This window comes from Xenopus laevis, chromosome 4L (assembly GCF_017654675.1).
Source record: "Xenopus laevis strain J_2021 chromosome 4L, Xenopus_laevis_v10.1, whole genome shotgun sequence".
NCBI lineage: Eukaryota > Metazoa > Chordata > Amphibia > Anura > Pipidae > Xenopus > Xenopus laevis.
Window position 1 is genome coordinate 75,518,283 of NC_054377.1, and position 245,397 is coordinate 75,763,679.

Genomic DNA, 245,397 nt, shown 5'->3' on the forward strand with positions numbered 1-245,397 from the left:
TTGTACACAAAGGCCTAAATAATGAGAATAATATAATATTCATGGGGCTTTCAAATATGTACAGTAACAGATTAGGTTTTATCAAAGACAAATAGCTCTGAAATGATTGGAATGATTTACAGATGTTTATGATGAGTAATAATTAACTAAAAAGCTATGTAAACAACAATAAATTCAATTATTGGTAATGGTAATGTGTTATATGCTTTGCTCTATCTTTCTAATCCCCTTCAACTAATCTACGGAATTGAAAGGTAATGAGCAATATTTCTTTAAAATCCATTAAACAATACTGTCAAAATGCTAATTTATTCATTAAGTATAAATGACGGTGGTAAATATTCATGAAGCGTTGCTTGCAATGTATAATTAATCCCAGAGTCTGTGGGACCAAAATCATTTAGAATTTGGGAATACATTTTTAGTCTCATTTTCACCCCTGCTCTAATTAATCAGATTCAACCACAATTTCCACTCTCTCCCAAAACAAAATGTGCAAGTCAGCTTCACAAGCATTATAGTTCATTTGAATATAGTTTTAGGAATATGAAATCTATGGCAAATCCAAGCATATTCATGCTATAAAAAAATTAACACTGCTTAGTCCTAAATGCATTGCTTTAACGTAGCTGAAATTAGGTTTTTTTTGTATATGCATGTCCCAGTGTCACATAGCTTTAAATGCAACCTAGTAAAAAAAAATCTAAAAAAGCAGAGCATCTGACTGCAATATATATATATATATGTACACACACATATATATACATACAGGCAGAAAAGAAGGCTGGCCAGTCCTGCACTTTCATCTGATTCATTAAGAATTCTATTGCTTCATTATACATTGTACACATTGTTACCTGCAACTTACTTGCTGATTTCAAAGTAAAACTCCCAAACTTTGCTGCCCTTTTATTAGACACCAGTGGGATCACCTGACTATAGCTGGGAAGGGTGGGAGCTACAACATGGAGCTGGTCTCTGCTCCTGTATAAACTATGGTATAAACTAAAATTTGTAGCTTAAGGCACAAATGCGGGAATGTAATATGTTTAGCTAGCGCAAAAAAATCTTGCGAACGTTAGGGACCATGTTTGTGTTCTTTTGCCTGATTACAGATCTCAAAGACTTCATTGCAAAGTTTGTGACCAAATGGCTTTTGAGAACATTCAACAGTGTATGTAATAAAATTTTGCAAACAAAAAGTGTTTTTTGCAACAAAATTATTGAAAATCCAGATCAGGTGTTAACGATAAACCTTGGCTTAGCGATAATGCACAATGCAATATTTCCCAAATTTATATTGTATATAAATATTTGTATACATATTATATTGTGTATGTATATTTGCCAACAAATTTACATTGTGAGTAGTGCTAATCATTTGCAAAGCCACCATTTTAAATAATTCTTGCGACTTTTAACTACATTCCCCTAAAATGTCTCAATATCCTTAACATATTGATATTGGGTGAGTGCAGGGGCCCTTTTGTCTTTGTCTGCATGAATTTTGTAGTCACAGCCTCATTGCACCCCCACCTAATTGTTTAAAAATGAGTGTTGAGCACAGTGTTGATATATATATATATATATATCTATGTACCGAATAAAACACTTATTTTGATGAAAAACAGTGGTGTGCGGATCCTTACGAACAAATCTCTATATGAATTTTTGGACCCTGCACCCACAAAGCTCATACTAAGTCCGGTCTTCAGAGTGCGGTCGTTTGACACAGACTATATATATATATATATATATATATATATATATATATATATATATATATAGAATGCCTGCCAACTTTACTACAAAATCGTCAACATCATAATATCAGCTTCTTGCCTTCAGAGAAACCATCAGCAGTGCATATATCCCCTTTGATGTGTTCTTACTCCTTTGCTAAAAGCCTGTAAGTGGTCAATTTGCTGCAGTGAAGGGAAATTTAAACTAATCAGAGTTCCTAACACTGTTCTTTTATTACAAATACAGCCAGCTTTAGCTTAATACTAGCAGGACTGGACTGGGGTTCCAAATAGGCCTTGGCATTCCTAGTACACAGAGGCCCAAAAAGCCCCCACCAGCCCATTTAGTAGTCACTTTCTATGGCATCGTACCGCAGCCCCTCTGGCATTTGCCAGAACCCTCAGGTCTGAATACTAGTATAGATTTAAATTACTGTATAACACAGAGAAATTGATAAAACCATTCATGTCTCTTTAAATGCGTGTTCTTAATGTTTACATGGTATATAAAGGGAAATGTAATAAACGGTGCAAAGTTCACAACTGGCCTAATCACCTAAATCAAGCAATCAGCAGGAAGCATTTATTGATGTGATGGGTTACTGCACCTGGGCAAACTTAGCACTCAGCAGGTGTCACAATGCTACTGAATTCATTCTTTGAACAGCAATGATAAAACTATGCTGTGTCTATCAAAATTGTAAGTATATCGAATAATGGGCCAACATCTTTAATTGCAGAGAAAAGTGATATTTTAAACTAAAGAATACTTGCTAAATATCTTGATTATGTATTCATTCTCATGAATGTGTGCACATTTCAGTCTGTGCACTTACAAGCATAAATGAGTGTTTTAATTGTGGTTCTATGAGTCTCTCAGAAATAATTGAAACACACCAGCTACGTATAAGCAAAAGTTTTATTACATACATAGAATGAAAAAGATATATTTTACTGAATGAGTAAAAGAGCAAAGCACAATCAATCTGCAACCAAGGCTGGGAGATCCTGAACAGCCAGCAGATCAAGTCCCTCAAACGGTCCCAAAAAAGGTCCTGTGGCTGCACACGTTAACCCCACAAGTGAGATCTCAACTGACCAGTTGGAGACCCCCAGTTTATATAGGCTTAGCTCATATAATGATTTGGTTAATAACAGATCTCGCTTCCCATGCGCTAATCAGGATCTGGCCAGACTCCCAACAAGCACATCTAAAACGGACATATTATCTTAGCTAACTGGTAGCTGAATAGCATATTGTGCCCCTGGCTATAATAAAGAAGAGTCTGATAAGGGCTTCAGAAATCATACACATATTAGAGAATACATATGAGAATATCCAGAATAAGAATAAAGAAAAAGTATTAGGTCATCAAGTTGATTAGTCCACTTGCACAAAGTTTCATTATACAGGATTACAGATTATAAAGCCGTCTTGTATACTATGATACAAAGCTTTGTTATATACAATTATTCATTATAAAGCTGTCTTTATACACTTTATTATGCTTAACATATGACATTGGGCTCAACAATAGAACAGTTCTTTATGTTATATTTTTATGCAGTTCTTTATCAAAGTATTGCAATGAGCTATTGGGTTTAATCAGAGTATTACCATGAGTCATTATTGAAAAAACTCCTATTATTACAATGAGTTAGTTGCTTACCTATCGTTACTACATTCTGTCAAGTAGTTGCTAACATAGGAACTGAAACTATGGGACACTAGCAGGTCCAAACCAGCAATCTGAAAACTTTGGCAAATGACATTTGCCTGCTGTATGCTGCCAAACACTGGTGCTAATATTGTGTATTTCAAATGCCAGGGGCTAAACATTTAACATCATGCATAGATGGTTAGGTCCTCTAATCTTGCTTCACTATCAGCCCTTCTCCATTGTTATTGTCTGGACCATTGTAACTATATAAACAGGTCATTCTTTTTAAATGTGCAGTAGTGAGACAGGTTATTAGTTACTGAAAGTGTTTGCTGCATTAACCCTGCTGATTCGTTCATTTTAATCAAACTTTGCATTTTTTCCCACAGTGACCTGCAATCCTCTACTGAGATCTGTCATTCAGCTGAGTTTATCCTAGATATATTGCTTCCTGAATCCATTCCTGATGTGTCACTGTATGGAATAGGTAATCACAGACATGCATACTTTGTTGTAATGGAAATCAGTAAATGCGTCGGATGTTTGGCTGTAATGTAAGTTGTTTGCCCTTATTCAGTACTCTTGATTAACTTCTACAGGTTTGGTTCAATTGGTTTAGGAAACAACTGATTGATAACGTATCAAACGTTTACATCTTCTACAGGATAGCCTGCCAGGATTGGGTGCCTAGGCTCTGAATACTTTTCCACTGCAGCAGTCAATGTTCTAAAACTCAACAAATGTTCCTTTTACCTAAACACATTTCCTTATTAATTGTAACAATACTTTTCAGCAAGATTCCTGCTTACCAGCAAGTAAAAAACAACATGAATTGGGAACAGCATGCTGCGCAGACTTGTTATGAACTTAAGACAGGTAGTATAAAACAATATATGCAGTAATGTACCATGATACTAATAGTACTTTGTTACAGTGAAGCAAAAAGTGTTTGTTTGATGCTTGCATAGCTTACTCGTGAGCTGTAAAAGGGATTTATTTGTATCATTCATGTATCACAGTGCTAGCCGGTGGGTTTAATGGATCTAAGGCTTTACAGTGCCAAGGGCTGAATATATTTTTTCATTGCTGGAGGATAGACATAGACATATTTGCAGAATTTCAACCACAAAGCAAAAATCTAAGGCTAAACACGAGTTTATTTAATCTACAAATCACACAAAATACAATAGTTGGAGAAAGAAGCCCAAAATGAATTCATCAACAAATCACGGCACAGTAGCAGGGTGTTGTGCCATGTCAGCCATTGCTCAAAACAGGAAAATGTAGAGTAAGTGATACCTTTTATTTGGCTAACATGGGAGATTGTAAAATGTATTTTTCAGTTCCTGCTTCAGGCATGGTGTACGCCACTACAAACTAAATCTACAGTTAATAGCAATGTGACTGAGAAAAGTTACACTATAAAGAGGAGCAGATTAACCAGGTTGTGGGCGAGATAAATCAGGTTAAAGGAAAACTAAACCCTAAAAATTAATATGGCTAAAAATGCCATGTTTTATATATTTTATAAGTTCCTCTGACTTATGAATCTTGAATTATTTTTCTTATCTTAGGGGAAAGTCACATAGCCTGTGACATTTTTCTGTTTTGAGAAGGTGTAACGTAGAACCAGTTTGCTTTTACATGGCTGTTCTTGTTTGGATGTGTTGAACTATGTCTTGTATTTGTACCAGCTACAGAGCTGATACTGCAAGATACCGTTGCTGCAATATGGATAAAGAATTAATCAAGACACACAGGGGCAAAGGAATGTCAAAATTAAGTCTAGCTCATAATGCTCATAGTTATATTGAAGGTATACTGCATGCTAACAGGCTTTTACCAACAGTGTGATCAGTTTATATCACATAAATATATACCGTAAGTTCTGTGATAGCTAGCAGCTAACTTTGCAGTAACAGTGTGTAGCCCACAGTCTGGTGCACCGCTACCCTTGCATTGAGAAGACCGCAGTATAGTGACAGGAGTTCATATAATATATAAATAAATACCATCCATATGAAATGTACAAATATACCCTATGTGCATTCCTGGAATTTTTCGTTAATAAAATATGCATTCCAGTTATGCCCATGCTGGAAATCCAAATCACTGCTGTAGTTGACTTATTATAATATTCACACTACAGATTTGCCACTACGATTTGATTTACATGAACCAAGCCAGTAGGCCCAGGTATTTTTGGACAGATTAATCACACTATGGAGCCTCATCTGAACTGATTAAAATGTCGGAAGGTACAGCTGCACACTTCAACATGATTTCAATCAGACCATTAGGAGAGACAACTAATTCTTATGTATGTCAATGGTGTTACATGGAAGTTGGATATACACTTTACCTTTATGTGATTAGTAGGATATGATTTAGATTGACTCAATTTGTGTTCATTTATTATTTGCATAAGCAATTCATGCCTCAGATATCAAATGATGATGTACACTGGGATCTAGTCTTTGTTTTACTTTAAATATCTATCTATCTATGGGTATCTATCTATCAATCTATCTATCTATCGGTCTATCTATCTATCTATCTTCTATCTATCTATCTATCATCTATCTATCTATCTGTCTGTCTATCATCTATCTATCTATCTATCTGTCTGTCTATCTATCTATCTATCTATCTATCTATCTATCTATCTATCTATCATCTATCTATCTATCTATCTATCTATCTATTCTATCTATCTATCTATCTATCATCATCTATCTATCTATCTATTCTATCTATCTATCTATCTATCCATCCATCCATCCATCCATCCATCCATCCATCTATCCATCTATCTATCATCTATCTATCATCTAGCTATCTATCTGTCTGTCTGTCTGTCTGTCTGTTTATCTATCTATCTATCTATTATCTATCTATCTATCTATCTATCTATCTGTCTGTCTGTCTGTCTGTCTGTCTGTCTGTCTGTCTGTCTGTCTGTCTATCCATCCATCCATCCATCCATCCATCCATCTATCTATCTATCTATCTATCTATCTATCTATCTATCTATCTATCTATCTATCATCTATCCATCTGACTGTCTGTCTGTCTGTCTGTCTGTCTATCTATCTATCTATCTACCTACCTATCTATCTATCTATCATCTATCTAACTATCTATTATCTATCTATCTGTCTGTCTGTCTATCTATTATCTATCTATCTATCTATCTATCCATCCATCCATCCATCCATCCATCCATCCATCCATCCATCCATCCATCCATCCATCCATCTATCTATCTATCTATCTATCTATCTATCTATCTATCTATCTATCTATCTATTATCTATAATCACATCTGAGTAAAGCTGGCAATCTGGAATAGGTGACATTGGGGTACCAGCAATAGGATTGCTGAGATGTCATGTGGCTACATGGATATTTCGGCCAATTAAGCACAACTATTGACCTTTAAAAAGTCTGTTATCTTAGATTAGAGGCACATCCTTGCAGTACAACTAAGGGTCAACTACCACAATGTGAAGCTGGCCCACACTTCTAATTAGAACAGATCTAGATATACCTTACTTCATTCCATGTTTCTACGTTTGCTTTTCTTTTTGGAATAATGTATTTAGTGGAAAAAGAGAATCACAGAATGTAGAAACAGACAACATTTGGAAATGAAGCAACCCTATTATAGAGAAGATTTGATGCCAATTCATGAATGCAATTTGTTTAGTACAGTCTGTTATACAAATAACTACTGTTTGTGGGAAACACTAATTCATCAGCTATATACTTATGGCAAACAATCCGTGGAGCATCTGAACTGGCAGCATTACACAGTCTATCTTTTCTTAAGGATTAAATGGTATTGAGCAATTGCTTTGATAGATTTAAGGACAAATGGGCCCTGGGCTTCTTTTAACATCAAGCAGGCATGATACATAAATTCTATTGAATTGCTTTCATCAAATTTTGACAAGATGACAAATAATTAGAGAGGAACAGATTGCAGACTTTTTTTGTGCAAGATTTGAATAAAGCCATATTCTTAGCACTGGGCCAGGTTGATTTTCATGTAATCATGTGAGTGTGCAGTACTGGATAACTCAAAACAATACTGGTTTGCTCATTTAAAGGGGATCTCACCCCTAAAGTTTAACTGATGTCAATTTACTCTGGTTTTCTCTGAGCACTTTTGCAATTTAGATTCATATTCTATTTTTTTTTTTTTGGTTTCTGAGATATTAGCATTTTTAGACTGATAAAACCAGGCTTTTGCCTTAACTGAGAGTCAACAATACTAGGGTTAACTGAACCCAGGAAGTTTACAGGAAAATTATAGACATGGGTTTATTTATTCACCAGTGATGCTGCCCATAGCAATCAATCAGCAATTCATCAATTAGATTTGAACAGTCACCTACAAGTTGGAAAACAAATTCAAAGATCTGCTATGGGCAACATCATCTACTGCTACTAAATATGCCTCTTAGGGTCATTCACACTCTGGGCCTTCAAATGAGCTGTTGAGCCTATAATTAGCAGTATAAATTGTCTAAAACTGATAATATCTCAGAAATGATTAAACACACATGAGTGCGCACACACACATCTTGTCTTACAACTCACTACATTATACTCTACTTAAGAAGAACTGCCCGTTTAATCATAAGAATGCATTTTATATTTAAACCCTGAACATGGTGGTGATGCTCATGTACATGAACTTTAAATGAATGTTAATTTCTTTAAAAGTTAGTTGACGATAATTAGCATTATAATTAAGAATCACAAATAACTGGCTGTTTATTATATGCACATCTTACAGTACTATTGAAGGCAGAATGCTCCCTTATATTTCTATTATTTAGTGCTTTTATTAAACCAACTTAAGGTACAAAAACTTTTGTTTTTTTCCTGTGAAGACTATGAAGCTGTGGAATTGACTCCCAGAAGCAGATGTACTGGCAGATATAACACATAATTACAGACAAGGGACTGATGATGCCTTTTTAGAAAGTGAGAAAACAAAACGTTACTGGTATTTATCTGCAGAAAATTGGAAACCGCTTTTTGGATGAAATAAATAATTTGTACCTAGAGCCTGAGTAAAGTGTTAAACTTGATTTTAGTTTTAAACAAGTTGGTTCTCAGTTGTCAGTATAAAAACACTACTGGAGCACATTTTTAACCTTGACTTTTACTTCAAATGGCTCCCCCATAGTATATACAGTACCTGTCTTATCAAAGGGTAGAGATTACTAAGCAGTTTTACCTGTGTCGGATGGGTATATTAACTACTTTCCTTTCCACCCTTATTTTTAACACCTCCCCAACCTTTTAAAATTCAAATCGATTTTGGAGTATACCCTAGTCGAAGTACACAAAAAATAGCTCGAAATGTTTTGTTTTTTTTCATTCGAAAATTCACCTTGACCGTTGATAAATCTGCCGCTTTATGTAAACAGGACCTGTAATGTCAGGGACAACTAGCAAATAAAAGTTACTAAAAAAGAAAATAAAAATGTACTAAAAGAAAAAGCAAAAAGTGCAGCCCTTCTATCTTATTAGAAGTGTCTGTGGCATTTCACATAATCTGGTAAATTTAGTTTAGGATGAATTAAACATGTTGGCATTAGCTTTATATGCAGTCCATTTTCCCTTGCTGCACATTAATAAGTACATTCAGACGTAGATTTTATTTTAATTGAGACGCCAGATGTGAACTAAAGATGACCTTGTTACATGAGAATGAACATTTGTGACAAGAATTATGATTCCTCCACAGTGAGAAACAATCCGGAAATCTGAGTATCCCATGCTTTGTAAATTCACTTGCTACAATATCTCTCTCTACATATATCCAGTCTTTGAGAAAGGGGCCAAACATCCGTGTGGTTGTACATACACTGATTTCTTGGTGTTGCTGGTCTTCTTTCATCATATATATATATATATATATATATATATATATATATATATACACAGTATAGTCCCACGAAGTACAGCACTCAACTGTTTTTTTTTTGCAGATTTTTTTTTAATTCAATTTACAAAACCCACATTTCACAAGACCTGTTGAACCTGCACCTAGGTAGATGATATATTTTCCACTATATACACAATCTTCTATTTTCAAATGAATGTTTGGGCAATATTTCAGACACGTTGCCTGACAATTACTAGGGTGGAGACTTTGTTCAAGGTAAGAATTCCCACAAAATATCACTTGCATGACGAAAGAGAGAGTGAGGTTTTTCAACAGTATTAAACAATTCTGTTTTTTCCCATACAAATAGCTTACTTTAAAATTGTGGGGGTTGGGACCAGCATAAAGGCTATGGTCTGATTTTGCTTCTAATACTTGTGGCATGATCCCCTGAATCTCAGCACCTAAGATATTATAGTGCTAATAAATAATAGCACTGTATAACGGCAATTATGTTATCCACTGCTGGTAGTCTCTGAGCTAAAGGGGAATGATTGTTAAGTCTGCAAGCTTTCTTATATACATATCCGTGTATGTAAATCCAGATATCGGTATCAGTACATTAATTTACAATTCTTTAACAACTGCTGGTCTAAATACTGAACAGTTGTGATTATTTTTTTTCTTTTAGCTTTGGATGCCATCTTTCTTGTATTGTTCCAGACTGAGATATTATTATTATTTTAAATTGCAGACCAAAATAGTTAAAATATAGTACATTTGAATGAATATAAACAACCGCAAATTGCATATTTTGATGACAATGTCATGAATTTGATTTCATGTCCTGGCAATATCACATTAAGCTTTGTATGAAACATCTATTGCTAATATTTGTTTTGTCTGACTGTCCACATGTACTGAGAGCCATTAGATGACATCATTTTATTTGAGTGAGTCATTCAGTATAATGGAAGCAGCAATGTGTTGTTGTGCTTTGCTCTGGCTGTTTTAGCTACAGCAGATGCCATAAGAAGATCATAAATGTCAGTGCTTATCTTCCCTGTGTTTGGAAAAGAAACAACTCTATTTTATGTTCTGGATGTTCTCATTGGAATAATGACATTAGTTCTAAAGGAATCTTAGAAATGAACAAGCCATTAGGGATTAAACTTGAGTTGCTGGTATATAACATTACGAGATTTTGAAGAAAAAAAACAGGCAGGATTGTGTTCTAGACATGCATGAGAGTCAGCAATAACAGGCAGTTGCTGTCAGTAAGGCAGCATTTAATAGGTATGTAAATGGAAATATAAAGAAAAAAGTTTATACTGAAGACTAGTCAAGTTCACGAGTGGGAGTAGAACATGTTCTAGCAGGAAAGTTTAGTTGTACTCAGAGTTTGCCTAGAAGCATTGCTGTATTTTATGAAGCAATGTGTCACCCACTGTCACATCCTACACATTCATATACCCAATACATTAAATATTGTATCTTTACAAAGCATACAAGGTTCACTTAATTCATTTAAGAAAAACACAAACATTTTTATTTCAAGTAAACATAATTACAAAATCATGTCAAAGTCATACATAAAGATACAGATAGACGTCGGGTAAATATAGCCCTCCCTATACCGCCCCGGGAAATAATAGTGACATTTCTTCTTGATGTATGATAGTGTAAAACATCTAAGCTATATTTAAATGGGTTGTCATGAAAAGAAAAATGACAAATATGTTGCTAAATAATATTTATAGTACATACGTTCAATATGTTGGAGAATAGCTGGAGAGTATGATGTTCTCTGGGTCATCTTTCCTGTTATGTGACTGTAAAGGGCCTATTCATGAAGCCTCAGATTTTTCTGGTCACGTTTTTTCGGGGGAAAACTGGAATTTCTAGAGGTAAATTTTAATTTAAATTTTTTAGAGATTTCTTATACCCGATATATGCTAAAAATCCGAATCTGAAAAAAACTACAACTAAAACCTGTCAAGGTCAAGTTAAGTCAATGGCAGTTGTTCCAGAAGATGTTTATTGACATTGTGATCTGCACTGGATAATCAAAAAAAAGTCAGGGTTTTTGGGCGACAACTCAAAAAAAAAGTATTATTTGGGCGAAAGCCATACGATCTTAATTTTCATACAACTTTATCAAAACTTTTCCCGCACCGACTTTTTCGAGCTGATTATTTGATAAAAGAGTTAAATTCATGGATGGAAGTTAGACTTTGTTTTAATAAGAAAATTTGAGTTTTAGTAAGTACCCCCCTTATGTTTCCTTCTGACACAAACATACCATGTTTGACAGGGATTTTTAAAATGCATGATGAAGAACTAATGACAATATTTATAATCTTCTATATCTAAAATACAGCAGCCCTAATACTAGTGGATGCTTTAAAGCTGCTGATGCTGGGTAACTAGGTTTTACACTAGAGTCACTACGAGAACACTTGGCATGTCCACGCTGGAAGTTGTAGTACAACAACAAATGGGGAGAAACCTTTCCATTGACTAGGGGCAGTGTGCAGTGTAATGGTTTTGAAGGTATTTTAGGCTATGCAGTACAGTTTATTGGCAGTGTAAAGCTTTCTAAACTGTGGCCTGCCAGCAATTGCTGTTTTGCAAGTCCCAGGACAGACTGAAAGCTAAAGGATGAATTTAATGACTAAAGTTGGAGAACTTTCAAGGTATTGAATACGAGGGCACAGGTGATATTTGATTATTGTATTTCCCTCTACAGCATTCAGATGAAGACATACTGTGCAATAAGAATTGTGCCCCCTAATACTGCACTTCAACCGACAACATAGCAGAACCCTGGTAGCAGAACCCTACAAAGGAAACACTATCAAATTGTACCAAACATGCCTGTTTATGAGACTATGGGGTATATTTATCAAACAGTGAAGTTAGAGATCACCACAGCCAGCCCACCACAAATCCCGCCTCTCTCCATTAATTTCTATGGGTTTTAAAGGCGTATTTATCAAAAGGTGAAAGTGAAAGCTCACCTTTAATAAATATGCCTTTAAAAATCCCATAGAAATTAATGGAGAGTGGTGGTATTTCACTCTAGCGGACTGTGGTGATCTCTAACTTCACTTTTTGATAAATATACCCCTATGTTGTTAGGTTTAAAATCAAACAGTTTAGCTCTTTTAGCTATTAAAGTAGAACTAAACCCTAAAAAATTATATATTTAAAAATGCCATATTTTATATGCTGGACTTATTGCCACTTGTCACAGGGGGTCACCATCTTGGAAAGTGTCTGTGACACTCACATGTTCAGTGGGTTCTGAGCAGCTGTTGAGAAGCTAAGCTTAGGGGTTGTCACAGATTATCAAGCAGAAAATGAGGTTTGCCTGTAATATAAACTGATGCTACATTCTAATGCTACTTGCACTGGTTTCTTTGCTGTCATGTAGTATTTGGCTGTATTACTAATCAGGCTTTCAATGTGACATATATAGTCTGTGTGTACTGTATATATTGTGTCAGTCCCTGACCTCAGTAAGTGACAGCAGCACAGAGCATGTGCAGTGAATCAGCAGAAAAGAAGATGGGGAGCTACTGGGGCATCTTCAGAGACACAGATCTTTACTGCTAAAGGGCTGTGGTTGTCCAAAGTGGAAGTCCAAAACAAAATGTACAACATTTCCAGCCTGCTTCTTTAGTTAAGCTTTAGTTCTCCTTAGGCATGATGGGCATGACGTTTCCAGGAATTGCTTCATTCAAAAGTTTGAATTTTATTTAGAAATTGTAGGGGTTTAAATGCTGAAAAACTAAAGGAAAAATGTAGGGCCCATTTATGTAATGTCTGTGGATTTGTTGGTGTAAGCTACATAGAGAACAGAGTAAAGTAGGGTTGGTTGCAAGGAAGACTGGTACATAAGTCCTGCCGCAGGTATTTGGTAAGAACACGACTCCTCACCACCTTGTGGCTCCTAGTATTGGCTATACATTCTGAATAATGTGCAAGCTAGAGAGTGTTCCTAGGGGCATCCATGTGCCATCCCCACAACCAAGCCCTGAATGCTGAAGAATCCTTTAATTTCAGCCTCTTGGAATCATAAAAATACATTTACACTATCAAACACATGAAAAAATTTACATTTTAGGTGTGAAGAAGGGGGGCAAATCTACAGCATCGCACCCTATTGTACCATCACTAAATATATTTGTTAAATCCTACATAGCATACATACACAGGGAACGTGATTTCAGACTAACATTTCTAACAAATATTTTGGCATAAAATGTACAATATAAAGTACAGTACTGTAACAATGGTTTTCATATTTTAGACACATACATATATACCCACAACAGTACGTACTAACTAGAGAGGTATTCAGTATATGAAGTAGATATGTATAAAATGTTCATTGTAATAGCCACTGGCATAAAAATATATATAAATATAAAAATATTGTTTCGATTTTCCCATGCTTTATAAAAAAACAAAACAACATATAAATGTTCTTAGTCTGAAGCCTAGGCAGAAGGGAATCTATAGCTTTAAAGCATATTTTGTCAAGTATTCCTCCACTGCCCTCGGCTTAGCAGTGCTGACATTCAAGGCGTATTTCTCACAGTAATGAGTTACAGAGTTTTGTTCTTACAGTGCCGCAGTCTGGCATGAGCTTCACATTCAGGATAATATTATTGTGCATCTAATGAATTTATTGCACTCAGCAGACAGTATGAGGATCTGATTTATATGTAAAGTGGCCACAGGTTGGAAATCAGTTGTTGATCGGAGGAGCTTTATTACATAGCATTGCTTGTGGTTCAGTCTTTTTTAAAGCAAAAAAAAATGAATTTTATAGGAGAAGAAAGACACAAGAATATGAAATAAACTACTGGGGGATGTAATGAATGTCATAAACTGCTGAAAACTCCAAAAATCTAAAAGCAACATTCAGACAGTATTACATAGCAAATTACAATTGCATATAGCTCATTATTTGAAACTTGCTTAAATTATTAAAAACTTGCATTTTTTTTGATAATTACTTTTACAGACATCAATTTTATTTCGAAAAATGGGTGAAGAGTGCCATGTACAAAGTGCAAAGCCCAGCTACAAGCTGTCACTCTTTCCTGTCCTGTGTGCCTGTGGCAGCATGTTGGGGTGCCTTCACTTTCCAATTGTATATATGGGGGCAGGTTGGGAGAGGCATTTAGTCCCATACAACCCATCTCCTAACTTGCGTGTGATTCAGGTGTTAAGGACAGGGCTGCCTTGTGCTCACCAGCACTGCACTCTGCACCTCACTCCAGATTGTTTACAACTCAACATTTTATTCTATTTTTGTTCATGACTTTTATTACATTACTCAGTTAATGGCCTGCTTTTTGCTTGTTACTTGTTGGCTGACTCAAAGAGGACATATAGAGGCCAATTTACTAGTTTTCAAGGTCAAGAATAAAACCAAACACGGCAGAAAATACTTTGTGACTTTTTTTTCTCGAATGCTCGCTTATTTAAGAACAAAATATTCCTGGGTGCATTTATTCTCAGATACAAGTTGAACACCAGCGAGATCATATTGCTCCATTCAATTTCAACAAGGCTATAAAACATTGACTGTTTTACTGGGAAAATAAATATATAATTAAAGCTGTTAGAGACAATTCCCATTGACTTCTATTGAACCTCACCAGCTTTTACTTGGTGAATTTTCTCTGGCGACTTTTCAAAGGTTCATTCTTTAATAAATCCCGACAATTCAAAGTTTAGCATTTTTCCCTTGTGTTTTTTCTTGAATCGCTATAAAAACGAAAACTAGACTTCTGATAAATCGGCGCCATAGGGTAGATTATAACCTAATGTAAAACTGCTGGTAAACTGGTAATCTATATATCTAAATTGCAGGTACTAAAAATGGAGTAGCTTTCTCTCTTTGCCCTGTTTAGCTCAAGAACTGAAGTGTGTTCACCACAAGGCCAACTCATTGAACTCAGGTAAAACAAGGGGATATCAGCCATTTTAAGTTGTAATTAGGCTTGGGCGAATTTGACCCGTTTTGTTTTGCCATCCTTAGTTGTACTATCTCCTATAAGTCTTTAGGTCCTATATAATGCACATATTACTGCCAAACATTTGCAAAGTCTGGTAATAGACAATCGGATGCCTGATTTTAAACTGACACGTAAAGACTACTTGCTGATTGGCTGGTGTAGGTTATTAGACTTTGGGCAAACTTTCCACAAGTTATTACTTTGTGTAGTACAATCAATTTTGCTCAGTTATTACCAGGTATAAAGGAAATCAATATGGATGTGGATTATAAGGAACAGACTAATATAAATGTAACTAAAACAGCCACTGATCATATATCTTGTGTACTTTGTTCACTCATGTTTGTCTTTAAAATAATATGTTCTATAAAAAAATGAAGTGCAGCGTACAAACAGCATGTGGTCAGAAAGACTCTTCTTGAAATGTTATTTTGTTTTACAGTAGACTTGCTTTTCTTCCTGGGCTCCTTATGTTTAATTGCCTTTTCATTTCCTGACATGAAAGCACTGGTGCAAGCAAAATCAAGACAGAGACCAGTCGGGATGCGTGAAGGTTATATTGCGTTGCTTTGCCCACTTTGCAAATACTCGTTTTTCAGTGATAAACCTGTGACCTCCATATGGTGCATTCTCGTGCAGGAAATATTCATCACATTCGTACCTTCCTGGCTCATAATAATGGTAAGGGACTTTTCTAAAGCCATTGGTCCTAGAAAGAAAAATGCAAATATTTGTTGGGGTATTATCTACTAATTCCATACAGAATACACATTTCCAGACAACAAGTTAAAATACATTAAAGGCAATGGCAACATTTGTCGTAATAATATGAGGCTCATTTGCAATCACCAATGGCAGTTCCAAGTACAGTGTTAAATAGGCATACACAATTGCACTCATCTATAGTATATGAACACTGTGTGCCAATTTCAGTTCTTTGCCTACTTTGGTACATGTAAAGGGCGCCCTAAACCTAACACCTTTGTTTACTGGGTGATAAGTACAGGGAGTGTCGCCCCACGGGATCCTAGGATTCACGGTGCACACAAACTAACCAATCAAACCATACATGTTAGGTCACATGAGCCAATTAACAGACAGAGTTATGTCTTTTGCTTCCACACTTCTTCCTGTTATAGTTAGAGCTGCAGGATTTCTCGTCAGGTGATCTAAGAGGCAGCACAGAGATCATCCCTAAATTGTGGCTAAAAGTAAGAAATGTAAAAGAGCAATATTTACTTAAACATATATACCAGTTTGATACGATTCTTTAATATGCCAATTAATGTGATATAAACTATATGTTACTTAAGTGTTCATTTGGGGGGTATTGCTTTCCTTTAATAAGGGGAGCACCCCTAGACATGGTCTATAAGTGAGTGTCAGGCATCTCTCTCTTTTCCATGTGGTCTAGATGTAACCCAGAAAATGCCACGAGTTTTTTTAAACACGGCTACTATGGAGCTTTAAAACAGTACTGTTAAAACCAATTATTTGGATTAACCCCAGTAATCCAGTAAGGAAATTGTAAAATTCTGACAACACTCTTAGTTTTGTAGAGATCCTTTTCTGAAAACTTACTTGCAATAAGTGTCATTTATCATTCCATACACATGAATTCCATAGCAGGCATCCATTGCAAGAATTAGGGTGAACCAGCCAGTGCTGAGATAGGACCCAGATTGAACCCTGTAACATAAATAAGTTCTTGGTAAGAATACGGCATTGTATAAAATGTCTTCCACCACATCAGCATGTCAATTTTAGTACTAGCTTAAAAACTAATGATAGCAAGCCATTTTTTGGACATACTCATATAAAGCAAAAGAAATAAAATGTGATATTGATCGCTGTCATTTTTATCCAAACAGTCAGATTAGTTGGGTAAAGCAGTCATAAGAGCACACTGCTGCTATAATTGTGCGGGACATAAAACTTTGTTCTCAGATGGAACTGCCGTTTCTGGGCAGAGACAGACCATCATCATCATCATCATTCTTCCATGGAGTGTAATGAAAGCTGTTCGTTGAAGCTCGTGAATCATACATTTGACACCGTGCTCTGCTGAAAGCTTCTATTCTGCTCAGGAAGTGGTTTCCTTGGTTAGTGTCTCAAGTCTAGTGCTCTAAACAAGATGTAGCTGCTTTGTGAGGTCATGTAAATCATTTGCCCTGCTTTCATTATACAGCATAACTAAACTAACAAGAATTTAGCAGAACAGTCTATCCATCAAGAGGTAGGAACTTCTCTTCAATGAAGTTGGTCCTTAGAACATTGGCCAGAAAAAATATAAGATTTAGCCAGTTTTAAAGGGAATAAGGGTGTGTGAGAGAACTTTCTCATGCTGAAAGTTGAACTTTTGCAACATGACGAAGTGTGCTAACTGCTGCCCAATACTATAAAGAATGCAGTATTTGAAATTGTGCAGATACCCAAGCACAGCAGAATTTGCTAGAAAATATCAGCTAGAAGGTGTGAGTTGCACACAATTACCTATGGTTATTGTAAGGCTGTTGTGTTTATAAATTGTTGTCCTTGATCACCAGTGAGCATCTTGTACCTGTCTCAAAATGAATGCTTATTGCTTACTAATTATTTCAGAAGTAATCAGCTTGCTAATTAGTATCGATTATAAAAAGCAAAAATATATAAGCAATTAGCAAAAAGAAAACTGCTGTGAGTTGCCTTTGCCCGTTTATTAAAAGATTTTTTTATTCCATATTTAAAAACTGTTGTTTTATTCTACAAATTGACTGCAGATTGACAAACAGTCTAGCCTCAGGGCTATGTATCAGCAGGTAAATGCAGAGATTCCATTATTTTCTCGACCCAGGGTTTACAGCATTCATTTAAAATAAAATCAAAATTCTACACATGAATAGGTAGGCACAAATCTGTCCTCACACTGTCCTCTTGCAATATTACTTGATAGGATGAGGTATGAAACCACTTTCGGCTTGCCATGTGAGAAATCAGCGTTACATAAATAGGCATGTGGTGACTGCAAGTCATAAATTATTGCAGGGAATGGTGCTTTGTGGCTGTGATGTTAAAGAATAACATGGACGAGAGGTGGGAAGTCAGAAAAATCAATGTCTAGAAGCCTAAACCCACACAACTACCAGGGAAATGAGGCTTCAGGAGGTTAATGAGTTCCCAGAATACAAAAGGAGAAGGACAGAATAAACAAAAGGTGTTTTTAAAGGTAGAAGATCCTTGCGGCAACAAACACAGAGTTATACCGCTTATCTCCAGGAGTAAAACATACAAAAACAAAGGACTTAATGGCTGTATTCTTCTATGTCCTTGGAGGACTGTACTAAAAAGAAAATTTATAAAAAATATATTGCATAAAAAATTGTGTAATTTATGATGTTATTCATAGTTATGTTTAATATAAGGCATAATCACATTATTATTGAGGAACGATGAATCAGGAGAGAACAAAGAACTTTTTACTGGAGCAATAATATGTGCTTGATGGCACGGTTATTTTCACAGCACATAGAAAGGGTTGCTATCTGTCTTGACCCGCACAACCTCAAATTTTTCGTGGAAAAATACAAGCTCAAATTTTTGGAGATTTATCATACCCCAAAGTTGCTAGAAATCTGAATCCGAAAATAGGCCACCTCAAACCTGTCGAGGTCACGTAGAGTCAATGGCAGATGTCCCTGGAGTTGTTTCTTGACATTGTGATCTGCGCTGAATCATCTGAAATAGTCAGGGTTTTCACAGCAAAAATCTAATTTTCAGAGTGTCAATTGTACAATAAGAATTGAAACTCGATTTCGTTGCAACGTTTTGTCGTTCCAATTTTTTCGAAATTTTTTTTTGATAAATGAGTTCAGTTTGCGGAAGGGAGTTTGGACTTTTTTTGTTTTCATGAAAAACCGATATTAATTGAAGTTTTAGTAAATCAGCCCTCAAGATTATGAGCATTCGCAGTAGATACGATTTACAATAGGTACATGCACACAAACAGCGATTGGTCTACTGTGAGCAGTATTCTGGCATAGCAAGGGTCAGTGGGCAGAGAAATAATGACGCAAATTATTCCTCGCTAGCAGCGCCGGCCATTCAACGGAGGTAACCCTGAGGAAGTGTCGTTCACTAAGACACGAAACGCGTAGGTTTGATATAGCGCACCCACTGTGAATGCAACTCTGCACTGTGTGAAACAATAAAGCCGGATTGATATTAAACATCGGTGTTCCCTCCGTTGAATGGCCGGCGCTGCTAGCAAGGAATAATTTGCTTGAAGATTGGTGTACATGGGGCTAACACCCGAAGTCTCGCGATAGCTGCGACCAGGAAGGGATCGCTGAACGCCGCAGCGAGCTCCGCCATAACCGTTCTCCATTTGAATAATCACAGAGAAATAATGACGCATTCGCATTGCAGATGGCAGTCAGGACAGAGGGAAGGGAAGTAAAAGACAGATGGGGAATGTAATTTCCTTTCTCTAACGCAAAAATCGTTCGCAATTTATTCACAATGACAATAAATCATCACAAAGTGAAAGATTTTGCCTTTGTGAATACTTTGCAACTCATGTGACAGTTGGATAGAGATTGTGAATTTTATAGTTTGCAATATTGCGCAGTGTGTGTAATAAAATTTTGCAATTGCATACTGTTTTTTACAACAAAATATTTTTATGAAACTCCAGAGCAGGTGTTAAAGGTTTGCAATGTGCAATTAAGATTCGCAATGAAATAAAAGCCTAACGAAGAATATTAAATTTCGACATGCAACAGACGAGCAGTGACTGATATAAGCAGTATTTTAAAAAATGACCTACCAATTTAATTCAGAAAAGGGTACCATCTTATATACTGCAATTGTGAAATTAAGGGTTTCCTTGTCCTTTAAGTGCACTTTTTTCTAAACACCAAATCATTAGTGCAAAGGGGAGCAAGATTTACAACAGCTTGATGCTAGTCAGGTTAACAAGCAAGCCGACAGGATTGTAGTAATGCTGAACTCTGGTTGTAGACAACCTAGGAAATATTTTTTCTAATCTGCATTTGTAACCATATTTTGGGCTATTCAGACCAAACGGGGTAAATGTTGATCTAGTGATTAGAACATGGGTTACATTGGACTCTTCCAAACAAATAGGTGAGAGCGGACACACACCCACAACACCCTCCTGTAGAGTAGCCTGGTGCTTGGTAGTGGAAGTTTCGGCAGCTTCCTATTCAATGTACAAGAAGAAAGTTACCAGCACTCACGGTCTTAGTTTGCAGGAAAACCTTGCTTTATTTCAGTGCGGTGATGCAACGTTTCGGGGCCATGCTTGATAAAGGGGCGTGGCCCGAAGCGTTGCATCACCGCACTGAAATAAAGCAAGGTTTTCCTGCAAACTAAGACCGTGAGTACTGGTAACTTTCTTCTTACACTGGACTCTAACACTTAAGGAAGGGCCTTCACAAAGTGGAAGAAATGAAGGTGCTGTGAACTGCAACTACAACTCCCACAGGCTACTGTGCTTTAACCAATAAAGAAATGGGGTTCTTGCAGCCAAACAGAACAAATAGTTTATTTGTCACAAACAAATGATCCACTTACATCAGTAAAGAGGCATTTGCAGAATATATAGGCACACAGCTCAGAACGTATATCAGAGGTAGATGCAGGTGCATTCCCTGAGGATGTAGTCAAGACAGGTGCAGTACAACTTCCCTCTAGGCAGAAATACCTCACACATGGTCTGGAGGAGAGCCTAATGCCTGACACCCTATTCACTGTGGTCCCTTCACTGTTAGCAATCTTATAGCCTAGGGAAGCTACTCCCTGCTACACCTCCTTGATGGAGCACAAAGCTGCTCTTTCCATCTTCCCTCACTTCTATAACAATTATATTCCAACCACACACTAGCCTCATTCACGGGGTCCCTGCTCCTCGACTTACACACTAGCAGTTCCCAGGCTCCATCCAGCTGGATCAGCAACCAGAAGCCAAAGAGGAAGATCCATCCCTCCTCTCACTATACCAAAGTGGATGGGGTCACAACACCTCTTGGCCAATAACTGTGATATGTTAATTACAACTAGATACATGGGCATCTGTCCAGCAACTAGGGAGATCAGGAAGTGCAAGGATTTAAAGCCATAGGGGCACATTAACCCTATGAGTCCTTACATATTCTTTAATTGCATGATGTTATTTTATCCTTTATGTACCATTGCTTAGCTAAAATTCAGTTGCTGCATTATTATTAAATTATTATGCCACTTAAAGTATTCCTGGTACTTATTAATTCTCAGCTTTCATGTATTGAGTCTGAGTCCCAGGCATGGCCCATGGTGTTCCATTGCCTGACTTTTACTGTGATGTATAAAGTCATATACATAAGCCATTTTTTGCTGGAAAGGAAGACAAATAATTCTAAAACTGTACACAATAAAAAACCCAGACCAATTAAAAAGTTGTTTAGACTAGGACATTCTATCACATACTTTTATGTAAAAATGAAGTGAATAACAATGTACAGTATGTTGTTGTCAAGCACTAGAAGCCCTGTCCTTTAAACATCTATAGGAATGGACTTACAAAATAAATAATAGCTGAAATAACAACAGAATCAAAGGTGTATATATATATATATATATATATATATATATATATATATATATATATATATATATATATATATATATATCAGGATCATTTCCACAATTTGTTGTTTCAAAGTGCATAGCTATTCTTTGATTAACTTCTACTTTCTTCTAGCTCATAGCATTTAACTTTAAGGTATGTTATCATCTCGCAAGCCCCAGCCTGCTATTCCACATATAAGGTCTCACCTGCCACATAGAACAAAGAAAAGAGAAGGTGGTAGGGGAAAGCAACCATCCCCTCAATAGTCAAAAAGGAAAATAATGATTTAAAATGGCACATAGGGCAATAGGAAGGTCTGAGACGACTACATATTACTGCAAACCTGAAATTTAGAAAAATATTTTTAAACTGATTTCACACAACAGTGTTAGAGACAAGTTCACATCAACATTTATAGCTATTCTGTACTAAATGTTCCCATCCTGTGACATTCCTGACAGATGTCCACCTACCAGCTGTCTGAGCGCCACTCCTTCTATCACTGAATATTGTCATTCAAACTATAACATGATACCCGCTATTTATTACAGCATGGTCCCAAAGCACCAGAAACAGTTAACTAGGATGAACACATTACCTTTCCCTGGTTTGAAAAAAAAAAAAAACCACAGAGCACAATTCATATTTGCAGAAACACAAAAAAAAGCACACAGAACCAGATTGCATATAAGTGTACTGTACATATCGACATTTTACATTTTCTGATAATAAAAAAATGGCTCATCCAAAGCCAGATGTTGAATGTGGACATAAACACCACTGTCTCTAAAGAGGAAAGGTAAAAGAAGAATATCTGAAAGCTAAAGCGGTTTCTAAAATAACCATACTGTCAGTTTTATATGCTCATTGAGATGCGCTGCACAGGGGGGATATCTCATTTTGTTTCAAAGAATGGCATAATTTCTATGTTTAAATAGTAATCCTCTTCAAACAGGCCATTATTTGTAAGTTATGTGCTTCTCCGAGAGGATCATTACCATTATAGTGTCATTTTCAATTGTTAAAATCATTTTTATCATATTTGCTCTGACGACTATGTTGAAAGTGTAAGAGCTGGTCATCAGAAGCAAGTATAGTTCTCTAGTTCTCTTCAGGAACTGGTTCCATTATATTGCCAAAGAAACAGTCACATTTTTTAAGCTGACTACCCAACTACCATATAACTATTACCCTTTACACTGCCCCTGCACCCTACTATTTCAGTGTATCTACTGGCCATAGGAATACATTCCACAACAGCCAAGCAGTGACCTCTGTTTTTCACAACGTTCTATCCCATGACAAACGAGACAGGTATATTATTGTCTTTCTGCCACAGCTTATGTATACAACTGATCTAGTGCGGGACAAGCTCCTTAAAGGGGATGTATCATGAAAATGAAAAGTTAATGCAAACTTTATCTCATTGAAATAAGACACTTTTAAAATGTAATCAAATGAAAATTCTGTACCATTTAAGAAGTAATTCTTCATGATCTCTTCATGCTAAGGTCTAGGTCAGACTATATTTGACAGGTAGGTCTAATATGTTTTTAAAGGGGGCTCCATTTCTTAGCAGATATTTTTAGACCTAAATCAAATAACCAACTCCAGCACAAACAAAAGATAACAAAACAACAGATTCTGGCATACACCCTGATTTCCATCAGAGCTAGTTATTTTGAAAGAGTGAGCGCTTCTAGGCAATGCACCCCACCCCCAAAAAATGTATAAGACCTAATTCATACCTCCCAACTGTCCCCTTTTGTCGCGGAACAGTTCCAATTTTGCCAGATCCACCCACAGTCCCAGATTGTTACTGAAATGTCCCAACTTTCTCTTTGATCAGCCAGAAAAAGATACAAAGTTTATAAAACTTAATTGACTTTTGGCAGCCCTAAATACTTCGCAGGTGCATTTGTTACAAATTAAGATAAGCAGAGAAACAATTGTAACAAATTCAGATAAGCAGATCTCTTGGGGAAACTGTGACGTGCAGCTAAAAGGGAAATTCACATTCATTAGCAAAACTGTAATAACACACAGAATTGTCTTCAAACTTTCATAACTTGCCAAATTTACAGTGTAAAATTCGCACAAAAAATTGTAGAGAAGTATTTATGCTGTGAAACTGCATTTTGAAGAGTTGAATAAGCTTTCACCATCCATTAAATTTTCAAGACATAGTCACAACTTACATTCACAATGTGTGCTGAACATTTACAGTGAAAATATGCTCAATACAGGGAAAAGAATATTACTGCTCTTATTAACTGCGCAAGTGGATTTAATGCAATGCCTGTATCTAAAGTAAGTGTGATATTTATACTGTCAACATGGGAAGTGCTAATAGTTCGAACTCCATTGTATCATTGTATGTAGTAACAATTTGGAAGAACAATTTAGTTTCATTTATCTGGCTTGCTAAAAGAAAAAAAGCTCTATAGATAGGGACAGGGAGGAATGATAGAATGTCAGTTGATCAGAAGCTTTAGCAGTTCATGACAGCAGCTCCAGTAGCTCTAACTTCACCAAAACATCACATTTATCAACATAAAAAATAGAAAGAGGGGGTCTCTTTATATTTTTCATATTGATAAATTTGGTTGAGTCTGTTTTAGGGGATGGAGCAAAGCCCCTCAGATAGCTGTGTTAATTGACAAAGATTTTGCCAATTAGTGCAGCTCATAAATGATACATAGATTGTAAAGTGATTAGAAGTTATCCTGTACAGTATGAAGGCAGCAGTGCCAGAAATCCATGCTAATAATAAACAGGCATTAGACATCCAGGTTTAGTTTGTTATAGTTATTTAGGCACAACAGTTTTGTTGGGGTTGCTGGCACCCCAACAAATAATAAGTGATTATGAAATCTTGCACTACAATCATAAATGGACTGTCCTGCTAGTATGATACTGCCATCAGGGTCTTTCATGGGCCTCATGTGTCCCAACCTGATGGTGCCCAACAACATATCAGCAAGATACTCTATTTGCTTGATGCTACTCCGTTATTAGAGATACTGGTGCTGCCCAGCACCTTTACAGTTTCTGAATATTTCAGTTAATATCTAATGAAGAACTAGTAAATAATTCACATGAATCACTGGCAACTTAGCAGGGGCCTAGTTGAATATCAGGGTCCTATAACATACAAAAGTCTACCAGTGGAGTGATTAACAGATATGATGAAGCCAGTGTGGTATGGTTCCATGTTAAATTCCAAATTAAGCATGTTTTAATTAGTACAGAGCTGTGAATGACACCTAATAAGATTAATGTGAGCACCTAATGATCCAATACATATAAAAACATAAAAACTTGTGACGCCTATAGTATTGTGATCCAGTAATCTTTTAATGACACTGCAGCATTTTTAGAGATGTTATACGTCTGCTTGTAGTATTTTATTTATTACACAATGGTCTAGAAATGTCTTTAATGCCAAATATATATTGATAGCATCTACTTGGAACTAAAAGAAGACATCATCAATAAACCTCCTACCTCTGGCAATTATTCATTCATGTGTAATTAATCATGAAATGTGGATATGATTCAAACAGCATCTTTGTGCCAACTTCTCATCTGCAGACTCTTCATAAAGGCTTCAGCATCTGCTTGTTCTATGTTGATATTTGAATCTGAGCTGTTGTTTTTATATCACTGCACTTTGTTTTACTTAGAAAAGTAAAGTGCTACTTTTGCCTGTGTTTTCCATTGCATTCTACAAATTTTTAAAATGTTTTCCAATTCTGTCTTCTGGACGCCAGCTCCCACTCACCCAATGGCATTATACTGTATATCTGGATGCCACAGGGAGCAGATCTTTTCTTCCAGGTTCTAGGAACCTGAAAAGGAGCTGGGGGTTTGCAAGAACAATAATTCTTCTGCATGGGATTGCATAGGAAGAAGTAGCCCTCTTTTGCTCTTCTTGCCTAAATAAATCCCCCCTGGATACCAATTTTTTTAACACTAAAATATGTTTCTCAAGTACTTGTGGTATAGAAATGGGCTTGTTGGCTTTTATTAAGGAAATATCACATTACTGAATGGCCTTGAAAGTAGATACAAAAAAAAGTAATTGACACTTTTATGTAATATAAGAAAAACAATTCAAAAGAGAAAATAGTATAATGATAATGTATATTCACATCTTAATGATCCTTAAGGCCAAAAAAGGTCAAAAGATAGCTTGGTCCTTTAATACAACATTTGGCATAGAAAGAAACCCAAAATACATTTGTAAAAGTAACTTTTGCTTTATATTACATTCCCTTTACATAAGCTGATACAGTATTTTTGCTTTTTATTTTCTATATTGTAAATCTAGTTTCCATGCTCATTGATTGTCTGATACACGCTGTACAGAAGCAGCAAAATGAAGTAAAACCTGACCACATTTAAACCTATAATCTCCAAGCGACAGCACAGTAAACCATAAGACTTAAGCTGTCCCAGTCAGCTTATACTCATCATAAGATAAGAAATGTGACATACAATACCCACAGTTTAACCTCTGCACTGGAGACTGAGACTCAGACCCACAGATTGCTAACTGCGGCAACACTGCAGTTTATGTTTGTCTATTTACAGCTCAGAATCCGATCTTTACTCCAAACAGCCAAGTTATTAGGAATAAGATTCTCATGAATAATACATGTAGATATCCTCTGTCTCGAGGTCACAATAAATCAGCATGTACCGTAGGTAAAGGCAAACTATATTACCAGAAGCCTTTTTTCTACAATGTCACATGATTGCAGCATAAAATACTAACTGCCTGTGTTGAATTTATTTGAATACAAATAATGCTAAAAGTATGATACAGTATGCACCCATATTTGCATTTATATATCAAACTGAACAAATCTGTCAGCCCTAGTTATTACCACTTCAAGCAGAAAATCCTGACACCATCTGCAAACATATGGAATATTAGTATTTGTGATAGTTATTGGATGATGTTTGATAGTCTTTATACTAGCATCAGCTACAGTAGTAGCACAGATAGTTATGGTGCTATGAGGGTCCAAAACATTTGCACAATGTGAATCTTCTGACGTTGACAGGGTCAAGCTGGTAGAGAATGAAATGGTGAGGATGGAGATAAGACTTTTGAGTTCAGGAATCAACTTGCATTTACCCTGTAAGAGTTTGCATGTCATTAGCTAAAATTATATTGCAAGTGCAATGTGCAAAGTGACTTCTGCAATATGCTACGGAAAGTCTTAGAAGTAATTCATCCTTGAGGCAGGTGTTAAATCCAGGTCTTCTGTGCACTATGTACTTGCATGCAATTGCACTCACTTGACCAAAGCAGGCTGCAAATAATGAGGTGTGTGAATGGGAGCAAGAACTTTTGTTAACAGTGATTAACAAGATCGTGTATATATTTTTGTGCTTGCATTTGTAAATGAGCACTTGTGTGCACTTTTAATGAAGCACATCACAATTAAATTGTACCCAGAACCCAGATCAGTACCCAGAAAAAAAAAGTATTTTTGTTCATGTAAAAAGCTTCATTTAAGCCCAGTAATTTTTTTTCAAATCTGATCCCACTGGGTCATCCCATGCAAACATGTGATATGGATATGAGTTTAGATTGATACACAAAGGGCATGGATGTGTACAGATGCATGTAGCGTACAAGACACACGAACAAGTAATGTGAGAAGGAGTGCAAACATAGATATGTGGTTCATACACATAGAAAGTGAGTGCATGCACTGAATGAACTGTACCAATGGGTTGCAAAGCAATCTGCCATTGCTCACTATAAATATGCTACACAAACGGAGCTCAAGAAGATTAAAAGAAAAGTCAAGAGCATTAAACAGACATATCACTTTTTGAAAATAATGAGTAGTATGTATTATAACTGGAAAACATTTCTCTTTCATCAGAAAAAGGAAATTAAATGTAAAGCTATGGTGGACAACATAGATAGAGAAAGCCACAGCACTACTTAGTAATACGCAAAAATTGTGTGGAATATATGGTTATGTAGGCAGAGACCTATATAACAAATATGCTCAACTGCACTCAAAATCTCTCCACCTTCCCATTTCCCTAACCTCTCCCACCTCCCCCATTATTTGCTTGGCCAGTCAGGCAATATAGATAAAAAAATAAATCACAGCAAAATAAGTGAAACAACCTTTTGGGGGTACCAAAAGTTAGGCACCCCCAAGTGATTGCATTTACTTAAACCAGTAACTTTACCAGTAACATCAAAAAATTTTACAAAAAAAATCAATAGAATACAATGAAAAAAACCCACCAAGACAAATTAAAATTTAAAATAGCAAAGCCTTTATTGAGAAATAACTTAGCGAAACTCCGCTTCCCCCCTCTTCAGAAAAGGCGACAGGGCGACCATCCATCCTGCGGCGCTTGATTTCTCCTCCCTGGCTATTCACTGACAGCTTGTCCTCTGCCCCCATCTCCTTCTCCAGCTCTTCTTCATCCTCCTCCCAGGAGCAGCAGTTGGAAGGCGATGTCGGCTGGCCATGTGGCTGGAGGCGCATTATCAGGAGGTGGAGAAGCTGCGGGGGCAACCCCTAGGGCCTGCATTCCTGGAGGGGTGTGTACCATGGCTATGGGGCTGGGGTAAGGGTTGTAAAGGAGTGCGGAGGGGGCAGCCGGGTGTGGGTGCTGTTTGTGGCTCTCCAGTAGAAGCAGTAAGAACGTGCTGGTGCCCCCGGGACTGACCTGTTCTTAGTGGCGGCCGCTCTGTCCCTCTGCCGGCGTTTTTTGAACCAGGATGTCGGTCAGGAAGCTATGTAAAAAAATTAGCAGAGAGCCTAGACAAGCTAAGGTAAAACAAATGGAACAAGCTACTAAACATGGTATAAAGCCTGCAGTTCTCTGCTACACAAAAAATATCAGTTGACAAAGCAAATAGCCAGAGTTACCCTGGATTGTCTAAAAATGTAAAGCTTCTAGTGGCCCAATCTGATCCAATAAGCTCTTTTGTGATCTCCTTACATATTTACCCAGAAGGACTTTATCAAAGGCAATAACATTATCCATTAAGATTTCCAAATATTATATAATATGTTGTTTTGATTAAATTAAAATTGAGTATGCTTGCAAATAAGAGGGAATCATTGATATATAAAAGCTCTGAACATACATTCAGAATAAACAAAAATGGTTTGAGTTTGTACAAGCATCATATTTATGCACAGACAGTTATGTATTCTCCAAGCTAACTAAAAGACATGGAATACTGCAACTGCAACTATGCAAAATAATTTGGCTGGATATCGCCTATAAAATATTTACCATGTTTGAAATTACAGAAACATTTCCTTGGCATAATGTGGTATTTCCTCTGATTAAATTCACTGAAATATCTGCTTTATTACCATATAACATACATTACACATGGGGCTGCTATAATGATAGAGCAATCAACTAAATCCACAGTCATAACGTATAATTTAAAAAGCCCCTTGTATCTTTCTATGATTCCAGTAAAAAAAAAAATATATATATAAGGTATTATCTAGCAGGTTCAGATCTTTCCAGTCATCAATACAGCTTTACAAAGTCTATACAAAGTGTGTTCTTTATCTTGTTTTTTCTTTCTAATAAAAACATGAGCCACACTGGCCACACTGGGTGCCCTACTGGGCAGTAACAGTTTAATAATATCACAAAATAACTTCAGTTATAAACCACTGTACAGATATGGGATCCCTTATCCAGAAAGCTCTAAATTATGGGAAGACCGCCTGCCATATACTTGATGATATTGATGATTTCCTTTTTCTGTGAAATAATAAAGCAGTAGCTTGTATTTGATCTCAACTGTGATACAATCCATCCTTATCTGAGACAAAATAACCCTATTGGGTTTAGTTAATGTTAAAATGATTCTTTTGTAAATGATCCAAATTATGGAAACATCCCTTATCTGGAAAACCCCAGGTCCTGAGCATTTTGGTTAACAGGTCTCATACCTGTCCCCATATATTACTGTAGCAGTTCCATATATTATTATGTAAATTTGCACAGTTGGCCTACTGTGCCCCACCGCCATCCTAAATTTATTTTGAAAATATTTTATTAGATTTTCATGTTAAACAAGCATTCTAAATATTCTATTATGTGCCTTACTGTCAGTCCCTATTGGGAAAAAATATGTTTTAACACAATAATGAATATTTTATCTTGCTGCCTTTTTGTGTACCAGCTACAATAAGAATTTTATGTGCCTTTGCTTAAAACTCTTCATCTTCACATATGTATCTCTACATTGAATTCATAATATTTTCTGTCTCAATTTCAGCACTTTCTCCCTCCACCCCTCACCTTCCAGAAAATAGACATAGCAGTTTTGTACTGCTCTTATTCTCTACTTTTCATACCAGATCAAGAACACACAAAATAACTGCAACACCTTTTTGCCTATGATTAAAAGACTTGTAGAGTGGAAAATCCCATCTTTGCAGCAATACTAAATACTGTATAAATCACAAAATGAAAAGAATAACTGACTTCAAATACTCACAGCTCACAGCTTTTTCCTATAAATACCAAAAGAGGGTCTGTGAACATCATTTGGTAGTCAGTTGTCATTTGTAAGCACATTAGTAGGGAGTATGATAATCAATAAAACTGTCATGTTACCATAAAGAAATATGCAAGGTTTTATGGATGAAAAGTGCTGCTATGTAAACGCAATTATTTAGTTTGCCGTCATGAAATCTTTTTAATAAGTAACAGTACCTAAGCAATATAGAGCGGCCAAACTTTCTCACTAGCCTCCAGCACCCTTGGCACATTATCTGAAACCAGTTTTTGGATATTGATCCACAGATCTACATTTACCTAATCTCCTTGTGAGAATAAAATGCCATATACCTTTTCACCAGAAGCCAACATGTGAAAAAAGTTCATTAAATAGTAGATACTATGAAATTCTGAAGAAAAGTATACTTGTGTAGTATCTGCAGCAATACAAGTTTTCAGAAACCACTATACAGCTACCGTTAGCAGTATGGGAAGTCCTGTTACATGCAGGATGCATGTAACCGGAAATCTGTTAAACTTTCAGTGTTAAATATTGCAGCAGTCAAAGGCTCAAGTGGTGGTACAAGTACAAATACAATTGTTTTAAATAAAAAACATGTTGAGAAGAACTATATGAATTTTATAATTAAATATGTAGCAATCCCTTCAATGCAGTGTAAACAATAGCAGCTCTTTGCCTTTTGTTAGTTTTTTTAACTGGTATGTTGACTTTGCCTCCAATAGTATAGGGTAATGGACATTAGTTGGTGACAGTACCTGCACCATAGTGCAGGTGGTGATAGTATAGGCAGGGTCTTTTTCGTAGTCAACCACATGAAGGCCACAGGTTGCAGACACCTAAAATTACTTTCACAGAGCTGATGAATAGCATATCTAGAAAACCTGTTACCACCAACCTGCTAAAATAGCACAATCCACTGGAAAAACAATAAATGTAAGCCTAGCAAGCTCACAATTCTGTGCCTTTTTAGCCATTTCTAGCCCCATAAAATAGCTTCATCATGTTCCTTTAGTTTTGTTAAACAGTTCAGAAGCCTGTCTTCAGAATTGCCCTTTCTGAGAGAAGAAAGTCATTTTAAGCTTTGGGGTAACCCGCTTTCCCTCTACATTTCCTAACATATGGCACATAAACTATACACTGGGCTCATGTGTAGGGAAATATAATAACTCTATTTTATTAAGGTTTCCCAGGCTTGTGTAGTGTAATGTATTGGCTGCAACATATACGTCCATTGAACTTTTACTTCCCGCCTTATGCAAATTAGGCAACGCTAGCACAACTTCGCTTCACTTGCAGCAGTAACGCTAGCGATACTTTGCCAGCGTTTGTCGCCATGGACTCAACTTTGGATTTTAGTGAATTAGCGTTGTCCTGGCGAATCTACGTCTGACGAATTTTCGGAGGTTACTAAATTTGCCCCATAGAGAGAAGCCACAATTATTCCTGAAAAATAAAGACAGAATAAAACACATGCCACAACTTGAGGTCTATGATCCAGAATTAGTTTATAAAACCTTCAGCCTAATACCAGCGGAAAGGGCTTTTCCATTAATCCAACTGCAAAAGTAAAGAAGGGCTTCATACTATTTTCTTTTATTCTCCCATAATAAATGCAAAGAAAAATACACAACTCAACTTTGTAGCAAACCTGACTGTTGTTAAAGTTCTTCCAACTTAAAACCTGAGTACAGATTGGTTTAATAATTGTTTCTTCCATGCATCCAGTTTATGCATAACAAACCAAAAAGCAAATTTATGGTAAGAGTGATTACTGCTTTTCAGGTTTGTAAAGAAAATGTATCTGCATGAACATTAAACTGCAATAATCATTAAAGTACCTTAGTAAATTACATCAGTATGTGCTCCCCGTTTTTTTAGAGCATTTGCAGGTACTGTTGTAAATGCCCCTTATACTGTATATTATATATATAGAATATGAGTGTTAACATTCATTCTTATAGTAAGTTCAAGTGGAGACTACTTGAGACTCTATTCGGGGTTCTAACGTGAACCACAACAAGCTGACCTGCTCTCTAAAAATGATCATTTTGGCTACTTAAATTTCATCTCAACAAAATACATGAATGGGTCTTGTAACTAAACCATAAAGAACAAACACCTCCCTAAAAGTAAAATTAAATATGAGGAATATTCTTCTACCCAAATTGGTTATCAAGAAGGCTGAGTGTTCAATTCTTCAAATCACTACAAAAGTTTGTAGCAAAAAGGAAGATCATTTGCATTGGAGATCTGGTTTATATTTAATGATCAGTTGGACTCTCAGATAGTGTTCGTATAGAAAATAAAATGAAGCTGAGGCAGCCCTTGTAACTCTTTGTAAGGCTGGCGCTCAGAGCTTCAGACTTCATTGTGTTCATGCTAAAATTTTAATATAGAGGATTACATTTCTGTAAGGTATATGAACTGTACCCCATGAAATGGAATTACAAGACTTCATCTGCGCACACCCAACCATATTTAATGTTTCTCAAATCTCAGATAAAAAAACATCTGGTCCTTGAGCTGAATTGGATGGGGAAGCATATATGCTTTAGCTGGTACTTTGATGGAAGGCTAATCTTATTAAAAAACTAACCTGATTTTTGAGTGTAAATGTTCCTACAGTGGTTTGTGAACTGAGATTATGTCTGTGCCTTCTTGATTTTTTTATAAAACTTTTATATTCAATACAGTAAATGTATGTTATATGAGAGGAGGTTAATTTAAAATACCATGACAGAGCATAATATGTATAAGCAATAATCTCTGCGGCCAGACTTGCACAGAGGTGTTTGCGAGATTATGCCCGCACTAGGACTTCAGCACTGAGACTGGTGACAGTCCATAAGGTCAGCCCTTTACTAAGACTTCAAATAAATAGGCCCCCTGCTGTCACTCTGTTTGTTGATATGAGACATTTTCAGTTTGTCTATACTACAATGTGTGCACACATGGTATCTCTCTATAACCTAAATCTGTACAAATATTTTTGTTATGTTTATTAATAGCAAAGTGTCAACATGCATGAGAGAACTGAAAAGGTTTTGGGTAGTCTTTCATATGTAGTGTGTGGTAATTAAAATACTGAAGTATTTCAATAAATATTCCAAAAGCAGGTATTTCGAAACAAGACTATTGATATAAATCATGCAGTAAATTAATTCTCTCACCTTTATTCCACAGCATTTCCTTTATATTTTAATCATTTAAACACTACTGTTACCAAACCGGCAATATATTAAAGTGGACCTGTCACCCAGGCACAAAAATCTGTATAATAAAAGTCCTTTTCAAATTAAACATGAAATCCAATTTCTATTTTTTATTAAAGCATTCATAGTTGTTGTAAACTCATTTAAAAATCTCAGCTGTTAATCAAATATTGTCTGCCCCTCCTCTATGCCATGGGCATAGAGGCGGGGCAAACAATTACTTTCACTTTCATTCAGCACGTCCTAGATGTCACTGCTCTCCCCACATTCCCCCCGTTTTCTTTACCATTTTATTGTGTAGCCAGGGCATGGGGATGGACATCAGGTCCCCTATTCTGGTGCACAAACAAGATTCTGAGATGATACAAGCCTTGTCTTAATAACAGTGTCCACAAAATGGCTCCTGCCTGCTTGCTATCATTTTGAATTCCCAGACTGAAGGAAACAAGATTCAAATAATTTATACAGTGTAATTTAAGTTCATTTTGCTTGACTAATGTGATAAAATAGGATTTTTAATAATTTTTTTGGGTGACGGGTCCCCTTTAAAACATTTGATCTGCAGTGTAAAATAATCTGCATAAATTATACCACCGTTCTTTTATGAAACCACTATATGGAAAGCAAAAAAAGATAAATGCCACAAAGGATACAGTATCTACTTGATGATAACTCAGCAATATCCATATTGCAAGTAACATACATTAGTAAGTAAAGAAAAGTAAAAAGAGATCAAATAAGAACTGCATATTACATGGACATAGTTATATAGTTAAATTATGTTGGATCAGGAATGCATTTGATAGTTTTTGCTGAATATTTTCAGTTTGGAAATATACAATTTCTGTATGAATGTATTGGCTTATACCACTTTGTTACAGTAACATTTAAAACGATAAAATATGTTACAAATAAATGCATCTATTTCTTATACATTATGTTGTCACAATACTTATATTTGCAACTTTTCTACTGTATGGTTACCGGTTGTACGTTTTAACATATTCAGGTAGATTCTTTAATATATTGGCAACACAAATAAGATTTTAGTTTCTGTTCTGCTTAAATGATTGACTAACATTTGCATGTTGACAAAATATACAAGCTCTGAAGCCCATTTAAGTATTCGTGTTTTTAAATAAGTCACACACAGTGATCTCATTAATGTGGCTAGATGTTTTGTTTTCTCTGCTGCACAAATATCTGTTCTCTGGAAACCAGTAATGCAAAAAGCTCCAAAATGCACACTGCCATTTCCCTTTCAGTTCTATGTAAACAAGCAATTGTTAATTTTTTTATGAATTTACTTATTCTCTATAATAATTAGACAGTACTTGTACTTAATTACAACTAATTCCATTCTGATAGCAAATAATCCTGTTTTTAGTAATACTGAAATGTTTTTTAGTAGCATGACAGCACTGTGCTTCAAAGTACAGAAAAACCCTGTATCAAACAAAAATATGAAGACATGGCATGGCACCCAAGCTTAAATGAGAAGGAAAGCTACCAATATATTAGCCACAGCAGTGCAAGCTAGAATGCAATTTTTATTCTTTAGAATGCTTTTCCTTACCTGAGTAAACCGCTCTAGAAGCTCTCTGTTTGTTTAGGATAACAGCTACCATATTAGCTTGCTATGACATCACTTCCTGCCTGACTCTCTCCCTGCTCACTCATAACCCTGAGATCAGATTACAGCAGGGAGGGGGAGAGGAGCAAACTGAGCATGCTCAATCCCTAGCCCTGGAGAATTAAGATGAAAACAGGAAGTCTGATACAGAAGCCCAGTTAAACACAATAGAAGGAAAGAAATGTGGTGTTTCTTTTGACAGAGAACTCAGATCAGCATTACTTTGAGGGTTTACTAGTGTAATTATATAGACCTTCCTGATAAAGTTTACTTAGTTTTAACCTTTCCTTCTCCTTTAAGAGGGAAACGCTTACAAAACTAAAAGAAGATGGTGGCACAGCAATCAGCAAATATTACCCTGTGACAAGTGTCAGCCAATGGAAGCAAATAAGCAAATAGGTAGGTGCTCCCCAGTGATTTTACCTTCTCCTTCACATATGTCTTATTAAAGCAGATCTGTCAGTGAGTTACAAACAATAGTTTGATGACAAAAAGTGTTGCAATGTCACATTGGTTATTTTAGTGGGTGATCTAAATCACATCAACTACGGCACACTTGCACAACTGTCCATCCACTGGTAGCTATCCACAATTTTTAGACAGGTAATCCTTTAGTGATCACAGAACTCCATGATAAGTTGTAGTAGTAATAATAATAATAATATGGATAATGATTCTACCTCACAACCTCTAACTTGTCCATAAAGACACAAGCTGCAGAGCACAGTAAAAGCACAGGCACAAGTTCTTCTTAATTGAGCACTAAGGGGTGAAATGTTGCACCCCTTAAGCACTTGCATCCAAGATTATCATAAATGCTGTAAACTGCTCATATACTAACCAGAAAGGCAAAGGTAAACCCTTATATGACTGCAAAGGATCTGCAGTAAGGTTTGGCTGACACACGAGCAAAGTTTGGAAACAAGTTCTGTGGACTAATGAATTCGAAATTTAACTCTGTGGCCACAATCAACAGCATTTGATGAAAAAAAAAACATCTTGCCTACTGTTAAACGTTGTGGTGGATACATTATGTTTGGGGTTGTGTGGCAGCCAGTGGCAGAAAAATGTATTTGTAAAGGGAAGAATTGATTAAACACAGTTAGCCAAGCCAAACAGTCTGCCAAGAAGCTGAAAAATGGATGACTCCTACAAGAAGACAATGATCCTAAACAAAACTCAAAAGCTGCCTTGAGCTACTTGAAGAAAAGAAAGCTGAAGGTTCTGCTTGGGCCTCAAAATCATTGAAATGCCATTGAAATGATCTTCAAGGAACAAGAACTGGAAGACTATTAACTGGATACAACAAATATCACATATACATTGATTCCTCCAATATTTGTTCACTAGATTTCATTGTATATATATATATTTATATATCTATATCCATATATATATATATATATATATATATATATATATATATAAATATATATATATATATATATATATATATCAATGTCCAATATTTAAACCGTGTTCTTTTGGAAGCGATGACACCTCTAAGACATGGTTAATGCACTTGCATGATCATCCATAATATTTGCTCCAGACAATGGCCCTATGTTTGCATTGCTTATTAAACCTATGTTCTTCCTCTAAACAATACTTCAAAATGTGGTGGTGCACTAGACACAAAATAGATTCTACTTTGTTTGATGCCCCAACCTCCCTTGCATTCTCTCATTTGTCTGCTAAATTAACCATTAATCAAAACAATTACAATATGCAAATATTGCGTTTTTGTTTTCTAAAAAAACAGTTCTATGAAATATTTTCTTTCTCAGCTCTGCAGCAACAGGGATTGTTTTCTGGGCACATTTCCAGTGGTAGTATTCAGTACCTCAATGAGGAACAACTGCAGATCCCAGATGCATCTTCTATATTAAAAAAGTGTCAAAATATATAGCAACAAAATAGGCATTCCACCAGGACCGCATTTGTATCTATCCCAAGGGACAATATCTAAAAAGAATATAAAGGTAATTTACAGTCAAACCAGTCTCACTGTACTGACTCCTTACCTATTTTCAATGAATCTGTTGTTTCCTCTTTGTCAATTTTTGATTGATTTTAAAATTGCACTGTGGGTTATAAAAGTGGAGATTTTTTACACATTTTTACAAACCTTCCTTTAAAAATGTTTAATATTATACAGTATTTCATGATATGTTTAGCACTGTTGCCCCAAAGTTAATTTCCATCAAAAGTAAATTAATATATCATTATAATCTATAATCTCATTATAATATCTATATATGAAGGGGACTCATACGGCAGATATGCCACTGGACTTAAAGGGGTGGTTCACCTTTAAATTAAATTTTAGCATGTTATTCAATGGCTAATTGTAAGCAGCTTTTCAAACTTTTCAACTTTTCAAATGTCCTCAAATTTTTATTTTCACTTTTTTTAAGTTATTTGCCTTCTTCTTCTGACCATTTCCAGCTTTCAAATGTGGGTCACTGATCCCATTTGAAAAACAAATGCTTTGTAAGGCTACAAATATAATGTTATTTCTACTTTTTTTACTCATCTTTCTATTCAGACCCTTTCCTGGTCATATTCCAGTCTCTTACTCAAATCAATGTATAGTTGCTAGGGTAATTTGGAACATAGCAACTGGATTGCTAAATTGGCAAACTGGAGAGCAGCAAAAAAATAAAAAAATAAAACCAATTGTGAATTGTCTCAGAATATCACTCTAATGTTAAAAGGTGAACAAGCCCTTAAAAGAGACAGTGTACAAAAGAAATGTCTTTTTCATCATATAGAAAATTAAAGGAAAACTATACCCCCAAACAATGTAGGTCTCTATAAAAAGATATTGCATGAAACTTCTCATCTTTAAAACCCTGCTTCATGTTAATAAACCATTTTAATAATAATGTACTTTTTAGTAGTGTGTGCCAATGGGTAATCCTAAATAGAAAATTGCCATTTTAAAAAATTAGGGCCACCCCCCTGGGATTGTACGATTCACTGTGCACACAAACACACAAAATAAACCATACATGTTAGGTCACATGAGCCAATTAACAGAGTTTTGTCTTTTGCTTCTACACTTCTTCCTGTTACAGTTGTTGTTATAGAGTTGTAGTATTTCTGGTCAGGTGATCTCTGAGGCAGCACACAGACCATCACGAAATGGTGGCTCAAGGCAAGAGATGTAAAAGGGCAGTTTTTACTTAAATATATATTCCAGTTTGGTAAGATTCTTTTATATACCACTTAATTTGATATAATTTGATATAAACAATCTGTTGCTTAAGTATTTATTTTGGGGGTATCGTTTTCCTTTAAATAGAACCTGTGTTGAAAATGCATTCTGCCTATTCATTTAATTTACTTAAATTTTTACCATGATAAAGCACTAATTGGAAAAGTTTTTTTTCACTGAATATCTTCTCCCCCTGCCTCTCATTATAAACAGGGCAGAGCTCCTTCTCTAACTTTGAACAAACAAACTCTTCCCTTTCTTAAACTACAGCATTTGAGGAGCTCAATATCAAATGGATTTTCAGTGTACTGGTAATTCGTTTTATCAGCTACTCCTCAGATGGTCACAACCAGAAAGTGACAGGAAGTGCTAAAGTGAAACTGATTTCAATACTTATACCAGAGGCAGGCATTGTGACTGTTGGGTGGATCAAGAACCAGGCTAATAAGCAATTTTAATATACACCATAGAGTCCATTTTGAAGGGGTAGATCATATTTACATGAACTTTTAGCATGATGCAGACTGTGATATTCTGAGACAATTGCATATGGTGTTTTTTTTATTTCTGTTTTTTTAAAATTTAGCTTTTTGTTCAGCAGCTCTCCCCCCTTGAAATTTTAGCATCTGTGTAGATGCTATGGTCTAATCAACCCAGCAGAGGCTGGAATATAAGTAGTAGGGGGCCTGAATAAAAAAAATCAGTAATAGAAAGTAACACAAAAAGTATGATTGCAGTCTGAGAAGTAATTTTGGCTAACAAGTTAGTTGCCCGCTATTTAAAAGCTGGAAAGAGGTAGAAGAAGGCAAATATAATACACTTAAAAAAAAGACCAATTAAAATATGCTAGGAATTCTACAACATACTAAAGGTGAACTACCCCTTTAAGAAAGCAATGGATATTTTAAAATGATTTCCTTTTTCTCTATGATACACAGCACTTTGTACTTCTTTGATTTAGTACTTTTTAAAACTGTTAGCACAGTAATTATTCGATTCTAATGCATGTGCTATAACAAGACTCTTTTAGAAAGCAAAATATACCCTGTGATAATAATGTTAAGCTCAGTGATTAATTATAAATATACCCTGTGATAATAAGGGAGTGATAAGTGATGAATTATGGGATATTTGCAGTGTGTACATGTCCCAATGTACATTTATAAATCTGTGTCAAGCAAAGATTAATTCATGTTGTAGCGATGTTCCCTAGAAAAGGTAACACTATACTGCAGTCATTGATTTGTGGATAATAGTTAGATGTGACCTAGGGATGTGTGCTGGTGACCAGTACATGCTACCTACTGCTTATTTGCTATAGATAAATAGACAAATTTTTATACAGGTATAGGACTTGTTATCCAAAATGCTTGGGGTTTTCTGGATGAGGGATCTTTCTGTAATTTGGAACTCCATTCTTTCTTTCTACCAAAAAATTATTTAAACATTAAATAAACCCAATAGGGTGTTTTGCCTCCAATAAGGATTCATTTTATCTTCATTTGGTTCAAGTACAAGGTACTGTTTCATTCTTACAGAGAAAAAGAAAATGTGCTTTAAAAATTAGAATTATTAAATTAAAATGTAACCTATGTATTGTATAGGAAGTTTCTGGATAATGGGTTTACAGATAATGGATCCCATACTTGTACCTTATACTGTTCATTAACCCCAGGAGTCTTCTGAGCACTTTTGCAATATGTATTTTTCAAGATATTAGCCATTTTAAAATTGCAAATAAAATGAATTTGTATCAACATGGCTACCTGCTGGTCATTTTGGCCAATTATCTACAGTGTTGAACAAATATTAGGAGAAAACATGTTGTAATATTGCTCTACTTAGAGGATTAATTTGAGAAAGTCTTCTGCTGTTTCTCTGGTCATTTCTAAGCAATGCAATATCATAACACAATTATTTTCTCAGACTTTAGACTGTAGACAGACTAGCAGGTGGTGTGTTGTTACAATCCATGGTATTTGCATACCTTCCAACTGTCCTGTTTTCAGCGAGACAGTCCTGCTTTTGACAGCTCAACCAGCTGTCCCGCTATTGTACTTAAAAGTCCCTACTTTCTCAACAGCCACAAAAAAAAAAAATTTCTAACCACAGCATCATTGGGGGGCGGAACCTACAGAGTTGTGCTTCAGTGTCACCTGAGACTGAGAGGCGTGCCTGGACTCCGACCCCCCCCCCTTGCTGAAAGGAGTAAAGGAGCTGAAACATGGCACCATCTCACTTCTACGTAGGGATGTAGCGAACGGCGGAAAAAATGTTCGCGAACATATTCGCGAACTTGCGTCAAAAAATGCGAACGGTTCGCGAACGTCGCGAACCCCATAGACTTCAATGGGAAGGCGAATTTTAAAAGCTAGAAAATACATTTCTGGCCAGAAAAATGATTTTAAAGTTGTTTAAAGGGTGCAACGACCTGGACAGTGGCATGCCAGAGGGGGATCAAGGGCAAAAATGTATCTGAAAAATACATTGTTGACACAGCGCTGCGTTTTGTGCTGTAAAGGGCAGAAATCACACTACGTCACTCAGGTGATGTTTCTGGACACGGAATGTGAAAAAGCTCACACAGCTAGGTGGCACTTGGTTAAAGACTGGGCAAACAATGCCTGCAAGGGCAACATATACAGTAGTGGGTACGGAATATATTATTGCTGCTGTAAAAACATCACTCAGGTGATGTTTACGGACACGGAATTATTATTGTTATTTAGACAGAATGTGAAAAAGCTCACACAGCTAGGTGGCACTTGCATACCTCCCAACTGTCCCTCTTTTGACCACTCAACCCCCTGTCCCTCTTTTGTACTGGAAAGTCCCTCTTTTCTCTGCACTGAACAGCCAGAAAAAAAACAGTTTCTAACTTAATTAGCTTTTGGCAGAGAGCTCAGAACAGCTAACAGGTGCAAACAAGATACTTTGCAACAATTTTGACTCTGGTTGGTGCTGGTAGTGGTGAACTACTAGGAGGAGCAGCACACCAGTCCCTCTTTTCTCTGAACTGAACAGCCAGAAAAGAAAACAGTTTCTAACTTAATTAGCTTTTGGCAGAGAGCTCAGAACAGCTAACAGGTGCAAATAAGATACTTTGTAACAATTTTGACTCTGGTTGGTGCTGGTAGTGGTGAACTACTAGGAGGAGCAGCACACCAGTCCATCTCCCCAACACAGCTAGACTAATAGCACTGGGCTCTTATAGTAGCAAAGTAAAAAAACAAAAAAGAAAATAAAAGCAGTCCTTACAAGGACTATTGGGTTACAGGCAGCAGTCAGCAGATGAGAGATCAGAAGCAGTGCCCACAGCAGCTACATACAGAGCACTGCAGTAGAAGGTAGATTACTAGCCAGCAAAGCTACCTAACCTAAAATGTCCCTCAAATTCCTGCAGAGTTCTGTCCCTACAATACAGAGCAGTATCAAGTAGATTACTAGCCAGCAAAGTTACTATCAACTGTCCCTCAAATCACTCAACAGCTCTCTCCCTACACTAGCTCTTCCAAGCACACACAGGCAGAATGAAAAAACGCTGCAGGGCTTCAGTTTATATATGGAAGGGGAGTGGTCCAGGGGGTGTGGGGGTGGTCCAGGAGGGAGAGCTTCCTGATTGGCTGCCATGTATCTGCTGGTCTGGGGTGAGAGGTCAAAAATAAGCGCCAGCTAAGGCGAACCCAAATTGGCGAACGTCGCGCGACGTTCGCGAACATTCGGCAGACGCGAACAGTCGATGTTCGCGCGAATTAGTTCGCGGGCGAACAGTCCGCGACATCCCTACTTCTACGCTGCTGCCAACGGGTGGTGAGCTGGGTCCCAGTGCTGTTCATCATGGCGGTGGCCTGCTTGTTTGTGCTGGAACTCTGGAACTGTATGTTTCTGTGAGTAACTGGCTTACTGCTTGGGGGAGGGGTGGATTTAAGGAGGAGGATGTCGTGCAGCCGGGAAAGGGAGAGCCCTACTGTTTCTACCTGGCCGGTAAAAATAATGGTTGATCCCAATGTTATTAATAGGGAAAAATGATAAATATATAGGAAGGCCGATATTTTTTTCTGGAAAAGCTGGCAACCATAACTGTGTGTGTCAGTTACACTTACAGCGTGAGTTACTGTGTGTGTGTTGCTGTGTGTGTAACTGTGTGTAACTGTGTGTGTGTTAGTGTTTGGTACATTTGCTGTTGTGTGTGTGATGCCAGCTGTGCCCACACTCATGCCCCTTATCCCCACTCTATTCACACAGTGCCAGTGGCGTAACTACCGGGGGAGCAGGGGGTGCGATTGGGCCAGGGCCCGCACCCCCTCAGGGCCCCCCCGGCAGCTAATGCGCCGCGATTCCTGGCCGTTTCCGGGTGTACGGAGGGGGGCGGGGGGCCCGGCAGAGCGTCCCGTGCCAGGGCCCGCCCCCCTCTAGTTACGTCACTGCACAGTGCCCAGGCACTATGTCTGACATCAAAGTATCAGGCGCAGGTTCTTTCCCCTCCTCTCTCCCCACTAGCCCTGGGCCAAGGCTGTGAGTTGGGTGTTGGTGCTGTGAGTTGTAGTTCAATAATCTGTGGAGGGAATTTCTACATACCCTTAGTAGGGACTGCAATACAGCTCTCCCTGCCTATTAAAAGTGATACGGTAATCAGGGGGTGTGGCCACAAAAATGGGCGTGGGCAAAAAAAATTGCTGTGCTATGCGCGCCACATTTCTTTGTCCCTCTTTTTATTTCTAAAATGTTGGGACGTATGTATTTGCAGTTTAAAAACAGCTTATATCTTAAACATTTTTAGAAATATGTAAGAGAAGAAAGCTCTGAGGACTTTTAGATGAATTTGTTCTGAGTGTTTACATTTCCTTTAAGACTCGCTGGATTCAATATCTGTATACCTGATCCTAACTGCCCATTCACATCTAGTAATTGCTTGACTTAGTGGGGACCAGCATAACTACAGCTGTGCATGATGGGCGATATGTCGGCTGTACCACCTCTTATAGTTACTGTATGATATAATAAGATCACTGCAAAATACATGAAAGGTTTGGTATACTTTATTTAGTTGCTAGAAATTGAGCAAAACCATTTAAACAAATGTAAATTTTTAAAGCTCAAAAAAAATTGGCTAAAATGTGTTTTCTTCTTAGAGTAGTTTTGTGTTAGGCCATTTAAACTAAGTCTCTACCTTTTTAACTTTAAACAAAACTTACTCCAGAAAGTTCTAACCACACAAGTAATAGGGAAAGAAAGAGCCCCATAAAGCTGATTATACCCATTCAGGAAGGAAAAAAGAAGGCTGCAATTCCGCTGATGTCTAACAGTAGGTGGTGAGCTTCTATTGGAGAACATAAGATAAGATAGGTTGTGTATTAAATACTTATTCCACACAGAATCACCACTATAGAAAACAGAATGGAACACAAAGATCTGCACATTGTGGCCTCTTCCCCAGGTTACTGGCAATGTTAATCATTGTCTGGGGATTTAGTATACGGTATGTTTATCCCTCCCCGTCCAAAAAAGACCCTTTCTCATTATGGTTTCTAGCTATCTACATCTTGTTTGATCCACCACAAGATAGGAACTATAATTCAAGTTAAAACAATTCATTTTAACTATCTAACTATACTATTCTGGACATCATTGTTACTAATTAAATGTTAAAAAGTTAATGAAGTAGTGCCTGATAATGTCTTTATCTGACATACATAAACTTTCCTTAGGTTTACTCTGATTTTGAATGTTTCAAGAAGTTGAAAATATGTCTTGAATATACCAAATATCAGAAAGAGCAAAGAAAGGGGTTAAAGTATGCTTATGGCACACAAAAAATGGGTGTCCTGTTATGCAGATTAATTTCGTGTGAAAGCTGAGATATAATTAAATGGTACACCAGCAATGAAAGTTTTGAAGTGATGAAAAGCCAACACTAATTGTATTGATTTGTTTATCGCTTGTTTAGGAAGCTCATTAAATAAATGGAGTGAAACTATTTCCATATTCTTATCTGCTTTGCAAATGAGAAACCAAATAACACTTCCATATGTCTGTTCATTGGTGTTATACTAAAACTCAGTGGGTTAGGTGCTTGAGCACACAGATGCACCATTATGTATCCAGCATGATGTCGTCTTGCAGCAAACTAAAATTATCTTTATTGACATTACTACTTTCCTATATCATCCATATACTGCTTTGGAAATGTTATGTACATGCGCTGGCTGTAAAGGTAGAAATAGTAAAAGGAACGTTTACAACCCATAAGAATAAAATTACTTTACAAGAGGCATATTGTGTGAGTGAAATCTGAGCTGCTGCTAAATTACAGGTATTGGATTCCTTATCCATAAAGCTCAGAATTACAGGAAGGCCATCTCCCATAGAATCAATTTTCAGCAAATGATTTCCTTTTTCTCTGTAATAATAAAATAGTACATTGTACTTGATTCCAACTAAGCTGTATACATTTATATTGTTGGCAAATATCTCTATTGGGTTTGTTTAAATTATTTTTTATGGGTATGGCTAAATTACTGAAAGACCCCAAGTCCAAAGCATTTTGGATAACAGATCATGTAGCAGTATATGTAAATCCTGTGAGGGAGGCTGCTGGGTAATTATGTGATTACAGAATGGTACCAGCACAACAATAAGTACATGTATAGCAGACAAGAGGAAGTTATTCTGTTGAGCTGCAAAGGTGAAAGGAAACAATTAGTTACCACATTATTATTATTATGCTATATTATAGAGCATCAACACATTTATGCAGCACTTTACAGAGACTGATCATCATTTACGTCAGTTCTTACCCCAGTGAATCTAACACAGTCCCCTGTCACACTCGCGCAAGTAATAAAAAATAAAGAGACTAACATATAAAACGAACAAAAGATTATTCTTACAAGTTTTCAGAACGCTATAGTTCTTCTGGTGGATGGGTTGGCATGTAACATACATGTGGAGCATATGTAGAAGAGAGACAGGCATGGTATTAACATGAAAACCCTGTGACTACTAAACATATGTTCAAACCTAATTTTTCAATAACTGAATGTGGATATTCTTGAAAAGCAGCTGATACGATAAATTGGCATAGTATAAACTATATGGAAATATCAGTTAAAACACAGTCTGTGTTATTAGTCAACCTGGCAAATTGTTGACATACAAAATAACATAACTATGTTTTACTAACAAAAAAATGCAACGTGAACCTGAACTACACCCTTTAAAAAAGGTAGCATCCTATGAAAGTGATTTCATAGAGAATGGCCTTTGTGAAGAAACTGTTGTGCTTCTATAAAAATTCCTAGACCTAGACCTTTAAGCTCTACAGGGAATCCTAAAATTGAAGTGGAAAGTATAACTGCAGCTGTATCAAAATAAACATTTATCAGTGTCATCTCTTTGTCCTTCAGTAGATGAACTCTCTGTTTTTTTGCTTCACACATGAAGGGTGATAACAAATGAAACTCTCAAAATCACTTATATGTTATTGAGTAGGTCACTTCAAATTAAAAATGTTTTCTCTTCTGACATCCTGACCCTACAAGCATTGAGACAAAACCATCTCTAGAGGAGTTCTAGGAGGGCCTGCAATAAAGAAGAAAAACTTGCTGGGAATTCAATCATGGAGTAAGGCCATATTTATTCATAGGCAACTGAGGGACGGTGCCTAGGCTAGCAGCTTCAGGGGATAATGGATAACAATTTTTTCGAGGAAAAAAAGACTCACTAGCCGCCGGAGGCTTGTTGTGTAAATCCAACAGCAGAGCTGGGGGTTGAAGGGTACCTGGCCCGTAGATAGCATTGTAGGACATGATATCACTCACAGCCTGGATGTGACATCATGAGCTGAATGCAAGCGTGTGGGGGGGAGGGAGCTTTGGCCCGGTGCCCGGTCCAGTGCAGACCTAAATCTAGACTAGAGCAAGCAGTGCCTTTAAAGTGCAAAAGTATTTCTTTCTCTCATATATATTACTATTTGTGGTGTACAGTCTGTTGAAATACATTTTCATATACCATATATACTCGAGTATAAGCCGATCCCAGTATAAGCCGAGGTACCTAATTTTACCTACGAAAACTGGGAAAACTTATTGACTCGAGTATAAGCCTAGACACAACTACAGCCCTGTCTCCCAGCAGCGCACATTCCGCCAAAGAGACCCCCCCAGCGATCAACCGGACTTCTTTGCAAAGTTGATGGTGACAGAGAATTTCCAAACGGATTACTGTGTGCATTGTCCCACTGTCCCACTACCATGTGCAGAGGGCGCTGTGTGATATTGTCATCACTGCTAATCCTTCATACAACCAACAGAGGGCGCTGTGTGATATTGCCATCACTGTTAATCCTTCATACAACCAACAGAGGGCGCTGTGTGATATTGCCATCACTGTTAATCCTTCATACAACCAACAGAGGGCGCTGTGTGATATTGCAGTCACTGTTATTCTTTCATACAACCAACAGAGGGCGCTGTGTGATATTGCAGTCACTGTTATTCTTTCATATAACCAACAGAGGGCGCACTGTTATTCTTTCATATAACCAACAGAGGGCATTGTGGGATATTGCAGTCTCTCCCCAAGTGAACTGTTGGTATAGGAATGATTAAAAGTGACTGCAATCTCATCTACTGCCCGTTGACCCGAGTATAAGCCGAGGTAGACTTTTTCAGCACATTTTGGATGCTGAAAAACTCGGCTTATGCTCGAGTATATACGGTACTGTATCTGTTTTTTAAATGTATTGCTATTTGCCCAAAACACCAAAATATGAATCCATTTGGATATTAATGCAAGTAAATTGGAAATTGTAGACTTAATACAAGCATTTCATACTTTGGAAAGATACGTTTTTTGTAATATTACTGTATGAATATCGTTCCTGCTTTGATATATAAAATAAAATGTTAATGTCCATCTGTGTCTCCAAATCATTTCTCATGCTGACACTATGCTTTAGTCTGACACATCTACAGTGTGTTCAGATGTATAACGTACATATTGTCAGGATACTGATTTTGACAAGAGATAAAGTTTCAGTCTAGGAAGAAATCAGTCCTGCATAGTGATTATTGTAATGTAAATAGTGTGCCATCTAGAGTGCAGTGAATTGATTAAAAGTTTGGCAAATAAAATGGAGCCAAACTCAAAAACCAAATTGATGTATACTTTCTCTGAGCTTCTCTGAGCAATTTTGTAATTTATATGAGGCTTCTTTTTTAAGCGATTTATTTGATATTAACAGTTTTAGTGAGTATTTTTTTTGAGTCAAAAACTCCTTCTGTAACTGAGAGGGTTAACTGATTCTGCAGGAAATGCATTGATAGCTAAGGTTTCTGCCACACTTTAAAGAGATATGTTTAGCCAAAAGAAAATTAAATGAAATGAAAATGAATGAAAAATGCCAATGTGCATTTACCACTGTTGAGGTACTTATTCGTTTTTTGAGTTTATAGCCCCTTTAAGTCTTACTCTCCAACAATACAAATATCTTATTAAACTGACAAATAGACTATAAAAAAACATAACAGAATATAAAACTAATTGAACGCTGAACACAATCTTCCATGCCTGAATTCATATAGATCTCAGTTTTGCCAGTGCTCTCTACAACACATTTCTTGGAAAAATGCAACATTGTTGTTTAAATTATGGCATAGTTATGGCACAGTTAATATTAGGGTATCAACAGTTATGGCATATCATAGCATAGTTAGTATTAACGCATGCAAATATGAAAGTCTTCCTTATATATGGACAGAGAGAACTTTTTGTACACATTTATTTTCTATGTCCTTGGTACTAATGGGGATGCCGATTCACTGTGCAAAACAGCCAGCAAAATAGAGAAAGCCCAAACTTAACTTGGGTAAAGCTTGGTCAAATGCGCAGAGAGAGGAAGACCCAATGAAAAGCTTACATGAGCCCCATTCTGGCTGTGTATATAGTACCAAGCAAATTGCCCAGGTTCTTATTCCATGCTACCTCAGAATGCTAGAATACACTAAATATAATAGGAGAAATACACTTTTACGACCCTGTCTAATTTACGTATTCCTGGTTGGGCAATTTTAAGAGCAAACACACAAATTTAAGCAGTTCTGAATCTAGCACCACTTTCTACTGGGAACAAAGCTTTTGTTATAGGGCAAAACCCAAAGAACAGACATGCCTCTCTCATATAATATCCAGTTCAATTTATAAATAAAATTATACCTACATGCAATCAACATTTATAAATGACCTTAGCAAGTAACCAAGAAAATTGCATGGGTAATTGTCTCAGGAGCAATTCAAAGAAAGTGGAACAGAAGGCAGGATTCAAAGAGTAAAATAATGGCACACTGCACCGTCTTCCACTTGGTAAATGAGACCTTATGTCGAATACAGTTTGCTACATATAGGATTAGATATATGCAGTCACATACATGAACAGACCTTGACAATATAGTGCCCCCTAAAGATTTATAACAGTATTGCATAAGAATACAAAGGCAAATATCTTAAGCTAGCTGATCCTTTTAGCTGTAACTTTTGAGGTTTTTTTCATATAGCCAGCGCTGAAACAGGTTAACCTTCATCATAAGAATCACTTTGGGAAAAGGAAAATCAACGCTTGGAAAGTATCATATGCAGAATTCAAATGTTTCTCTCGGTGCTACTTGGTATAGGTGAAAATAGGATTACAAATATACTGTATTTGATAAAAAGAAGATTAATGTAAGCAATAGTTCTAGCTTTCAGACCAGAGACAAAGATTGCAGGGAATGAAAGAAGTCTCTTGGTTAATGCCAACAACCGTAAGATACTGTCTTTGAGCTTTGTAGAAGACATTGCAGAAATTGCAAGCATCTGAACTGAAAAGGCATGTCCATAGGAATTAGGGGTATCTGGATATGTCTTCTCCTATGGGACAGTCTGTCAAGATTGTTGAGTCAATAACATGAGGCTAGGATGTAATAGTGCTAGTAGTGCTATATAATAATATTTATACTAAGGCTTAGCATTTTTATTATTCTCTGCATACATGGTTGCCCACAATGTGTGCTGATTGGTCAGATACAGGGTCGGACTTGGGGCCCAGGGCCCACAGGGGCTTCCTGTCTCAGGGCCCCCCCCTCCAGCCCTGACCCTGCAGCAAATCCTGCTCTGGACCCTGGCCGCAGCCCCCTTCAGCATGCCCGCCTTCCCTGGAGCACACGTCATGCGCATACCTGTTTTTTAAGCGACCGGGCCCAGAGATGAGATTGGGGCAGCTAGGACAGGGAGCGGGTCTGGGCCGGCAGGGCCCACGAGAGCTGGGGCCCACCAGGTTTTTTCCCGGCGCCCCACTGGCCCAGTCCGACCCTGGTCAGATAGGAAAGCCTGTGACTTTGGGGTAAACTAATGGAGTACTGAAGCTCATCTCCTTTGAAATCATTTAGGTGCGTGTTTTTTGCCACTATGCCCTGCTGATATGTTCCCTTATACTCTTTTATGATGCAGTTGCATTCATTGCATTAGGCAGGGTTATTGCAGGCTGAAGGAGGTCATAATTTTGTTAAAAAAAAATGATCTTGACTTCCTCCCAGAGAAAGCATTACCTTTCTATGGGAATTTGGTCAAAGCCTATAGAATTCTAAAATGTGATTGGTAGATTGGTGGGACAAATGTTTTGCCAAAAAACTCAATTTGTTGATCCGCTAGATTACAGAATGGTCCCTGGAAAGTTTTGTTGCATTCCTTTTCCAAATGACATGTGGTTACATGAAATAACACTGCAGACTGGGACCTGAGCTACACATTGGAGCACATTTACTAAGCTCGAGTGAAGGAATAGAAGAAAAAATACTTCGAATTTCGAACGTTTTTTTGGGCTACTTTGACCATCGAATTGGATACTTCGGCCTTCAACTATGACTTCGAATCGAACGATTCGAACTAAAAATCGTTCGACTATTCAACCATTCGATAGTCGAAGTACTGTTTCTTTAAAAAAACTTCGATCCCCTACCTCGCCAAGTAAAACCTACTGAACCTCAATGTTAGCCTATGGGGAAGGTCCCCATAGGCTTTCTAAGCTTTTTTTGATCGAAGGAATTTCGTTCGATCGATGGATATGGATTAAAATCCTTCGAATCATTTGATTCAAAGGATTTAATTGTGTCTGAATGCATAAATACAAAGCTACAATAAATAACGGACAATGTTTTCTCCTAATATACCATGTAAGTTTACCAGTTTGTTGGTGTCTATCATATCACAGCACTGGGAGGTGATATGCAGGATTATAAAAATGACACATAACACTGTTTATCTACAGACATAATAGATTCTGCAAGCACAATTAGCAATAAAAAGCCCTGTACCGTCAATATAATTATACCTACTTCTCTTAATGTTTTCATTAGACAAATACCATGCATGAGGAAATAACTTAAAAATGATAAAAGTATCTTTAAAGGACGACAAGTATTCTGCAGTAATGGGCTGTGGCTTGTTTGGGAATACAAAGACAAACAAGAATGAAGTAAGGATTAAAAGCAAAATCTCCACAAAAGTACAAATCAGCTAAAGTAAAAATAACCATTTGGATTTTTTTGTTGAAAAGTCATTATCATCAGCTTGGCCAACTTAATAAAGAAAGCAAATTGTTATTGGGTCAATAATATCTAAATCAATAAGAGTGATTCCTTACCATAGTTTTACCACGAAACATTAGTTCATATCGATTAGCCTGTTTGATTAAAAGTGTTGCTTAAATTGATCCACTACTCTTAATGCATTGCTCTCTCGTTTGGAAATACAGTTTATATAAGTAAAAGCAAGGTACATTACGTGCTTCTTAGCACTGCATGGAAACCAAATAGATTAACACAGTATCATTTTAGATCTCTCAGTACCATGCTGATTTGACCAAAAGGCAAAGAATTTTTTTTTCTGCTCATATCATGGAGGATACATTGGGGAACTGCTCTGCTGGGAGAAGCCGTTTCAATAATATTTATTACTTCTTCAGGAACAGTACTGACTTCTCCAACATGGTACTCTTCTATACTAAGGGATGTTGTCATGTTTCTTTTTTGAGAGCCTTTTCTGCTGAATGTACTGTATGTCTTATTCCTACTGCGCACCATTGCTTGGTTCTTCAATGATCTGGATGTGGAGAGTGTAGATGTGGTGGGTGCAGAAAAAAGTATCAAAGCTTTATACCAGCTACTAAGGGCCATCATCACCTTTTTCAATGACAATCCGAATATATAAACAGTTAATAAATGTGTTATTATATTACAATTACAGTACATTCCTTTATTCATTTTACAGCCCAGTTTGAACCAGACAGCCCAGTTTTTCTTGGGTTGTCCAGTTCAAAATTACCTGTCTGGCTGTCAGAGTTCTGAAACCCAGGCAAAATGTAAGCTTATATCATCACCAGCCCTCTCACATAATTGCAGCTTTTCCTTTGATGTCACCATTTAGTGTTAGAAGCCAAGAAAGCTGGCAATCCTAACTGATAGATCCTGGTTTGTTTTTTTCCCCTAGATTTTAAATAATTGGAGTAGAAACCCGATTTTCCTTTTGCCCATGGAAATGAAGTCTTACAGGTTATCCATAAAAATTGGCTTATTTACTCTGCACATTGCACTTGCTTTGCAAACAAGCACTGAAGTGTACTTCTGCATGGAATATTTTTACAAAGAAGCCAAGCAAGTTCAGATTCACTTAAAAAAACAATAGGCCTGAATTATTTAGTTTGTTTGAAAAACATGCTGAACATAATATGTATCAACTATAGTAGAAAAAATAATGAAGTTCTCTGCAGTCAGTCTTGCTGAATTGTTCATAGTCTGAATCTAAACAAGAAACTGAAAGAGCTTTTCCTCATTAGGATATTGTCTCTCCAAAAGCTCTGCCAGTTTAGGTAGAGGGAATCGTGGTGGGGGACACTACTGCCTGTCATGCCATTATTAGCATATTAAAAGATTATATTTGGACCATCAATAACCCTTACCACTAGGGGTAGGTGAGAAGAATGTAAAAACTTATTTTAAAATATTATCCAGATAAAGCCTCAACTATATGTCTGTTTATTTAAACACACATATATTTATTATTTAATCTTGCAGTCAACATATGCATTAAATAAATAAGCATACATATTTATGGTGTGTATTACTGAGTATGCTTGCTAGCCAGCACTGTGTGTGTGTGTATCAGGCATCACAGTCAGATAGAAAATGATTCCTGGTTCAAAGTCTCCCACTAAGTTTTTGCTACTTGTTAACTTCTTGCTAACATTCAATAGCTATTTAGAAATATTTTAGATGTACATTGGCAAAGCTTGTTGCTACAACTTCTTTGAATTCTGAATGCGATCAGTGCATATTTAATTTTTCATATCAATGCCACGCAGCATCAAAATATCAAATATTCAAGCCTGGCAGCCACAACTGAATTCTGCAAATGTCAATGTGAAGGCATATTTAGATCCTTACAATCATAATCTGCCAGAATGTGCAAGGCATAAAATATTTTTTTTTCTGTATGGAAATTATAATTTACAAAAAAGTTTAATCTATGTATTTGGAGTAGTAACTTCAATGCCAGTTTAGTTCTATAGCTCTATAGTTTAGTACACCGAAGAATACTTTATATGCCTAAATAGGATACAGACAGAAATAAACAAATGATGCCCTCTGTAAAGGAAGAAATGTGTATTAAACCCTAAATAAGTGACCAACTGAGTTCTGCAGGCACAATAACACAAGATGCTGGAGCCAGAACAAAGTATGCAGGATGATCTATAGCTGTGCCTGAAATGATAAAACAGTTTCTTCCCTACCTAATATGCAGCACCATCTGGCACAAGCACACAGCAGTAAGAGATCATATGGAAATAAAGAACAAAGGCAATTCAACTGCTGGAAGACGTAGCCAAGGTATTAAAAAATCTGTCAGACTTGTTTGTGTCCATGACGAATTAATCATGGAAATATTTTTGCAGCATTCAAATTAAAACATGGGGTAGGTGTTTCTGATTACAAGTACTTTTATACATAGCCCACATTTTCTTAAAAAGAGCTTCCTTGAAGAAATAAAGCGATAATGCAGCAGACAGATGCCTCAATTAATACCGTTCAGTTAAGAATTCAGTTTAGGATTGTGCCATAGCAAATATAGGTTGATATCCTTTGTGGCAAATTAAGAACTCCAATATATGTATTTATATATAAGCTCACCCAATAGGCAGGTAATTATAGTCAATAGCCAAACCAATAGGAATGTAATTTTCCAGGTCCTCTTGCCAAGGAAATAGCATCTGGGTGATCATCTTAGGTATTGAATCATTTGTATAGTTCTTGTTTTTGATCCAAAAGTCAGTAACACCACGGGGGTGATTTTTCAAAATCTGATTTTGTCAGATTTTTTTAATAAAAAACTCAGTCCAAACTTGAATCCACGATGTGACCTTATTTATTAATAAAAAAGCATGATTTACTTGGATCGAGGACAAGCTTTATAAAATTAGGGATGCGCCGAATCCAGGATTCGCCAGGATTCGGCCTTTTTCAGCAGGATTCGGATTCAGCCTAATCCTTCTGCCCGGCCGAACCAAATCCTAATTTGCATATGCAAATTAGGGGCGGGGAAGGAAATTGCGTGACAAAAAAACAAGGAAGTAAAAAAAATGTTCTCCCTTCCCAGCCCTAATTTGCATATGCAAATTAGGATTCAGTTCTGTATTCGGCCGAATCTCTCACGAAGGATTCGGGGGTTCGGCCAAATCCAAAATAGTGCTGCATCCCTAGATAAAATCAAGCGGAAATCTGAATCATATGATTTTGTCCTTAATCGTACGATTTTTTTCGAGGCTTTTTCCCTAAAAGCCTGAATTTTTCATATTATTGCCCAAAAAGTCCGAAATAGTACGAAATAAAAGATTCTGGGTATTTCCATCCCCAGGGTATAATAAATCTAGAAAAAAATTTCCCACTAAAAATTTGGATTTTATAGTAAAAAATAAGTTTTTGGCATTAGGACTTTAATAAATAACCCCCTGTGAGTAGTAGGCATGCTATTTATTAATGTTTTAACTATATTTATGTGTGTGCTAATAAACTTTGCCAAGGCTGCTAGGCTTCTGTCCTGACAGACTATGAGTCTGCGGGATAACTAAACACTGTAGAACCAGCCCCAGAAGGAGCAATGGTCCAGCAATTACAGAAAACAGACAATGTAGTACTGTGTATATTGCTCATATGTCTGATGCAGAATGACTGTCCCTTAGTACTGACAGCATATTTAGAAAATAAACATTAACATTAAATGCTAAAATTATTGCAATTAATACCCAAAACTCATTTGATAATGGTTTTTGTGTTTTATATTGAAAAAGTCCTATCTTTGATATAACGTATACAGAACATACATTGTTTCTTCTCTGTATATAATCAAGCCTAGATTTGGAGCTGCCAAATTGCTTACATTTGCTCAGGTGTGTTCCATGACAAAGTAATCATACACTTTATTTAGGAACAACATTTTGTACCTGTACTTATATATTTGTAGAATGCCAAGAGAAATAAAGTCGAACTCAAACTCAAACATAAACCCCCAAATTTAATATTTGGCGTTATCGCAGCACGCATTCGCACTTTTGCGAGTATATTTGCGTTAGCGGAATGCAATATTTTTCGCACAGATATATTACATAAGCACAAAACGCAAAAATAAGATGAGTCGCAATGAAAGATGTTTTCATTGGAAAAAAACTAATAACCATATACCTTTACCACATATAAAAAAAAATGCTGACATATATCTTTGCCACATATAACTTGACCACATTTTTAAATTACATGAAGAATAGCGAAAAAACCTACGCAATGCGAACGGTGGAATTGCTCCACGAATATCTTTCTGCAAAAGTTGTACATACACCTTCTTCTCACAACACTGATAGCAAAGTCACGTGAACACAATTACATTGCGATTAGATTGCGAATAACATTTGCACTGAAAAGCGACTACAGATACGACTCGTTAAAAAACCAAGCGCAATATAAGCAATTTGCGATAAGAAGTTTTATTACATTCATAGTGCAACAGCGCAATAGAGCGCAATAGCAAAGGTTCGCAAAGTGGAGGGAAACGGCGGAAACAGTCGCAAATGTAGCAGAACAGTCGCAAAGCGAATTATTACATACCCACTCTCGCGAGCAAACTACTCGCATTTCGCTTTGCGAACAGTTTATGCGATTGCGCGTGATATTACATTCCCCCGAAAGAGAAGAAATACCCAGTACACAGAACAGCAAGTCATTTCATAGTATCATTTCTATTAAAGGGAAATATTTGTAGATGGAAAATATGTTATATTTATACATTAGGAATATTTCACTGTTTGAAAGCCTACAATACATTTGCTTACAAACTTTTATAAATGTATGAAATAGTTGTAACATGCGGATGAAAAGAAAGCCTGAACATTACATACACCAACAAATGCATAAAACACTTCTTTAAGATAGTTAAAACTTAAAATGTAATAACTTGTTTTTTTACACTATTTTGAATCTTTTCAACTGTCAAAAAAATATATAGAATAGATATATACAGAATGAACATGTCACGTACTTTTGGCCTTCAAGAGAAATCTATTGCTTTCAAAAGTACGCTTAATACTGTATCATCAAAACTGAATGAGATTATAGCTATAACAGGTAGGGGCACATTTACTTAGCTCGAGTGAAAAATACTATGAATTTCAAAGTTTTGACCATCGAATTGGCTACTTCGACCTTCCAATACGACTTTGAATCAAACGATTCGAACTAAAAATCATTCGACTATTTGACCATTCGATAGTCGAAGTACTGCCTCTTTAAAAAAAACTTTGACCGCCTACTTCGCCACCTAAAACCTACCGAGCACCAATGTTAGCCTATGGGGAAGGTCCCCATAGGCTTTCAAGGCAATTTCTGATCGAAGGAAAATCGTTCGATCGATGTATTAAAATCCTTCGAATGGAACGATTTTTCCTTCGATCTCTTGAATGAAGGAATTGCGGTAAATCCTTCGACTTTGATATTCAAATTCGAAGGATTTAACTTCGATGGTCGAATATCTAGGGTTAATTAACCCTCGATATTTGACCCTTAGTAAATGTGCCCCTAATACTTAGGGGCAGATGTATTAAGGGTCGAATATCGAGAGTTAATTAACCCTCGATATTCGACTAGGAACTAAAATCCTTCGACTTCGAATATCGAAGTCGAAGGATTTAGCGCAAATGCTGCGATCGAACGATCGAAGGATTATTCCTTCGATCGAACGATTAAATCCTTCGAATCGAACGATTCGAAGGATTTTAATACAACGATCGAAGGAATATCCTTCGATCAAAAAAACTTAGGCAAGCCTATGGGGACCTTCCCCATAGGCTAACATTGACTTCGGTAGCTTTTAGCTGCCGAAGTAGGGGGTCGAAGTTTTTTTTAAAGAGGCAGTACTTCGACTATCGAATGGTCGAATAGTCGAGCGATTTTTAGTTCGAATCCTTCGATTCGAAGTCGTAGTCGTAGTCGAAGGTCGAAGTAGCCCATTCGATGGTCGAAGTAGCCCAAAAAACACTTCGAAATTCGAAGTTTTTTTACTTCCAATCCTTCACTCGAGCTTCATGAATCGGCCCCTTAGTCTCCATGAAATGTAAAGAGAAACTGTCCTATTATTAACAAAATTACAGAATAAATAGTAATCCCCATCGGGGGAATGTAATAAAAATCGCTAACGGAAAAACTATGTGCAATGCGAAAAGTTATGCCTTTGCGCGAACAAATTTTGCTTTGTGCGAATTTAATATAGCTTTTGCGAGCCTGGAAACTGTTTAGCGACCACTTCCGACAGTGAAAAACCGTTTGCGAATTTTATCGTTTGCGCCAATGCGCAGTCAATGTAATAAAACTTATTACTGAAAAAGTCTTTATGTTTGCTCCAAAAGATTATGACACCTTTAAGCACTTCTTATGAGTGCGCAATTAAAATTCGCAATGCGCAATTAAAATTCGCAATGCAATAACAGTTTAAGGAACAATATTACATTGTGAGATGTTGGTTTTTAGTCTTATTGGTGCGAATTGTTTTGCTCTTTGCGACTTTTATTACATTCCCCTGCATGTGTTTTAATTAAATCCTTCAACAACCTCTTGGAATTTGCAACAGACCCTAAGGGGCTGATTCACTATGGGTCGAATATCGAGGGTTAATTCGATATTCGACTAGGAATTGAAATCCTTCGACTTCGAATATCGAAGTCGAAGGATTTAGCGCAAATTCTGCGATCGAAGGATTATTCCTTCGATCAAACGATTAAATCCTTCGAACCGAACGATTCGAAGGATTTAAATCCAAGGATCGAAGGAATATCCTTCGATCAAAAAAACTTAGGCAAGCCTATGTGGACCTTCCCCATAGGCTAACATTGACTTCGGTAGCTTTTATCTGCCGAACTAGGGGGTCGAAGTTTTTTTTAAAGAGACAGTACTTCGACTATCGAATGATCGAATAGTCGAACGATTTTTACTTCGAATCCTTCGATTCGAAGTCGTAGTCGAAGGTCGAAGTAGGCCATTCGATGGTCGAAGTAGCCCAAAAAATACTTCGAAATTCGAAGTTTTTTTTACTTCGAATCCTTCACTCGAATTTAGTGAATCGGCCCCTAAGACTCTGTTCCAAAAGCAGTGCCAAGGACTAGCAGGTAATGTCTTACATAGGATTACATGTGCAGGGCCGGATTTACATAGTGGGCGCCACTAGGCCCACTGCCATTAGTCGTCCCTGTCCCCTCCCCTTTCATCATCTGGACTCAATGGGGATTGGCGCACAGGAAATGTAAATTATTGAATCTCCAGCGCATGGATTATTATAATCCATCTCTTTTAGTGCTGGAGAACACGATTGTGCTCTGTAGACTAAAATATCCTGTCCCAGTCTGAGCACAGTACAGTTAAGTACTGGGGTAGCAGCATCGGGTCTGCACCCCTCCAGATACGCATTTTGTCTACTGCATTCGCTGTGGTGTGATCTCTAGGGGGAGCAGGCCTGGCCTGCAATCACACACTGCGCTCTAAACCGTAGTTACGCCACTGAAGCCGAAAGCTCCCTTAGGAAACAGTTGGAGTCAAGAACAGTGATAATGAAGGCAGTCAGAAAAGTGTCAGAAAATTAGTAACAAGGCCAATACTGCTGCAAAATCAGGCATTTTATTGCAGTTGGCTGCTCCAGGAGAAACTGAACATCTAATGGCTATTCTTATATGTACTCTGCAAAACTCAGCCAGATGGTTTCACAAGCTGACACTCTAAGAGGCAGATTTATCAAAATGTGAGTTTAGATCTTAGTAAATGAAAACACACCTACGTTCTAGTGATTCTTATAGGATTTTTAGAATTGTATTTATCAATGGGTGAAAGTTATAACTCATCATTTGATAAATACAATCCTAAAAATCCCATAGGAATGAATAGAACGTGGGCACGTTTTGATACATCTGCCCCCAATTTTCTTAAGATAATTCTTCATACTCTCTCTCCTCACTGGAAAATACTTCTTGTGACTTAGTATACACTTTTCACTCATTCTTATTATAAAGTGCCATCATATTCCCCAGCTCTGTACAGTAGAAGGGTGTATACAACAAACCTACAGATTACATATAAATACTAACCAATACAAGAAAAAAAGGGGGCCCTACTTATTACACACATGCACTGTCAGAACAATTATTAGCAATATAACAGTTGATTCAGCTTTTACATATTTTCCAAAGCTTTCTTATATCGTTCTCCCTATAGCATCAGCATCAGCATATATGTATAGATCCTGTTTTTAAAAGAGCAAATGCATTGGGCTAATAATATTAGGCTCCTACCCATTCAGAATGTCTCTTGACATCTTCTATAAAAAGATTGTCTGTCTTGGTGAGAGTCCCTCATAAGCTGCTAAAGAGTTTCCTCCCACACAGATTCATTGACAGATTTCAATAGTATCACACTGAACTGTCTGACAGTAATGCTGCTCCTACTGTGTGACTCTTTGGAATGAAGTCATTAGGGTGATTGAAAGAAATATGCAGCAAACACATTCGATAAAAATAAGTCAGACTACAACTATGACAATGTATTCACTCGGTAGCTTCTATTGTTTATACAGCATTTTCCTCTTACAGTTTTATTCTAAATATAAAGTTCCATGTGTTGTTAAACTACGCTTAACATTTTCATGTGCCAATTACCTCCTATGCAGTATTTTAGAAAAATCAAAGGCCACTGGATTTTTTTTTCATGTCCTCCAATGCAATGGGACTAATATCAGGCAGCACACAATGACACATATGTCTCTAACCTAATTCTATTGAGTCCTTCCTCTTTATGCAAAATTATTTTGTTTGCTGTCTTCTTGAGATGGGGCTAGTGTCAGATTATAGATGATATCCAACTGTGTGGTATGGTGGCAATCAATTGATAATAATTGGCTTGTCAAATGCCATGGATCATATATTCAGGGTCCATCTGTATTAGGAGCCCACAACAAAATAAACAGACTGGAACTGTAGACAACATGGTCCAGGAACATGCTTACTGGTTTAATTTACACCAGACATCGTTATTTCTCACATATCTGATGCTTTGGGAGCAATCACAAACTCACAATGGAAGGAAGTTAAAGGGGATGTTCACCTTCCAAATACTTTTTTCAGCTGAGTTGTTTTTCAGATTGTTCAATGTTCCTGTCTCTGCTGTCTTAGTCTGGCAGCTCAGTGATCCAGGAGCATCTGAACTGTTACAATTTCCTACATTTAAGGGCATATTTATCAAAGGTCGAGGTGAATTTTCAAATGAAAAACAAAATTTGAATTTCGAGGTTTTTTTTCTGTACTTCGACTAGGAAATAGTTCAAATTCGATTTGAATTTGAAAAATATTCAAAAATTCGAATATTGAAATTTTTCACGTACTGTCTCTTTAAAAATTCGACTTCAACCATTCGCCATCTAAAACCTGCCGAATTGCTGTTTTAGCCTATGGGGGACCTCCTAGAACCTACTTGGAGTCAATTGGTGGACTCTGAAAAATCAAAGTTTTTTTGGGGGGAAAACTTTGAATCGAATTCAATCGATTGCGCTATTCATTCAATTCATACGATTCTAATTCAGCCGAATACGGACCTATTCGATCGGAAACTGACCTATTCAACCAAAAGAACTTTGACTTAATTTCGGTTTGTCTTTTTGAATTCAAATTTCGAAGTTTTTTCAATTTGAAATTCGACCCTTGATAAATATGCCCCTTCGTTTATACAATTAGTAGATACATGTCTAAGCAGCGTCTGTGAGGGATATACAGTAGCAACTATTGTATCAATTCTAACAGCTGCCTTTAATGAAATTTAGAGATTCTGCTCAGCAGGGACAACGATAAGAAATGTATCAATTTAGAGTCGGTCAAAACCCCCTCTCCCAGAGCTGCTTTAGAAGGTGAAAAATGTAATTTAACACTTCAATAAACTGTCACAAATAGAAAATAGAAAGTAATTGGAAAAAGTCTTTATTTCTGGTGAACAATTGGAAACCAACTGAACTAAAAGAAGTGTTTAAAGGTGAACAAGCCCTTTCAGGAAGCACCTTTACATTCAACTATAAATACTGTATAATGCAACTAAATATTCTGCATAGAACACATCATATTCAGAGTATACTTAACACTTAAGAAAGTTTTTCTCCTTTGTGCCTCCGCTGTGAGGCTGAGGTTAGTGCAGTTCTGACCAATGCTTTTATAGGTCAACTATATTAAGCCATCAGCTAAAATAACAAAGGTGTCTCTGAGGCCAGACCCAGCTATGCGCCTCTTAAGTGAAAATCTGAAACATAACATACCTGACCTATTTAAAATGATAGTTGCTAAACCTCTATTCCAAGCCAGAAGGTTAATAACATTACACTGGAAAATTCCTCTCCCCCACTGTACAAAAATGGATTAAAATAGTGATTAAAATCATCAACCTAGAAAACTGATTCTCACAAAAAAGGCATATGCAATGCATTATGGGAGAGCCGCCAACCTTGGTCCGACCTGTTATCTGATTGATATGCATCAACCACTGCTTTATCTTTTGTGTTTCCTTTTGTGTGTCTGTCAATGAGTTCAAAATCCACTACCTGCTTGTTCATTAATTCAATAATCTGCATCTTGAGTGTCTGCTGTGTTGATATGACATGTATCTACTCTTTCCAGTTTGCCTCAATAGAAATCCTACCCAAATAAAAGAAATAAAAAATCACACTACACAAGTTTGATTGCAAAGCTTATGCACAGAACAAAGGCATTTCATAGATAATGTCATATTCTTCTGCCTTTTCTTTTAAAGGATTCCCTTTCATAACAAGTCTGCTAGTTCAAGCTTCCTTTTTTTGTGAGAAAAATGTAGTCGTGACAAGAGAGTATGAAGCTCAGTATGACTACTGATGAGTACCTGCAGCCTCTGTTTTAAACCCATTTAAAGGCACAAAGCTAATCAGCATTCTTCAGAGCTGCAAGTTTCAGGTGTCCTTGATAAACGAGTCACCTCGATTACTTTACACTGGGTAATTATGCCTTGGGTTATTATATCATACATTTTTATTAAATATATATACGTGTGTGTGTGTATGACACTCGGGAAATATAAGCCAAGTTACCGAACATTAACTTTGTTTTTGAGACACGACCTTGAATAACTTGGTGATCGAGGACTCTGCTTGCAGTTCTCAGTTCTCTGCAAGCAAACGGGATGCCACCTTTTGTACTGTTTGTTTATTCACATTCTTTAGCATGAAATAAGAGCCTTCAATTATCAAGTGAGAATAATTCTGTGAAATTAAATCGTAATTGAGAGAGGTCTGATTACCACCAGGCACAGAGTAGCAGACAAATAAGCTGAAAAACAACAACAAAAAAGTCTATGATCTCAATGCCTTGGGACTTTTATGGAAATAACTTCTGTTGAGAGAGCTTATTTTCTGCTCCCAATGGTGGTCGTGCAATTGTTAAGGGATAAAAAAAAGCATGAACGATTTTTAAGCCTGTGGCCATTAATCTATTGAATAGCATACAAAGGAAAAACTGCAGATACACATCCAAGACTCATAAATGCTAGTGCCGTGCAATTTCCTCCCTAAAGCTCCATTTTGTTGACAATAAAAATGATATACACATCTAATAACATTTAATACATTTCAGTACACAGTCTTAATTTGTATCCGAAATAAACAGGTTGTAGAAGAGACAGATTTGGGAGAATAGTTAGTTTGCCACGGTTTTTTTGAGGATGCTATAAATAATAAATAAGTGAAAATTCTTTGCGTATTGCATTCTCAGGATAAATGGGCATTTTATGCTTTATTAGAGCTTTTTTAAACTTATATAAAAACAGTAAATTATTAAGTTTTTTACTAGTCCTGTAAATTATTCAATTTAAATTTCTGTAAACTGAGAGTAGAATGTACAGTGTATAATGACATAGTGAAATAACCGATATGAAAACAGAATTTAGAGAATAAGTTACCGGGGTGAAATCTATGAAAGCCAAACTGTCTGAGAAACTGGGGTTTATTGTAACAAACTTGAACAGGAATCTACATTCTACATTCATCAATCTGCAATATAAGGACAAAAGCATCTCTCAGACTCTTGGTAAATATTCTTGATTTAGGGACATATTATTCAAAGGATGAATGGACAATCATAACATTTAACAAGAGAGCACTCTACAGTTCTACTGACTTGTCTGTGACATTGGAGTCCTGTTTTAGTGACTGTGTTGGAGAATTGTTTGTTCACTCTGATAAATTTGTTCCTTAATACATTTTTACTACCTCCATTGAGAAAACAAATGACACCCAAAGCTCTGAAACTCCACTGCAGGAAGCACATGGTCCATTCCAGCTACTCAATGGCTCAGCTTAAAGATAATAAAAGTCAAAATATAATGAATAGAAACATATATATAAACCAATATTACAGATTAGGAAACTAGGATGTTTTATCCAGTCACCCAATTATTCCCTAACATGCCAAGTTACATCTAGACATGCCTCTAATCTACCCGTTACACAGCCCACATTTGGGTAAGACCCAACCTAACAACTATAAACAGGTTTACTGCATTATATGATGCAATATCCACTTTCACAAATATTCTCTTGTGTAAGCAGTAATAGCACTCCATGCAGTTTGATCAACACAGTCTTCTCAGGAGAAACTATAGAAATCAAATGCTGGAACTAGTGGCGGATGTTTGTCATTTTATTGCATGCAAAAGGTGCTATGAATGGCACACAGGAGGGAGATATGTAAGAGAATGTACATTAGGCTTTATTCATATCTAGGTGCATTTACTTGGTACATCATTATTCACTTTAAAAAAACTGCAAAAATGGCATAGGGCAGCATAAAGAGTAAACACCTGGGCTGGATTAAACCACTTGTTTAATGTGTCTTGCCCAATGGACAATAGGAACATACTTGTGAGAGCTACAGTATTTCAATGCCTCGTCCTACCGTTCATCAAGAAGCAGCACTTATATTAAACATACACAGCAGAGTGCAAAATTCATCATGTCAGCAAAATACCATGTTGTGGTGTGCCATGAGCTTCAAAAAACATCTGGAACTTTGTGTTCTTATAACTAAAAAGCACAGGTGGACATTAAGGACACTGTGAATATACCCTATACAATTCAAAAAAAGCATTTAAGATGAGACTCCATAAAGTTTTGTACAAAGTGTGTTTTTAAAGCTCTGTTACAGGGCCGGAACTAGGGATAGGCAGAGTAGGCACGTGCCTAGAGCGCAAAGCTGAGGGGGCGCCAGGCACATACCTGCTCTGTCGCATACCCCATGTCCGGTCCTGTGTCTACGACTGCCGCTGGTAATTTCCGTTTAAATGCGATTGCGCGCATGCACGTAGTTTCACTCTGGCGCGTAGTTTCACGCATGCGCGATTGAGCACACACTAAGCCGGCGCCATGGCCGGCCAGGTTGCCTAGGGCGCCTGGCCGAGTTGGCACGGCTCTGCTCTGTTAGGAGTATATGTGAAAAGGTAAAGGGGTTCTTGAACTGTTGGGATATACTGCTTCTGCAAAGCAATAATTAACATATTTCTTGTTTCAAACCAGCAGGGCAGTAACTAAAACCTTCACTGCATCAATATAGTATCTAGTGATTTAACGGCATCTGGATAAAGAACTGCAGAACTGGCACTTGTTCATCTCTAGGAAAGAGACACAAAGGGGTTATTTATCAAAGGTCGAGTTGTTTATTCCGTGAAAAATTCCAGTTTCCGAGGGTATCTTTCAGTCAATACTAACATTTTTGGGTTAAAAATAAAAATTTTTGGGGGTTAAAAAAAAGAACTTGAATTTTTCGAGTTTTTGAAAAAAAAAAAAAAATCTAATTTTCCGAGATTTATTAAACCCTGGAGCTGGAAATAGCTCAAATCGGAAAATACTCCAGCTAAAACCTGTCAAGGTCAGGTAGAAGTCGATTGCAGAGGCCCTTTGAGCCATTCGAAGATGTTAATAGCCTTCATGAAGTTCCGAGTTTTTTCGGTGGGTTTCGCTGGAAAAAAACATTCCATTCGAGTGATTTGAGTTTTCCCGCGGAAAACTCGTACAATTTGAGTTTTTGGGTTGTTCAACTTAAATTCACTGATTTGAGTTTTTCCCATTCAAGGTTTTTCTTAAATCTGAAAAAAATTCAAGTTGTGAGTTCATTTGATATATAACAAACCTTTTGACTTTTATAAATAACCCCCAGTGTTGATGAAATCAATAGTTGCTATCCTATGGACTTCCATCACAATCATTACGACATTCACAGAAGAAACCCAGAGAAATGGTAGTGTTTATGTATCACTTTACTTCTAAAAGCCTGTTGAACAGTCTCTCATCACTCCACTTGAAAAAAAGTGAATTAAAAAAAATTATTCTTATAGATGTGGTTTTCCATTTAAGCAGTTCAGCGGTCAAGAACAACTTTATTTTTGTTGGATGCAAATACCATTACGACTGGACTCCACAAGCGTTTTTGGTCGGATTGACGCCCGCCGACAAAACAAAGCGGCAATTCGGATGGAGTCGCACGTGTGAAGATATAATTAGCTGAATAGTTAGAGGTAACGACTACATTACATCCGACGCAACATGACTGTCGGATGTGGACGCAGAAAGCAGTGTCTGCATCTGACAGTCGGACCATGTAGTTGTTAACACCTAATTTTTATTCAGTCCAATTATATCTTTACACATGCAACTCCATCTGACTTGTCGTGTGTTTTTTGTTGGTGGGCGACGATCCAACCAAAAGCGCTCTAGGAGCTCTACCCTAAATGACACCACACTCCATAAATCAAACAATCCCTTTTACTAAAATGGCCACTGCAACTTGAGTACAATTAGCCAAAAATTGCACCAGTATTATCCTGTGCTGCAAGTTGCAGCAGCCCCCAATTATTATAAGCTCTAATACCCATTAAAACCCCTTTAAAAAAAAGAGAAATGCCCACATTTCCTTTTGTGCAATTACTGAAAGAAGGATCATTGCACCAAGTTTGAACTGATTGAAGCAATTCATTTTACATTATATACATGCATACAGTCATATCTGAGCATCTGAGCAGGGCATATATAATCTGTACAGGCAGCAAAATCTGCCTGATGGGCTTCTTAGAGTGGGGAGTATTAAGGGGTCCACTGGATTTATGGTTGGGCAGCACTTACTTAAGCTTTAAGACCTCATCATGAAATTTTCTGTATGTGTTTATCCAACAGCAGGAATATCATTATTTTGGGCATAATTAAACTATTTATGACCCAAGATCTTTTATGAGTAAAAACAAAAGATTTTGAATTATACATATCTGATTTCAATAGATGGCTGAATTTTATGAGCAATTCTGTTATGTAGAGAACTCACTCTAATAATCCTATCAACTCATTTAAAAATGTGAACATTCTGTCCAAGTTTTACTCCTTGTTTTATAGTGCAAGATAACTTTAATAGCTTTCCAGAATTGTGCCCAAAGGCCTAACTACAAAATACACGTCAACACATACGAAAATAAATAATGCATACAGAGTTTCATAGAGGTTCCATGGGGGCTCATATATAATGAGAACAAACTACCAAAGATATTGTTGCTGGTTTAATTACTTTTAACCCCACAACCACAAAGGTTTTTTTTAAAGGCTTTCGGACCATGGTAGTTCCTCCTTATAATTAATAATCAAGGCACACTGCAAAAAACAAAAGCTCCACTGCTCTTCCCATTGTAAAGTTGCACTAGAGTATAAAATAAAATACTGAAAGCTTGGTTGCAATAATTAATTATTATAATCATTTATTTAAATACTTTTACTTAACATTTTCAACAGATTGTTTTTACTTTAGAAACATATACAGACCAGAGGAAAAAAACAGCATATGCAGTTTTCTATATCTTACTGTTCTCAAGATATGTAAGGCTTGACAACATACCATTCAACACATCAGTAGTATTTTTTATAGTTCAGTTAAAGTAGAAATAACTGTCTGCCTCATGTAAGCATCAAAAACATAGCTATCTGTACAAACAGTTGACAGATAATTGGTCAGTGTTGTGCAACGTTTTAATAAAATTCAAGAATTCAAACCCATCTGACTACATGTAAGGAAATGAATCACTTGGTTTTGTCCAACTTGCCTTGCCTTAATGGAAAATTAAACCCTAAAAATGAATATGGATAGAAATGCCTTATTTTATATACTAAACATATTGAGCCAGCATAAAGGGTCAGCATCTCAATAGCAGCAATGATCCAGAACTTTAAAGTTGTCACGGGAGTTTTCCATCTTGTTAGGACTTTCTGTGACACACACATGCTCATTGTGCTCTGAGCAGCTGTTGAGAAGCTAAGCTTAGGGTTGTCACAAGTTATCAAGCAGAAAACGAGGTTTGTCTGCCATATAAGCTGATGCTACTGGGATGTTTATTAAATTCTGTGCTGGTTACAGAACCCCAAAACATAATATACTTTCCTACTTTTTTAGTTAACCTTTAGTTCTCCTTTAACCTACTGTAAACTTAAGAGTGTCCTGAGAGCTGTTCATAAACACTATGTAATTGATTTGAAGTGATATGAAAGGCATGATCATTACATGCATACATGAACAGAAATATGAAACATCTGATCACAGAAGCCTCTGTGCCAAAATACAAACAAATGCCTAAAATTGAGAGTTTAATGCCTAAAATTAATAAAGTATTTGTAAAACAGAAAAAGGGGCAATGGCAAAACAGCAGAAGGGAAGAGCAGGGAAGGGAAGAAGCAGAGATGCAAGTGCAAGAATTTACCTGCACACGAATAAAAGAATAGGGTAGTAGGAACGATACAAAGGTGATGAAAACAGGATTCAATTAAAAGGGAAGATAACATACAGCATAATGCAATAGGCAGAAAATATAGGTGAAAAAAAAGATGAAAAAAGGCAAGAGGTGAAGTGAGTAAGAAAGGAGTAAGGAGAGGAGCATGACTATAATTCCTACAATAGTTAGTGAGTTTAAAGTTCCTTACCTATCTCTTCCAGTTTCTTCTTTAAAGATATGGTCACAATGTTTCATCCGTACCTCTGTTGTTATGTATATTTTTGCGCCACTATAACTTTCAGCAGTTCTCTTTAACATATTATAAATAATTCCTTTCCCATCATTCCGCATATTTCGGAAAGGACCCCATATAACATAGATGGTGTTGTTGGTCTCCTTGAAGAAATAATCTGGGTCCTTGAGCAGAAGAGGCACACTGGTGTGAGACACCACCCGAACTGTAGTACGCTTCCCCACATCTTCAGTATATCCTTTTGTGGGGGCATTGTTCATTCTCCAGATGCAAGAAGATTGATCAATTTCATCACCAACTCTCTGACCACTCATCTGTCCTGAATTTGAAATAACTGCACAAAGACCGCAGTCTAGTTGCAGAGGCTGGAAATTAAAACACATTTTTTTAAACATGAAACAGTTAAATATTAAACAGTCTCGCAAATTCTCACACTCTGTGGACTCTGCTATTCAAAAATAATTGTACCTTTTTCACACTGCAATAAAATACTATAAATTATAGACAACAGATGAAGAAAGTTGACAGGTTGCACTGCTTCGGTTGTAATGAGCAGAATTTATGTTTAATCTTGTCATAAAACTACAATAAAACAGTGGAGCATATTGCATGTCCTTTAAAAATACAGCAACATTTGCGGTCTGTGTTTCTTCCAGAGATTACAATTAGCTATAGGAATTGTCAGCTGGAATTTCAGCAAACCCCACCAGCCACCTCACATTTTCCTAGGATTCCTGTAATACACTTGGTTTTTATATTCACAATAAACATCATTTAGAACATAAGAAACAAAACATATAAATAAAGAATGTTACAATATTGCTTTGGCTATATTTTTATCAGAGCCATAAGTAATATAATTAAACATGTGTAAATCAGGACTCTAACTAGTGTAATAAATTTAAAGTTATTGCTTTAATTTCATTTGGTTAGCCACTGAAGAGCGATCACTACAGAGCACGCAAGTCAACATGGAATCTATGTATGAATGCTACAGAAGTTTATGCATACAGGGCTGTATGACCCTTTGCATTTGATCTGCATGTAATGTAGTGATGTGAAAACATTTCTTGCTGCTTGTAATATAAATTTTAGCTCTGACACCCATAAGAAAATAAATGAATTAAATTAAAACTAGTTCCCTTGTTAACATATGTAAAATCATGTCAGTATATCCCAAGTAAGCATTATCACTATGGGATATAGTATTTTTTTATACACATCTGTTTAGTTCAGAAACTATGGGGTTCTCCCAGGGGACCCAATTCAGTCACTGGCTAAAACACCAAACACTGAACCACAGAGGGAACGTCATACCAAAAGTGAAAAAACCCACACCAAATAAGAGGTAATGTCTGTCTATAACGACTGATCCATCCAGTTAATCAAATGCTGCTGCACACCCAAAATATTGAACCTTTTTTATTATTCTTGCCAAATGTATCATACAAAAAATAAAAATATTAAAAGGGATAGGGAATACACTTGGATCCTCTTACTCCTAAATGTTGGCAGAAGCAGCAGGAAATAGGATCTCAGGAGAAAGACTTTATTTGTACACTAGTTTTATGATATCATTTGGACAGTTGCCATGAAATGTAAAATCTAGAACAATAACAAAGTGCTAGCACAGAGTTACATGTTTATTTATGCACCATTTTGAAACTGTTTTCTGCACATAAAATTCATGTGCATCAATTCTAATCTGCCACCAAATTAGAACTAAAAGACCCAAATTTGGTCATCTTTATAGCATTTCTTTTTGGTTTAATCCACTCAATTGTTGCAAGACAATATATATATATTTTAATTTCAATATTTATATTTGCATTTTAAAGGTGCATAATGGCCTTCATCAGAAGGAGAATACAAATAGGCATAATATGTATGACATTGCAGCACAAATCAATTATACATGTACTTAGCTGTCTTTACATTCTTGTATACTTTCTGATGTATCTATATCAATTGTCAAAGTTATTTGTTAACGTTATGACAACCATCCATGTCTACTAAATACACGTTTAACAAACAATTCAAACAAGTTAAACAATAACATTATAGGACAGAACCTGTCTATAGTCCTTTCTGCTTTGGGAGCTATCTAGAGTAGTTACATTGCACCTTTAACACAAAGAAGAGCAATAGGGTTGTCAGTCCCATATCGATATATTAACCATGGCGTCCAGATTTTCAAAAATTTGTTATGCGTGTCCAACAAAATGCTAGACATTTTTTCCTGTGTCGTTATCCAGTCTACCATGTGTTTTGTGATGGCAAGACAATATTTTTATGCAATGAAAATTAATTTATAATAAGGAACTTGTTTAACTTGCAACAAAGAAGGAGAAAGTTTTAGAGAATTCTGAAGGGTCCACGAGTATGTCTGGCTTTTAACTATTATTATTGGGTCTACAAAAATGTCTAACATTGGTAAAGGAGTTAGACAGCACTGCTCTAGGGAGCTGACTAGTTTACTTACACTATCTATCACTCACAGCTACTTGGCATTCAGTAAAGGGCAGAATCCTGCGAGAGTGTGCTAAACACATCAGCTTTTCTATTTACTTGTAAGCCACAGCAAAACTCTCTGTAGTAACATCACAGTTGATGAATGGACAAGCCCAGGAATTTCACAAGCATAGCTGCTTATTAACAACCCAGGTGTTCCCACAAGATGCACATAGTACAGTATGTGTTAATTTCAAATTAATGCAAAGAACAGTATCACCTTAAACTGGTGAAGGAGATCAAACCTGTGACCTTTGCATTTTTTTTTTACTACAACCTTGCAGACAACAAAAAATATAATTGGGATTAATACTTAAAAAACAGCCTTCTTTCCTCACAAAAAAAGAGCTGAATATTAAAGGTCACTTGTCAATGAGTTCTAGTTATTAAATCTGTGCATTTATCGCTAAAGTCTTTCCACCGATCCAAAGGTCAAGCTATTAAATAATGAAATGACCAGATTTGAAAAATGTCAAAAAAGACCTGGTTACTGTCAAACCCAGCTAATTCCAGAGATTATTGGTGGCACCGGCACTGCTCAGTGACATTTGTAAGGAGAACTTTTTAGTTTACTCATTACTTTAGGGCTTCAGCTTGCTCTCCTATAAGCCATGCAGATCTTGCCTGATAGCATCTTTTAACAAGAAATTATTTCTACAGTAAATAAAATTTGCATTCACTCAATTTTATTGTTCTTTCTTGCAATATAAATGCTCTGGAGTACTTTAGTGTAAAGGACAAGGGCACTTAATAATTACTCCCTAAATCCAGTACTGTACAGTGTACCACTGGTACATTAAAACCAATATGTCTCTTACCCAAATGTAAGACTTATGGGGGAACGTAATAAAACTCGGTAATGGAAAAACTATTAGCAATGAGAAAATGTATGGATTTGCATGAACAGATTTTCTTTGGCACAAATTTAATACAGCTTTTGCAAACCCGGAAATTCTACAGCAACCACTTTTGATAGTGGAAGAAAGTTTGTGAATTCTACAGTTTGTGCCAATGAGCAGTGAATGTAATAAAACTTCTTACTGAAAAAGCTATGTTTGCTCCAAAAGATTACAACACCTTCAAGCACTTCTTAAAAGTGTGAATCATTTTTATTCTTATTGGTTCGAATAGTTTTTCTCTTTGCTACTTTTATTACATTCCCCCATTGGTGTTCTAAGCAGTGTAAGAGGGTGAAGGGGGTTTACAAGTTATGTTTGGGGTAATTACTACATTTGTCCACCAGATGGTAGTGAGTTAGTTATGTACAGTAGATGTTAGTTTTTATTATAGTGATAGAAAGGGGAAACCCTGAAAAACGTAAAGGGTACTAAAGGAGACTGAAACAAGGCCAAGTGTGCGTCATGGGACATCTACAGGAGAGCCACCTCTGAAGAAAAACTATACCCTGCACCAGAGTGAGTCAGCATAGAATATGTGTGGTACAGCAGACTTAAACCACACTAGTGAGTATGGGCAGCTAAACCCCACCAAGGAGTGAGTGGTAGCAACTTCTCAACGGGTACCAGACAAGTGCCTGGCAAAGCTGGTGTAGTGGGTCCAGCCCTGCAGTGGAAAATGTGTTGACAGGTTCCCTGGAATGACACTGGAGGCTGATGCCAAGGATGGGAGAACACTTTAAAAATGGTAGTGTAAACTGGGTGAAATTTTGTCAGGATTTAAAACTTGTCACCCTAAGAAATGATTCTCAATGCTTTCTATTTGTGTTTATCAAGCAAAATAAACATTATTTACAAAATATAAATTGTCTTAGTGACAGGTAGTGATGGACGAATTTATTCGCCAGGCATGGATTTGCGGTGAATTTCAGCATTTTGACGCCCGCGAATGTCAAAAAACAGCAATGAAAATTCGCGATGATAAAAATTGTCGAGTGTCAAAAACACCCATTGACTATAATGTATTTGTACAAAAGAGTCGCGCAGAAAAAAATTGTTGCTCGTGTCAAAATTCTCGAGCATCAAAATTAGTTTGACGCCCATTGACTTCAATGCGTTTCGCAAATTTTTCAGCGTTTTCAGCAAAACGGGACAGATTCACCCATCACTAGTGACAGGCCACCTTTAATGGTTGGTGCGTGTTTAAACTTTGCTCTCTGAAAGGAAGTTACCTTTATTTTACAGCTCCTGCCATCCTTGTGCTTTTAGTGTATGTAATAGTAATTAGAGGGAAGTACCCCCTACAAAAGGGCCAATTACAACTACACAATCTTTAACATATATATTCAGCAAGTCTAGGGCACACAAAGCTAGACTTACAAAGGAAAACCCTGCCACTCTAAAACATCATAAAATGTGTCATGCTGCCAAATTTCATAGGGACTTGCTAAAATGTAGCAGGAAACCTACAGCAGAAAATGAGTAAATTTAGTACAGTAATAGTAAATAGTAAAATAATATGCCTCTGTGAGGCCCTCTGCTATGAGGCCCAGCAACCTTGTTTTAAATCCAGAATTTCACAGAGAATTCTTGAGTGCCAAAATATATTTGAAAATATTGTGTGGATCCAGTAAACAATTTGCCTTTACAAAGTATACAGGTATTCCCACTAAATAATTATTAAACAACCCATTAACATTCCTATAACAGATGTTTCCAGATTAACTTTGTTTGTTTAGAAAGTGACTGCCCTATGTGCACACAGATATTCTAAGACATAAGTCTGCACATAAGTTGAATGGTTAGTTACCTGATGAGACCAAATACATCATATTGCCTTATAAAAAGCAAATGGAAGTTCTAGAAGCTCACATGAGCTCATTTCTGAGACAATAAATGAACCTTTTACAGGCATGAGATGATTAGAATTTACTCAGAGCAATTTAGTTAACTACCTTCATGTAAAATGAAATGAGATATACTCATGTAATTCTGTAATTTCTGCTATAGATTTCTTAGCTGTGCAAACTGTATTTTGCATTAACATGGCATCCATATTCAATATGAGTCATAAGGAAGAAAAACATCTGTCCCAAAAAAAGATGGGAAAAATGATGGATATGCATTTGGGAGTGCAGCATGGAAGCTACAGTGGGTAGCAATGCTGCCTTGCAGTGCTGGGGTCCTAAGTTTGATTCCAGACAGGGCCATAACTGCATGGAGTTTGTTCTCTCCGTAGGTTTCCTCCATATACTCCTGTTTCAACCCACACTCCCAAAATGTACAGGCAGATTGGCCCTACAGTGTGTGTCTGCCATAGGGACCTTAGATTGTTAGCTCCACTGAGGAATGGAATGACGTATAAGCTCTTTAAAGCAATACAGAAATGTGTGGGCACAATATAAATATCAGGAAATAAATAAATAAAATATACATGAAGTATGGGAGATACATGGGCTTCTACTACCCCAAGCTTGTTTGTCATTCAGATGTGAAAACTGGGAGTGCCAAAGCGTGCAGAGTGTTAGGGAGTTCTGAATATACCACATGCTTATGGCAGGTGTTAAGCACAGGGTTTATTTCATGTTTTACTTATCAATAATTTTGCCAAAGTTGTTTAAATAGTGGTGAAATAGAGATTTACTTCTATTTGCTATTCATAATTTATTTGATATCAGAGCTTTATAAATATGCATTTTCCATCAGCTATACTGCCATTGTAAACTAAAGGTGTAAGTCACAAAGGTATGAATTTGAATACCCTAATATTTTATCCAGCTGCAGGCAATAGCTTGTTAAAGTGCTATTTAAGCCTGCTTCCCAGTCTCCCCATTGCTGGATCATTGTCCATTCTGCCTTCTCCTAGTCCAATGATTTGTGACCCTGTTCCTGATCCTCTTCCTGATCATGTTCCTGCAACCTTGTTCTTGTTACCCTGCTCCTGTCTTGTAAGTCCTGCTCCTGTGCTTGTTCCCCATTATCTGATCTCCTGGTTTTGGCCACAGCGGCCTATTAACTTACTCTGCATGGTTTCTGCCTGTCCTGACCTTCGGCCTGTGTCCTGGTTTATGTTTGACTGACTGCTGCCCACCCTTGACCCTTGGCTTGCTTTAAGGACTTGTTTTTGTTTGCTGCATGGCCGGACCTTTGCAGCGGCGAGACTACTTATCCATCAGGTGACTAGACACAACATGGTTTAGCTAAGGAGCTCCAGGAGGATGCCTGTTTGTGTTTTTAAAGATGCTTGGAAATAAACATGTTTTTTTATCTTAATACTACCCGTGGTTGTCAGCTCCTGTCTATCTGCTATTGCTTTGGACGTTGTTAGTGTGCCTGGAGCGGACTCCAGCTGACAGAGGGCCACCACGAGGATAGACGCGGACCAGTCACATGTGAGTAATCTGTATGCGTATACTTATCCATCAACACCACAAATGCCACATAACACCAGTTCTACACACATTAAATGCAGAATTGTCTTCAAAATTGGCCACCTTGCCTTTAAATTTCAGGAATACTCAAGGTAGAAAGTAGCACTAAAATCCATTGGATCTCAAGCTTTCTGTCACACAGCACCCACAGTATAGAACTCTTTATCAATAATAGTCAGAGAGGCATCTTCTTTAAAAGCAAACTCAAGACATTTCTGTTCACTCGGGCTTTTTGATTACAATAGGAAACATCCCCTCAATATATATAATTATTATTGAGTGCCCACTCATGTGCATGTGTGTGCAGTAACCCTCTATGGAGGGTCTGAGCTGCCATTTATAAATCTTTAATCGAGCTGAAGTGTAAGCATGGGTGACATATTATTAAGGTGCTGAGCTGGTTGTAATTTCACCCATCACTAGAGGGATCTTCTATCCTTTATCACATCAAATTGTCCCTTTTGATCCAGTGTCTTATCCTGCAGCGTTTCTAAACCAGTCACTATACCCAGTAATACACAGAGAAAATCACAGTACAAAGTGGCTGCACTCAAAAATGTTGTGATCAATGTATTCATTCTGGTGTTGCCACAGAAGTGAAAGTTGTAACTATTCCTTTCCAGCCTCCCCCAAACTGGCAGATAATATATATTTTTTCATTGCAGATGCTTCTGATTATGGGCTGTGTAGAGTGTTTGGTGGCTGCAGCAGAATGTCAGCGAGGTTAAAGAGAACAGAAGTGGTTGCAATAAAAAGTTTTCTATTATCCATCAGTTAAGGGAGGCTTAAAGAGAATCATTACAGCTCTTGCTACTATGGCAATACCAAAATGAATAATCTGATCATACTCCACCAGCTCTGAAACATAGCATATACCATGGGTGCTACAGTGGAGAGAAAAGTAGACTGGCAGAAGGATTTGTGAAAAAGATTTTAAAAGGAGAGGCAGAGGGTAGATTATAAAAGATAAAATTGAAAGCAGAATAAAAAAGGGCATTAAGGAGAAAAGAGCAAAGAAGATATGAAAATGGGCAGAGGGAATGGGACATTTAGAAAGATGAGAACAAATAATGTAAATGCTGAAAAAGGAAGAATAAAGAACTTGTGGTGGAGAGAGAAAACAAAAACAGCAGCCAAGGAACAAAGGGGAAATTCATTATGGTGTTTATGAAGGATAAAACAAACCAAACCAGGAATTTGTTTAAACTGACATGTCCTCTGCTTTATAGACATATTCATGTCGTTGTTGATCCAGTAATCAAATTACAGTAGTGTCTCTGCACTTTCACCATATGTCTAGTTGAGTTCCTTCCTTGAGTACTGGAGGGGTTCTGAATAACTGGAAAGTGGCCTTGGATGCAAGAGGCATTTTTTTCATTGGGGCCCGTTTAAGTATTGGCAGGGTCCACCACCTAAAACGTTCAGGTAACCAGTGGGCTAATTAGTGGGACCTCTTTAGGGAAGGGGTATTGATAAATTAGTAGTATGTGGACTTGTGATTACTGATGGTAGCTCTGTCTATGCGGCACACCAAGGCAACATAGGTTCTGTGTTTTTTAACTGAAAATTGTGAAACGTGAATTGAGTGGCAGGACATGTGAGTTATTTAGAACCAAATGTTTGCATGAAAAGTGATCTATCTGTTGAACCACAGTTAGAATGTGGTTGAGTTGCTATGGATAGAATGTAATATTTACATCAGCAGCTATTATGTAATCAACTGCTAGCACCAATACTGTGAAGTATGAGCAAAGTCCTGTACACATGTTTCTGGATTTAGGACATGACAAACATAGCATTTCTTTCTTTTGTGGGGGAAACAATTCTTCTAAGCGGAATACTGCCAGCTGATGCAGGGCCAAAAATTCTGCATTTTGTTCGATCATTCACCAAACTGCACAGGCTGGGTTATGAAAAGATATAGCATATAGCATGATATAGCATGTTCTATTCACCTTTTGTGTTGTTCTATGGATTTCTAAAAGATAGTGTTCCTCTTGGAACTGGGTGGAGAAATCAACTTGTTCCCATAGACTCTTGCATTTCATGACTGATATTGTCTGAGCATACAGCAAATATCTACTACAACTGTTCCTAAACTGCTGACAAAGCAACACCAGACTCGTTTTTGTGTTGTACATGAAGATTCCAATGATTACATCTATATATATCTATATAAGCCCACAAGATGGTACTGTTATGTGTAAGTCTTTAGATAATACCTCTGTGGGGATAAGCAATAAAACAACTACAGTTCATAAATACAGCTATGCCATGATTGTAATGTGTTCACTATAATCATACCATAACTACAGTTTTATACTTTACTGTATATTTAAGTTAACTGATATCAAACTCTGCATATATACAGGACATAAATGGCAGCGACAGTGGCATTTCATGGATAAAATTTAAAGAGTTCAATATGGCATTTTGTATCCTTCTTCACACATTTTATGATGAAACATTTATCATTTGCACTTCATGTAGGCAAGGTAAAGGCTATATATTTCATTTTTATCTAGATAAGCAGACTGGAGACTCCAAAAAGAGTCTCTAGAGATCAAACAAATTCAGAATACTGAAAAGGGCATCATGACGACAGGGTTAGAGGCCTGTATTTTCTGGTTGAACTGATCATTCATCTTAATCTGTTTGTCTGAACCAATTATTCATCTTAATCTGCAACGCCATAAATGTTAATCTCAATTTGCATAATGTACTTGAAAAGTAATAAACTGAAACTTCTAGAGCAAGCTTCATTTTCCACTATGCTGTGGACATGAGCGTTTAAACTTTAAAATGTTTAATAGCTTTTCAGATTGATGTATTATCAATACATTGTCAAATATGAAGGAACACACAATCAATATTTCCTCTGGAGAATGCAGGTGCATTACAATGAAATAATGCCATATTGATTCCAATCTGAAGCAAGGGCTGACTATTCATGATAAACATAATTATACTGGCTATATCAATGGACAACAGTGTGTAATTTAGTATGGTATATTGTACCCTGACTGGACCTAAATAACATATTTGCTTCTATAAAACTTATGATAAAGTTCCAATTATAGTAAAATGGCGAGGCAAACACGCATCTACATATCTACACTAAATATATATATATATATATATATATATATGATTAGATAAGATTCTTTATTTGTCGCATGCATAGTTATACAGGTACAACATGCAGTGAAATGCATCCTGATCCACTTTTTTAGACTGTGCAAAATTAAACATACTAGTTAAATATATATATATATATATATATATATATATATATATATATATATCTATATTAAGGATGCACCAAATCCACTATTTTGGATTCGGCCGAACCCCTGAATACCTAAATCCTATTTTGCATATGCAAATTAGGGTGGGAAGCAGAAGCATTTTTTACTTCCTTGATTTGTGACAAAAAGTCACACGATTTCCCTCCCGCCCCTAATTTGCATATGCGAATTAGGATTCGGTTCAGCGTGGCAGAAGGATTAGAGTGAATCCGAATCCTAAATAAATAAAAAATTAAATAAAAAAAATATTTTTATTTATTTAATTTTTTATTTATTTAATTCTTTATTTTCCACACTTCAGTTGTCTTGTTTCATCACATCCTTTTCTTGTCAAACTTTCTTTCCGCCACACCATGTATTTATTCCGATGTTTGTAGATCCGGTTCACTTTGAAAAAGGCTGGTGTTCCAGCCTTCAATATAAAGTTTTTTCTTACACACCATAAGTTTATAGACAACTTTACATTTACAGTATATAATATAGATATACTGTAATCCCAAATCCTATTTTATGATGTTAGTCAAGCATCAAGCAAAATAAACTATAATCATGGAAAACAACAAAATAAACTTCAATCTTGGATTTCACAATCACGTCAAACAGACAGAAGCCATGTTTTGGACACTGTTATTAAGGCAAGCTTTATATCATGTCAAAATCTTGTTTATGCACCAGAATGGCGCACATAATGCCCATGCACTGGCTACACAGTTAGGTGGTGTGGAGGGAGGAGGAAAGTAAGGAGTGCAGTGAAATCTAGGAAGTGCTGAATGGAAAATGAAAGTAATTGTCTGCCCCACCTCTATGCCTAAAGCAGTGTGTCTTGAAGGAGGTCTGTCACATTACATGCACATTAACTTGTTAAACAAAGTTTCATTTTTCTCACTGGCGCTGCTAGACTAGAGGGAAAAGAGGCTGTGCAAAAAAGCAGAGCTGCTATTTGCATCAAAATGCTCTGCACTACAAATATGTATTTAAGGAAAATTAAAGCCAGATTTGTCTCTGATCAAAACGTGTAACTATTTCTGTGGAACGGTAGATATGTATATGAAAGGTTTGATAAATGGCAATGAGAGAATCCTTTCGTTTTCCCTTTGGTTCTAACCCCACAATTCAAAGCTGAGTTTGTCGCTCTGGGGAGAAAACCTCATAACATACTTTCTAATCAACAGGCTTATAAAATATGTATTTCTCCATTACTGAGAAAAATGCTCATGAAAAATAAATAGTCCAATGCAGAGAAGTAAAATATGCTGAAAATTTATTCTGGCACATGTTACAGACATTATCAGTCCTAATGAAACATCTTTAAAAAAAATGTGCTCTTTATAACCATCATGCTATTGCCAATATTTTTGGTATGTACATTTTTTTTCTTAAAATCTCCTAATTATTAATTATATATGTATCAACAAATTGCATGCTCTGCTATAAAAATCCATATATCTTATAGCAAGGGGTCTATTATTTCTAATACTATTAAATATGCGTAATTAAAAGGATTAATTAAATTAATCAGTGTTATTGAATGAATATTTTTTTCTGCTCTATTTTCATGCAATAACACACAAGACGTTTTAGCTACAGCAGGCAACAAAGTGTCCCTTGTCTTCTCCCCACAGAGTAACACAGATTAACATGCAAATCACAGATGGGGAAACATATGAGGTGCAAAGTTGCCCAAAGTTCTTGTGCAAGGCTGAAATGGCAGGTTACAGAGGGAAGTTTCAAGTGAAATACATGGAATGCTCAATTGGTATAGTTCCTGTGCTTAGTATCATATAGTTTATTGGCAACCATAGGTTGGAAGCTTCAAGAAAATGTATTTGTTTAATGTTTAATGTTGAAATTGCTGTACAAAAGAATACCAAAATACTCAAATAAAGACATTTCCCTTTTTTAAAAAAAAAACTACAGGTTCGCTCTCAAAGTTTTTTTGAATCTTAGCTTCAAATTAATATATTATACTGTATATTCTTTTTTATAAAGAACTCAAGTATACAAGGAATAAATTATGTCAGGTGTTGGCTTTTTGTATACAATTTATGTATTTTTTTTTTTTACATTGGTTTATAAAGCAGTGCACAATAAAATGCTTCAGTCCTGTCTTTAATTGTACAGTTGTTGTTTTTTTTTAATATAGTCCCCTCATTTTATCTTGGTTAGGGGTGACATCTGCATAGAATTTTACCGACCTGGCTGATAAAAATAAAACCTGATTTTTTTAAAGCCATGATTTCCCTGTACTGCTGTTGTCACCCCGCTTCATGTCTGGAGTCTAGTGGGGGAATGTAATAAAAGTCACAAAGAGAAAAACAATTTGAACCAATAAGAATACAAATGTGCATTTTACAATGTAATATTCTTCCTTAATCTGTTATTCACAGTGCCTCGTAAAGTAAAAACCACTGTTTATTATAACATCAAAAAACAGGTGGCTGCTGTGGAATGGACCCCTAACATATTTCGGGAACACCCCTTAATGATAGGCCTAATTAAGAATTACTTTACAAGGCAGCGTGCCCTCATTTTTTTCTTTTTTGTCTTGGATAGCCGCAGTTTAAGGAGCTCTGCATATATGTATGCAAAGCTTCAGGCAGCCAATAGATTAGCCACAATAGTGCAAGCTAGAATGCTATATTTATTCTATAGAATGCTTTACTATACCCAAGTAAACAGCTTTTAAAGCTCTCTGTGTGTTTAGTATAGCAGCTGCCATATTAGCTTGCTGAGTTTATCCCTGCTCGCTCATAGTGTAGCTCTGGGATCAGATTAAAGCAGGGAGGGGAGAAGGGAGGAGAGAGAATGGAGGGGAAGAGAGGAGCAAACTGAGTATGCTCAAGCCTGTGACCTAGAGGCTTAAGCTGAAGGAAAGACTGTATCTACCTTTCTGATAAAGTTTATTTTACTAGTTTTAACCTTTCCTTCTCTTTGAAGAAGGGGCATGGGTTGTTTACAAGTGGGAGCATGAATGAATGAATACAGTGTTAAATACCTTAAAGTGATACAGACACAAAAAAATTACTCTTTAAAATATTAATGTACATTAAAAGCTATCTATAGGTCATGTTAATAATTTTCACTAATAGGGCTGCTTTTGTTATTGTTACTATGGGGCCGATTCATCAAGCTCGAGTGAAGGATTCGAAGTAAAAAAACTTCAAATTTCGAAGTGTTTTTTGGGCTACTTCGACCATCGAATGGGCTACTTCGACCTTCGACTACGACTTCGAATCGAAGGATTCGAACTAAAAATCGTTCGACTATTCGACCATTCAATAGTCGAAGTACTGCCTCTTTAAAAAAAACTTCGACCCCCTACTTCGGCAGCTAAAAGCTACCGAAGTCAATGTTAGCCTATGGGGAAGGTCCCCATAGGCTTGCCTAAGTTTTTTTGATCGAAGGATATTCCTTCGATAGTTGGATTAAAATCCTTCGAATCGTTCGATTCGAAGGATTTAATCGTTCGATCGAAGGAATAATCCTTCGATCGTTCGATCGTAGGATTTGCGCTAAATCCTTCGACTTCGATATTCAAAGTCGAAGGATTTTAGTTCCTAGTCGAATATCGAGGGTTAATTAACCCTCGATATTCGACCCTTCATACATCTGCCCCTTAAAGTTCCTAAACCTGACTGTTTTGCCAATCTGACTGTCTCTTCTCAGCCTCAAACTCAGTTAGAGTTTCTGATTCTAAAAGAATATTGCTGCACAATATGGAAGCCTCCTCATAGAGGAACATGGGGATCAGATATTATAGGTAACGTAAAAGCATAGGACAAATACTTTTATGGCAAAATTCTAAATAGCATGCAAAAAAAGTTATGATAGATGTAAAAAAAAAAAAGTTTGATTTCTGGTGTCAGTATCTCTTTAACATGCTTCCCCTAGGGAATGTTTCCCTCATGCCAAGGTATCCAACTGTGGGTTTCACACATAACATAAGGTGTTACATTTAAAAAACAAAAACCCCAATTAACATGAACTCAAACGAAATAGACTATGAATATTTTCATCCATCCAGGTCATCTAATATGGTATATCAAAAAACCGTCTTCAATAATTACTCAGCAAGTCGAGTTGTTTTTTGAATTACTTATATCAAATGAAATAGATATATATTATAGTAATGAAACTTTTAATTAAGCTGACCTAGAGATTTTTAAAATAGCAATTACAATACTGTAGCCACAAAAATTAGTTTTTCCGAATTTAAGTTATCCGGATTCCAATTTAGAGATTCATCTATTGAAAAAATCTTGAAAATTCAAATGAAAAAAATTTGACAGCTAAAATCTAGTGAGCTTCTATAGAAGTCAGTAGGAGGTGTATTTTCACCATTCAAGCAAGTTTTTTTTCATTGTTTATATGATTCATAAAAATAAAAGAATACAATATTCATTGCAATTGAGATTTGCTACTTAAGATATTTTAAACACAGTTTCTCTAAAATGTTACAGAAACAGGCAGGGTAGCAGTTACAGTGTCCAGCCTCAGAATACCAGACCCTCACTATGCACTTGAATTCCTGCAAATGATAAGTGAGGCCTAGGATCTATTACTCTCAGCTAGGACAGAGGCAAGCCCTTGCAATTGCTAGTCCTCTTCTCCAATGAGTGGCTTTCAAAGCGACCTAACACAAGTATCAACTATCCTTTATATAAAAAAAGGGGCAAACATCTAACACCCACAGGGCATGTTGTGGAAAACTCCCACCCTTCAGACCCAGCCCAGAAGATACAGTACGGCTATACCTTTCCAAGAATGAGAGAAAGAATAACACCCTATTCCATTAAACTACAGAAAGTGATGATAGTTTAACTGGCAAGTAAAAAGAAAAAAGTCCTAAGATTATGTAATAAAAAAACATAGGTTCACAATATTAGTCAATCAAAATTGAACACAAAATTAAATTTTGGGCTTAAAATTTGCATGATTTCCTAAATATGTAATAATAACAAAATGAGGATGCACAGAACAAACGTACATATTGCATACACATACTGACCAATACATGAGGTAAAGAGGGCCCTGATTTTTAGTGCTTACAGTGTGAGCACTTTAGAATAGTGATGGCCCGTTTTGCTTCACCAAAAAACTCAGAAAAAACTCTTCAGTTGTTGAAAGTAACTGAAAAAACTTCCTTAATCAGTCACCTCAGTTGTTGTTTACAGACTGAAATGGAAGAGCTCCAAGTTGTGATTTTTCACCTTCTAAATCAGCTCTGGGAAGGGGGGTCGACGACCCTGTAAACGGTTCTAAATTGATACATTTAGTTGATACATTTCTTATCTTTGTCCATGTTGAGCAGAATCCCTGAGTATCATTACAGGCAGATGTTAGAATTGATACAATAGTTGCTAATACTCCAGAGATGCTGCTGAGAAATGTATCAACTAAATGTTGCAAAATTGTAACTGAATTACTGAGCTGCCAGACTCAAATACTAGAGACCGGGGCGTTAAACTTTAAACTTAGATTTTGGAAAAACAGTAAAAAAATAAATAATGGAAAGTAACTGAAAAAACTCTTTATTTCTGGGTAATAATCTGAAAAAAAAACTGAACTGAAAAAAGGGTTTGTTTTACATCTTTGGCATTAAAGGTGCAGTTCAACAACACCCTCATGTGGTTCAGCCAGAAAGAGGGTCCAATGTAGCCCATGCTCTACTCTACTAGTTGGCATTTGTCTTTTAAAGCCAAAACAGGGTTACACTCAGGTTTTATTATTATTCTAGATGGGTAACATTTAACAATCCTTAATAAAGTCACCTCAGTTTACAGACTGAAATGGAAGAGCTCCAAGTTGTGTTAAAACTACTTTTGATTAAATAATAAAAAAAAAAAAGTATTGCACTTACAAAGCATCCGTGCAAGTGTAGGCACTCATGTCACATAATACACTATTGTGGAAAAAAATATGTTTGCATCTAAAAAGTATGATACGACCTATGTGCTATGTTTGTAAATGTGTAATGTTTGTAAATGTTTGTTAATGTGATCAATGCTTGTCACTGCTGTTTTTAGCAAACTTTTTAGAAAACGTTTCTTCCTTAGTTCATAGTATCCATTGTAGCATTTCAGCGAGTCCTTGAAGAATAAAGGATATATGTACTCAGATTGCATTTCCTGTTTTTAAAGATGGCAAATTAATATGCAAATTAGAGTTTGGATTCATTTAGGTATTTTGGTCAAATCATTTGTGGAAGAATCTGTATTTGGGCCAAATCCAAAAATCATAAATTTGGTGCATCCATATTTAGTATCATACAATTAATGCAGAAACGACTGTATATTTACACCACTGTTGCTATGCTATGATTAAGCTGTCAATATAAATAGGAATTGGTATACAGGTATGGGATACCTTATCTGGAAACCCATGAAGCAGAAAGCTCAGAATAACAGAAAGGATGGCCCGTAGAGTCTATTTTAAGTCAATAATTCGAATTTTTAAAATAAATAAATAAATAATTTCCTTTTTCTTGTAATATCAGGAAACTGAACTGGGGGCCAGTGTGGCTGCACCAACATACTCATATACACACAAGGCAATACGTGTGCCCCTGTTAGAGACAAAATGAGCTATAATACAAGTTTTTGGTCATGTCAAGACCAATTACAGGGACACAATACTAGTTAATGTGTGTGTTTGGGGGGCGTGAGGGTCCATGGATGTCTAGGTTAAGGTCTGCACGAACTCACAAACTCTGTGTTTCATCACCTTAGAGCCTAAGAGGAAGACCAGGCCAATACCAAAAAATATGCTACTTTTATGGAACTATTTTCATGAACTAATATATAAAATAAAGTCTTAGCAAAAATCTGAATTTAATAATGAGATTGCCACAAGTGTTTAATATTTCAGCTTTACTGCTTTGCTGACAAACGTCTACGCTTGCAGGAATTTGCTGATAGCTCAAAACAATGCACTTATATCACATTTAGTACTGTGTCCCACTGGAGATATATTTAATTCTTGTGCAGGCATTGTGTGTTTTTTCAGTAGTTTTGTACAAAAGTGTTTTATGTGTGAAAGTCAAACTGCAGACCTATTCTGTTCCCTCTCTTACATTGAATTAGACTGTGGAGCTGCTGCAATAATTGCTCAAAGTGGTTCAAAAAATAAACACTTGTTTGTTACTGTCTGAGAAAATGTTTTTCCCCAGTAATCTGCATCTATATTAGTAGGAAATAGAGGGTGGAACAAGGACTAATGAACTAGGAGACTAGCATCTAAAGGGCACTTTTTTCTGCCCTCCCTTGTGTTGCGCTTTCTTCCGTTCAGCCGCAGAGGAGTACAAGCGTAGACACACTCAATTATTGTGAAGGGGGCTGTACTCACACAGACGCATGTATGCTCCGAATGCAGGTGAAATGCAACATGCTGCGTCCCACCTGCGTTTGCCGCTTACATGCGCAGAAAAAAGCAGCCATGTTTAAGAGCTATAAAGGGCAATTCACTTTCATTAGCAAAATTGTTATAACGTAAAACATTACACTAAAACTCGCAGAAACTTTAATAAACTTTCCTAACCTGCCAAATTTTGTAAAATGGACATGGTAATTAGGGCATGTGGCCATAAAATTGGCTTGTCCCAAAGTCGCCATGCGGCACAACTTTTTGTCCCTCTTTTCATTTTTCAAATGTTGGGAGGTATGCTGTCCTTGTGCACCTCATCAACACACCACTAATTGCTTCCACTACACACACAGACCCAACAGGACTGGGGCAGACCACAATCTCTCCTGCTGGGCCAGTCAGTCAGGTCATGATCCAATGCAGGCCCGGATTTGTGGAAAGGCCACCTAGGCCCGGGTCTAGGGCGGCAGGATTTTAGGGGGCGGCATGCTGCCCAACCACACCCACATTTGTTTAAAAACACTGGGGAGGCGCTGGAGAGACAATAATTTCCCGGCGCCAATCCCCATTGCTCCTGGAGGCGACAGGGGTGACGAACGGTAGTGGGCCTAGGGGCGCCCACTATGTAAATCCGGCCCTGATCCAATGTAACCTAAAAGTTCTAAGTGACTGAAGGTAAAAATATCAAGATTAATGGGCTGATAATAGCAGAGTTTATTTTCATACGGAACAGACAGGCCAAATTTACTGCATGCAAAGACCTTTCCAAGTAGGATGGTATGTTTCACCCCGTGTGCAAATGCATATATGCAAAGATAAAATATCCTATGCAGATTATAAAATATTCACTCAGAAAACTGGCATCTTTTCCATAGCTTCTTTAAGATATGATAATTGTGTTCCATCATAAGCTATATTCCATTTGTTCTGCTCCAGCTATATTTAGAGTTAAGTAACCAGAGAAATACTGATGGTCAGTGTGCAAAAAGTTGGTTATACTCTTTTTCCTTCAAAGGGGCATTTTCTAGCAAATGAAAATAAATAATTGCTTGTTTTTACACATCTCACCAGAATGCAATCTGGCTGCCCTATCTATCAAACTATCTGCACAAACTATCAGTCCATCCTGTTTTTCAAAAGAGTAATAATGAAAAAATAAAATCCTGTGGAGCTTTTTCTTTTTCAGGCCTGATTATGGATTCATAGCACAGCGAGGAGGTTATTAAAATCCCATATGTGAAAGCCACATGTAGCACACAGAGATATGAATTGGCATTCTGCAGAGATAATGCTATCTAATGGGCTAAACAAGAAGCACAGCTTTCATCCTCATTCACAGTACATCTAAGGGACACAGCCCATTTGTATTTTGTTCAGGTAAAGCTGACCAGGGCAAGTCATTTCCCTCTTTGTTTTATCTCATAGTACTTATAAGTAGAATGTTGGTATTGCTACTACTAAGTCATTTTTTAAAAAAAAAATATTTGGTTATACTTATACACACAAACACCATTCTAACATGCAATTTTTCATGAATTAATATAATAAATGAGCATATGTAAATTTCTTTAAAATTGCAGCAGAATTTGTGCAAACGTCAGACACATGGCATCAATAAAAGTGCCAGCCAGTTGTGTGTATATGCAAAACACAATAACAAACCCTGGAAGAGCCACCTCTACAAAGCAGATATTAATGTTGTGCATGGGAACAATTAACCACAAACGATAATGCAGCCATTGCATTGTGAAAAAAAAAATATTTGCTAGGACTAAACATTGTGGATATCAACTGAAGGGTCAAAAGACAGGCATTGGCTGATTGCTTGGTTTGTGACCTCTTAAACATGCCCAGTGTGATTTGGCAATTGGCTCGAGTTACTTTTATTCAAATTTCCCATTTTGTTTGCAAAATGGGCATTCTGGAGGAAAGACATAGACAACAGTATCTTAAAAAGTAAATCGTTCATTGAAACAATACAAGCCTAAATATTCTTTTGGCTTGGTTGCCAAGGGAAGTAGGCAGTCAGTTCTTTTTAGCAGTTCTTAAGTCTCATTATGGCCATGTACAAGGGATGAATGAAATCTTTCACCAGGTTTTGCTAAAAAAAAAAGTTTGGAAAAAGTTGAGTGAAAAAAACACACATTGACATCAATGGGCCAAATTCACTAAAGGGCCAATTTTTGCCACTACGCTAATTCACTAAAATGCGAAGTTGAGTCTCAGCAGCTGAAAGCCGGCGGAGTTTTGCTAGCGTTTATTCGTCAGCATGAACATTTCATAGCGAACTTTCACTAATGTTTGTTTCTGCCTAGGACAGGAATATATAGGTCATTTATATGTCTTTACTAGCGATGTTGTTGCAAATGCTTGAAGTAACCACTTATCATTAAAAATTAATGAAAGTAAGCAAAAAAAAAGACAAAAGAGATCATCTAATGCACTACACATGCGCGCACCCTAAAACAAATGTGACATGCCCCACAAATGGTTTAAAAAAAGGTTAAAATATAAATTTGTAATAGTTACAACAGACAATCCCGCTTTAAAATATGAAAAAACGCCAGCGTTTTTTTTATCATTTTAATAACTTTTTAGCAGGATGTACTTTCATCTTTTCAGTTCACCAGGTCTAAGGTGGCAAAGAAAACTCTGGTGAAAGCAATAAAATTCGCACTGCCGATAGGGCGCAAAACTGCCCAAATTGTCCTCTAAACCTGTTTAGTAAATTCTCGATGTCCCTGGGGATGGGATTTCTGGCGAATTTTCGCTAGTTACGTCCACTTCACCCTTTATTAAATTTGCCCCAATGTGCTCTTAGAGTTTTCACTGTTTCCCTAAATTACGGCAAAGCAAAACTGTACAGATTCACCTGTCAGAAGACCTAGAAGACCTTTTAACCACTCACTGCTATGGATAACTACTCTAGGGCAAATCTGAAACCATGTAAGTGTCTATGAGCAAAAACTTCACAAATGTCGTTAAATTTGTGTTTTTAAAATAAAGTTTTTTATCAAGGGGTATTCATTCAGTTTTCACCTAGTAAAATGAATTTGCACATAGGCTATGATGTTTTCCCCATTATAGCTTTTATTAACTGAAGCTCCTACTGGTAAAAGCAATAGGGACATAATATTAATATATACTGCACAGAGTAACATTTTTACATTATACAAGTTTCTTTTATTATGCTTCTATGTTTCCTGTCCAAATGCAAAATGAATATGAGCCTACTTGCAATAAAAATAATGTTTTTTCCTAATAATGTAATGAAAATAAAGCTGCATTATATTTTCTAAAAGCTAATTATCTCTGAATGTAAAAAAAGTTATATGCAATTTTCCCCTCATTCTTTCGTGATGCAGATTTATAAGTAAACACATATACAATAATCAATACTCTGGGCATTATGGAGATCCAAAAGTGACAAAAGTGCAAAAGTCTACTTTGTTATATAAAGTAACTCAGAAATAAATTTTTGATGACTGCAGCTCAACTCTTGCACTAAGTGGTTGGGTAGTAAGTTATACTGTAATACAATTTCCTCTGAAAAGATTACATTAAAAGGAAAGATGCCTCCTCTCTCTACTATTCATGCATATCTCTGTTGAAGAACATTCATTAAAGCAACCTGCATCAAAAGTACATTTCATGCATGACCACATAACTGAAATCTCACAATTGATAAAGACTAGTTTGCATATAATTATTGCAGTGTCTTACAAGTTAGCCCTGGCAGATTTTTCCAGTTACTGATTGGGCCTAAATCTTTTCCAGGCTTTACTCATGCTTGTCACAGGCAGCAGAGGTATCCATCACAATAACAGTGTTATAGGCTCAATGAATTTTTCACAGGGTTGCTCCCAGTCTGGCCCTGCACATAAACATGTGTAACTTTAAAGGAATAGTTCAGTGTGAAAAGAAAAACTGGATAAATACATAGGCTGTGCAAAATAAAAAATGTTTCTAATATAGTTAGTTAGGTAAAAATGTAATATATAAAGGCTGGAGTGAACAGATGTCTAATAAAACAGCCAGAATCCAACTTCCTGCATTTCAGCTCTATAACTCTGAGTTAGTCAGCGACTTGAAGGGGGGCCACATGGTACATTTCTGTTCAGTGAGTTTGTAATTGATCCTCAGCATTCAGCTCAGATTCAAAAGCAACAGATATGACCCACGTGGCACCCCCTCAAGTCTCTGATTGGTTACTGCCTGGTAACCAGGGTAACCAGTCAGTGTAAACCAAGAGAGCTGAAAAGCAGGAAGTAGTGTCTGACTGACATGTTATACATCAAATCACTCCAGCCTTTATACATTACATTTTTGGCTAACTAACTATATTAGAAACATTTTTTATTCTGCACAGCCTATCTATTTACCCAGTTTTTATTTTTACACTGAACAATTCCTTTAAGAGCCTAACTTCCTATGTTTTAAGTAAGTAAGAAGCACAAGTTAATGAGTGTAGCTCAATTCATAACATTTTAATAAGGGCCCCCTAGACTAGGTGGTGATGGCTGGCAAGCCACAGGGGTCTCCAGGGCTGGTTGGGCAAATATTGGTCACACTGCATGTTCAATTTTTTCTCTTGTTCCATTGGCCCCAATGATTTCATGGCACAGCCTGGTCATTAAGAATTTCATGATGCTGTGGCCCTCAAGCATTTTCATGGCACACTGTGGTCCCTAAGCATTTCATGACATATATATAGCGACAGCCCCCTGTTGCAAGAGGAATTAGAGAAAAAAATAAAAGCAGAATGGAGTCCATTCTGACTCTAAATATGCTACTGCCAAAAAACTATTTTTTCTTGAAAGGATTTGCTGCTGCTGCCAACAGGTTGAAAAGGGAGCATTCATTTTCAGGCACCTCTGGTGAGGGCCCCTGTCGTTGCGGTGCCCAATTGTGCCCAATAGGTTAAACAGGTCTAAGGCTGACATGAGCAACACAGCCCTGTACTTACCACATGGCAAAATACTGTTTTGCACCTTGCACCAGATTTAAAATCCAGTGTGAGCAATGCCTTGAATGTACAGAAAACTCAAAATAAATGTATCATAACTTATTATCAATATATATATATAGTATCATAATCTGAGACTTACTTCATGCGTTTTTACATTAATGTAGCCATCATGATATGTGAGTGGTCGTCTCTGCATGTCAGATATAGGAACACATCTGGAGCTTTTTTGGCCAAAACAAGACAGTAGTTTGAGAAAGCTGGCTTCGTTTAAAAGACGAACAACAATCAGGAAAAAAAATATTGAAACAGAACTGACAGCAACGATGGGAACTCTCTGCAAAAAGAAAGAAAATATATGCACATTAATAAAACTCCTGTTAGCTTTTCAAATCCCTGCAAAACAGACATGTTGTCTGAGATATATTATGTACAAGCAACATTGTGCTAATGCTGAAATACATAAACACTAACAGTTTTTTAACAATCTAACCTGGCTGAAGGCTGAATAAAGCAAAAACAACAAAGACATCAACAAAAAAGCATAAGTAGTTTTTATTATATGGTATTTTAAGGCAATATTGTTTGTTTAAAGGGGCTGTTCAACTTGAGCAAACTTTTAGTATGATGTAGAGAGTATTTCTGATATAGTTTTCAATTTTTTTTGTGGTTTTTGAGTTAACATTTTCTTCAGCAGCTCTCCAGTTTGCAATTTCATAAATCTGGTTGCTAGGTTCTAAATTACCCAACCATGCATTGATTTGAATAAGAAACTAGAATATAATTAGAGCAGGGTCTGAATAGCAATGTGAGTAATAAAAAGTAGCAATAACAATACATTCCCTTTTTGTATTTTAAGTCGGAGCCTCCGCTACCAATCCCCCCTTTCCCCCTTATTTTTTTTCCTGTCCTACTGTCTGGAAGAGATTCGGATGGCATGGACATCAGTGAAGAACCAGACCTCTCAGAGGCCATATGAGAACCACGTGAGAGTGGGTGACTCAGGGGATATGTTCCCTCCAGCATCTTTAGCTGATACAAGTGCCTCTCTTGTGGTGTTCACTGTTGTGGCTGCAGGCCCGGATTTGTGGCAAGACCACAAAGGCCCGGCCTAGTGTGGCAAAATTTCAGGGACCGCATGTCGCCCAGCTGCATTCTTAGGAACACAGGGGACCCGCAGCTGCCCAGCACTATGGCGCATGTGTGTTCATGAAGGTGGGTGAGCTCTAGGACCAAGCAGCCTAGGGGCTCAGAAATGGGAAATCCAGGCCTATGTGGCTGTGGTGATGTCATGGGTAGGAGCCTGGATGCATGTGCTGATCTGCTGATGCATGTGCTATGCTTGCTGGCTGAGTATTCTCTTATTCTCCCCTCTGTGGAAATATAAAGAGGGACAAAAGGATTTGCCACGCAAAAAAAATTCTGACCACGCCTGTTTTGTGGCTACACCCCCGCATTTACCATGTCCATTTTACGAAATTTGGCAGGTTATGAAAGTTTGAACATATTTCTGGGGTTGTTATGTGTTATTACAGTTTTACTAATAAAGCTGTGAGACTAAGGTCTCCCAAGACCTGCTTATCTTAAATTATTACAAAAGTATCTAAGTATCTATTCTGGGCTCTCTGCCAAAAGCCAATTAAGTTAGAAACTTATTTTTTTTCTGGCTGTTTAGTGCAGGAGATCAAAGAGAAAGTCGGGACATTTCAGTAACAAACCCGGGTTGAGCTGTCAAAATCAGGACTGTCCCACAAAAAGGGGGACAGTTGGGAGGTATGTGATTGCTCGTCCCAGGTGGAGAGGGCACCAGTGATTTAGTTTATATATATATATATATATATATATATATATATATATATATATATATATATATATATACTAAATCCCAACCCCCATTCAATGGTGTTTTTGGAAGAGATCATGCTAAATAAAGAGAAAAGCAGGTATGGTCTTTCTCCCCCCAAAAATAACACTTTTTTTTACTTAGGTAGGACTGACGCATGGACACTGCCTTGACGGGGTGCGTCAGCTTATGCATATTTTGTACAAACTTTGTAACTAAAAGTGTCTTTTTTACTAGTTACAGTTCAGCTGTGCAAAAATAGGTTTCTCTTGGGGTTCTATATTGGAGTGCTGGGGTTAAACTTTGTGTAATTTGTTTATCAAGCCTCACCCACGTGCACCCAATAAAAAAGGGATGAGCTGCAGTTTATTATGTTTTATTTTATAGTATGGGGAGGTGGGTCTCTCCTTAAAGGGATCCTGTCATCGGAAAACATGTTTTTTTCAAAACGCATCAGTTAATAATGCTACTCCAGCAGAATTCTGCAATGAAATCCATTTCTCAAAAGAGCAAACAGATTTTTTTATATTCAATTTTGAAATCTGACATGGGGCTCGACATATTGTCAATTTCCCAGCTGCCCCTGGTCATGTGACTTGTGCCTGCACTTTAGGAGAGAAATGCTTTCTGGCAGGCTGCTGTTTTTCCTTCTCAATGTAACTGAATGTGTCTCAGTGGGACATGGGTTTTTACTATTGAGTGTTGTTCTTAGATCTACCAGGCAGCTGTTATCTTGTGTTAGGGAGCTGTTATCTGGTTACCTCCCCATTGTTCTTTTGTTTGGCTGCTGGGGGGGAAAAGGGAGGAGGGTGATATCACTCCAGCTTGCAGTACAGCAGTAAAGAGTGATTGAAGTTTATCAGAGCACAAGTCACATGACTTGGGGCAGCTGGGAAACTGACAAAATGTCTAGCCCCATGTCAGATTTCAAAATTGAATATAAAAAAATCTGTTTGCTCTTTTGAGAAAAGGATTTCAGTGCAGAATTCTGCTGGAGCAGCACTATTAACTGATTCATTTTGAAAAAAATTTTTTTCCCATGACAGTATCCCTTTAATGCTTGCTCTCCCAACCCCCATTCAATGGTGTTTTTGGAAGAGATCATGCTAAATAAAGAGAAAAGCAGGTATGGTCTTTCTCCCCCCCAAAATAACACTTTTTTCACTTAGGTAGGACTGGCGCATGGACACTGCCTTGACAGGGCGCGTCAGCAAATGCATATTTTGTACAAACTTTGTAACTAAAAGTGTCTTTTTTACTAGTTACAGTTCAGCTGTGCAAAAATAGGTTTCTCTTGGGGTTCTATATTGGAGTGCTGGGGTTAAACTTTGTGTAATTTGTTTATCAAGCCTCACCCACGTGCACCCAATAAAAAGGGATGAGCTGCAGTTTATTGTGTTTTATTTTATATATATATATATATATATATATATATATATATATATATATATATATATATACATATATATATATATATATATATATATATATAAATAGGTACTGTATGTGTTTATCAAACCTATGTATTTTTTATATTACAGATCTGGTGGAAAAAGCTTTGTAAAAACAAAACACAGAATATGCCCAGGTTGTGTTGTGAACAGCCTGTTCCTTATGACCAAGTCTCTAGGCTTTGTAGTTCTTGTCTGTCTAAAACTGCTGAAGGTGATAAAGCTTTACAGACTGAAGCCTTTATGAGCTGGTTTAGAGGTGTTATTTCACAGACTGTTGAAGAAGTCTTACAAGCTGTTCATTCCACTGCTCCTACATACCAGGGGGAGCCTTCTTTTCAGTCTCAGATTCAAAGTATGTGGTGTTGGAGTCCAAGTTGTCCTTTTCTAGGTCTGATAATCAGGCTTGCTAACAGGGCTACAATCCCTGTAGATGATGGGTCTGAACTCAAAGATCCTTTAGATCAGCATGCTCAGTGTGCATGACAGGGTCTTTTATTGTAAACCCCAGTATTCAGTATCTAGAGCACTAGATTGTTGGCTGTCTAACCTTGAAGAGGATACTGAAGGTGAGATAGACAGAGATACACTACTGGATATGATGTCTACCATCAGACTTGCCTCAGACTTCCTTTGTGATGCTTTCTTGGAAGTTCTTAAGCTCTCAAGTCATGCTTTGACCTTGTCTTCATATAGTCTAAGAGCTCTGGCTTAAGGCCTTGTCTGCAGATTTTACCTCTAAAAAGTCCCTCTGTAGTCTTCCTTGTGAGTCTGGGAAACTCTTTGGGTCAGGACTAGAGAAAATCATTAAAAATATGGCTCCTGGGAAGTCTAAGATGCTTCCAAGAAGTCTTCCTTTCATCCATCTCATACTAACAACCAATACAGATCAACACTCATGGTACAGAGAGAGAGCCTGAGAGACGTGCTCGACAATCTAGACCATCTTGATCTAGACCCTATTCATCACAGCCTAAGTAAAAGTCTGAAACAATCAAAAAACAAGATTTCTGATGCCTGGCATCTAGGCCCTGTGGGTGGAAGACTTCAAAATTATCATAGTTGGGCAGCAATCACCTCAGATGTCTGGGTCTTATAGATAATAATAAAGTGCATAGAATTTCTGAAGCAACCCATTCACAGGTATTGCCTCATGGCCTATATTCAAGAGTAGCACTGGAGCAGGTTCCTATGGCAGAAAGAGGTGTTTATTTCCCATTTTTTCTTGTTCCCAAAGCAGGAAGGAAGTTCAGGATGATCATAGATCTCATCTGCAAAACTCAATTGTGCATGGAGACAATAAGGTCTGCAACAAGTATTATTAGCCAAGACAATCTTATGGTTACTCTTGTTCTGTCAAATGTTTATTTTCATATACCTATCCATCCTGCAAGCCAGCAGTTTTTAAGAGTTGCACTGGCCATGGAGGACTCAGCAGTTCATCCTTAGTTTAGGGTGTTACCCTTTGCAATCTCTACCGCTCCATTGGGTTATCAGAAAAATCATTGTTACTGCAGTAGCAGTACTAAGGCAAATATGAGTCTTCATAGTGCCTTGTCATGATGATTGGTTGCTAAAGGCTTCCTAAACAAGGAATTTCAGAAAGCTAATAGCAGTTTGGAAAGCCCTTCTGGCCCTTCATCACCAGATTCAGGGCAAAGCGGTATGCATTCAATCAGACAATCAGGCTACAGGTATGGGAAACCAGATCTCCTCACCTGATGCTTCTTTGTTCCATGATTCTTGCTTGAACAGAGATGAATTTAGTGACACAGCAATACACATCAGGGTCAAAGACAACACCTTGGCAGATCAAGTGAGCAGATGGAGATTCGGTCAGTGGGAGTGGTCTCTGAACGAGAAAGTGTTCCTTGAGATAGTGGACCACTGGAGCTTTCCTCAGATAGACCTGATGCCTACCAGGTTAGACATTATGTTCTGTTTATTGAACCACAGGGACAGACCCACCTTCTTGGATGCAATGTAGAGAACATGGTAATTCAATCTATCTTACATTTATCCGCCAACCGCTATGATTCCAAGGGTCATTCAGAATATAAAACAGGACCATGCTTCAGTCATAGCCATACTGCCCTTCTGGCCAAGGAGAGTCTGGTTTTCAGATTTTCTCAGGTTGTCTCAGGGGGAATTTTGGATTATTTTGGATCTCCTCACACAAGATCACCAGAAATCGGCCCAACTGAAACAGTTTGGAGATTGAGAGTATGATATTGAAGAACCATATTGAAGAACCAGGGGGTTTACCCCGGAAGTTATAAAGACCTTGCAGTACTCCAGGAAAAGTTCCACATCACGTGCTTATTTCAAACATTGGAATGCTTTTCAAACGTAGTGTAACACTCATTCCAAAGAATGGGATTTAGTGTGCCAGTTATCCTTCAGTTCCTTGGGGTTAATATCCACTCTAATCGTGATTTGGAGATTATTGAGGAAGAAGAAAGGGTTCATAGATGTCCGCAGATGCATTCATACATATATTGATCGCACCAAAGATTTCAGAAAATCATAACATCTATTTATACTCGTTTGGGGTAAGAAGAAAGGAGAAAAAGCTTCAAAGCCTTCTATATCCAGGTGGATCAGAGAAACCATATTAGCTAGAAGAATTGGAGCCCCCTTTGGGTGATAAAGCTCACTCCTCGAGAGCTGTTTCTACTTCCTGGGCTGAAAAAGCATAAGTACCACCAGATGAAATAAGATGCCACATGAAGTTACTTTCATACTTTCTCAAAGCATTATCACTTGGATGTGTCAGCCTCACAGGAAGCAACGTTTGGCACTAAAGTCCTTGAAGCAGTCTTCCGGTGGACTACTCTTCTCCATCCCTTGCTATGCTGCCTAGCTAAAGAAGTCTCACTTGTGCTGCCTGAGGATGTAAAGGGAAAGAGAACATTTAGTTACTTAACTGCAGTAATTTTCTTTTTCTTTAGTCCAAAGTCAGCACAGGTTTCCCTCCCTAATAAAGTTATGGCATTGATTTGGTGCTAGTTATTGCGCAACATAAGGGAGGCATTGTAGAAGAAGCTCCAACTTGTTGACTTTTTAATTGTCCAAACAGCAGGGCAAGTAAACTAACTCATTTGTGCTGCCTTCAGACTAAAGGAAAATAAAATTACTTCAGGTAAGTAACTACATTTTCTCTTTTGTAGCCTTACAGAGGATTTGCGTTTTAGATGGGGTCAGAAGGAGGCAAATAATTAAAAAAAAACTATAAAAATAATGAAGACCAATTGTGTATAATTGGGCATTTTATAACACACTCAAAGTTAACTTAAAAGTGAACCACTCCATTAATAACTGTTGTTGTTCAGGTGCTACATATCAAAGTTTGGAGAGGCTAAGAGCTTACACACATTTTTGCAGAAGCTGCAGTACTTTGCACCTGAAGATACTATTTTCAAGAGAATCCCTGCGTCTGTGGCTTGCAAGTATCTGGCTGTTCTTTAAGAGGGGATCTTAAACAGGTGTTAAAAACAGGATTCTGACACAAAGGGGCACATTTAATTAGCTCGAGTGAAGGATTAGAATAAAAAATACTTCGAATTTCAAAGCATTTTTTGGGCTATTTCGACTATCGAATTGGTTACTTCGACCATCGACTACGACTTCGAATCGAATGATTCGAACTAAAAATCGTTCGACTATTTGACCATTCGATAGTCGAAGTACTGTCTCTCTAAAAAAAACTTCGACCACCTACTTCGTCACCTAAACCCTACCGAACATCAATGTTAGCCTATGGGGAAGGTCCCCATAGGCTTTCTAGCCAATTTGTGATCGAAGGAAAATCATTCGATCGATGGATTAAAATCCTTCGAATCGTTGGATCGTACTAAATGCAGTAAATCCTTCAACTTCGATATTCAAAGTCTAAGTATTTTACTTCGACCCTAAGTAAATGTGCCCCAAAGTATGAAACAAGTGAAAGATTTTATTTGTTTGTTTTTTTAACTTATTCTACTTGAATGAGTGCTATCAAACTTGGAACAGGAGTTCCAAAGTTATCACCTCTGTGATGGATGTAAGCAAAATGTCTGTTGAGAGGGGTCTCTTATTTAGTCATATTTATGAGAAAGACCTACAGTAGCTGCTTAAGATATTATTGGGGGAGAACAGAATCAGGATGGCGAGGCAAGAGGTTGGTTAAGAAACTGATGGCTGAGACTTTCCCTAAAAGAGTAAGTCTGAATAAAGAATTAGCATGGGATAGTGCTAGGGACAATGGATGTTTCCTCTCCCATCCATTTATTTAGACCTCATGAGGATGAGATACATGTATAGATGAATAAGTTGCATTCCTTCTCGGTATGCTAGAAATTATTTTAAGAAACATTTATTTTAATTTTACCAATGCAAATAATCTACAATTATGAGGTACCTTAATCACACCCTAATATGACAACTGACGCTTTGTCGTCTTGACTGAACTGAATAAAAAAGACAATCATTGATCACTTGTTTAAGTTCCAAATCGTCAAGTATTATTTCAAAAATTGTATATTCTGCTATTGTGGGCTGTTCCACCACATGCTATTTTTGCATATCCTTTTGAACTTGATGGTGAAGATTTAAAAAGCCTCTGACGTTTAGAAGGTGCGAAATACTAATTTTGAACAGTGTGCAGCAGCTAAAGTGTCACTTGTCGTTTAAACAGTTTCATGCCCATGCTATGTATATTGGATATGAAACTGTGTAAACTGAGTAAATTTTCATAAAATCCTCTAACTTTAGTAAAGCTTTAAAGCTATATAGTTTGCAGTAGGAAGTCATACTACCTATTTTTAATTAGTTAGAATTTTTACTTTTGTGATTATAATGCAAAACCTTTGACTATGAATTGAATCTAAGGGGCAGATTTATCAAGGGTCGAATTTGAAAAACTTCGAAATTCGAATTCAAAAAGACCAACCTAAATTAAATCAAAGGTTTTTTTTGGCCGAATAGGTCAGTTTTCGATCGAATAGGTCAGTTTTTTGATCGAATCGTGCGATTCAAAGTTTTGACCAAAAAAAACCTTCGACAAATTGACTACAAATGGTTCTAGGAGGTCCCCCATAGGCTAAAACAGCAATTTGGCAGGTTTTAGATGTTGAATGGTCGAAGTCAAATTTTTAAAGAGACAGTACATGATAAATTTCACAAATTCGAATTTTTGATTTTTTTTTTCAAATACGAATTGAATCTGGACTATTCCCTAGTCAAAGTACACAAAAATTAGCTCTAAATTTTAATTTTTTTAATTCAAATTTTCACTTTCGACCTTTGATAAATCTGCTCCTAAATGTTATTTTTAATGGGCAGATTTATCAAAGGTCGAATTTCAAATTCATGTGAATTTTTTTAACTCTAATAAATTCAGATATACTAACAACTGGAATGCGAGGTTATTTAAGAAAAAACTTGAATGTCAGGAAAGCTATTGACATCTTCAAATGGGTCACTGGACCTCTGTCATTGACTTTTACATGAACTCAGCAGGTTTCAGGTGGTGAATAGTCTAATTCGAGTTGTTCCCAGGTATTATAAATCTCGAATTCGAGTTTGGATTATTCCCAACTGGGAAAAAAATCCAACTCGAAAATTCTAATTTACAATTCGAACCTTAATAAATCTGCCCCAAAATGTATATATACATTGTATATTTATGCAATCTGGCCTTACTAAGAGGCATATAATTAATATGATAGTGGACCTCGATTCAATGAATTGCATATTGCAGAGTACAGACACTTTCCCATATATGAAATATAATAAGAGATTTTTTTTTCTTGCCGTTTCAAGGAAAATAATGCAAGCTACTGTGTTTAACTAATTTATACAAATGTATGTTTTGCTGCAAATAAGCATTAAGTGCCAAAATAGTTCCCTTCAACAAAAATATAACAGAATGACTTTCTTGTTTAACAAATTCTGGAGGGCATCATTGTAACAGATGGTGAAAATATGAGTCCCAGTTGTTTCAAGCACATTTTAATTAAAAAAAAACAAACTATGTAGTGTACAGTAAATCTAAGAAATTCAGTTGTGTATAAAACCAAGCTGTCACTCTTATTTTAGCTTCAAGAAATATTTAGTATGATATGAGCACAAACAGAATATAGTTATGGTTATAAAGCATTGAGTAATACGAAAACATAAATCCTGCCTTCATTTAACTTTAGCTAATTTTGTAATGATTTTTGCTATGTCCCTGATACATCTTACAGGTCCAGTAACATAAAAAAGTAATGTTAATTTCAGCATTATAGGGGTCATAAATGACCACAACTGCCTTGAGCAAAGAGCAGTTTTGAACACGCTATGTTTTTCCCCACAATGCCAAGTTTTTCACACAATTCCAGAATAGTTGCAGTTATCTGGGGTAGATGCGCAAGACACAATTGCAACTGATGTATTAAAATTGATGTGTGCATACTGTTCTTTCAGTGCAACTGCACATTGGCCACCATAGGAACCCTAGAGCAACTTCTTGGTTCCCTTGGTCAAAAGGCACAACTGTACTTGATTTGGACTGGAAGGACAGAATGTTCCCTACCAACTCTTGCCCATCTCTACAAACTGCAAAGTCCTGTTCCTCAGGGTGACAAAAGTTGCCCTGTGCCACATTCCCTTCCAGAATGATACATAATACAATAAGGCTTTTGAACGAAACTTGAACACTTAGGGGCAAATTCACTAAGAATAGGCGTAACTTCGCCGCACTTCGCCAGGCGTAGTTTTGCCAGCTCCGCAAATTCACTAAAATCCGAAGTTGCGCTCAGGGGTAGAGTAAGGTTGCGAAGTTGCGATAGCGTTGATTCGCTAAGCAAAGCGAAGTTACGCTAGCGATGGTTAATTTGCATACGGCGCCAAATTCAAATTTCAATGGAGGAATATGTAGCAGCACTACAAATGCCTGGGAAACCTTCAAAACATCAAATAAAATTTTTATTTTGCCCTACACATGTGCCCACTGTATAGTTAAGTTGCCATGAGTTAGGAAATGTAGGGGGGAAGGAGGGGAGCCCCAAAAAAAATGTCGATCTTTTTCAGCCTATCACCCATAATATAGAAAAAACGCCAGCATTTTTTGGGACTTAGAAAAAATTTGAACTTTTTTTGAAGCAATCCCTATCTACTCTATTGCGCTCCGCTTGGTCTGAGGTGGCGAAGGAAGTCTAGCGTAAAAGGTAGCGTTCAGTACAATGCGCGTGTTAGTGAATATGCGTAGTTACGTCCGTTGCGCAAATTCACCAGGCGTAAGGGTGCGAAGTAACACAGTGTTCGTTAGTGAATTTGCGAAGTAACGAAAATGCCCAACGCTAGTGAATTGACGCTAGCGTTAGGCGCTTCGGCGCTTAGTGAATTTGCCCCATAAAGGCTATTAACACCTTCAAATGGTTCAAGGGACTCTGCCATTGACTTCTACATGACCTCGACAGGTTTTAGGTGTATTTTCAGATTCAAGCTATTTCCAGAGTTGGGGTATAATAAATCTCGAAAAATTTGAGTTTCTTTTAACCCGAAAAATTTAATTTTGAATCAAAAATAATCTCAAATTTTTGTGGAAAACACAAGTTGACAGTGTCGGACTGGGCTACCAGGGGCCCATCCAAAAACCTTAGACCAGGGGCCCACTATAAAACCTTAGACCAGGGGCCCACTCTCAGTACTAATATTCTTCATCTCCTCATTCAACCTCTATTCTCCTAGTCTGTTTTCTTTATACTATAATCAATTATTCCATCTATTTAGCCTCATTGTTTTCATAGAAATAGGGAATAGCCATGAAATAGGCGAAAAGTTTAGCAGCATGAGGGCCCACTGACACCTGGGCCCACCAGGAGTTTTCCTGGTATCCCAGTGGGCCAGTTGGACACTGCAAGTTGAACATTAATACATTTGCCCCTATATATGTATAATTGCTATCCTTTATTTATACAGCACCAACATATTTTGCAGAACTTCACAGAGATTATACATCATTCATTTTATTTCCTGCCTCAGTGAAGCTTACAGTCTAAGGGCACTACCACATTCACAATCACAGTTTTATCAGGACCTGGATAACCTTCTTTTTGGAGTGCAGAGGGAAAAGAAGAAAACCTACGCACATTGGAGAACATAGAAGCATCATGCAGTGTCCTATCTGAGATTAAACCCCAGCACTGCAAGGTAGAAATATTAACTTATTCATAACCATGAATATTTGTCATCAACTACACTTTGAATTCAATAAAAGGACTTGAAAAGAAAGAACAATACAACTTTAAGTGCCACAGGACAAGCCAAGAATTTAAGTTTACTCCAAGTAATTCTAAATTCAGCTTGTTATGTGTTAGTATGATGGTTGAATACCTGCAGTTGATTATTTGGCATCTCAGATCTGAAATTTATAAACCTTGCTGAAGGGTACATTTCAATAGCCTTTCTAGCTGAATTGTACCACTAGACTAATACAGTTAATGGCATATTGTGCAAGTGTCTTAAGAATTTAAAATGTGAATCTGCCTCACTTTTATAATGAAAGCATACCCTAGTGAATCACTTTTCCCCAGGCTGGTACTTCTTATTGTACATTTTTTTTTAAAAAAAATGCACCTTTGTAGTGTAGTGCTACCAACTTTTTATCTTTTACATTCATCCTTAGAACAGATGTAGTCTGGAGCATGCATAGTTGAGTATAATCCAAAAACATTAGTCAAATTATTCATTCATGCACTGATATGAGCCAAAAATGTGGGTGCCTTGTATATTGGCATGCTCCAGTGGATTTCCTTGTCCTTTGAACACAACAATGTACTGGCACACGCTAACCCATTAGGGGGAAATGTAATAAAATTTGCAAAGAGAACAAACTTGCAACTATATTTGCATGTTGCCCTGTAATATTCTTCATTAGGCTTTTATTGCATTGAGAATCTTAACTGCGCACCTTGCGAACCTTTAACACCTGCTTGAAGATGATGTAAACTTTTGGAGCAATCGTAACAATGTTTTCATTAAGAAGTTTTATTGCATACACTGCACACTATTGTCGATATCCTACTGTTATGTGAGGGGCAAAGTGTTCACATAGGCAAAATTGTTCACCTTGCGAACATTTATTCGAATTGTGAATGATTTAACGATCAAAATTACATTCCACCATACCTGTTTATTCTGTCAAATTATTCTTGTCCTTTAGCATTGTTTATTCTTGTCCTTTAAATTTGCTCTATTGCCAGTTCTGTTTCCCATTGCCAGTTAAGTAAGTCAAGTTGCCAGTTTGATACATTTATTTGATACATTTTATACATTTCTCAGCAGCTGCAACAGGTTTAGCCCATAATGAGAATGCCACCCAGGGTTTACAAAGTCATAATAGTAAATCTGTTACAATTGATACATTAGCTACTGGCTAAGATTCTTATACACTGGTGTATTTTTTATGCATTTGACGTGTGTTTGAAAAGCAGGTTTGAGTTCATCTAAATGAATCAGCTAATTGATTCCCTTACAGTCTACTTCCCTATACTCATGATCTTATAGCATTGTTTTACTCCATTTGTGTTTGTGTTCAGAAACCTATAGAATAGCAGGTTGAACTTGGAATTGACAAAAATGCACTTTGTTTAAAAACGCAGTGTATGAGGTTTTTTCACACCCAGAATGCATTTGTAAAAAGGTAGGTTAATTAAATAGTCAGGAAAACCAAAAGCATCTTTAGTGTGCAAGGTCAATAAACAGAATGAAAAACTAAATCTGAACCAAAGATTCTAAAGGCCTGATATCATTGATCATTGCTATGATTTCATCAACTCTGATCCATAAGCAGAATTGCTTGATCAATGCGTGTAATCCACCTGATTAATGAAAATAGACTAACTACAGCAATGTCAACAAAAAGTAAACTCTATAAACCTCATTCTAATTTAGTTAGTTAGCAACTTCTGATCTTAATCAGAAGGAGCATAAATGTTTAAAAAAATAACAATCATATCCACACCAGGTAACCATGAGAAGCAGTTACTCCAAAAACATATTCAATTACTGTACAGACTTTTATAACCTTTACATTCCAGATACATTTATAACGTTTTTTTACTCAGCTATCTAATATCCTGATCCCACATTCCCAATACTTTGAGCAAGTACATATTTTAAATATACTTATTTTAAAGGAATTTTGCAGCTCATTGAGAAAGTGGACACAATGCAAATCTAATTCGTCCAAAATACTAGGCTTTTAAGCAAAAATTTGGTATAAAATGTAACCTTGCCTAGAATATTTTATTATATATATTTATGCTCATTTTAAGACAGAAACTAAATGGGAAGATGAGTTCTAGTGGTGAGAAAGTTGTCCCACCTTGCAAATTCCACTACTGAACAGCCCCTTACACGTGATTCAAGGTCTTACAAGTACATGGTTGTGTGTCTGTGTGCTTCAAAAAAGTGTGTTTGTATCAGAGGGTGTGTGTTTGAGGGGTTTGTCTGTTTATGTGCTTTGCTGCAACTGACTGTTATGTCTTCAAGCCATTAGATGTCAAATCTATTTACTACATGATGTGCAAATCAGAAAGTGAAAAGCATTGTTGCCAGTAGGAAATAATAACAGATGATCCATGTTATTCATTATCATGTAAAATATGTATGTAGTCACACACAGCAACATTGTTAATTGATTTATCTTCTGCTACACCCGTTAATAATTAGTCAGGCTGCTGTCAACATCCTGCAGTACAATGACAGCTTAATGAGTTCTTCTCCCTTCAATAAACAGGTTCATTCTGGGATGACACATGTGGCTGCATTGCAACTACAAAGAGCTTTGTTTCACTGACATGCAATTGGTGGGAAAATGTATATCTGCAGTATACAGTTTGGGGGCAGTCATCAAATGTACAGTGCAAATAAATAAAGCTTGTTTTGAAATTATGATATTTTTTTTGGAAAAAAAAAAAAAAGAGCTTGCAGCTATACATAAAGGGATACTGCCATGGGAAAACATGTTTTTTTCAAAACTCATCAGTTAATAGTGCTGCTCCAGCAGAATTCTGCACTGAAATCCATTTTTCAAAAGAGCAAACAGATTTTGTTACATTCAATTTTGAAATCTGACATGGGACTAGACATATTGTCAATTTCCCAACTGCCTCCAGTCGTGTGACTTGTGCTCTTATAAACTTCAATCACTCTTTACTGTGCAAGTTGGAGTGATATTAACTGATATGTTTTGGAAAAAACATGTTTTTCCATGACAGTATCCCTTTAATTTGTAAAGTCTTAGCAAGTTTGTCATTTAAGGATTTTTACCACGCCAGAATTAAAAAGATTAGTAGTGACATTAAACTAAACACGTCCCTGTTTTACACATTCTCAGTATTACAATCATGAAATTCACTCACTCAATTTCAATCTCTGATTCTTAACAAAAAGTATAGAACATAAACAATATGTTTTTTAAAATGTATTCATTAGTTGGCAGTACAACCCAGGGCCGCCATCAGGGGGGGACAGGGGGGACAAGCGTACCGGGCCCGGGCATGAAGGGGGGCCCGGCAGCGCTGCATTTTTTTGAAGATCCGGGCCCCCCTTACGAGCGCCCGAGCCGTACGTCTTGCCTCTTCAGTGCCGAATGCGGAAGTGCCGAAAAGCCGAAGCCGATGCGACGAAAAGACCCGAAGTCACGGAAAAAGCCGAAGTCCCGAAGTCACGAAGCGCCGAAAAGACCCGAAGTCACGAAAACAGCCGAAGCCGAAGTCCTGAAGCAGCGCAAAGACCCGAAGTCACGAAAACAGCCGAAGCCGAAGTCCTGAAGCGGTGAAAAGACCCGAAGTCACGAAAGGAGGCGAAGTTGAAGTACTGAAGCCATGAGTTCAATTCTACTGAACACCAGTTTGTGTTTTTTTTTTTTTAATCCCCTGGCCACCAATGTATTATTTTAATATTCTATAGGCCCCTGCCACCAATCTTTTTTTTAAAACTTTTGTTTTTGGGGCCCCAATTTTTTTTTAACTCGTAAGGGGCCCCTTGCCACCATTGTTTTTTTTTTTTAAAAAAAAAATTAATTTTCTTTTTGGTGGCCCCAAATTTTTTTAACTTGTAAGGGGGCCCCTGCCACCAGTTTTTTTTTTTTTCAAAAAAAAATTATTTTTTTTTTAAATTTTTTTTGGGGCCCCAATTTGTTTTTAACTTGTAAGGGGGCCCCTGCCACCATTTTTTTTTTTCCAAAAAATTTTTTTTTCTCCAAATTTTTTTTTTGGGGCCCCAATTTGTTTTTAACTTATAAGGGGGCCCCTGCCGCCAATGTTTTTTTTTTTTTTCAAAAAAAAATTAATTTTTTTCCAATTTTTTTTTGGGGCCCCAATTTGTTTTTAACTTATAAGGGGGCCCCTGCCGCCAATGTTTTTTTTTTTTTTTTCAAAAAAAAATTAATTTTTTTTCAAATTTTTTTTTGGGGCCCCAATTTGTTTTTAACTTAGAAGGGGGCCCCTGCCACCAATGTTTGTTTATTTTTTAGTTTTTTTTACATTTTTTTTTGTTGGGGCCCCAAGTTTTTTTTAACAGGGGGCCCCTGCCACCAATGTTTTTAAAAAAAAAAAATTTTAATTTTTTTTTTTTGGGGCCCCAATTTTTTTTATAAGGGGGCCCTGACCATCAATAGCTTTTTACAACTTGTGTGGGGGGGGGTTACTTTTTTAGCGCTGATGTCTGTGTGGTCTTTTAACTGCGATGTGGGCGGGATATGGGGCGGAGCTTGGTCGTCAGTGTGGGCGGGGCCCAGGGGGCCCCAAAAATTTTGTTGTACGGGGCCCCGTGATTTCTAATGGCGGCCCTGGTACAACCTATGTCACAAGTTATGGCGTATCATTGTCCAGTATATTGATTAAGGTAGATACATCATCATATTCATTACAGTTGAAGTTCAGAGGTACAGTAAGAATACATGATAATTAATTACATGTGCACAGCTAGAGGCTAAACATCAAGCCAGCTCTCACAATTTACTTGATGTTTCATGTACTTTGTATGTAAGTTTAATTAGCCAGAGCATATGATTTACTAAGTCTATAAAGTAAGAGGACAAGGGAAGCTTAGGTTGCAGCCAATGTAATACAATGGCTTTTTTGCATTTAATAAGTACCAGTAAGTATCCTGGTGTGTATTTGTATAGGGACTAGATCATCTATGATACCTGGCAGTAAAACAAGATGGTCGAAAATATAAAATTATGTTTTTCTTAAAAAAAGGGCAGTTGGGGAGAAACCTGAGTCAGGAAAAATATGCATTTGTTACTTGCATTGTGTTGGCCACAACAGAACATTTTCAACTGAAGCCGATAGCACTGTACACTTGCCAGCTTCTGGGGTGTTTTCCTTGTGAGTACAAGGTCAAGGGGCTGCATTTACTCCTACATTCCTACATAGTGGAATTCATAAAAGTTTCACTGCAGGGCAACACAAGTGCAAATACTCATGTGTAAGAACCCTTCGTACTATGTAGCCCAAATTAAACGGCTGGCTGGGGAACAGACAGGCAGGCAGGAGTTTGGTAAAAGAAAGTAGCTTTATTCAGTGGAAGAAAAAAAAAGGCAGGCACAAGTACAGGAAGATATGAAGGAGATACACTAGCACAGGAGGGATTCATGAAACACAAGCCTAGGAACTGGCAGAATAGCTCAAGCAAGGTCAGGCAGGCGGTGGTCAGCACGTAAGTGAATGAGGGGCACATATCATTGTCAGAGTAACAATTTGGAATTTGGTCTTCATTTTTTTTTGAAGTTTTTTTTAAATTATTTTACAACTCGGGTACTATTTATGGTTGCTGGGTTCACAATTACCATAATAACCTGACAGCTGTGTAAATGAGAACTGGAATATGTAAAAATGAGGGAAGGACTAGAGAGATAAATAAGAAAAAGTGCAGTTAAAATTACAGAACAATAGTTTATCAGCCCCATTAAAAAGCTGGAAAGAGGCATAAGAGGAATGCAAACAACTAAAAGATCTAATACTAAAAAGTCCATTTGAAAAGTTATAAGAAAACGCAATTATATAATATACTAAATCTAACTTTACGTTATCTTTTACGTCCCACAATCACACTACCGCAAGCTCGTCTTTAAAATAAGGTGCTTACTGGATATTCATGGGTGTCAAAAAAGGCACACATAACACAGCACAGACACACCAGATGGAGGAGCATGAGCGGAGATCAGGTCAGATCAGTCTTACACAAGTTCCCAGCTTGTATACAAAAAGCTGTCAGCGTGGGCAATATGCATTAGTGTTGCACTGGGAATGTGATCTACCGTCAGTTGTAAAAAAATAGTTGTAGTTATGCTACATGTTGCAATAAATAATGGAGAAGACTGCAACTAAGTCTGAGAGAAGCAAAATAACGTATTCCTTATTTATTCTAAGACACCGTAGAGAGAGAGAAAGAGGGAGGTACTCCTTATAAATGAAATCTGCTCAATATTTTATCCTGTACTTGTAAAAATCTTTTCTTTAGCCCAGTAGGATTTCTGAAGACTACTGCATTATAAAACACCCACAAACCCACTTAGTCCCATACAACAGTGGTGGGACCCTTGGCTAGATTCTAACCAGTAAATTGAATATCTATTTTCTCCACATGTCCATGTTTCTTCTCATACTCCAGAATGTTCTTATGGGACATTTCTTTAGTGTACTGTGTTAACACTATAGTAGATTTTAGATTGTATGTGATCCTGTGACTGGGAGTGATGGGAATAATGAACAGTTTCTGCAAAATGCTGTATGTCAAGTCAGCACTAAATAAATAAATATAATAAATAAATAATAAAACTGTATTTACATGACTTAGACTTATGATTAATATAAAGGTATTATTTAATAAGAATATTGTATTTTTTTATATTTAGGGGCAAATTCATCAAGGGTCGAATATCGAGGGTTAATTAACCCTCGATATTCGACTGGGAATGAAAATCCTTCGACTTCGAATAGCGAAGTCGAAGGATTTTGCGCAAATACTTTGATTGAACGATCGAAGGAATAATCATTCGATCGAACGATTAAATCCTTCGAATCGAACGATTCAAAGGATTTTAATCCAAAACTCTAAGGATTATCCTTCTACCAAAAAAACTTAGGAAAGCCTATGGGGAAGGTCCCCATAGGCTAACATTGAGTTCGGTAGGTTTTAGGTGGCGAACTAGGGGGTCGAAGTTCTTTCTTAAAGAGACAGTACTTCGACTATCGAATAGTCGAATAGTCGAACGATTTTTAGTTCGAATCCTTCGATTCGAAGTCGAAGTCATAGTCGAAGGTCGAAGTAGCCCATTCGATGGTCGAAGTAGCCCAAAAACACTTCGAAATTCGAAGTTTTTTTACTTCGAATCCTTCACTCGAAGTTAATGAATTGGCCCCATAGTGTAGATTCTGTAGAGCAGATTATGTATCACAATCCTAATGCATGAAGGTCAATGGGCATTTTTTCTTATGGTGACTTTTTTGTTCAAGTGCATTAAAGTCAAGGGGCGTTTCTTATGAGCGTTTTTCTCAGGAAATTTTTCCACTGTAAATTTTTGCCACAGTTTTGCGAAATTCGGATTTTCACTGCAAATCCGTGGCTGGCGAATAAATTCACTCATCACTAATCACCACTTTAACTCCATGCTACACTGTCAAGCTGTGTATTAAATGTAAGGCTGAGGTTACATTTCTGATGTTACAATTGATGTAAAAATGACAATGCCTTTATTCTGCATGTCTATTATATAAAACAATGGTGTACATCCAAATACATACTTTAATAAATAGCACACCTTGATAAATTACCTTATTCCATGTTTTACACCAGATGTAAAGTGGTGTCAACTATTGGAGTACAGTTCTGGAGTAAATGAAAATGACAACATCAACATTTGTAACTTCTAATAGATTCTGTCTGATGATTAAATTAGAAAAATAACACTATTATTTTACACAACTTTTTACACTTTTTTTGGTGTAAAATATTTTACATACCGTATATACTTGAGTATAAGCCGACACGAGTATAAGCCGAGGTACCTAATTTTACCTACGAAAACTGGGAAAACTTATTGACTCTAGTATAAGCCTAGACACAACTACAGCCCTGTCTCCCAGCAGCGCACATTCTGCCAAAGCGACCCCCCCAGCGATCAACCGGACTTCTTTGCAAAGCAAAGTTGATGGTGACAGAGAATTGCCAAACGGATTACTGTGTGCATTGTCCCACTGTCCCACTACCATGTGCAGAGGGTGCTGTTTGATATTGCCATCACTGTTAATCTTTCGTATAACCAACAGAGGGTGCTGTGTGATATTGCAGTCACTGTTATTCTTCCATATAACCAACAGATGGCGCTGTGTGATATTGCAGTCACTGTTATTCTTTCATATAACCAACAGAGGGTGCTGTGTGATATTGCAGTCACTGTTATTCTTTCATATAACCAACAGAGGGCGCACTTTTATTTTTTCATATAACCAACAGAGGGTGCTGTGTGATATTGCAGTCACTGTTATTCTTTAATATAACCAATAGAGGGCGCACTGTTATTCTTTCATACAACCAACAGATGGCGCTGTGTGATATTGCAGTCACTGTTATTCTTCCATATAACCAACAGATGGCGCTGTGTGATATTGCAGTCACTGTTATTCTTTCATATAACCAACAGAGGGCGCACTGTTATTCTTTCATATAACCAACAGAGGGCCTTGTGGGATATTGCAGTCTCTCCCCAAGTGTACTGTTTGTATAGGAATGATTAAAAGTGACTGCAATCTCAGCTACTCGGGTCCGGTACCACTGACCCGAGTATAAGCTGAGGTAGACTTTTTCAGCACATTTTGGATGCTGAAAAACTCAGCTTATACTCGGGTATATGCGGTATATGCGGTAGCTTAATAAATACACCCCAATATCTGTGGTTAAGTATCCATGTGAATTATTAATCAGTCTGATTTGTGGTGCATTACTAAATGTGGCAGACACTGAATTTACAGTAAAAGGAGGGTTATTCACTGAATGGGGACAGTACTAAATTAAAACAAGAGCTGCTTTTGACATATACACTGCTCGTTTAACAATTTGGTTTGTTTTCTGATCCCTGCAGAGGATCTTCCTATCCCTGGGTGATTTGGTTAAACATTTAGGGGGTTATTTACTAAACTCTGAATGCAAAAATCATAAAAAATTGGTGTTTTTTTTTATAAAATCTGACTTTTCAGAAATTTCTAGGAATTTATTAAACCCCGAGGATGGAAAAGTCTGAATCTGAAAATCCGGCATCTCAGACCTGTAGAGGTTGCATATAAGTCAATGGGAGAAGTCCCAATGATTTTTTGATGTGCGCTTGGTTTCGTGCAATACCCCAAAGTTTTCGGGCAAAAAGAAATCAGAGTTTTCGGGTGAAAAATCCAGAAAAAATCCAGAAAAAATCCGAAATCTGATTTTTTCCTGCAACCCAAATTTTCGGGATAATGTAATAATAAATAAGTATAAAAAAACTAGCGGATTTGATCGGAGTTTGCAGCAGAAAATGTTGAGATAAATTGGACTTTGATAAATAACCCCCTTACAGTTCAGCGGAATCTGAATTCTAAAAAAAAGTGCCGGGATTGGTCAATACAGGAAAATATTGAATGCGACAGAGATGTAAATTTAGTCTTAATTAATAAAAGGCATCTACACATTTCTCTTTGTGTTTTCTCAAAAATAGTCCTTTAGACTTTAGAGCATGGTCCAAGCTAATTCACAAATACCTATCACAAGAAAATCATTGAAAGGATAGTTATTATTGATATTGGGGAGACTCCATAATAGTTCTATATATTATCATTGACCTCAAATTGGTATCAAAACTTTTACTGGTGTTGCTGAGGATTCCTGCAACTAGGAGACACAATTTGCTAACAATTGTCTTTATGCCAGGCATAATAACCTTTATAAAAGCCTTTATTAGATTTTTATGATTTGATTACCATTTAATGTGCTTTTTAGAAATCTTGCTGTACTGGTAAAGAAAATATATTAATTGTTTGTGTTTAAAAAAATATATAAACTAAACAGATGTAAAGGACAGTAACTGGAGTACCATACTAGGCTGCCAATTTCCTAACAATTATAAATATTGCTTTACAATACTTCAGGAGAGGAAAAAACTTGCATGCAAAATTAAAAATATATAGGTAACATGGCAGGAAAAGAAGAAATCGCTTGTAAGAATAAAAAAACACAATTTTATCTCACATTTTTACACGTTGTGCTTATTTGAGTATCTGGAACATGGCCCCTGAGTGTTCTTTCCCAAAGCTGCAGATATACTATGCTTTAAGGTCACTTACTGCAGTTTTATTTAATTGACAGAGTACTAAAGTCAGTGATATCTATGATTATTTCTCCAGATGCCCAGCTCTCAGCTAAGCATTTATTTTTGCATCAGTTGCAATGTATATAATTCCAATCAGCAGGTGACCTTTCCAGTAAGTGATGAGACAAAAGAATTGTGTGTTTGCCCTTCCATTTGCTGTAAGACATAATTTTTCTTCTGTGAAAATTATAGTTATGAGTCACGGAAATGTTCATACACTCTAGAGACTCACTCAGCGTATGCATAATTCTTGTATTTCTCAATGACATCACTAACATTTGCATTTTCTAAAAGACTGGAAGAGAAAATTACATAGTTTACAACTGTAGAGACAACTCTGTCATTATTTATTGAAGGTTATAAGTAACAGAAGAGCCACACAATGTGAATGCAAGCTCAGGTTTAATATAAGGTGCATCTTCATCATATATTTACATAGTGCTTTACAATAACATATAACAAATGATGCGTTAAAACAAATTAACAAACAAGGGTTACAAAATTAGAAGGATTAGAGACAAAACAGGAACAGACAACCCTGCACATAGTAGCTTACAATCTAAAGTAATGGGAAACAACTGACACATAGGGTTGTTGCAATAATTTGCGATTATTCTTTATGCTGATTTCTGATTATTGAAGGTGCATCAAATAGGCTTCTTACAACAGGTAGGTTTTAGGGAACGCTTGGAGAGTGTAATACTGGAAGTCATGGTAGCGAACAGACAGGCAGAAGTGCAAGTTGAATCTTTCAATTGGGAATAAGATGAAGTTATGAGAAGAGAAGTGAGGGACTAAGAAGCATAGTATAGGGAACATGATGAAGTGTATACTGATGTAGGAGCTGAGATATAGGGAGGGGTATCATTTTAAGACTCTTAATTATTAATATTCAGGTGCAGAAACCCATAGCAAGAGGTTTCCTGTAACTATTAATTTCTACCTGATGATTGGTTGCTTTAGGTGATAAGAACTGCAGCAAATGTTGCCCCTTTATTACATAACTTCCTGAATATGATTGGGAGTCCGTGAAGACAGGTGAGCAGATTATAGCAGTGTGATAAAAGAAGTGAAAGAGTCTGTTGCATTTACAACATACCAAAGTGGTGAAAGACAGTAGACAACATCTGTAAGAATTATGTTACAATAATTTGACCAGGAAAAATAATACAATTGTGGATTATTGGCTTGTTTCCAAGTTCAGGTAATAGTATTGTCTTGTTTCCAAGCTAAGGTAACAGTGAATATTTAATCTAATGAAAATTGCAGGATTTGGCTAGATTTTGTACAGTATATGGGACGTAAAATAAAGATCAAAGACAAAAATGACTCCAGGCAGCAAGCTTGTATCGTTTTGTAGGCAGTACATATTCACAAATCTAGTTGTTTTCAAACAGTCTACCATAAATTATGATGTTTTTTAGTTGTTTTAGAAATATTTTAATTTCCAGTAGCAGCAGCTAGGTAAGCCTGGTTGCCATTCCTGTAACAATTGGATACAGTATTTTAAATGGGGGTCACTGACCCTAGCAGCCAAAAAAATACTGCTCTGAGGCTACAATTTTACAGTTGTTTTTTACTTTTTCTTCTATTCAAATTCAAGTCTCTCATTCAATTGCCTAGTTGCTAAGGTAAATAAGACCCTAAAATATAAAACTGGAGAGCTGCTGTACATAAAGCTACATAACTAAAAAAACATAAAACATTTAAAAATAAAAGACATATTGTAAATTCTCACAGAATTTCAACGTTTACGTCGTACTAAAAGTTAATTTAAAGGTGAACTACTCCTTTAAATGGAAACGTCAATCATATGTTAAATGATACTGTCATGGGAAAAAAAAAATTCAAAATGAATCAGTTAATAGTGCTGCTCCAACAGAATTCTGCACGGAAATCCATTTCTCAAAAGAGCAAACAGATTTTTTTATATTCAATTTTGAAATCTGACATGGGGCTAGACATATTGTCGATTTCCCAGCTGCCCCAAGTCATGTGACTTGTGCTCTGATAAACTTCAATCACTCTTTACTGCTGTACTGCAAGTTAGAGTGATATCACCCCCTCCCTTTTCCCCCCCAGCAGCAAAACACAAGAACAATGGGAAGGTAACTAGATAACAGCATCTTAACACCAGATAACAACTGCGTGGTAGATCTAAGAACAACACTCAATAGTAAAAACCCATGTCTCACTGAGACACATTCAGTTACATTGAGAAGGAAAAATAGCAGCCTACCAGAAAGCATTTCTCTCTAAAGTGCCGGCACAAGTCACATGACCAGGGGCAGCTGGGAAATTGACAAAATGTCTAGTCTCATGTCAGATTTCAAAATTGAATATAAAAAAATCTGTTAACTCATTTGAGAAATGGATTTCAGTGCAGAATTCTGCTGGAGTAGCACTATTAACTGATTCGTTTTGAAAAAAACATGTTTTCCGGTGACAGGATCCCTTTAATGTAAATACCAAATCCCTAAACTGCCAGTGACCGGTTGAACACCACTCAGAAATTCTCACTTGTTTCTATGTTTCAGAAGAGAAGCCCATAGGCACAATGTTTTGCAAGAATTCTTTAAGAAGTGGTGACAATTTATTAAGGTGTGAGTTTAATTGTACCTGCCCAAACGCCACATTTCAGACATTGCGGAATCCATTAATGGGAAAAATTTAGGTGGCAAGTAAATTCTGGTGGAAGTCACAATGGAAGAAAGTGCATAAAAAAATTGATGGATGAACACATAGAATTTCTAGTGACTACTTATTTTAAGATTAGATTTTTAAACAGAGGTATGCAAATGCTACAAATCAATACACAGCTTGGTAAGTACACAGTTTTTTGGTTGCTGATTTTTTACACAGCATGATGCATAGGCCCCTTAGTTTAAAAGAAATTAAATCAACAAATGCATCAACTGTAACAGCTGCTGTGTAACAGATCTATATTCAATACAATGTATTGATGTAAACCTTTTGAGATATTAGCAGTTTTAGACATCTATACTGCTAGGCAGGTTCAGCTCTTTGAAGACCAAACAGACCCTGTTTATGCACTTTCTATGAACTTCCTGGATTCAGTTAATACTAAAAGCCTGGTATTAACAGTCCAATAATGCCAATATCTCAGAAACCACTCAAAGTGAAAATATTGAAAATTACAAAAGTATAAAGAACCATACAGAAGTCAACAAAACCATAAATATGAACAATACAGCAAGCGCACAGCTGCAAAAAGCAGCAAATGCTTATACTCTACAAGAGCAAAACAAGGATTAATTTTTAAAAAAGTGCTTGGGTGTAATTAAGTGCATGTGTCTTTAGAGACTGCAAAAATGCAAGTGCTCTAAGAGGTAGTATTTTATTTTCAATTTGAAGATAGTTGTGAATGGATTTTGCTATACAGCAGTTGCATGCAAATCTAGTTCCACAGATAAGGAGTAGACTAAGAATGTAACACATGTGAGCACTTAGACTGTGTCCAAGCACAAACATGACACTATGATACCAGTTGAGATAAATAATGATATGCAATTAGGTGCAGACAGTGGTTTAACTAGATGTTACTGGGCCCCACAGCAAATTCAGTTTAGGGCCCTAAGACATTGTTAAATTGACCTATTCTCCCTCATGTTTACCAGTTTTTTTACCCACAATGCAGCCATTTAACATGATTACAGCATCATTGTGGCCTCAAGGTGATGATGCACTTAATAGAGCTTTGTCCAATATGTTACAACTAGGGATGCACCGAATCCAGGATTCGGTTCGGGATTCGGTATGATTCAGCCTTTTTTAGCAGGATTCGTCTGAATCCTTCTGCCCGGCCGAACCAAATCCTAATTTGCATATGCAAATTAGGGGCACAAGGAAGTAAAACATGGTTTTCCAGTCCCACCCCTAATTTGCATATGCAAATTAGGATTCGGATTTGGTTCGGTATTCGGCCAAATCTTTCACGAAGGATCCAAAATAGTGGATTCGGTGCAACAAGTACAGATGTGTGTATCCTTCAATGTAAATCGGACACATTTACATTGAATTTTTCTTTTCTTCCAATAGACACAGACAGCTGTGGAAACCCTGCAGTTACCAACACATTTGAGGGTGGCAGTGCTAAATCAATAGGCATACTTGCACGTGTTTTGGAATGTATAGGTGCTGAAAACAAATATGCAGTGCAAGGTGTAGCTTTAGATACCTGTGATGAATACCATTTTTTCATGTGATGAATTCAGCCATACATATGTATGTGTAATCGCAACCGATAAGGAATCATGTACTTGCACCCAAAGTCACTCCCTGCACTTTCATATAGTTGTGTTTGCACTGCCTTTGTCCCACCTCCTGTTATAAATTTTATGTAAGAGTGTCTAGGGGAGTTTAGCTCTAGGATTACCGTAGTGGCCTACATCAATGGACACAGCACACTTGAGCTTAAATAATTGTGTGCATATGCAACAACATCTGCACTTTTTCAGTACAGTGCACATATTTTAACACATTAGCCTAAATTGCATCAGACACATCAAACCTTCAAGGATGCAAATAATCTGGAATTATGGAGGGAAATTAACCTCTTTTAAATTTCTCAATGAGTTTCTGCTACTTTGCTTGTCATACAGTAACAGCTCAGGAGCAACAGTAAGAAACATACTACCAGGTCCTAATAGCTCTCAAGCAGACATCTAGTAATCCTGGTGGACAACCATGATGCTTACAACATTCACCAACACAAGGGCACCTCGAAGGATTTGGTCTAAATAAGCCGAAAACATGGTAATTTATATCTTAAACATGTAGAAGTGACTGTCTGCTCCCTTTATTAAACTCCAAATAAGATGTATGGGGGAATGTAATAAAAATCGCAAAGAGCAAAACAATTAGCACAAATAAAAAGTCACAATGTAATACTCTTGCTTCAACTGTTATTACATTGAGAATATTTTTTCGGTTACTGACTTTTATTACATTCCCCCATAAGAATCTTAAAATGGTTTTCATTTTTCTGACTTCCATTCTCCTTAAAGGAGAAGGAAAGGCATTTTCTACTTGGGGGTGCCAAAAGTTAGGCACCCCAAATGATTCTATTTACTTACCTGACACCACAGGCCGGTGCTCCTATCAGCAGAAAACTGCAGTGCCCGGGGTTATTCCAGCGAGCACCACAGAGTGCATGCACAATAGAGCAAAAAGCTGAACTTTAACAAAAAAGACAGCTATTTTATTTTACTGAGCATTCGTCTGCCCCCGTAAATTTGAAGAAAGAAGAAGCAGGAAGGCAATCGCTCCGTGGAGCTTGCTGGACTAACCCTGGGCTGGTGCAGTTTTCTTCTGATAGGAGCACTGGCCTGGAGTGTCAGGTAAGTAGATACAATCACTTATGGGTGCCTAACTTTTGGCACCCATAAGTACATAAAAACACCTTTCCTTCTCCTTTAAAGTAGCAGTTTACCCCTTATTCAGCACAAGTTCAGTGAGTAGAGCTATACTTTTAGCATATTGTTTAAAAAAATCTATATGATTTTGGTTATTTCTCGCAACAGAGGAAAGACTAAAACCAAAAGTAGTTTTACATGTTTTTCTCAGCAACTCTATAGGTGGCCATATACATGCTGACACATACTGTACCTGGGCACCAGGGAATTTTGTTCTGCTCCCTCATATGGAATAGACATGCCAAAAATGGCACTTGGCAGGTATTTTTAAGTATGCTTGTTGGCAAAGTTATTAATAGGAAAGAAATCTAACCTTATAGGAAGGGGCAAATAGATACAACTACTTAATTCAATAAAACATGACGTTAAATAGCCAAATTATAACAAACTATAGATTGCTTGACTTTACCAATAAATAACTTTTAAACTAAGTACCTCTAAAACATTGCAATGTAATATACACAGCAATACAGGCAATTCAAATCCTATTTTGTTTTATACATGTATGTTTGGTCAATATGTTACAGATAAAGAATGAATAAGGTTCAGATGGCTCCAACGAAACGACATATATATTCACACCTTTAAAAATGAATGCTGTAACATATTAGCTACAGTATATGCACCTTATGAACATCACATGATGCCAAAACATATACTGCTATACTTATAACCCTTTACATGCTAGGCTACATAGAATATATTGGTTGACACAAACATATCAACGTGCCAGGACCCCAGACTGTTTTTCAAAGTTTCTATTTGATTAATGGCACAACAAGAGGCATGCCAGGATCAAAATGCTCTGGCATGAAAAGGATGAAACTACATTGCGTGCTGTATAGACAGTAAATGATCACTTCTAACTGCAGTCAGCCCCTTTTTCAACATATATTTAATACATGCAGTAGGAAACAATCTATCAGGTAGGAAACTATTCTATGCTGTTGAATAGAATAGTTTTAATAACAGAATAGAATAATATGTAAAATGCTGGTGAATAGTATTAACGTTTCTTTTTCTGTGGTGTGTTGTTATAGAAGTTTACAAGGCTGCAGTTATGCCCAAATATTTGGACATTGTTTCATTTACATTTTCTTTTTTTCCCCATTTATTAACTTAAATTAATGCCATAGTGCGTTAAGCTCTGATGTTTTTCTACCCTGCAATTTCACAGGGTAAATTAAATCAGCCCTACTATATTACATGCAAAAAGCTATATATATTGGGTATTGAGTCAAATGTATTCATGCAGCTCAACATTCAAGATCATTCAGATAGGCCATGGAGAGAGACACATTCTCAACCTAAAACATCACTCACTTGTGGAACCCCTTTGGGTTTTTGCAAATAAATACTGTCCATCCAAAAGAGGAACAACTGAAAGTGTGTATGAATTATTGCAAAAATGTAATTTCCATTTTATCAGCTAGTCTTGTAAGTTTAATTCACGCTTGCATGATGTCTTTATTCATAGATATTGCAGTGGGGTTATTCCAACTTTATTGTGGTGCACAGAATACAAGTAGGATCAAATATTCCTAAAAATTTGAAATAACCCCTCTGCGATATTACAGGTATTATTGCGAACTGGCAACAGAGGAGGCCAACTTTAATACCTTTGTCACCTTACTATTATTTTTCTAATATCCGAAACATTCTGATTCTGCTAAATCGTACATAATTGTCATGCCATTTAAATCCTATTACATTATATATTTAACCCTTAATATGATAAGTGTTTGTGTATTGCATGTATATGTACATACACACAAACACACATATTTGTAAATAGAGCAACAGAATCAAGACTTCTGCAACTCTAGCTGATCATAAACATACATTATTCCTATATTCAGCTTTAGATGAACTGTTCAGACTTGCCAAACCAGACCAACCATATTTACAAGGTACTAGTAGTGACTTGTGTAATTGTTGACATTCTTGAGCTATTTGGGAATAAACTATTCCGAGTGTACAAGTTAGCAAGTCTTTCATTTGTCTTCAGCACTGTCCAGTCTGCATAAAGATTTCTTAGGTACATAAAAACACTGTCTCTGAAGATCATTCCTATGTTGTGTCCTTATATAATATATCCTGTTCTCCACAAATACAAGCCAGCCTTCCAAAGTAGTAATCCAAACTTCCATACCAAGATCCCGACTCTCCATGCCACCAAGCTAGCTCTCCAAAAGAGCAAACCCGCTCTCCATATTAACAGTCCAGCACTACTTAAGAGCAATCCAGTTCTCCACACCAACAGTGCAACTCTCCATATCAATAATCCAGCAGTCCACAAAAGAACTCCAGCACTCCAAACCAACATCCCAGCAGTCCACATAAGTAGTCCAGCTGTCCATAACAACAGTCCAGCCCTCCAGACCAACATTACCGCACTCCAAACCAGTAAGATGACACTCCAAACCAGTAACCCAGCACTCCACAACAGCTCTTCCACTTCATGTACGTCATTAACTTCTTCTGGAACTACAGAAGTTATACTCTAGAATATGAAGGAACAAGCCATTAGAACATTGCCTTAGTTTTAACTTACACTCAAGAATATAATCATTTAAAAAGTTTAAAATATTCCATGTCTTTATTTTATGTACATTACACTAGTGCGTTAGCATACAAACTAATTCTTAGTTATTCTCTAGCTAAGAATAGCAACCTTTAAATGTGTGTGTAGCGGATGGGAGTTAAAGCCAATGTTATTGAGTGAAATATGATTTCTATCAGTGAAAAACTTTTATTTAGCTAAAAGCACCCTGTTCCTTAATAAAATCCCTCACTGAAAACAAGAAAATATGATTGCACAAGAAAGGAAATATTTTGAAATGTGGTTTAATTACGTATAAATTGTTTTCTGCCATACACTGTATGGGTAGTGAGATGTTATATACATGCTGCAAAACCCATTTCACATTGTATGCAATATTTTGTAGCATGATTGATCATAGAACAAAGACATATCCCTCCTAGAATCCTATATGAAGCAGCAGCTTTTTCACTCTACTGAACATGCTCTGGCCCATGGGCCATTAAAGAATGAAGAAGCAGACGAAGATGATGGCTCCATTGTGCCTGTTCAGGCCTGGGGTATCAGGTAAGTGATTCTAATCACTGTGGGTTCATTTAGGAACCCCCAGTTAATTCACGTTTCTTTCTCTTTACAGGCTGAAGACCACAACTGCACTGCATAGTCTAGATGGGGCCTTACCGGTGTTTTGTAAAGAGGGAGTATGACCCTCTCCCCCTGGCGAAAGTATACCCATTTCAAAACAGGACAATACCTTACTGGCCCTTTCTGATGTAGACTGACATATTCTGCTACAGCTAAGTTTATTATCCACAAGTACATATGGGCCTTCTCCATTCCATTAAGTGTATAAGTGGCTTGCATATTTTTGTATCCCTTGTATGACCTTACATTTATCAAAACTGAATCTCATCTGCCACTTAGCCACTACTCTCTGTACACATTTCTATTCACATATAAACAAAATTGCCAACATAACTTAGCTTAAAAAACAAACATTAGTGCGACACTGTATTGAACACTTTGGCAAAATTCAAATAGACCATATCTATGTTGGCGCTCTAAAAATACATGGTAATAATAATCTACTGCAACCCCGCTATCCTAGTTCCTACATGCCTTTGCAGAGTTAGTCCTGTAACTCTCACTCCTCAGTTGTATACATTGAGAAAAGAACTGATTAAGCATATTTGCTTTTTCAGCATCGCTTGTTCCCAAAACAACCACCATTTCTAATGGATCTACATTCTCAAGGTAGATCTTTTTACAACAGATATACAGTAGAAACCAAATTTTATGATTTTCAGGGGACAAGGAAAAAATAGTGTAATATCCAGGAAAATGTAAAATCAGGAAAACATGTTAGAGCAACTTAGTCTTCAAGTATTCAAAGCATTGGTGTAACTAAATATTACTGGGCCCCACAGCAAATTCTTTTTCAGGTTCTCAGAATACCTAGAGGGTGACCTGTTTTACCAACATTTATTGAAATTCTATAAGAATTAGGGCCTCATGGGGCCCCTATACCTCCTGGCCCCCCTGCAGCTTCAGGGTCTGCTTCCTATGTAGTTATGCCCCTCTCTCAAAGGATATAAGCATACATTGAGAACAGTAATAACTTAAAGGAACAGTAACAACAAAAAATACAAGTGTTTGGTTAGTGCACTGGTAAAATGTATCTGTTTGCTACAGAAACACTACTATAGTTCATACAAACAAGCTGCTGAGTAGCAATGGTGGAAATTGAAAAAAGGCTATATGACACAGGGTAAATAATGGATAAAAGATAACATTATGTTCTACAAAGCTTGAGCAGCTTAGTAATAGAAACAATAGTAGTAGTGTTTCAGAAGCAAACACAGCAGTTTTACTAGTGCAGGGCAACATTGCATTATGTTTTTATTACTTGAAAACAATTTAATTTTTTGATGTTACTGGTCCTTTAAAGGAGTAGTAAGGTCACAATCACTGGGGGTGCCAAAAGATAGGCACCCCCACCCCCACTGATCGTATTTACTTAGCTGATACCCTGGGCTGGTTCTCCCATTAGCAGAAAACTGCACTAGCCTGGAGTTCTTCTTAGCAAGCACCACAGAGCTACTTCTTTCTTCACTAGCCCAGACCAACAAATGTGCAGTAGAGAAAAAAAGATCCCTTTCTGTTAAAGTTTGGCTTTTCACTCTACTTGCACATGTGTGAAGAAATAACCCACCTCTCCAGGGTTTCAGGTAATCACTGGGGGGTGCCTACATTTTGGCACACCCCAGTGATTGTTGACTTTCTTTTTTCCTTTTAATGTAGAACCATTCCTTGTGTTAATACACAAAAGTTATGAACATCTTATAGTTTATATCCTTATACATGGTGCTTAGTGACTTATAATATCCTTATATGTTACAGTAGGAGGTACATTATTCACTAACTAAATTTACAATAAGGAGTACATTATTGTACCCTATTGTAAAATACAAGGATATTATAAGACACCAAGAAGTTTCATGACTGTACAGAAGAATAAGGTTGAGTGCTTTTATACAGGTCATGGATCTCCAAGGTGACTTAACTTCCTATTGTAAAAATATAAGGACATCATACCGCCCAACTATCCAGTTTTTCGCAGGACAGTCTCAGTTTTGACAGTCCCTGATTATTGTACAGAGTTTCTCTTTGATCTCCTGCACTGCTGCCAGAAAAAGATACAAGATTTCTGAAACGTAATTAAACAAGAGGCTTTTTGGCAGAGAGCCCAGGATACTCAGCACCTGCACATAGATACATTTGTACCTATTTAAGATGAGCAAAGATACAATTGTAACTTTTAAAGATAAGCAGGTCTCTTGAGAGAACTGAGAATCCCAGCTTGAAGTGCAATTAACCTTTCATTAGCAAAACTGCAATAACACATAAAACATAACCCTAAAAACCCACATTAATGTGTTCAGACTTTCCATAACGTGCCAAACTTTGTAAAATGGACATGGTATTTAAGGAGTGAGGGCCACAAAATAGGCGTGTTCAAAATAAATCACCTTGCCAAATGTGGCAGAACTTTTTGTCCCTCTTTCTGATGTTCAAATGTTGGGAGATATGGGATATTATATATTTATATGACTATATAAAGGCACTATGCCAAAGGCCTCTGTGAGTCATGCGACAGAAATTATATTACTAACTGTTGATTATAACTGATGACATCACCAAGCACCGTTCATAAGGATATCATTTACAGAACAGTTAATTTATTAGTATAAATCCTCTACAAGAACTATATCTTATAGAACGTCTGAAATTGCTTTCAGGTTGTAATCTCATTAAATGGCACAGCCAGATTTTTTGTTGCAAATGCAATTCATCACTGTAAATTAATTACATAGATGGCAGTTTTCTCTATAAGAATCTTAGTGAAACACACTGGTTCAATATATTTGCAATATTGGATAAATATCCTAAAATGATGTTCATAAAATTAGAAATGTTTTTAAAGCTTTGCTGATGTAGGATTAGAAGTGTGCTAGAAGTATACTGTGCCAGGGACAGTAGGATCTTATTTTATATATATTTTCTGCTCCTATGAAGCAGATACTTTTCTCACTACATCAGCAAACCGACAACATCAGAATATGATCTCTTGTATAAGTAGTTCCCTTTTTTTAAAATGTGCTTCTCTTCTGAACTTTATTGAATGCCTCCAGCACTTTTATTTATGCAGTCAGCAGTACTGCACTACCTGAGAGAAAAACTCTTTATTTCAGAGCAGGGTAGATGACCTACTTTCCCTTATCATGACATTTTAAATAAAATGCATGGTATTCGAAAGCAAGGTCTACTCAAATTCAGGAAATGTTGCTACTTTATCGAGGTTGAGGATAATCCTTCCTTACTATTCTGGATAAGCAATATGTTGCAGGTAACGGCCCTTAATAATTTTTCTGCCAGATAGGTATACAGTACATACAGAGTGTGCAGATGTGTATATATGCATACACAGCAGAGCATACATTTCTGTCCCTATATTATGCATATGGATACTGTTGATTTGAGTATTTATTATATTTATAGCTAGGGATGTGTTTACTCTAGTTGCTCAGAAGCTTGAGAGAGGATCTTTTGTACAGATGTGTTAGAAATACACAGGATATTTTAATATTGGTTCATTCCCAGTGGCACAAGTGCTTGTTAAAGGAAAACTATACCCCCAAATAATGTAGGTCTCTATAAAAATAAATTGCATAAAACAGCTCATATGTAACACCTTGCTTCATGTAAATACATAATTTCCATAATAATTTACTTTTAAGTAGTATGTGATATAGGGTAATCCTGAATATAAAGCTGCCATTTAAGAACTAAGGGCCGTCTCCTGGGATCCTACGATTCACGGTGCACACAAACAAACCAAAGAAACCATACTTGTTCAATTAAAAGCCAATTAAAAGACAAAGTTCCATCTTCTGCTCCTATACTTCTTCCTGTTACAGTTAGAACTGCATTATTTCTGGTCCGGTGATCTCTGAGGCAGCACACAAACCATCACAAAATAGTGGCTCAAGGTAAGAGATGTAAAAGGATAATATTTACTTAAAGGGGTGGTTCACCTTTATGTAAACTTTATAGAGTGACTAATTTGTAAACAATCTGTTTTATAGTGAATTGTTTGCCTTCTTCTTCTGACTCTTTTCAGCTTTCAAATAGGGGTCACTTACCCCGTCTAAATAACAAATGCTCTGTAAGGCTACAGATTTATTATTATTGCTACTTTTATACTACTTATCTTTCTATTCAGGCCCTCCCCTATTCATATTTCAGTTTCTTATTCAAATCAGTTTGTGATTACTAGGGTAATTTGGACCCTAGCACCCAGAAGAGCTGCTGAATAAAAAGCTAAATAATAAAAAATGAAAACCAATTGCAAATTGTCTCAGAAGATCACTCTCTACATCATACTAAAAGTTAATTTAAATGTGAGCAACCCCTTTTAATATATTTCAGTTTGGTAAGATTATTTAATATACCACTTAATATGATATAAACTATCTGTTGCTTAAAGGGATACTGTCATGGGAAAAAAAATTTTTTTCAAAATGAATCAGTTAATATTGCTGCTCCAGCAGAATTCTGCACTGAAATCCATTTCTCAAAAGAGCAAATAGATTTTTTTTATATTCAATTTTGAAATCTGACATGGGGCTAGACATATTGTCAATTTCCCAGCTGCCCCAGGTCATGTGACTTGTGCTCTGATAAACTTCAATCACTCTTTACTGCTGTACTGCAAGTACTACCAGCTGCCTGGTAGATCTAAGAACAGCACTCAATAGTAAAAACCCATGTCCCACTGAAACACATCCAGTTACATTGAGAAGGAAAAACAGGAGTATGGAACAGGTAAAGCTTTGTTGGACAATGTAAGCACTTTTTCCACTTGATGCCAATTTCTATATATTCATATATATGTTGAAAGGTATCCTAAGGTGAATATATTTGAAATAGTTAATTTAATTAAAATATATAAAATATTTAGCAAAACAATACTTTAGTAGAACAAACAGGGTCAATACAATAATAAATAAAAAGTACAGTTACATTCAAGATTAAGGGGGTTATTTATCAAAGGTCGAGTTTTAGAGGTTTTTATACCTCGAATGACCTCACAACTCAAATGTTTAAGAAAAAGCTTAAATGGAAAAAACTCAAATCAGTGAATCCGGGGTTATAAACGGAAAACCTCGAATTGCTATTAATGAATGAATTAATCGAGTTTTTGAGCGAAACCCACAATACAAACCCAAACATCATGAAGGCTATTAAAATTTTCTAATGGTACAAGGAACCTCTGCCATTGATTTCTACATTACCTCAACAGGTTTTAGATGGAGTATTTTCAGATTCAAGTTATTTACAGCTTCAGGCATAGAAAATCTTGTATAGCAGAGTGAATTATTTGCAATGTAAACAGCGTTATTCAGAAATAAAATGGTCTAAAGAACGGTTGTTGAGAAGTGCAGGAATAATAAAGAAAGAATTGTTCAGTGTACCTTCCTAAAAAAGCAATACGTTTTCCGAACGAAAGAGGTGTGATTACCAAAATAATGTGTTATAGAAATGAAAAGAAGTAAAACCCCTCTCTATTCAATTGACCACCAATTAAAGAAAATTCAAGTATTAGTGCAGCAGTGTCAGAGTTTATTAACAGTTTCGTTAACGGTTACTAACCCAGTGTTGCTTCAATTATTGGGCAGCCATTGCTGGGTTACCCAATAAAGTGCTATGTGCTAGGTGCTAATAATTCATTAGCAATTAAAAATCATGTAACAGGATTAATTAATATTGTGCTATAAAGTGCTAGTGCTTCAAATGAAATTAAGAAGTTAATTTAAATAACCAGGATTAAATTGACCCAGGTGAGATTAAAGTTAATTCATTATTATATATCACACATTAAAATCCATTCATTATAGAAGATTGTAAATAACTGATTAACTGTTAAAAAGTAAACTTTACTAAATTCATTAAAATTGCTGCAAATCAATTAAGGTAATCTTTGAAGACTGCATAAAAATTGGTGAGTAATAATTAATCCATACACCCCCGTTAAAGTTATAGGGTGTTAAAAAACGTTTGCATAAAATTATTCAAAGGAGACCAGCATTGAAAGAGAAAGGAGGAATAGGAAAATTGTTAGAGGTGGAGAAGTCCCAAGTTCTAGCTGCCTGTATTTTTCTAAGTCTGGGACCCCACACGGAGGAGAAAGTAGGTCACTGGGGACTGTAGTCTCAATTTTACCTTGCTATCTTATAATTCGGAGAGCTAATCTTCCCTATAAAACTACAAATCCCACAGTGCCATTGGATAACAGGTAAGATTAAAAAAGAAGAATCAATGCAATCGCAAAGGTTTAAAATCAATAGGAAATTATTTTGCAATAGTAAAAATAAGGAAAGCGCCCAGGAGACTTCACAAAAAGCGCTTCCCAGTGTGCCAACACGTGTTTCGCCTGCTGGCTTTGTCAAGGCAAAATCTGTCTGGATTTTGCCTTGACAAAGCCAGCAGGCGAAACACGTTTCCTATTCCTCCTTTCTCTTTCAATGCTGGTCTCCTTTGAATAATTTTATGCAAACGTTTTTTAACACCCTATAACTTTAACGGGGGTGTATGGATTAATTATTACTCACCAATTTTTATGCAGTCTTCAAAGATTACCTTAATTGATTTGCAGCAATTTTAATGAATTTAGTAAAGTTTACTTTTTAACAGTTAATCAGTTATTTACAATCTTCTATAATGAATGGATTTTAATGTGTGATATATAATAATGAATTAACTTTAATCTCACCTGGGTCAATTTAATCCTGGTTATTTAAGTTAACTTCTTAATTTCATTTGAAGCACTAGCACTTTATAGCACAATATTAATTAATCCTGTTACATGATTTTTAATTGCTAATGAATTATTAGCACCTAGCACATAGCACTTTATTGGGTAACCCAGCAATGGCTGCCCAATAATTGAAGCAACACTGGGTTAGTAACCGTTAACGAAACTGTTAATAAAGTCTGACACTGCTGCACTAATACTTGAATTTTCTTTAATTGGTGGCCAATTGAATAGAGAGGGGTTTTACTTCTTTTCATTTCTATAACAAGTGCAGGAATAATGGAAGGCAGGAAGAGGTAGAGTTGGAATTTAAAGGGATTCTGATTTTTATGATGTAATTTTTATTTATAAATCACACTGTTTACAATTCAAATAATTCACTCTATAATATAAAATTCCATTCCTGAACCAGCAAGTGTATTGTTATTTAGTTGTAATATTGGTGTGTAGGCAGCCATCGCGGTCATTTTGCCTGGTCATGTGCTTTCATAAAGAGCAATTTAGGATGGAACTGCTTTCTGGCTGGATGTTGTTTCTTCTACTCAATGTAATTGAATGTGTTGCAGTTGGACCTGGATTTTACTATTGAGTGTTGTTCTTAGATCTACCAGGCAGCTGTTATCTTTTATTAAGGAGCTGCTGTCTGGTTACCTTCCCATTGTTCTGTTTTTAGGCTGCTGGGGGGGGAGGGGTGGTGATATCACTCCAACTTGCAGTACAGCAGTAAAGAGTGACTGAAGTTTATCAGAGTACAAGTCACATGACTGGGGGAAACAATATGTCTAGCCCCGTGTCAAATTTCAAAATTAATGTAAAAAAAATCTGTTTTCTCTTTTGAGAAACAGATTTCAATGCAAAATTTTGCTGGAACAGTACTATTAACTTATGTGTTTTGAAAAAAACATTTCTTCCCATGACAGTATCCCTTTAAATAAGGTTAAAAACAGTAGAGGACTCAAAGATTCTGAGCAAAGGGGAAATAATAATGATGAAGACAAGCTTGTATGGAGTAAGGGCAGAGATTTGGAGAGAAATCTGTATCCAGTAAAAGAAGAAAAAGAGTGAGATAATGTGGGAAGAGGATCTGAAATGACTCTGAATCCTTGTATTAAGAGTAGCTGTAGGTGAAAGGAAGCAGGGATGATGATATATGAATAGAATCATGACATTGCAAATGCTTACAGTACCTCCCCCCAGCAAATTCTCTCCTCCTAAAGAGTGAAAATCAAGACTGTGATAAAATGATGTACAAAGTTTATGGGGTGGTGGTTATAATATGCACAAGTTAAGGAACTACAGGAAGAACTAATAATATGGAATGAAGAGAAAAGCACATTTATCAATAAAAGTGAAAATTAAATGGCCAAGGCAAAATATGTGATTAATTAAAAAATAATAAAAACTGCTTGAGTAAAGTGGCTCAAATATGGTACTGCTATTTGACCAAAGAGCCTAATATCCAACTGTTCAATAATATGCAATGGGATAACTGTAAGGTTTGCCTGGTTATGGCCACTTTACATTCCTTGCCCCTACAGCAGAAAGTTGAGGGTGGTTACTGAAGACAGATGATTCCACTCAGCTACATAATACATTGCATATTAATTAATACATTTAAACTTTTCTTCGATTCAACAGCCTTCAGCAATTATTATAAAACATAGAGTTGTAGTTTAACAAAATGCAAAATGAATCATGTGGCTCTTATAAATAAACTTTCAAATATTTGAGGCAATTCATTATTTTAGCTTCTTTTTTTATTCCGTCTTCACTAACCACAGTACTTTTCTGTGGTGCAAGTATTATAGGCATTAAAGGGGATGCAAAGGCAAAAAAATAAAATCCAATATACTTTAATTAAAAAATGCGTACCGTTTTTATAATAACCCTGACTGGATGCAGTGAAATTCCCCCTTCGTTTTACTTGCTCTGACAGCTGCAGATAGGAAACTTCAGACAGTCCCTTACTGCTCTGCAGAGAAACATTCATACTTTCAAACGGCAGGAGGGCCCCACCTTACTTCCCAGAACTCAAGCAGCTTTGTTTGTTTCCATGTAGAGCAGCCGGCAATTTGTATCTGCAGACGCAGTGCAGTCTGCATATTCTCATTATTGCTGAATCGGCTTCTATGGCAGATATTATTTGACTTGTGCTATTTTGATAATTTATGACTATCCCAACTGAAGCCAAGAGCACACTGAACATGTGCATGGTCTTGCAAAGATGTTTAACAAAGTTACAAGATGACAGCCCCCTGCGGGCCAACTTTAAAGGAGAAGGAAACCCTTTTGCAAAAAAACCCATACCCCCCACCCCACATAGACCCTCCTCCCCCCAGGCTAACTCCCCCCCCCCAGGGAAATGCCCTATACTCTATACTTACCCCTCGGCACAGATTATTCCAGCGGAGTTCCACACATCCATCTTCCGTCTCCTCGGTAAACTGACTAGGAGATCGCTATTTCTGCGCATGAGCAGTTGGAGCAGTTTGATACTTTGCGTCAACTGCGCCAGCGCGGAATTACGCAGAAATTGCCTACATAGCCTGCGGGGATGATGGAGGGGGGTCTACGTGGGGTGGGGGGTATGGGATTTTTTGCAAAAGGGTTTCCTTCTCCTTTAAAAACATAAATCATTTGTTTAATTAGGCTTCTGGTGCAGTAAGTTCATGTTCATGTTTAGAATACAAAAAACAGCATTTCTAGCATTATTCTATTTTAGACTTTAGTTCCCCTTTAATGATTTCTCCTGTTTTATTTTGGTGTTAGTTTTTAATGAGAGGTATTAAGCAGAGATTTATCCAAACAATTAAAGCATAATGCTTGATTTTTTTGGCATCACTCATAATATTAGAAGTTCTAAGACTTATGGGTTCAATCCCCAACCCACCATAGGTATAGTAGATTTAAACCTATACAAAACATTGTTTACCTGATTTAGCTCTAGGAGTATTGAGGATCCACCCTAATATATGCCCTTCAAATTGGAAACCATCTTCTGGCATGGGTCAATCCTCGCCTATTTGTATGACACTTTAATAAATTTTAAGTTTCTGTTTTTACACTTGAGGGAAGATCTGAAAACTTTCTCAGCCCACACTTTTCCTTTCATTCCAAATAAATTCAAATGAGAAAACCGTACATTTTCCACTTGGTTTTCACACATCTCAAAGATAAAAAGCTAATCAGGATTCTTTTCTTTCTTTTTAATAAGATTACATACCTCTGATCTTTAGAGATTAAGAGCTAGCGTCTGTCACATGGAACCCAGAATTTAACTCTCATCCTTTATAAAGTAATTAGAATTTTCAGTAAAAGAATCCTACATGCCCTTGTGGAAATATGCAATAAAGTTACTCCTGTTCTTAGTTCTTTTTAAAAACCTTTTGAACCCCCTGGCAGAAGACAATAAAGAATCCAGGGACTGATGTTAAATCAGTATAGTAACTGATTGTTATTAAAGATTTTATGTTCAAGAGCTGCACAATTTTGGGAGTAAACTTTGTAACAGTAAAACAAGAAATTCTCTGCCAAATGCTTTTCATTATGACACAATGAACTTTATTATGTCTTTCTTTATGATTATCGCTTAGCTGTTGCTCTTATTACTATCCTTTTTTCTGATATATTAAATAAAAATTGCACTGTAAGTACTTGCTTCTTGCATTTGAGTGATGCGTATCATGTATCCAGTAGTTTGATAAAAACACTGCAAGGTGGTTGAAGAACTAGGCACATAAGGTATGTAGTTACTAAGAGATGATAAGGAAGTACACCAAGGTGTTCCCAGGTCAGTAAGGGAAAGTCCAAGGGATCTTTGTGAAATCTATGTATAATAAAAAGCCACATCAAGGGGGAGCACCCCTTTAGGGGACATCATTTTGTAGATGTATCCAGGAGATACAGCACCAAGACATATGGCATATTGCCCACTATACAAATGTAAGAGAACAAGTTTGTGATGTGATGCTGATGTCTGGTGGAGTTAGTATAGACAGGTCATGTGTTGAAGCATGTTTTTGTCTAATGGACAAGATCTCAAATTAACCTTCCCTTCAGTCATAATTTAATGGCTGTCTTAGCCTGTTACATTCAAAAAACCCTGTATGCATTTGCAGAATGTGTTTGGAAATTATGTAATGTTTTTAAATGTTGAGGAGGATACATCTGTTAAATACCCTCATGATATCCCACTTCAATTATGAATAAAAGACAAAAATACAAAATGGAAAACAATTGAAAAACGTCTTTATTTCTGGTGAACAATCTGAAAACAACTGAAATTAAAAAAGGGATTGGAAGGTGAACAGCACCTTTAAACAAACAAGAATACAAATATAAACACAATAAACAATACATGAGGTAAAGAGGAACATGTCGAAAATAGCTTACAATCAAAAAGGGGACTACATCACTATTGCTAAAGCCTTGGGACTAAGGCTTTAAAAAACTTAATTTTTTGAGTATGCTTAAGTTGCATCAATAATGCACAGTGGTACAATGTGCTGTTTTCCAGTAAGCTTGCCCAAAATAATTTGTAGCAACACTGGTTCCTAAGAATCAGCAAAAAAACAGGGCTTTTGATGACAAAAACTAGCAGCCTATAATATTTTTATTAGAAGGGAGGGAATTTAATTGTTTATCACAAGAAAAATAAAAAAAGGTCTTTGTTCTGAACCACTAAAAGCTCAAGAAGCAACAGGACATAAAGAACTTAAGATATATTTACAAAATTGGGACTTAATCACCTAACATGAACCCATAATTAATCACAATTTTTTCAAGAAATCAAAACATATGGATAAATAAAAAGGCAATATTTATTCACAACCATGCCATAATATATTCTTTAAAATCAATTAAAACCATGAGGTACTGCATGTGGAAGAAGGGATCCCTCTCATAGAGGTGTTTAGCCCCAATACCCGACAAGTGTGAGTAAGATGTGGGGAAAAAGCATATACAATTATATATGTGGGTTAACCACCATAATAATGTTAATAGTGCACAATAGAGGACAACTCAAAATATATCTCAATATTGATTATTTGTTAGCCTAATCACGAGTGAGTCCCAGGAGTCCAGAGGCCTTATACTAAACACAGTCATATGTTATCGTAATGACAATAAATTATCCAATCTGGCTGATGTTCCAAAGGTTGAATATTAGGATATCAGCCTGGTCGGGCAAGAAACTCCAATGCGTGTTTTGAGATTCGATATAATCCTGTCCCAACTTTCCAGGATTTAATGCCCGGTATGATGATATTGTTGGTGTTTGGATAAAGTGTTATTTAAAGCTCGGTTCAGTGGAGTGCCCATAAGCAATATGTTGTAATAGTTCCAACAACTTAATTAGCGAGATAGCAGTCGCAATGTCGCATCTATCAACATTATAAAAAGTATGCACTTGAAATGTAGAGAAATATGTGTCCCGCTCAAGCGAAAAAAGATTTCACAGACCGTATGTTCAATTGAGCCGATCACCAAGCCACATCACATCCATGTGGTCGGCCCAACATCCATTATGCCTCTGTCTTCTGGTCCGTTGCTCGTTGTGCACAACATAAAGAAGTTTAGACAAATTACTAAATTCAACCTGTCATCAACACACATTTCTTAAAGAAGAACAAAACAGCACATACTGTGGAAGTATGGGCCCTTGTTGAAAGAGGATCCCATCAACACACTAATGTGGGTCTTGTACAACAGAAGTTTCAAACCAGCCTGGTAGCTACATGGATGATTTTCACTCTGATGTGGGTTAAGCAGGCACTCCCAAGTGTCCAATACATGGGTTGATAACTTTTCAACTGCAAAATATTTTTACACTCAGTTTGCATGGGGATCAAACGTGGACAGCATTTTTCAAATCTAGCAACAAATTCTCAAATGTATTAAGATATGAGCTCTGACTCTGCAGGTTATCTTCTGCCAAGGCTCTGGTTTCTTAAAGATTGCACCAGGGTTCCTGCCAAGATTTCACTGTATTTTGCTGCATTCATTCTACCCTCACAGCCATCCACGGTATGCTTACACCGAAGCTTCCTCACAACACAATGCTGCCACCACCATGATTCACAGCGTGAATGGTGTGTTTATGGTCATGCGCAGCGTTTGGCTTGCACCAACCTCACTTTTGGTGTACAACCTGTTCTTGGCAGATTTACAGCTGTCAAATCCAAAAATGATAATACATAACCCACAGTAGATTAGCTAAAAAACAACAGTAACTGACCAAAAAGTGTAACGTGGTCAAGGTGCACCAACCACAAAACCTCATCAAAGGGAGCAAAACATTGTACATGCCAAAAATGGGTAGGCTCTCAAATGATCACACAGGTCATCAAAAATTACATCAATCTTTATTGGCACAAAATCTCAATTGCCTTACGTGTTTTGTGCTCCAAGCGAACATAATCATAGGCTAAATGTGATAGACAGGAAGTGGCAATCTATACAATCATAAAGAGAAGACAAGGGGCAGCAATAGAGAACCACACATCAGTATGTATACTACTTGTAGAAAATGTATTTAAAAACACTTATGTAGACGTAAAATGATATATAAATGTAACAATGAAAAACAAGATGCAATATATGGAAAAAGATATTCTAATAATAATAAGTCACATCGAATTTAGAGGTCATTGCCAAGTGCATTCTAGTGCCCAGATCAAAAATCCCAAAGAAATAATTGGTTAAGTATGTAATGTAATGACTATGAAGATTTTCATTCATCCAGGTCATGGTATATCTAGTATAGGTAAATCTAAAAACAACTGGACTTGCTGAGTAATCATTGACTACTCATCCGAGCAGCTTCTTCAGTTCAACTGACTGGTGTGGGAAGTTCTCGTCATATAAACTCTTCCACTAATCCAATCACAATGGCACATTGTAACTCTTCCCACACCAGTCAGTTGAACAGAAGAAGCTGCTCGGATGAGTAGTGAAACGTCTTCAATGATTACTCAGTAAGTCCAGTTGTTTTTAGATTTACCTATACTATATGTAATGTAAATGCCTAGAAAACCTTCAAAACATCAAATAAAAATTTTATTTTGCCCTACACATGTGCCCACTGTATAGGTAAGTTGCCATGAGTCAGGAAATGTAGGGGGGAAGGAGGGGAGCCCTAAAAAATGTTTTGATCTTTTTCAGCCTATCACCCATAATGTAGAAAACACGCCAGCGTTTTTTGGGACTTAGAAAAAATTTTGACTTTTTTTTAAGCAATCCCTATCTACTCTATTGCGATTCGCCTGGTCTGAGGTGGCGAAGGAAGTCTAGCGTAAAAGGTAGCGTTCAGTACACTGCGCGCGTTAGTGAATTTGCGTAGTTACGTCCGTAGCGAAAATTCGCCAGGTGTAAGGGTGCGAAGTAACACTAGCGAATCTACGCCAGCGTTCGTTAGTGAATTTGCGAAGTAACGAAAATGCCCAACGCTAGCGAATTGACGCTAGCGTTCGGCTCTTTGGCGCTTAGTGAATTTGCCCCTAAGTGGGCCATTTACTAACATTTGAATTTCATTTTTTTTGCAAAAATTGCATGGTCTCATGGTTTTCCTATTCTTTGTTTTTAATGCGCCATAAATTTGAGATTTATTAAGTGTACAAACCACGAAAAACTTTGCAAGGTAAAATTTGTCGAGGTCCTATAGAAGTCAATGGGAGCTGCGCTAATCCTATTAGGCCATTTTAAATCAATTTGGATTTTCTTTGCTAGGAATTGACCAAAAAATTCAAATTTATAGAGATTTTAGTTATTATTATTTTTTTCAGATTGTTCAGCTTTGTTTTTGATTCATACTTTTTTTTATTCGGATCTTTTAATAAATGTCATGACATTCATGGTTTTAGAGAAAGTGAGTTTAGTTGTGGTTTCAAAAACCACTAAAATTCAACCTTTAATAAATAAGCTTCCATGACAAATGCATTGTGTACATGACAAGTGTTGAGATACATTAGTTTCCCTCTGATTTTTTGAATCAGTAATATGCTCCATAATCTGTTCTTTTAACTACTAGGTGCTTGACCCACATACTATATTATATTTTGGTATTACAATTAGGGGGTTATATATTAAAGATTGAGTTTCGTTTTTCCTAAAAAATTCTAGTTTTTCAAGGGTAGTTTCACTAAAAACTTAAATTTTTTCAGGGTTTTTTTTAAAAAAAAAAAAACACGATTTTTTTCAAGATTTATTATGCCCGGAAGCTGCAAAAATCCAGAGTCCAAAAATACTTCAGCTATAACTTATCAAGGTCATTTAGGAATAAGTTTTTAGCCTTCATGATTTTCAGGGGTATTTTTTGGTGGTTTGTGCTTGAAAACTCAATCAATTCAAGGTATTTGAGTTTTTTTTTCACTGATTACTCAATTTACAATTGAGTTTTTTCATAAATAAGCAAACATTCGAGTTGTGAGTTTATTCGAGGTAGAAAAAACACCTCACAAACTCGACCTTTGATAAATAACCCTCTTAATGTTGTGTTGTTTTTTTAGGGATGTACAGAATCCACTATTTTGGATTTGCCCGAACCTCTGAATCCTTTGTGAAAGATTTGGCCGAAAACCGAACCGAGTCCTAATTTGCATATGCTAATAAGGGGTGGGAAGGGGAAAACATTTTTTACTTCCTTGTTTTGTGACAAAAAAATCACTCCCTCCCTGTCTCTAATTTGCATATGCAAATTAGGATTTGGATTCAATTCGGCCAGGCAGAAGGATTTGGTCGAATCCGAATCATGAAGAAAAAGGCCGAATCCTGGACGAATCCCGAACCGAAGCCCAAGTTTTTTTAATGTGTCCATTTTGTAACAGATGAGATACAGTGGCTAGATGAGTACATATGACATATTTTAAAGCACCCAAATGTCTAAACCAAGTAAAATTTGTTTCTTAAAGTGCAGTTCTTCTGAGCCACAATGTTACTGGTTCTAAGATCACTTTCAGTTCAGAATCAGTGTATAAAAATCTCTCTTGTAGCACAAAACATGCAAGGAGATTGAGATGTGTTAATAAAGATATTTTTAATATACTTTTTGACAATGTGATCTTTTAGGTAGTATTTATACTACAGGTATGGGATCTGTTATCCAGAAACCCCCTATCCAGAAAGCTCTGAATTAAGGAAATACCATAGACGCCATTTTATCCAAATAATACACATTTTTAAAAATGATTTTCTTTTTCTTTGCAATAATAAAACCCTAAAATCTAAGGTAATGGAGGGCACTCTGGGCTAGAAAAGCTTGCCCATGTATATTTTTTAAAAATTTGGATTTAAGGTGCTAAAATCAAATAATCCCCCCCAATAATTACAGGATTCAAATCACACAGATACACATAGAATGATCTTGTGCACTAATCAAGCACAAAAAGGCAGGTGGTACTGCAATTAAAAATTCTATATATATATTAGCACATAATGACAATTTTCATCAAGGCCATAAAGATACATACCACCCAGCACTAAACAGCATCCCTTGTACTTGATCTAAACTAAGATAAAATGCATCCTTATTGGAAGCTAAACCAACCAATTGGTTTTATTTAATGTTTACATGGTTTTCTAGACTTAAGGTACGAAGATCCAAATTACGGAAATATCCATTATCCAGAAAACCCCAGGTCCCGAGCATTCTGAATAACATGTCCTATGCCTGTACCATCATTTGAAACTCTTTGACTACGAACAGGTAATCTCCATTTAAGTAATTATGTGATTTTGGAAAATAAGTGGCTGCACCAGTGATGAAGGGAATATATATGATATGAAATTTAGATATTTTGTGTTTTATTCATTGTATTTAATTTAAATCAGATTTCAAAAAATGTTTTGGTCCTATACAGGGACTTTCATCAGGAAAATGTAAACAAGTAACAAACAGAGCTGTAGTGAGACTCCAGAATATGAACCCTTGCCTGAAAATGCACCAAAATGGTTCTAGGCAACCAATCACCGAGTAATTACACGCACAAAAAAACTACCACGAGTTAAGACATCATTAGGAAAATGACAGAGGTAAGTAAAAAGGAAAGATCAGAGAAACAGCAATAGGGAAGTTGTATACTGACCATTATTTATTGTATAGAAGCCTTGCCCAATTGTGTATGCCATAGCTAGTGCCTGTATTGTATGTATCAGCCTAGCAACCATTGTGGCACAATTTTCAGGCATGGGTTCATATTCTGGAGTCTCACTACAGCTCTTTTTGTTACTTGTGTACATACTCCTGATGAAGGTCCCTGTATAGGATCAGAATGTCAAGTATTCTGCATGTATTTTCTCTTTAAATAAATCTATTTTGCTATTTTTCAAATCCTGAGTACAACAGCGTTGTATGTTTGAAGATGTCCTTGTTGCTGTGGCACCCAGGTACATATTTGATATATGGTGTGCACCCAGTGGAAAATATATATATATATATATATATATATATTTATATATATATTCTCCAATATATATATATATATATATATATATTTATATATATATTCTCCTTTTTTAGAGAATACTATAACGGACGGAGGGCTTCCCCCTTCGGGAAGAGGCAGCGTAAGAAATACCCGATGAGGCGGGACAGAAGTGTAAAAAAGTCGCAAGACTTAGAAATCCCCATATTCAACCTGTCGCAGCATATGCTGACAGAGGGAGAGACATGTTTACTCAAGAAGGGGTTAACTTTTGTCCCCTCTGCCCCGTTAAAACAGTTTGATTGGGACATTGAATTTTTCAAATTTTGTAGACTGTTGAATTTAAAGGACATTTTCAAGGACACTCCTGGTAATGCACAATCTGAGGTTTAAAGAATGTTTATAATCCTCCTACTACTAATTCTGCTATTCGGCTCTTTAAACAGAGTGTTGATAGAGAGTTAACATGTATTATAGAGAGTCAGAGATTACGTAGTAACCTTACACAATCTGAAACCAGGGCCATTAGATCTTTATCTGACGATAATCGTATTGTAATACGTTCTGCTGATAAAGGTGGTGGTATTGTTGTACTAGACTATAGTGAGTATCGAAGCGAAATTATGAGACAACTTTCGGACGGCAAAGTGTACAAACTATTGAGGAGTGATCCAGTGAACCAATTTAAAAAACAGGTAGATGTTATATTAAGCTTATACATTTAAGGGGAATTATTTCTAATGAATTAAAAGCTTTCTTGACAATGGATTTTACCAAATGTCCTGTTTTGTACACTTTGCCTAAGGTGCAAAGGCCGATAGTTTCCAGTAGAGATAGCCTATTACATCCTATTGGCATATATTTTGAAAAAATTCTACAGCCTATAGTACAAGATACCACAACCTACCTGAAAGACACCCCACATCTACTTAGCTGCATTAAGGATTTTTTGTTAGAGGTGGATGAACATGTTGGCAACAATGGATGTTGTTAATCTTTATACCTGTATCCCCCACGAATTGGGCATTGAGTCAGTACGTAGATCAATACTAGATGCCCCAGTTGTACATCATGTCGATATATGTCGCCAGGACAAAGTTTTGTGCATCCCCATACGGGTAAAAGATTTTCCATTAGGATACCTGCACCACATTATTTATTAGATTACTTGTCTGTGTGGTCTTTCTTACCTGCTATCAGCACTTCAGCACTGCGTTCAGGGACAATAAATCATTGAAACCTGTGGCGAAACATTTTTTAGAAAAGGGGCATAATTTACCTACTTTTAAATACATAGGCATAGATCACATACCCCCCTGGTGGTGACAGGTCCAAAATGCTCTTACAGTGGGAATGTTTTTGGATCAATAAACTTAATTCAATGGCACCACATGAGCTCAATGAACAATTGTCCCTTACATGCTTCCTCACACAAAGATAAAATATTTTCACAATGTATACATTATTCTCTGTTATAATGTGTTTATTGATACAGGTTAATTTTGAAGCAATTTTGCCATATTAGACTGATACTTTGTTATTAAGATAATGATACACAGAGAGATAAGAGGTAGTTTTGATACCTTGTGATATGGTCACACATGCCTTGATTATTCTTGTCAGTGGGTGTATTTTCTGGTTTTCTGTGTTCAATTAATTATGTAAATGTGACTATAAATTGTATCTCAACATGTGACTCTGGATCTTGATAACGGTCTTAGATCCAGACCGAAACGTCGATCCTTGACTCTATGTTTTTATCTTTTGATAAATAAAGAAACTAATATTTTTTAAAATTCCGGTGTGCGCTGCTTACAACTGTGGATTTAATATATATATATATATATATATATATATATATATATATATATATATATATATATATATATATATATATATAGCAGAAAAATTCTCACTGGTGTGGTAGGAAATGTGCATCCATCTTATTTCATGAACCAATTTGTGCCAATATAGACTTTAGGTCTAAGCTACAAATTGTTGAAATGCATCAGCCTGGGACTAATTTGCACATTGCTAATACCATGCAATCATTGCTGCAATCTCTCCGTGAAAGGCATCTAATTGAAAAAGTAATCATCAGGAACATAATTGATAACAAGGTCACCCAGATGTAAATCCCACTACTGCCGCTATAAAAGGTACTTTATTTGTGGTATATTACCTTTAGAAAAGCTAGTTAAGAAATATATCTATGCCATGCACAATATATTAATTGACTTTCTGAGTTACTAGGTTTCTGTTGAGACAGTTTTGTATATTTACTTTTAAGCCTTGTGATGTATTAGGTATTTATGTTTAATAAGTAAAGCTTCTTCTGGTGTTAAATCGACTACACTTAGCATTTCCGCTTAAATGCCTATCATAGCACCAGGAGAAATAGAGTTCTGCACCACGGGAACTGATTCATGGTTCATTGTTGCCATCATGAGGCTGCAAATAATAATGTGTATGCTTGTTTCTTCTCTTGTTGACTGACGTACTGAAGTGAGCTGCTGCATATTAAAATGTACTGCATAATAAAGGCTCTTTAAAGTACAATATACTTTATATTTACAGTAAAATACACATCATAATTACTCTGCATTAAATAAAATGGGTCTTATCTTTTCTAACTTTTAAAAGATTACTTCATATGACTTACATCTGTTAATTTAAGAAGCACCAGTGTTAGAACATGTGCATTAATAGCCAAAAGAGGTCTTAAATAAGGTGAGTTGTAAGGGCAGCTGCACTACCAACATATTAAAAATAAGAAGGAATTCAGTTAAAATAGGGGTACTGTGTGGGTCAATGTACATTGTTTACCCTATCTGAATATTTTTGTGTACATTGCTCTACCACCTTATTTTTACGCAAAATTGTTAAAACTTTTTAAAACAAAATATTGGTTAAAGTGGGGCTAAAGAAATGCTTCCATCTTGTTTATATGAACTATAGTAGTGTTTCTGAAGCAAACAGATCAGTTTTTCCAGCAGTATATTTTCATTACTTTAAAACACTTTCATTTGTGGTGTTACTGTTCCTTTAAAGCAGGGGTCCCCAACCTTTTTCCACCCGTGAGCAACATTCAGATGTAAAATTAGTTGGGGAGCAACACAAGCATGAAAAATGTTCCTGGGTAGTGCCAAATAAGGGTTGTGATTGACTATTAGTAGCGCCTATGTGGACTGGTAGCCTACAGGAGCCTCTGCTTGGTTGGACACCTGGTTTTTATGCAGCCAAAACTTGCCTCCAAGCCTGGAATTCAAAAATAAGCACCTGCTTTGAGCCACTGAGAGCAACATCCAAGGGGTTGGGGAGCAACATGTTGCTCACGAGCTACTGGTTGGGGAACTATTATATGAATTAGTTACAAAGTAACATCAGATCTGGAATGAGTAGTTATTGGGCTCTACAGCAGAATAATTGGTAGTAAGACATTTTCTTATACTCCTTACATTTTAGCTATTTATCAGTCAAAGTCCTACTGGTCCCCTCTAGTTCCTGGGCCCCCAGTAAGTTGCAGGGTGTGTTGCCTCTATAGTACCCACTCCTTTTCAGTAAAATAATTGGTGAGTTTGTATCATAGTCGCTATAGTTAAAAAAACATTGATCAAGTCCAACCTGTTCTCCTAGCAAAGCCTACCTACTTGCTAGCTAATTGTTTCTGTAGTGCACACTAGAGTCATTGGCAAAAATGTTGTTAATGTGTGCTTGTGTTCATGTGGGGCCTCAGATAAATAACACAGGATTTCTGATGGCTGCCCCGCTGAAAAGTTACAGGATTTTCTCTGATGCCTTGTAAAATATACAAAACAAAACTGCATACAGTACCACCACATTGAAGTACATGAAAACTTCAATTTTTTGTATATTCTATACCTGTTTTATGTGTGGTCACTCAGCTATTTCATTATTGTTAACTGTTGAGTGATCCTAACTCTACTGTGTTCCAGCGCAGGGAAATACAGGAACAAAAGTAGGCCTGTTTTTCCTATGAGATTGCACATCTTGTGGCACAAGCATAGGATGCAAGTGGAATGTATTAGGTTGCAGGCCTGTGTTTGTTCCTGTGTTCTCCTCCACTGGAACGCAGAAAAAATCCAGCGCAGGTGCAGAAACGCTTGTGTGTAAGAGGTATAACTCACTGGCATTTATCACCTGCTACCACTGGCTGATTCCAACATGATTTATACATTTTCATTGAATTACTGACAAACAGCTTGCTTAAGTGGGTTGCAGTAGGAAAAAATGTAAGGTTAAAGCACACTAAAACACTATATATATATATATATATATATATATATATATCTGTGTACACAGCAGTATACATCAGCACTATTTTCAGTAGAAAGCAATGATAAAATCTAAATTCTTTTCCCACATCATTTATCTTATGTAATGGTATGGTAAAGGATCTCTTATTCATGTCTGGGACCTTAAGTACCCCAGATAAGTGGTCTTGTCATAATGCTTAAGGCCCACACTGGGCAAATTTGCCCCATGGGCAGTAGTAACCCATAGCAACCAATACATACTAATTTTTTCTGCCAGCTGCAGGTAGAACAAAGAATGAAATAATTTCATTGGTTGCCATGGATTAATGCCAACAGGCAAATTTGCCCAGTGGTGATAAATAGGTCCAATACCCTGTATATAAGACTGATGCAAGTCATATGTTTAAATATTTTACTTACATTTTAATTAAATTTGCCCAGTGTTGATAAATGACCCTCGCTGTCTAATTTTTTTAAGGGAAAATGAAAGTATTTCAACAGAGGTTATCTTAAGTAAAAGATCTACCAGCATGCAGTCAATACAGCTAAAATCCCATTCTGTCAAATATTACATGGCATGATTCCCAGAAATGAAAAATGGATCAGTCACCTCACTCCATTTACTTGAAAACACAATAACATTCACCTTCAGAGAATAAAATACACAAACCACATAAAAACATTCAAATAATAATTTTTTGTCTTAATTTCACCTTGCTCTTAGTGGGGCATTTTGTCAAATATGCAACAAATTAAAGTAAAAATACCATCACAATAATAAAAAAGTGACTAGCTTCCAGCAATTGTCCATTAGCTCAAGGACCAAATGCTCAGATTACCCTGATTTAGTCCACTATGCAGGTGCCAGAATCTTGAAAAGATGCTCTCATTTAGCAACCATACTAAACTATATGTGTCTTTACTAGCTTTCTTCCTCCCTTCTTTTATCTGAGTTCCTGGCTTGCTTAACATTCTTTGAATGAAAACTATAAAAAGGAGGTGTTTTCCAAAATGCACTTACAGTAAACAGAGTAGGAGAATGGTAACAAACATACCCTCCTCTATCCCTGCTGCTCCATTATCAGGTTTACCCTGTACAGGTATGGGACCTGCTATCCAGAATGCTCTAGACCTGGGGATTTCCAGATAAGGGATCTTTCTGTAAGTTGATCTCGAATACCTTAAATCTACTAAAAAAAAAAAGTCATTTAACCATGAATTAATCTCAATAGGATGGTTTAGTCTGTGATAAGGATACATTATATCTTAGTTAGAATCAAGTACAATGTACTTTTTTAATATTATAGTGAAAAAGTAAATATTTTTTTAAAATTTAAATTTTATGATTAAAATGGAGTCTATGTGAGATGGACTTCCCCTAATTTGGAGCTTTCTAAATAATGGGCTTCCGTATAAGGGATCCCATACCTGTACTGCAATCTGTAAATGCCCTCAGGCCATGGGGATATATTTATCAAAGAGTGAAGTTAATAGTGAAGTTCTGCCACTAGAGTGAAATTCCGCCACTCAAAATCCCATAGAAATGAATTGAGAGCTGCGGAATTTAACTCTAGTGGCGTAACTTCACTCTTTGATAAATTTACCCCTCGGTCTTTCATTGTCGTTCTACAAGAGTACTGTAAACGAACCATGATGAGGGGTTTGAGACAGGTTAAAGACCCGATAGGCTAGAGCAATGATATAAACAGTATGTCCAGTATATTGGGTCCTTCCACCAAACCCGCCATTATGGGTGCAATGTCTATGGGAGAAGAAAAAAACACTGATTAATTAGGAACTAATGGAGGGAATATTTTAGTTTTAGAAAGAAACAACTTCAAAGAAATTTTCAAGTGAAACAGATACACGCCTGGAAAGCGTTACTATCACTGTAAGAGACTGTCCATTTACTATATGTTCCCCAACATATGAACTGAATAGCAACCTCTTCTCCATAGAAAATATTCTAGAAGAAAAAGATACGTAGAGAAAGTCTCTAAACTCGGGACAAGAAATGACAATGCCCTGCAAGAAATTAAGCTTGAGCTGTCTTGAAGATGAAAGTTCATTAAAAAAGGTCAATTTGAGTCTCGATGGCATGGATGTATGCTACATTTAGTAAATCAATGCCATCTATATGATCATCACAGTAACTGACAATATGTTTAAGCAGATTTCAAATGTTAAAAAATTAAAAAAGGAACTACTAATAATAATAGATGAAGGGACATTTTCCACCAAGCCAATGACTACATCTGCTGGCATAGCTTTATGGTATTTTTCAGGCTTTAGTATTTTTCCTTACATGAATAAAGTACAAAGAAAAAATAAACAAACAGGGTTGTATTTACCATATAGACATATAGAGCCTGTTTGTAGGGCTGCAGGTTTAAGGGGGTGATCCTATGGTGACTATACAGTAAAAAAAATGTTAAGACAAAAAACCCTCCCTGCCACACTTCTTTAGGGTGAGTCTTTATGGCACATTTATCAAGGGTCGAATTTCAAAAAACTTGCTTAAACTCCCTTAAATTCGATTACATTTGAAATTCGACTGGGTGAAATGTATTAAAAAAAAAAATCTAATTTTTAAAACTTGAATTCAACTCAAATCAAATTAGATTCAAATTATCCAAAAAATTATCCAAAGCTCGATTCGAGTTTTTTTCTCTGAAAAAAACTTGAATGTCAGGAAGGCTACACACATCTCCAAATTGATCCCTGGACCTCTACCATTGACTTATATAGTAATTCGGCAGGTTTTAGATGGCGAATAGTCGAATTTGAATTCTTAAAGGGTCAGAGTAAGATAAATCTCAAAAATCTAATTTGATTTTTTTTAAAAAAACATAAACAAATCGAGTTTGACAGTTTTGAATTTGAATTTGAATTAATGAATCTGCCCTGATTGTGTTTATGTTAACAATCTTATCTTTTTTAATAAAAACTTTGGTCACATTGTATATTCAAAGTTTTGTTTAGGGATTGTTTTTTTTCATTAACACCAAGTAATACTTCTTATTCTTATTATATTTATCAGCATCAGAATGTATTTATAGAAACAACAGTAAAATATTATTTACAATCATCTTTGTTATCAAGCATCTTACATTGTTATCAGTCAAATATTTACATTTAAATATAGAGGCACTGAGTATTTAATTTTTCAGCAGAGGCTAATGACTTGCTGTAATTTAACAAACTTCTGATCTGATTGTTTACTCCACTTTTTAGCCTGAAAAAGGAATACTTCTACAAAGAAGTAATATGAACCAATCTGTTGCCAACCGATGCATTCAAATCTGCTTGTACACAAAAATTACTATTTAGTAAACACAACATTTCAAGTTAAATGTTGCAAAAGAAAGATTTGAGAAAAGAGGCATATTCTGGCTAAGCAATCAGGCAGTCTTGTCTGTGGTTTTGCACATCTGGAACACAGACACACTTTGTGGCTTCAAAGCACACTCCCAAAGTCTGTAAAGTTAATTGCCTGGCTTGCTTCTTGTATTAAGAGCAATATGAAGGTTTAAGGAGAACTACAGACAATGTTACTCCAAAACAAAATGTTATTCAACATTCATCCCATCTGATGAGAGCGAATACAACTATGGCTTACAAAACATTGTGTTTAAGTTATTTAGGGAATGATTTGAAAATGTAGAAATCCTCCTAAACTACATACTGAAACATTTAGAGGAAGAGCCAGCTATTTGACAAGTCAGAGTTTAGGGCTGCTTCTATAATGACAACCACATGTCTGCTATTGTCCTTGAATATACAACTGCTTGCCATAGTAGGTGCCATGGCAGCCCTTCTGCTGGACTTGTGGCCCTCCTGCATCTTCTGCATACAGTCAAGCTAGCTGTGATAGAATTTCTGGTATGAAAAAGTGAGAAAATGAAAACATAGTAAAAGCAGGAGGCAGACGCAGGTCTGTGCAGCCACACTAACCATCCAGGCATGCAGAAGTATGAATAGTGTTCCTGCACTTCAATACATTTCATACATTTATAATACATCACTAAATAAATATTGTACATGCAGATTATAGTGGGTCTGTAGGAATCCTGTAAACCTCTGAACACTTCTTGCAATATACATTTGTACTTAAAATAAGGTACACAGGGTCCCCTGAATACAGATTACTTTACATTGCAGGGAGTCTGGGTGTCATTGCAAACAACCAGACTGGATCTGATTTTACTCTATAAAGTGTGGAATTACTGGTACAATATATTTGTTATTTTTATATATTCCATTTCACATCATTCTGTCTATGCTACTGCCACAAATTAGCCTGAAAAGGCCCCCAGACTATTTCAGTAGCTAGATGCCCCCACACAGGCTTCCTACTACTCCACATTCATAGGCAGCCAGGCATTTGTGCTAGAGAATGAAGGGCATTTGGCAGAGCAATTGTTCTGCAGCAAGTCGCATTCACTGAAGGAGTGGATGGCCGCCGCTGTACCGTAGTCTGTAACAGCTGGAGTGCCAAAGATCGCCAATCCCTGCGCTGCACACATACTCCCCCCCCCCCCATTCAGTAGGAACAAAGCTACTTCTCCAGTATCACCAGTTTAAAACCAAGCCCCCTTCCGCGCAAAGGCAACTCCGCACACAGCGCTATTCTCCGCTATTCTCACAGACCGTCGCAATCACACTGAGCCAGTAACGGAGTGGGATGTGACCAAATTGTACGCGTCCAAACCCAGCAGGCTCCGTAATGATGCAATGGGTTAGTCGTGCCCAGCCTCTTGCGCCCACCACCGCGCGGGGCTCGCATCTGAGCCAGACAAGAAGTACAGCATTTACCTTTAAGATGCAGGCCATTTCCTTGCACTGTGCTCCCGCCCGCGCAGTCCGAGCCCCTTCTCGTCTCCACGTTACGGACTCAGCTAAGTGTATTGAGCCTCGGGCACGAGTGAATGTTCGATCCGTGCCACTGCCCAGGTACCTCTCTCATTTCACTGTGTCCAGCCAAGGACTTCCACCCTCCCATCGGTCCGTACCACTGGCAGAGAGCCAAGCAGCGCCTCCCCCTGTCACATGGTGCCGTCATTAGGAGTTCGGGATAGGGGTCACAGCATCTCTCTATGGGAGGGGGGTGGTGGATTCTTTAGGCTAATAGGCTGCTTGAACAGGGAGACTGTACATGTACCTCCAGCTGCTGCTCCCAGGGGCTTACACATTTCCTACCCATAGATGATCGCAATTTACAGAGGGAACGCGTTAAACGCCCCTCATGGCCTGCATATCTGTCTCAATCAAGCCTGGGACTTTTTTTTGTGGACTAATCTTTTATGTTACAGTTTGTATCCATTTTACTGAAATAAATATAAATTTGAATGGGTATGTGGCAATGGGCGTGTTGTTTGGTTGGTGTATAGAAATAGTTCTCTGTGTTTCTCCTCTATCCCATTCTACTGACTCTTCCCATTTGTGTCATCATTTACCATTCTTTATAAGTTTCCTTTTCTGCCAGGTTATTTTCCTCCACTTTCCTTTTTATTTTCTATTCCATTGTCTTATGCTCTGTATCTTTCTTTCATCTTCCTATTTTTATACTGCCCTTATACATTATCTTCTATTGTCATTGCCCTCCTCTTTCCTTTTCGTTGTATCTAACCCTACCCTCCCCGATTAGTCAGACTGATATTCCCATACTTTTTATTAAGTTGTGTTTTGCTAAGTGCAGAGAGGCTTCCCATACTACATAGCCACTTCTATCCCTATGAGACCATGAGGACTGGCATTGAGGGCTTTATTTGTCTGGATTGTGTCTTGCAAAATCTTTGCAGCGTTCTACAATACAGCGTGATCCCCAACATCAAAAAGTTGAATGCAATAGCTTCTATAATGTCTCAGGGTCTAATAATTTACTAATGCGTGTGATCGTTGATGCCCTTGTCCTAGATGTTCCTTTTCTTCTTAGAACATGATAAAGAGCACCAGACAGCTCAGGTTACCCTAATCTTGTAATAACTTATTTATAGCCTCCACTACACTCATGTTACCAGACCAAATCACAACTAGTGTCAGAAAAATAGTGAGATTTGAGGCACTCCGCTGCTTCATGTATGCCTCACACCACTTCTAGCTCACTTACATCTGTGTGGAATATTGTCTGCTAGCACAGAGAGCTCTTCTGGGATCATACAATTACTTTTGGTCCTTAGGCTAAAACTTTTACTTACTTGCTACCTGAGACAAGGATTTTGCTATTTAATACATTTGAAATAAGGTAGTATCAGGTTTTTGAGACATTTGCATTGTTAGACTGCTAATACTAGGCTTTTGGCTTTGGCTGAGAGTTAGTAATCCTAGGAAGTGCATAGAAATTGCATAGACAGTTAGAGTCGCTGACACCAGGATCAGACTGGGCCGGCGGGACACCGGGAAAAAACCTGATGGGCCCGGCTTTTATGGGCCCCGCAGGCCCAGACCCGCTCCCTGCAAAAATGATCTTCGGGTCGCTGAAAAAAACCTGTACATGCGCAGTCGCGGAAGAAAAAAACCCAGTGTGCTTGCGCAATCGCTGCAAAAAAACCCCCGGGCTGACACTGAATTTCTAAGAGGACTGTTGACCTGAAAGCCATCACAACTGCTAATATATAAGAAACCATCAAAACTGCTTATATATAAGAAACCACTAAAAATTACTGTAAATTGAAAAAGTGCTCAGAGGAACACTCTGAACATTCAAACTTCAACTGAACTTTTACAAAGGTTTACACACGTGGCATACATGTGGCAATTTAGATTGAGTACAATAAAAAGTAATCTACTACAAATCCTTGTATGTTGCCACTGGGTTCTTAAAACTATTTTGAGTTAATTGTCAAGATGAAAATTAGTCCAGGATAGCACAAAAAAGTAGATCTTTGACATATAAATTAAACTAAAAAAAATGTTATATCCCCATGGCATATTATAATTAGTGACCTAAAAGTCTTAAATAGCACTAATACTTGAAATGAAAAAGTGTATAGCTATATAGGTCAAGAAAAATTGCATTTACCAGGCCACTTTATTTCAATAGAAAATTTGATAACTGAAAGGCAGTGTGCAAAACACAAAAATGGGCTTAGTCCAGCAATTTTTTGCAGAAAATGCAGTAGACCTCACTCTTTCAAAATAACCAACTCTGACATCAATCCTGTCTCTCTCTCCATGCATGATTTATGCTGTCAGTTTTTCGTTAGATTTTGTTTATGCAAATATCAGTTGTTTCCTCTAATCTGCTTGAAAAACAAGCCCCCCTCCCCAAAACACATATTAGAGCCATCATTCAAAATTTGAAGAGGGAGAGATGCTGAGATAGTGATAGCTAATAGCATGAAAAGGGACCAAACTGAAATTTATGAGGGAAACCCCTTTTCATAATATATAATATAGATGCCACAAATTTAAGCCCTATGCCGTGTCTTAACAGCTAGAGCTATACTACTATATTAAAATTGGAAAAACCCTGTTGAATGTTTTTAATATAGGTTTCTTTTTAGAGAGAAATGAAAGCCCCTAAATGAGCTAGGCATTTTAAGAGATGTTAACAGGTTAAATTATGAGAATTTGAATAATATTGAGGGAAAATATACATTCAACATCAACCTTTCATTGACTTGGATTCTAGACTGCTGTTGATGGACATGGCACCCCAGATAAAGGCTTCAATACTTTGTACGTTAAAAGTCAAAAAAATCAAAATTAATTGCTCTGAAACCAATACAATGCATACTCTCCTGTGGTAGCTTGACTAAACTCCCAGTTATGATTACAGAAACTCAACATTGTAACCTTGGATTGATAAAGACACCAGGTACCGGTAATAATGGGCCAACTGACCATAACATATTTAAAAGATTGTGCATGTCAGGAATATAGGTCTCTGACCAAAATATCTGCAAATATTAAGGTGGCCATTTCTTGTTATATTTTCTACTGTGGCAGATGCTGGAAAAGATATTTCTTCTTCACATTCAATAACTCCATGTAACAATAAGATTCTTCCTCTGTTTTCATGGCCATGCCCACATCTTCACCACATCGTTTTTCCAATAGGAATCCCTGTCTTTGAGTTCTTTGAAGACATTGTTCACACAGTGTGTGTCTTGTACAGGATCATTGTCAAAACATGTTGAGCTTGCCCTTGGGATCGCTATATATAACAAAAAACAAATACCATTCAGATGTACAAAAGGGAGGAATCTGTTTACAATCCTCCCCACCAATTGTAAATTTACAGTATACATTATCTGCTATTCACCAAATTACACTTAAAGCTACAAAGGCTCCATAAGGTGGCTCTTGATAACACTGATGTTTGTTTGAATTGCTCTGCTGGGGCAGGGAATGGTGTAAAATATATGTGGCATATTTCAGTACATAGTGTATATATTCTAGTGTATTAATAATGGATGACTGTGATGTCTACATTCTGAACTGTGTATTATGGGGCCATGCAAGAATTTATGCAAAACTGAAGTGTCATTAACAGTAAGCATTACTACAATTGTGAGTGAAACAAGTTAGAACAAGTGACCTGAATCAGTGCTCAAAAGGAAAAAACTGTATAAATGTCCACTATAAGCAAAGACAGATTTATAGGCAGACAGACAGACAGACAGATAGATAGATAGTATAGGTAGCATAAACTAAACTTGGCTGTTCTTCTCTGAAATTTTGATACACTTTAACTTGACATAATTATCTCCTTTAGTGCCTAAAGTGTATATAAGCATATGAACAACAGAAACATCATTTTAAAAGTTCCAGGGACACCAAGGCAGAGAACATATTTCTCAGGTTTCCCCCACAGTGTGTCCATACACAGCTTTCCATAACTTTGCCCAAAACAGCATTGTCGTCCCCCCACAGCTTTTCCCAAAATAGCATGCCCCAATACAGTTTTGCCCCTCACAGCTTTACCCAAAACAGAATGCCCCACACAGTGTTCCTACACAATGCTTGCCCACACAGCTTTTCCAGACACAGTTCCCCACATGCAAGGTTCCATTACATAGGTTCCCCCACACACAGCTGTCTCTCACACAAGGGTTCCCTTACATAGGTTCCCCCACACACAGCTATCTCCCATACAAGTTCCCTTACATAGGTTTCCCCACACATAGTTCTCTCTCACACAAGGTTCCATTACATAGGTTCCCCCACACACAGCTGTCTCTCAAACAAGGTTCCCTTACATAGGTTCCCCCACGCACATTTCTCTCTCACACAAGGTTCCTTTACATAGGTTCCCCCACACACAGTTCTCTCTCACACAAGGGTTCCCTTACATAGGTTCCCCCAACACACAGTTCTCTCTCACACAAGGTTCCCCCACACACAGCTATCTCCCATACAAGGTTCCCTTACATAGCTTCCCCCACACACAGCTGTCTCTCACACAAGGTTCCCTTACAAAGGTTCCCCCACACACAGCTGTCTCTCACATAAGGTTCCCTTACATAGGTTCCCCCACACACAGCTGTCTCTCACACAAGGTTCCCTTGCATACTTTCCCCACACACAGCTGTCTCTCACACAAGGTTCTCTTGCATACTTTCCCCACACACTGCTTTTCCCTGCACAGTGTTTCTTACATGATTAGCGCACACTGATTTCCCCATAATGGCACAAAATAGATGAAATGTGACACAAAGAGGGAGAACTTATGTACTGATTTGAATCCTTCAGTGCACAGCAAGCAAGCTGACATCCAGTTACAGCCTGTAAAAGTCCTGTGGAGAGATGTGAGGAGACAAAACTTGAGGAGACAGTGGTGCACCCATCAACTGATAAATCAGCAGTGTTTGACATCCTATTGCTTTTTATCAGGCTACTGCAGAGTATGGAGGTGGATTTTTTAAATGGTAACTATGTGCCTAAAGCCAAGTAAATAAAAAACAGTCTTGGGGACAGGGATATTATTTTAAGTGTATAGTATGTATATTTTCTTAAATTTTGTTACTGTTACTGTTCCTTTAAAGGAAGCAGCTCAAGTCCGGCAATAGCGGAAGCTGACCAGCAAAGAGGTGAGTGAGAATGTTAGATGTGTGAACATTGAATTGACGGTCTGTCACCTTAGCTTTTCTAATGTAATATATATGTGTCTGTGTTGTTTAATTTGCCTTATAGTACCTGTGTAAATTGTTTTTAGTGTTTTTAAATTAACCCAACACAGATTTGTGGGCATTTTAGATTCAGCCTCAGGCCCGGATTTGTGGCAAGGCCACAAACGCCCAGGCTTAGGGCGGCATGCTGCCCAGCCACACCATCTGCCAATGTCCGGCCTAGGGGAGCTGGAAACAGAAATCCGGTCCTGTTCAGCCTCACATTTTACTACTCAGTTAATTCGATTTTTAAAGTCACTTGGGCCAAGTAAATATGCATTTTTTAAAATGTATATTATGCATTTAATGTGGTGAATTTGGCCACACCCTGAATGTGAAGCCAGTGTGGGGTGTGTACATAGCTATCTGGAGCTAATGATACAGAGGGATGGAAATCTTCCAAGTAACACTCACTGGGTCTCCAGTTCAAAACATAGTTGTAACCCACACCCAACAAGATGATGTCACCAAATGGGAGCGATTATGTGATAACCTCACTGTAGGGGGAGAGATCTGGCTTGGAGCCTTCTTATTAATTACTGGACCTGTTAAACCAAAATTCAAGTTGTTTATTAGTTGTTTTTTATATGTTGTTGATATGTTTTATTTTTTTATTTTATCTGCATCCACACACTTTTTTTTCTTGTTTAAGGGGAACTTTTGCAAAAATGAAAATCTAGGGGCAGATTTAGCAAAGGTCGAGGTGAATTTTCGAATGAAAAAATTTTCGAAATTTGAGCTATTTTTTGTGTACTTCAACTAGGCAATAGTCCAAACCCGATTCGAATTTGAAAAAATCAAAAATTAGAATATCGAAATTTATCATGTACTGTCTCTTTAAAAATTTGACTTCGACCATTCGGCATCTAAAACCTGCTGAATTGCTGTTTTAGCCTATGGGGGACCTCCTAGAACCTATTTGGAGTCAATTAGTGTAAAATCAAAGTTTTTTTTAAGAAAAACTTAGAATCGAATTTGATCGATTGCGCTATTCCTTTGATTCGTATGATTCTAATTCGGCCAAATACAGACCAATTCGATAGAAAATTTCGGTTGGTCTTTTTGAATTCGAATTTCGACATTTTTTTAAATCAAAAAAAAAAGTTCATTTTCACTATTCCTTTCTCAGCATCTGTTTCTCTTCATTATCTCTGCATCTGTTTCTCTTCATTGTATCTTCATGCAGGAGTTGGGTATCAGATATTTATTGGCAGTTAGATCCAATATATCTTATAGGGGGACTCCTTTTGCCTTGAAGATGTATTAGAGCTCACTCTATTAAAATCACCAGACATCATGTCTCTCTACATGCAGAATTTGTGCAAAAGGCAGTTATTTTTTACATTTTGTTTGTACTGGAATCAGTTATTTGAATGAGCTCTAATACATCTGCTAAGAAAGGAAGCCCCCCTATAAGATATATTGGATCTAACTGTCAATGACTATCTGACACCCAACTCCTGCATGAAGACAGAATGAAGAGCAACAGATGCTAAGAGAGGGATAGTGAAGATAAATTTAATTAGCTTAGAAACGGTACAGAATATTTAATTGATTGTATTTAGAAAGTTTCTTATTTCGGTATTATGAAGCTTATATTAAATGTTCATTTTTGCGAGTTCCCCTTTAATTTACTGCAACCAGGCAAGGCTTCAAGGTGGGATTCTAGGAAATGCAGTTTGAATTGTGTAGTCTCTACTGTATTCTCTTGATAAATTACTGGATTTTCAATTAAATTGTTGCCTTGCTTTACTTTTCTAAATTAGAGTAATTTCAAAGAAACTGCATTAGCAAACGAGAGACTTAAACATTTGCAAATATGTATAAGTTCACTAGGCATGGTATAGACTGAGAAGTTCAAGGTTCCGGACAACACACCAGGGAAATTTCTTTTAACCAAGACAGCAACATTTTAGGTCCACACTGATTCTTTATCAAGGTATCAAGTTGCTTGATAAAGGGTCAGTGCGGACCTGAAACATTGCTGTTTTAGTATGTGCCAATAATCAGGGTCGGACTGGGGGGCCCGGGGCCCACCGGGACAGCTGGTCCAGGGCCCCCTGCCGCTCTGTGTGCCGCTAGGTGTGCCGCTCTGTGTGCACGCAAGAACGCGAGCGGCGTTTCTCTGTGCGCATGCGCGAGTGGTGTTTCTTTGTGCGCATGCGCGAGTTGTGTTCCTTTGTGCGCATGCTTGAGCGGTGTTCCTTTGTGCGCATGCTTGAGCGGCGAAGCGCCGAAAACTTTTTTTTTTTAAAAAAAATTTAATTTTGGGAAAGGGGGACTGGCCCGGCGGGGGCCCACGAGGGTCGGGGCCCACCGGGTTTTTTCCCGGTATCCCGCCAGGCCAGTCCGTCACTGCCAATAATACAAATAAAAGCATTTCAATTACATAAAGAAATTTCATGACTGACTTCTGGTTTGCATGCCAACCTTCTTCCCTAAGAATGTTGTCTATATCAGTAAGGTCATGCACTATTGTAAGCAGGTTCATATTGCCTACATGCATACAAATTATTTCAGTCTGCTGAAGGCATAATTATTCCTCGACCAGCATGTGAATGGCTTGCCAATGCAAAATTATACACAATGGAGGAACTTCACGTTGCATCTCGATGCGCGCTGCGTTTTCATCCGACAGTCGGATAAATGTAGTTCTTACCTGCGATTTGGAACATCCAACACATTTCATCGCATGCATTTCATCGCATGGCGACGTGTTGGCACCAGACACATCTTGGAGTTCCTCCCTAAGTGTTGAACATTTCCCTTTGCCTAATGAAATTCAGTGTGTAGGGCTTTGATGAAATATTTGCAACCCTACTTTTAACACATTTAATTACTCTCCTCTTTCAAGCCAAATGTAGGCATGTATAATTGTTATATGTATTGCAGTGCGAGTTATAGGTGTTATGGTAACTTTGATCACATGGCAAATATTTATTTTGTTCATCCTTGTGAACTTCAGAAAAACCTTGCACAAACGTTGCAGGAGACTTGGCTCATTCATACACGGTATTGATGATTTTTGCATATAGTGTTCATTTTGCTAATTGCAGAAATATTGGTGATTGTAAATAGTTTGCTGAGGACATGGCATGCTATTTATGAAGAGCAGAACGTATATTTTAGGCTTGCTGGAATGGCAGGTATATCTCAAAGTAAACGGTGTAAGGAAAGGAAGAACTATGCGTATTATCACATCAGTGTGCAATTGACTCTCGCCCCTAGCGTTGTTTGATTATTTTCCATTTTTTTTTCTTTATTGAAGACTCCTACTTTGCAGACAGGAGTTCATTTGGAGGAAATACTAGTGCGTTTAACTTAACCTCAAGTAGCGATTCAATTGCAGGAAAAGCAAGAGAAAGCTTCTTCACAAAGCCTAAACTTAAAACTGCCATAAATGGATTTTCAGGTAATCTATTCTGATTGTTTTAGTATATTGACTTCAAGGGTGTTATTTATTAAAGTCCAAATGCTAAAAACTGGAAAAATTCAAGTTTTTTTTTTTACTATAAAATTCTAATTTTTAGTGAAAAAAAACTAGATTTTTTTTGAGATTTATTATACCCCGAAGCTGCAAAAAGTCCAAATCCAAAAAGACTCCATCTTCAACCTGTTGAAGTCAATGGCAGAGGTCCTATTTGCAATTTTAAGATATTATCTGTGCTGAGTTTTGCACAGAAATCCAAACATTTCAGTCTTTTACACGGATTTCATGAAAATTCTGACTTTTCATGCGAAAATCTGAAAAAAAGTTGTGATTTTTGTCAATCCGATTTTTTAGTTTTTTTTATTGATAAATAAGGGTAAATCGTGGATTCTAGTTTGGTTGGCCTTTTTTTATTTATAAAATCCAAAGATTGATGTTTCCCCACAGTTCACTTTCAGATTTCTGCATAGATTGCAGTGGAGTTTTCACGTGATAAGCAAATTTAATGTTAACAAAGCTTGCAAAATTTATAGTGATTACAATTTTTTTTATAGCTTTAAGGAATAGTGCCCCAAGTGATATGTTCACAAGCATTCCAGATGTTATATTATTTATGGTCCCAAGCATTCCAGATTTTATATTACATGTATCGGATCCATTATCCAGAAACCCATTATCCAGAAAGCTCTGAATTACAGAAAGGCAGTCTCCCATAGACTCCATTATAATCAAATAATTACATTTTTTTATAATGATTTCCTTTTTCTCTGTAATAATAAAACAGTACCTTGTACTTGATCCAAACTAATATATAATTAATCCTTATTGGAAGTAAAATCAGCTTATTGGGTTTATTTAATATTTACGTGATTTTCAAGTAGACTTAAGGTATGAAGGTCCAAATTACAGAAAGATCCGTTATCCGGAAAACCCCATGTCCCAAGCATTTTGGATAACAGGTCCTATGCCTGTATTATTATTTATATTTTGCCATTTGATGTAACTGACTTCTGCTTTTCTTAAAACAGTGGATCTTTTTTTTTTATACAAGATAGAGATTGACTTTTAACTTTTAGGGGGTATCACGGATACTTCCACGTGACTTTAGGTGTGGCTATCACACCTTGCACACAGGTTAGACTAGCATAACAGCACCCCAAATACCAACCAACACCCACAAAACTCATTCACTGCCACCATCTATCATTAACAGGCGATAGAAACCTAATATGACTATTTCCCTGTTCTCTCTAACAGGTAGTAACTCACACTACACCAATGCATTAAACACTTTCTCACTTTAGTCAGGGTAAGTTCCTACTGATTCAACCAGTACTCCAGCATACACACAGACTAGCATTTCCATTCAGCATGCAGAGGGTTAAAGGGCATGTAAAGGAAAAAAAATAAAATCCCATTTTTACTTTCTTTAATGAAAAAGAAACCTATCTAAAAACCTGACTGTATGCAGTGAAATTCTTCCTTCATTTGCTGCTGTGGATAGGAATTGTCAGGGAAACAATCATACTTATGAACAGCAGGGGAGCCCCCTTACTTCCAAACCATGCAGAACTCAAGCAGCTTTGTTTGTTTCCCTGTTTTGATCATTTATGACGATCCCTAAGCAGCCCACACCACACTGAGCATGTGCGTAGTCTTGGTCTTGCAAAGATGTTTAACAATGTTACAAGATGGTTACCCCCTGTGGCCAACTTTGAAAGCATAAATAATTTGTTTGATTAGGCTTGTGGTGCAGTACTTTCATGTTTATGTTTATTATACAAAATACAGCATTTCTAGCCTTATTCTATTTTAGACTTTACTTTCCCTTTAAAGAGACATACATTCAATAAAAACTTTGACCATCGAATGGGCTACTTCGACCTTCAACTTCGAATCGAACGGTTCGAACTAAAAATCGTTCGACTATTCGACCATTCGATAGTCGAAGTACTGTCTCTTTAAGAAAAAACTTCGACCCCCTAGTTCGCCACCTAAAAGCTACCGAAGTCAATGTTAGCCTACGATTCGAAGGATTTAATCATTCTTTTGAACGATTTTTCATTCCATCTTTCGATCGAACGAATATCGATAAATCCTTCGACTTCGACATTCGAAGTCGAAGGATTTAACTTCGACAGTCGAATATCGAGGGTTAATTAACCCTCAATATTTGACCTTAAGTAAATTTGCCCCTTAATGTGACCTTCACTTCACCTGTGAGGGGGCTTGCTGGGAACTTTAAGTTCTCCCTCCTTGGGCTTTCCCCCTCCCCATGGAATGGCTCTTATCAGTCTGGGCTTAGAGAAGGGCATTACAGCTCTGACCCCTCTGACCATAGTGAAAAGAGGCCTGTTATGTGTCTGATTTAGGTGAAGAAATGTTTGTTTATGATACATTAGCCTGTATCATGACAGGGGCTATTTACTAAAATTTGAATTTCTCCCATATTTTATTTAAAAAAAACACAACCAAACTCCCTTACTCGATGTGGCCTTATTTATCAATAAAATAACCCGAATTTATCAGAAGCAGAAAAACTCGATAAAATAGAGCGAAAAAGTCAGATTTTTGGGCTAATCCCCACAAGACCACGATAACTTCAAATTGAGATAGGTGCCTCTCCCATTGGCTTATACAGGACCTTGACAGATCTGAGATGACAGATTTTGGATGCAGGTTTTTTGCAGCATCGGGGTATAATAAAGCTCAAAAAATAAGAGTTATTATTAAAAAAAGCCCGACCAAACTAGAATCCACGATTTGACCTTATTTATTATTAAAAAAAACTTGAATTTAGCAGATCGGGGAAAAACGAGTGAAAATCCGAATCGACAAATGTCAGGAATCATCTAGTGAATATTTATTCTGTGTGGCTACATGTTGAGTAAAGTTACTTCACGATAAATCGTGATTGTGCAGAGTTTTTATGTACTGAATTGTTTCAAAAGCTGAAACCTGACTGTACGTTATCAATCTGTCATTGATAATAATGATAATGCTAATGGACTGTTACTGCACTAATATGGCAGCCCACATAGAGAATCAGGTAGGTAATATAAAAGCTTAGGGTAATACTTTTCTTTCAAAATTATAAATGGTATGCAAAGACAATATAATGATATATGTAAAAAATATATTTTCTATTGTAAGTTTCTCTTTAAGTGGTGTTATTAGTCCAGGAAGGTAAGTGTGAAGCAGAGCATAAGCATATGCAGTTTTGTTTGCTTGATGTTAATTGTACTCTGATACACTCCCACTGTATATTCTATTATATTCTATTCTGTTTTAGAATCATCATCAGCAATATCAGCTCAGTCTTCTGCATCAGTCATTGTAGCTGTAGTAGAAGGAAGAGGACTTGCTAGAGGTGAAATAGGAATGGCAAGTCTAGATTTGAAAAATCCTGAAGTTGTGCTGTCTCAGTTTGCAGACAATACAATATATGTAAAGGTAAATGTGTTGTAAAGGTAAAGTGCTGATCTTTGTTTTTTTACATGTGATATAAATTCAATAAAAAATTGCTGAATTAAACTTTACCTGTGATACCGCATTTCACTAGTCTCAGTCTGTATTTACTGATAACCAAGGTCATATGAATACTTCATTTTATATAATCTACAGTAATTGCTTTTTACATACAGTATGACAATTGCTTGTTAAATACAGCAGTTCAAAATGTGTCAGTGAAGGTTTTCATTTGTCCAGATCATTATATACAATATCGAGCAATGATAAGTTACAAGTGACTGTATTCATGCTCATAAAACCATTTTCCTCTGGTAGGTGCCCTTTAACCAAAACAGCTAACCGATTATGAGTCACTGGAAATTAAATTCCTATTTCTCAGTTTTGCAAAATGCCATTTTTTACCAGCATTTTAGTGGACTTTTGTGGATACAGTCTGCACAGAGAAAAATCTGTTAACTCCTTCCTGTGCAGTATAATGCACAAAAAGGTTATAAGAGGCCTTAGTGCCAAGACTAAATTATATGGTATTGCAGTATTCCAAGAGGTACTCTGAGTTTAGTTCTAGAGTGACTGAAGAAAGATTCTCTATGAAGGAATTCAGTAAGGGATAGTGTCAAAACGCATCAGTTAATAGTGCTGCTCCAGCAGAATGCTGCACTGAAATCCATTTCTCAAAAGAGCAAACATATTTTTTTATATTTAATTTTGAAATCTGACATGGGCTAGATATATTATTAGTTTCCCAGCTGCCCCCAGTCATGTAACTTGTGCTCTGATAAACTTCAGTCACTCTTTACTGCTGTACTGCAAGTTGGAGTGATATCACACCCATCCCATTCCCCCCAGCAGCCTAACAACAGAACAATAGGAAGGTAACAGCTCCCTGACACAAGATAACAGCTGCCTGGTAGATCTAACAACAGCACTCAATAGTAAAATCCAGGTCCCACTGCAAAACATTCAGTTACATTGAGTAGGAGAAGCAACGGCCTGCCAGAAAGCAGTTCCATCCTCAAATGCTGGGTCTTTCTGAAAGCACATGACCAGGCAAAATTACCTGAGATGGCTGCCTACACACCAATATTACAACTTGAGAAAATACACTTGCTGGTTCAGGAATTAGATTTTATATTGTAGAGTGAATTATTTGCAGTGTAAACAGTGTAATTTAGAAATAAAATCTACATCATAAAAATCATGACAGAATCCCTTTAGGGAGTTCCTCACCCAGATGATTTTGTCTCAGTAAGAGTTCTATCTTACCAATTGCTATTAAATTTGATGATGATATCATCATGATTTGAAGCTGCACTATTTTGCCTGTTTATTGTTTCTTACATTTAGGGGGTTATTTATTAAAGTCCGAATGGCAAATACTCTGAATTTTTAGTGGAAAAAAACCTAAAATTTTTTGATTTATTATACTCCAAGGCTGCAAAAAGTCATAATCTGAAAATCAACCATCATACTGAGGATGTATATAAGTCAAGCCACGGTCTGCGCTGGAATTAGTCTGAAAATGCGACTATTTCAGGCTTTTCAGACAAAAATCTGAAAACCTTGGGCTTTTTCGGGAAAAAGTCTGAAAAGAATCTAGTGATTCTGGAAGAAAATCTTGAAATTTTATAGCATTTTCCCCAATCTGATTAGATTGAGCTTTTTTAATAATAAATAAGGTCAAATCGTGGATTCTAGTTTGGACTTTTTTAAATAAAATAATCATAGAAATGTGGATTTTGATAAATAACCCCCTCACAGCTGTTTAGAATGTGAAAAAAAAGTTTCAAGGCCTGGTCTTCCCTAAAAAAAAATCCCTAAAAAAAAACTAGTGAGCAGGTTACTACCTGACTAGTTAAAAACTTTGGCTAAAGGACAGGAGATAGGAACCCTTTTACCAACACTGTGACACAGGGAAAATTGGAATATGTGCAGAAAACCATAGAAACCACATATTTGCTTTCATTATTGTTTCTGCAGTAGACTGATCATTGCTTCTTGTTGATTGAAGGTTGTGGATTACAACACTGGTATTATGGTCAATGTAATATGAATCTGAACTTCAACGTTACGATACAATGAAATCACATTTTTTCTGTAACTTTTTAAAGCTCACACACAATTATACTTTCACATTGTTAAATAACGTATCTCTTAATATATTACAGGTAATAACAAAACTCAAGATTCTGACACCTTTAGAAATATTGATGCCAAATACTGCTTGTGATAGTGGCACTGCAAGTAAACTGTTCCTTCTTATCGTGGAAAATTTCAAGGTAATTGTTATGTATACTTCCTTTTTTTAATATTAAAACATTATGCATTGTATATATAAGCATACCTGTGCATATTTCTAGAAAATGTGTTTTTTAGTATATTTTTGTATGTACTGTCAGTGTTTAAACACTCAAACTATAATCATATAGCAATATGTCTAAAGTACAAATGAAAGCTTAGGATGGTGGTGGATACTAGCTAGGTAGGATACAGGAAATAAAATAAATAAATGCCATCAACATTTTAAGTAATATATATTGAAAAGTTGCTTAGAATCACATTTCATTATATATAATTCAATATTAATGTATACAGTCATATGAAAAATTTTGGGAACCCTTCTCAGCCTGCATAACAATTTACTCCACTTTCAACAAAAAAGATAACAGTGGTATTGTTGTGTTTTGGTAGCCAAGGATGAGTAGAGTATAACAGTGCTTTATTAGCAGGTTCATACAGCCATTACACTTCAACAGTAGCTTCAACTCTAATACTTTTAAGCAGTATAGAAAGTAATATGTACACAGTATAACTCTTGTGCACAGTGACACCTACAGGCCCTTTGTATAAACACCACAGGTATGTCTTTCATTTCCCAGGAACATCTGAGTACTGGGGAGTTTTCTGAACAAAGATTTTTAGTGAAGCAGCATTCAGTTGTATGAAATTAAACCAAATGTGAAAAATTGGCTGTGCAAAAATTTGGGTACCCTTGTCATTTTGCTAATTTGAATGGATGTAACTGCTCAATACTGATAACTGGCAACACCAAATTGGTTGCTTATTAAGCCTTGAACTTCATAGGCAGGGTTGTCCATTCATGAGAAAAGGTATTAATGTGGCCAATTGCAAGTTGTGCTTCTGAGTGACAGCATGGGATCCTCAAAGCAACTCTCAAAAGATCTGAAAAGATCATTATCATGGTTTAGGGGAAGGCTACAAAAAGCTATCTCAGAGGTTTGAACTGTAAGGAATGTAATCAGGAAATGGAAGGCCACAGGCACAGTTGCTGTAGAACCCAGGTCTGGCAGGCCAAGAAAAATACAGGAGCGGCATATGTGTAGGATTGTGAGAATGGTTACAGACAACCCAAAGATCACCTCCAAAGACCTGCAAGAACATCTTGCTGCAGATGGTGTATCTGTACATCGTTCTACAATTCAGTGCAATTTGAACAAAGAACATCTGTATGGCACGGTGATGAGAAAGAAGCCCTTTTTGCACTCACGACACAAACAGAGTCGCTTGTTGTATGCAAAAGCTCATTTAGACAAGCCACCATCATTTTGGAACAAAGTGCTTAGGACTGATGAGATAAAAATGTAGTTATTTGGTCATAACAAAAAGCACTTTGCATGGTGGAAGAAGAACAACGCATTCCAAGAAAAACACCTGCTACCTACTGTGAAATTTGGTGGAGGTTACATCATGCTGTAGGGCTGTGTGGTTAGTTCAGGGACTGGGGTCCTTGTTAAAGTCGAGGGTCGGATGAATTCAACCCAATATCAACAAATTCTTCAGGATAATGTTCAAGCATCAGTCACAAAGTTGGAGTTACGCAGGGGTTGGATATTCCAACAAGACAATGACCTTACACACTTCGAAATCTACAAAGGCATTTGTGCAGAGGGAGAAGTACAAGATTCTGGAATGGCGTCACAGTCCCCCAACTTTAATATCAACGAAAATCTATGGGATGAATTGAAGCAGGCAACTGAACTGGAGAGATTTGGGCGAATGGTCAAAAATACCGCCATTTAGAATCCAGACACTCATCAAAGTCTATAGGAGGTGTCTAGAGGCTGTTATATTTGCAAAAGGAGGCTCAACTAAGTATTGATGTAATATCTCTGTTGGGTTGCCCAAATGTATGCACATGTCTAATTTTGTTATGATGCATTTTGCATATTTTCTGTTAATCCAATAAACTTTATGTCTGCTGAAATACTACTGTTTCCATAAGGCATGTTATATATTAAAAGGAAGTTGCTACTTTGAAAGCTTAGCCACTGATAAACAAAACTCCAAAGAATTAAGAGGGGTTCCCAAACTTTTTCATATGACTGTATTTATTTAACACCACGTCATACTGACTTACATGATGCCAATTTGGCAGTACCCTTGGAAACTACTCCTTAAAGGCACTGAATGATACTGATAAATATGAGATCTCACAACTATTAGATTTGAGATCTCTAACTAATAACTCTGCAACACTAGCTCTAGCTATTAAAACAGTATGGTCGTTTTCCCCAGTGGGAACTAAACACCGATAATGATAGACCTACATATTTTTATTCACCTGAGGGGCCCCTCCAAATGCTGTGCTATGTTTGTTTGCTTTAATGGGATAGGGTAAGTGTAAAAAGAATTATATTTTATGTTTTTGTTGCACATACAGTACATACTATGCTGAGATACTGGGAACCTGTCATATATATTTGTTGTGGGTGGTATATTTGATATATTAAGACACAGAGTAGGCCCTGTGTTTCCAAGATAGGAGTTTTAGTTCATCTTTAGTGTTGATACTAATCATGCACCACAACCCAAATGTCAAACCTCTGTCTAAGTACTCTCCTGAGCTAGAGGAAAGCTATAAAAAGAATGCAGGAAAAACCCCAGCTGGGGAAGGCTAGCCTCCAAACTAGTAATTACATACAGAACTGCACATTAACTTACATTAAAAGACAGTCTTTACCACTGTATTTTATAAGCCAAAGCTGGAATAGGACAAAATTCATTGGCCCAGACTTTATATTAGACATGGGCCAGTACCTGCCAAAGCCTGTTGCACAAGTCTGATATGGCCCTTACAGCACTGGCACCAAAACAGCTGCCATGCACGCAAATGCTGATGTATAAGACAAATATAGTTTATGCAGATGTGGCCACGGACACAAGTCAGCACAAGTGATACAAACAGTACTCACATATGCATTGTTGATGTCAAACCAGCTAATATGCATGCACCACTGGTGCATAACTAGTCGACAGTGCAGACAAAGACTTGTGTAAAGCCACTTAAATGAATTACAAAATACTGCCACCAAGGTTAGCTGTGTATCAGTTTAAATGGCAGGGTAACACAAATAGGATACAGTATATAGTTATATAAGTGCTGTGGGTGACACTGCCATATAAGTGCTAGTTTTTAGTTCAGGGTAATGCAAGTGCTCCAAGAGGTAGTCTTTGAGTTTATTTCTAAAAACAAAGATGAAGGATTCTTTCCAGAGAAATTCAGGATATGGTAAATAATATGGTATTCTCCTGTTTTTGTACAGGATCCAGACTACAAAATATTTTCATTATATTAGGTGGAGCACAAAGTGCAGTTATGGAAATAAACAAAAGTCTAAACACATTTATTTTAAAGTGCTGTGCAATATGTGGGCGCTCTAAAAATACATGATAATAATAATAATAATATATAGGAATGTTACCAAATTAAAAACAAAATACTTGAAAACAAAGGTATAATTTCACTCTGTATGATTCTTACAGAACATTCCTTAATAGCACTCTTCATGAAAATGAAATTATATTGTATATCATTTATTCTATGGCCTGTACACATCCACAACATTTCGGGCATTTTATAAAGCCCATGTAATTATGCTGCACCTGTAAATATGCTGCACATAAACAGAGCCATCTAGTGGCCAAAGATGTATCAAACACTTGTTCAGAACAAATTTTTAATATTGACTAAAACATTCAGAAATAAAATTATTTTATGGTAGGACATATCACTGATCCACATCTGAGGATGTATGAATTAAAAGAACTGTAAAGCACTGTTTTAAAAAACAGAGTTAATACTTTCCCGTTAAAGGAGAGCTAACCTGTCAATATGCAAAAAGTAGTTCTTGAGTGAAGGACCCTTTTAAAGTTACCAGTTACCATGGTGAAGTACCACCTGAAACAAGCTTTTCAAATTTCCTTGTGTCAAAATTGCCCTTTCAGACTAGAAATGGCAAATATTACATTTCTGAGTTTAATTACAAAATGTAAAATTACATAGACAATTGTATACTTGCTTATTGGCTGTTTTTTATACTAAAAATACTAATAAACATTTTTTTTCTCTTTATAGGACGTGTCCTTTACAGCTGTACAAAGAAAGTATTTCAATGAAACAAAAGGTCTGGAGTATATTGAACGTTTGTGCGTATCAGAATTCAGTTCTGTCCTCATGGAAGTTCAGTCCAAGTATGCTTCAGCAAAAGATTCTAACATGTTTCAGATGCAAATGCTCTTAATATATGCAGTAATGAAATGGCACAAACAATTTACAGCAGAATTCTGCTTAGAACAGTACTCTATGCTAGCATGAACCTATGACAGAGGCCTTCAGATTTTGTTTTCAGGCCCCCATTTGTGGCATCTTACAGATATGGTTATATATCCAGATAGCTCTGAATTACAGGAAGGCTATGTATCATAGCGTGAATTTTAGGAACATTTTCTAAATAGAATTTATTTTTCTCTGCCTGATCTTAACTAGACTAGCATACATCCACATTGCTTGTCAAAACAATTCTGTCGGGTTTATTTAATGTTTAAATGTTTTAATAGACATAAGGTATGTAGATCCATGTTACAGACAGACCCCTTATGCAGAAAATCCCAGGTCCCAAGCAGTCCACATAATATATTCATATTATAGTATACACAGTCCAAACAAGCAGCACTCCAAGGGAGATATTCTCAGGATAACATTCTCAAGATTTCAATATAAAGTCCAACAATAAAAGGAAGCACTCACGGCATAAAGGTTGTCAGTCCTTTACTGAATCATATAAACATCTATGCGTTTCGGTACCTCAAGGGACCGTCATCAGGATGTGTATATATATATATATATACATATATATATATATATATATACATATATATATATATATATATAGTGTATATATATATATATATATATATATATATATATATATATATATATACCGGTATATATATATATATATATATATATATATATATATATATATACACACTATTTACAGTATATATAGCAACTGTCATACATACCTGTAGCTGGTCTTCTCAAAGGGCATATGAAAAGATGATGCGCATATAGAAGCAAATCCACTTGCATTTCCCTACTTTTACCGCCTTAAAAGTGTTAGTTTCATTTTCTTATGTTATTTATATGGTTTATAATAGCTATGTACCTGTTTACGTTGCCTCAACTAAGCCTGCTTATCTCTTTTACACTTTATTAAGCCAGCCACAGCCATTCAGTAAATGTTTGTGAGACATTCAGATAAAGAGCTCTTGATCCTGTTTTGTCCAGTCGAACCAGACTCTGATGCAGGAAGTATATCTATAATCCCTGCAGTAAAGGAAGATAGGCTTATGGTGTTTGCCTGACAAGAAATTTAATTTGTTTGATGTGTACCAGGAAGAAGATTTCCACATTCAAAAGTTCCTGTAACTAAGCAGTAGAATCTAAAGCACTTCCAAAACAACACTATTTATACAATGTATAACATTGTTTTCATTTGAATCTAAACACATTGAATTCTGGGAACAGTATGCTTTTAAAGAACCATTTCCCAAAAAGATAAGTTTTGTACCACATAACATCAAATATTTGGGCTATTTCATGCATCAAATATGAAAAATAGTTCTAGTTTTGCTAGTACTTTACCTTGAACAGCTGACATAATAGTGATTTGCTGAACTTGGAGGAAAGTTGAACAACAGTGTTAATGCATTACAGTTGTATATCCATATTAGTAAATATGCTTTGTTAATTAATTTGTGTGATATTGCCATAGAGAATTATGTAATATTTAATTATTTTTCAGATATTACTGTTTAGCTGCTTTGATCAAGTACGTTGAATACATTCAGAATACGGTGTATGCTCCCAAATCTCTCAAGAAAATATTTGATTATTTTTCAGATATTACTGTTTAGCTGCTGTTGCTGCTTTGATCAAGTACGTTGAATACATTCAGAATACGGTGTATGCTCCCAAATCTCTCAAGATTTGTTTCCAAGGAAGTGAAAAGACTGCAATGATAGATTCTGTCTCTGCCCAAAACCTTGAACTCTTGGTTAACAAGCGGGATTCCAGGTATGAATGATCAAATTGATTATGCATCGTACTTTTATTGAATTTGCTGTCTTACCATTTTTATTTTCTTGTGTAATTGGTTATGGTAATGTGTAAGGTGGAATCTTTTAACTATCAGTTGCCGTGTATTTGTGCTCCATATTTTTGTAAAAACATTTTGTTTAATATTCAGCAGCACATACATACATATATTATATATATTTATAAAAGATTCACTCATTATTCATATTAGTTATAATAGACCATTATACAAGTTAATAAAAGTCAAAACAGGAAGTGGCATGCAGGATATCACATTATTGGTTGCTAAGTTACCATAAAGATTCACAGTTCCTAATGTTTCCTAGTGTGTCTCTTGGACTGTACTTTTTCTAATGAATGATCAGTATACTTCATATTACCAGCACCCAGACTATGATGTGTTTTTTTGTATAATATAGCCCTTCATTTATTTATTTTTAGATGCACTTAATAGCAAAGTTGAGGTTTCATTAATGCATTTAAGTGCTTTGTTTGTTCTGTTTTAGTCAGAGCTCTTATCCCTTCACCTTTATTTAGTAAATGTAGTTAAAGTGTTCTTCAAAAGCGGATTAGGCTCCTTGCAGCCCCGGGTGCAAGCCGTACCCCCGCCAGGGCAAAGTATACATGTAGCAAATAAAGCAGCAGCACTCCGGTATCTGTTTTGCAGATTTTCAAAGATACCGGAGTGCTGCTGCTTTATTCACCTTTATTTAGATTTCCTGCCATAAAGCAAGATGTAACAACTGCTTTTTCTCAAAAAGAAAATAGAAATAGTTGGAACAGTAACAGCAAAAAAGACACTTAACTGAGCATTAAAAGTGACTATCACTAAATCAATATTTTCTAAAGCCACACTGCTTTAAATAATATTAGATATGCATTGTAATAATAGCCATGGGTAGACATTTGTATTATTCTAAAAACAATATCCCTTTATACGTGACTAAAGCACGATAATAATTTAAGTGGTTTGTTCTAATATTTTTTTGGCTAATTCTCATTTTCCTCTACATTTTGTAACAGGGTTTTTTATAAATTTGTTTTTAAAGGAATGACCATACCCTATTTGGAGTTCTGAATTATACTAAAACTTCAGGTGGAAGCCGAAGACTAAGGTCAAATATTTTAGAACCGCTTGTTGACCTTAAGACAATTAACACACGATTTGACTGTGTTCAAGAATTTCTTCAGGATGAAGAATTATTTTTTAGTCTTCAGTCAGGTCAGATATGTTCAATTTGTTTGATGTAATAAATTCAAATATATCTTAGAATGCAGAAGAGTTAAACCAGTTTTACTTGTAAATAAAAAAAATAAACAGAGAACAGGAGTTCACATCTCATAGTTTACAAGTTGTAAATATTACCTTGCAATTCTTAGGTCAATGCAGCATTAGGCTTTTAACCTTTTAATGCCAGACATGCACCTCATTTTCTTTAAAAGATCGTTTTTTAAAATTTGTACTGTTTCACTTAAGGGTCATTTCCTGATGGTAGGGTACGTGTATTTTACCTATAGAAAAAAAAACTATTGATTTTTTTTTTAGGAATACCTACTGTAATTTAACTTCTGTAACAAGATGTACACATCTAAATAAATTTATCACAAACATATATGGAAGAAAGTACTGATTTTGAAAGCCCCGTGTCTCCTACTAGCAGCAAATAAATAAATTCTTTTAGAGACTGATTTGTACAGATCTAAAACCAACAACAATATAATACCATTTTTTGGATTATTTTATATTACCTTAATCTCATGGAAAGAATAAACTTTCTACATGTAATCAGTTTCCCCTCCCAGCAATCTTTCTGCAGCTGTGTGTCAGTCAGTTATTTAGAAACATTTAGCTCTTAGACATAATCTGGGAAAAGAGAGCACACACACCAATCTCTTTAATAACCCTTAATATAATGTGATTTTCTACTTATTTATATTTATTGGCGATTGATTTTATTATATTATCACATCTTCACATGATGAATTTGAATGCCCTGTCTAACCTAGCACAAGTTTTAGAAATAGATGCTTTAATAAATATACACACATATATATTTGTGATCCACTAGCAAAATACTGCATTGTGAGACACATTGAAATACAGTCTTTTTATATTGATGGTCATTGTAATCATTCTATACAGAAGTCCATCAAGAGGGCCTGGGCCGGCAGGGACCCACTGAGTTTTTCCTAGTGTCCCACTGGTCTAGTCTTATCCTGAATAAACTTAGTACTAAAGGTTAATTTCAGAGACCCTGTATTTTATTGATATATTTAAATTCTTTATCGATAATGTTTTCAGTATTTTTGCAACAACATACTTTAAACTACCCCTAACTGTATTATATTTTAGTTCTTTCCAGGTTTTTGGATACAGAAAATCTCCTGTCCAATCTTATTCAAATTCCAAAGCAAGACATAGTATGTGAAAACAAGTTGTACCTTAAAGAAATTAATAATAAGTAACTTTTTAATTTACAGTTTAATTTAAAAATTAGTGTGTGTAAATTTTCTTCATATGATGTCATTGTGTCACCGTAAATAACTATGTTTTCAATTTAGTTTTAATTTATACCATTTTTTATCAGCTAGTCAATTCTATCCCTTTTTAAAGTTATCTAATGTATCAGCCAGTATGATTCAGGGAGAGCATTCCACATCTTCACAGCCCTCACTGTAAAAAAAAAACCCTTCCAAATATTTAGACAGAACCTCCATTCATCTAATCGGAATGGGTGCCCTCTTCCCAGCTGGAAGGACTTACTGGTAAATAAAGCATTAGAGAGGATATTGTACAATCCCCTTATATATTTATACATTGTTATTATAGCCCCCCCTTAAGCACCTCTTTCCAGTGTGAACAACCCCAATTTGAGATTTCCTATACCTTTTACCAGTCTACTTGCCCTTCTCTGGACCCTCTCTAAGTCAATAATATCCTGTTTGAGAACTGGAGACCAAAACTGTACGGCATATTCTAGATGAGGCCTTACCAGAGCTCTGTACAGTGGAAGAATAACCAGCAACAGCCAGTATGATTCAGGGAGAGCATTCCACATCTTCACAGCCCTCACTGTAAAAGAAAAAACCCTTCCAAATATTTAGACAGAACCTCCATTCATCTAATCGGAATGGGTGCCCTCTTCCCAGCTGGAAGGACATACTGGTAAATAAAGCATTTGAGAGGATATTGTACAATCCCCTTATATATTTATACATTGGTATTATAGCCCCCCTTAAGCACCTCTTTCCAGTGTGAACAACCCCAACTTGATATTTCCTATACCTTTTACCAGTCTACTTGCCCTTCTCTGGACCCTCTCTAAGTCAATAATGTCCTGTTTGAGAACTGGAGACCAAAACTGTATGGCATATTCTAGATGGGGCCTTAACAGAGCGCTGTACAGTGGAAGAATAACCCCCTCCTCCCTCAAATCTATGCCCCTTTTAATACAGCTCAAGACCTTGTTTGCCCTTGAAGCTGCTGGTTGGCATTGTTTGCTACAGCCAAGTTTATTATCTACAAGGACTCCAAGGTCCTTTTCCATTATGGATTTGCATAGTTCAGTCCCATTAAGGGTATAAGTGGTTTGCATATTTTTACATCCCAGGTGCGTGACTTTACATGCCACTTAGCTGCCCAGATTGCCAGTTAGTCAAGATCATGGATGGAATTAATTGGGCTTCATAGTTTTGTGTCATCTGCAAATACTGATCCTTTAGCCAGCTTCCTATCCATGTGCAAATGACTTCAAAAAAGGGGTTGTTCGTCTTTAAATGAACTTTTAATTCTATTAAATATTAAAAGTTAACGTAAAGGTGAACCACTGCTTTAACTCACATTGGGCCAGATTAATTTCACTGAGAAAAAGGTTTATCAAGTGAAAACTCATGGACAAGGTTTTCTTACTGAAATTAATCTGGCCTTTTATTTGCTATATTGTGCCTCTAGTGTGGGATCTGTGGAAATTATAACTCAAACTTTCTGATCTGGGTGGTTCAGAGTCACACAAGTATTAAACTTCCATAATTTGAAATAAATCTTTATTGCTAGGCCATATTATTATTTTCAGTGATGTTAGAATGGTCAAAAGGCAGATCGAATGGATCATGGCAGGTACCAAAAAGAACTGGAGAAAGTACTATGTATAAATATAAAAGCTGTCACAGGAAAATTTGTAAGTGGATATGCCTAGAAGCTGGAATACTAGTCACAGGATCAAATTAATCAAATGTGTGTCTGAGAGCACAGCTGCCTCAACGTTTCCTTGTGAGGATGCCTGTGTAAAATTCGGCTACTTTGCAACGGATATATTTTCCCCCCGGTAAGTCACATAATTGTGAATGAAACTAGGGACATTTTGTCATCCCACAGTAGAACACATTTACCATGGATGACAAAATAGCTCATGGGCCATTGCCCTAAGGTAGCCTCAGACAGCAGAATAGCCAGATCTCTCATGGAAACATGACTAAACTATTATTTGAAGCCTCACTAATACAACTGATTCATAGGCAAGGGCAATCCTGGCCTGAGTCAGCTTTCATTCATAAGCCCCCCCTCACCCCGTCACTCACTTTTCTTTTGCAGAGAGCGCAACTGCTTTATGTTGCCCTTGGTAATTTGTGGGGCTCTGCCATCTGAAGCAAGTTTCTCAACTCCCCTAACTGTTTTGACACAGTGGGCTAAATTCAGTTGAGGAAAAGGTTTATCACGTGAAAAGTCATGGACAAGATTCAATCTGAGATTCTCACGGTTTATCATGTGGAAACTCTATTGAGGTTTGTAAGAAAAAGTTGAAATCGAATTAGGAGAAAAGTTTTTACTCCTCGAATAGAATCTTGTCCATGACTTTTCATGTGAGAAACTGTGAGATAACTTTTTTCACTGCATTGAATCTTCCCCAGTGTGTCTGCCTTTTGTGTCTGCCATACAAGCTAAACTGTAATCATGCCAATTATGTTTATATCCATTTGATATGGTCAGTCATAACAAAACAGAGTGAATGAAAGTTTGATGGCCATGTTGGTTTACAAAATTAGCAGAAAAACAGTTCTAGGACTGGTTTTGTAGTGACTTTCTTACAATGTTTGGCCTTTGGCAGATACAGTATGAATCATTCTTTTCCGAAGTTAAATTTTCCATTGGTATTTGTATTCTTTTAGCAGGATAAAGCTGCTGACACAAAGATCAGCTATATTATCTCCCTGAAGCATACCCTAAAACTGGTAGAGCCATTAAAGGTAAATTACTTTATTCATAGTTTCTGTTAATGTTTTACCTAAAATTTAGCAAAAATCTAAATGATAATGGATGTAGCTATTCTGAAGTCTGATAGAAAATTGTGATTTTGAAATGATTTCCACAAAGGTATCAAAATTTGATACATATCCTATGCCAAGGCTGAATAAACTAATTGAGAAGTTAGGCTGTGTCCGGTATGTGACAACGCTTGATTTTACAAAAGGATAGTAGCAGGTTCCCCTCACAGACAGGGCTAAAGAGATAACAGCATTCTTTACCCCAGATGGTCTATTTCAGTACACTGTGCTGCCTTTTGGGGTACAAGGGGAACATGCTTCTTTTCAGAGAATAATGCATACAATTTTCAAGGCCCTTCTGCCTACATCCCACCTGGACAATGTTGTCATTTTCAGCACTAACTGGGATAGCCTTCTGTAGAAAGTACAAGTAGTGGAAAGATGGATTAACTGCTAATTCTAGGAAGTGTACTATAGGGCTAGAAGAAGCATTGGGAAGGGGCCATCAAACCCCAGGTATATAAGGAACAGGCAATCCAAGATTGCCCACAATGTAGAAAGAAACAAATAAACAAGTCAGAGCATTTCTGGTTATTGTGGGATATTACAGAAGGTTTCTTCCAAATTTTAACACTATTGCAGCACTTTTGAATGACTAAACAAAGGGTAACAAAGCTGTAATGACCAAATGGAATCCTGAAGCTGGAAAAGCCATAGGCATTGTACCAGAGGGTATGAAACCAGTGGGATACCAGTTGGTCTGTATGCCTATTCTTTTAATATGATGTTGGATAAAACTAGCTTTTTAACTTTATTATAGAGTTTTTGGATATTATTTTTGTTTGATGAAACATTGACAGCCACACACTGTGATTGCCAATGTTTCATAATGCTACGGGGCTATACAAGCTGCATATCATGCAATGCAATGGTGGGGGCTACAAACTGTGTCTGTCATGAAACACTGGGGGCCACGCAAAGTGTCATGTCATGTAATGCTTGGCGGTCTACAAACAGCACCTGTCATGAAACACTAGGGGCCATAAACTGAGCCAATATCCCCAGCTTCATAGCAACTAGTAGAGCTCCTACACCTTTCATCAATGACCAGTGTGGATCAGTCATCTCAGCTAAACATGTAATAACAATGCTCATGACTAGTACTAAAGTGATAAACCTCTCTAGCATTATAAAAGCAGGCACCACTGGCAAAAGTGTACAGGTTGCCAGAACCTATTGAAAACACCCTCTACTGGTCTTATGACATTTTTACTATAGACAAAAGCTGAATGCCTAATTTGTGTTCTTCATTTATCCCATAAAGCACACTGCAGCAGTTGTCAATTAACAAACCTGCCTCTAAGACTAGGCACTAAGTCTATTAGGTTTGTCATTTTAAAAAAACTGTTTACATTATGCATGCCAATAGACAACTCTATCATTTAATTACCCAATGTAATTACTGAACAGACTAGCAAAAAAATGGCTATTCTTAGATTTAGACACCTGGGCAAGAACTAGTGGTAGGCAGCAGAGTAACAATACACTGCAATGATGAATTGTGTGCCTCTTTTTATAGGTTGTGTTGAAGAATTGTAAGACACCCCTTCTTAAGGCTTACTACAATTCTCTAGAAGACAGCAGGTATGTATGGTAAGCTCTGGTATGTGAGCATGATATTGTACCTTGTATAACTTCAGCAATGTTTCAGGTTTTTGATACAGTCTTTCTGCAAGTAGAATTACATGCCAAACCATTTATCCTTAAGTTTCTTCTTTGAAGAAGTGTATTATGACTGTATCTTCCTACTTAGAGTATACATTCCAAACATTAATCAACACTAATGATTCCTAAAAATGATTCCTAAACAATGGCATGTCCTATTAAATATCACAGTGCCGATAATATTTAAGTTCCAGCTTCAGTCCTCTTTCTTGAATTCTTCACACAGAGGTCTTTCTCCTAGATATTCCAGGGTACTTATCACTGTACACCTATATCCACTCAAGGTTCCTGTAGTGCTAGGAAACACATGTCCCTATTGCTACCTCCTGTATAAGCCTTAATTATTCATTCTGCCCATGAATCCACAAACCAAAGGCTCACTGCACATTTGAAAATTGAAAAAGTTATATGAGCAGCCAATCATGTAGTCAGGCACACTGTACCTGTTGTTTGCACTATGCATACTGACTACCCAATGACCCCAACTGACTAGAGATGAGACTTAGAGATAAGTCACAATACAAAAAAAATAACAATACTGTTGCCCAAATCTTTCTCATTTAAGGAAGCTATTGTGTTGTTCTGCCCAAGTGCATAGCTTTCCATTTATCTATTATTATTATTATTATTATTAACACATTTTTATAAACTGACAATATATTCTGAATAGCTGTACAATAAATAAATGTATACTTCATAATGTTAAACTTCATCTGCCAGTATGCTGCCAGTCATAGAATTTATTCAAACCGTTCTGCAAATTTAAAACATTTTTCACAGAACCTATATTTTTGCTGTTATCAGCAAAACAAAACCAACCTCAGGTTCTTTAATGAGCAAACTGAAAAGCAAAATATCAAAAAGAGACGTTTAAGGTAATCTATTTACAACACTGGAGAAAACTGAACACTTGAAAAACATTTTCAAGTCGGACCGCCTTTTGTAATGTTTCAGCCTGCTCTGTTATATATCTATTAAAGTACAAATATGTGGAATCCAGAATCTAGAATGTGTGAACTCTGCGATTTCCAGGTCCCAAGTAATATTTAGGTAGATCACATCCACTACTACCCCAAGACCTAGGCTTCTGCTCACCTCATATATGGCAATTTCATTAGTAGTGCTACTCTGGTAGCCTGGTTTTAAATATATATATATATATATATATATATATATATATATATATATATATATATATATAAAATATACATCAAATATACATCAAATATAAAGAATAGAAGCTCTGCACACTCACCATGGCAGACAGTGAGTTATGGAAGCTTAAATTAAGTAGCTTGGCAACCTAAGCTCCTTTAGTACCCTGGGGTTAATACCATTAGGTCTGGACTTTTGTTTATTTTCACCTTTCTTTTCTTTTGAACTTCCTGAGTCAGTCACCTGTACTGTGAATTAATTGTATTGGTTATTTTTAAAAGGAAACATTCATTAACTGGTCTCTCAGTGGCATGAACATAATACAAGTATATAAGTGCATATAAGTGTAATTAACAAATAGTTTTATTGTGCTCTATCAGGTTTGGCATCATTCTTGAAAAAATTGGAGCTGTAATTAATGATGAAACTAGATACACGAAAGGATGCCTGAATACAAGAACTCAAAAATGCTATGCAGTCAAAGAAAACATCAATGAACTTCTTGATATAGCCAGGAGGACATATGCAGAAATTGTGGATGATATTGCTGGTATGTTCTTGGCTCTTGTTAAATAAATAATTCATTGAGTGTTGATTGTAATTGTAAGAAATCATACCATGAACCATTATGCAGTAGTTACATTATGTAAGTAGCAACAGTTTCATCGAACATTGTGTAAATAATAGAAGATGAAGCAGGCATTTTTACTTTAAATGTGGTCATACTTGGGGATCACTGACTGATCTAGGGGGGTCAGGACCCATTGGCTCACACTGTATATATTGTATTTGGGTCCACAGTTCCACTGTGTGTGTATATATATATATATATATATATTAGAAGTTACCTCAGAGTTCCACGACCTGTATAAAAACACTCGGCCTTCGGCCTCATGTTTTTATATGGTCATGAAATTCGGTAACTTATACTATCCTTATATTTTACAAGAGGGGGTACTTTATTCACTATATATATATATATATTTTTCACTCCCTGATGAAAGTTCCTGTGAGGAACTGAAACGTTGGTTCAGTCCAATAAACCTCCTTTTTATCTTCAAAACGTTTGTGTTGCTGTAACTTCTTGGTGTGCTGTCCATGACCATATAAAAACATGAGGCCGAGTGTTTTTATACAGGTCGTGGAACTCCATGGTAACTTTTAATATCCTCATATTTTGCAATTGGGGGTACTTTATTTATTATAATACACAAGTTTCAGTGAGTCATGTGACAGATATGACATCAGAACTCACCGTTTCTAACTGATGACATCAGAACTCACTGTTTTTTAGGATATAATTTACAAGCTATTCATGGCTTTTGTGTATTATATATATATATAATTTGATGAAATATTGTGTATATATGCTCTTTTCGCTATGTATAATAGTAGTTTTTTGCATTCTGTGATTGCTTTAAACACCATATATCAGCACATTTGTATCTTTCTGTAGCAACGCATTGGAAACCATGAAAAAAACTAATTTTCTTTAATACCATGAATGCCAACTTATTTATTAAAACAGCCTAATATAAAAAGCATGATGAATAAATATGCAGAACTAATCCGAATACTAATGTGAAAACCTTGAAATCCTCATTTTTTTTGTGCAATTACAAACAAAAAAACCCCAAATACCTCTAAAAGTTTGAATTAAAGAAAGACAACTGGAAAAGGACAAATGCCATTGACTTCTATATCACCTCAACAGCCTTTAGATCTCAGCAGCTTTTCAATTTCAAAGATTTGTATCAGTGTTTTTTGTGTTTAATTACAACATTTTCATGATTTAGAGAAATTATTATAATCCACGATTAAACTAAAAGAATATGATTTGCGATAACAAACTAAGTACAAACGTTAGTAAATAAAAGCATTGTGTTAAATAAAAGAAGATCAAGCAGGAATTTTTACTTTCAAGTAAAAAGTTAAAGTAAAAGCATGTTTTTTTTAATGCAGGTTTGATTTCCCAGCTGTCCGAAAAATATAATCTACCCTTAAAAACAAGCTTTAACACTACCAGAGGGTTTTTTATTCAGATGAATATAGATGCAAACATGTCAACAACTTATCAGCTTCCTTCAGAATTTGTGAAGGTATGTTTATAATCTATTTTTATTTTACATCTAAAGATAGCATCTTTCTGCATCACCTATACATAGACAGTATGTAAGTGGACTGACTGAAAAAGTGTAAAAAAGAATACAGAAAATAGAGCCTGTAAATAAAACTGTGTTGCTACTCAAGAAGTACTGTAATTGTACAAAACTTAGTTTCATACAATTTTTAGTGTGTGGGCTCAGAATAATAGGTTACAAAATCTTTAATGTATAATGATAATATCTTTGCATGTATTGCCTGATGATATCCATGGGTGACCGTCACTGGGATGTAACTTTTGCAAGATTGTTGTCTGTCAATTAAATGGTCAGAAATTTATTTTTCCTACTTTATCAGTGTAAATCTGAATGTTAGTATTAGGTTGGAGCAATATAATGTATGATCAATAGCTGAATGTTTGCCATAAAACAAATAAAATCTCAATGTGTATGGCCAATTTAAAGAGGTTGTTCACTTCCAAACACTTTTTTTAGTTCACTTGTTTTCAGATTGTTCACCAGAAATAGACTTTTTTTTAATTGCTTTCCATCTTTTATTTTGTTACTGTTTTTTCCAAAATTTTATTTGAAATATTCTCTGGTGTTTCAGTCTGGCATTTTAATAATCCAGGTGCAGATTTGGATCTTTTACAATTTGCTATGTTACTTTATACATTTCTCAGCAGTATCTGTGGAATATTAGCAAATATTGTATCGATTTTAAAAGCTGACTTTAATGAAACTAAGGAATTCTACTCAGCAGGGCCAAATATAAAAAATGTATCAACTAAGGGGAGTATTTACTAAAATTCTAATTTTTCTTTTTTATTACCGTAATACAAAGTAGACCTAACTCTCTAACTAAACTATTTGGGATTTTACGAAAACCAGCACAGATCACAATGTGAAGAAACATTTTCAAATTGTAAAAGGGACAACTGCCATTGACTTCTAGCTGGAGTGTTTTTGGTCTGGATTTTTTTATCCAGAAAAATGGTCACAAATAGAAAATAGAAAGATATTGGAAAAAGTATTTTCTGGTGAATTATCTGAAAACAACTGAACTGAAAACAGTATTGGAAGGTGAACAACCCCTTTAATGGGGGATTGTAATATGTTTTGCTAGCACAAAATATCTGAGCAAAGATGCTTGCGAATTTGAGCAACCATGTTTGCCTCCTTTTAACTGATTAAAGACCTCAAGTTTGCGAACAAATGGCTGTAATTAAATTTCAGTGCATGTAATTAAATTTCGCAAGCGCAAAGGCTTTTTAGCTACAAACTATTTAACAAAACTCCAGGGCAGGTGTTATCGCTAAACCTTTGCTTAGCGAAAATGCCCATTGTGATATTTGCAGGCGACTGATTTTACATTGCGACCAGTGCTTAACATTCACAAAGGCACAATTTCAAATAACGCCTGTGACTTTTAATTACATTCCCACTTTAGTCTCAAGTACCATCCCATCCCATGCCCCATAATGGCCACTGCCCTCCATTTTTGCCTTAGCCTGATGGATTGTAAACAGATGGTAATTTTTCATACCCAATATACAGTAAGTTCTAGTCCTTGTAATCTTCCAAGGTAATTTAATAAAAAAAGCATGTCTTTCTCTTACTTTTATCTAAGACTGGCTTAGATAGTGGCTTAGGGTTTTTTTTAAAGGTCTAGGGTCTTTGGGATTGCAGTCCTATGTCTTAGCAAAAGAATGCTAAATGCATACATCCATGGTGACAAGTATCTTATACTAAATTATTTTATAATAAAATAGTTTTCTTTACTTTTAGTAGAGAATTATATTACATTTAGTAGGCAGTGTGGGGCTTCATTTACAGACTATTATGGCAGCTTTCTGTATTAGTTATGTGTGCCTCCATTAAACATGAAGTTTATCCACAGATGTAAAATGTATAATTTAAATTGTTATGGCCTTCTTATTATTTCATCCTACTATGTCTCTTATCTACTGTGCAATTGGATTGAATTTAGAATTGAAAACAATGCAAAAATGTAATTACCTCTACAGGTGCAGTTCACAACATACAAGAATAAGATACTGGGGCTCATTTATACAGTTCGCACATTGCATATTTATTTGCAAATGGTTGTACTGGCCGTGCTTTTTCCTGAATGCTTAAAATATTACACTTACCCGTCTTTTCGTTTTTTTTCGAATTCGCATTGAGAATAAATTTTCGCAAATGGCTCACAATTGAGACAGGTTTTTGCATGAGTGTGCCAACTGTGCGAACCAATCTGCCCTGCACAAAGTTTATAAACTGAGCCCCACTGTATCTACATTAAAAAGTGGATAGAAAAATAATTTTTTACCTTGCTTAGCAAAGTATTTGCCTGCATTTTCAAACATATTTTAATGCAATAGTTTCTTTTAAAGTGGACCTGTCACCTACACATAAAAAGCTGCATAATGAAAGTCCTTTGCAAATTAAATATGAAACCCCGAAAATATCTTTCATTAAAACATCCATACCTGTTATAAAGGGGTTTAAATATCTAAACTGTCAATCAAATATTACCTGCCCCGCCTCTATAAACGTGGCATAGAGGAGGGGCAGTCAATTACTTTCACTTTCCATTCAGCACTTCCTACATGTCACTGCTCTCCTCACATTCCCCCTTCCCTCCTCAGGCTCTATAATTGTGTAGGGCACTGCACATGGACATTAGGTCCCCCATTCTGGTGCATACACAAGATTTTGGGGTGATACGCAATTTCCCTTAATAAACGGGTCCACAAAATGGCAGCTGCCTGCTTGCTGTTATTGTATAATTCCAAGACAGAAGGAAACAAAATTTAAATAATAAATACAGTGTAAGTAAAGTTTATTTTGCTCAACTAACATGATAGAAAAGAATTTGAAATTATTTCTTAGGTTGACAGGTCCCCTTTAAGAAATGCTTTGAATAATGATACTTCAAAGACTTTTCCATATTACTACCTAAGCCCTGTACACCTGTTCACCTAAGCCCTGTACCTTGATGATGGATTTATTCTGCCTCTAATTTTAAAAGGAAGTTAGCTAGGGTAAAGTGTTACTTCTGCTGCAAATGAAAGGAAAATTATTCTGAGAATATTAACCTCAACTGCTCGTCTCCTACAGACTCAAGCAAGTGAGAATCCACTTTGTCTTTGACTAACTAATCCAACTTAAAATGGTGATGTCATCGTTTCAGTGATACGTTCATAGAGTTTAAAGATTTATATGACTAATATAAGCCTATGAGATTTTAGGTTTGACGGCCTTTTAAGCTGTCAAGCTGAATTTTTCAAATCATCATTTTTAAACTCTATTTATAGATGTTTGCTTGTGCTGTTTGTAACTTCAAAACAGGACATTTCTTTTTAACACAGGGCAAATGCCAATCTGTTTTGTCTTTCAGGTAACTAGAATAAAAAATTCTTGTTGTTTCACTACAGTAGACATATTAAAGCTAAATGAAAGATGCCAGGGATCTCTTAGAGAAATCTATCACATGTCATATCTGTAAGTTTATTGCAAAATATATTTTCTTGCACTTGCAGATGTTTTTGTGTTACTGAACAAATGTGTATTACATGTACTTGAAACCCATTATTTATTAATTTGTATAGCCTGAAAAGAATTGCAAACATTACGGTATTTTTTAAAATGATTTCTTTTTATTCTGTAATTATCAAACAAAACATTGTACTTGATCCTAACTAAACTGCATGAATCCATATTGGTGGCAAAATATGTCCCAAGCATTCCAGATAATATATCAAACTAATTCCCAATGTAAATTGGGCTAGCTGATTAAGCTTGTAAGCTTCTAGTCCAAAACAGGTAGATCTAAGTTTTGATCGACTGGTAGTGATGAGCGAATGTGACCCTTTTCACTTCACCGAAAATGCGCGAAACGGCAACTTATTCTCCAAACGCATTGAAATCAATGGGCATTTTTTTTCACACAAATTTTTCATACTGTGCAACATCTTTCAAACGTGCAACATTTCTTTTCTATTCAGTCTATGGGTGTTATTTTGCTGCGAAACTTTGAGAAATATTTCATCCTTAATGACTAGCTTGGAATCAGCAAAGTCAGTAGACAGCTCAAGGCATAAAGCTTATTTAAAAGCTCTTTCTCTTTCTCAGTTTTCAGAAGTAATTAATTTTATTTGTGGGGCACTATATCTTTTTTTTTCCTTTTGATATGTCTTTTGGAATCATAAAAGAGATAAATATTTGATCTTATGCCTTAGCTTCTAGTTTTCAAATATCAGAAGCCTTATTTATGAACTAACTACTTAGGGGCACATTTACTAAGCTCAAGTGAAGGATTCGAATATAAAATACTTCGAATTTCGAAGTATTTTTTTGGTACTTCGACCATCGAATAGGCTACTTCGACCTTCGACTACGACTTCGACTTTGAATCGAACGATTGAAACTAAAAATCGTTCGACTATTCAACCATTCAATAATCGAAGTAGTCTCTTTAAAAAAAACTTTGACTACCTACTTCGCCACTTTAAACCTACCGAGCATCAATGTTAGCCTATCGGGACTTCCCCATAAGCTTTTTTTGATTAAAGGAAAATCCTTCGATCAATGGATTAAAATCCTTCGAATGGTTTGATTCGAATGATTTAATTGTTCCATTGAAGTATTTAATCGTTCAATCCAAGTATTTGCGGTAAATCCTTCGACTTCGATTTTCGAAGTCGAAGGATTTTACTTCGATGGTCGAATATCGAGGGTTAATTAACCCTCGATATTCTACCCTTAGTAAATGTGCCCCTTAGAGTAAAGTGTTATTTTTGCAGAAGAAAATTTTAATTTTTTCCCTGCAATGTAGCATTTTTCCCCAGAATTCCAGTGTAATTCCACCGCAACTTGTGCATGATGCATCAATATGGACAAAACATTAATGTGTGGGCTTTGCTTGTGAAATACTGCTTTGGCCCAGTATACATTTACAAACACCTAGTTACGAATGTATAGTCAAAACTTATTGAAACTGAGTTTAAGATAACTTTCTGTTATTTCTCTTCCCCTTCAGAATTGTATGTAAGCTTCTTAGTGAGATCTATGAACATATTCATTGTCTTTATAAGTTGTCTGATACTGTTTCAATGCTGGACATGCTGCTTTCCTTTGCACATGCTTGCACGCTTTCTGATTATGGTAAGTGCTATTTAAATAATTAAACATGCCTCTCATAATTCTAAAGAGTTTTCAGAAGTGTTGCCTGATGTTGTAAGAATGTATTGCTTTGGATCTGAGTGATTAATTAATTCATTATTAAAAGAGTACTTGGGACAGCCAGTACTAATTTTAGACATTCTGTATGTGGATCAGGAGGTATAGCCCAAATTTTTTTAAAAAACAAAATAATAAAAGGGCCCATCCACCCAAAGTCTATTTTTTGCATAATGGAAAGAAAGCATAATTTTAATGTCAGAATGAAAATATCATATGGCTATATAAGATGCTGAAGAGATTTTTTTTCTCACATTCAGGGGCCGATTCACTAAGGGTCGAATATCGAGGGTTAATTAACCAAATACTGCGATCGTACTATCGAAGGATTATTCCTTCGATCGAACGATTAAATCCTTTGAATCGAACGATTCGAAGGATTTTAATCCAACGATCGAAGGAATATCCTTCGATCAAAAAAACTTAGGAAAGCCTATGGGGACCTTCCCCATAGGCTAACATTGACTTCGGTAGCTTTTAGCTGCCGAAGTAGGGGGTCGAAGTTTTTTTTAAAGAGACAGTACTTCCACTATCGAATGGTCGAATAGTCTAACGATTTTTCATTCAAATCCTTCGATTCGAAGTCGTAGTCGAAGGTCGAAGTAGCCCATTCGATGGTCGAAGTAGCCCAAAAAATACTTCGAAATTCAAAGTTTTTTTACTTCCAATCCTTCACTCGAATTTAGTGAATCGGCCCCTCAAAGTTAGCCAAAATATCATGACTTCTGTGCTCCAGAGATACAATCAGCTAGAAAAAGGAACTAAAATGTTCTGAAAGCTTGCTATGATTATATTAATCATAGCCAATAAAGGTATCACCTTTATACCACTTTTGTTATTTTTTAATTCAAAAGGGTTGCCCTGTAGCCTCAGATATGAATTACCTATTTGTAAAAAAGGAGTGTGCAGTAGCAGCTTGACTTGCCATTTGGTTATCCAAGCTCTTGGCATATAAAATGCAGATGGCAAAGAAAAACACAATTGTTGATTCATCAGCACATACTGTATCCCTCCTTCTTCCTTAAAGGGAACTGTTACCCTAAAAAATATTTTTAAATCCTAATTTATAATTTTTAGTGCAGCAATATAAACTTTACTTACACTATATAACTTATTTAAATCTTGTCAAATTTTTGAAATCCAAAATTAGAGAATATACAGTATGCAGGTTCCATTTTGTGGAAGTTGTCATCAAGACATGCTTGGTGTCATCTCAAAATCTCATGTATGCACCAGAAAAGGAGACTTGATATCTATGTACAGGCTTATAGCTATGCACTATTTATATATACAGTAAGGAGGGTAGGGGGAAGCACTACATCTTTCGGACCACAACTTGCACCCAAGGAAGGACTCTTGTGGTTAGAAACATGTAGTGCTTCAATAAAGCAACACTAATTTTCATTGAAATACTTTTATTACACAGCTTTTTATGTGTGACAGTTCCCTTAAAACAAGATCTTCAGAAGCACAAAGTTTTGTTTACCTTCTCAAATTTAACTTTGAAAATCATGGTTCATTTTAGTTTACAGATACCATTATGTGGTAATATATAAATGTAAATGATTATAAATCTAAAAATGACTGAACTGTATTATTCAATTAGTACAGCCTTAATGCATTATTTGACATTTATTTCATTATTAGTGCTTTCATTTTCATCTGTATCATATTTTTAGTTCGTCCAGAATTCACCGATACGTTGGCAATAAAACAGGGATGGCATCCTATTCTCCAAAAAATTGCAATGGAAAAACCAGTTTCCAACAACACTTACATAACCGAAGGAACTAACTTTATTATTCTCACTGGGCCTAATATGAGTGGAAAATCCACTTATTTGAAACAAATTGCTTTATGTCAAATTATGGCACAAATTGGTAAGAAATTAGTTGGACCTTATTAGTTGGTTTGTTTATGTTTTTTTAATTGTTCTGCATGAGATTGCTTCTTTTTGTCAGAGTGTGTATTCTCCCCAATACATTTTACACTCATGGTACTGTGCACCATGTTGGCACATGCAGAAAAAGAACTATAGGTAAATAATATAATCGTGAAACAATTGTATGTTATGTATTCAAGTATAAAAATATGAATTGAAACTATAGTAAATACACTACCTAAATATTACTATAAATAGAATAAATGAGTAAACATAAATATAATAGTAATACAATATAATATGAATGGTTTTTTTTTAAACATTACCACATTAAATATCGTTGCAAATGTATATTACTAAGTATATCTCAGCATTGCAGATTTACTTGCCTTTAACTGTGTTCATGCAACTGATGAAAAAACGTGCCTGTTCTTTACACGTGGTTTTTCTGCAATTGATTGTTTGGCTTGCTACAAGCTTTTCTCTTTGTTTTCCCACAACCTTTTTTTTTTGGACAAAAATTAAAAGCTGTAAAAAAACCTCGTGAAGAATAAGAAAAACATTTTGTAGCAAGCCAGAGCAATCTCAGCAATTGCTGAAAAAACAAGTGAGATCAGGAGAACAGTTGCCTGACCATGGATGGTCAAAGGTAAATAAATCCACCTGTAAGTGTGACCTTTCTGAATAGTTTGCTTTGTCCAGATAAAGTCCATTCAATGTTGGCTGTGGTATTTACAAGTTAAAGTATAAGTAAACCTTAAAAATTAGAGAATGTAACATTTTGAAAGATTTGAGGTTTCTAATTGTATTCCTAAGCAGACGAACATCAGTGCAGCCCTCTTCTTTTCTCCAGACAACTTCCTTGACTACTTGGTGGTCCAACTGGTCAGAAAATGACCAGCAAGTGGCACTGTTGTAACAAAATTCATAATAAAATTGGAATTAATTGGAATCAAACAAAAAGAATGAATGTACATTTGAAAAGTGCTTAGAATAGCAATTTTACTTATTTTTAAGGTTTACTTATTTACTTAACACAGAAGAATCTACATCAGTAAAAGGGATAAACATTGTTTACAAGGTTCCGCCAATTCTGGGGTCCACCAGAAAACCCTAGTCTACAATGCTTGGCTAATATATCTTCGATATATGTTGCTAAGTGTAAGAAGAACACTATGTTTATTCCAAACATAGCCTTTCAAATGTTCAAACAGTAATAACATTAGAGTCCAATAAATGTACATAGTAACTGGCATGGCAAGTAAATTTGCATAAAGATTTGCAATTTAACTAACTACACCTGGTCATATGCAAGTTTACAATACATGCATGCTTCATTGTGCATTGGCATATATTCTTTTAGAAAAAGTACAATCACAGCCTCCAACTTGTGCTAAAGAGGAAGTTCTAAGTTTAAATGTGGCAGCTTTATAAAATCGTATTTAAATGTATGACACATTTTACACTACTGGTGTAAAAAAAAATATACTGCTCTATGAAAACAATGCAATATAAGGTAAGTATTGTCTCATAATTCACAATTACAGATATGAACAATAAAAGGAGAGGTAAAGAGCAGCAGTTCTTTGTTGTTTTAATGATAAAAATTGATATCTGTGACGCAGGTATATCATATAACATGTTTTTAAAGAACACAGTGCTCTGAAGGTTATAGATTTTCATAAACATTATAAACATTATTTCTGTTCCTGTTTCTGTTACAATATATTTTTATAGGGTCATTTGTTCCAGCTGAATATGCTTCCTTTCAAATAGTAGAACAGATATTTACTAGAATTGGGATGGATGATGATATTGAAACAAACTGTTCTACATTTATGAAAGAAATGAAGGAGGTACATTTTTTACGCATTAGTTATGAAAAAGGATCCGTTCAATCTTAAAGCGAATCTGAGCAGGATGTAGTAAATAAATGGTATGGGGTAACCAGTCTGAAAGAAAAAATAGAAGGTTGTGACCACCAACTCCTACCCCTTACAGAATGTACACATGGCATATTTAATGTGTGTCATGCAATATCGTTTTATATGCTTTTTTTTATTTTTTTTAAATTCTGATTTATTGAAAGAAAATTTTTACACAATAGAATAAAATAAAAAGGAAATAATAAATTACATTCAGAGTAATTAAACCTTACACATATTTCTTCTTTGCCATACTTGACTCAAATTCACATAACAACAATGAGAGAGTATGAGAGTAAATTCTCAATTCTGAATGTAACAAATGAAAAATAACACTGACAATAATACAAAATCTAGCATGTAGAAAAAGAAATAGGATAGAAAGAAAAGAAGAGAGAGAGAGCGGAAGGAGAAAGACAGAAAAGTATATCCTCTAGCTATCATGCACTTTTTAAAGACAAAATAGACCAATGTTAATGTTAAAATTTGACCAAGACTGACAGATATTGTGTTCACAGTTGGTTTAAATCTACAAGGAAACATGGGCTTAGTGCACTGTGAGGGCAGGCTGAAACTTAAATTCTAAAATATAACTTTAAAAGATTGTTTAAAAAACACAATTTATGTGATATTGATTTAATCACATTTAATACATTTAAAAATACAATATCATTTTGTTTTTATTTTCAAGGTGAATTACATAATTCAAAATGCTAATAACAAATCACTCATATTAATTGATGAACTGGGAAGAGGCACAAGTACAGAGGAAGGTATTGGTATCTGCTATGCAGTATGTGAATACCTTCTTGGATTAAAGGTATGACTTTTAAGCTAATGCTTTTCTATCTTTTCAGTCACAGTAATAATATATTATTCAAGTATAACAAATTAATAGTCTTTTTATTTGGAGGTAATGAATGTTGTAGTGAGTACACATTTCTCATCTTTCTTTTAGGCATTTACACTGTTTGTAACCCATTACCTTGAACTGTGTCACCTTAGCACAATATACCCCAATGCTGAAAATTATTACTTTGAAGTGCAGCATAAAAGGGAGAAATCTAACGATAGAGAGTCAATATCATATACATACCTTCTTTCAAAGGGACAGACCAAGGAGAAGAATTATGGTAAAGCAATTTTATATAATTAGCATGCTATTGATTTCAAACATTTTCATGCTGTACTCAAACTACATGTCATTTTGCAGGTTTGAAAGCTGCAGAACTTTCATCCTTACCATCCACAGTTTTGAAGGATGCAAATAACATTTCAATGCAAATCGCAGATCAATTAACAGTATGTAAAGAACTTTCCGTTATGGCAAAATTTCATATGGTGTTTTGTACATGAATACAATAAATCCCCTTCTTTTTTTTCTTTCATGTAATTTCATGTTTTTAGTTGTCATTTTTTTCATATTTTGCTTGCTGATGTTTTAAAGGGATCATGTAACCCTAAAATAATTCCAAATCCTTTTCTATTGTGTTAGTCAAGCAAAATAACTCCTCAGAGGCACTTTGCACCTTCACTATTGGTAAAGAAGACCCTTCTGATATTAAGAATAATGCATATCAAAGAAAAAAATCTAATTGGATAAATTTATATTGTGTAGAGCAGCACTGTGCAACTTCTGTAGTACCGAGGGCCGGAATTTTTCTGGCCTACGTGGTGCAGGAACGATAATTGAAGCCAGTCTTGACCATTCCCTGTTTTAACACACACATTTTGAGCCACACCCATGTTACACAAGAACTTTTATGAGCATGTCCACATTAATGGTGGTAGCACACAAAAAAAACAAATGGTTGGTGTTCACTGTAGGGATATCACTCATCACTCATATGTGAAAAAGGTAAGTCATATTAAAACATACCCTTAAAGGAGAAGCAATCCTTTACCAAAAGGTGCCCCTTCGGTAGTTTGAGGCATGAACAGATGAACAATGTGGACACTTTCAGTCTGGGTCTGAGGTGTGAACAGTACAGGGCTTTAGGGGTGTTGCAGGTGTAAACAATGCAAGAGATAAAAGTCTGAATTTGAGGTGTAAACAGTGCAGGGGTCAATTAATCAGTTAATCTCAGTACTGATACCTTTTAAATTTTACACAAGGTAAGCAGTCACAGTAGGCAGACTTTCATGTGGGGGCCCATACAAGGGGTGGGGTCACGGGCCATTAGTTAGACAGCACTGGTAAAGAGAAACAAACATTTTCCAAATTAATTTGTTCTACAACATATGGAATAATATGCCATGTTCCTACTGTGTTGCATCCTTTGTTAATTGAAGCCCTGTGTGACTTCTCATATAGTACAGGTATAGGACCTATAATCCAGAATGCTGGGGACCTGGAGTTTCTGGATAAGGGATCTTTCCGTAATTTGGATCACCAGAACTTGTGTCTCCTAAAAATCATTTTAACATTACATAAACCCAAAAGGATTGTTTTTCCACCAATATGGATTCATATAGCTTATTTACCATCAAATACTGTTTTATTATTACAGAGAAAAGGGGAATCACTTAGAAAAATGTAAATTATTTGCTTAAAGTCCTGTTGGAGAAGGTCTTCCCATAATTTGGAGGTCTGGATAAATGGGTTTCCGGATAACGAATCCCATACCTGTATTTTATTTTTAACTCTTTGCTTTTTTATTCGAATATTTATTTTCTCTATTGAAATTGACATGGTTTGAATATATTAATAGTTTGTATAAGGTATATACATTTTGCAGACCCATAATAAAATAAATAAAATAATTAATAAATCAATTATTATGTTTTTTTTTATCTCCCTAAGAGAAAGCAGGAAAGCTCCCCAAAAACTATGAGGCAGACAGCAGTGTATCAGTTGGCTGTAAGACTTATTCAGGCAGCTAGAAACTCATGCTTGGACTCAGACAGTTTAAGAACATACCTGAAACACCTTAAGAAGATTTACAGAGCTGAAAGCCTTACCAATGATATTCAGTCAACAGAAACAGCAGAGGAAAAGTAAATCCTATGAAGCAAAGACAAGTATGCAGGATGCATTTATAAGGCAGATTTTTTTATTGTACAAAACAATATAATAGAGAAAATGGCAAATAAAAACTTTCAACAAAGCATTATTTATTATACATGCAAAGTTGTATACTCTCTGTTGCATAGGTAGATAAGTGAATGTACTTTGCAGTAAAACCTGTTTAATTGAGATCAGCATAAAAAAAAACAATTGCGCCATTTCTGAATCATGTACAGCTTAAGAAAATTCCCTGTGTGCTTCCAGAAAATTTCTATATTTGCCCTACTGTATACCAGTGTCGAGTCTGGTTTGATGATTAGCAGTGACCTCAACACTAGTATTGGTGACCCACTGTGAAACCACTGAATACAAAACGTATAGCAGTATTCAGCAGTACCGGGAGCAAACTAATCAGCAATTAATATTAAGGAATAGCAAACAACATCTATACATTAGAGACAGAGCAGAGCACTAGCCCCACTAAACCTTCTTGTTTGGCTTTGTAGCTTGAAAATACATTGTGCCACTGTAGCAACTGCAATGTAACTCTGTCTCTGTTTATAACTTATGCTCACAGGGTCCCAAACAAAGCAGTCTGTTCTTTTACATTTTATCCTGTGGGCTGCGTGTTGCATCCTGGAAAACAAAGGGGTATATTTATCAAAGAGTGAAGTTAGAGATCGCCATAGTCCGCTAGAGTGAAATTTTGTCACTCTCCATTCATTTCTATGGGATTTTGAAAGGTGTATTTATCAAAGGATGAACTTTCACTTTCACCCATTGATAAATACTCTTTTAAAAATCGCATAGAATTGAATGAACATGCACAAGCTTTAAACCAAAGAAGTGATATAAGGCGGGGGGGGGAACCTTGATTGGAAGGTTAAAGTATCACAGGGGTCTGATCTTGGGCTTTCTTATGTCTGCTTTTTTTACCTCTGCCTGGCTTTAGATTAGCATCTCAGGTAACATCCGTGCCACCCCTCAAGATAAAATCCAAATTGGAATTTGTTTACATACTGTATTTATAGAAAATAAGTATCAGTTATATATGTGAAGCTTAGTATAGTACATAGCAGCTAAAAAAAAGTCATCATACACCCAAATCAGTCATTTATTTATTTAAATGGGAACTCCACAAAAACATAACTTAAGCTTTTTGAAAAGTAAACATAATTTCAAGCAACTTTGCAATATACAACATTTAAAAAATATGCAGACTTTTCATGATATTTAATGGTTTCTGACGGTTCCCTAAGCCTAGCCCCCTGCTCTCCTGCTGATATCTCTGACTACTTTGCTGAGCTGGCTGACTACTTTTACTTTGTATCAGCAGCCAGCTATGCTTAGCCTGCATCCTCCAAACCCCACAATTACCTGCACACATGATTTCAATTAGGAACAGAACATCATAGTGCAATGCATTTTGGGTAATGTAGTTCCTGCATGCTGTCTGTAAACAATGGAGTAGTTGATACAATTTGTAACATCAGCATTTTAGTCCCTCCTTCCCTACCAGGATTTCAAAGAGAAGAGAAGAACATTTAGCTGGATTTCAGCATAGAAAATGGCATTTATTCATACTTTTTGAAGAAACAGGTAATGGTGATGGGTATATATTAGGGGTTTCTGTATTATATGGGCCTCTTTTTCAAATTCTGGTTTTGAAGCCGGAGTTCCCCTTTAACTTTTTTTTTGAAGCACAAAACCTTGAAAGCAATTTTTAACTATAGTTTTGTTTGTTTTAGACTTCAAATTTGCTCTAGTATAACTTGAAAAATATATAAAGAATGCCAAAGCACAGAAAAAGCAGCTCATTCCTTCTTATACCTCTTTCCTTGAAATCACCCATGTGCATCATTTTCTGTGTTTTGCCTTTACATATGGCTGATTGATTTCTGGTGCGTCTATGGGTATTTGAAATATAAGTGATGTGAACATCTGTAAAAAACTTTTCTTTAGTATAGAAGCATGAGGGCCAACAAGACAAGTGCATACAAGTGGCTGTAAATTCTTGTGTATGTACTTGCATTGAAAGCTGCAAGGACTAATTGTAATTGCAATTTCTAACAGGAATAATTTGTGACAAATGCAGAGTTGGTAACATTTTAAAAGCTACACAAGTTCTTATACAATTTTACATTGGGGACCTCCCCAAGTCCACTGAAGTATGGACTTCCTTGGACTTGTAACTCTAACATATGCATTCTTATTAATAGTATGCTTACAGACTTTCTGTTATTTTCACTAAAATGAATGTGTGGCGATAGTTTAAACGATGTCTTTATATAATGTGATTTCATTTTATGCCACATTTTACACCTTTCTAATGATATTCTCTGCTTTATAAACATGCTCCCAATTATCTCTGTTACCACAACATGCTGATTTATAGGAAACAGGGATTGATTATAACTAGTCACACAGGTTTGACATTTATGTCCCTTCTGCTATGAACTTAATGATGCAATTATAAATATAAAAAGCCTGTGTCAGCAAGCAAGATACTGACAAAGAAACCCAGTGGGCACTAGCGGGTCCAGCCGACTCAGGCCTGCTCCCCCTGCTGCACATACAGAGGGGAGGGTGGGGACCAGTGTGAGGTTGGACAAGAGGAGGAGGGCCCTTCAGTTTGTTTCCACTTCATTCACAGGCATAATAAAGCTCAAAGGGATGTACTATCTAGTGTATGTTAAAGGGATACTGTCATGAGAAAAAAACATTTTTTAAATCACATCAGTTAATAGTGCTGCTCCAGCAGAATTCATCACTGAAATCTGAGCAAACAGATTTTTTTTATATTTAATTTTGAAATTTGGCATGGGGCCAGACATATTATCAGTTTCCCAGCTGCCCCCCAGTCTTGTGACTTGTGCTCTAATAACCTTCAGTCACTCTTTACTGCAAGTTGGAGTGATATCACCCCCTCCCTTCCCCCCCCCAGCAGCCTAACAACAGAACAATGGGAAGGTAACCAGGAAGCAGCTCCCTAACACAAGATAACAGTTGCCTGGTAGATCTAAGAACAACACTCAATAGTAAAATCCAGGTCCCACTGAGACACATTCAGTTACATTGAGTAGGAGAAACAACAGCAGCCTGCCAGAAAGCAGTTCCATCTTAAAGTGCTGGCTCTTTCTAAAAGCACATGACCAGGCAAAATGACCTGAGATGACTGCCTTTACACCAATATTACAACTAAAAATAAAAACACTTATTGGTTCAGGAATTACATTTTATATTGTAGAGTGAATTATTTGCAGTGTAATTTAGAAATAAAAACATCATAAAAATCATGACAGAATCCCTTTAACACAATTGCCTTAGGTTATTGTCCCAAATGCTGACTCAATGATTTCTGCTCTGTTATTAGTACGCACAGACAATTGGTACCGACCTAGGTACATACAAACAGATTCCGCAAAGATGCAACTGTATGTATTTTAGTGTTGAAATCCACACCCTGTGTGCACTGATGGGTGGATGCTGTGATACTAAAGATGGGATGGAAGGCAGGGGATTGTTGTAATTACACTGATGGAAAAAATGCCATGTGTCCCACTAGTTCTAAACTCAACACAAGAGCACTCTAGAAATGTGGGTATTAAACAGAGAATCAGTTAGTTTTAATCAAAGCAGGCTGCCTGTGGTGAATAAAAGTGTTCACTTAATTGTGTCTGTGATAAAACCACATATGAGTGAGACATTAAATGAATAACTATTTATAAATTACTTCTTCAAACAGCTCATCAGGCTAAATAAAACTATTTCTACATTTACATTTTTCATATATAACCCCCAACAATTTTCATACCCATGGTGATCAGGTGTTTAGTTGATCGGACAGGTTAGAAAATTTCTGTCAGATAACAATTAAATCTTTGCATGTATTGCCTATCTGATAATATCCATGGGACTGTCACTACTATTTGTCGGACACAACTTTCATATGATTGCTGTCTGTCCATTAATGGCCAGAACATCATCTGATTTGTTATTTTTCCTACTTAATCCTACAATTTATATCAGTTTTAGATTGTTGCATTGAAATGAACATTTGATATCCAACCGTCCATTTGATATCCTGAGCCCTGAAATGAATTCCCACCTTGAATGGGTATCACTTCAGGGCTTCTTTAGCATGCTGTGCCTACAAACACAACCCAGTTGTACCAAATGTACCGAATGTAGAAAAGTCAGTGGACAGGTAAAGAATCATAATTGGAGAGGTCAAAATAGTCACAGACAGGCAGGATCAGGATTGGAGAGGTCAGAGTAGTTAATCAGGCAGGCAAGGGTCAATACACTAAAGATCAATAGGATTCACAAGGAATTTACCACCCAGGAACAAGCTAATTGAACCTAACAACAGGTAATCATATCAAACCAGACTTACCCTTATATACGGTTTGAATTTGGCGCCATTGCGTGCTGACGTCACAAGTCAGCGTCACTGCACCTTTAAGAAAACGAAAGCGCGCGCCTTAGAGGAACCCGGCACTGGAGAGAAGGGAGTTGCACAGCGGGCGTCCCCGCTGCCCACTAGATCACCAGGGTAAGGTTCTCTAACAATAGGGTGTTCTCATTATTCTATTGTTAATATCATTATTTTATTGTCAGTCAGAGAAGAGAATGTGACAGGCATATAGGGGATTATTTACTAAACTCCGAATGCAAAAATCCTTAAAAATTTGTAATTTATTAGTATAAAATCAGACTTTTAAAAAATCACAAATTTTTCAGAATTTATTATACCCCGAAGATGGAAAAAGTCAGAATGAGAAAATCCGGCATCTCAGACCTATCGAGATAGCATATAAGTCAATGGGAGAAGTCCCAATGATTTTTTGATGTGTGCTGTGTCTCATGCAATCCCCTGAAAATTTCAGAGTTTTCGGGAAAAAAGCATACAAAATCTCAGTTTTCGGGTGGAAAATCTGAAAAAAAAATCGTGAAATTCAGATTTTTTCCCTCAAACCACATTTTGGGGAAAATCTAATAATAAATAATTGGGAAAAACCTGTGCACATGTAATCTGAATTTTTGACAGAACGTGTTGCAATAAATTCGGACTTTGATAAATAACCCCCATAATGCTTTTCATAGCAAATTATATTTTTAGTGGTTTTATGTATAATGGAACAATGCATAGAATTAAACTTTATTTCATTAGACAAGGTGGGTCTGAATTATTACATTTTATTAAGACTAAGATCCACTTCACACCAGTGATTGAACAGATGAACTGAAGGGTGGCCATCACTATGTGAATGAGCAGATGTTAGATAGCAAAGCATAATCTGAGCATAGATTGCATCTCTAAGCAGCTGTTATTTAAAGCATTGATTGAATCATTATTAGGCAGTTACGTTAAAGAGGAGACAAAATCAGTTATTTTACATTGCAGCAGCTTCTGTCTCTCTTTCTCAAGTATGCTTCTGTCAAACGGCACGCAACAAGATGAAATTAATTCTTCCAAAATCTTTTTTCGCTCTCTTTTGGATAGGTTTACGTGAATATTCATTCGGTGTGCATCGTGGCTAGGCTTCTCTTTTCCACTGGAAGACCACTCTCCATTCACTTTTTTTTGGTCTTGTGGTTTAGGAAAAACACGTGGAGCCCATTTGACTTCACTTTTCAAACCAAGCTCATTTAGCTGAGCAGGCAGACTGGGGTAGTTACCAGTAATACATGCCTCTTTATCTTGTGACTTCTCGGAAAGTGTTTGCCTTTTCATCATATCTTTTGGTAGTGACCCATTAACCTGTGCTCTCTCTTGCTCTTTGTTCATTTGAAGATTGAAGTGGTTGTGTGCAGTATATTTTTTTAGTGAATTTGTTTTAAACTCGAGGTCCTTCTGCGTAGCAGTGTCGTTGCTTTCTGTGAGATTTGGATTATATAATGCAGGTTTAGTGTTTAATTGGTTTCCTTGAGTTCCATTGACGTTGAAGTCCAGTTTGTTTACAGACAGATCCATTGCACCAGTAGGAGACTGATCGTTGTGCCCTCCAGCCAGGCCTGGAAAATTGTTATTTCCTACTTCCATAAAATTTACTTTGTTGGGATGCTGTTTCCTCTCTTTGAGGGTGACTTTCCCATTGTTTTCCAGCCTGCTATCATCCAGATCATCATTCTTTAAAATATTAGCACGGTGGGTATGATGTTTCCTCTCAGTGTTCTGATCACTTGACTCACCAGTGTTTTTATTGATATAGTCAGTCATGGTATTTAATGTTGCTCCTCTTTTAATTGGCTGTTTAACAGTCCTGTTTCCTTGTGTGTTTCTGTAAATAGATATATCAGCTTTGTCTTTATCTTTATACCTATTTTGCTCCGTCTGCCTTCTAAGAACCATGGAATGTGTCCCCAATGCTTCTTTATAGTATCCAGAGTTTGATTTTATGTTGATTAAATCATGTTCTGCATCCCTGATGCTTTTGTTAAGCATGTTTAGGGAGCTAAAGTGTTTTTTTGCAATGCCTCCTTTATACCGTTCGTATTTGTTTTTCTCATGGTTGTTCTGCAGCTGAGCTTTCTGCAAATTGTCACCGAGTAAAGAGAAATACATTTTCAATGTGCTGTTAGAAACTGTAGTGCATTTTGTTGATCTATATTTTTACCTTGGTTACTTGCAAGCGTCTTGAATCCAAGCATTCACATATGTCATCAGTAAAGGTTTAACATTCCTCTGCCCAGTGTCCAAAGCAAAATAAAACTCCATCAGGTCTCCTATGTGGCTGCTTCAAATCTCTCCCTTCTTCAGTACACAACCTATCCACTGTTTCCACCAACACAGAGCTCTAACCTTCTCAAAGCTAGTTAATCACTTTATAATTAGGTTAGCATGGCTGCAGGCAAGTGGTTCTCTTCTTTGCTAGGCCATCATAATTAAGGAGGGTGGATTTCAGCTTGCTTTTCATTTGTGTGTCAAAGAAAACATTTCAATTTCACTATGTTATTCGACACTCACTGAGTACAAAGAAGTAACAGCACCAACAATTAAGTTATTAACCCTACTAGCACATGGAAAGCGAGTTTATTTAGCAGGCACTTGTGTCCCTTTATCAAAGAGTAAACAAGAAATCAAAGATATTTTACATGTTTCCAAGGTTTTTGCAGTACCTGAGTAGCAAAGTTGTTGAACTACTTTGTGTAGGTGGTGGGCATTTTAATATTCCCTTTTTAAAATACTGATTTGGTACGTTCTCCCTATTGGCAGTATGTTGGTCTAATACAGTAATACTGCTACCTACATAAGAAGCAACAAAAGGGGCAAAATAACATCTATTTAGTTTAAGTAGCATTATCTACAGGACAAGTGAGGCATCACAGTGTACAGTGTGCAACCAGTTTCATGTCTCAGTGCTCAGGGATCAATGTGCATTCTCCATATTACACCATAATTACAAATCATTAGGCTACACACTCTTATTTGCTTTTAAATTCCAATGCCTTATAATTAGGTAACAATATGCCTTATAGTTAACCTAATTACAGGTATCACATTTTAAATGCACTGCATTGAACTCCTCTTCATTATTAGCACTACCAATTATGTTACTGAATACTGAATCTATGGAGCAGATTGTTAGGAATATCTACTGATTTGGCTGACAGAAGCCCACATGCTGAATAATTGTAACAGTTTTGGGGGCATGCCCCTTCGTTGCCCCCGCTTGTCCTGCTCGCATGGAGTCCTGAGTGCCCGTATTCTTTCTTCTTGCTGCATATACTTTGGATGGTGCAGGTTCCAATACCGTGCACCGGACCAATTTTGAATGAGAGGCCAGGGTGTGCTGGTGGGTTACCAATTGGACATAACTGTAACAGTACCTGGAAGGTAGTGGGAAAGCCCACTGCCTCCTCTCCTGCGCATGGCTTCTTCTCCTGACGCACGGCGCTTCCGAATTTGACGTGTGCGTCTATGAGTGTGTGTCTTTTCATTCCGTCACATATAGTTTCGTCATCGAGCTTAGCTCAGAATTCAAATATTTAAAAGATTCAAGGCCTAATCCCCATCATCCATCATAGGTCTATTGTACATAGTTCCTGGGAGCACTTTTAGTCTGGTTTCTCTGTTCCTTGACCCTTGCCTGTCTTTGACCACTGCTGTATCACTGCCTGAACTGACCTTTCCCAGTTACTGAATATTCTTCCGAATCCTGATTTTATACTGTGCTTACTGATTGGTTTGACCCCAGCCCATTCTACGACTACGTTTAGCTCCAACCCGGTCTCTCATGTCACATGTTACGGTTCCCTTGTGTCAGAGGCCTAACGGCACTCAGTGGGAGAAGTCCGGGCCAGGGAGGAAGCTTCGGGGCAAAAGTCCAAAAACATAGTACAGGCAAGGGTTCAAGAGTCCAGGCAAAGAACAAAGAGGCAGGCGGCAACCAAAACAGTGTCAAAAGTCCAGGCAGGGTCAAGTTCAGTAATAATAACACCCAGGTACTCACAGAAAATAAGACCTAGCATCGGGCATTGAACTGGCATCTCTGGTGTCCTTTTATTTTGAATTTGGCACCGTTGACGTCATCACACCGGCGTCCTGCACCCACGTGGGGATCCTGGACGCCGCCATCTTGGATGCGACGCTGGAAGGGAGAGCTTCGTGTAAGGACCCTGACAACTTGTCTGCCCAGAACTCTTGCTATGGTTCTCTAACTTTAAGACCTGGCGGCATCCAAGTAGCGGAGGGCTCCCCCCGAAGCAAAAGGTGGCTGTTTAGGAGGCACAAGCTGTGACTGGAACTTTGGCATCTGTTCTGGGTTTTTGGATATAAACGTGACAATAACCACACACTTCACATGTACTGTGTGCTTCAAACAAATGTTTAATTAAAAAAATAAAAAAACATCCACACCTCTGAAGAAAAGTGTAAAGGAGAAGATAAAAAAAAGGCCTTGAAAGAGGTCAAGGATTAGGGCTTGCAGCAATAATTAAGTCCTTATAACAGGCTCAAGGTCAAGGGCGGGCAGCAAACATATGAAAATGACAACGATGATATTCTGTCACGGTCAGAAGCCACACTACCTCCACTGGCTCAAGCAGGAGCAGCAGTGGCCAATATACAACAGGGCTCTGGTTTGATACCAGGGAGTTCCTGCAGTCACATGAAGTTTGATTCATAAATTAACTTTAAGATCAAATGAATTTAATAATGTAAAGAAATACAAATTAAATAAGCAGTGTGGATAAAGTTAAAAAGCAAGGAGAGACCCCAAATGATCTCTTTGCCAGTAGTACTCCCTTGGCCCTTGCAAACCGCTATGTTTTATTTTTAGTAAAAAAAAGCTTTCATTGTTTAATTATGCAGCTCAGTATAGTCTTTCCTAGATCGCTACTTGCAGGCGCCAATTTTATCAGTGGATGCCATTCACAGGGATCGTGGAATATCTTCTGTGCATGTGTGGGTAGTCACTGCCTGCAACCCTATGCATTCTGAGAACTTTATGCACTTGTTACAGACATGATGTCAAATTATTATAGGATATATACTTACTTTCCAAAATAATACAGTTCAACATAATGGTGTCTGTTAAGAGGCCCTCTATGCTCTATAACAGTGAGATCACAATGTTCCCCAAAATGTTCATTAACTGTCTAATTAAAAGCCTGCTAACTACTCACTTAGAGGGTTTCATATCTACTTAAAAATGCAACCCTTGGTTCAGTTTGCAACAAAAGCAGTGGCCCTGCTCTATTTGTGGGACTAAATATTTTAAACAGATCACTGTATCAATGTAAATAATGAAAATATCTGATACCTAGTATGAGCTAGTGCCCAACTCATACATTTTTCAAAATAATTATCTGGTAACCCCTACTGCCTGCTACCTTTAGAAATATTTTAGCAGAATCATGCAAATAAAATGAAATACAAATAGCCTATATTAAGCCAGTGTAAAATTATGCTTTACCTCTTCATCAAGTTTTTGCTATTCTTATTGTCTTTTTAATGGTAAAATGGAGCCATCTAGTGGCTGTAACAGTAGAGTGTTATACCATGTTAGCCATAGTTCAGAAAAGGAAAAATTTTATTTTTCTTCTGCAGGCCCTAAATATTTTTTTTTTAATTATTATTTAAACTTTAGAATCCCATAAACTAGTAGTCAAAATGGGCCAATGTTTACATGTAACATAATTTTTTTATTACTTCAAGAACTAACATAAATCACACCTTCACTCTCACCATTTTTCTCATCAGCCCATTGTAGCACCAGTAACTTGGTGTTTATTTATCTTGTATATTATATTACTTGAAGCGGGAACAATGTATTCAAAAGCACCTAATCTAGAGATGAGATACATAGGGGCATATTTACTAAAATGCAAATATTTAAATTTGACATACTTTCCCCAAAATCAAAAATTCCCCAAGATATCTGCAATTGACTAAGACATTTTTTGCCAAAATAACATTTCAACGACAAACTTGGAGGTCTTGGTGAAGACCTGCCACCCTGAAGAAGCTGCAACAAGGACTTTGAAAACCTTTCAGTGCTTGGCTTTTTATTTCTTCTTAATGAGATGGATCTTATGCGAACTAAAATGAGCTGTGCCCACTGCTTTAGTAAAGGCTGCTTTTTCATAATGTCAGTGTACTGTGATGTGTCCATGGAAGATTTTGCTGAAGTTCTATTGTCATTGTCAGTAATTCTATAGAGGCAGTAATTATATAGAGGATGTACACTGAGTACAAATTAATTATTCTCTCTGAATCTCCTTACTTTAACATTCAGGAGGGGATTCTTTTATTTTACATGGTATATTTAACGATGACATCGCTCCCATACATTGAAATTGACTGATCAGCTACAATGTGGGTAATGTAATAAACGTCTAAAGTGTGCGACTTGTCTTTTAGCCCATAGCAATTATTAATCAGCTGCTTGAAAACACGCATCTTATTGGTTGCAACAGGTTCCTAGCTGTGGGCAAACTTTGCAGTTTTTATTACATTAAGCTATAACAGTTTGCAAAAAAAGCTGTTGGACACATACTACTACAAATAACTTGAAAAATATGTGTAACCTTAGTTGCAACTAGGGTCGCCACCTCTTATGATGGGGGGGAGGGGCGACTCGGGCGAGAACAAAAGGGGCAGTCTGCCACGCAAAAGGGGCAGAACCACGTACCATGATGCAAAAAGGGGCCGAACCACATTGAAAGAAGGCCGAATAAAAGGTAAGTTCTGAGTGAATTGGGGACAGGCCAAGGGCTTTTTTAAAGGGTATTACAAATTTACCAGCAACTACATTGCCGGTAAATTTGTAATACCAGCCCCGGCCTTGGCTGGTGTTTAATAGGCTAGGCTGGTAAAATACTGGATGGGTGGCAACCCTAATTACAACTGTTGCAGCTAGGGTTGCCAACTTTTTTGGGGGAAAATATTGGCCTTCCTGTATATTTCGATTTTTTCCCTATTAATAACATTGGGGTCAAGCATCTTTTTTAGTGGTCAGGCCAGTAAATTACTAGCCAGGTGGCAACCCTATGAGTTACCAGCCCACTAAATAGAGACTTTCTATGACATCTTCTAGCAGCAGAATTGCCAGGAGGAGCCACACAGATTAGTTCAATGCCCTGTGCTCATCTGCTCCATTCTTGAGTGCCAGTTATAAAACTATCACAAAGGAAGAAGTAATACGTGATTTTAATACAAGCGTTATACATGTTAACAAAATAGATTTTTCTTTCCAGGGGTCCGCTTACGCGCACGTCACCAACAAACTCACTAAACCATGTCAGGGGTATTAGTAAGTTTTTACACAGGCACTGCGTCGGCCCACTAAGTGCTCTGTACGCAGGCATCAGTCTGGGCAGCAAAATGAGGCCCTCTACCAATCAGCGGGGCTGAAGTCTCGTGACGACAACACACAGGTGGTTCCGCCCTGCTCTGACATGGTGAGGTTTTTATAGAAATCATTTTTTTCCTAAAGCAAAACGATTAAGAGGAGCATAAAGTTAATTGTAACCAAGGGATGTTTATGTTGCATTTCCCCCCTTCCAGCCGCATGTTTTCTTGTTTGTGTGCTTCTCCGTGTTCTTCTGAGGTCTCCCCTTATATCGGTCTTTGGCATCATTCCTGTTGGCCACCGCCTTTCCAATCAGCGCAGTTATTAATTCTAATAAGTATTTCGTTTTTATTTGTATTCTAGATCCAATTCAGGGAACTCCGAATTCACGAATGTTACATATTGCTGCATGTTGCACTGTGGGTTCTGCTCGCTGCCCCCCTGCACTGTGTTGTGATTGCTAATAATTGGCAAATTAGGAGAAAATGTCATCAGCCATCAGATATACTAATGGGACAACCATGGGCAGCTCGGTCGACTAGAATTGTGCCAGCCTTTGAAATAACTTTTAGTATGTTGTAGAGGGTGATATTCTCGGACATTTTGCAATTGGTTGTCATTTTTTATTATTGAAGATTTTTGTATTTATCTTTTTATTCAGTTTGCATTTTAAGCCACCTGGTAACCAGGGTCCAAATTACCCTAGCAACCATGCATTGATTTTAATAAGAGACTGGAAGATGAATATGACAGGACCTTTACTAGAATGATGAGAAATAAAAAGTAGCAAAAACAATACATTTGTGGCCTTACAGAGCATTTGCTTTTTAGATGGGGTCAGCGACGCCCATTCGAAAGCTGGAAAGAGTCAGAAGAAAAAGGCAAATAATTCTAGAACTATAGAAAATAAATAATGAAGACCAATTGACAAGTTGCTTAGAATTGGCCATTCTATAACATACTAGGGGCAGATTAACTAAGCTCGAGTGAAGAATTCGAATGGAAAAATATATTCGAATTTCATATTATTTTTTTGGGTACTTCGACCATCGAATTGGTCAATTTCAATCGAATTATAAGAATTGTTCAAAGTAAAAATCGTTCGACTATTCAACCATTCGATAGTCGAAGTACTGGCTCTTAAAAAAACTTCGGCTTCATACTTTGCTACTTAAACCTACCGAGCTGCAATGTTAGCCTATGGGGACCTTCCCCAGCACTTTTCTAAGCTTTTTTTGATCTAATAAAAATCCTTCGATTCAAAGGATTTTATCATTCGATCAAACGATTTTTATTCGATCGTTCGATCAAAGCCTTTGCGCTAGAATCCTTCGAATTCAAAGGATTTTACTTTCAGGGTCAAATTCGAGGGTTTATTAACTCTCGAAATTCGACCCTTGATAAATCTGCCCCTAAAAGTTACCTTAAAGATAACCCACCCCTTTAAGCACATGTTCAATGTGAGTGGGAGATATGGACCAATTGCTTTATTGCAGGTTAAAGGATGCACCCAAGTACATGTATAATATGGTGTATGTATATTTTTGTTAACTTTATCATTAATTGCATAAAAGGAAGCACACAAAAAAAAAAATAGTGCAGGCCAGTGAAACCAGGTACAATATGGAATCAGATCATGCATTTAAATACTCAAATCCGCATCTCAAGTGTATGTCAGTATGTATATGATATAAAATACACTTTTTTTTCAGAAACAGTTTCAGCTTATTCAGTGTTTCACTTGCCTAAAAAATAGGTCTTTCCACCTATTGTTATTTTAGGGCTAGATTTAGGGTAAGGGCACACAGGCAGATTCGGGGAGATTAGTTGCCCCGGCGACAAATCTCCTCTTCTTCCAGGTGACAATCTCCCCGAAATGCCTTCCCACCGGCTAGAATGAAAAATCGCCAGCGGAATGGCACCCGCTGCGATTCATTTTCCGAAGTCGCCCCCCATGTTTCCTCGTGAAGTAACCGTATTCTGTAAATCCCATTAATATGCAAGTTGATATACAGTTGAATGCAAAAATATGAGCACAGCAAAAAGCCAGACCCAAAAGTGTGACAGATCAATGCTGGAAGGAGTTTGGTGGCTATAGCTTTGTTAAAGATTTGACCAACCCTTTGCAAATTACCACTGTAGGAATCCATGCCTTAACAAGACATCATATTTGCAAGTGCACAGTTACATTTAATTTCACAAATATTAAAACATAGGGACAAAGAAAATAGTAATATTGACATGTGCATGTGTCCAGTTATAAATGCTGTTTTTGCAAGTTTGCTAAGTACCTTAATAGCTATTAGGACAATTGTAAAGCTTAATAACATTGTGGACATCCCAAACATTGTGCTCAAAAGCAATTTTGAAGCTAATTGATACCTACAAAGAAGGGGAAGGTTATTAAAAGATTGCAAACTGCTTCCAGCTCACAATTGCCACTGTTTGCAATGTCATCAAGAAAAGGCCAAAAAAAGCCAACAAAAATTTTTCAGCGAGAACTGCTTGACTGTTGGTCAGAAATTCAAAGGACCAGCAGAAATGTTCTATTGACATGGGATTGGTGTTGCATCATTCAGTGGTGCAGTATTTGTTGTACAAACGTGATCTCCATAGAAGAGTCATCAGGAGGAAGCCTTCCCTACAACTACATCAGGAATGGCAACACCTGAGATATGCAAAACAACATGTAGAGGAGCCAGAAGCCTTTTTCATCTAATGAAGTAAAAATGTAACTTATTGGCACAACATTTTTCTTTGAAGATAAAAAGAGAAGCCGCATTTGATGACAAAAAAAAAACGAAATGGGGTTTGTAGCAAAATAAACAATCACAGTTGGGAGTTTAGTATTGTGACAATCATATGCGGTTATAATAACCACTTGCTATTGTGGCAGGTCAATGGCAAATTCAACAAAAGTAAAAGGAAAAAAGATAGATCAGAATAATAACAAAAAGAAATAGAATAACCATTAGGTCACCACGTTTGTCGCTTATAGTTTAGCATCTATCAATTAGGCATAGGTATAGGATGTTGCATGTTTAGGAGTGCTGAATTGTGGGCTATCACAGTGCATTAGCCAAGCTGTCCATACATTCTCAAACTGTTATTAATTATATTCTCGATTCATGCTATGAATTATGCAATATTTCTAAAAAAAAATTGATAGCAGGAGCATGTTTGATCAATCTCACGCTTGAACCACCTTAAAGGGGTGGTTTTCAGTATGTTATAGAATGGCCAATTCTAACTTTTCAATTGGCCTTCATTTTTTTCTTTTTTATAGTTTTTGAATTATTTGCCTTCTTGTGACTTTCCAGTTTTCAAATGGGGATCACTGACACCATCTAAAAACCAAATGCTTTGTGAGGCTACAAATTTATTTTTATTGCAACTTTTTATTACTCGATTTTCTATTCAGGCCTCTACTTATTCATATACCAGTCTCTTATTCAAATCAATGCATGGTTGCTAGGGTAATTTGGACACTAGCAGTCAGATTGCTGAAATTGCAAACTGAAGAACTGCTGAATAAAAAGCTAAATAACTCAAAAAAACTTAAATAATAAAAAATGAATACTAATTTTCTCAGAATATCACTTTCTACGTTATACTAAAAATGTATTTAAAGGTGACCCCCCTAAAAGCAGTCTGGTTGCTAGGGTCCAAATTACCCTAGCAACCATGCATTGATTTAAATAAGAAGCTGAAATATAAATGGGAGAGGGCCTGAATAGAAAGATGAGTAATAATAACAATACATGTGTAGCTTTACAGAGCATGTGTTTTTTAGATGGGGTCAGTGACCCCCATTTGAAAGCTGGAAAGAGTCAGAAAAATTAAGCAAATAATTAAAAAAAACATATAAAAAATAATAATAATAAAGACCAATTGAAAAGTTGCTTAGAATTGGTCATTTTATAACATACCAAAAGTTAACATAAAGGTGAACCACCCATTTAACATATAACATTAAAATCATTACATTTTGTGAATTAACACAAATAATAAAAAAAAAAAATTGCAAATTGTCTCAGAATATCCCTTGCTACATCAAACTAAAAGTTAACTCAAAGGTGAACAACCCTTTAAACTCCAATTATTTCAAGTTTAGAATTTTTTTAGTATACCAAAAAGTTTTTCTTCTGTAACAGTCACTTTATTAAAGCATTTACATTACTGTGTTTCATTATGTCATGTGGTTTGTTTATTTAACTTGTTTTTCTGTCCCATTGTATTCTTGTCTGTACCATAACAATTGTCTGTATTTACTTTAGATATGTGAACAATGATTCTATCATTTTATTTTAAAGGGAACACCACAGAAGGATGTTGTTATCAAATCAGATGCCCCAAAAGCACTTCTTCTCGAGAAGCATGCACAGTACATTGAGTCGTATGGAGCTAAAAAGGATGATTATGTATGTATCACATTCCCATATAAAATAATGATGTGAATTGACCAAGGACTTTTCTTTATTGCCACTTTTCTGTTCATTGGTATAACAGCTAAATCTCTTTCATAGGCTCTAATTAAAAAAATGTACTTACAAGAAAATGAGAAATGACAGATTGTTTATTTTGCATTTACCACGTGATTCCTTTAAATGCAGTTTGTTTAAATGAACAGTAATGCCAAATAATGAAAGGAATGACAATATAATGTATTGTTGCCTTGCACTGGTACAACTGATGTTTTTGCTTCAGAAATACAACTATAGTTGATATAAAGAAGCTGCTGTGTAGCTATTGGGGCAGCCATTCAAGCACAGGATACACAGTAGAAAGCAGATAAGTTCTAAAGAATACCATTATGTACTACAGAGCTTATCTGTTATCTGCTGTGTATCCTGTGCCTTTTCTTCCTTTTCAGCTTTGAATGGCTGCCCCCATGGCTACACAGCAGCTTCTTTATATAAACTATAGTTTTACCAGTGCAGCATAAAAGTTCATTATATTTTCATTGCTTTAAGACTCTTTCATTTTTTGGTGTTACTGTTCTGTTAAGTTTACGAGACTATCCTTGTTTTAGTCAGCAATGAAAGCTTTATTATAGGCTGTCGTTCATGGTGTTTGGCCACATTGCATCTTGTCTGAGATCCCATTGTAATCTGGAGCAATTCCACTGACAGCCAAAAATAGGTTGCATCCAATTTACCTGCTCCTCACTGATCACCTCCATGAAACCTCAGATAGGATGTAATGCTGCCAACCATGGCGTAAAAAATATATGCCAGCCTGATTTTTGGTTATCCTATCCTGATTTTTGGTTAACTCCTAAAATCAGGAGTTATTGGCGTTATTGTATACAGTAGGCAACAGATGCTCGAACATTTTAAACCCATTTTTCTCTCTGGTCTTCCTCATCTTGCATCCATTCACAGACACAACAAATTATAAATGCTTTGTGATATTTTTTGTATAGACCAGGAAGCCTATATACCTGATCACAAATGGAAACTAGTGTTAAGCAGTAGAAAAATGAACACAAGGCCAAACAGTGGCTGCTAGAGCCCCTTTCTCTTTCTATTGTTCCAGTAGATTTTCCTTTCCATAATCAGTGTGCATGGGAACACAGGTGGCATTTGGTGGTTCAGGTTGACCACTGGTATATTAAGGTAGTGGAGTATAATGGGGAAGGCATAGAGAGACTGAGATAGAGAGGGAATAAGAAATACAAAGAGACTAAAATCTGTAGATTAAGAAGTCAGAAATACACACCATTTTAATGATCAAAATAACTGTAAAAATGTCATCTGTTAGGTATAGTAGATTTGGTGGTTTTCATATTCAGCATTAAAGGGTTAGTTCACCTTTAAGTTAACATTTTGCATGCTATAGAATTGCCATTTCTAAGTAACTTTCCAATTGTCATTATTTATTTTCTATAGATTTTTCTTTATTATTATTTGCCTTCTTCTGTCACATTCCAGCTTTCAAATGTGGGTCACTGACCCCATCTAAATAACAAATGCTCTGTAAGGCTACAAAGGTATTGTTATTGCTACTTTTTATTACTCATCTTTCTATACAGGCCCTCTCCTATTCATATTCCAGTCTCTTATTCAAATCAATGCATGGTTGCTAGGGTAGTTTTAACCCTAGCAACCAGATTACTGAAATTGCAAACTGAATAGCTGCTGAATTAAAAGCTAAATAACTCAAAACCCACAACTAATAAAAAATGAAAACGAATTACAAATTGTCTCAGAATATCACTCTCTACATCATACTAAAAGTTTACTCAAATGTGAACAACCCCTTTAATTACTGATTTCAGGAATACTGTATGTCGGAGTATTTACGGATGAGTGGCATCTACTGGGGCCTGACTGTTATGGACCTCATGGGAGAGCTGCAGCGCATGAACAAAGAAGAGATACTAGCATTTATCAAATCGTGCCAACATGATTGTGGTGGATTTAGTGCTAGTATTGGCCATGATCCCCATCTGTTGTATACCCTGAGTGCTGTGCAGGTACAGTGCCTTTTTCCTTAAATATTAACATTCCGTATAGCATGTGTATGGGTCGCCTGTTATTTAAATCATGGAGCTTTCTGGGAAAGATTATTCAGCTAATTATGTATCTTTGTATTACTGATTATTAGAGCCAAACTGTTACATGCTTTTAAATGTCAGAAAAAAAGGGCAGAATATATTAGCAATAGAGAGAAAATGTATATAATAGATGATGTTTATACTAGGCACTTGCTAGGCTTCCCATTGATTCCCTTTTTTACCTTCAGATCCTCACACTGTACGATAGCCTCTCTGCAGTTGACAGCAATAGAATAGTCGATTATGTGCAAAGCCTACAAAAAGAGGATGGATCGTTTGCTGGAGACAAATGGGGTAAAACAGTTCTCTTGCTTTTCATCTTTAAATAATGACTAAAACTCAACAACTAATTATGCCAAAAGTTTTTGGGATTCTGTATCAGCCCAAGGCCTTCACTATAGTGGCAGGTTCCAAATGATTTTTCTACTTATTGAGAGTACATGCACACAAAATCACACAATAAAATAAGTAATTAGTGCAAAATCTTCAACATTTATGACAGAGCTGGCCTTAGCTCCTCTAAAGCTGCCCAAAGCATGCCGAGCACATGTAGTGCCAGTGAAGCTTAAATGATAAGATGACTGCCGAGCAAGATCAGAAGATGATGAGCTGCTGTGTGTACTTTAAAGGACAGATTACAACTGTTATAGTGTTTGTTCACTATAAAAAATACAGCATTTCTAATCAAAATCTTTTGTAAGCTTCAGTTTTTCCTTCAAATTATGTCGGTTTTGTCATCTCAAGTTAGAATAACAATTAAGATGCAGTTTAAATTATATTTCAGTAACCAGTTAAACTCTCCATGACCAGTACATTGACTCTTTTTAATATCCTGAATGTATATTGATTTTCTCTTTTTTTTGCAGGAGAAATTGATACACGATTCTCTTTCTGTGCTGTTGCAACACTTGCTCTTTTGGTAAGTTAGATGTGCATTTCTTATAAATGAGATGTGCAGAAAGCCACAATGCCTTCCTTTGTAATAGCGCTGTAATGTTTGCTTACCGGCAACACTATGTAGTTATCACACTGCGAGACTCAGGAAAATGTAGAATGTCACACTTGGGGAGTGCTATTATTTTTAGGAAGAAACTCCATCCCTTGCTACTTGCGTATAAAAAGTGGAGATGGATAATACTGTATTTAGGCTGTGGTTCATTCCTGTCTATTTAAAGTCAAGTCAATGTATAATATATGTCTTATCACTGTTGGATTGATCTATCTAAATATCTACCAACTAGATGGTATTACAAGGAAGCACAGCTCACCATACCATGTCTTATTATTTAAAGCAGTGCTGTCCAACTGGTGGCCTGTGGGCCTGTCCAGCCCACGACCCCCTTCCGCATGGCCCCCCACATGAAAGCCTGCCTGTTATGACTGCTTACCTTGTGTAAACTTTAAAATTTATCAGTACTGAGATTAATTGGCCCTTGCATTGTTTACACCTCAAATTCAGACTATAAACTCCTGCATTGTTCACTTTGGTAACACCTCTATTGTCCATTAGCCTAAAGAATATTATGTTATATTAGCTGGGAACGGTGTGTAGTTTTGGGCTAGGTTTTAATTGTCTCTAAGAATAATTTACTAGCAAAAAGGCTACATTGCTCTACAAGTTACATTTTCTCTTTCATTTCTCTGATTGCAGCAGTCTTTTAATATGGTTCCAATTTAAGTATTAAAGGGGAAGTAAAGACTAAAATAGAATACGGCTAAAAATGCTGTATTTTGTATACTAAACATAAACATAAATTTACTGCACCACAAGCCTAATCAAACAAATGATTTATGCTTTCAAAGTTTGCCACAAGGGATCACCATCTTGTAAACATCTTTGCAAGACCAAGACTGTGCACATGCTCAGTGTGGTCTGGGCTACTTAGGGATTGTCATAAATTATCAAAACGCAGTCAAATAATATCTTCCAGAAGCTGATAATCAGAATATACAGACTGCTCTGGGTCCTGTATTGTCATGTAATCTAATGTGGATTTTAGAGTTTTTGTATTGTTTTTTACAAACTTTCTCCAGCTCTGCAGAACCAGTGGCTGCAACAAAATAATCCTCCAACTAAATCTGGCTGTTGTCCATGCATCTGGAGCTGTAAATAGTAAAGGCAAAAATAAAATCCAATGCAAATCTCTACACAGTCGCTGACTACCCTACAAGGAAACAAACAAAGCTGCTTGAGTTCTGCATGGCTGGGAAGTAAGGCGGGGGCTCCCTCTGCTGTTCATAAGTATGATTGTTTCCCTGCAGAGCAGTTAGGGACTGTCTGACAATTCCTATCCACAGCAGTAAATGAAGGGAGAATTTCACTGCATACAGTCAGGTTTCTTGTAAAAACGGAACACATTTTTTAATTAAAGTATATTGGAGATGGGTTTTTTTTTCATTAAAGAAATTAAAAAGGGTATTGTATTATTTTGGCTTTACATGCCCTTTAAAGTTTGTAACTCTTTCTTGCAGGGCAGGCTGGATGCTGTAAATATAGAAAAAGCCATAGAATTTGTTTTATCTTGTATGAACTTTGACGGTGGTTTTGGTTGCAGGCCAGGCTCGGAATCTCACGCAGGGCAGGTAAGAAGCCTTTCTGTATACAGAATAACAAGCCATTTGTATTTGCAGGCTAGAAACTGTAGAAAGTGCCCTAGTTGAGCTATAAGATGAATCTAAAAAATGTGCAAAGCGATAATTTGCCTCTACAATTTTTTTGTAAGCTTAAAGGGGATGTTTGCCTTTATTACAGTTTTTGAATATAAACAAATGTGGCCATTTACACTATTTATAATTTGGTTTATTTTTAAAAAATGACTAGTTTTCAAAATACCTATCTGCAAATGCATCGCTGCATAGATCCTTAGGTCTCTTCTGTCTTCCTAAGCCAGGGGCTCACCTGGCTGTATAAAGTCCAGGCTACATAAGAATAACGTTACAGACAGAGCGGAGGAAGCACAGGTACTGATCAGATCAATGACTAGCAGGAAAGAATACACATGCGCACTAGCAAACGTTACCTGCATCTCACTGCCTTGTGACTACGTGTAAGGCCCCCTAGCTGGCAGAATGAAGAGACCTAAGGCTTTATGCAGAACTGCTGTTTACATGTAGATGTTTTGAAAATGATCCATTTTTTAAAATTAAACCAAATTGTACATATTGTTTAAATTGCCAAATATGTCTTTATTTAGAACATCCCCTTTAGACCCACCTATTTAATTTGTGTGGAAGCCTCCCTGAAACAATAAAAAACAAAAAGGTAAGCACAAAATACCAACAAGAAAACCAGTAATACCTTAGAAGCACTAGTGGGCATGTGTTATAGGACTGGGCACAGGATACTCGTCCTTCTTTGTTTAAGGTTAAGCAGGAGGAGACAGATGAGGTGTAAACTGGCAACCTGGTTCTGGCTTCAAAGTTTTTTAGAGTTGAGGTGCACATGTATACACAAAAGCTACACTTCCTTGAGACAGACAATAGTGGTGTCATATACTGTATTTTTCACTGCTGCACTATATAGTGGCAGATTCCAGTTCAATGTCCTAGTTTGAAGCACAAGGAAAGCAGAGCAGCTCACTAAGGCCTAGCGCTGCCTCCATATAGATCAATAGAAAATGCTCAGCCAATGACAGGCTGCAGGTGGAGATCATTTGGGAATAACAGATGGTTTCAGCATCTGCCATTGGCAGAATTGTATGTGATTTCTCAAGTGGCAAAGGGTTTTTGGATCACATTTGCTTTGACATCACCTTGACAATCAAAACACTTCAAAGTTTGTGAGGCACAGTTACCCATAGCCAGTACGATTCGTGCATAACAAAACTCCATATATTATAATGTAGACATATTACAATGTATAATTATTGGAATGTTACATTGTGAGTACATTTGTAATATTTATATAATTCTACATTGCAACTGTCACATTTCTGTTTATTGTTTTATTAACTTTTTTTGTGTTTTTATTAGCAATAAGTGTTTTGCAGGCCGAGCTACATACCTTAAGCAGGCATGCATGTTGTTGAAAAACATAAGTTGCTTTTTGTTTTTTCTCTTTGGTTTGGAAAAAAAACTTTATATTTTTAAGCTAGCAACACAATCCAATGCCTGTAGCATCTCCCCATGTTGCCTGAAGCCGTAGCCTGGTGCAATGGTTATGCATAATTTACATAATATACAGTCTGCTCTTCCTGTTGTGATTCTGCTGCTGGCTACAGATATTATTGCTCAAGTTATGCATCTGTTTTATCTTGACTATTTCTGTAGTTATTTAATCACTGCCCGTATGCGCCTACAAAAAGCTTGGAGCATCCTTGTAATCAACATTCCATTGCAAGTCCCTCAAGTTTTTAGTATGTTAATATGGGATCTTTTGCAAATCTTGTAAACCAAAATAGCAAATGTCGAGGTTATAAAGTAGGATTATAAAATAAAAGAGGCAACTCAATCCAAATGAGCTAAAATATAATGTTCTGACTTTATTCTGGTAATGTACCACATGTTCCAATAGCATTCTTAATGTTTACATTTTAATTCATAATCTAAATGGCCACAAACTGACAGAAGTGTGCAGATTTCATCCAGAAACGGGATGTAATTATAACTTCTGTGTTCTGTTTTTTTGTTCCTTCTTCAGTCTCATATAATATAGATTATGCAATAAATCATGTTTTTGTTTATTTTTTTTACATGAATTAACAAACATAAGTTAATAAATTGTCACTTTCTGTTTTTTAATTTTAGATCTATTGTTGCACAGGATTCTTGGCCATAACAGACCAGTTGCACCAAGTAAATGCTGATTTGCTCGGCTGGTGGCTTTGTGAGCGACAACTGCCATCTGGTGGGCTCAATGGGCGACCTGAAAAGGTAGAAAGCAAATGTAATTCACTGTAAAATGATGGAGATCAATAGCAATTGCTTCCTCCCCAGACATTTGCATTTATTGAGCCTATTTAAAATGGTATCATCAAAGATGTCCTGTAAGTTTGAACTTGGTGGACTTCATGGTTCATATAAGCAAGGTTTAGGGCCAGTTCTAAATATGAAATGATTTCCATTTTCTAGCTTCTTAAAGTGCTGCTTATCAGACATTGACCTTTTCAGTGTCTGTCAGAATTTTCTATTTCAAAATTCTGCATTGCAGAAGAGGTTGAAGAAGACATGTTTTTGAACTTCTAGTTGCTCTAGAACAAGAGTTCCTATAGTACACAAGAAGGTTTTAGATATTCGTGCAACAGCAGCTGAATGACAGATACAGCACTATTATTTTATATCTGCAAACGTTTTATAACCTAAAAAAGGGCCTGATGAAAGGTTGGCCATCAAAGGGGGGTTTCCACTGAAAAGGCCCAAGAACCACTGATCTACAGGAAGGTGCCCCCATCTGAAGTAATCTCCTATTTGCCTTAGAGAGGGGTCCTTCCTTACATTATTGTCATGCCTCTTTTTGTTAAAAATGATTGTAAAGCTTTGTGTAACCTGCTGCAGCTGTATCATGACAATAAAGAAAAGGGCATTAAGATCAGCCCTTGGATCAAGTTAATACTTGTTTGTTTCTGAAACCTCATGTTTTCTCACTTGCTAAAAAGGCAACTAACCCTGTCTATCAAATGTATCTGCCAGTTATACTGTTTCAAGGAAAGAATTCCACAGCACCATTGCTCTCACTAAAGGAGAAATAAACCCCCCCCCCTTAACTCCCCTTCACTGCCCCCCTCCAAGCTCCCTGCCCACAGTATTTATTCCCTTTAGAAGTCTCCCTTCTGCTGACCTGCTATAAAGTTGCAGAGTTGCACAGTGAAGTTAAAAGGCTCCATCTTCTGTCTGTGTTCTAAAAAGAAAAAATACTGCGGGGCAGGGAGCTGGAGAGCGGGGGCAGTAAAGCGAGCAGTGGAGAGGGTCATGGGTGTAGTTCTCCTTTAAGAAAAAAAATCTTTTTGCTCTTTAAGATATTCTGTCTTATTAAGATAGCTGCTCCCTAGGTATGTTTGTGTTCTTACCATACACAGATCTCTATTTTTTTCAGCTACCAGATGTATGCTATTCATGGTGGGTGTTGGCTTCCTTAAAAATTATTGGAAGACTCAATTGGATTGATAGAGAGAAACTTCGCTTATTTGTTTTGGCTTGCCAAGATGAAGAGACTGGAGGTTTTGCTGATAGACCAGGAGACATGGTATGTTATTCAGTTCAGTGTCACTCTGTCTTTTCTTTCTTTTAGTACAGTACTTTTCATTTTTCTGTAAGGCAGATTTCCCAGATTTATAAAGCCAGCAGTGTGGACTATTACTAATTTTGACTGAAATAAAGTTAGAATTTCATGTGCCAGAAACAAGTGGCTGCTTGGTCCGGCATTGGTTAAATATGAAATGGTGTTAGCAGGGCAGGAGAGAGCAAATTATAAGAAACCAACAAGACATTTAAAATAAAAAGTCTTTCAGATCAATGGAAAAGGTCAACCTAGTCATAAAGAATGAAAAGCAACTTTATACCAATGGGGTTGATCGCAGCTGTTCATTCCAAGCTTTACTTTCCTTTTTCCTAATCACAAAAGGTCTTTGGAGTTTTGTTTATCTTTGGCTGAGCTTTCAACTTCCTTTTAATATAGAACACACCTTATGGGAACAGTAGTATTTCAGCAGTGAAAAGTTTATTGGATTAACAGAAAATATGCAATATGCATCATAACAAAATTAGACAGGTGCATAAATTTGGGCACCCCAACAGAGATATTACATCAATACTTAGTTGAGCCTCCTTTTGCAAATGTAACAGCCTCTAGACACCTCCTATAGCCTTTGAGGAGTGTATTAATTCTGGATGGTGGTATTTTTGAACATTTGTCCAAACAAAATCTCTCCAGTTCAGTTAAATTTGATGGCTACTGAGCATGGACATCCTGCTTCAAATCATCCCATAGATATTCAAGTGGGGGGGACTGTGACGGCCATTCCAGAATATTGTACTTCTCCCTCTGCATAAATGCCTTTGTATATTTCCAAGTGTGTTTATGGTCATTGTCTTGTTGGAATATCCAACCCCTGCGTAACTTCAACTTTGTGACTGATGCTTGAACTTTATCCTGAAGAATGTTTATATTGGGTTGAATTCATCCGACCCTCGACTTTAACAAGAGCCCCAGTCCCTGAACTAACCACACAGCCCCACAGCATGATGGAACCTCCACCAAATTTGACAGTAGGTAGCAGGTGTTTTTCTTGAAATGTGGTGTTCTTCAGCCATGCAAAGAGCTTTTTGTTATGACCAAATAACTACATTTTTGTCAGTACAAAGCACTTTGTTCCAAAATGACTGTGGCAACTGTTTGTGGCGTGAGTGCAGAAAGGGCCACCTTAATACCTTTTCTCATGATTGGACACACCTGCCCATGAAGTTCAAGGCATAAGCTGGCCATACATGGAGAGATCCGCTTGTTTGGCTATGTCGCCAAACGAGCGGATCTCTCCCCGATATGCCCACCTTGATGGTGGCCCGATATGGGCAATATCGGGCTGATCCGATCGTGGGCCCAATGATCGGATCCTACTGAATGGGAAAGGGCGGTCGGATCGCGGGACTGCATCAATGAACAGATGCAGCCGCCATCCGACGAGATTTTTAGTCCCATCCGATCGAGATCTGGCCTACTTTTGGTCAGATCTCGATCGGGGAAGCCCCTCGGGGGGCCCCATACACGGGCCAATAAGCTGCCGACAGCTTTCATCGGCCCGTGTATGGTCATCTTTAACGAGCTAATCAAACCAATTTGGTGTTGCCAGTATTCAGTATTGAGCAGTTACATGCATTCAGATTAGCAAAATTACAAGGGTACCCAAATTTGTACAGTCAGTTTTTCACATTTGATTTCATTTCATATAGCTGAATACTGCTTCACTAAAAATCTTTGTTCAGAAAATACCCCAGTATTCAGATGTTCGTGGGAAATGAAAGACATATCACTGTTATCTTTTTTTGTTGAAAGTGGAGTAAATTATTATGCAGGCTGAGAGTTCATATGACTGTACACTTGCATATTAATTAATGGAATGCTTCAGTTCAGATGATGTTTTGTTTGCTTTCAGGTGGATCCATTCCATACACTGTTTGGTATTGCTGGCTTATCTCTGCTGGGAGAAGAAAGAATCAAGCCTGTTAATCCAGTGTTTTGTATGCCGGAAGAAATCCTTCAGAGGATAAACATTCAGCCGGAACTTGTGAGCTAGGAAATTCTAGTTGGCCTGGAGAAAATGATTGGCCATCGGAGCTGCTAACATTATTTTTTCTCCCCTTTATTTAGGGTAATGTCATAGAATGCAGAAGTGTGCACATATTTTGTCTCAGAAACTTTTCTCAGGAAAAAAATGTAACACAGACATGTGCCATTGACTTAAAGGAGAAGGAAAGCTACCAAGGCAGTTTATTGCCAATAGATTAGCCACAGCAGTACAAGCTAGAATGCAAGTTTTATTCTTTAGAATGCTTTTCCATACCTGAGTAAACAGCTCTAGAAGCTCTCTGTTTGTTTAGGATAACAGCTGCCATATTAGCTTGTTGTGACATCACTTCCTGCCCGAGTCTCTCCCTGCTCGCTCATAACCCTGAGCTCAGATTACAGCAGGAAGGGCGAGAGGAGCAAACTGAGCATGCTCAAGCTCTAGCCCTGGAGGTTTAAGCTGAAGGCAGGAAGTCTGATACAGAAGTTCATGTGTACACAATATGGTGTTTATTTTGACAGTGATCAGCATTACTGTGAGGGTTTACTAGTGTATTTATATAGACCTTTCTGATAATGCTTATTTAGTTTTAACCTTTCCTTCTCCTTTAAAGTAATTGATGGGAAATGCTGGTAAGTGTGGCACACGAGAAATCACTACTGATTGTGTGTTCTGCAACAGCAGCCCATGTGTCGTACTAATGCAGCAATTACCATCCGTTAGAAATGTGCAGATCTTGAGAAAAGCAACAGAGACAAAAAGAGAATGTCACATGACATTGCCTGGTGCATTGTGGTCACTACTACATGTTCTAGTGATGAAAACCCTGCTGCTTACCACCATTTCATCTCAGCGGGAAGCAGGTTATTCTTGACCTGTAATTAACATCAGGAAACAGAAGCCGGGACCTTGTGACATTACCCCAATAGATTTTAGAGAGATGAACTATCTGTAAATGTATAGCTTATTTATTTCACCAATATGTTTTCAAAAATTAGGTCACTCATGTAAGAAAACGAACTTTCAATAGAGCAGAAGAAATAAAAATACACGAGGAAAGAATGGCTCAGGTTTAAAATGTAAAGAAGCAAAAAACTGTTTATGATATAATGCTTATCTGCAAAGATGGCAGTTAGCAGAATGCATTAAATAAAATCTTTTACTTAAGGGAGGTGTCACGGTATCCCCACTGTGCAGCTCTTGGGCACCCTTAAAGGAAAACTATACCCCCAAAATAAACACTTAAGCAACAGATAGTTTATATCAAATTGAATGACATATTAAAGAATCTTACCAAACTGGAATATATATTTACATAAATATTGCCCTTTTACATCTCTTGCCTTGAACCACCATTTTGTGACTCTATCTGTGCTGCCTCAGAGATCAGCTGACCAGAAATACTACAACACTAACTGTAACAGGAAGAAGTGAGGAAGCAAAAGGCAGAACTCTGTCTGTTAATTGGCTCATGTGACCTTACATGTGGTTTGTATGTGTGCACAGTGAATCTTACGATCTCAGGGGGTGACCCTTATTTTTTAAAATGGCAATTTTCTATTTATGATTACCCAATGGCACATACTACTAAAAAAGTATATTATTATGATAATGGTTCATTTACATGAAACAGGGTTTTACACATGAGCTGTTTTACTCAGTATCTTTTAATAGAGACCTACATTGTTTGGGGGGTATAGTTTTCCTTTAAAAGGCCTCAAACCACTTTACATCATCGTGCAGATACTTAGATTGCCTGTAATGCTGTACTTATATTATATTTAGGCATTGGTTGCTGTGAGGTTAAAATCCTACTCTTGTGATTTCTCATCTTTCTCTGCAAACTACCCACAAGTTAAAAGCAAGTGAGTGGCAGGCAGAGATGTACAGGTCCATCAGGTATGGCAAGCTAACCAGCCAATAGGTAAGAAATCACTGACACTCAAAGGGCAGGTGCAAGCAGGGACAATCCCTTGCGTTTATTAGCAGAAAATGCAACGTTTCGGGGTAAGGCCCCTTTGGCCTGACCTCGAAACATTGCATGAGGCAGTTTATTGCCAATAGATTAGCCACAATAGTGCAAGCAATAACACTATATTTATTCTGTAGAATTCTTTACCATACCCAAGTAAACAGCTCTAGAAGCTCTGTGTTTGTTTAGGATAGCAGCTGCCATATTAGCTTGGTGTGACATCACTTCCTGCCCGAGTCTCTCCCTGCTCACTCATAGCTCTGGGCTCAGATTACAGCGGGGGGGGTAGAGGAGCAAACTGAGCATGCTCAAGCCCTGAAAACAGGAAGTCTGATACAGAAGCCCATGTGTACACAATCAAAGGAAAGAATTGAGGTTTCTTTTGACAGAGGACTCAGAGCAGCATTACTTTGAGGCTTTACTGCTGTACCTTTCTGATAAGGCTTACTTAGTTTTTACCTTTCCTTCTCCTTTAAAGGGCAGCTAATGTCCTTGTCAGCACATCTTGTCAATCAGTTAACATTCTTGATAGGATTCCACATATATATGTACAGCCCCTCCTGAAATACAAGCTGCTGCCGATAAATTGATTGCATATATTGCACTTTAACTATATTAAATAGGTTAAAGATGACCCGCCTTAAACAGCATAGTGACTCATTTTTGGTCTTCAACCAGTTAATGAGCCAGTGTTCTCCTTTAGAGATTCTTCACCTATGGCTTAGGCCCCAAAAACAGGCCCAATACTGATCTCAAAACTAGAGACCCATGGATAGTAAATACAGTAGCAAAAATAATTATAACAATTAGATATTTATTAGGACATGTTTCGCCTAATGCATTTCATGCCAACCTAGGTTATTGGTCCCACCCCTATACAAACAATACTGATCTCCCCTGAATACAGTGAAACAAGGTCTTTATTTTGGTTGTTAAACAATGGAAATCAAATTCCTTCCTACTTGTGACATTTCTATATGGAAAATCTAGGCAAAATGGCAATTTTAAGCGGAGTGCTGCGACCTTCGCTCCAAGGAAATAGATACCATTAGGGAAAATGGGAAAATCAGGGAAAATATGTATATCTGACTTTATGAGTTGGCTCTCAAAAGATATGTTTTGTATGAGCAATCTTCTCTAAAATGCTGTTTCAGATCAGCACTCATCTAATAATCATGTAATTCTATAGTGCCAGCAAGTAATGCACTGCTTTACATTCTTCTGAAACAAATGGGGTCTTAAAATAATTTAATAAGTAATGGTTACAGAATAAAATTGGGGTCAGGGGGACCAGTTCACAATTGCAATTATGGACTTAGTGACTGCTACACATGTATTACTATACAAGAATGGCACAGGGTTGTTTTACTGATTTCAATTCTGAGTTGGGAGCAGTTATGTGAGTGGCAGTAACAGCAAAATCATATTGAGATATATTAAGCTGGAAAAAAAAAATCAATGGCACTTCTGATGCTATGAAATGAAAGGCATGAGTGCATTATTAACTCACATAGCAGTGACAATGTTTCAGTCCTGCAAAGGGCCCTTTGTCAATCCTTAAAGGGATACTGTCATGGGAAAAAAGTTTTTTTCCAAAATTAATCAGTTAATAGTGCTGCTCCAGCAGAATTCTGCACTGAAATCCATTTCTCAAAAGAGCACACAGATTTTTTTTTTATATTCAATTTTGAAATCTGACATGGGGCTAGATATTTTGTCAATTTCCCAGCTGCCCTTGGTCATGTGACTTGTGCCTGCACTTTAGGAGAGAAAAGCTTTCTGGCAGGCTGCTGTTTTTCCTTCTCAATGTAACTGAATGTGCCTCTGTGAGACATGGGTTTTTACTATTGAGTGCTGTTCTTAGATCTACCAGGCAGTTGTTACCTTCCCATTGTTCTTTTGTTTGGCTGCTGGGGGGAAAAGGAAGGGGGGTGATATCACTCCAACTTGCAGTACAGCAGTAAAGAGTGATTGAAGTTTATCAGAGCACAAGTCACATGACTTGGGGCAGCTGGGAAATTGACAATATGTCTAGCCCCATGTCAGATTTCAAAATTGAATATAAAAAAGTCTGTTTGCTCTTTTGAAAAATGGATTTCAGTGGGGAATTCTGCTGGAGCAGCACTATTAACTGATTTAGTTTGAAAAAAATTTTTTTTCCCATGACAGTATCCCTTTAATGATGAAACAACCAAAGTTTCATAATACGCTGGAGCCAGCACTTTGGGGAAAGCTAGGTTATTTGCCAAAATCAACTATGTCAGAGCAGAAACCGTTAATACAGGGGCATGGGCAGATACATATGAAAAAACATGAGCTGATCTGCATTGGGAACAGAGGTCACTCTCAGTCTGTGCCATTTGTGTAGCCTGATGGGAGTTATGTAAATGTGGAAAGACTTGTTACCTCAGCTCCACTAAAGCTGGTTAATACATTATAGATTGGCATTAGCTTCCTCCCAGTCATCTTTGGTGAGATCAGGTGTATTTCTATAGGGGGTGGAACGGGCTAGGGCCCATCAATAGCAAATTCTGAATTGAGCAGTGGAGAATCTCCTCTATAATGAGATGAACAACTGAAGGAGTAAGTGAGGTGCCTGAGCTGTAGGAACTAGAAAGAGAGATTTTTGTACTTACCGTTAAATCTTTTTCTCTTGTCCTATATTGGGGGACACAGGCACCATGGGGATGAAGATCCTGCAGCTTGGAGAAGGACACTAACTTGTTAACTTTTGACTCCTCCTCCTGCTCTGGGCTTCATCCCCTGCCACCTCCTACTATACTCAGTTTCAAACCGAAGAGGAGTGCAAGATAAAGCAACCCAAAACAGAGAAGGAGTCCCTCAACCCCCTCATAACCTTCAAAACAAGGACTCCCAACACGGAGTAACTATACACAACCATAAAACGTTGCATAGCAGTGTACAACAGGGCGGGAAGGCCTGTGTCCCCCAATATAGGACAAGAGAAAAAGATTTAACGGTAAGTACAAAAATCTCTCTTTCTCTTGCCTAATTGGGGGACACAGGCACCATGGGGATGTCCCAAAGCAACCCCTGAGGGCGGGACACTGTAACCCCAAAAGGTGATCAGTCAATGACAGTCTGTAACACCTTCCTCCCGAAGGTGGCTTCGGCTGAGGCCTGTGTGTGCAGCCTATAGAATCGCGTGAAGGTATGCGGAGATGCCCAGGTAGCTGCTCTGCAGACTTGCTCCACTGAAGCTTGATGACGAACTGCCCAGGACGTACTTAAAGACCGCGTTGAGTGTGCTCTCACTTGCAGCGGAGGCTCCTTGCCCTTCACCGAGTATGCTCTGATGATGGTGGATCTGATCCACTTAGCTACCGTAGCCTTGGAAGCCTTTGTTCCTGTCTTAGGACCACTCGGGATGACAAAAAGAGAGTCTGATCTTCTTATCACCTGTGTTGCTTCCAAGTAGGCTTTGATCGCTCGAACCACATCTAGCTTGTTCAATTTAGCTTCCATAGGGTTCCGGGGCTCTGGACAAAGCGAAGGGACCACCATATCTTGGTTGAGGTGGAATTCCGAGACAACCTTAGGAAGGAAGTCAGGTGTGGGTCGGAGTACTACTTTGTCTTTGTGGATAATGGTGAACGGAGATCTGCAAGAAAGCGCTGCCAGTTCTGAAACCCTACGTGCAGACGTGATAGCCAATAGGAAAGCAACCTTTTCGGTAAGTGTGGCAAGCGGGACGGCCTCTATAGGTTCATATGGATCCTCCTGAAGGGCTGAGAGAACCAAATTGAGATCCCAGGGGGGAACAGGACATCGATAGGGAGGTGCAATTCTAGTTGCCCCCTGCAGAAAAGTTCTGACGTGGCTCCGTAGCGCCCACTTTGTCTGGAAGAGAATGGAAAGGGCCGAAACCTGTACCTTCAAGGAACTCAATGCTAACCCTTTGTCGAGCCCACCCTGGAGAAAGGACAGAATTGCACCCTCGGTAGCCGTCTGTGGGTTGATGTCATGGCGTTCGCACCAACCTATGAAGGTTTTCCACACTCTATAATATACCTTCGCGGATACTGGCTTTCTGGCCCGCAGCAGGGTGGGAATGGCTGCAGGGGGAACCCCTGATCTTTTAAGGACTAAGGTCTCAAGAGCCACGCCGTTAAAGCCCAGCGATGAGAATTCGGGTGATTGATAGGTCCTTGAGTCAGCAGATCCTCCCTGTCCGGGAGACGAAACGGATCGTCGATGGCCAGGTCCACCACGTCGGCGAACCATGACCTTCTCGGCCAGAAGGGTGCCACGAGGATGGTCAGAGTTCCCTCCCTTTTTATCTTCTTTATGAGTCTCGGAAGAAGAGCAAGTGGGGGGAATGCGTAAGCCCTGGTGAAGTCCCACGGAACTACAAGAGCGTCCACCGCGTGAGCTAGTGGGTCGATGCTCCTGGCAACAAACTTTTGAACCTTTCTGTTGCATCTGGACGCCATTACGTCCACGTCTGGAAGACCCCACTTGTCTACTATTAGCTGAAAGACCTCCTGGTGCAGACTCCATTCGCCCTGGTCTAGAGTTTCTCTGCTCAGGTAGTCCGCCATCCAGTTGTCGACCCCTGGGATGTGTACCGCTGACAATTCTGGGATGTTGTTTTCTGCCCAGGACAGAATCTTGGCGGCCTCTTGTAGCGATGCAGGACTGCGTGTGCCCCCTTGGTGGTTCACATAGGCCACCGCTGTCACATTGTCCGACTGAATCCTCACTGCTTTGCCCCGAAGGAATGGCGAGAATTGCTGTAGCGAGTACAGAATCGCTCTTAGTTCCAGAAGATTGATCTGCAGAAGGCGTTCTTCCTGGTTCCAGCAGCCCTGGGCTGTTCTTTGCCCTAGTACGCCGCCCCACCCTGTTAAGCTTGCGTCTGTCGTGACCACCGTCCAGATGTGGTTGGGGAAGGGCCTTCCCTGTGATACTCGAAGAGGGTGGGTCCACCAAAGCAGGGAATTCTGAACTCCCTCTGGGATCACTATCGGGCGGTCGAAGTTCTTTCGGTCCCTCCGCTGATGCCTGAGAATCAGGTGTTGGAGAGGTCTGGTGTGAAATTGGGCATATGGGATTGCTGGGAATGAAGCGACCATTGTGCCCAGCGTTCGCATAGCAGTGCGAAGAGGTACCGAGGAGCGTGTTCGGAGAGCCTGAATGCGTGTCTGCAAGACCTGGGCCTTTGCTCGTGGAAGGAAGACAGTTGCTCGTTTGGAGTCTAGAATCAGCCCTAAGTATTCTATGGTCTGTGTCGGACAGAGGTGGGACTTCTTGTAGTTGATGACCCAACCCAGAGTCTCCAGGACCCTGAGTGTCCGAGAGGTGTGGGACTGGGCGATCGCCGCAGACGGGCCCTTTACCAGGAGGTCGTCCAGGTAGGGTATGACTGTGACTCCCATGAGCCTGAGCTGTTCCAGAGCAGCTGCCATCACCTTGGTGAAAGTTCGTGGGGCAGAAGAAAGACCGAATGGCAGTGCCACGAACTGCCAATGGCTGCCGTCGACATAAAACCTGAGAAATCGGTGGTGATTTGGGTGGATCGGTATATGGAGGTAGGCGTCCTTGACATCGATGACGGACATGAATTCGTTTTCCTCCATGGATGCCAAGACCGACTGTATGGATTCCATTTTGAAATGGAGTTTTCGTACGAAGGGGTTGAGGTCCTTCAGGTCTAGGACCGGCCTTAGGGAGCCGTCTTTTTTGGGGACTGTGAATAGGTTGGAATAGTAACCCCAACCTCTTTCCCCTGGAGGCACTGGTTGAATAGTCCCTGCTGAACGAAGGTCTTGGAGGACTGAGAGGAACTTGTGCCGTTTGTGAACGTTGAGGGGTAGACGGGATACGAAAAATCTGCGGGGGGGAAGGTGAACAAAGTCTATAAACAGTCCTTGAGAGACTACTTGAATGACCCACTGATCCCTTACTTGGTCTCTCCACACCTCTCGAAAGGACATTAGGCGGCCGCCTAAGGGGACCCCTCCGAGGGTGGATACGCCTTCATGCAGTGGCGGATTTGTCCTGGGAGGGCTTGGTCTGTCCCTTTGAAGACGACCAGTGGGCTCCCTGCTTGTTCTGGTAACGCTGGCGAAAGTTAGAGTTGGACTTGTCTGCTTGAGGCTTCGTCCGCTGACCCTGGCGGAAGGGCCGAAAAAACGGTCTTCTCTTAAAAGTGGTTCTCTTTGATCTGGTCTGAGGGAGCAAGGTACTTTTACCACCGGTGGCTTGTGATATGATCTTGTCCAACTCGGCCCCGAACAGCTGCTTACCCAGGAAGGGGAGGCTAACGAGTGATCTTTTGGATGTCAGATCAGCTGACCATGACTTCAACCACAGGAATCTTCGGGCGGCTACGGATTGTGCTGATGCCTTAGCCACCAGTTTTGCAGCATCTAAGGAAGCGTCACAGATATAAGATGTGGCATCCGCTATTTGCGATAAAAGGGCATCTGTAGAAGGGTCTTCAGAGCCAATAAGTTGTGCTGTCTGTTCAACCCAAACTTCCATAGCCTTGGCAACCCAGGCTATAGCAAAAATCGGTCTGAAAGCCATACCTGAAGCAGTAAAAGTTGCCTGATATGCTGCTAAAAACAGAGGGGATCCGATGCCTCTAACAGGAACTGCAGACGCGAAGGCAGGAGAGAGAACGGAGGAGCGCGGGAGGTTGCCGGCAGGCTGAGGCGAAGGACCGGAAGTGCGCGCTCCGCTAGTTTGGCGCCAGTGACAACAGGCGTGTCACCGACGCATGGCGCCCAGGGAGCAGAAGGACCGGAAGTGCGCACGGGCTAACTGCTGGTGAGCGAAAGAACGCTCTGTGACAAAATAACTGTGGGGGTAAGCGGGCGCCATTGAGAGGGGGAAGGCGGAAAATAGGTGAAAAATAGTTACTCACCTAATCCGTCCAGCTGCTGTGTGCCCATGGAGATTTGGATTCCCTGTAGACATAAAGATATCTATATATATAAATATAAATATATCTATGAACACAGATCTAAGCACAGTATATCAAGGTGATTAGACAAAAGCTGGTTCAGACCTCCGTGGAGCGGAAACACAGCTACAGGGAATGAAGGGAGCTAGCCTGCAGACCTCCGTAGAGCGGAAAGGCTGTTGGGCACGTAGATGTTTTAGGTTGGAACCTAAGCAGCTGGGGGGACACGTGAAAATGATCAAAGGTCCCCATCTGTGGCATGATCGTAACCGTGGTCCTTGATCATCTGCTCCAGCCACAAGTTTTCCTATGTCTTCTCCTCTGAGGACACTAAAAGAAACTGAGTATAGTAGGAGGTGGCAGGGGATGAAGCCCAGAGCAGGAGGAGGAGTCAAAAGTTAACAAGTTAGTGTCCTTCTCCAAGCTGCAGGATCTTCATCCCCATGGTGCCTGTGTCCCCCAATTAGGCAAGAGAAAAGGGAGGCTAAGGCAACTGGCACTTCTGCTGTAGTTGGAGGTAACAAATGTTTGGTGAGGTCTCTCAAATACTTTATGCCAGGGCCTAACATGAAGTGTTGCCAGTATCTAAGGCTCAGTGATCCCCAACCAGTAGCTCATGAGCAACATGTTGCTCTCCAACCCCTTGGATGTTGCTCCCAGTGGCCTCAAAGTAGGAGCTTATTTTTGAATTCCAGGCTTGGAGACAAGTTTTGGTTGTATAAAAACCAGATGTAATGCCAAACAGTCTCAATGTAGGTTGACAATCCACATAGGGGCTACCAAATGGCCAATCACAGCACTTATTTGGCACTCCAAGAACATTTTTCATGCTGGTGTTGCTCCCCAACTCCTTTTACTTATGAATGTTGCTCACGGGTTAAAAAGGTTGGGGATCCCTGATCTAAGGTGTTGGGAGGTTGCCTCAAACAGCAGGTGAGGGTTAGAGAACAAACCTATTTTTGATGTATTTTAGTTTCCACTCTTATATTAAGAGTATACTATATAAGTACTATGTATATGATAGGAAGTAATTTAGCAAAAATATTACATTGAGATAAACCAAAAAAGGTACCACCTCCCCAACCACATCTGGACCATTCTTTAAGGCTACAAGCGGGGAGTGAAGTTCAGTTTTACATAAGCTCAACTGATTCTGGATATCTTTTCACATTATATAAAAACAGGTGTTTTCTTGAAAGATATGTTGCATAAAACCCCAGAACTTTTTTTTGCATTGGCTGTCAAGGGTTACTTAACATCTGGAGTGTTATGGATGACTTCTAAAACTGCAAGACATATTAAAGGAAAACTACCCCCAAAATGAACACTTAAGCAACAGATAGTTCATATCATATTAAGTGACATATCAAAGAATCTTACCAAACTGGAATATATATTTAAGTAAATATTGCCCTTTTACATCTCTTGCCTTGAACCACCATTTTGTGACTCTATCTGTGCTGTCTCAGAGATCACCTGACCAGAAATACTTCAACTCTAACTGTAACAGGAAGTGTGGAAGCAAAAGAGACAACTCTGTCTGTTAATTGGCTCATGTGACCTAACATGTATGGTTTGTTGGTGTGTTTGTGAGTACAGTGAATCGTATGATCCCAGGGGGCGGCCCTTATTTTTTAAAATGGCAATTTTCTATTTATGATTACCCAATGGCACATACTACTAGAAAAGTATATTATTATTATGATAATGGTTTATTTACATGAAGCAGGATTTTACATATGAGCTGTTTTATGCAATATCTTTTTATAGAGACCTACATTGTTTGGGGGGTATAGTTTTCCTTTAAGGCCTACAATGGAGCTTTATAAATGCAGCACGTTTTATGTGTAAAATATAACTCGAAAAATACTGCCCTTATGAAATATAAATTGAGGAGATTTCAGGTTTCTGCTCCCTACTTTTCTAAGCAGGACTCACTTTTTCTTATACATTTTCAGAAGAAAGAATATTCACAACTGTCCTATGTATAATTTTAATTGCAAAATGTACATTCTTTGAGGGAAAAGTAAAGATATAATTGCAAAGGTTAGCATTACAAATTATAACTTTTTTAATGAAATGCCCAATTTGTCTAGAGAAATGAGATTAGATTTTCCTGTGCCCCTGGAAAACTATATAAAGTCACTTTAATAATCCTTTATGTCTGTGGTTTAAAGTGGCAAACAACGTGTAAGAGTGTTACTGATTGTAAAAACACAGCTCTCTAGTAGAAAATATTTTAAGGCTTGTGTTAGGCTCACACTACTGAAAGTGCTTCAAGCTGGACTGGAACATATTCACAGCTCTTGTGAATGTGCCGTTCCAATTCTTGGATGGATTTCTTCATTCACGCTTTGTACTTGCCGAGGTGTTCGCGGGAAATGATAAGTCTTTGTATTTGTGCTGTGCCTTCATAGATCTAAGGGGGAAGAAGTAAGCTTTTTACATGACATTATAGAGAAAAAGTTATCCAGTAGTTAGAGTTTAAAGAGCATGCAAACACTGACTGCCACACTCTCTTACATAGAATATGTGGGCCATGGACAAAGGGCTTAAAGAAATTGTTAGAAATTGTATAAAAATAAAAACTGGGTAAATAAGACTGTGCAAAATCATAAAAAGAATCTAATATAGTTAGTAATGTAATGTATGTGGATGTCTTAACATAATTACCAGAACACTACTCTCTTGGTTTCCACTGATTGGACAGTAACCAATCAGTGACTTGAGGTGGGGGGGGGCACATGGGTCATAACTTGCTTTTGGATTTAAGCTGAATGCTGAGGATCAATTGCAAACTCACTGAACAGTGAGCATGTCCCATGAGGCCCCCCTTCAAGTTGTTGACTAACTCAGAGTTAGAGCTGAAAAGCAGGAATTAGTGTTCTGTTAGACATCCGCTCAGCCTAACTATTTACCCAGTTTTTATTTTTACACTGAACTGTTCCTTTAAAGGAGAACTAAATCTCAACAATGAATCAGTCTAGACATATTACACCAGAAGCCAAAGTCCATAGATCGATCTCCTCATGTTTTCTGCTGATTCACAGCACATGCTCTGGGGTGCCAGTAACCTGCTTAAAGTACCCACTCACAATACTCAGTATATATACTCCATATACATTTCACAATAAAGTCTGATTAGTAATACAATATATGGCAGCATAGAGAAGGGTTTTCCAACTCTTAGCAAAGACTTTTTTTTATAAAAGGCACCTATCACATAAAAACACCTTCACTAGAGGTGTGGGGGTAACAGAGCCTGCACTCTGGATGGAGAAAACAATGTTACTTTCCAAGAAGATCCCATCACTTTGCTTTACCCATGCTGGAGCTCTTATTTGTTAGGTGCATGTGTGTTCCACACCTCTGGGGTAGATATTGTTTGTTCATATATTGCAGTATACGTTAACTGATCTGGTTCATTAAAAATTCCAAAAGTTGCAAATGGTTGAACATATGTATCTTATTTTTCAGGCTGAAAAGTCAAGTCATGATTGTACCTGATATATTTTTGCATCTCTCATCAGCTTTTCTACAGGATAGTCACTGTTAAATCCATTTCCACCGAATACTTGGACTGCATCAGATGCCACCTGATTTGCAATGTCTCCAGCGTATGCTTTAGCAATAGAGGCATAGTATGTGTTTCTCCTCCCCAAATCAATTTCCCAGGCTGCTCTCTGGTATGCCAGTCTGGCCAGTTCTACTTTCATTGCCATTTCTGCCAGCAGGAATGAAACAGCTTGATGCTGAAATACATATAAAGAGTGAACAACTTAAATGAACAGTTCAGTATAAAAACTGGGTAAATAAATAGGCTGTGCAAAGTAAAAAATGTTTCTAATATATTTAGTTGGGCAAAATTATAATGTGTAAAGGCTGGAGTGACTGGATGTGTAACAGAACACTATTTCCTGCTTTTCAGCTCTCTAACTCTAAATCACTTGAAGGGGGGGATCACATGGTACATAACTGTTCAGTGAGTTTGCAGTTGATCCTCAGCATTCAGCTCAGATTCAAGTGTAAAAGTTATGGCCCCCCTCAAGTCACTGATTGGTTACTGCCTGGTAACCAATCAGTGGAAACCAAGAGAGCTGCAAAGCAGGAAGTAGTGTTCTGGCTATTATGTTAGAGATCCAGTCACTCCAGCCTTTATACATTACATTTTTGGCTAACTATCTCAAAAACATTTTTATTTTGCACATATCCATCTATTTACCCAGTTTTTATACTGGACAATTCCTTTAATGCACATTCAGTGGTAATTTATACTCCAGAAATCAGTCCAAATTCATTCAATTCTAATCTTTAGCAACAAACCAATTGGTCTGTACGGGAGTCTGAAAATGTCTTCTTACCTCAGCAATTAATTTTCCAAATGTCTTCCTTTCCACTGCATATTTGGTGGCTTCATCCAGAGCCCTCTGTGCCAATCCCACAGCTCCTGCAGCTACCTATTGTAACATGATTCAAAATCAACACTTTTGGAAAATAGTTAAAAACAATAAAAAAAAAAAAAACATATAGCAATAGAGATCTTACCGGGGGTCTAGTTTTATCAAAAGCACCCATGGCAATCTTAAAACCGGCTCCTTCTCCAATCAAGACATTTTCAGCTGGAACTCTTACATCCTCAAAAACAATCCCTCTTGTATCTGAGCAGCGCTGGCCCATGTTCAGCTCCTGAATTGCAACCCAGAATAATGTCAGTGCGCTGCACAAACTTGGAATGGAACTGTTAGAATGAAACACCAACTGCAGCAGATTTATGAGCCAATATGTCATTTCCTTGGTAGCTTGTGTTTAATCCATTCAAATACTACCCTGACCATTTCAAACAGTGCTTATAATAAGTATCCATCTCCTTGAAAGTTAGTGTTTTATTGGCATAGAACATGCAAGAACAGTGGTTTTAATTTAGGGTTTTTTTTAACGCAGATCAACAGAAATAGACTTACTCATGTTAAAAGTGAAAAACTATTTCTGCAAAGGGATTTAATTTCATACAATGAAAAAACAAAATGTGTGTGTTTAGTGTTGTTGCTGGAAGACAAATCTTTTCGAAAAGCTCAGTTTTCTTACAGCCAACACCATTTTCCTCATTCATTCCACTCTCTCAAGCCTGCCAGGGCCTGATGCAGAGGTGCTGCATGGTGCTGCCACCGCCATGCTTCTGGGAATAGTGATTTTATGCAGCACTTGACGCCAAACAGTGTTGGTCTGCTAATCAAAAAGCTCAATTTTGTCAAACCACAGAAGCTCATTCCAGCTGACTTCAGAGTCATGTGCCATCTGGCAAAATGTAGGCTAAATGTCATGTGAGTTTTAGTTTTGTTTTACCACTTTCCTATTAAGCTGCAACTGGTGTGGGAAACAAAAATCCATCAGTTTGAGTGAGATAATTAATGGCTCATGTGCTAATAATGCATTACATAACAAACCCAGCTGTGCAAAAATGCTTGCAAAGCTCTACGCCCTTTAAATTTCTTTTCCAAACTCATGTATTTACTTTTAAGTCCCTGAATATCCCTTTGAGTGCAATTAAATATGTCATCAAATAATTAAGAGTATTCCACAGCTGTAAATGCGACTGAAGAATACGCTGAACACCAGTGAGAAACTGTGTAAGGAGACTAGTGAGGGAGGCCACCAAGAGACCTATCACTTAGAAGGAGCTACAAGCCTCATTGGCTGAGATAAGCAGTTTTACTTAAAAAGAGCACACAGTGTAAAAAAAAAAAAAAAAAAAAAGATGGTTAAAAGAGAATTCATCACCTTTCTGCCGATCTGTATTCCAGGACTATTGGCATCCACAATAAATCCAGTGAAAGCTTTACCAGCAGGAACCTTGGGGTCAGGATTAGTGCGTGCAAGAAGAAAATACCTATAGAACAGGAAACACACCAATCATTAACTTGAAATTATTCTGCAGCCCCCATTTGCACTGATTGTAAATCTTAAATAACTATTCTACCAGTTGGCTTTTCCACCATTTGTAATCCACATTTTCTGCCCATTTATGATATACTCGTTGCCCTTCTTCTCAGCTCTTGTCTTCAGACCAGCCACATCAGAACCTGCTCCTGGCTCAGTCACACAATATGCCTAAATAGAAAGCAAGGTAGCAGTTAACCAGTGATTTAGAAGAAATTGAGATACAGTAGTCATATCTCTAATGGACAATTACTTATATTTAAAGCAAATAGACATCATTCGAAAATTAAGAGAGGTTTTTTAATTAGAAAATCTGAATTTTTTGTGAAAAAAAAATTGTTATTTATTATAGCCCGAGGATGGAAAAAGTCAGGATCTGAAAATCTCAATGGGAGAAGTCCCGAAGATATACTGATCTGCACTGGGTTACGTGCAAAAACCCGAAGATTTTGTGGTTTTCGGGCAAAAATCTGAAAAAAAAATCTGAATTTCGGCCGGGAAAATCGGAAAATTTTTGGAGAAAAGGTGTTGATACAAAGGGGAAATAACCCATGCAGATTTGGTTGGAATGTATTTCAGAAAGTAATGAGGAAGTAAGGATTTTGATAAATAACCCCCTAAGCTATTTATTTATTGGATGGTTGTAATATTTAAAGGAGAAGTAAAGTCATTTTACCTTGGGGTGCCAAAAGTTAGTCACCCCAAGTGATTATATTTACTTACCTGACACCTGGGGCCGATGCTTCTATCAGCAGAAAAACTGCACCGACCAGGGTTCTGCCAGCGAGCACCACGGATCGATCATATTATTAGTTTCTTAATTTTTCAAATTTGAAATAGCCAAATTAAAGTTTGGCTTTTCAGTCTACTGCGTATGTGCATCCACAAGAAGAAAGAAGCCGGAAGAGGATGCTCCATGGTGCTCGCTTGAAGATCCCCAGGCCGGTGCAGTTTTATGCTCATAGAAGCACCGGCCCGGGGGTTTCAGGTAAGTACCCCAAGCACAAAAAGACTTTCCTTCTCCTATAAGTGATCAAATGTCCATTTTCGTAATAGTATTGTTAGCTGATAAATGTTTTGTTTCAAAATGTTGGACAGGCAGATATAACCTTTGGGAAGCAATTTTACATTTTGGTATTAGTAGCTATTTACTATAGAAACTTTTTGTCTTTATTTCTTAATAAAGCCCACTCAAAACCAGTCTGCTGGCTAAATATGGTCTTGGCATGTGTCTGTGGGTTCTGTGCAAATGAGATCTATTTCCTGAAGTTATAACACCTGCATCTGATACCATTAGAGCCCAGTCATAAACTGACACACTGGCAGCCAATGGCTCCCCATCACAGTACAAAAAAATGACTTACACACATTAACGGTTCTTCTGTCATTCTTCCCAAATACTTCTTTTGCTGGGCTTCATTCCCTGCTATTATGACCGGCATTTGCTGGAAAATAGAGACTTTTTAGTTGTGTATAATAAGGGCGAGACAAAATAAAGTAAATACATTTCTTAACACATTGATGTATACACAATAACTGACCGATGGAAACTTGTATCATTTAACATATTTTACTAAGGTTTTCTACCATATCCAGTCATAAAACTAGTAAAAACAACACAAAGAGCTGTGTGAGTTGTATGTACTTACTCCCAGAGAATTAGCTTCTATGGCTGTTTGGACTCCAGTGCACCCATATGCTATTTCCTCTGTAATTAGACAAGTATCAAAGATCCCAAGAGCTAGGCCACCTGTGATATAACAAAAGCTCTCAGTATTTCACAAACACATAATGTTTCAACTTATTGACTGAGATAATCCACCCACCAAACTTCTACACCCAAAGGAGAGTGGTGATGGAACCTTATACTTTAGCTTAAGTGTATAAATTACATTACTGATCCTTTATTATATCATGTCTGTGCATGCATACCTGTACCTTTAGAAAATTCAATAAAAAACAATTAAAAAAACAAATTACATTACTGACATTACTTTCTATACTTACCGTATTGTTCAGGGATGTGCCCATTCATTAGACCAAGCTCCCATGCCCTTTTAATAAGTGGTACAGGATACTGAAATGGAAAACACAATAGCATTCACTATAAAACATTAGTTAATTGCAAATAAAAAGAGTGAGCTGATGAATTACCTCCCCTGTCTTATCATAGTGTGCGGCTACTGGCATGACTTCTTCCCTTGCGAATTTCCGTGCAGTGACTTGAAACTCCTTTTGCTGTTCACTGAGTTCTGTTAGACGTAAAAGGGATGGATAAAACAGATTCACTACTGAGCTGATCTTTTGGTGGCAGCGTATATTTTAAAGTTAATGTAAATACACGGTCAAGAAGCATTGTAAGAGCTGGCTATTATTGAAGAAATAGTACTGAAAGAAGTATGCCAATATAGTGATGACTTATTTGCAACCCTGTGGTGTGCCCCACTTGATAATGTGTGCTTTACAATTTGTGACGACCCCTAAGCTTAGCTTCTCAACAGCCCACTGAGCATGTGAGTCTCACTTTCCAAGATGGTGACCCCCTGTGACAAGTTTGAAGTCCTGGATCATTGCTGCTATTGAGAAGCTGAAAGTCTGATTCATTCTATAAATTATGTCATTTTTAGCCACATTCATTTTTAGGGTTTAGTTCCCCTTTAAATAGGAGCTAAGCTGGCAGCCTCAAAATACTAAGAACTGTGCTGATTTTAGGTGGGAATTAATGCGGAATTAATGAGGTACTTTAACAAATATAGAAATAAAAAACAGAAGTTTAGGAAAGAAGCTGTAACCCAATAAAATTGTATTTTATGTTGAACATACATTTTGTCTATTCAGTCAACAAGGTAATATCTTTGGGTTTTTTTTTATTTCTTATAAACTAAAGCCACATTCTACTTCCTGATCCCAAAGAGCAAAGTCAAACAAACCAGCAATCCACTTTATCCTTTGTTAAATGAACTGCTCTTTATCTTAAAAGATAATCGGCTGTGGCCAGAAATGTCCACCTAAATATACCAGTAAACCCTCAAAGTAGTGCTGCTCTGAATCCTCTGTCAAAAGAAACACTGCATTTCTTTCCTTCTATTGTGTACACATGGGCATGCCCAGACTGGCAATCTGTGGGTTCTGGCAAATGCCAGAGGTTCTGCTGTAAGATGCCATAGACAGTCACTATGGGGCTGTGGGCTGATGGGGGCTGTTTTGGTCTCTGTGTACTTGAAATGTATTTTGAATCCCAGTCCAGACCTGCACATGGGCTTCTGTATCAGACTTCCTGCCTTCAGCTTAAACCTCCTTGCCCCCGGCGTGAGCATGCTCAGTTTGCTCCTCTCCCCCCCCCCTTCTCTGCTTTAATCTGAGCCCAGAGCTATAAGTGAGCAGGGAGAGACTCAGGCAGGAAGTAATGTCACGCCAAGCTAATACTACAGCTGCTATCCTAAACAAACAGAGAGCTTCTAGAGCTTTTAACTCAGGTATGGTAAAACATTCTACAGAATAAATATAGCATTCTAGCTTGCAGCTAATCGATTGGCAATAAAATGCCTCCGTAGCGTTCCTTTAAGATATGTCAGGCTTTGTTCTCCAAAAGCACTTACCAAAGTTAAATCCAATAGAGCCTGAGGAGGATGCAGCAGCAGCAGCATGAGGAGCAGTAGAGTGAGATCTCCATCCATATCTTGTAATGTGCTGAAGCACCTGGGAAGAATCACATTGCTTGAATAAAATGTACAGCCAAGATAAAAATAAATAAATACAAACTTCCTGCCTAGGAACCTTCCACACTGTTCCACAGATCCCTAAGTCCATCTTCTAAACATACCCTACAGCAAGAGGAATGTTGACATTCGCAGGGTAGAAAATATGACACTACTATGACACTATGGTGTGTGTGGCTGTGACAAAACATGAATATAGTGAAATAACTCGTGGCACAAATAAACTCCATTTTACCAAGCTAAAATAAAATCTAAAATCTAACTAGGTAAGCTCTTTCACTGCAGGCCGTTTGGCAGGGTGACTTTGAGTGGATCTCAGAGGTGAGTCTGTTTTTGCACTGTGTGTGGTGTTTGCACTTGGTGATGGAAGCACTTCAATAACAAAAAATCAAAGTAGACTAGGCCAGGCATCAGGCCCGGACTGGCAATCTGTGTGATCGGGCAAATGACCGATGGGCTGTTCATTTCATAGTTAGGCTCCCCCTCTGCTCTGATCGTAGCGTCAGACTTCAGCTCCTGCTTGTGATCTTCCGTCTCCAGGCTACGTTGGGGAGAGCAAGCAGGGGGCAAGAAGTCTATCATTTCATTTGATCTAGTGGGAAGTGGTGGAAGCACAGGCAGCCTCGCATTGGGGATTTTTTTCTCTTCACGCTCTCCACCCCCTCCATTGTATAATGCTTCTCCTTCCCGGCCATGCACTGGATTAATTGCACAGCCTGACAGACCTATGGAGCTGCTGCTACACTAGAGGAGGTGGTGTCCCTTATACATTACACCCCAGGTGCAAGTGCATGGAGTAAGTTTTTTCTCTAAGAGAGGTGTGTGTGTGTGTGTGTGTTTCTGTGTGTCTCCATAAAAACTTCTTGTGCCTGAGATGAATGGCGGGCATGCTGACTGGCACGGTCCCTGGGCTGGGCTGTGTGTTTGAGACTTTTTTTTTTGTGGAGCTGTCACATGATATTGCTGGAGTTATTATAATTGTTGTTATTTTTTGGGCTGGTGGGTCCCATGAAGAGAAGGCATCTGTCTTCTTGCTTGATCAGGCAGGGGGGGGAGGGGTGGCGCCGGAAGTGAGAGCAACAGCAGGACAAGTAGATTTTTTGTGCCTGCTGCCTAAAGGTCCCCATAGACGCGAAAATTTCTCTTGCCGAACGACTGATTTTAGCGAAGTCCGACCAATCCTTCGAAATTATCGTGCGGTTAGTGGATTCGAACGATCGAACATCTTCCGATTTTTTGGCCGACATCTGTCAGGAAATTGATCGGCCAGGTTAAAAAAATCTTTGTCGGTCCCAGTGCAATCTGTCTATGTTTGCAGGGCCAAGCAGGCAGCTCCCCTTTGTTTTCCTGGCAAATTGGTCTTTTTAGTCGATGGACAATTCGTACGATCTTTCTGTGGTCTCACGATGATGATCGGATCTTTTAAAAATCTCAACATCTCTGGCCAGCTTTAGGGCCCATTGTGATCGTGCCTCCGCTTCCCAACCCAGAAGTGTCACAGATCGTAAGAACTACAATCTGTGGCACTTGAGTCCTTTTACCCACAGATAAAGGTCGATGCTACGATGTATTTGTTAAACCAATCTATTCTCGTGGCTATCACCGCGTTTCCATGTGGGCTGCTTTGATATTTTTGGGCTGCTTTTTACTCCCAGTGTCGCCCATTGTTGCTCTCCAGTCAGATGTTACTACAATATTCCACACGAGAGAAAACTCCACTGCAGTCTATGGAATAACTCCACTACTTATAACTCCTTATAGGTGGCCATAACTCCTTATATAACTCCTCATACTCAGTTTTCCAAGTCAGTGTTTGCAGGGGCCCCAATGACCTTTGACCTTTAACGCACGAGCAGAGTCAGTCAGACAAAGCGGTGAGGGGACAGGAGTTCAGTAGAATTAGTTAATTTCGGTGCGGCCGATAGACTTGTCAGTGGGGCGTAGGACGGGATAGCAGGGGAGTTACACAAGCGATTAACTCGCCTCAGCTCCAGTCCGGCACATACGAATACATGGGAAGGTACAACTGCTAGTAGCTTATTGCACGGTATTTCTAACCCTTCTTTACTTACCCTGTGCACTTTCAGAGCCGACATGTTTGCCCTCTACTGAGTCTTCAGCTTCAGTCACTGTCGTCGCTATTATTTCTACGTCACGATTTTCCACTTTAGAAACGTGAGCGGAGATGGTCAGTCCCTCGGGAGCTCTGGCGCCACCTGCTGGATCCGAGAGGTAACAGGGGAGACACAATAGTGCAGGTGCGGGTTATTGGCACAATGTGTATAGTCCGTGCTGTATAATGTGATGTATGGCTGATCCACACGGACATGTATGCAATAGAGCAATCTTGGAGCATTTGCTGCACCCCTATTGTGATATAGCAGTCACCAGCTTATCTTATAATATTTTGCAATATATAAATGCATTTAGAACAGCTACAATAATCACAAACTTGTAGCAGTCAAAGCAGGTAGTGTGTTTGCCTGTCATGGATATATATATATATATAATACGCATGAATATCTTGTAAATGATATCCTTATAAACGGTGAGTTCTGATGTCATTTCTGTCACATGACTCACTGAAATTTGTGTATTATAATAAATAAAGTACCCTCAGTTGCAAAATATGAGGATATTAGAAGTTACCTTGGAGTTCCATGACCTGTATAAAAACACTCGCCCTTCGGCATCATGTTTTTATATGGTCATGAAACTCCTCGGTAACTTCTTATAAAATACTTATATTTTACAAGAGGGGGTAGTTTATTCACTATATATACATACATCTATGACTAATTAAAATGGTGTATGCACAATGCATGGCTGTACAAAAATCAGCTAAGTCTGCATCTAAATGGCCAGCTCACATCTGATTAGGGTTGCCACCAGGACTGAGAATTAAAATAGGCCGTGGTATTTCAGGTACACAATCTGCCCACACAGAGGCCCAATCAGCCCATACAGAGGCCCAAACACCCCCACCAGCCCACTAAATACTGACTTTTTGATCTCCTGCACTGACATATCCTGATTTTCTCTTTGATCTCCTGCACTGATGCCAGAAAAAGATACAAAGTATCTAAAACAATTAAATAAGAGGCTTTTGGCAGAGAGCCCAGAATACGTTGCAGCTGCACTTAGACATTTGTAACAATTTAAGATAAGCCTCTCTCCTGAGGAAACTGTGACTTGCAGCTTAAAAGGCAATTCACCTTCATTAGCAAAACTGTAATAACACATAAACCTGACCCTAAAACCCCCAGAAATGTGTGCAAACTTTCCTTAAACTGCCAAATTTTGTAAAATGGATGTGGTATTTAGGGAGTGTGCCATAAAATGTGCATGGTCAACTTTTTTGGCCCTCTTGTCTTTAGGCCTATGACCATTTCCTGCATCACTGTAACATAGTGCTTGGTAAGGGGTGGTCATAGTCACTGTTATAGCACTCTCTAGGAGGATTGAGTCAGTGAGTATTAGTTAGCAAGAGCAGTTTTGAGCTCCAACAAGGAGGATAGATGGGACCACAGTTACAACAAGGAAAACAAGTTATTGTTATTTCCCTGTTCCACGACTATTGTAGGGATCCGGAGCACGTGAGGTCCTGACAACCTAGGAGGTAAAACTTATAACTCTCAAAGTTATTCCTGTGCTGCCATCTGTGCTATCTGCTAACACCTGTGACGGTACCTGGGATTATTCTAAACTACCTCATGTGCTTGTGAGTATTTTCAACCCTGTGGCACTTTATATTGAATAAAGCCTGTGCAATCTGTTTTGCAAAAACCCCTGACCCCTTTTCTATTCTTTAATTTTTTTGAGAGTTTTGAGGTATAGTTCAACACCCTCACTTGTTCCTTAAACATAGCAAAGGCCCATCCTGCTGAAAGAGGGTCTAATGTAAACCATGCTCTACCCTACTATTTGGTTTTAGCTTTTTTTAAGGCAAATCTAGTGTTACATAAACATATTATCTGAGATACCATTTGTACAAGGCCTATGATTAAGCAGGCCCCAGATTTATGGGAAGGCCACAAAGAACCCAGCCTAGGAAGGCAAGTTTTTCAGGGTGGCATGCCGCACAGCCACATTTGTAATTTTTCCTTCCTACAGACACATAGAGCATTGCCAGGGTACTATCTAAATAAATTGTTTGTAAGGTCAATGGCTGCCGTCCATACATAGGGATACTGGGGAATGTTCTCTGATTTAAGCAATACAAATGAATGATCAAATAGAGTTTACCTGTTTATTTGGCCAAAGCCCCCACCAAACTAAATAGAAGAGAGTAAAAGTTGAATCCCTGTCATTAGCTGGTGTGTCATGAAATACACACGCACCAATGAAGTGTTGTACCTGGGCAAACTGATTGCCGTGTGATAGGGCTGCCGGAGTGTCTGTCAAAACTGGCTCCCAAGCAGGTCCGGACTGAGAATTAGAATAGGCCCTGGCATTTCAGGTACACAGAGGCCCAATCAACTCACATATAGGCCCAAACAGCCTCCACCAGCCCACTAAATACTGACTTTCTATGGCATCTTATAGCAGCCCCTCTGGCATTTGCCAGAACCCACAGATTGCCAGTCCGGGCCTGCTCCCAAGTGGCCCTTATATTCACCAGTGATTATGCACTAAGCATAAAAATACTGTAGCTATATCATTGCATGTATGGTGACCTTAGCACTTTCCAGATCAGTCTTTCAAAGGTTAGCAAGATAACATGACCATTATCTAAATATTTTAACACTTCCCACAAACATTATGAACTGTCTGCTTTTTTTTTTTCTATTTGAAGTGTAGCATTTAGCACTACAGTGAGAATAAGTACGGCAAGCAATTCCTGGCCTGAGCATTCTCAATCCAAATGTCTGAGGCAGCAGAGGATTTAGATTTATATGGCTAGGCAAAAGAATGGCTATTTTCCTAAGTAGTAGCTGTTCCATCAGCAATGAAAGGTACAAGGCGGCCAGGCAAGAAATTCTCATTTAGCTCATAGTTTAGCACAGGTCATCATTCTCTTGAAGAGATAGAAAGGCAGCATTTCATTCTCCGACTGCGCTCACTGACACACCATTCTCTGCCTTCATGGACCAACAGCTTTGTAATGTTTTCAGGAACAACCACTTGATTTGTCTTCAGAAGTGATACAAAAATATTTGTCACACAGGGATTTTGATTACAATAATTAATAATAATATAAGCAATATTCTTTTTCAATTACAGTGTCATTGCTAATGACACATACAAAGACTAAAGGCATTATTTTATTAATAATTCTTGTGTCTGCTATTAGCATTGAATACTACTGTATATTGCTGGCTGTTATTGTCACAGTCTGTGGAAGGTCATTTATTATAGTTATGTACCATGTACTTGCTTATGGTATGAAGCTTCCACGCAAAATACAGTATAGCATATGGATGCTAAAATTGTCTACAGTTGAGAAAAAATGAAGAAAACTGTTGTTATGTTTAAATACTATATTTTTAATAGAATCTAATACAGGTAAGGAATCCGTTATCTGAAAACCCATTATCCAGAAAGCTCCAAATTATGGAAAAGACATCTCTCATAGACTCCATTTTAAACAAAAAAATTCACATTTTTAAAAATGATTACCTTTTTCTCTGTAGTAACAAAACAGTACCTTGTACTTGATCCCAAATAAGACAATTAATCCTTATTGGAGACAAACCAAGCCTATTGAGTTTATTTAAAGTTGAAATGTTTTTTTAGTAGACTTAAGCTATGAATATCCAAATTACAAAAAGATCCATTATCTGGAAAACCCCAGCTCCCAAACATCCTGGATAACAGGTATATCTGTACTCTCATGTCATCAAGCCTGCTAACATGTCTAGGTAGACTCTAAGCAGGATTTTAATATGCTATGGGCCATGACTTTATAATTTTGCATTTCACACCAAAATCTGCAGAGTGTGTTCAGAGTGTGTTCACACCAGAGCTGACACAACGGTTCTAGACGTGAAAGAAGAGGATACTGTTCGCGGTGAGGGAGCGAATTTTCCATGCAGATTTCAGCAGGCTAATTTCACCTGTGTGCCCCTAGCCTTACACAATTTCCTTGCTCTTCTAACATTCTGAGGCAGGCCTAGAACCAGAACTCAGAAGACACTTTAAGAACTGAATTTCAGTTTGTACCAGAGCAGACAAAATAGAGAGGGTAGTAATGCACATAGAGGTCTACTGAACATCTGGACTTATATATTTAAGAAAGCTTAGGTTGTCCTGGAAAAAAACATTTCAGGACAACCAACATTTTTTAAATCTGCAGAATTTTTGTGTAATTACACTTCTTTAACAAGATACAGGACTACAATTACCTATATAAAAATTACTATATAAATATAGAGAAAGATATCATAAATATATATTTATTTCCTGTGTGAAAATACAACCGATTTGGAAAGTCTCCCAAGCCCAGAAATACCAAAAATGTATAGTTGCTTGGAGATTACTGACTCCTATAGATCAAAAACCCACAGCAGTACTATAACGCAGAGTATCCCAAACTCAGAACAGACTCCAAGGACCCGGTCGCGGCTCACTCTTCCGCCTATAACAGCCGCCCTTGGCTTTGGGACTAGCCCTCCGCTACTCGGATGCTGCCAGGTCTTAACGTGAGAGGCCCAAGAAGAGAGTTCTGAGCAGGCAAGGGAACCAAGCGTGAGGTAGTAGAACGGGAAACAAGAAGCATAGTCAAAAGCCAGGCCAGGTCGAACACACCACAGAAACACACTCCAGGAGAATAGTCGGATAACAGGCAGAGATCAGGACAGGCATGTCTTTCTACTCCAAACTGCAAAGCTATTCTATATTCTGAAATTTCTTAATATCTACTCAGAATGTCAACATCTTATTTCCCTTTAGATATGAATGTCAGGGGTCTTGATGTCCTGTGTGCAAAGATCTGCATTACCAAAGTATGTGATATGCAAAGGCCCCCTTAATGAAAATGGTTTATTTTCATGGCTGTAACTTCAGCTACTGCAAAATCAACACTCAACTTAGACCCCAGGAGTTGTATAGGTAATTTACAAATGCAGCTGCAAGTGCAATTATGTATTGAACATTAATATCATGTGCGATAAGCAGGTGCTAGGAATTGTAAGCTACTACAAAAAGGGGGTCTGCTAGTCCGGCATGTAAGTAATGTGTACTTTTAAATCGATTTTCATGGAACCATTTTTCTGGGCTGTTGGAAAAAGGAGTTTTCTGACATCTGTGTATAGCTTTATTCCATTTCCTAATTCCTTTTTTAATATGGTTTATAGCCAGCTACAGATGTTTAGAGGCTTTCATGCGCCAACAGCAATAGATATGCATCAAAGAAGAATGACTGAAATGACCGTAAACACTATGTAATGCTATAGATAATTGTTTTAATTTAGTTATGATGAAAAAATGTTATCAACATATGTAATGTAATTAACCCAGAGATAGGACCATTTCCACTATAAAATCGGAGACAGTCATATCTTTAGTCCTAGGGAAAGAAAACAGCTAGAAAGCTAACAGATGGTAATGGTAATTTCACACATTTTAATTGAAATAATAATTCATGTCAGATGAGAAGCATTAAAATAACAGCTCCCTTTAGTCTTTAACACTAATGTTCTGCGTGAAGATCTACTTATGGCCTACTAATAACTTAAGCATACATTAACCAGACTATACTGCAATAGTCTTTGCGTTATCCCTGCAGTGTAGCACTGTTTTCACCTTTCAAATAAAAACTTAATATCCAGAGGGTCAGGGTGTACATTCTGACAAAAACATTCGAAAAGTTGAACAGATGAAGCCACTCTCTTGAGTGGTGAAATGTTTTCAAGGGAAAAAACTTTAAATGTCCAGTTGCCTTTGACTTAATTCTTCAAGATACTGCAAAAATAGGAATATATGTCTTAGCACTTGCCATTTGATATAATCAATAGTTTTTCTCTTATATGCATATGAAATCTGCTTTTGAAATGCTTAAATAACAAGGACTGCCCTGAAATCTTAAATCTCATCTTTTTAAGATGCTCGTACATGGCTTGACTTTGCATCTTGTTGAACAAATAGATACCATAGGAGATGCCATACTGTTCCACTGTTACAATCACAGCAACGCTTTGTACAATCTAATTGACACATGTTTGTCCAGCTTTAAAGGAGAACTAAACCCTAAAAACTAGTATGGCTAAAAATGCCTTATTTTAAATACTGAACTTATTGTTCTCAATAGCAGCAATGATCCAGGAACTTGTCACAGGAAGTCACCATCTTGGAAAGTGTCTACGACACTCACATGCTCAGTGGACTCTGATCAGCTGTTGAGAAGCTAAATTTAGGGGTTGTCACAAATTATCAAGCAGAAAATGAGATTGGCCTGTAATTTACACTGATGCTTCAAGGCTGCACTGTGCTGCCATGTAGTAATTATCTGTATTAATTACTAATCAGCCTAATTTTGTGTTTTTTCTGATCTATGTGTACTGTATATTTGAGTCAGTCCCTAAGCTAAGTATCTGACAGCAGCACAGGATCAGCATAAAAGAAGATAGGGAGCTTCTGGGGCATTTTTGGAGGCACAGATCTTCCCTGCTAAGGCTGTGGTTTCATTGGGCTGGCAAAGAAGCAAAAAACATAATGTACAACATTTCTGTCCTACTTCTTTATATATGCTTTATTTCTCCTTAAAGGGTTGCCACAAAAGCTACCATGAATTAGGCATTATTCACCAATAACTACAACAATGACATAAATGCAGCATTAGCTTGCAATTCAAAGAAATTCTCATTGCGTTCCCTGCTCCCCATGGAATGCATTTACTTCAAGGTACTCAGGAAGGAAAATATGGAAGAACCATGTTACTTTGACAAAAAATTTTTTTTTTAATTTTGCCGCCCTGCGCCCGGGCCTTTGTCGCTTGCCACAAATCCAGGCCTGTGAATACCTACCCCCATGGCTACACAGCAATTTGTATATATAAACAATAGTAATATTATTGTGATTAAAATGCAATTTATAAAAACGGATGCAACTACATGTGCTTTTTACTGTAAATCAGATTCAGTTATTCTGAATATTTTCTCAGTCTCGTTGGTGTCAGTTCTGGTGTTCGTCGTGTGAATGACGTATGTGCCTTTATTCTTTAGCTGCAAGTGCACTACATCTATTGACAAAGTATGCTTACTCTGGAGTTACCACCTGGTCAGGAGGTTATGGTAGCTCCAGGGTTCACCTATTTTTTGATGTGCATGTCTCTGATTGGGCATGGAAGATCTATGCCCCCTCCAATCATATACAGCAATGATCAATTTAGGTAGGTAATCAGCCAAATAATAACATAGTATATAATAACTAGTCTGTCAACTGATTCCTTGCTGCTGGGCAAAGCAGACCCACAGGATACATGTTTCACAAGGGTAATGACACATGGGGAGCTTTCTGGCATTTTCATTTTTACCTCAGAAACTTTGCCAAAGAATGAATACCAGATAATGTGTCTGAAAAGTCTATAAAAAAACAGGGAGGGCCCCAAGGCAGCTTTCATTTTGCATCCCCCCCCCCTTCTCCTGGCACTCACCACTCACCAGGGGGTTCCAACTTCACAATTACGCTCTCTGCAATGTAAGAGCTGAATTTCTGGTTTGAACAACCAGATAGCCCCTTCGCTGGCATTAGCCTCCTGCCCTGCCTTCCCCCTGGAATACTTGTGTCGGACCGGGTGCAGGCACATGTGAGAATGTTTCTTTGCCAAAATCAGCTGCGTGTGCCTGCACCTGGTCTGACACAATTATTCCAGGGGGAAGGCAGGACAGGAGGCTAATGCCAGTGTAGGCACTTATTCAAAGCCTGTGTATTTCAGCAGCCCTGTTTGGCTTTAGCCTAAATTTAACTATGACAGTTTAGGTTGCGATCAGTAGTTGTACACATACTAATAGGTTAGCATTGCACTCCCCCAATACAAACTTTACCCCTTAAACTCAATCCTTATGGGGCTTCTCTCTTCCAAGGCCACAAATGCACTATACTTTATGAAACAGACACAGTCAGGCGGTACTTGACCTTTAAATAAAATATATTACTCATTATAGAAATGTGCTGGTTTCTACATAC

General features: G+C 37.2%; 4 protein-coding genes across 4 annotated transcripts; 2 read left to right on the top strand and 2 right to left on the bottom strand.

Annotated features, from left to right (window-relative positions):
* Positions 1 to 12,935: 12,935 nt before the first annotated feature.
* st6galnac3.L (ST6 (alpha-N-acetyl-neuraminyl-2,3-beta-galactosyl-1,3)-N-acetylgalactosaminide alpha-2,6-sialyltransferase 3 L homeolog) lies at positions 12,936 to 147,350 on the bottom strand. Its single transcript, XM_018258189.2, has 5 exons — positions 147,240 to 147,350; positions 90,847 to 91,041; positions 68,186 to 68,595; positions 16,925 to 17,032; positions 12,936 to 16,052 (listed from the first exon to the last, which is right to left on the bottom strand). The coding sequence occupies exons 1-5, from the start codon at positions 147,255 to 147,257 to the stop codon at positions 15,866 to 15,868; spliced, it is 918 nt and encodes a 305-aa protein (XP_018113678.1). The 5' UTR covers positions 147,258 to 147,350; the 3' UTR covers positions 12,936 to 15,865.
* Positions 147,292 to 190,237, top strand: msh4.L (mutS homolog 4 L homeolog). The gene is made up of 21 exons (XM_041590341.1): positions 147,292 to 147,377; positions 152,414 to 152,458; positions 155,805 to 155,948; positions 159,259 to 159,419; positions 161,603 to 161,713; positions 165,811 to 165,926; positions 167,641 to 167,814; positions 168,885 to 169,057; positions 170,189 to 170,256; positions 173,002 to 173,079; positions 174,677 to 174,741; positions 176,358 to 176,527; positions 177,940 to 178,076; positions 181,483 to 181,586; positions 183,124 to 183,248; positions 185,003 to 185,203; positions 186,943 to 187,061; positions 187,822 to 187,950; positions 188,089 to 188,263; positions 188,344 to 188,432; positions 189,934 to 190,237. Exons 1-21 carry the CDS (start codon positions 147,353 to 147,355, stop codon positions 190,129 to 190,131), a joined length of 2,607 nt encoding a protein of 868 aa, XP_041446275.1. The 5' UTR covers positions 147,292 to 147,352; the 3' UTR covers positions 190,132 to 190,237.
* An 11,659-nt stretch (positions 190,238 to 201,896) lies between these two features.
* On the top strand, positions 201,897 to 217,880 carry rabggtb.L (Rab geranylgeranyltransferase subunit beta L homeolog). The gene is made up of 9 exons (XM_018258190.2): positions 201,897 to 202,044; positions 206,249 to 206,356; positions 208,216 to 208,413; positions 208,683 to 208,788; positions 209,361 to 209,413; positions 210,967 to 211,077; positions 213,241 to 213,366; positions 214,526 to 214,675; positions 216,582 to 217,880. Exons 1-9 carry the CDS (start codon positions 202,042 to 202,044, stop codon positions 216,720 to 216,722), a joined length of 996 nt encoding a protein of 331 aa, XP_018113679.1. The 5' UTR covers positions 201,897 to 202,041; the 3' UTR covers positions 216,723 to 217,880.
* A 9,713-nt stretch (positions 217,881 to 227,593) lies between these two features.
* acadm.L (acyl-CoA dehydrogenase medium chain L homeolog) lies at positions 227,594 to 237,398 on the bottom strand. Its single transcript, NM_001093163.1, is given in 12 exon segments — positions 227,594 to 228,035; positions 229,120 to 229,368; positions 229,978 to 230,073; positions 230,162 to 230,302; positions 231,395 to 231,503; positions 231,594 to 231,724; positions 232,918 to 232,998; positions 233,203 to 233,303; positions 233,561 to 233,630; positions 233,708 to 233,805; positions 235,153 to 235,252; positions 237,345 to 237,398. Coding segments are annotated over 12 exon segments (1,272 nt in total). The 5' UTR covers positions 237,369 to 237,398; the 3' UTR covers positions 227,594 to 227,963.
* Positions 237,399 to 245,397: the final 7,999 nt, after the last annotated feature.

Coding starts and splice junctions, on each gene's coding strand:
- rabggtb.L (XM_018258190.2), top strand. Junction 208,414..208,682: donor ATACCCTGAGTGCTGTGCAG/GTACAGTGCCTT, acceptor TTTTACCTTCAG/ATCCTCACACTGTACGATAG. Junction 213,367..214,525: donor TCAATGGGCGACCTGAAAAG/GTAGAAAGCAAA, acceptor TATTTTTTTCAG/CTACCAGATGTATGCTATTC.
- msh4.L (XM_041590341.1), top strand. CDS start 147,353: ATGTTCGATCCGTGCCACTGCCCAG. Junction 147,378..152,413: donor CGATCCGTGCCACTGCCCAG/GTACCTCTCTCA, acceptor GTTCCTTTAAAG/GAAGCAGCTCAAGTCCGGCA. Junction 167,815..168,884: donor GTTAACAAGCGGGATTCCAG/GTATGAATGATC, acceptor TTGTTTTTAAAG/GAATGACCATACCCTATTTG.
- st6galnac3.L (XM_018258189.2), bottom strand. Junction 68,596..90,846: donor TTAATGTAAAAACGCATGAA/GTAAGTCTCAGA, acceptor TTTAATTTCCAG/CCTCTGCAACTAGACTGCGG. Junction 17,033..68,185: donor GAAGAAACTGGAAGAGATAG/GTAAGGAACTTT, acceptor TTTATGTTACAG/GGTTCAATCTGGGTCCTATC.